Below are 274,539 nucleotides of genomic sequence, written 5' to 3' on the forward strand. Positions count from 1 at the left end.
AAATCAAGTATCTCTAATCCAGCACTATAAATATTAAATAATTTTAAATGATATACCAAGTCTGATTTTAAATTTCAGAACTTTTCTTTCCTGTTATTTTCAGCTCTTAGCCTGGTTAATCTGTCTTGTTGACTTAAGGCTTTGCTCAGTAAATGAATAAATGAATAGATTTTCAGCAATTCTTCTTATTTGTGTGTTTGTATATTTTGGGTCACATCCAGCAGGCTCAGGGCTTATTCCTGGATCTTCACTCAGTAATTAGTCCTGGAAGTGCTCAGGGGACCATATGAAGTGCCAGGGATTGAACCCCCAGCTGCCTGCAAGGTTAGTGCCCTACCTGCTGTAATATCTCTCTCTGGCCCCTCAGCAACTCTCTGCATCTCTTCCTTTCAGTTCTCTGAATCTGCCTCTTTATTTGCTGTTGTTTTATATTACAACTCTTAAGTTAAACATGCAGAACCTAGGATTTTGAACACAAAGACATGAATGGTGGATTTTGATGTTTTGTATTTTGAGTGTGCAAGTCTTTAGGACCACCAATGATGTGAATGGGTGTTGTTCATATTTCAAACAGTGCTGCACTGTTAAGAGCATCCTCACCACTCAGTGCCCACCCCAGACACCACCCTCTTCCAGCATGCACACATAACCCGCCATTTGAAGATAAGGGGACTTTTTTTTTAATTAAAAAAAACTTTTTGGGGGGGCTGGAGCGATAGCACAGTGGGTAGGGCACTTGCCTTGCATGCGGCCAACCCAGTTCGATTCCCAGCAGCCCATATGGTCCCTGAGCACCACCAGGAGTAATTCCTGAGTACGTGAGCCGCCAGGAGTAACCCCTGTTCATTGTCAGGTGTGACCCAAAAGGCAAAAAAAAAAAAATTCTTTTTTCATTTGAGGGTCATACTCAGCATTGCTCGTGGCTTCCTCCTGGCTCTGTGCTCAACGAATGCAGTGCTAGAGATTGAACCAGGATCAGCCATGTGCAAGGCAAATGCCTTAACCCCTGTACTACCTCTTCAACCAAAGAGACTAATCATGAGAAGTGAAACGGTGGACCAAACGTCTGTTTGTAGAATTAAAATTCACCAGGTGGTCTATTGTTTTCACAGCTACCCAGTTTCCACTGGTGACCTTCAAAAATGAAAATCACACATACCACCAAGTTTATAGTCATGTGATCAATGGGTTTTCAAATCACGCATCATTTCATTTCCCTGCCTGGCAATAGTTCTGTGCATTAGGCCAGGGGCCAGCCCACAGACAGTCCATGGCTGAGTGAGCACCAGAATCCTTGCTCCCTTGCTCTTGTTTTTAAAGTCTTCTCTTTCCTGTAAGTCCAGCATTACCGTGATCTTTTTAAAAGAAAAATGTTAAGACTTTATTCAAGATGTATATCAAGCATCATAACAAAACAGCAGAACTTCGACCTTTGGAATACTGTTATTTTACATCCCTTTGATGCACAGTCCAGTACACTACCTTATTACAAGATCGTTCTAAGGGGGCTACAGAAAGAAACTGGGGAAATATGCACAGTCACGGTCCAGAACGCCAGCTCTCTGCAGCGTGCTGTTGGAGAATGAAGCACATCCTTTGCCATTTCAAACACTGTGCAAGGTGAAGAACTAGGACAGAGCTCGGTGATGGTCATGGCTGACAAGCACTGTTATTACATATACATGGACAGTTCATCACGGAGTACACACACTTCAAAGGCCAGCAAAAGTGAGCAAGCTATTCACACAAAGCCAGGAGGGATTAGGGCTAAACTCTCCAGTTTCTAAGTACCACACCTTATCTCATTGCCTCAGAATCAGAACAGGTGCTCAATGGGAAAGAATAAAAAGTTGTTACAGGAAAAGTACAGATTTTCCAGCTTGCAGTTTGTAAACAGCCTGTGTCTGCAGGTCAGCAAATCAAAGACAGTTGTATTCTCTAAAGACAGATGTAACCTCTAGACAGAACACCACACTGCTAAGCAAAGGCTTTCACATTTTATGTCAGTTCACACACAAATATACAGCTTGTGGAGGAGGTAAACACATTTTGCCAGAATATGACAGCTGCTCTCCATTGTACAGTGAGTGTTTTTAAGAGAGAAAACTACTCCCTAATCAACACTTGAAAGAAAAAAAAAATAGGTACATTTACATTAAGACAGCAATTTGGATACCTATATATATTTGTTTTACATTTTGAATGAGAAGTAATACAGCATGTCTGAGACTAGTGTTTCAAAACTTGTTTTTGGCATAGTTAAGTGCAAACTTTATAGCCTGTACTTATTAAAACTTTGCACTGTAAAACGGTGAAAATATAGCTTTTTCACAATAGGGTCTGAATCTCTACAGCTAAAGGCATTATTTTGGCAAAAAAGTTTCATTTTAAAAAATCTACTTTAGCTAAGCTTTTTTTTTTTTTTCCTGATGATTCTGAATGTTTCCAATGACAGATAAATACATTTTACTTATTTAGTGCCACACCCAGCTATGCTCAGGGGTGACCCCTGGCTCTTCACTCATGGATCATTCCTGGCAGGCAAGGGGGGATCATATGGGATGCTGGGGATCAAACTCTGGTCAGCTGTGTGTAAGGCAAGCACCCACCTGCTATACTATAGCTCTGACTCCAGGTAAATACATTTTACAGTCTATATTTTCTTCATTCTGAAACCATTCATTGAGCTTGAAGAAAACATTTTCTGTTTCCCTTAACAGGTAATGGGGACATGGGGCTCACTGTCATCAATATATAGTCTCTATCTGCCCTCTGAAACACAAATTTGGGGGTTATTTTTCTAAATCCTTTTGTAAATTCAGATCCACTTCCAGTTAAATATACATCTCTGGCAACTATCAACTTCGAGTTAAACCCTTTCTGAGGTGATTCATATTTAGCCAGTGTAGATCAAAGTGTGCGTTCTGAAAGTTAGTAACGGAATAGCCGTTTGTAGCTGGTGGACAGTAAATTCTATGTGGTACCTAACACTAATTTTCTAGTCTTTGGGCTTATCTATGAACAAACACAATCCAAGTATTAAGAAGTAACTGGGTTGTGACCACTGCATGCATTACACTGAAGGAAAACACCAACTCTAAGCACAAGTATACGAGGCCTATGTTTAGGCTTGGCTCTCAAGGGAAGAGTAGCCACCTTTAGACCAAAACGCTATTGACATCAGACCCTTCTTTCCGGGAAACTTCCCAACCTAAACAGTGAGTCCCCTCAGATCATGCTTTATTTGACTAAACAAGCGAGGCTTGTGTTAAACACCCATGAAGACCCAGGCATGCCCAAGTGGGAGACCTTGCTCCTTCACACTCTACCCAAATCTGACAGGGAACAAACAGGTGTGTGAAGGTTCCAGCTGCCTGAGGAGCAGGGCCACTGGTCACAGCCATAAAGACCTCTGAGACCTTGCTAGTAGCCAACATGTGCACTGCCTGGCGCCTGTCCCGATGTTTTCCACAGCGTATCTCAGAGTTCTAATGTTGGTTGGGTTTTTTCTTAGTGTCTGTAAAACAAGGCATCCAGGTCACAGGGTCCCACTCCAGGGGAATTAGTCATGGCACTGGTTACTGGGAAGGAGAAATCATCACTGAAATGTCAAGCACTCTGGAAACACTTGACATGACTTCTAACAACAACTTGTAAATCCCCAAGAAATTTGACCAAGGGTGAGATCTACCTGCTGAGACAAAAGGAAGTGCTCTGGGGGAGTTTGTAATCCTAAATCCAAAGGGAGATCCAGAACCACACTTTCCTGTATTTCTTCTCTCTCTTTTCTCATTCCCAGCTGTTTCCCAACCTCCTCACACTCATTTTTGTTGCTAAACTGTTTCTCCACTCTAAACTTCTCTCTGTATGGACAGAGTTGTCAAAAAAAAAAAAAGTGGACCATTGTCCTGCAGAAAAAGAGATAGTTTCCTGCGGTAATATTAGGAAGCCTTGTAAGCACATCCGAGACATTTGCTAGGCTCGAAATAACATTTTTACACTTTGCAGTGTTGCTGTTTCCTTACATGGCAGAACCTCTGGCAGCCCTTGCAAATCCATTCTGTTAAGCCAAAAGCCATAAATATGTACATCATAGTCCAAAGTATTAGTACCAAGAACAATAACAACAACAACAAAAAAGTTTTTAAAAAATTGCTTTGCATTTACAGGACTGAAAACAAAGTATGCAACATATAAAGTACAAATATACATCTCAGCAGTGCGGGGAGTCTCTAAAATCTGCTGTCTGCGATGACAAACCAATTGTGGAAAATTACAAACCTCAGAAGACTCAAAGGTCACACCCTACACACATCTTACCTTTCCTTCTAGCTTCTCCCCAGCAAATAAAGAAAAGGAAAGGGGGGGGGGTCCTTAAAGTGTTGGGGGGAGGCGGAAAGGCCATGTGTGAGGCTGCGCATGAAACACACCAGCTTGCAGATGTCTATGTTCATAAATAGCTCTTTAAGGCAGAGGAGAAACGTTCCGTGGATCCTGTGTTGTTGGTTCATCTCACTCACGTGGTTTCAGTGGCCGAGGATGAGGTACTTTTCTTCCTGAAGCGAGATCGAAGGAGTCTAGGCGGTGCCTAGCAGAGAAAACAGAAAAGGGGATTCCTCAGTTTGGCAGGAACACAGAATCTCTTGAGGGCGGCACCCAGACCCGGAGTGTGGGGAAATCCAGCTCCTTTGGCCAACCATGTGAGACAGCTGGTCAGGCCCAGGCGGGCCCTGAGCTCTCACCACAGAAACCACAAGATACTTCCCAAGCCTTCCCAAGCCCAGTGACATGTCCGGCACCGCCCACATCCTAGGACCTCCCGAGGAAAGGTTGCGAGGAAGGTGACACATATTTCTTGATTCTGCCTGGGGTCAAAAACGCTTTGAACCAGTGCCTCAGTGAAGAGAGGGGAGCCTTTCCACCTCTCCATCTTGGTTATTTCTTTGGAGTACTGGCCCTCCTTTTCTTGGTATATGCTTCACATTTTCCTGGCCAACTTTCCAGTCCTCTGTATGTGAAGTCCTTTCAGGCAGAGTAAATCTTACAGCAAGAGGTAACACTGTCATCATGTTTAAATCTCCCCTTGTTTCAATCTCCCCTAAATACTATTAAGGAGCCCCTCCCACCATGGCACCACCAGCTCCAGGAGGCATTACCATTATGGTGAAGGAAAAGGAAATTTTTTACCCCAACAGGTATTCAGGAGGGTCCGTACAACTTGTCCCAACCTCCCTCAACCCCCATCTGTGCCTTCTTTAAATTCAGCTTTTTCCTACACTGCCCTTTCGTGCCTTACTTCTGTCCAGAAGCCCCTTCCTCCTTTCTTTGTGCCATTTCTAGTCCTCTATGTTAAAACCACATTTTTTTAACACCCAACAATACCAAGATTATTTGGATTCAGAATAAAAAGAGCATTTGACAGTGGTTAGATGTGTTTATTCTCATCAATTTTAAAACTGCCGGAGGACAAATCACCAGGTAATTTTACATTATTTCTTCGAGTCTGGGATTTCCCGATGACTTCGGATTTGGGTTCTTCCATGTGTAGCAGGGGAACATAGCCATGTCTGCTTTGCCATACATTTGTTTACGCCTTAAGTGCTCCCTATCCGGCTCTGGCCAGTACTCGGGGTCAGTACCCACAGGTCTTCCGGGCCACTGTGGTTCAGTTCTGTATTCTCTAATCTTGCTCGTGAAGGTTCTCTCTACAGGAGCAAGTTCCTGATTAAATGGCACTGCGGTGACACCAGTGTTCCTCCTCACATGGACTGAGACTGCAGACTGAATGAGAGAGGAGAACCTGAAGGGGCGCCCACCGGGACCCTGTGCTCAGACCCCCACCCAGCACCAAAGCCGCTGCACCTTTGTTCTACACTGGCTTCACCCACAGCCCCTGAATGCCCTTGCTCTGCCCCATGACCCCCACCCCTCATGAAAACTTCCAGAGATAAGTGAAAGAAGAGATAGCAAGACCTATCTTTTTACTTTGTTTTCTTCTACTTTAATTAATTAATGAATTTAGTCATCTGCTTCAGGCTGCTTATTTATTTTTTTATATTTTTGGCCCATACCCCCAAATGTCGGCCATGTTGGCTGCGTGCAAGGCAAACGCCCTACCGCTGTGAGTCATAGCACAGCGGTAGGGCGTTTGCCTTACACGCAGCCAACCTGGCTGACCCAAGTTCGATTCCTCCGCCCCTCTCAGAGAGCCCGGCAAGCTACCGAGAGTATCTCGCCCGCACAGCAGAGCCTGGCAAGCTCCCCGTGACGTATTCGATATGCCAGACACAGTAACAACAAAGTCTCCAATGGAGACGTTACTGGGCCCGCTCAAGCAAATCGATGATCAACGGGAGGGCCTTTACTTTACTTTACTTTTACCCCCAAATAGGGCTGGAGCGATTGCACAGCAGGTAGGGTGGTTGCCTTGCATTCGGCCAATCAGGGTTTGATTCTTCCATCCCTCTCAGAGAGCCCAGCAAGCTACTGAGAGTATCCTGCCCGCATGGCAGAGCCTGGCAAGCTCCCCGTGGTATATTCGATATGCCAAAATCAGTAACAAGTCTCACAATGGAGACAGGACTGGTGCCCGCTCGAGCAAATCGATGAACAATGGGAGGACAGTGCTACCCCCAAATAAGAGAATTCTCAGCAGTGAACCCTGGTGGTGCTCAGGGATTCTAACCAGGGTCCACTGACTTGGGATGCAAGGTGAGCACCAACCCCCCAGTTGTCCTATTTCTGTGGCTCACCTCAGGCAATTTAACTATAAAGTGTAAAACCGCTTGAGTCACATGGAAAAAAGAAAAAAGAATTTTTTTTTTTTGCACAAACTCCTAGGCCCTAAAATATGTGGGGCCTCTTTCCTGCCCTGGAAGCTGGGCCTCTCTTGACTTGGGGGGAGGGGAAGGTTGCCTGGGCAGTCATGGACTCCACAGGCAGAGTTCAAATCCCTGGAATCTTTTTCCAACACTGACCCATGTGGTGTGCCTCCCTCGGAAGAAACTGGTGTCCCCAGCGCACTGCAGTGATCACAATGAGGGCGGCAGGGTATACCGGGGAGACAGATGAGAGGGCACTGTATCTGCTCCAAGGGAGGCCATGGGGGACCATGCAGTGACTGGGAGATAACTGAAAGTTCCTCCACAAAAACTACAGGCTCACTGAGCTCTCCCCTGCACGGTCATTTTACTTATTTGGGTTTTGGGCTACACCGGTTGGTGCTCAGGGACCACACACCTGGCTCTCTGGTGCTCAGGGGACCATAGGCAGTGCCAGGATTTGAACCAGGGAGGCTGCCAGAGCCAGCTGCTGGGCATGTGCCATAACTTTTGAATTCTCTCTCCTGCCCTGGATCAACCATGCTAGAGAACTATGCTCCTTTATCAGTAATTATCCGATTCTCTCCTTTGTATCAGGCAAGATGCCGTATCTCAGCAACATGGCTTCACTTATACTTGTCAAATCACACAGTCCAAGTTTTGGGGGTTTCCCCCCCCCCCCCCCCCGCCAAACACCCAGGTGGACTGCTTTTCATTTACATCAGCTTAGGATAGGAGTTGCTTTTGGTTTTGTGTCACATTCTAGAAGTTTTATCATCTCCTGTTTTTAAGTACAACTCACAGGGTTATTTTCTCCCAGTGGCAAGTCAGCTACTTAGTCCCTGGTGCTGCCCTCTTTATTTATCTTGTTTGGGGGCCATACCCAGTGGTGCTCAGAGCTACTCCTGGCTCTGTGCTCAGGGATCACTCCTGAAAGGGCTTGTGGGAATATATGGGGCGTGGGATCAAACCCGGGTCAGCTTCATGCAAGGCAAATGCCCTACCTACTGAACTATCACTCCAGCCTCAGTCCTGCCTTTTTGATGGAGGGAGAATCTTCTCACTCCGAGTTCTTATGAGATGTTTGGTGCCCCAAGAGAAGCCGCTCCCAGGACCTCCAGCTCTCTGGCGTGGAGCCCTTCTGCACACACATGCACTCTGCCCCACAGCCCCAGACACCGTGTACCTCCAGTGGTGGCACCGTCTTTCGAGTTGTCTTATACTTGTACATGAACTCCAGCAGGTCTTCCTCTTCCTCGTCAGAAAACGCCAATGGCTTTTGGACCTGGTGGGGCTCCCATGCCTTCACACCACCCTCATTCACATCTCCCTCAACCACTTAGTGTCCATTTACAATCTACACAGGAGACAAAGCACAGCGGCGTGGTGTCAGCATTGAAAGGAGCCAGGAGAGGCCGGCACGGGGGTTAGGCACACAGCACCACAAGCTCGGGCTTGTTAGAACAGCTGCGGCCCAGAAGTCTGGAGAAGCAGCCAGGACAACCAGTGCCCTTCTCTGCTGGGTCTCCCTGCAGTGGGGATGTAGGAGTTTGAGGGTCCAGCTGCCAACTGGCGACACTCTGCACACAGAAACCAACACAGCTGCAGAATCCAGAGGGGCGCACCTGCGGAGGTTGGGGTGCAACATCCTCAAGAGAAAATGTTGCTTTAACCCAGATGTGTCAATCTTGCAGCTGATGTCTGTGATCCACACCAGAAGGAAGAATCTGTTTCTTCCCCACCTCTGGAGTCTAGGTCCAACCCAGGGTTCCACACATGCAAAGCATGTGCTCTACCTCTAAGCTACAGCCCTGACCCCCAAGAAGCTCTCTTATAAAGGAGCACGCGCCAGGGACTTCAAGAGGACCACATGATAACAGCACTGTGCTGGTGGTACCTCTGAGGCTGCTTACTCAGTTCCAAGCATTAAGAGACAGGATATAAAAATGCCAGGAAGTTTGTAGAGAGAACATTAAACAACGCTCCAGAGATGTTTCCTCTCAAAGGCCAAGTCCTTGAGAGAGAGGAGTCCAGTGGGAAGGAGAATTCCAGAAAGACAGCCAGATTTCTCTTTGAATCTGCCTTGACTAAAGCACAGGAAAGCTCCAGAATGAATTCACTTCACTGAAAGCGCTGTAACTCTCAATGTTCAGAACTTAAGCCTATTTATTATATGCTACCTGGCCAGTTAGGCCTATCTTAATCAATATAGACAGAATTTCCTGCCCTATAAGCTTATCCACACCCACAGACAGAACTTTCTAGACTAGACAATATAGGGTTAGGGCGCCCTTAGATCCCTAGGTGTCCACCCTTCGACCCTCTCTCCCCCAGCCCACAGGTGTGCAGATAGAAATCAGAGTTCTTTCTGCAGTAGCCTGCTAATATTCCTCAAGAACATGTTCAGCCACCAAAAATGCTTTCTCCTAACTACAGGGGACAGCAAAACTACCAGAATACCACTGATTGTGGGAGTGGCTTTCATGAAACTACCCACCACCTCATCTCTGACTGCATGGACGGTTATTGCTCCAACAGCCAGCAGGAGGCAGCACCAGAGCGTTTCTGTCAACTCTGATTCTTCAAAGCCGCCCTGAAGGCTGCGGGTGAATGGTTAAAGGTTCAAGTCAGACACCATTAACCTTCCTTTGACCTCTTTGCTCTGAGCATACCCAGCCTACTTACTCCAGGGTTAGGCCCTCTCCTGGGCCCTTCCCCTGCCCAAACAGCTGTCCACTTAAGACTGCTGACCATGAAGGCTGCCCCTCCCCCCACACACACACTCTGCTCTTGGGCAAGGACACTATCACAACTGCCACCTGCAAACCTGAGACCATGGCATCAAGGCCTTGATCCCCAGAACCATGACCCCCAGCACGTGGTCTCTGGCAGAGGGCCCAGACGTGCGAATGTGTGGCCTTGGCTGACATTCTGTCTTAGCCAGCGAGTCAGGGAGGCCACGGAGGCTGGAAAGCAGTTTCGCCTCCTTCAACATGGACTGGACAACTCGCTGGGTCTTTTATGTATCTGCTTGTTTGGGGGGCTCCAAAGCTGTGCTCAGGAAGCCCAGGGCTCCCACTTGTTCATAATTCTCTTGCCAACAAGGTGGTTGATTTAGCTCAAGGGCCCAAGAACATAACAAAGCTTGCATCCTGCAGTGCTGAGGATACCCAAGTCCCAACCTGGGTGCGGGGGGCCTCCTTGGACACACCAAGCAGTGCTGGGGTCTACTGGGCTCCACTCAAGGATGCTTGCGGGGACACGATGTGCTGGGAAATGAACCCAGGTTAGGAATATCCACTGTAATATCTCTCAGCTTGAGTCCTTCATTTTTCTTATCCTATCCTTCTTTATTAATTTGTGTTTGGGGGTCATACATGCAGATGCTCAGGGGCTACTCCTACCTTCGTGCTCAGGGGCTGCTTCTGTGGTGTTCAGGGGATCACACAGTGCTAGGGAGCAAACTCTGGCCTTTTGCATGCAAAGCCTACAACTCTGAAATATTGGGTTATTTTCCCCACCTCAGATCTGAGTTCTTTAAAGGCCTCCCCATGCCTGGTGCAGCAGAAACACATCCCCACCCACCCCTCAAATTAGCAAACACATCCCCCACCGCACACATTAGTGGGAGCCTGTTAATAAGAGTCAGCAAATAGGGCTGAGGCAGAGCACACCCCTCACGCCCCCCGGGACCACTTACGTCCACATCCCCGACAGACAAACAGCCACCGAGGAAAAAAGAAAAGAATGTTTCGTTAGGGAAGGGGTCTTTGGGGATGAATCAAACATTCATGAATGTAAGTGCGCAGGCACGCCCTGCCCACGCGGCCCGCCCACGCACCGCACTCCCAAATCTCTAAGGGCTTCTGAAGCTAGCTGACTGCCAGCTCAGAGCCTGCCTGGCATTCCCCCAAATCAAATGCAGCGCTCTCTCTCTCTCTCTCTCTCTCTCTCTCTCTCTCTCTCTCTCTCTCTCTCTCTCTCTCTCTCTCTCTCTCTCTCATGACTTTGCTTTCTTTAAATTATGCCCCATACACTTGATTTTTTTTAAAAAATGGAGCCTCATCCTACCACTTCTATGACTAAATTCTAGGCAATAATTAGCAACAGAATTCAGCATTGTGTTTATGACAGGTCAGTAGAGGGGAGGGCAGGGAGAAGGGTCCTAGCAGTGGATGGGAGAAGGAATTAATAGCTACAGAGAAAAAGAAAGCCAGGACAGGAGGAAATAGCTGCGAACCAACTGACAGAGGGATAGGAATGGAGCAGAAGCGGGGACAGAACGTTCTCTGGGCATCCGCATTGCACAGATCAATACCATTTCCCAGAACATCAGGAGGGTCCCCCACCCAACTAGAGCAGAAATGAGTGGTCTCCTGAAATCCTCTCCTGGCATGGCTGCCTGGGGGCTGGCCTCCAGTCCTGGGGGGTGTGACAGGGTCACACCCTGCCACCACACATACACACCACCATTGAGGCCCCCTCACAATGCAGCTCCCAAAGCAGCAGATGCTGAAAAAACCCAAAGGGCACTGAGCCTGCCCACCTGCTCCAGAGGCATTTCTGAGCCCCAGAGCTGATAGTGGGGGAGGGTGGCTCATCATTTGAACCAGTTGGCTTGCAAGCCCATTAGATGGGGGAGAAATTCAGGACTCCTAACAGGCAGGTCTGTAGCAGAGACCCCACACACACCTGCTGCCCACTCTCCACTCCCCTCTAGGATGAGCAACCAGAGCTGCCCCTTGAAGCCAGGACCCAGCCTGGCCTCATGGCTCCCTGGGAGACCAAACTCAGCAGGGAGCATGGATACACCCTGAAAACCAACAGAAGGAGGAATAGGAGCAAGGACAGTCGCTGGAGACCACAGCTGCTCCCCGAGCACAGAGCCCTGCTGACAGCCCCTCCATTCTTTCCTTCTTCCAGTGTGCTATGCCCAGTGTAGACACATGATTGGACACACACGGGCACACTATGTGCATATGAATGATGACATGCACAGGTGCGGCTCTGAAACTGAGGTAGAACAGAAGGCTGAGAGAGAAAGGCTAGCTAGAATCACAGCCAGGTGGACACTGGACCCCGCAGCCCCCTGCCCAGAAGTCCTTCCTTTCCTTTCCTCCCTTATTTATTTTTGTTTGCTTTTGGACTACACCTGGCAGTGCTCAGGGCTTACTCCTTGCTCTGTGCTCAGGGGTGACTCCTGGTGGGTCACAGAGAACCATATGGGGTGCTGGGGGTTGAATCCAGGCTGGCGACCTGCAAGGCAAGCCTACATGCTGTACTGTTGCTCTGATCCTCCTCTTTATTTTAACTATAGGTCACAGCTGCAGTGCTCAGAGGTCATTCCCTGCTGGGATCTCGGAGACCCGCAGTGTGGAGGTCACACCCAGGACTCCTGCCAGCACATGCTCCAGCCCATCCTGTGACTCCCAGTTCACTTGGCCTTTGTCCTCCAAACCCCAGGGCCTAAGGAACCAGACAGAGAAGCCTAAGAGCAAAGAGAAAACAGATCATTTCATTATTCTGTCTTTGCTTTTGAGTTGCTCTTGGCTTTGGGGCCACAATCAGCAGTGCTAGGGGGGATTGGTTCTTAGGAGTTGCTCCTAGTGGTGCTCTGGGGACCATGTGGTGATGGGGCTCAAACCTGTGGCCTCTAGCCTGCAAAGCATGTGCTCAGTCTATTGAGCTATCTCTCTGGCCCCTCACTTTTATTGAACAATTTAAAACCTCAGGCCACACCCAGCTGATGCTTTGGAGAGGGTCCTAAGATCTAACTGTGGGGATTAATATATTAGGCATGTCATCTACCACTTGAGTCATCGCTTCAGCCCCAGGACACATTTTATGACAGTTTCATGTACTCCTGTTTGCCACTCATGTCGGAGGGACAATCTAGGTCTCCAGCTCTGGTGACATGGGAAATGACAGGTGCTATGCCAACAGCTGGAGGCCAGGGAAGCCCTCTTTGCCTTCTGAGCCAAGGCAATGCTTCCAGAGTGGGTGAAATGGAAGCTGAGTTAGTTCGGCACCAACTCCCATTGTTCTGCATGCATCTAAGGTTAAGAATCTAGCTAGAGGGCCGAAGCGATAGCATAGCAGGTAGGGCATTTGCCTTGCACAAGGCCGACCTAGGTTCAATTCCAGCATCCCATATGGTCCCCTGACCACTGCCAGGAGTAATTCCTGAGTGCATGAGCCAGGAGTAACCCCTGTGCATCGCTGGGTGTGACCCAAAAAGAAAAAAAAAAGCTAGATCAATATAGACTGTTACTTGTGTATAATTAAACAATAAGCCTTGTTCCTAAAAAAATTTTAAAAACAAACAAAGGGCTGGAGAGATAGCACAGCAGGTAGGGCGTTTGCCTTGCATGCGGCCAACCCGGGTCCGATTCCCAGCATCCCATATGGTCCCCTGAGCACCGCCAGGAGTAACTCCTGAGTGCAGAGCCAGGAGTGACCCCTGTGCATCGCCTGGTGTGACCCAAAAAAGAAAAAAAAAAGAGAGAGATAGAGAGCATTTTGGGTGTTTGCCATGCACATGACTGACCTGGTTTCAATCCCTGGCATCCCATATGGTCCACTGAGCTCTGCCAGGAGTGATCCCTGAGTGCAAAGACAGGAGTACTCCCTGAGCACCACAGGGTGTGCCCCCTCATCAAAAAAATAAAAATGAAAAAGAAGATGAAAACAAAGGCCGGAGCGATAGTACAGTGTGTAGAGTGTCTGTTTTGTATGCGGCCGACCCAGGTTCAATCCATGGCATCCCATATGGTCACCTGAGCACCGCCAGGAGTAATTCCTGAGTGCAGAGCCAGGAATAACCCCTGTGCATCACTGAGTGTGACCCAAAAAGGAAAAAATTAAAAAGATGAAAACAGTGAACAGGTCAGAATGGAACAAAACAGCTAACCACAGGGTGACCATGACCTCACAACACATCCTAAACAAATGCAAGAGTCTCTGCTCTCATCGGGGGTGTCTGGGCTCAGCCCTTCTTCCTGAGGTCTCCAGCCTCTAACAAATACTACAGTAATGATGATCCTTCCCAGAATCCTTTCATGTCAATCTCAACAACAGTGCCATGAGGGGGAGGGAGTGGATCTGCATCTGATTCCAAGATGAGGAGATGGAGGCTCAGAGCGGTTAGCTGATGCACACACACTTGCACAGCTCGTAAGTGGCAAAGCAGGCCCAAGGCTCCCTTGGCTGCAGCAGGACAGACCCCCTGGATTTGCAGGGCTTCAGATGACTTGGAGAAAGTCCTATATTCCTGTCACCCAGAACACAAGGAAATAGGATCCAGGTGTGGCTTAAAAATAACTCAATGCTTTGGTTAACCACCCATTCCCTTTCTTTTGAGTGTAGGCTGGATTTCCGACAAATGAGGCAAGGCAGTATGGTGGAGTGTTGCTTTAGAGACGAGGTTCTAGAAAGTTCCAGTGACTGTGACTGGGGATGTGGCTCAGTAGTACAGCATTTACCTTGCATGTGTGAGGCCCTGGGTTTGAGCCCCAGCTCTGCGAAAATAAGTACACATTTGGCTCACAAGTAAAAGAAAAGGTCCTGTTTTTTTTTCCCCAAGTGCCCTTGGATCACTGCTCTGTGCAAAGTCAACTGCCGTGCTGTAAGGATACTCAAACGGTCCCAGAGCAGCCCACACTGTAAGAACTGTCGCTCTCAATCCACAGCCACGAGATAGCCCTCTTGAGGAGAAGCTCCTCCAGATACCTGCAGCCTACCCGTCACCTGGACTACACTTCTTCGAGAGACTCTGAGCCAGAACAGACCCTAGTAAGCTTCAAATCCCTAGGTTCACTCTGAGAGTGAATTCACGCTCATGGCTTTAGGAGCTGTCCTGAGTTAATGCATGTTCACTGCATGGAGGAGTGACCCCCAGCCCCCTCTCCCTAGACCGTGCAGCTGAAAGGGAGCCCCAAGGTCAGGTGCCAGCTCATGGTTAGAACCTTCTCGCCAGGCAAGCGTCCAGCACGCTGAGATGAGCTGGCTGCTTACTCACCTTTCCGGGTCCTGCAGGTGGAGCAGCAGGTGCATACTGTGGGGGGTGGGGGGAACCATCAGTGAAACTCCCTACACACAGGAACAGCCCCCATGAGGAGTGGGGATGGCAAGGTGGTCAGTAACAGGTCCTGGGAACATGCCCTGGCCTGGCTGGGAGGGGAGTTCTTGCATCCTGCAGTGCTTGGGATGGAGGAACATGGGGGTCGATGGGAAACAATTGGAGTGTGCCTGCCTAGAAATCCTCTCGGCCTGACCTCTGACCACCCCCCCCCACACACACACAAAGTGCTGCTTGTCAGGTGAGATGATGCAAAGCCCCCCTGAGCCTGTTCCACACATACCACTGGTCTTGGTATATGGCAGGAGCCCCCACGACAGGGAACACCAGGCTTCTTCTCTCTCCTGAGCCCCTACCTGAGGCCATGCATGTCAGTCATGGCATCTGACTGCAGCTTCCAGCTCAGCCTTTTTTTTTTCCCCACATTTTTTTTACATAAAACGATACATAGTATCTTATTCTTTCCTGTACTTTTGTCATTGGCCTTCTCTCTGTGTGTCCCCTGCAACTGCAGCCCCTGATGCCTCTGATGTTAAATGCGATCTGCGTGAATTAATCCATATTCCAACGTGAGTCCCTGGTTGAATGTGGCTTCCTGTTAAACAGCCCCCGCCAGGGTGTGCGAAGGATTCCGGGAGGCACTGAGGCTGAATGGGGGCCTCCGCGCCTCTGTGCAGAGGAGAAAGTTTGCATCTAAAGCCACAATGTCGGTTTCATCCGGGAAAAGGTTCCGAGGCCGAACCTGAGCCTGAGTGTGGTGACTAGCTGGGATTGTCTGCCTTGCTATGTCCTATCTACTGGTCCCTGTCAAGACAAGCGCCCAGACTTGGGGTGCTTTCCCCTATCCCACCCAGACCCCTAGTGTCCCAGGCCGACTAGGGGGGCAGGGAGGCTGGGTCTCCCTTACTAGGAGACCCCCAGGCCTCCTACTCAGGGGCTAGGGCAGCCCAGACCTCAGGTCACACTCAGGGCAGCGCTTAGCTCCTTCCTGGGAGGACTTTTCCTGGAGCCCCAGAACAACCTCCCTGCTGGGCAGCACCTCATCCTCTATCCCCCGGATACACAGTGGACAATAAGAACAGCCAGAGGCAGAGTGGGCTGCTCAGGGCTTATGGACACCACCTGCAGGGCCTGACGCCAGAACACCCTCACTGCACTGGGAACAGAGGGCCTGAACCCAAATGAAAGGCCCCCAGTGCCTTTCTACTTGGTGCTGAGCTGGGGACACATCAAAGGTCTCCTGTGGCTCTGAAAGCCCACCAGAGCCCCCTTTCCTCCTGAGTCCCTAAACCCACCCAAGGGAGGTTTCAGCAGGAGGTCTGGATTCTGCCTGGTGTGCAGTGGCGCTCGCAGGATCTACACAGTCATCAACCCTCACTCGTCCCCTCCTTGGTGAGTGAGGGCTGGCCAGTGATGGCTCTCCCCGACACCAGACATACCTTTGTCAGGGAACCCCCGTTCTCCTCCACAGAGAAGTGTGAGATCGCCCGCAGACAGGCCGAGACGGCCACAGTTATGTTCTCTGGGCCTCAAATGAGCCTCAGCACTGCCACATGGGGTTTTCTGTTTTGTTCTTTGGTCACACCCACCAGTGCCCAATGCTGACTCTTAGCTCTCAGCTTAGGGATCAATCCTGGCGGTGCTCAGTGACCATCTGAGGTAACAGGGATTGAACCCGGGTGAGCTGCTGCAAGGCAAGTGCCCGACTCACTGTACTATCACTCTGGCCCTTATGGTTTTTGTGTAAAAATGGCAGGATGTTTTTCAGGTGGCACACAGCCTGTGGTGTTCGGGGATGCCATCAGGGTCTTGAGTGGCAGTGCTGAGAGTCACATGGCACTGGGAACCAAACCCAGGACCTCACACATGCAAGAGCACATGTACATGTCTACCACTGGGGTCACCTTCTTGGCCCCAGACTGTTTCACTGGGACCCCACAACGACCCATAACCAGGTGTCACTATGGGCTCAGAAATGAATCTGAGGGCTGAGTGGGTCCCCAGCTCACCAGGACACAGAGCAAGAGGACACCTTCTCTCCCAGCAGCTTTTCTGCAGCTTCTGGCATGCGGGCCACAGGACCGGGCTGCTCACTGACCCCCACAGCATGGGGCCTGCACCCTGACCCCACAGGGCCTGGCCTGCTCTCTGGGACACAGGATTCCATGGCTGAGCAAGGTGAAAAGGGACCCAGTTCCTTCCCATAGAGACATCATGAGGAAAGAGCCCAGAGGGGCAGGAGCTATAGATGCTCCAGGGCCCTAAAGAGCTGACAGGTGCATGATCTGAGGGCAGCGGCCTGGGAGTCACCTGGAGTGAGCAGGTTATAGGAGAACCAGTAGGTGGCCTTGAGGGCAGTTCCACAGCCTTTTAGGAAAGGGGAGTGATTCCTTTGGCTTTTTGGGGTTCCAGGGAGTAGTCCTGATGAAGGGACTCTTTCCCTTGGGGCCACACTCTCCTGGGCTGGACCTCAGCCCTGTGGCCACCCCAGGACACGGCCCTGAAACTCACCCCTGAAGCGAACCGTCTTTGAGTTGGGCTGATGTGGGGCGATTCCCCTGGGGGGGGGGTCGTTATTCTCTGGCAGCCACTGCACTGCCTCTTTCATGTCAGAACAACCTCAGTGGCAGGAAGCACACCGAGACTCAGACTCTAGCGAGTGACCGAGCCCCCTCCCTGGTTAATGTCTCCTCTGCCACCAAGTGCTCCCCCAACTCCTGACCCCCAACCCACACCCCCACTTTCCCCATGGGGCGTGGGGCCAACGGGTCCTAAACGTGGCTGCAGCCCATCAGGATGAGCAGCTGGGGGTCACTACAGACCGCAGTCCCCTGCAGGAGGTCCACGGCTCTGACACTCTGACACAGGTCATCCTGGCAGCCTGGCTGTGCCAGGGGTGAGAGCCGGAGAGGTGGGGCATTACGGAGCCAGACCTGTGCGATGTCACCTCAGCGCCAGCATGGCCCTCGCATGTGGTAATTGAATGTATGTGGGACTGGGGGCTTGGGAATGGAAAGGGAATGTTGGGGTGGGGGACAGGAAAGGGAACTACAGGAGCCTCAGTAGGGAGAAGGGTAGGGAGGAGACTGAAGAGGGCCGCCCTCCTGGGAACATGGGGTATGGGGGAAGGGGACAAAGGAAGTGCTCCTGGCCCACGTGCAACTTCTGGGAAGTCCAAGTACTCCACCCACCCAGCCCAGGCCCCAGACAACGAGGAGGAGGAGGAGGCAGGACCCTTTAGAGGCCCCGTCAGAGCTCCCAGGCCAAGCTCTGCTCTGCCCCGTGGCTAGCACGGGATGCTAGGATGGGCCACGAGCCAGGCGGTGGGGCCGGCCTCTCAGCACCAAAACCAGGTCCATGAGGTGGCATAGGGGGAGAGAACAGTACCTACCTGAGCTGCCAGCGCTCTCAGAAGCACTCCTGGACATCTTCGGCTGGCCGTGTTTGCCGCCGGCTCGTCCGGTCCCCGATGGAGGGGGGCCTGAGGGAGCAGGAGCACCGTCTCCCCGGATGGTGGTGAGATCCTGCATGCTGAAGCTCCGGAGTCTCTCCGACAAGGCGCCCTGTCCCTGGGGTGGACAGAGGAGCACACGTCAACCAGGCACCTGTGGGGGCAGCTCAGGCCCCAGCGAGTGGGAACCAAGCCCCAGAGTGGGGCTAGGAACCAGGCTGCGTACTAGAAACAAAGGGAGAGCCACGGCCTGGGAGACTTCAGGGCCCATGTAGGGTTTAGCCACTGTCCTGGGCTCCACGGCTCCCTCTGATGAGGCCTGGAAAGATCCAGGGAGCATGCAAATACCAGCCACCCAATTTCTTTTTTTTTTTTTTCTTTTTTGAGTTACAACCAGTGATTCACAGGGGTTACTCCTGGCTCATGCACTCAGGAATTACTCCTGGAAGTGCTTGGGGGACTATATGGGATATTGGGAATCAAACCCCAGTTGGCCGCGTGCAAGGCAAACGCCCTACCCACTGTGCTATCGCTCCAGCCCCCAAATTTATTTTCTCTTGAGCATGTACGTGTGCTGTGTCTCAGCACGGGGTAAATGAAAATCCCCAATGACCTATATCTCTCAGTTGCCAGTGCCCATGCATCTGGTCAGAAAATCAAAACTGTATCATCATCGGCTTAGCTTTCATTCTTTTTAAAGGAAATGAAACATTTCCATATATTGTTATGGATTCTCTCATCTGCACAGTTTACAAGGTACATTCAGTTCTACCATCACATTTGAACTTCATAAAAATACCCAAAGGGCAATGAGTCAGGAAGGAAAAATAATTATTTTTTTTTTATTTTAAAAAAAGGGGGAAAAACCTGCTGACTCTAACCATTTTCTCTTCTAAGGGAGTCAGAGAATTCATCTTGGGAGAAATGGCTCTTTTGCTTAGGGAAGAAGGAGCTTAGCCGTGTGAGAGGGAGGGAAGGCTGTCTGGAGTGGACTGTGTCCGAGAGGGAGGGCAGCAAAGGCCGGTGCAGGGGTCGGGGAGAGGAATCCCCGAGGAGAGGGCCTGTGGAAGACGGGGTGACTGAGAAATGAGTTGAGGATGGGAGCAAGGGAGCACCCAAGCATGCAGAGACACTGGGGCTCTATGGGGTGGCAGGGGACGAGGAGAAGAAGAGGTTTCCCAGAGGTCTGGAGAATCTAGGGACAGCAAAGCAGAACAGATACTCAGGCCAACCAAGAGCACAAGTGGGTGAGAACAGCTGACCAGAGGGTTTGGGACTGGGGGTAAGAGTGTGGAAAAAGGACCATGCCAGTGGCGAAGAGGCATTCAGAGAGGGCAGAGGGTTGGGGAGAGATGACAGAAGGTTTCCCACTTTACTCAATAAAAAATAAAGTCATGAAAACAGAGCAAGAGAACACCACTTTTCACTGAAGTGGCCTGAGTGAAGAAGCCCGGCTTCTACAAGTGCAGAATGAGCTGTCACAAGGAAGGGAGCCAAGGACTTCGCAGGCGGGGGTAGGAGAAATGTCAGGGATCTGGCCCAAAGGGTTGGCGCCTAGGGCTCACATGCAGTAGCCCTGGATTTGATCCCCAGCACCCCCTGGAATGATCCCCAAGCACCAAGCCAAGAGTAGCCCCTGGACATCACTGGGTGTGTGCACCCCCCACCTAAACAAACAAACAAACAAACAAACAAACAAACAAAAAACTGCGCACACAAAAAGCATGAAAATAGAAGAAACATCGGAATAAAACAAAGGTACATTAAAAACTGAAGAATGCAAGTTCTCAACCTACTAGAGGTAAATAAACCATGTCAATAGGAAACTAACAACCCATACAGAAAAAGATCTAAACCATCAACTATATATCACTGGAATTATAAATCTGCACAGGGAAGTGTCTGGAGGCTATTGTGTGAAAGAAGAAATGAAAAAGTGAAAGTTGCCACAAGGCTCCCAACAGTGCTCTAAGCTCCTCTGAGGGGAAGGGCCAGGGGACTTCCCAGCCGCAACTGTGCAGTGACAGGTTGGTGGTTTCTGCAGAGAACACGAAGAAGGACCAGAGCCTAGGGTAATCCTCTCCTCTTGGTCTTGGTCAGTCAATGAGCTGTGATCAATTTACTTAGCTGAATTTTAGATGAGACTTAGAATTAAAGAGAAACCACATGACTAAAGAATAAAACTGGATTTTAAAGAGAGGGAGAGAAGGAAGAGTCTGACCATCGTAATAGAAGAATTTCATGGTAGATTAACACTCAGAAAAACTGCACTCTTATTCCTCCTCCTTCTCCATTTTATTCACTTATTCATTCCATTATTTATTAAGAGCTTCCTATGGAAAATAAAGGATGTGGGATATTATTAGAAAAATACCAAAACCAGAGTCCAATGTCTGACTCAACATAAGAATAGCACTGTAGCACTGTCCTCTCGTTGTTCATCGATTTGTTCGAGCAGGCATCAGTAATGTCTCCATTGTGAGACTTGTTACTGTTTTTGGCATATCAAATATGCCATGGGGAGCTTGCGAGGCTCTGCTGTGCAAGAAAGAAACTCTCGGTAGCTTGCCAGGCTCCTCGAGAGGGACAAAGGAATCGAACCTGGGTCGGCTGTGTGCAAGGCAAACGCTATCGCTCCAGCCCAACATAAGAATGGGAATGCATAAATAACCACGAAGAAAGGGTGCCACAGAAAATGAAGGCTAAGATCAACATTCGTGGGGCTGGGGCCATGACTCAGGGGCAGAAGCACTGTCTCATGTGGAGAAGGTCCTGCTTCTGTCCTGTGGTTGTTCTGTTGTACAGGGATAGAAGCAGGGGCTCACAGTTGCAAAGCTAGTGCCTGACCTCTGAGCTCCACTCCCAGCAAGGTCCTGGACCTGATCCCGAAACACAGACACACCACCTAAAGTCAGACTTACATTCAAATGCCAGTCCTGTCACTGGCAAACTCTAACCTTATTCCACCTCATCACCCTCATCTGTAAAAAATCATGCCTATGGCAGGAGGGTGGTGAGAATTCAATGAAATTATGCCCATAAGACAGTTACACAAAGACCAATGTACACTGAGCATTAAAAACAAATGTCCGCTCTGTGGCAGGGGAGATAGCTCAAAGAGATGGAGGCTTCCTTTGTCCACGGGTGCCCCACATGGATCTCTTGCTCTCAAGCACTGCTAGATATGGTCCCAGAGCAAAACCAAAAGTCAACTCTGATGATGGTGGTGGTGTTCCTGCTCCTGTTGCCTGTGACATACAAGTTGCTGTTAAACTTTCTAAAAAAATCACTTAGGTCTAGAGAGATAGGACAGCGAGTAGGCAGTAGGGCTCTTGCCTTGCATCCCTAGAACCCCATCTGGCCCCTCAAGCCTGCTAGGAGCGACCCCTGAGCACAGAGCCAGGAGTAAGCCCTGAGCACCACCAGGTATGGGAAAGAAAGAAAGGAGGAAAGGAAAAAGAGAAAAGGAAGGGAGGAAGGAGATGAAAGAAAAAAAGGAAGGAAGGAAGGAAGAAAGAAAGAAAGAAAGAAAGAAAGAAAGAAAGAGAGAGAGAAAGAGAGAGAGAGAGAAAGAAAGAAAGAAAGAAAGAAAGAAAGAAAGAAAGAAAGAAAGAAAGAAAGAAAACCAATAAGCAAGGTTATGTCCAAAAAAGATGGGAAGGGCTTCTTCAATTCAAAGCCCAAATTACTGATCAAGTACTAATTACATCAGCATATGTGCCAGGTCTGGCAAATTCTCAGCAAGGGCTCTGCGGGAAAGTGTCAGCAGACACGCCCATTTTAGCCATGCCCTCAAGTCCACTCCCAGAAGCCAGCCAGCTGGGCTCCAATATCACTAGCATCATGAAGATTGAAGTGGCAGAGGTTAGGAAAGAGAGGCGGATAATAATAGCTCAGAACCAACCCAGCCTTGTCTCAGAGGAAGTCGCAGTGGCCTGGAGACAAGGTTACTGAAAACAAATTACCCTGTTGCCGTCAAAACAAACGGCGGGACCGTTAATATCAATATGGCTCTCACGGCTACACCTCTGGGCCTTCAGCCTCTCTGACAAATCTCATTTCCTTTTACTGCCTAAGAACCCCAAGTCCTCCCAGCGACTCAGGCTGCGCTCTGGAGAAACCTCATTTTATTCTGGGCACAACCAAGAATTGTTTACTGGCAGTCTGCAACATGGGGTTCCCTATTTTAGGAAAATAATTCTGGACTCCCTAAGTTTGGAAAAACTTTAATATCATACTCTCCAAATTCAATGAGTCACATCCCCATGTTAAAAGTTTTTCAAAAATCCTTCAGTGTTTAAGGTTAACTCAGTTATTGAGTTACTGAGTTAAAGTTAATTCAAATGTGTCTGACAACAGTGGGCTATATTTCGAGCTGACCATCTCAAAGTCCTTCAGGGCAGGGGACATGGCTGAAAGGTTCCGTATATGCCATGTATGTGTGAGGCTCTGGGAACTGGAGGGAAGAGGGAGGGAAGCAAGGAAAGTCCTCTTTCATCCCATTTTTGAAATGGGAAATGAAAAACCAATTTCCAAAGCCTCCCTTGCAGGGGTTCACCTGATGCAGTTCTAGCCCATGGAAGATTAGGAGAGAGGTTCTAAAGTGCTGGAAGGGTTTTTGATGAAAGTATTTCCTCTTTCTTCTGAGCCCCTGATTTCTGCCTCTGGCTGAGACAGAATGGCCAGCATGTGCTAGGAGCCACTAGGGATACCTTGCAGAGTCTTGTTTGGTTTTGTTTTATTGGGGTGGGGTGGGGGGAGGTGCCGGTGCATGCACCCATTGGTTCTCAGGGATCCACCTGACTCAGTGTTCAGGGATCACTCTTGGTGGTGCTTGGGGGATCCTATACACTGCCAGAGGGACCAAAGTGGGATCAGCCACATGCAAGGTAAGTACCTTACCTCTGTACTGTCTCCCCAGTCCAGCACCCAGCCCCCTTCCCTGAGCTTCAATGTCACTCACCCACTCCAGAGGTCTGGAGAATCTGGGTACAGCAATCAGAGGAATCACAGCACCCACTTCCTCCTTATAAATGATTTTCATCCATTCCAGGACATAGTTTCTCATCTCTCAATCTGGGGTGGGTCTTACAATAGCTGTTGCCTCGACAACATTGTCTGGGCCCACTCAACAATGTATGTATAGCTGTTTTTTCTGCAAGGTATTAACTGACAACTGAAACCCCTGAATGTTCTACCAACAGACCGTTAAACCCCCATTTTAGGAGGTCATCTGAATTTGGTTGCCTGGGACACACCGACATCTGGTAAGATCAAGAAATTGGCAACAGCAGAACCGGCAGAAGGACTGTGGGCACTTTGCAGTAGGGATAAATATCCCTGAGCTGACAGCCTGAATCCCCAGTGTCCCAGAAGGCACAGAGGGTGATAAATGTGTTGTCAGAAGTGATGAGCTGAGTTGGACAGTGACTCAGAGGCTGAAGAAGTGAAATTAGAGAGACACAAACCACTTTACTGTGCTTCTACATTCCTTTCGATGCACATCGAAGAGTTCACACACCAAAATAAAGCAGGAAAAGATGAGCCTTTTCAGAGGAATAATAGCTTCCAGTGAAAAGGAGCATGTGCTCATTTTACTGGAAATATACCGGGAGTGATTCATGAGAAAATACAGGCATATGAAGTGGAGGAACAGGTGGGGCTTAAGCAGGTGCAGCATTTTAGATTCAGGGTGATAGAGTTTCCCTTCCCAGAGCAGCTTTATTCCCCAGGCTCCCAGCACATGCTCTCAGACTGGCCTGGGCTTTTGAGAGTAGACTGTTCCTATTTGGTATGATTGATAAGTTATTTGGGGGATCTGGGAATGTGAAGGCACCTCCCCATACAAATGAATGGGAACACCATACTCAGGTTCTTCAAAAAAATAATTTACCCAATCACACCTAATAATTGTCTTCTTCTATTTTGGTGTAAGGGAATTCCCAAGAGAATTCTATTTCACGCTTGGCATTATTAGTAGGACCGCCTTGCCCTCCAGATTGTTTGTCTGCTATTGCAGCCTGGGCATCTGCCACTCTACTTGATACACACTAGGGACCATGGAACTGAATAAATAGGAGTAGTTATTTATTTATTATTGAATCATCCTGAGATACACCATTACAAAGTTGTTCATGATTGGGTTTCGGTCATACAATGTTCTAACAACCATTCCTCCACCAGTGCACATTTCCTGCCACCAATGTCCCCAATTTCCCCCTCTGTCCCCCTTGACCCACCAGCCGTACAGTCTGGCACTGTGATTTGCAATATTGTTAATGAAAAGGCACCATGTATATCACTCCTTTCAGCACTGTTTTCTTTTTCTCATAGTGCTCATTTCATAAATATGACTTTATTGAGTAAGAAGTCCGCCTCACCTCACCATGATGCATTAGACAGGGTCCAAGACCTGGAGGAGTGTTTGGTGGACAGTTACTTAAGTTAGGTCCAGAAGGGCCATGGGACGATGTTAGAGGGCATAGGGATGGAGGCCCCAGGACACACACCTAGAAGGCCAGGAGTCCCAGAAGAGAGAACATTTACTCAGCCTGGGACAACATACGCATATGAAGAGGAGAAACAGGGGGAAAGAGAAATCTGAGTATCTGTGACCTCTAAGAGTTGCCACTTCATTGTACCCAAGATAAGGTCTTTGCTGTCTTGCCTGCTACAATGGGAATCTAGTTATATTGTTTTAACTGGTCAAATGCATGCATTCAATTCGTGAAAGTGACAACTGATAGGTTCCAGATTCTTTTAAAACAACTGTGCTAGTGGATGGCACAGTGGATGGCAGGGTGGAAGAAAGACTTGCCTTCATTAGCATTCTCTCCTTTTCAGGGGTGGGACATGCCCTGCAGTGCTCAGGGATTACTCTTAAGTGGTCCTGGGAGGGGAAGGGAGAGGGGTTACTCCTGGCAATGCTTGGGGAGAACCAGGATTTGTGCCAATGCCAGGGATCAAATATCAGGATCAGCAGGCGAAGCATTTTCTCCAGCCTTCTGAATGTTTTCCCAGCCCGTGCTCTATATTCTTTTTTGCATTTGTAAATATAAGCCACGCATGACAGAGACAAATGTCATGTGGATCAAAACAATAAACAACTCCACATGGTAGAATTTTGAAACAAACAAACTGAAACTGAGAAGGAAGGAGTGTCATCTCTTGGGAGCTGGAGAGAGAGTATAGTGGGTAGGACACTTGTCTGCACATGGCCAACCTGGGTTAGATCCCTGGCATTCCGTATGGTCCCCTGAGCCCCTCCAGGAGTGATCCCTGAGCTAAGAATAAGTCCTGAGCATCTCTGGTGTGACACAAAAAACAAACAGCAGCAACAACAACAATAAGAAGTGTCATCTCAGTAAGTTCAGCCAATTTGTATCTCATCTCAAATCTGTTGCTGGGGGCTGTGACCAAGGCAGTTTGGACTTTCTCAGCCTGAGCAATTTCACTGGGGACATAATATGTTGGACAACGTTCTCTTCCAATTGGGAAATCTCCTAGGGCCCATATCTTGCTATGATTGCAATTTCAAAAGATTTCTGGGCCAATTTCAAAATATCCAGAAGAAATGTTGGGCCTCCCAAGGAAACTGATGAAGAGTGAATACATTTTGGCATGTGTGTTTTTGTTAAAAATTTTTTGCATCAATTTCCTCCCAAGTTAGCACTGAGTTTAGAATATGAGCCATCAGATAAGCGAAGAATTCTGGTGTGGGACTGGGGAGATCAGCCAGAGGGTTGGAGCACATATTGGATTCAATCCCTGGTATCACTTGGTCCCCTGAGCACTGATGGGGGCAATTGCAAGCACTAAGCCTGGAGTAGCCCTGAACAAACTGGTGTGCACCCTGCCACACTACCCTCAAAAAAAAAAAAAAAAGAAAAAAAAAGGATCTCAGCAAGTATCTCAGCAGGACCATCTTCACATCTCAGACCCTTTGCTTTCTCAGCCCACTTGCAAGTGAGGTTAACTTCCTGACTGGGCTTTTTTGGAATTGAAAACGGGATCCACTTCCTTCCATCTGGTCCTAGCAACCTCCAAGCCCAATTTGTCATCTCAGCAGTCCCATCTCCATGTCTCAGACTCTCTGCTTGCTTCTTCCTGTGGTGGTTTGTATCCTGTATTCATGGTCACACAGGCAACCACACAACAGCTCTATCCACTTCACCTCACATTGCACACTCATACACCTTCTGTCACTGGGTGAAAACCAGAAAGACAGGAAAACATCAGCATCTCATCTAATCTCTCAGAGATGCCTAGTGGGGCTAATGCCAAAGATTCACCCCCAGCACAGCAGGGTCACAGCAAACCCAAAGGGGAAGCCACACAGAAGCCCACCAAGATCAGTGAGTGAGAATATTGCCCTGCATGACTCTGCCAGTACCAACTAGCTCTGTAAATGCTCAGAATAACTCTAGTGAGTCCATGTTAAGGATTTTTATGAGCTCAAAGAAATGATGGTACAGGTAGTTGTTATATAGAAGAATGAGAATGAAGATGAGAAAACTACAATCAGAAATACAATCAGAAACACAATCAGAAATGAAGGGTATAATAGCACTGTAGCACTGTCCTCCCATTGTTCATCGATTTGCTCAAGTGGGCACCAGTAATGTTCTCACAACAAATTGGAGACTTGTTGTTACTGTTTTTGGCATATCAAATACATCACAGGGAGCTTGCCAGGCTTTTCCATGCGGGCAAGACACTCTCGGTAGCTTGCTGGGCATTCCAAGAGGGGCGGAGGAATCGAACCCAGGTCGGCCGTGTGCAAGGCAAATGCCTTACCTGCTGTGCTATCACTCCAGTCTGAAGGGTATGAGGTGCTTGAAATAAAATCTCAAAATAGGGGCTGGAGTGATAGCACAAACACTGTCCCTGTACATGGTTGACATGGGTTCATCCCTGGCACCTGACGTAGTTCCTCGAGACCCCTCCCCACCCCATTTAGAAGTCCAGTTTTCTAAGTTTTAACCAAAGGGTGATAAAGAGAAAAATACTCAGGACTATCTTTTACACCTTTGGCTGTAGCCATTCCCAGGGGCTCTACTGAGAAAGCCCCTGGCCTCTTGGCTTGATGTGCGTGAAAGAATCTGGGTGGGTCTCTTGAAACAACACAACAGCATGTAAGCAAGCAACAGTGACCCTGGGTCTATCTTGTTCTGACAAGGTGGGTAGTAAAGCTGCCAAGAGTACAACAGAATGGAGGCAGAAGATCCATTTTCATGGGTGCCCCAGCCAAGTAGGTCTCCTTTTCCCATCTCATGATACTCAGCTATGAAGAGTTCCTTCCAGTGGGCTACAAAGGACACTGCTGATGTGTGTGCCCTACGGTAGGCTGGCCTTGATTGTTAAAGGGCCCCAGCACTCTTTCATGATTTTTCATTTGTTTACCACTTTTATTGAAGCACGAGGATTTACAGTCCTATTCATTATACTTTGCATGCATGCATCATCCCAGCACCACCCCCAGCATCAGAGAACCCACTGCCCTCTGCCAGTGCCCCAAAATTCTCTTCCACATACACTCAATTCTATAGACAAAATCTCCATGTCTGGTGCTTGCCCAAGCAGAGCACCCTGGCAGCCACTTGCTTCCACGGCCCAAAACTGCTGCCACACCCCCTACCTGACCCCACCGTCTCAGGATGAACCTCATCAAGATATAATCTGCTAAAAATTCTGGTATGCGGGTTCTGTGACTGAAATCTCCAGGCTTTCTCGGAGTTGGGATGGGCTACCTCCCCTTACTTCCCAATACTCATGGAAGCACTGGCAGTCATCCCAATGAAACAACTCCAGTGCTACCATGTAAGCTTTACTACTGGTCTTACTTCAGAGGCCCATAAATAAATCTCAAAAGAGATCAAAACCCGCAATTAATCTCAGATTCACGAATGGCTGAATAGACTGGGGTAAATCAGAGGGGGGGGAGGCGGGTTGGCCTGGTGCCCACCCATGAAGAGCCCCCAGCAGCTGTTTGCTTCCACAATCCAAAATTGCTGTTATACCCCCGGCCTGACTGTACTTCTCTGTTTCAGGATGGACTTCACCAAGATGTAATCTGCTGAAAATTCAGGTATGCGGGTTTTGTAACTGAAATCTCCAGGCTTTCTTGGAAGTCAGGATGGGCTACCTCCCCCTACCTCGCTGTACTTCCAGAAGCCTCAGCAGTCACATCACACCCTGAAGTGCCACCCAATTGAAAAGCTACTCCAGTCTTACTGTCCCAATAAAAATACTGAATGCCCTGAACAAACACCATGACCTCTTAGCACCTGTACTGCAAACCATAATGCACAAAAGGAAAAGGAGAGAGAGAGTAAGAAGGAAAGTGCCTCCGATAGAGGGAGGCCGGGGGTGGGAGGGATGGGGTGTTGGGGAATGATGGTAGGGAAACAGGAGACATTGGTGGTGGGAAATGTACACTGGTGGAGTGATGGGTGCTGCATCATTGTATGACTGAAACCCAATTATAAATAGCTTTATAATGATCTAGCTTATGGATGTTCAATTTAAAAAAATGTTTTAAAAAGAGTAATGTGGGGGGCTGGAGAGATAGCACAGCGGATAGGGTATTTGCCTTGCACGCGGCCGACCCGGGTTTGATTCCCAGCATCCCATATGGTCCCCTGAGCACCACCAGGAGTAACTCCTGAGTGCAGGGACAGGAGTAACCCCTGTGCATCGCTGGGTGTGACCCCAGAAAAAAAGCAAAAAAAAAAAAAAGAGTAATGTGGATAAAAATCTCATTAGATATTTAAAAAATGACCTGAATACTCAATATAAATGTTATAATATTTATTCATTATTGCAATACATATTAAAAATCCTTAATAAGCCAGGAATAAACAGACCACTCTTAATCTAGTAAGGGCAACCATCAGTACAGTCAGCCAACACCATACGCAATGGCAAGGTGCTAAAACTTTTTTCTTGCCTTTTAAAGAAGCTCTTTTAATGCTTCCTGCAGAACCAGTTTCAAGGCAATGAATTCTCAAAACAGTTGCCTGTCCATAAAGCTCTGAAATGTTCTTTCAAATATGATGACAGTCCTGCTGGATATTCTTGGTGAGGTCTTCATTTTGTTGAGTTAAATCCCACCATTTGTTTCTGGCTTGGAGAGTCTCATGTGATCTGCTGTTAATCATATGGGCTTTGCTTTATATGTAAATTCCTTTTTTGATTTTGCTGCTTTCAATATTCTGTCTCTGTCTTTGGCTTGTGTCATTCTGATTATAATGTGTTTTGGAGGTATTCTATTTGAGTCTGTTTTCAGTGGGACCCTTCGGGCCTCTTAGCTCTGGGTGCCTGCGGTCAACTCTGGGAAATTCAAACCTATGAGTTCTTTAGCTAGTGGTTCTTAATGGGACTCACCTTCCTGCTCCTCAGGGACTCCCATGACTCTTGTATTGCTCCTCTTGAGCTCATCCCATAGTTCTATGTTACACTGTTCATTTCCTTCAACATTTTTCCATCTTGTGTTGCTTTCTAGAGAACTCCTGAAACTCATCGTGGAGCCTAGCAGTTTTTTCCTCAGTTGCTCAGCTGCTGTTATTCTGCTACTCAGATCTTCAAATTATTTTTTAAGTTTTGTTTTGTCTTTTTTGTTTCTTTTTTTTCTTTTGTTTTGCTTGGTTTTGTTTTGGGGCCACCCCAGCTGTTCTCAGGGCTTACTTCTGGCTCTGTGCTCAGGGGTCTCTCCTGGCAGGCTCAGGGAACCATATGATGACCTGGGATTGAACCTGGGTCAGATGCATATAAGGCAAATGCCCTACCTGCTGCCTATGGTTCTAGCTCCTACTTTGATGCTTTTCTTTCTATTTTTTTTCTTTTCTTATATTTATTTATTGAATCAATGTGGGAAAAGTTACAAAGCTTTCAAGATTAAGTCTCGGTCATAAAATGATCAAACACCTTTCCCTTCTCCAGTACTTATTTTTCACCACCAAGAACCCCAATATATCCCCCTCGCACCCCTCCCAACGCCTGTGAGACAGATGATTTCTGCTTAACTCTAACTCTACTTTGATTACATTCATTATTTCGACAAAAGCTGCACCATTATTGTTTAGAATTTCCCCCCAACAATCAGAATTGCTGAAAAGGCATTGTGAAATAATTTGTTTTCTACAGCTGGTTGTGAGAACCATATGATGTCTGCTTTTGGATTTCTGATATTTTACTAGTTAAGTCTAGAGGGATTTCTGCCAAGAGCCAGATAATTACGAGATTGGTTTCTGTGTGTCTGGTGTTATGGCCGTGCCGGAGAGCCGCTTGTGGAGGGCAACTTGTGACCTCGGTAGGGCATGAAGAATGAGCCAGTACCCCCCTTCCCATGAGACTGCAGTTGTCCCATCACCGCCAGCTCATATCTGGCTTTCAAATAAGCTCTGAGGCGGCGGCCACCTGATGCTTTTCTTAGTCAAGGGAGAAAGCCGGTTTTTTTGAAAACTCACATCTTTAATAACATATTTTGCCAAGTAAAACTACTGTGCACTCACAAAATGCCTTCCCTGAGATCCCATGAAACCCTCACAGCTCCACTTGGTTTTAGGTCTCATGAGGGTCCCTCTCCAAAGGGCAGCCCCAGTCAGATTTTAGCCCACCTCACCTCACACATTGTCCCACCTGTGAATAGTGGCAATGCGAACACAGAGGTTTTAGAGAGCCAGGCAGTTGGTAACCAAGCCACCACAGAACCAGATTTCTTACAGATAATTCCAAGTTAGTACTTGCTTTTCAGATCCCACATGTACCCACCTCAATAGCAGAGTTACTCTCTGCAGCTCCGCATGCCCCACAGCAATGCCAAGCATTAGGGGCTCCTTTGAACATGCCAAATGAAGAGAGGGCCATGTGCAAGATGCAAAATGGAGGTCACAGAACACAAGAAAGAGAACATTTCTCCCACAATGGCAGCAGTAATCCAATTCAACTCATTCTTCAGGCATTAAACGAAGACAAACATCCCCAGTATGTTAATCTCAGGTTAGATGCTAACCGTATTCACATGCTGGAAGGTTCTGGAAGGTTCTAAAGTGAGACATGGTTCTGGGATTAAGGCACAGGTAAACACACAGGTGTCGGGAGAAGAGACACCGCTCTGATCCAGACCAGGTGTTGGTGGGCAGAGACACCTGACTGGATCAGTCTGGAGTTAGTCACGTCTCTCAACAGCATTACCTGCCCTTCTCTGAAGTCCAAAGAGAAGACAAAATGAATGAGTTGAGTCACCTAATAAAGGGGAAAAGAAAAAAAGGCCGTGGGCACCACACTAACAAACCCAGGTCGAATGGAGCCATATGGTCCTCACTTCTGACACGGACACACATTTTATTCCTTCAAAATGAACACTGAGGGTGTGTTAACAAAGCTCTGTGTGCAGCCCTGCAAAGGGACAGATATGAATATAATACCTGACACTGTTCCCACTTCCAAAAAACTCACAGCCCAGCCAAAACATTTAGACACAGACATGTCCAAGCAGCAAATGACAATGTCAACAAAAGGTGTGATGTAAGTCAGGAGGAGGCGTCAGATACTGTGAGTTGCGACCCGTGAGTGGTCTGGGCCCGGGAGGTGAGAGAGGAAAATCTGAGGTGCCTTTGGGGAACAGAGGTGTCCCACAGAAAATGGTCAGTGGAGCAGAGGGACAGCTTTGAAAGTATTTAGGTGTCACTGAATGTAGTGCCCTGTGGTTAAGTCCTTTTTCAGTGGCTCAGCCCTGTGTCTCCTCAGGGCCTGTAATACAAGCCAAGGTAGAAAATGGTCAGGAAGCATTAGCCTAATGTGTACAGAGGGGAGGTGAGACCTGAGGCACTAGGGGGTGACACAGGAGCTCTGGACTGGATACTCTACTCTGTGCCCAGCAAGGAAGGCTGTGTGACCTCTGGCATTGGGCTCTCAACTATGAAGTTGGGTTTACGTGAGATGGCTGGGTTCTCATGTGTTCTGGAGGGCTGCAGGTGTTCATGTGCTGACTGCTGTCCTGCTGGAGAAGCTAGGCCCAAAGCAACGAGAGTCCCAAAGCTTGCTCGTCCTGGGAGTTCTGACGGAGATGAGGTAGCTCTTGCTCCCACACCACAGGAAAACATATGTTCACCAGTTCTTCATGCCTTTAATATTTTTACTAAGGACTTCCTAGGGATGCATATGAGCTATACTGAGGAACACAAGGAATGAGAGACCAGTTCGTCCTAGAAACTGAGGTGGCAGAGCTGGAACTTGACCTACACAGAAGGTGAGTGCAGTGAGAAAAAGTGCTGGAAAGCTAAGGAGGGACAAAACAAAGAGGTCAGAATGAGGTCAAACAAGAGGGACAGGAGCGGTGGAGCACTTGGGGTGCTGTCACTAGAAGGGAGGATGAGGGCAAGGATATCAAAGGGGCAAGATTTGATGAGGAAGTGGGAAAAGAAGAGGCTTTTCAGAGATGACTGGGACTAGGGGTCTCTGGAGGAATTGATCCCATCATCATCATAAAGAGGGGACACAAGAGGATGAGGAGAAATATTCAGCAGAGAGCCAGAAAGACTATACTGGAAATGCTGATAGAGATACTGAGCTGAAAAGTGGCACATCAGGTGACAATGAAGACAAGGGACAGAATGAGGAGGATGACGTGGTTTTGGGAAAAAAACGATTTGCTCGAGCTCGAGCGGGCCCAGTAACATCTCCATTTTTTTGAGACTTGTTACTGTGTTTGGCATATTGAATACGTCACAGGTAGCTTGCCAGTCTTTGCCATGCGGGCAAGATACTCTCAGTAGCTTGCTGGGCTCTCCGAGAGGAGCAGAGGAACCGAACCCGGCTCAGTCGGGCTGGCTGTGCACAAGGCAAACACCCTACCACTGTGCTATCGCTCCAGCCAGCGGGAAACCAAGCGTTGGGAAAAAAACGAAGCCAATAAAATCTCATCCAACACTGAGGGACAGAAGGGCAGATAATGAGCATGAGCAAGAGGAGAGATAGGATGAGGTGACCTAGAAGATGGCATGATGCCACACAAAGGAACTGATGTTCCCCTTCATGCATGAAACTCCCAACACTTCCCCAGACGCTGTGTGTTCATTTGGGGTCTTTGAAGTTGGGAACACAGGTCTCTCCTTCCATTGGTAACCTCATAGGTAAATTGAGAACACAGAGGGAATAAGGAACATCTGGGCAGCAACTCTGTCCTTTCTCCTTAGCTGATTCGTGATGCTGGATCTTTAGCACATTCTAATTCAAGAATGCCTCCACCAAGAGAAGTGAGGGGAGGCAACATTCCAAGGAGAAGTGCCAGAGGGAAGGAACCCAGGACAAGGTGCTAAAAACAAAGCAGAGAGTGGCAGAAACCCTCGGGTGAAAAGTCTTGCTAGGCTCTGCTTCAACATGTTATGGCTCCTCTGTTTTGCAGGACCAGAGAAGGTAGGGAATACTTCCAAATGTTTGTACCAGGTTGTCCATGACTGTTTAGATAGCCTTGGTGTTTGAAACTGGTTGCCACAGTGAAGTCTAAATATTAATTTTATGTCACTCAGTCCTTGGCTAAAACAGAAGAAAGAAGGCTAACTTGATGCATGTTGGCACAGTGGTTGGGAAGCGTTCCTCCAAGGAGTGAGGAGATGAGCGTCAGGCCTTGGAATCCTCTTTCTCTTGGAGTCAGCAGAGAAGAGGGTGTTAAGTCAAAGAAGTGAGACCCAGAACAGGGACAACAGCCTTCCTTGGAAATGCCCTCTCAGCACAATCCAATGTGGGGACATTTTAACTAAAAGAAAACAAATAGCTTACCTCTGATTAATTATAATGGATCTTTTTTTCATTTTTCTTTTTTGTCAGAAAGGCACACTTCTGTAGGGCGTTTGCCTTGTGCACAGCCAGCCTGGCCAAGCCGGGTTCGATTCCTCTGCCCCTCTCAGAGAGCCCAGCAAGCTACCGAGAGTATCTCGCCCGCATGGCAAAGCCTTGCAAGCTACCCGTGACGTATTCAATATGCCAAACACAGTAACAACAAGTCTCAAAAGGGAGACATTACTGGGCCAGCTCGAGCAAATCGATGAACAACTGGAGGACAGTGTTTGACAGTTTGACAGTGTCAGAAAGGAAACAAAGACAAGGGCAAGTGATTCCTGTCTGAAGCCCCAAATCCATTGGCCTTTGAACCTCTGTTTTCAAAAATAGTCCCATGGTGATTTGAAAATAATATTAAATTATAAATAGTATTTTAAATATAATATCAAAATATTTTATTATTTAATAATTTAATATAATATTTAAAATAATATTAAATAATAAATAGCATTTTATTCCAGCAAGATACACAGATAAAACATGGATGAAAGATAAAAAAATGAGAAATTATTTTAAAAAGATGTCAAACTACTTCAAGGATTTTGTTTTCTTTTTAAGACAAGACCAAATGAAAAGAATCTTTTTTAAATTTATGTTGGAAAATGCAAATACTTAAAGTGATCTCTCTGTGGATTAAGTCTAGCTGTAATCTGCAGTAACTAAAGCTAACCCCTGATGGTCACTGGCCAAAACTGCAGGAAAAGGACCTGAGTTCTGATTGGCAACTTGGGATTTGGAGGAGAAGGGGCTGAACCAGGGAAAGAATAAAGAAAGAAAAGATGCAACACCAGTGATGCTCTAGGCTGGGTTTTCTCCCCTATTTTCTTGGAGAATCTCATGTACAGAAGCTCAGAGTTCTTGAAACACAGGGAGGGATCCTGTCAAAGCGAGACACAACAAGCAAAAGGGTGAGACTCAGGTGAAGGAGAAGCCAAGAGGTGTAACAATGGGCTTGAACCATCTGCAATGACGAAAACATTTCATGTCTGTGCTAGTCACCAGCTGAGGACTTGAAATAAGCCTAGTGTGACTAAGAAATTGATTTTAAAATTTACTTCCAATTAAAGTAATTAAAATATTATTCTATTGTTACTTAATATGGTTTACAGAGGTGCTGCTATTGTTCATAGTTTTGGTATACTTAAATAGCCACATGTGGCAAGTACCTACCATACTGGACAGAGCAAGATTGGAGAATTCAAAGGTTATTTATTTATTTATTTATTTATTTTTGCTTTTTGGGTCACACCTGGCAATGCACAGGGGTTACTCCTGGCTCTGCACTCAGGAGTTACCCCTGGCGGTGCTAAAAGGACCATATGGGATGCTGGGAATCGAACCCAGTTCAGCCACGTGCAAGGCAAACGCCCTATCCACTGTGCTATCACTCCAGCCCCTCAAAATTTATTCTTTAGATCAACCAACAAGGTTTAATAAGTGTAAACATTAAAGTAGGCATTGTTGGGCTTGAAAGACAGTGTAGAGGCTAAGGCACTTGCCTTGCACACTTTTCACTCCGATTTGATCCTCAACATTACCTGATCCTCCAAGCACAGAATTAGGAGTAGCCCCTGAGCACCATCAGACATGATGCAAAAAACAAAAAATTAGAACTGGATAGTACAGGAGGTAAGGCATTTACCTTACATGTGGCTGACCCTGGTTCAATCCCCAGTACCATATATGGTCCCCCAAGTACTGCCAAGTGTCATCCTTGAGCACGAAGCCAGGAATGACCTCTGAGCACCCGTGGGTGTGCCTGCCCACATCAGTAAGTGAATGAAGTAGGCTTTTATTTAGTATTGAGCTTCTTTTTTCTTTTATTTTGGGGGGACAGCACACCAGATTGTGCTCAGAACTTTTTCATGGCTGGATCTGTTCTCAGGAATCACTCCCAGTGGGCTCAGGGGACTATATAGGGAACCAGGGATTGAACCCAAGTTGATCACATATAAGGCAAGTGCCCTACTATCTGGCCCCATGAGCCTGTTTTTTTTTTTTCTTCTAAGCAATAAACAGGAAAGAATCTAGTGCTCCTCATTTCCTGAAGCAAATAATTTATCAGGAAATGCTAAGATTCAAGGGAGAAACCACCCACTCACAAGGAAGAAGCATCCTGTATTAGAGAAGTGGATTACACAGGCAACCCTCACTGATAATACTGGCATTACTGGAGCTATTGTAGAAACAGGGGCCCCAGGGCACCAAAACACTATTTTTAAATAATGAGACAATTTTTTAAAAAATTACAAAAGAAATAAAGCAAGGCTAGTTTCCTAAATCTGACAATGGGGCAGATGACAAAGATGTGGCACATGGTCCAAATTTTAAGGGAAATAAGTTGGTTTTAATACCTCACATCTCTAAAATTATGGTTTCCCTTCTCCCTTTCCCTCCCCCACCTGAATCCTTTGTGTGGCACAGCAGCTGGCAGAGTCACCCAGGTTCAAGGACGGAATCCAGAGCCTCACCATTCAAGTCAATGCACCTGGCACTCAGGCCATATGCTCAGCCTAAAACTGAGAACCCACTCTTGTTCTGTACTATGCATGGTTCCTCTTGCATGGGACAAAGTGTTCTGTTTCATAAATGAATTTCTACAGTGATTAAAAAAAAAAAAAGAGTGAGAGATTTCCAATTGTAGCCTTTAAAAAAGCCCTGGAGCCTAATTTTTTCCCCTTTTGGTGAAATTACTGATTAAAAAGCTACTTTCTGGGGCCAGAGAGATAGTACAGCAGGTAAGGCACTTACTTTGCACCAGGCTCACCTGGGTTTGATCCCCAGCATCCCAAATGGTCCCCTGAGCCCATCAGGAATGATCTTTGAGCACAGAGCAAGGAGTGGTCCCTTGAGCACAGAGCCAGGGGTAAGCCCTGAGCACAGACAAGTGTGGCCCAAAAATGAGAGAGAGAAAGAGAGAGAGAAGACGTCTCTCTAGGTAAGGAGGCAGTTGGTAAATGAAGACCACTTAGAAGGTGCTAGAGTGAAGCCCCCGAAGGCGACAATGCAGTTTTCATGGGAAGAAAAGCTGCCTTAACACCTTCCTGGTGGCAGATCAAAGGCTGGAGTGGAATGGGCAAAAAGGCCTGGGAAGAAAAGGCCCTAGGCATTTTATTGTTTTAGATTTTCAAGTTCTTCAGCAATAAATTAATATTATTAATTAACTTGTATAGAGATGTGGTTTTCAAAGTTTACTCACACTCCACAATGAGGTTAAAACCCCTGCAAATATCTAAATATCTTTTTTCTTTTTCCTTTTTGTCAGTGCGAGAAAACAAATCCAGGCCCTATTACATACAGGGTAAGGCCACTACTGCTGACTCGCACCTCAGCCCTACAAACATTCATTTTTCATTAGGGTCAGGGAAGAGGAAAGAAGGTTCATTATCCTAAGAGAGGGGAAAACAGAATTTATTAAAAGTTACCTAAGAGACCTTTCACTGAAGCTCTGAAGTTTCTTTCAAGAGAGTTTTCAAAAGATGAAAAATGAGTGGGGGAGATGCCTTACCTGTCAGCTAATTCAATCTACAGTGTCTGAACTAGTGTCTCTAAAGAAATAAATTAACAGGTGGTTGGGGGACAGGCCACAGCCAGCAGTGGTCAGGACTTACTCCTGGCTTGGTGCTCAGGGACCTCTCCCGGCAGGGTCTCAAAGGACCATGTGTTGTTCTAAGGATCAAACCTGGGTTGGTCTTATACAAGGCACGTGCCTTCACCCTGCACAAGCTCTGGCCCTGAAGTGAGAAGCAAGCATCTCGCTCGCTCTTTGGCCATCCATTTAGATCAATGCAGATGTCTAGATGTCTAGACCGACTTGTCTGATGAGGGCTGATGGTTTTGGGAGGAGAGCACAGGGTCCAAGGGAAGAGAAGTGGGTTCTGAGTGGGGACACACAAAGCCTGTTTTGCTCGGAGGAGCTGCAGGAGCACCCTTCCACTTGCAGGAGTGTTCTCTGAACACAAAATTATAGGATTCCTCTAGCCTGGGTAACTTGGCAGGGTGATCCCTGAAGTTGTCCTATTTGTCTGGGGTAACACAATCTGTTCAGGATTCAGCTGGGTGCACTGTACTTTCAGGTACAACCTAACAGATAGAAGGATCTGTGTTCTTGGGGTTAGAGAGATAGAACACTGGGTAGGGCGCTTGCCTTGCACACAGACAACCCAGGTTCAATCCCTTGCAATATCGTCCCCCAAGCACCACCAGGACTGATTCCTGAGTGCAGAGCCAGGAATAAGTCCTGAGCATTGCCAGGAGTGATCCAAAAAAAAAACAAAATTTAAAAAAAAATCTGTATTATCACCACATCCTTTATTTTATTTATTGCTTTTTGGGTCACACTCAATGATGCACAGGGGTTACTCCTGGCTCATGCATTCAGGAATTACTTCTGGCGGTGCTCAGCAGACCATATGGGATGCTGGGAATCGAACCCGGGTCATCCACGTGCAAGGAAAACGCCCTACCCACTGTGTTATCGCTCCAGCCCTCACCATATCCTTTAACCATGCTGGGGAAATGCCACCTAGATGCAGAGGTCCATATGCCCACATGCCTGGGCGTACACTGTCTCTCATTCTCAAGCTAAAACCTCTTGAAGCTGAATCTGCACTCCAGGAATGGAAAAGAGGGTGGGCGTGTTCCCCGCAATTACCGGGGTGCCTCTGGCTCAGAATGGGGCCTCCAACAATGACCTGTATTGGAGCTGGCTGGTTAAAAGTCATCTGGGGAACGTGTTAAAAATAGAGATCTGTGCGCCTGCGAGTCACATCCAGCACATCTGAGGAGCTATTAGAAGGGAAACAGCTTCCTAGGTGGTTTGGACATGAAAGCCGGATTCGGCCTCACTGATGCGTCATCTTTCTCTGCTCCTGCTGGTGGGATCTACCATTGCTATGGAAACCACAGAGTTACTCGCAGCCAGATGGGATTTCACTTTTCTTTTTTAAAGTACACATCTGATTCAAAAATAGAGGGCATTATTTTTGGAAGAGATGTGTTTTCTCTCTCAAGATACTCAGAAAGGCAAGGCAGAGCCCTCACCAAGGCAGAAAATTCTCTCATCAGAAACCAAATTCAGCAGGAAGCAGGCACCCCTCATGGTGTTCCTCCAGAGAAAGCGTCTCAGTGATTTCCTGAGGCATGTTCCAATGTGAGGGGTCGCCTGGCAGGAGGCTCAGGCTCACGGGCCTCCTGAGGAGTCTGAGGAGCGCATGGGGCGGGCCACACTGGCATCAGGATTCTGCAGCTCCAGCTGGAGGCAGACCTGGAAGAGGACAACTGAGAGAACACACTTCCAGACATGCAGCTGACCAGGCTATGTTGTAATAATCCCCACTGATGTCCTGTGACAGGGCTGAGGAAAGTCTGAGGGCTCAGGCACTAGAGGCAGAGGGACGGAGGTTTGGGGGAGGGGTGCAGAGAAGGCTTCTGCAGTTCTGTACTGCAAAGGTGGCCTAAGGAATTCAGAGCTTAGCAATTCTGAGTTCTCCTCTCCTGCAGCTTACAAAGAAAATTCTAGGTGGCAGAGAGAGAGAAAAAGAGAGAGAAAGAGAGAGAGAGAGAGAGAGAGAGAGAGAGAGAGAGAGAGAGAGAGTACAGTAAGGCCTATGCCTTGTCTGTAGCCAACTCCAATTTGATCCCCAACACCACCACATGGTCCCTTGAGAACCTCCAGTGTGGCCCAGGTGATCTCCCAGCCACCAGCTCGGCTGGCTGAGTATCTCCAGGAGGAGCACCCCCACCCCCACCCTAGCCCACCTAAACGTGCATCTTCAACAGAAGGCTCCCAGACATCACTGCTCTTTCAAAACCCTGATGTATCTCCTTGAGGTACCAAAGCAGAATTTCCTCTGCAAAGACATTGTTCCTGGTATCTTAGGGGGTGGGGTCCCCGCATGCAGCAGCTGCAGAGAGCAAGTTACAGGCTGCTGTCTGCACCCAGTCCTAACTGTCTGCACCCACCCACTTTCTCTGGGACCTGGGCACCTTCTTTTGGATCTACTGAGTAACAGTGGAAGTAAGAGTGGTAGGAGCCGGTCCTTCTCTGAAACAGGAATTCCTCCTATTTGCTCCTTATCTTCCTCGCTCAAGCTCTGTCTGCTAGCCTAGAGGAGGTTTTGTTTTTTTGTTTTTTAAATAAACACACAATCTTGGGTTTTTCTCCCAGAAATATCTTCGCATTTCAGAGGCACAGAAAAGCCAAACCAGCCACGTAGCCCCTGTTGGCTGTCAGCACCCTCCTTCCTGCCACATGAAATCCACAGAGCACCAAGATTTCTATCAACCCTCTTCAAACCCTGAGAGGGCTCCAGCCACATTTCTCCAATTCTCACATCCCTGTCCAAACTAAGCGTCTCCCGCTGCTAATACAACAGATCCACCAAACACTGGCTTCCCTCCCAGCTCTATATTGGGGTTCAGAGAAGCGTTTGTCAACAGGACACATCGAATCTGTAAATGTCTCCCAGGGTCCCTGCTTGAGACCGAGCACACTGGAAGATAGTGACATGAGGATGAGATGCCGATATGAGAAGCAGCAGGTGGAAACCCAGGACTTGAGAAGAGGTGTGGGCTATAAAAGAATGGGGACTAATGCACTGTATGTCACCAGCCCTTGCTCTGTCTCATACCCCACATCTGGCTGGCACCACCTCCCCGCTGTCTGCACCCACCAACCTTCTCTGGAACTTGGGCACCTTCTTTTGGGTCTAGTGAGATACATGAACACAGGGACACCTCTCCACAGCCAGTCTCTCACCTGGGAAGTTGCAGAAAAGTGTTCCCTCCCTCCTCTCTTACCCCTTACCCATAGGCTTTAGGTCAAAGTCATTTAGAGTTTCTTATCCTGGTACCTGTAGATGAGATTCAAGGCTTCTGGGAACCTCTTAAAAGTATATAAATTACGTGTGTGTATATATGCGTGTGTGTGTCTTTGTGTCCCAAATTTTCTGAAGCAAGAATCACTGGATGTTTCCCCACCAATTTCCAAAGGTACTCCAGGAAACAAAGGACTCAAACCACCCTCAGAGACAGGAAGTGAAGCGCCCATAAAGGAACCACTGATCAGGCTTTCACCAGTACAAGCTGCATGGCCGATCACCAGGGCAGCCTGCGGGGACCAAATGCTCATGCAGTCACAGCTCAGAGACCAGCCAAGTTAGTACCTTGGAAGCAGCCATCACCGCTGCTGTGGCCGCCACGTTCAAGCCCCGCTTTCCGAAGTGCACCAGGGCATCATAACTTTTGTCTTTTGCTTGGACTAGGCAATCGTCGATTTCCTGTCAAATGGAAAAGAGAGGCACAGTGAACTGCAAGAGTCGATGAAATCTCTCTTCTTCCTCCCTCCTGAGTGCTGGGCTTGGCTGCCTGCTCCATCACTGATTCTCACAGAGATTCTGGGTGTGTGTATGTAGAGAAAAAAAGGGTGAGAAGAGATGTGGGGGGTAGAAAAGAAAATCTGCAGGGGGTGCAGGTGGGTGCTGGGAGACAGTACAGCAGTCAGGCTTTGCCAGCAACTGCCCCAGGTGCACTCCATGCCTGGCACCCTGCACATCACTGGGCATGGTCCACGAGGCCATAGCCTATCTTCATCAAATCCTCCCCAGAAAAGCGAGAAAAAAGAATTTTAGAGAAAAAGCAGGATTTTTGTTTGTTTGGGGTTTTTTTGCTTTTTTGATTTTGGGGTCATACCCGGCATGATGCTCAGGAATCACTCCTGGTGGTGCTTGGGGGACCCTATGGGATGCCAAGGTTTGAACCCAGGTCAGCCACATGCAAGACAAACACCCTACTCGTTGTACTATCACTTCGGCCCTCAAAACAAATTTCCTGACCCTGAAAGCATTTCTAAAGTCCTCTGTTCTTCTAGGGAGGCTCCAGAGTGCCTGAATTGAGACCCTCCTGCCCTTCCACACATGGCCATCCCATCAGACAATGAGGGAACTAGGAAAATATCCCCAAGAGCCCAGCATCTAAGCCCACACCTGTCACAAGCTGGGGGCCAGGCTGTGGTCAGTGCTGAGCCTTGACACAGTTTTGTCTTCTGGATGGAACAGTGATGGCCCTAAGGCAGGTAGCACAGCGAGCAGCATATGAGATCATTCTGCTGAGCAGAGGTTCCCAGAGTTATCTGGTTCACCACTCTTGCCCCTTTTTTTTGGGGTGGGGGGGTGCAGTGGTCAGGGGTTACTCCTGGCTTCTTCACTCAGGAATTACTCCCAGTGAGCTCAGGGGACCATACGGGGGCCAGGGATGGAACCCAGGTTGTCCACATGCAAGGCAATTGCCCTACCCGCTGTACTGTCACTCCAGCCCTGAAACCTCTTATTTAAAAATAAACAAAAGTTACTAATTGCGCTTCATCTGCCTTCTTTAAGGGAACCACCCCAATCAGCCCCTATCAGCACCATCACCCCCAACTTGGCCTAGTGTCCCCCAGGGGGTGATTTTTTCACTGTGGGAAACACTAGAGTCTCCAACTTTCAGGAGAACCTAGAGTGCTCCTGAGTTTAAAAAGGCATATAATTAATGAGTTATACAATGTTGGACCCAAATAATTCCATCCATAGGCATTTAAGATAATACGTCAAAAGAAGGAACTAAGCTCCTTTCACATGGTGGTGGTCTGGATCATCATGAAAATAGCAGAAATTGATTTTATTCATTCATGTTAAAGTTCTCAGAATGAAATTATGATCTGATTTATTTTTGTTTAAGGATTTGGGGATACATTAAAAATTTATTTTAAAAAACAGGTTAATGGACTGGCAGGCACAAAAGGTCATCAAATTTGTAAAATCAAAGCAACTGTTCATTTTATTTTAGTTATTAATTTTGGTTTGGGGGCCACACCATCTGTGCTCAGGGCTTACTCCTGGCTCTCTGCTCAGGGATCATTTTTGGCAGCTCAGAGGTCTAGGGTGCTAGGAATCAAACCCAGACTGGCTGTGTGCAAGGCAAGTGCCTTACCTGCTGTACTATCTTTCTGGTCCCAGCAACTATTCATTTTAATTAGCTTGTTTCTATTGTATGGTAGGTCAAAAAAAATAAAATAAACAATTCATTGAGAGAAACAATTACTGAGAACAAAACTGGTGAAACAGTTTGAATAAAGATGCTAAACAAAAATATAATTTTATACAGTGACATTTTTAAAGATCTAAAAATTAATTTTATCTTCAAAAGATACATATTATAATTCTTACTTGAATTTTTATTATTGACCCTTTCCTTAATTTCTCCCAGGCTTATTTTCTCTTAACTCTCACATGAGACAAAAAAAGTTCATTTCACAGATGCTTGTGAACTACTTTAAAGGTGAAAGACAAAAATTACAATGACTTCTCGTTATTTGCTGTAACTGTTATCATACTGATCGATAATCATTACGACTTATGGACTGATAATCACCACAACAGCAGTAGTTTGTTGACAGCATACATTTTATCATTGAACAAGGAAGCAAATGTTGTACAAGGAATCTACAATATTCTAGTCTCACTCATGAAAGTAGTAGACTTGGTTCAAGTCATTTCATCTCTCTATGCTTCACTTTTCCTACCTATGTAAAATTTTCTGGTTGTTGTTTTTTGTTTGTTTGTTTGTTTGTTTGTTTTGTTTTGAGGGGCTTCCAAAAGAAAATAACCTGATCTTTTCATGGATCGCTTTTTTTTTTTTTGGCCACACCCAAGCAATGCTCAGGGATTACTCCTGGTTCTGCACTCAGGAATTACTCCTGGCGGTGCTTAGGGGACTATATGGGACGCCAGGGATGGAACCCGGGTCAGCCGTGTACAAGGCAAACACCCTCCCCGCTGTACTATCATGCCAGCCCCATGGATCACTTTTTAAGTTTTTTTTTTTTTAACTTGTTTGGAGAGCTTGTTTGGAGGTTCTAGCAGGGGAGTGCAGCTACTCGTATACCCTCGACCGAAGACCGAAGACCGGTCCGTCTCTACTGGGGGAAGGCCGTCCTCTCTGACCGAGCACGCAGCTTCGGGAGGGACGCACATGGAGCGGTGAAGGAGGAAGGGGACATCCGTCTAGCCAGCCAGATCAGCAGAATCAACCCTGGCGATCAATGGGGTGACAGATGTCGCAGCCAGATCGCCCTCACATCCTCGAGCAACTTGTTTAAGGAAGGAAATGCAGCACAGCACCAATTACCTTTTCTTTTGAAGACAGTGTGGGATGTACAAACTTCCTATACAGGAGACTGGAGCCTTTTGTGTAGGGGGACAGCAGCCAGGCTACAAATGCTATCTTTAGTTCATAATAGAAAGGAAACCTAGAGGGGGGAGGAGAAAAGACAGGCTTCATTAGTCCTCAGAGGCATGATGATGAGGGGCAGAGCAGGAGATTTCCCCCCTTCTCTCTCTCCTTTTCTCTCTCTCTCTCTCTCTCTCTCTCTCTCTCTCTCTCTCTCTCTTTCTCACCTCTCCTCTCCTCTCCTCTCCCCTTTCTTTCTCTTGCTTACACAGGAGAGTGCGCACACACAGCACAGGTACAAGGCCTCTTGGGAAAGCTGGCTCCTGTTTCTTTTGTGGTCAAATCCAACCAGAAGCCAGGCTCTCCCCAAGGTTCACCCGGGGTCATGCCTGGCAATGCTTCCCGTGGGGCTACACTCATTCAAGATGGGGCTCCCACCGTGGCCTGCAGGTTCAGAAAGTCACAGCAACCACCCAGTCCTACTTCCTTCACTTGTGGCCCAGAAGGCACCTGGACAATTCACTGCAGAGCAGAGGAGAGCAAAGCTCTTCACTGAGAAGCCTCCTTCTCCTGCCTGTCCTCTTGGCTCCGGAAGAGGCAGGGACAGGAGTCAAACTCATGCTGGGAACGAGGGTGCTGTGCACCCAGCTCAGGTCAATAGCAGCCAGACAGATCTTGACTTCAGGGTATCAAAAGAGTTCAGAACAAGATGTGACTTGGTGGGGATCCTGAGTTGCTGCTCACGAATGGCTCCTCCAACTACTTATCATGCTCCTTAACGGCCATGATCCTAGAGGCACACAAACCAATCTTGGAACCCAGCAGCTTTTGGCAGAAATCCTTCCAGACTTAATTACTAACATATCAGAATTCCAAAATCGCATGGCTGCTATCAACATCATATGCTCTTCATAATTAGCAATAGAAAACAAACTATCTAATGATGCCTTTTCGGCTGGTCTGATTGTGGGGGAAAATTTGAAATAATAATGGTGGGTCTTTTGTCAAAATACTGAATGTAATCAAAGTGGAGAGAGAGTAAAGTAGAAATTATCTGCCACACAGGCAGGGGGAGGGGTGGGATGGAGGGTATACTGGGGTTCTTGGTGGTGAAAAATGTGCACTGGTGAAGGGATGGATGTTTGATCATTGTATGACCAGACTTAAACCTGAAAACTTTGCAACTGTTCTCACGGTGATTCAATAAATAAAATAATAAAATAAAATAAAAAATTTTTAAAAAGATGCGACTTGGTGGTAAAGTACATGCCTCACCTATAGGAAAGTGCTAAGCATCAAAACAAATAAACCAAATTTTTATCTCCCCACACAAAAAATAAACGAATAGAAAGGGGGGAAGGTATTTAGGATGCAGATAGCATCAATTCTGGAGCTTGAGGTCCTGCACACGGTTCAGGCCACACACATGTACCAGCCCCTATATTGGCTGATCACTGATTCAATGTTGAGCCAGGATACCAAATCCCCACCCCCTTGGAGCTTCCAGTCTACTGGGAAGTACAGACATGATTTTGGAATTCTTGAAACAGAGGGTAAGTAGCCAGAGATGAACTGATCTTCACAAATAATATAGAACAGCAACCCACGACCTATGTCATGAAAAGGTCTCTGTGCGGTCCCTTTGCACATTCCAGTCAGCCAGCCCCATCTCTGGATGCAGTCCCAGAGCACAGGGCTTGCCAGTAGGGCATTCTCGGAACTTCAGCCGCATTCGCCTTGAGCAGAGGGCTTGCTCCATCCATACCACGTCTGCACTCCTAATGCACACTTTAACAACGCCTTTCCATTTTCTATATGGGGGAGGGGTGCAATGACATCTTGGGGCCACGTTTACTTCGGAGAGCCTGCCGATTTCTGAAGACAGGAAACAATGCCCTAGATAGCAAACCTTGGACAGGCCAACCAGAGCTCATGACCCCCACACTCTCAACAGCTCCTTCACAGAGCTTTCACACTCACATTCTCCTCACCAGCCACTGGCTCTAAGTATCCCAGGCCAGTTACCAGACCACAGATACAGCCCCCATAGTCAAGCGGGGCCTATGGAAATGATTCAGGCTAGGCTGTCTGAAACCCGCTCACCTTGCCTTGGGGGTGCTTTCCACAGAAACCACAGTGTAGATAGACTCTTGCCCACCTTCCCACCCCTTTCTTCTTGATCTGCTTAGGGCCCTGTGTGGCCTGCAGTATCTCCTATTTCTAGGGATCAGCAAAGAGAAGACACTCTATCTTTCCTTGGATGTGTCAAACTGGTCCCAAATAAAACGAATCCTGGGTAGCCTGAAAACATGATTCTGAGGTAAACCAGAACTGTGCTCGTCTGGAAAGATCAGAAATATAACTCTTCCAAGGCATCCTCTTCAGAAAGAAAGTCTAGTGAAAATCCTGTTCATTTCAGGACCCCTTACCTGTCCCCTGCTCCCCTCACCTCCCCAACCGTCAGACACTAGGTCCCACTCCTTCCCTCATCAAGGTCTCATAGTTGGCTGCCACTGCTGCAGGCAGGCTCTTCCTGAATGAACATTCCCTCCACAGCGAGAGGATAAGCTCATGTCTAAATTGTTTAAAATTTCACAGCCAGAGAAAAGAAGAGCCTGGAGGAGAAGAACGCATGATTCTCCCACACTGGAACACACTGGTGCTTATACTGGAGCAAATTTGTCTTGAAAACAAGTATTTGCCAGTCCCAGGGGGAAAACAAATGAATCTGGCAAGCACAGGCACTGACCCAAGGTAGAGGCAATCCCATGAGAATCTGCCACACTGCAGCTCTTTTATTATGTAAGAAGCATTTTCCCTCAGAGGCAATACACATACACAGTTTAGAACTCTGAGAGGGGGATGGAGAGATAATAAAGTAGGTATGGTGCTTGCCTTGCATGTTGCCAACCTTAGTTCAATCTCCGGCATCCCATATGGTTCCCAGAGCCCCACTAGAAGTGATCCCTGAGCACTGAGGCAGGAGGAAGCCTTGAGCACTGTAGGGTGTGCCCCTACCCTCCATCTCCCCAAAAAGAATGCATTTCTTTTAACAGCAATATCTCTAGGGAGAGGAACCAAAGGCCCAGGGGAAGACAAAATGTACTCTTTACTTTTAGTGTGCTATTTTACATTTCAGTGTACTGTTTCAATTTTACATCATCCTGTATGTTTATTATTTTATACTTTCTGAAAACTTAAGTGAAACTGGGGTTGGGGATGTAGCACAAGTATCAAAGCACAAGCCTGACATGTCCAAGGCCTTTGGTTCCATCCTGACACTACATGAGGCCCCTGCACCCTCGCTGGTCCAGCATGGCACTGCTGGTCCTGAGCAGCATAGGGTGTGACCCTGAAGACAATCAACAAGAGAGAAATGAAATCATCTACACTGACTGAAACTTCAAGTCCAGCCCCAGGGCCTTGGGAAGACTGAGGAGGGCCCAGAAGTCCTGTGTCCACTCCCGAGGACTCAACTCCAGCAGGCCTGTAGGGGTTTGGGTACAGGCAGGATGACACAAGCATACAGAAGTATGTCATCAAGATTCTTTCCCTCGGCTGGAGGCGGCATCAGCCGAGACGGTCATTTCTCCCAGTGCAGATGAAAGTCAGAGAGAAGAGCTACCTACTAAGATGATGAAGGCAACTGACCCGAAACGGGGTTGAGAGAAGGGGTGCTGGGGTCTGTTCTTTGGCCTTGGATGACCTGGAGAGCAAGTGCCTAAGAGCTCCTCTTGGAAATACTGGACATACTGATGTACTGGAAATATTTTCCCAGTGGTGTATATGTGATGGTGGTAAAACATTCCAACACCACAGCAAATGCAAAACCAACCCCATAATCCCAAGTTACAAAAGCATCCCTGGTTAACTCATGGATTAACTCAAACAGTTCCCCTGTACTGCTTTCAACACACATTTACATGTGCACAAACTTGGGCTCTTCAAGTGTTAAGGGAGGTACTATATATTATTCACAGTTTCCTTCTTCTGAAAGGAAGAACAGGGTGAGAGAAATAGCTCAAGGGGCTGGAGCACAAGCTTCGCATGCAGGAGGCCTGGAAGCCATCTTGGACTGTACATTCCCCCAGGAGTGATCCCTGAGCACAGAGCCAGGGAGAAGCCCTGATAATTTGTCAGGTATACCCCTCCCAAGAAAAAAAAAAACTGTCATCACTGTCATCCCATTGTTCTTCTATTTACTTGAGCGGTTGCCAGTAACGTCTCCATTGGTCCCAACTCTGAGATTTTAGCAGCCTCTTCTTACTCATCTTTCCCAACTTATTGGAGGCTCTTTCAGGGTAAGGGGAATGAGACTCATTATTATTATTATTATTATTATTACTGTTTTTGGCATATCGAATATGCCATGTCTAGCTTGCCAGGCTCTGCCGTGTTTGCTGGGCTCTCCGAGAGGCATATATATATATCACTATCACTGTCACTGATCTCCCGTTGTTCATCTATTTGCTTGTGTGGGCCCAGTAACATTGTGAGACTGGTTACTGTGTTTGGTATATATATATATATATATAAATATATGTTTCTATCAAATATGGTGTGGTAATTATGGAAAATGGGTAAGGAGTGTATTATGATGTGTTGTGTGGCCTCAAAAGCAGCCGCGCGGTCCAGGAATATGTTCACTCATATGTGAGGCTACATGGTAGAGCACATGCCTTGCATGTATGAAGCCCTGTGTCCAATCCCTGGCACTGAAAATTAAAAGTAAACAATAAATAAAAATCAAAGTAAAAAAACTATTATGTTCTATAATAACTGTTAAAATGTGAGTATGTATGGATATTCATTCACCCATAAATATTTTAGAAAGATAGAACAAAATAGCAGTTTTGGTAAGGGTGAATGGTGTAGAAGAGAAACTTTATTGAGTACTTTTGTGTATGGTTTCTTTTCTTTTTCTACTTTTTCCTTTGGTTTTTGAGCCACACTTGGTGTTGTTGAGGGTAACTTCCAGTGTATTGCCTGTTGGTTGTTCCCAGCAGTGCTCATGAAACCCTATGATGCCAGGGATCAAACTCAGATTACCCACATGCAAAGTATGCACATTGGTCTTTTAAGCCATCTCTTCAGCCTTCTCCCATTTGAGGTGAAGTGCTGAGGGATATACGTGACTCTGTGCTCAGGGATCAGTCCTGGCAGTGTGTGGCAGACCATATGTGGTGCCAGAAATACAACCATGCCACAAGCAAGGTATGTCTCTTAACCCTTGAATGGGCTCTCTACCCCAATCCTTTTCCTTGAGACTTATGAATGTATGCCTTTTCTGCCAACCCCATTAATTGACAAACTGTGTTTATTTTGTACATCATTAAATATTACAAGAACAACATCTGCCCTTCTAAGGTCATTCCATAAATACTTGAAGAACAATTTAATAGATGATTATTCTTTTTGTGGTAGCACAGCGGTAGGGCGTTTGCCTTACAAGCGGCCAACATGGCTGCTTCCATGAGTTCGATTCCTCTGTCCCTCTCGGAGATCCTGGCAAGCTACCAAGAGTAACTCGCCCACATGGCAGAGCCTGGCAAGCTACCCGTGATGTATTCGATATGCCAAACACAGTAACAACAGGTCTCATTATGGAGACATTACTGGGCCCGCTCGAGCAAATTGATGAACAACGGGAGGACCGTGACCATGACCGTGAGATAGAACCCAGGTCTCCTCCATGCAAAACATGCACTTTACCATACTTGTCCTTGACTAGGTATTTATTCAGAACAGTCCAGACACTTCTGAACTGTTAAAATCCTGACACTTATCAGCTCTGAAGAAAGCCCTGAGTGTGCTCCCAGATCTTTCCCAGATCTTTCCTCTGACCCTGAATTATCCTCTCCCTTAAAACATCCCAATTCCTTAGGTACTTACCAACAAAGGAAGATGTCAGTGAAGGTCTCTGCTGTGGTGAAAAGTGCAAATATAATCCAGTACATCATCCACTTGACCTGTTGAAACAGACAGAAACAGAGTCAGTAATGCCAGCTCATCTAAAACTGGTCGCCCAGTTTCATGAACGGGCAGAAACTGGGAAAGCCCAGGCAGGCAGCTTGTCACTGATCCTTTCTCCCTCCTCAATGTGTGTCCAGAGCCAGTTCAGACCTGGGCTGGAACAAATGACATCAATTCACAGTGGGAGGAAACCTCGCAGGGAGGCCTGCAGACCAGGAGGAACTTGGGATTTGGTCCAGTCCTTTATTTCAGGATGGGTAAGCAAACCCTCAAGCCCTCCACAGAGACAGTCCCTGGAATGCACCTGCATCCCACTATACTCTCTGAGATGGAATAATGGGCGTCCCCATTGAGAACCCTTTCCTAGGGACCAGGGATGTGGCTTAAGAGGTAGAGCACGTGCTTTGCATATGTGAGGTCCTGGGTTTGATCCTTGTCACCACACAATCCCAAGTAATACCAGGTGTGGCCCCCACAAGTATTAAAGTGACACACACACATACACACACACACATACACACACACACACACACACACACACACACATACACACACACCTCTTTTCTGAAAGAAAGCCCCAAGACCAACACAAAAATTGGGTATTATTTTCTAATCTTCTTTTCCACATTTCCATTTCCTCATTTCTCCTCCACAGCCGAAGCTTTCCTTACTTTCTCTTCATCACCTACAAGTCTGCTGCCTGCTTCCCCATCTCCTGACTTTCTCTCACCAACTATCCCATAAACAGCCCCACACTAATTTTCCAAGAGAAAGAATGCATCTGAGTCAAAAAGATAATACAGGGGTTAAAGCACTTGCCTTGCATGTGCCTGAGCATGGCCAAGAATGATCTTTGATCAGAGCCAAGTAGCCCCTGGAAGTAGCCCCTGAACACTGCTGTTTGTGGCCCAACACTCCAGTCCCCACACAAGAAAGATAAACACACTCAATTGCTCTCCCATTTAAGGTATTCCAGCATGCAAAATAAAATGCAAACTCCTAAGTATCTCCTGACTTCTGGAGTGATAAAAAAGTGTCTCTACTTGTCTTCCTATTCAATATAATACTGGAAGTCCTAGCTGATGCAATAAGACAAAAAGTATGGGGAAGGGCTGGAGCCATACTACAGTGCTTGCTTTATCTTGCCTGCAGTTGACCCAAGTTTGATCTCCAACACTTTGTAAGTTTTCCTGAGCCCCACCAAGAGTTATCTCTGAGCACAGAGCCATGAGTAATCCCAGAGCACCACTGGGTACAGAAAAAAATGTGGGGGGGGGGGAAGTCAAGAGAAAATTATTCTTGCATGTGGTATATTGTCACTCTAGACTTTAGAAAAGAATTGGGGGCAAAAACCTTCTGTAAGTAATGATAGCAAGATCATATAAGGTTAATATCATCAAATCAATTGTTAGGGGTCCAAGGATGTATCAGTGGTACAGCACCTGCTTTGCATGCATGAGGGGCATGAGTTTTACCCTCCTCGTTTCTCTACAATGTCAAATGTGATCCCCAACACTGCTGTTGTGATCCCCAGTGCCACAACAAGCGTGCAAGTTCTAGAGTACCAAAGCCATTATGTGTGAACAGCTCAATCAACTGAATGACCCTTGAGCAAGCACTGCAGCCAAGGGCGTGTGAGCACCACAACCAAGTACATGAGAGCTGCGACCGAATGTGCAATCCCTCACCCTCTCAAGGATAACAAGCTCCCAGGGAAGAGGGAGAAAAAAAACAACACAACAATCTGGAAATCAAATCTTCAAAAACAACACTGACATTAACCTCACCCCCAAATTAATTACTTAAAAATATTTGAAAAATATGGAAAGGTCTGAGAGGAAAATGATGAAACACTAATGAAAGAAATCATGGACAATCTGAATAAGCAGAGAGATAGTTCAAATTCATAGGTAGAGAACTCAGTACTGTAAAGATATTATTTCTTCCTGACTAGATGTATACATTCAAGGCAATCCAAGTCAAAATGTCACTAAGTTATTTTGTTGGCATTGATAAACTGATTCTAAAGTTTTTAGAAAGACCAAAGATACAGAACAGTTAGAGGACTGGCATAAGCTGCCTCAAGACTTACCATTACACCACAATAACCAAGACAGTGTAGTACTGGTGAAAGAATCAATAAAACAGATGACAAAATAAAAATCCTTGAAGTAAGCCCAATAACTATAGTCAACTAATCTTTGACATATGAACAAAAGCATAGGTCTTGGAAAAGAGAGCAGTGTTGGGACAACTGGCCATTCATATACAAAAATAAATTTAGGCAATCTTAAATCCTTTACAAAAATTAACTCAAAATGATAGATGTAGAATTATAATACAGAACTATAAATTAACCTAAATGATAGATGCAGAAGTATAATACTTCTAGAACATAACAAAGAAGAAAATCTAGGCACCTTTAGATTTGCAATTGTTTTTAAAACAAAACCAAGAAGGCAAGGGAGATGACTTTTTGACCTGGAGTACGTGTATTGTATGTAGGAGCCGTAGGTTCAATCCCACACACTGCATGGTCTCCCAAGGACTGCTGATGTGACCAACCTCACCACAAAGTAAAATGATAATAATAATAATAAGTGGGCTGAATAGACACCTCACTATGCAAGATATGCAACCATTCAGCAATTTATTGACAAAGCTTTGTTAGAAAAATTAGCTTTCCCTGTCATCAATTTAAAAAAATCATAAGAGATAAAAGGTGATTTCTGTATAGAACATATAAATATGTCAAGGAATCTATAGGAAAAGAATGATATAATGAGTAAAAAGATGGGAGACTTAAAGATAAGGAAACTTTTTTCCCCTTTTTTATTCTTCTTTCTTTTTGCCAAACCCAATGGTGCTCAGGGCTTACTCCTGGCTCTGCACTCAGGGGTCACTCCTGGTGGACTCAGGGGGCCAAAATTAGTGTCAGGGACTAAACGCAGATCAGCTTTATGCAAGCCAAGCACTCTGACAGAACTATTGCTCTGACTCCAGAAAACTTTTTTAAAAGAACTAAACATGGACCAGGTAGATGGTTCAATGGACTAATCCTAGAAGCCTTGATCCCCTGCATTACACAGTTCCCTGAGCACCCCTGGGAATAACCCCCAAAACACCATGCTGGGAATAGCACTGAAGCACAGTCAGGTATGGCCTTCAAACCTAAACAAACAACCAAATAAATGAACTAACCGTGGGGCCAGGCGATGACCCGGTGGCTCAAGTTCTGCTTCTGAGCATGAGGCCACAAGTTCAATACCTGGTGACAAGTGCATGTATTGCATGTGATGCTGGTAGCTCTGCTATCTGTGATCCCTGGTACCACAAGTGATTTCCAGCTGCAACCAGGTGTGTGCCACAAGTAAAAGATGAGACTCATAAACTTCAAAACAACTTACAAAGATGTGTGAGTAGTGCAGCTAGGAGTGCGATCCCTCAGTGAGCACGAGTGTGTGCACTACAACTAAAATGTATGAGCTTGGCAAGCACAAACAGAATGTGTTGTCAAACGATTAAAAAATGTACCTCCTGAAAATAACCACAAGGGTGTGGGGGATGGAGGGTAGTTAAGATAGACTAGGGTTCATTAGGACAATGTTAATTGGAAATGATCACTCTGGACAAGAACTGAGTATTAAAAGTAGGTAAAGGGATATACATGATAATCTTTCAGCATCTGTATTGCAAACTATAGTGCCTGAAATAAGAGAGAACGTGAAAGAGAGAGAGGGAGAGAGAAAGAGAAAAGTGAGGTGTATGCCATAGAGGCAGGCTGGGTTTCGGGGTGTTTTAGGGGGGTGGGGGGGGAAACTGAGGACATTGGTGCTGGGAAATTACACTGGTGGAAGGATGGGTATTTGAATATTGTATAACTGAAACCCAATCATGAACAGCTTTGTACTGCTCTATCTATCTCACAAGTGATTCAGTAAAATAAAAAATTGATTTTTTAAAAAAAAGAGTGTAACCTCCAGCAAGCACATGTACAAACATTGCAGCTAAAGGAGTGCAGCCCCAATGAGCAGTGCAGCTGAGTGTGTGCACACCACAACCACAAATAAGTATTGATTTCCAATCACTGCAACAACATCAAAGTAAGGCAGAGAAGGTGGAAAGTAGATATTAAAAAAAAGAAAATAATTTCATGGATGTGAATAATTTTAATTGATGCCACACATCAATTAAAAATTTTTTTTTGTTTTCCCCCCATATGAAATAAAGAAAAAGAAAAAATTTGCAGGGGGTGGGATGGATAAGCTGACAGCTGCCACCACATCAGCTCACCCACTGGCTCTGCTCTTCAGATCTACAAACTAAATCTCTGAGGAGGCGACGCAAGCCAAGCAGCTAAAATTCATGGACACATTGGTCCCCCTACTGAAAATCTTGGGATACTCTTGGGAGGGGAGTGGGCTGAGTCCCTGCCCCTTTGAAGCCTTGGCAGTGGCACCCATACTCACTGCTGCCACCATGCCAATGGCCCAATCCCACAGCTTCACTATGAACTTCTGCAGACTCATCCCAGTCCTACAGGTCCTGAAGTTTCTGGACCACACAGCCACATATGCAGTCACGCAACACCTCTATATTCCACAGAACTGAAATTCCAGTAGGAGTAACCAAACTAGATGGGAAAATAACATAGAAACCAACTCAACTCAACAAACAAAAACAATGACACAGAAGGCTCCAGCAATGAATAGCAACCAGCAATGGATATTAAATCCTCAAATACTTAATAACTCCATGGTGAAATATAGCAATTTTCACAAATTTACTATTACTGAAGTATTTTTGATAATTCTTTTAGCCAGTTGGTTGTAAGAAGTAATATATATAATAAACTATTGTGTTCCTGTTTTGTAGGTAATTGGGAAGATGGGGACAACGGTGGAGGGAAGGTCACTTGAGCGGTGGGATTGGTGTTGGAATATCAAAAGCCTTTAACAGTTATATTATGATCAAGTTTGTAAAGCATGTTGTGTAAATAAATTATTAAAAAAGTGTGTCCTCAAGGTGTCAGACTGGGATAGGGTAGTGTGGTGGGGTGGTGGTGGGAGGGATCCTGGAACACTGGTGGAGGAAAGATGGCACTGATGGTGGGATTGGTGCTGGAACATAGTATGTCTAAAACCCTACTATGTATAACTTTGTAAATCATGAAACCTTAATAACATTTTTTCAAACACTTAACAGACTCTTCGACACAAAATGAGAAAAGATCTGTGAACTTAAAGATATGGCAAAGAGTCAACCACATTAAAGTTCAGATTCAAAGGAAAAAAGTCTCAATACTTATGGAGCATGATCAAGTAGTATAACACATATGAAACTGAAATTTTCTAGAACAACAGAAAAAAGTATGGGACAGAAAAAAAAGATCTGAAAAAATGTTATCTTGGAAACAAAATTTCATCTTGGAAATTGAAGGAAATTTCCAAATATGCTCAAAAATAGCAAACTTACAGAATTAAGGGACCTCCAGTAAGATAATATAAATTCCAACTAAGATAATTTTTAAAAAAAATTCACTTGATCACATCATAGTAACATTTCTGAAATACAAACTGGAAATCTTTTTAAAAAAATTTTTATTAGTGAATTACCGTGAGGTACAGTTACAAACTTACGAAATTTCGTATTTCAGTTATACAATAATCGTTTACCCATCCCTCCATCAGTGCCCATTCTCCTCCACCAATGTTCCCAGTATCCTTCCCACCACCCCACCCCATTCCCCTACACTCACCCCGCATCTATGGCAGGGCATTCCCTTTTGTTCTCTCTCCTTTTGGGTGTTGTAGTTTGCAATAAAGGTATTGAGTGGCCATCGTGTTCGGTATATAGTCTACTTTCGGCACACATCTTTCAACCTGAATAGGTCCTCCCAACATCCTTTACTTGGTGTTCCCTTCTCTATCTGAGCTGCCTCTTCCCTAGCATGTGAGGCCAGTTTCCATGCCATGGAGCAGACCTCCTGGTTCTTATCTCTACTACCCCTGGGAATTAATCTCCCATTCTGTTACTTTATATTTCACAGATGAGTGCAATCTTTCTATGCCTATCCCTCTCTTTCTGGCTCATTTCACTTAACATGATATTTTTCATGTAGATCCACTTGTATGCAAATTTCACAACTTCATCTTTTCTAACAGCTGCATAGTATTCCATTGTGCAGATGTACCAAAGTTTCTTGAACCAGTCTTCTGTTCTTGGGCACTCAGGTTTTTTCTAGATTTTGGCTATTGTAAACAGTGCAGTAATGAACATACAAGTGCAGGTGTCATTTTGACTATACTTTTTTGCCTCTCCAGGATATATTCCCAGGAGTGGTATTGCTGGGTCAAAGGGGAGCTCAATTTCTAATTTTTTTTTGGAGGACTCACACCTGGCGATGCACAGGGGTTACTCCTGGTTCTGCACTCAGGAATTACCCCTGGCGGTGCTCAGGGGACCATATGGGATGCTGGGAATTGAACCCGGGTTGGCCGCGTGCAAGGCAAATGCCCTACCTGCTGTGCTATTGCTTCAGCCCCATCAAATTCTAATTTTTTGAGAATCGCCCATACTGTTTTCCAAAAGGGCTGAACCAGTCGGCATTCCCACCACAAACTGGAAATCTCAAGAAGAGTAAAGACACATTAAGTAAAAGGGAATAATAAAAATTATAACCTATTTTTTCATCAGAAAATGAATATGAAATGAAAATAGGATGGTTTTTTAAATTTTAATTTTGTATTAAATTATTTTCATTAAGAGCTGCGATTTACACAGTTGTTCATAGTTGAGTTTTAGACACAGAGTATCCCAACACTATTTCTACCACCTGTGTCAACTTCCTTTTGCCAGGATCCCTCTCACCCATCCCCTCAACCCCCAGTTTGCCTTCTTGACAAGCACGTTTTTAAGGTTGATTGTGGTGGTTTGAATCTCCTGTTTTCAGTGTTGTTGACTGCATTTTGGATATAAAGCTATACCACTCCTCACATCACCCAGGTACTCAGTACCCAGGTATTCTTGACCCCTGTCCTCTGTTACTTCCCATCTACTTCTTGCTACCCGCCTTGATCTATTTCCCTTCCTATATTCTGGTGCCAAGAGTGATCTAGATATCCTCCTATTATGTACTTTGCATGAAACAGCATTTTTTTTCTTTTTGGGTGACACCCAGTGATGCACAGGTGTTACTCCTGGCTTTGCTCTCAGGAATTACTCCTGGCGGTGCTCAGGGGACCATATGGGATGCTGGGAATTGAACCTGGGTTGGCCGCGTGCAAGGCAAACACCCTACCCACTGTGCTATTGCTCCAGCCCTGGAATAGCATCTCTTTAAGGTGCTAGAAAACCTTAGTGAACTTGGATTCTATTCTCAGAAAAAAATAACTTTCAGAAAATAAAAATAGCCTATTGTCTTTGTGACTCTTAAACACATGACTTATTAAATTAGATACCTTATCAATTCAGAAAAAAAAATAATCCCTAGGAATAAGATTGGCTTAGTCCATAAAAGTAACTGCGTTACCATACGCTGCCAAGGCCACATACAGCAGGTCGGCTCCATAGCAGGCAGCAGTTAACAAGGTCTAGTCTAATTATAAACTGACTTGCATGCTGCGACTCTAGACCCAGCAATCTGCAACACTGGTGTCCACATACTCCCCCTGTGTGTGTTTTCAAAAGGCCAGCAGCGCTTTATCTCCGGCGGCGTTTGGTAGTCTCATGCCGCTTCCCTCACCCCAGGAATGTCAATGGTGATAGGTAGGCGAAGTAACGAGGGCCAGGCTGGTGGGTATCAACTATAGTTTATTCCGATTTCCACTCCCCTTCTGCTTCTCTCTCTCAAGCCTGAGCCCCTCTCACTTCTGACTCTGCCCCTCATTCTCCTTCCGGCCTCTGGATCTGACTCTGCCCTCTGGAGCCAGAGCCCGAGACCCCTCCGAGCTTACAGTCTTAGTTTATATAGCAATCATGTAGGGTGCTAACACAAATGTGGGTTGAACATTAACAAATCAACAGAGAGAAGTAAGACCATTTCTGCAGAAGATTCACTTAATCACTTAACTTCCCGTTAGTCGTCGATTTGCTCGAGCGGGCGCCAGTAACGTCTCCATTTGTCCCTGTCGCGTGCTAGTGTAGCCCAATGGCATCTGTTCGCTCTGGGAACATGAAGAGCCTCAAACCGATCGTTCATGATCTTCTCGAAGAAGTCTGACCATCTGGTAGGTGGGCGGCCACGCGGTCTTTTCACATCCCATGGACTCCAGTCAGTAACAGCTCTAGTCCAGCGGTCGTCTTTAAATCTCATTACGTGACCAGCCCATCTGATTTTTGACACCTTGGCAAATGAGACAGCGTCCCTGATTCTTGATCGTCGATGGATGTCGGAACTCCAATTTTTTTTTCTCATTTGAGTGAAACGTGATATTCCAAGCATAGCTCTTTCTATTCTTCTTTGGGAGACCTGAATAGCGTTCTCATCCTGTTTGCGTAGGGCCCAGGTCTATGAGGCATATGTTAATGCAGGAAGAACAGTGGAATCAAAGAGATGTGCCCGGAGCCGGAGGTTCTTCGTCCTCTTAGCTATTTCTTCGACATTCTTGAAGGCGTTCCAAGCCGCTCTCTTCCTCCTGCGCAGCTCGGGTGCCAGGTCATTTGTCATGTTGACTTCTCGACCTAGGTACACATAGCTGTTGCATTCGGAGATGGTCGTTCCATTGAGAGCGAATGGGGCATCAGGAACGAGGCTGTTTCTCATAAACATTGTCTTTGTAAGATTCAGCTGTAGTCCTACCTTTCCACACTCATGGTCAAATTCGGCCAGCATTTGTGCTGCCTGGCTGATGTTTGGTGTTATTAAAACAATGTCATCAGCAAAGCGGAGGTGGTGTAATTGCCGACCATCTATCTTCACTCCCATTCCTTCCCATTCCAGTCGTCACATGATGTTCTCGAGGGTGGCACTGAAGAGTTTCGGTGAAATGGTATCACCCTGCCAAACCCCTTTCTTGACATCAACGACCACTTTTTTGTAGAATGGTGAGATCCTGGTAGTGAATCCGCAATACAGCTTACAGAGGATCTTGATGTATTGGGCTTGAATGCCCTGATTGGCTAGGGCTTCAATGACCGCTTCCGTCTCAACAGAATCAAAGGCCTTCTTTAAATCAATGAACATTAAACAGAGCGGCATCTTGAACTCCCGAGAAACCTCAATGAGTTTGGTTATTGTGTGGATATGGTCGATGGTGCTGAATCCTTTGTGGAACCTGGCTTGCTCGCATGGTTGTCCTTCATCTAGTGTTCTGCCAATCCTATTTAGAATGACTCAAGTGAACAACTTGTAGATGACAGACAATAGGCAGATAGGGCGATAGTTGCCAATGTCATGGATGTCTCCCTTCTTGAACAATAGTACGGTCCTGCTGGTTTTCCATTGGGACGGAACCTTGCATTCAGACAGGTAGCGAGTGAAGAGCCGAGCCAGTGTATTGATGAGTACTGATGGCAGGTTCTTCAGGTGTTCAGGTCTGACCTTGTCTGGGCCAGGTGCTGTTTATTTCTTTACCGATGAAATGGCGTGTCGGATTTCGGAAGGGAGAACGTTGGGAACAACATAACCATCCTGTGGAATTTGGTATGTCGGCAAGTGGACATGGCTATCGAAGAGATTTGAGTAGAAGTCATGGATAATCTTCTCCATTGCCATTCTGGAGGATGTGATGGATCCATCAGGACGTCGGAGGGTAGTCATCTTGGTCTTGTAGTTGGCGAAGGACAGGCGGGCGTAACGAATACTTTTCCCAGCTTCTGCCACATCTACCAGTACTTCTGCTCTTCTCTCTTTGAAGTCTTCCTTGATCGCATCTCTGCACTGCTTTGCGAGCTAGCTTGCGGTTGCCTGAGGCATGCGCCAAACCATGCATTTGTCTTCCCAGAAGATTAACTCAAGGATAAAATCTCATCTAAAGAGATTACTCCAGATTACTAGGAAATTCACTCAAGGGTGGGATCCCAAGAGGATGTGTTCTTTCCTTAGCTAGTAATCCACTTAAACAGTTGTAGTAAATATACTTCTAATATTTCTAGCAATGTCATTCTGTATGAGCACAGTAAGAGATATAAACTTAGGGTTTGGTTCTTCCTGAGGAAATCTCACTATATATTCATAAATATATATCATCCATATATATACATACATATATATATATATATATATATACACACACACACACACATATATATATATATTGTACCACAGTCCTCAGGCCAGGTTAGTCTTCCCAGCAGGGTCCTAATCTCGTCATTACTTACTTTTGGATCATGACAGCATTTGTCCATGATCATGCCCTCAACTTATAGTTGAGTATTGTGGCACTTTGGCCTGGCCCATTTCGATGCCAGGGTAGTCACAGCTTGCCCTGGGTCCATTCAGTCCCTCATTGGGACCCTGCTTTGGGGTTCTAGAAACTAAGAGCAACTGAGTCAAGAAAGCAGATGCCCAGGAGTAAATATTATTCAAAGTCAATCAACTCCCAAGTTACAAAGCATAATATTAACTGTCTTCCTGTGTCCATACAGAAAGGACATTGCTTACAATACAAGTTCAGTGTCCTTAGAAGCACCTGATCTTACAAGCTAACAGAATCTGATTAGGGAGAAAAGATGATTAACTGGCTGGGGAGGAGAGCACAGAGAAGAGCTTACAGATAAACAGAGGAGCACCACTCTGGAAAGAAAGATGGCGGCCGCACGGGAGCCTTGTGGAAAGCGGGTTTGAGCCGGGCTCGGGGGGGGGAGCGGCGGGGACCTCATGGGAAGGGGGGCTTTGTGGGCCGTCCCCCACGCCCCACCGAGGTCGCCAGCTGCCCCCCACGAGCGGCTCTCCGGCACGGCCACGGCCCCGGAGGCACAAGGACTTAGCACAGAGAACCAGCCGCTTGGAGCAGAAAAGCAAATGGACTTGTGTTGATCCGCGCCACCAAGCCTGCCCAGAGGGGGAAGGGCGTTGACCAGCCCGCCCGCTCCTCTCTGGAAAGAAAGATGGCGGCCGCACGGGAGCCTTGTGGAAAGCGGGTTTGAGCCGGGCTCGGGGGGGGAGCGGCGGGGACCTCATGGGAAGGGGGGCTTTGTGGGCCGTCCCCCACGCCCCACCGAGGTCGCCAGCTGCCCCCCACGAGCGGCTCTCCGGCACGGCCACGGCCCCGGAGGCACAAGGACTTAGCACAGAGAACCAGCCGCTTGGAGCAGAAAAGCAAATGGACTTGTGTTGATCCGCGCCACCAAGCCTGCCTGGAGGGGGAAGGGCGTTGACCAGCCCGCCCGCTCCTCTCTGGAAAGAAAGATGGCGGCCGCACGGGAGCCTTGTGGAAAGCGGGTTTGAGCCGGGCTCGGGGGGGGAGCGGCGGGGACCTCATGGGAAGGGGGGCTTTGTGGGCCGTCCCCCACGCCCCACCGAGGTCGCCAGCTGCCCCCCACGAGCGGCTCTCCGGCACGGCCACGGCCCCGGAGGCACAAGGACTTAGCACAGAGAACCAGCCGCTTGGAGCAGAAAAGCAAATGGACTTGTGTTGATCCGCGCCACCAAGCCTGCCCAGAGGGGGAAGGGCGTTGACCAGCCCGCCCGCTCCTCTCTGGAAAGAAAGATGGCGGCCGCACGGGAGCCTTGTGGAAAGCGGGTTTGAGCCGGGCTCGGGGGGGGAGCGGCGGGGACCTCATGGGAAGGGGGGCTTTGTGGGCCGTCCCCCACGCCCCACCGAGGTCGCCAGCTGCCCCCCACGAGCGGCTCTCCGGCACGGCCACGGCCCCGGAGGCACAAGGACTTAGCACAGAGAACCAGCCGCTTGGAGCAGAAAAGCAAATGGACTTGTGTTGATCCGCGCCACCAAGCCTGCCTGGAGGGGGAAGGGCGTTGACCAGCCCGCCCGCTCCTCTCTGGAAAGAAAGATGGCGGCCGCACGGGAGCCTTGTGGAAAGCGGGTTTGAGCCGGGCTCGGGGGGGGGAGCGGCGGGGACCTCATGGGAAGGGGGGCTTTGTGGGCCGTCCCCCACGCCCCACCGAGGTCGCCAGCTGACCCCCACGAGCGGCTCTCCGGCACGGCCACGACTCCAGGGCACAGAAACCAATCTCTTAACTAGCTAACTTTTAATAGAAATTCTTCCAGGGTCAATAAGTAAAATAGCAGAAATTCAAAACCGCGCGGCCGCTATTGCGGCCGCGCGACATCATTTTATTCTTAAACCAAGTTGTAGAAAGCAAATCATTTCACAACGCTGTTTCAGCATGTCTGATTGGGGGGGGGTGGGTCGTAAACTCTAAACAATAATTGTGCATCTTCTATCGAAATAATCTATCTAGTCAAAGTAGATAGAGTATTAACTAGAACTCATCTGCCTCACAAAGAATTGGGAGGGGTGGGAGGTGGGGGTCTATTGGGGTTCGGGGTTAAAAATGAGTATTGGTAAAGGGAAATGTGTTTGGTATCTACATGACTGAGACCTAAACCCGAAAGCTCTGTAACTTTTCCCACAATGATTCAATAAATAAATAAATTTAAAAAAAAAAAAAAAAAAAAAAAAAACAGAGGAGCACCATGATGGGTGTAATCCGATAAACCTAAGCTCCCTATGGCAAGGGAGAAAGGACAAACCAATGTTATCCTACAGTTCTGGAGCCTGAATTCCCTGTCTATAGTCTATTCTTTCTAGCATTGAGACCATGTTCTAGTATCTCCAGTTAAAAACAAAAAACAGTGAGATCACCAACATCAAGAAAACGAAACTAAACAAAATCAACCCATTCCTTGACACAACTTTTAGCTACAAATGTTTCCAGTGCACTAAGTGTGTCTACTGCCTCATCCCCCAACTGACTCCACATACTGCATCTTTGGCACAAAGTCGGCTTCCAGTGGGGGGTTGACTATGGAATAGAAGGCACAGGAAGCCCTTTTTTGTGCCTTACTTAACTTGTTTGACTTTATAGGTGGTTGTGAAACCATCACTTCCTGAACACCTCCTCCTTGCTTCCCTCTTGGCTTTATGGCTACTTTTCAGGTTCGCTGATTCCTCTCCAAGGCTTTTGTTCTGGACATTCTTTTCTAACTCTAGATTAAATACCCTTCCTGGGAAAAATTCATCATTCCACCTACCACAGCCAACATATCACCAACAGCTATCACTTCCACTTACCCCTTAGTTTTTGGTCACACCAGTGGCAGTGCTCAGGGGTTAGATCCAGCTCAGTGGTTGGGGATTGTTTCTAACAGTGCTCAGGGCACCATGTGATGATGAACCCAGGCAAAACATGTACCCCAGATGATTGGGCTACCTCTCTGGCCTTCACTTTCTTGCTCCTTTTGAATCTCTTCCTCTACTCTTCCTACCAGCTCCTTACTTCAAACCACCCATATCTCTGTCTAGAAAAGAACCTTAGTCCTTTTGCTATACCTCAACCCTAACCCTAAATCTGTACTCCATATTCCACACAGACAGATCTTAACTCAAAATGTGATCATTCTCTTTCTTGGATTAAAGCCTTTAGCAGTTTCTTGTTGGATGAAGGCAGTCTGAGGGCTCAGAATGCCCAAGACCAAGAATGCCCATCAGAGCTTTGGAAAAGCAAGAACAAATCTCAGGAGAAAATCTGGCCCACAGACAAAATTTAGGCAGCCCTGGTAAAAAGGCAGGTTGAAGTGGTTCTCCTCAGGCACTTTCCATCCTACACTCCTCCACTTTAAGATACTGGTAGCAATCACATAGCAATCACACACAGGAAACATGACTTTACCCTTTAAAATTTGCTTTTTATTATTATGTTGGTTGAATTCAAAGTATGTATTTGCAGGTTCTTGGGTGCTCGGGTTCTGCACTTAGCAGTGCTGGGGGTGGGGGCTAATCTGTGTCAGGGATCCAACCAAGGGCCTCAAACATGCAAAGCATGTGCTTTGCCACTTCAATCACATCTCTGTACCTGAGATAAAGCTATCTTATAACAAAACTATAAATATCATCTGTGACCTCATGACCCTTTGAATAAATAAGGTCTATGGCTTCTATGTTTTTATGTGATATACATGTACGTATACATGTGTCATGTATATGTATATATAAAATATATAACAGTAACCACTTTGGTTATCCAACACTCAACCTTGCCACAATTTCCACATTTAAGCGTATAAGTAAACCTTCCAAGAACAATACTAACAACTCATCTACTTGCTGAATACAAATTCCTACAGCTGAGTTCAGCTCCAGGCTCACATCTCTGGGCAAAGTGCTTGCCTTCTTTGCAAAGCTCTGGCACAATATAACTCTACATAAATGCTTTAAAAATTAACTTGTGAGAATCAGAGAGATAGTACAAGGGTCAAGATGTTTGCCTCACACATGGATGACATGGATGACAGTGCTTCCATCCCTAGCACTGCATATGGTCCCCTGAGCCAGGAAAAAGCCCTGAGCACAAAACAAACAAAAACAAAATAACAATTTAAACTGTCAACCCAACCATTGCTCCCACCCCCACAACTACTTGGAGGTGGGGGGAAAAAGTGGGCCAGAGAGAAAATTCAATATTTGTTGAAATATTTTAAGTCTAGGGGCCAGAGAGAAAATCCAACAGACTGAGCAGATACTTTGCTTTCAGTAGGCCCTGATTTGGTCTCAGGAACTACATGGTCCCCTGAGCACTGCCAGGAGTGATCCCCTCAGTCCCATGCAGTGCCACAATTAGCTACTAAGTACTTTTGGGTGTGACCCTTGGACCTTCTCTGAAGATGCAAGTCCTGGGGGGAGTATCTGATTCTTTTTTAAGCCTATGTAACAGGCCTTGTCTTCCACAAAGACCATTAGGATGGGAGAGATGCCTCCAAAACTGCAGAAAGGCAGATCCACAGATGGGGCTTTGGGTATTGAGTACTTTCAGAGAAATGGCAGGAAAGATGAAAGATCAAAGACCAAGAGAACATGAAACACTGCAGAATGGAGTCTGGACTTCATCTTGCAAGTTATAGGCAGCCATAAAAAGATTCCAGGGAAATGAAATTAATACATTTCTACTTCCAAAAGGCTCCTAGGGATGGAGAAATGGTACAGTCTTGCATGCAGACAACTCAGGCTCAATCCCCAGCACTATATATGATTCCCTGAGCCCTGCCAAAAGTGTTTCTGAGTACAAGCCAGGAGTAAGCCCTGAGCCCCTCCATAAAAAAAGCTTCCTAGAAGTTAAGTGGACAGTAGAACATAAATGAGGAGCAGGAGGTGAAGGGAATCAGTTAGGAGATATGGTATGCAGGATAACACCCCTCCCATGGGACCCCACCATTTTTGTTTTGTTTCTGAGTCAATCCCTCTTCTCCCACATTCCTTCCCTTTGCTGTGGTTATTGCAGTGTCTGGGGACTCACTCACGGGGCCAGGGATTGAACTCAGCAATGTGGGGCAGTGCCTGGGACCAAACAAAGGTGAGACAGGCAATCTACCAGTGGATCCTGAGGAGGACTACTGCGTGTGCGACCTACGGCAGCAAACGGGAGTATGCCAAGTTAATTAGTCAAGCTCTGTCAGAGAGGATGCTCGAAGTGGATTATCTGGGTCAGCTCAGGATGATCTTACAAACACTGAGATGAGGAGACCCAGGGCCTGAGAGATGACTCAATGATCTGAATCACGCATTGCATGCAAGATGCTCCAATTCAATCCCAAGCACCTCAGATGCCCGAGTATAGCTGGGACTAACCCCCAACCACTGAGCTGGGCGTAGCCCTGGAGCCCTACTAGGTGCTGTCCTGAGTGTGTTCAGAGGGCAACATAACTGGGAAGATGGATGAGAGGTACAGCGTTGCTGGTGCTGAGAGCAAGGAGAGAGGGCATGTTGAAGGACTGCAAGCAGCTTCCAGGACCTGGAAAAGGCACAGAAGCCATCTGGGAGAGTCTCCAAAAGGAACATGGCCCTGCCTGGCACTTGTCCAGTGAGACCTGCCAGCCTTCTGACATGCAGGGCTGAGAAAAATCAGCATTATCTGAAGCACTACGTTTATGGTGACTTGTTACAATGGCAACAACAGACCCAAATCCATGGACCCTTGAGGCTACTGGACCATGCAGGAAAGGCAGCAGCAGCAAAGAGGTGGGCAAGTGGTGTGAAAGATAATCAGGAGACAGACGAAGAGGCACAATCGCCAACCAGCTGTGGCGAGTGAGAGGCATGGAAAGAGAGACTCCAGGTTTCTCTCCTGGACAAAAGGGTCTATTGTCAACAGGGCAACTATGCAGGAGAGCATGCACAGAATGGCAGAGAGACACACCCGCACACTGCGCAGCTCCTTCCTTCTGTTTCCATTTTTACCAAGAAACCATCTAATCTTAACCCTCCGACTTTCCTCCTGGGAGGCACATACGCTTGCCAGCCCAAACAAACAGCTGCTCTACTTGTCGGAGCTAGCGTTCACCCGCAACTAATGAACTGCCTGTCTAGTCCTCAACCAGACCCCTGTGACTCTACTCAGAGCACAGCCACATGCAGGCTCTCAGCCCGCCCAGGGGAGCTGGCAGAGATCTTTTTGCCCCTGCAAAAGAGAAACTCAGACCTTGAATGTTGGGGACCCTGCTCAGGCCGCTTCACCTGGCATCGCCCCTGTCTACCCAAGGCTGCTCCTCGAAGAGGCTGCTCAGTGTTTGTGCTCTAGTTCACATCAGTGGCACCTCAGGAGCTGCTGCCACTTAACTGCTATTTATAGTCTCCCAGAGCGTGCTGGAGATGTTACTTTCTTGAGGAATTTCTATGCTATTTTCCACAGGGGCTGGACCAGATGCTCCCTCAGCAGTGCATGCAAGTTCCTTCTTCACCATATCTCTGCCAATAGGGGCTCCTGTCCTTTTGTGCGAGTGTGTCTCTCTGCCGTTCTATGCATGCTCTCCTTTCAGAAAAGGGCTCCTGCCCTTTTCACTGGTGTGAGGTAATAAACCTCACTGACACCTTAATTTGGATTTCCCTGATCATAGTGACCATGAACACTTTTTCATTTACATACTGGCCTGAGACACAACAACATTCGTTTGAAAAGATCTGTACTTAGTACAGCCAGGATACAGAGGCAATCCAGGAGGATGAACAGTTCATCGGCTATGACATATATGCACAGTGGAATACTGTGAAGCCAGAAAGAAGGATGAAACCATGCAATTCCCTGCAATTTGAACTGAAGAATCTCATGTACATGAAGGAAGTCAGAAGGACAAGGACAACACCAAATGTTCTCACCAATCTGGGTTTTGTAAGATAATTTGTTAAGAGAATGGAAGGCATCAAAGGTGGACAAACCCTTGGCCCTAGATTACAGAAACAGAAATGCCAGGAAAACTGAGAAATGGAGGGGGAGGTCAAAAAGATGGGGTCTGGAGGTAATACAATGGGCAAGGGTCAGGGGCCTTGGCTCAGTTGAGGTGCCGGTGTTTTATAGACCTAAACCACTTGACCACATACACACACATATGTATATGTGTGTACACATTTATATATCTAAACCACTACTATAAACATGGGATCCTAACTATAATAATTAGACTTAAAACTATGTCTCTAGAACACACCTATAAAACCCAGCTCCCGGAAGAGAATAGCACAGAGACTCCTGCCACTGCGCCTGGTTGTCCTCGCCTGGATCCCTTGGAGGGGAGCGGGTTGAGTTTCCCTCCCTGCCCCGACAGGGCTCTGCCAGCCGAAGACCTCCAGAACCAGCCACCACCATGCTGAGACCACTCTCTGCACATATGAAGGTACCAGAAGAGGAACAAAGGCATGCGGGTCCCAGGACTGAGATCTCCAAGCCTACTCGGATTGGGGCTGAGCATCCTCCACCCAGATCCTCCAAATTCCAGTAGGCGGGGATCACACTCACCAACTGGCCCCCTGGCGCGTGTAATCCCATCAACGGCCAAGACTCAGAGACTATAAAACCCAGCTCCCAGAAGCGCGCGGCCACATTTGCGGCCACGCAACATCTTATTATCTCATTCCTACTTTGGACAAACTGGCAGACTACTGAATGTAACCTGCCCACACGGCAGAGTCTGGCAAACTCCCCGTGGCGTACCAAATATGCCAAATACCAGTAACAATGATGGGTCTCATTCTCTTAACTCTGAAAGAGCCTTGAATATGGCACTTTTTTAAAAATCTCAGGGCTAGGACAAAGGAGACGTTACTGGGGCCTGCTCGAGGCAATCGACAAATAACAGGATGTCTCTGGAACACACCTGGGAGGGAGGCGTGGTTGGGAGGGACTCTCAGGACACTGGTGGAGGGAAATTGGCACTCTGGTGATGGGTGCCATGTTGGAACAATGTATTCATGAAAGTATAATTAACAGTATTGCACAGGGCCAGAGAGATAGTACAGCAGGTAGGGTACTAGTCTTAGTCACAACTGATCTGGGTTCTATCCTCAGAATCATATGGTTCCCGGAGCCCTCCAGGAGTGATTCTTGAGTGCAGAGCCAGGAGTAACCCCTGGGCACTGCTGGGTGTGGCTCAAAAACCAAAAGCCAAACAAAAACAGTATTGTAAGGTAAGGTGCCTCAGTTAAAAAAAAAAAACTGTAAAAAAAAATGTATCTGTCAAGGACACAGGTTGGAGATTGGGCAAGAATCTGGGGACATTCCTGGAGGGATGCAGATACTAGTGGTGGAATTAAAGCTGGACCACTGCATGCCTAAAACTCTAATGTCAACAAGCTTGTATATCAAGGTACAAAATTAAACTAGAAATAATGATAATGATAAAATGAAACATAGACACATACACTCCGAGATTGCCTCACACAGACCAGGGCCCTGAGCCCCAGAGGAGAAAGCATCCCTGCTGCTTCCTGGCACACACCAACCAAGACACAGCTCTGGGAAACAGGGAGAGCAGGGGTGGGTTCAGTTGACCCAAGGGCTGGGGGCTGGGGGACAGATTCATCACAGAGACATCCTGGGGAAGTAGAGAAAGAAGTCCCACTTTGAATGGTCCTTCACCTGTCAGCTGTGCCAGGTGACATCTTCTAAGGGACAGCAGAAAAGCAGTTTGTGCCCACATGAGCCCAGAGGTGACCTCCCCCTCACTGCTCTGAGGAGATCTTGAAGGCCCTAGGCATGGAGCAAACACCAGAGCCAGGGGCAGAGTCCCTGTCCCTTGCACTGTGACTGGGTCTCTATAGTCCATGGGAGGGGCCTGCTATCCTCACAGAGGTCCCTGTCAGCAGGTTGGGGAGGTCTCCTGATGAGCAGAGATCAGCAGCACTCCATCCTCCTTCAGAGCTCAGGGTTCCCATCCCACAGGCTCACTCCCATGGCCTCACCGTCCAAAAGGCCACTTAAGCACCTGGATCACTGACTCCCACAGCGGGGAGACCTGAGCTGGGGCTCAAAGACCCTTGCAGCCTTCCCCGATGCCAGATACGTGCTCTGACTCCACAGTGATCTCCAGATGAGGAAGCCGAGGCCCAGAATGCTGCCATCACTAGGGAAAGCCGGGGACTTTGATTTTTTTTTCTTTTTGGGTCACACCCAGGGATGCTCAGGGGTTACTCCTGGCTTTGAACTCAGAAATTACTCCTGGCAGTGCTCAAGGGACCATATGGGATGCTGGAAATCAAACCTGGTCAGCCACGTGCAAGGCAAATGCCCTACCCACTGGGCTATCACTTCAGCCCCAACCTCGAATTTTAATTCATTAATGTTTGTGGATCTGAGAATGCTAAAATTAAATTGAATATCAAAAAAAAGAGATAAATTTTGGCTTAATTCTAATTAGAGTTTGAAGCAGATGACTAAAATTCATGTTTTCACATAAATGTCCTAAAAGAAAATTGGTTGATCTGTAACATGAACTAAAAAGGAATATGTAAGCATTTTTATAAAACTTAATTTTATTTTAAAAACCTACCTACATGTACACAAGACTAGGAAGGAATAAATATAATCCTGTTACATTTGAGGAGATATGCTGGATAAATTTTAATTTTCTTTGTATTTTTGTGTCTTCACATTTTTTTCAGCAATGAAAATAATCAAATACTAAAATTGTTTTTAAAATAAAAAAATGGACTTAAATCTAGTTCTCGAACACAGTGCTTCTGGTAATGAAACAAAATTTCACATATTAATAGAAATAAAAGATCAGAGTTTCATCTTTAGTTAAAAAAGGATCATTAAGGATATGTGCAAGTACTTGGATTTTGCAACAACTTAAAATCTGGTTGTTTCAAACTGTGCTAGTCTTAAAAGTTAAACTACAGAAAAGACTATACAACACATTTTATTGTGTAATTTTTTTTTAATATTTGGCTTTCTGATTCTCTTTATAAGTTGAATTCTTTTACATGAGTTGGTGATTTTTTTATTTTTTTTTCTTTTTGGGTCACACCCAGTGATGCACAGGAGTTACTCCTGGGCTCATGTACTCAGGAATTACTCCTGGCGGAGCTCGGGGGACCATATGGGATGCTGAGAATCGAACCTAGGTTGGCTGCGGGCAAGGCAAACGTCCTACCCGCTGTGCTATTGCTTCAGCCCCAAGTTGGTGATTTTTATGTTTTAATAAAGAAAACAGAAGCCTGAAAAAAAAATGCAGAGATTAAATTGAAGACCCAAGGCCTGACACGCAAGGCATGTGTTCTGACTGCTAAGCCTCATCCCCAGCCCTGGGCCCCTTGTTTTCGATGGCTTTTCCTGCAGGCCATACCACCGTGCCTGCCTGGCTCCCTCATTTGAGCTTCACAGAGAAACTCTCTGGAGAGGAAGCCCCAGGCCCACACCAGCCAAGCACCCTGAGCAAAGGCTCGAAGAGCTGCTCTCTCTTCTCCACTGCCCCACCCCCAGAGTGCTACTTACATATTCCTTGATGTCCTTTGATTTCACAGCCTTGTAGGAATAGTATGCAGGGTAGAGAGTGCCAAAGATAAGCCTGCAGGGAAGAGAGAGAAAGAGAGAAATGTCATTTTCATTCATCCTAATTTGAAGGGGAAATGTGCCTCCAGGGATGGGTGATGCTTTGGCCAGAAAAACCATATCCTGGGGCATGTGAGGGTGGGATGTCAAGATGCTGTGTAGCCAAGATCCTTGAAACAAAAAGCCAAAGCCTCCTTTCCTGCTGCTAATCTCCACCTCAGGCTTGAGAAGGCTACAGAAGCCTCCACACCCCTGCAGCCTTGTTCTCCTGGAAAACCTTTTTGCTAAGTCCTGGCCCATTGCACTTGACTTCAGCAGCTTGCAGACAGAAATTGGCTTTGCAAATTGTCAAGCCAGTACAATCAAGCTCTCCTTCTGCCCACCCACTGGCACTGACCTGTTTCCTCACTGTTCTTGGCAGGAAGAAGCATAAGTAATGGCAGAAGAGGGGCGGGGTGCCTAAACACCCACTCCCTGCTCCTGAATCACGCTGTGCTCAGGGCCACCTCAAAGGTCCTGTGGTATGGTTCCTCCTGCCCTCACTCTCCCCACCCCCCACCCTGTCTTCACTGGTGCTGCCTTCTCCTTCTGGAGTTTTTCCTCCACATTGGTTAATGCCTATTCATCTATCAAGTCCCTAATTCACCACAACTTCTTCATGGTAGATCTCCCTGACATCACCGAGTAGGACAAATGTCCCACTGCTGTCTCAGAGCTTGATACAGAGATCAGCAGGGCACACAATTTCTCAGATCAAAGTTTGGGTGACACTGTGATTGACTGTGTCTCCCCACTGCGCCCTAAGTACCGTCAGGGCACAGAACGAATCTGTTTTGTTCAAAAATGCATTCCCAGTATCCACTCCATTTAGGCACACAATCATTTCTAAAGTTTATTCTTTTGCTATTTTGAAGCTTGCAGGATTGGGTCAGACCAAGTAGTGCTTAGGGCTTACCTCTGGCTCTGCACTCAGGGATCGCACCTGGTGGGGATCAAGGGACTACAAGCCAGGGATGGACCTAGATTGGCTGAATGCAAGGCAAGTGCCTTAGCCCCTGCACTGGCTCTGGCTTAAAGGAAAGATTCCTTAAGGCAGTAAGCCTGGCAGGCCTGACATCCGTACGAACGCTGCCTTGGTATAGGGTACCGCCCTCTGACAGGCAGGAAACCAGCGTGCAAAGCACCCTGCTGTCAAGCACTCGTGACCAGTAACAAGTAAAGCAGAGTCTGGGATCCAGCCGGATTAGACTCAGCCAAGCCTGGCTCTTGCCCACCAACATATACAGCCTGAGTGAGGCATGCTCTGGGACAGTCATCAGCTCACAAAGCAGATCAAGTGTTTTCAGAAAGAACGAGCCAAAAGCAGGACTGGGGGTGGGAGAGAAGAGCAGGATGCTCACAGTGCCAGGGACCCGAGGCTAATGGGGCGGAGTTCCAGGGAAGCTCATGACCTTGACGCAGAGGGCTCAGCATGGGGAGATGTCAGACAGCATGAGCTGATTCAGCAAACCCTCGGGCACCACAGCAGATGCCCTGGTTACCAGCCATTCCCGCCAGCTTGCTGTCTGTCCCCGCCCAGAGGAACCATGGAAGCAGGGAAAAGAGATGGTGGGGGTGGGATGGAGAGTGCTTCCCACCATTCCAGCCCAGGGATTTGCTCTCGTGTAAACAAGAATGAGCAGCAACACTGAGTGGTCCCAGGCCGAGAAGGTCTTGAGGGGCCCGGATATTAGAAGCTGTCCTTAGGGGCCCCTGACCTAGGCCAGGGACTGCACACTCTGAGGGCGCACGTGATGTGATGCTCTAAGAGAGAATACAACAGGACAGAATGTCATACAATTTCAGTTTGGCAAACTCAGTAATACTGATGTATAAAAAAGAAATTTAGGGGCAAGAGCAATAGCACAGTGGATTGGGCATCTGCCTTGCACGTGGCTGACCCGGTTCAATTCCCAGCATCCCATAGGGTCCCCTGAGCACCGCCAGGAGTAATTCCTGAGTGCAGAGCCAGCTCTGTGCATCCTGGGTGTGACCCAAAAAGAAAAAAAAAAAGAAGAAATTTAGCATTTCACAGCAGGGAAGGGTGACTGGGTTAAAACAAGTTCTCTAAAATCAATTTCAGAGAAAGGAAAGAACAAATAAAGCAGGCGCAAGGACTTAGGTCCATTCAGACCAGACCCCCTAAAAGACCCTTCCCCACCAGCTCATGTCTTTCCTCTCCCCACCCTGCCCCTCTCTCTTGCCTCCAGACCGCAGAGGGGTCACTGGAAGCACAACTGTCTTGCTCATACCGTTGACTTCCTGCCTGCATGAAAGTGGCCAGTTTTGCAGCACCACAAACTTATTTTTTCCTCTGACACTCACGACTTCGGTTTTCCTGATTAGCACTGTAGCACTGTCCTCCCGTTGTTCATCAATTTGCTCAAGCGGGCACCAGTAACGTCTCCATTGTGAGACTTGTTGTTACTGTGTTTGGCATATCGACTACGGCACGGGGAGCTTGCCAGGCTCTGCCGTGCAGGCAGGATACTCTCGGTAGCTTGCTGGGCTCTCTGAGAGGGATGAGGAATCAAACCGAGGTTGGTCATGTGCAAGGCAATCGCCCTACCCGCTGTGCTATCACTACAGCTTTTTGTTATCCCTACAGCTTTTTTTACTGATTAAGTCCCACTAATCCTTTAAGACCCATCTCAAAGGAGTCACTTCTCCCATAGATCTTTGACCCCTTGTCCTTCGGAATTCTTCCTCCCTCTTTTCCTTTTTGGTTTTTGAGCCAGACCCGGGAGTGCTCAGGTTTTCTCCTAGCTCTGTGCTCAGGGATCACTCCTGGTGGTGCTTGGGGCACTATATGCAGTGCCAGGGAGCAAACCACAGTCAGCTGCATCTGAGGAAAGCACTTTTAGCCCTAATCTCGCTTTCTTTTTCAAAACTGTGAGGTGTGTGTTTATATTTTGAGGTCACACCTGGGAGTGCTCAGACCCTAGTTCTGGCTGTGTTCTCAGGAGTAATGCTGGCAATGTCTACCGGATCATACCTGTGCCAGGGAAGAACCCTTCCTCCTGCACTATCTTATCTCTCCAGGCCCTCTAAGAGTTTTCTTGACACTATTTAATCTACCAAAGCCATATGGCACAGTATTAAGAATGAAGATTTACAAATGATGCTGGTATCATTGAGGACTCACTGCTCCATTCTCTCTTTTTTGGGGGTGGGGGGGGTCACACCCGGCGATGCACAGGGGTTACTCCTGGCTCTGCACTCAGGAGTTACTCCTGGTGGTGCTCAGGGGACCATATGGAATGCTGGGAATCGAACCCGGGTCGGCTATGTGCAAGGCAAACGCCCTACCCGCTGTGCTATCTCTCCAGCCCCTCCATTCTCTTATTGACTCCTATCAACAGCGCATGGGCTAAGAACTTTCACTGCCCATTTCACAGACTAGGACACTGAGAGACACACCAATGCTGGAACAGAGTTGGGAAGAGGATGAACCTAACAGTAGAACCCGTCTTCCCTCTTCCCTCTGGGCTGCCAATGTGAATCTTTTCATCCAGGCCCCAAGATTCTAGGCCCTTAGATTCCTAGGGCCTGACACTGTCTGTACCCCAGGAGGAGCCTGATAAATGTCTGCGGGGTTCGGTCAGACCAATAGAAGAGGAGGCAGAATGCTTGCCTTGCATGTGGCTAACCTGAGTTTGATCCTCGGTGCCCTGTATGATCCTTTGATCCCCGCCAGAAGTGATTCCTGAGTGCAGAGCCAGGAGAAAGCAATGAGCAAAACCAAGTGAGGCGGCCTCCAAATCAATAAACACAAAAACCTTCAGAAGACAATAACTAGGAATGATATTTTTAATTTTACTAAGGGCAAAAGCACAAAATGGCATCCGTGTAGACACTCAGTATATTTTCATGCTCATGTCATTTCATGCTTTCAGGAAATGAAAGACTATAGCAGACTATAAAACATGCAAGTATGTTGATTACATTTTGTGCCTTTTGTTCTTACTAGCATTTTATTTATTTTTTGCGGTGCTGGGAATCAAACCCAGTCATTTTGCAGTCAGTTCTAAACAGAAAAATGTCTGTCCTCTGCTCCTGAGTGCCTTTTCCATACTGATAAATAGGCTAAGATTTTTGTTGCTGCTGAACTCTGACTCCTAGGCTGGGAATTTGATTTTATTTTTTACACAATGCAAAGCAAGAGCTGTACTTCTTTTTTTTATTTTTAAAATTTTCATTTATTTATTCTGATGGTACTCAGGGTTTACTCCTGGTGGTGCTCAGCAGACCATATGGGATGTCTGGGGTCGACCCTGGGTCAGCCATGTGCAAGGCAAACGCACTACCACTGTACTACTGCTTTGGCCCCAGCAAGTGCTCTACTTCTGAGGCACATCTCCAACCCTTGTCTCTATATATACTAGTTATTCTATGAAGTGTTTTTCCAAAAGTTCAAGAATTAATTTTAACTCTCTAAGAATTCATCTCTTAGGTCATTTTGTAGTCAATTCTAAACAGAAAAATGTCTGTCCTCTGCTCCTGAGTGCCTTTTCCATACTGATAAATAGGCTAATATTTTTGTTGCTGCTGTTGCTTCAGTTGTTGGATCACACTCAGCGATGCTCAGCAGCTTTTTCTAGCCCTGTGCTTCAGAGTAAGTCCTGAATCACTCTGGAGTGATCAGAGGACTGTATGCAGTGCCTGGGATTGAAAGTGGGTTGGCTGCCGTCTGCTGTACTCTGACTCCTAGGCTGGGAATTTGATTTTATTTTTTTTAGATGGTTTATATATGTTATTGCTAATTCTTTATTTTAATTTTAGGAAACTTGATTTATAATATCGTTAACGATAGAGTTTTGTACACAACACACTCCAGCACTGCACCCTCCACTAGAGTGCCCACTCCCCTCCACCATGGTCCCAGTGTCTCTCCTTCCCTGTACTATCTCCCCCTTCCTTTATTGACCCCTGCCTTCCCCCATTCCCCTGTGATAAGCTTCCTACTGAAGATTAGCGTTCTGTTCTTTGTCTCTAGATATTTTATACCTCCCTACTAAAAGGTAAAGGTAAAGGCCCTCCCGTTGATCATCGATTTGCTCGAGCTGGCCCAGTAACGTCTCCATTGGAGACTTTGTTGTTACTGTGTTTGGCATATCGAATACGTCACGGGGAGCTTGCCAGGCTCTGCCATGCGGGCGAGATACTCTCGGTAGCTTGCCGGGCTCTCCGAGAGGGGCGGAGGAATCGAACTCGGGTCGGCCATGTTGGCTGTGTGCAAGGCAAACGCCCTACCGCTGTGCTATCGCTCCAATTTTTTACCCCCCTACTATGTTTCTTTATATCCCACATATGAGGGAGATCGTTCAAAGTCTGTCCCTCTTTGGATTAACTTCACTCAACATGATCCTCTCCAGGTTCATCCAAGAAGCAGCAAATAGTATGACTTCATCTTCCTTAAAGCTGTATTTAAAAAGTACATCTTTAAGTACAATTTTTCTTTCTTAGAGTACTATTCCACTGTTGTGCATGGACCACAGTTTCTTTGTCCAGTCATCTGTCTTGGGCACTCAGGTTGTTTCCAGATTTGAACTACTGTGACTAAACAAACATAGGAGTGTAGATGTCTTTTCTGAGTAGTATTTTGTGGGTCATTTTAATTTCTGCCTTTTGGGTCACACCCAGCTGTGCTCAGGGATCACTCCTGACAGAACTTGGGGGACCATGTGGCATGCCAGGAATAGAACCCAGATCATTCACATGCAAAGCAAGCACCTTGATCACTTGACTTCCCGTTACTCATCAATTTGCTTGAGTGGGTGCCAGTAATGTCTCCATTTGTCCCTGTCGCATGCTAGTGTAGCCCAATGGTGTCTGTTCATTCTAGAAACATAAAGAGCCTCAAACCGATCGTTCAGGGTCTTGACGAAGAAGTCTAACCATCTTGTAGGTGGGTGGCCACACGGTCTTTTGACACCCCGTGGAATCCAGTCGGTAAGGGCTCTAGTCCAGCGGTCATCTCCAAATCTCATTACGTGTCCAGCCCATCTGATTTTCGACGCCATGACAAACGAGACAGCGTCCCTGATTCTTGACCATTGACGGAGGTCAGAACTCCGGATTCTTTCTTTCATTCGAGTGAAATGTGATACTCCAAGTACAGATCTTTTGATTCCTCTTTGGGAGACCTGAATAGTGTTCTCATGCTGTTTGTATAGGGCCCAGGTCTCTGAGGGGTATGTTAATGCAGGAAGAACAGTGGAATTGAAGAGCTGTGCCTAGAGCTGAAGGCTCTTCTCCTCTTAGTTATTTCTTTGATGCTCTTGAAGGAATTCCAAGCGGCTCTCTTCTTCCTGCGCAACTCAGGTGCCAGGTCATTCGTCATGTTGACTTCTCGACCTAGGTATATATAACTGTTGCATTCGGAGATGGTGGTTCCGTTGAGAGTGAATGGAACTTCAGAAACGAGACTGTTTCTCATAAACATTGTCTTTGTGAGAACTTGGGGGACCATGTGGCGTGCCAGGGATAGAACCCAGATCATTCACATGCAAGGCAAGCACCTTACTTGTTGTATTACCTCTCCAGCCCAGGTGTTTGTGCCCTTGGGGTAGATACCCATAAGTGGAATTGCTGGGTCATGTGGAAGCTCAGCTCTTAGTTTTTGAGAAGTGTCCATATTGTTTTCCAAAAGGGTTGAATCAATCAACATTCCCACCAGCCATGGATAAGGGTTTTCTTTGACTCACATCCTCATGTCTTTCTAGATCATTTATAACTACTCCATCCTGCTTCACCATGTGAAGATGTCACGGTTTCTGCGCCCATTCTGTTGATGTGCGGTGAGATTCTTTCTACTTCTGCCTACAAGAACAGGGCTGTGCTGATCATCCTCCTACGTGTGTCTCACGTGCACGTGCGCTTTCACAGGGACACTGAGTGGGACAGCCGCTCTCTCCTCCAGCTACCGCAAAACCACCCGCCAGAGAAGTAGCTCTAATCTCTCTCCTCCCCGAAGTGCGATGCCATCCAGTGCTCCCTGTTTTTGCCAATTGGCCCGAGTCAGACTGAAAATTTTACCAGGCTGAAACAGTATTTCAAGAAGGCTTTCATTTGTTTTTCCTCAATTACAAGTGATGTTGAGAAGCTGTTTATGCCTATTGTCCATTTGGACTTCGTAATTGACCTGTTAATACCCCTCGCCCTTTCAGGCTGTTTATTATTTTCTTACTGATTTCTAAGAATTCTTTGTAAATCCAGGATACTAATCCTCTTAAGCATGTGAAATATAAAGATATTTTTCCATTAAGAAGCTCTTCTAATGTTGTTATAGAAAAAGTTTTCAATTTGACGAGGATAAATATATCAACCCTTCCTTTTATATCTTACTGAGAAAAATCCTAGTCACGTATGTTTTTCTCTCATAATAGCTTTCTGCTTTTGCTTTTTCCCTGCTGGGTCCTAATTCACCCAGAGCTTATCTTCTGTGTGCTGTGAGTGAGGGATCCAGGATCTGGCGGGTCCCACCTGTCCCAGGCACTAGCTGCTTCCCACTGAATTTCAGTTCTTCCTGTCATATAAAATCTCTCAGTGTGTACAGGTGCTCTCTCAGCTCTTTTTTTGTTTCATATCTATAACCATCTTACCATCTAAGAATGCAACCAAGCCATAGAGTCATAATTTCCATAGCACAGTGGGTAAGGCATTTGCCTTGCATGTGGCCAACCCAGGTTTGATTCCTCCATCCCTCTTGAAGAGCCTGGCAAGCTACCTAGAGTATCCCTCCTGCACAGCAAGCTTCCCATGGCGTATTCGATATGCCAAAAACAGTAACAACAAGTCTCACAATGGAGCCGTTACTGATGCCTGCTTGAGCAAATTGATGAACAATGGGAGGACAGTGCTACAGTGCTACAGTGCTATAAAAATTCAGATAATCTGAAAAATGTCTATTTTGACCTTTTGTTTTTCCTTTTCTTTCTCCCATCTCTTTATTGCTGTGGTTGTACATGAGGAGCTGTGCACTTGGTCACAGTGTTCATAGATCTGGGGCCAGAGAGATCATACAATGGGTAGGGCGCTTTCCTTGCATGCAGCTGACCCTGTTTCAATCCTCAGCATGCGTTATTATGAGCAAGCCAGGAGTGGTTCTCTAGTGCAGAGCCCAGAGTAAGTCCAAGCACTCTTGGGTATGGCCCAAAACACAAACAACTAAAAAAAAAACCCCAAACCTACAGTGTTTATACAATGTATGTCACAAAATCATTGCACTTTTTTTTTTGTAGTAATAGCCTCACAATTTGGGGTGGGGGAGGACACACCTGCAGTGGTTCACGAATGTCACTTTATTGCTCCCTTCCCTGTCCAAGTCTCTCTCCCCTGCCCTGTAGTGGCATGCGTTCTACTGCAGACCAGTTCTCATGTCCTTTGTTTCTGTTCTCCTCTGGGCATTTATTATTCCCCTGCTATATTCCCTTATATCCCATATATGAAAGAGACCATTCTGAGAATCACTATTTGTATCGGGATGTGGGGGGTGGCAGGAGCACATCCAGTGATGCTCAGGGCTTACTCCTGGCTCTGCACTCAGGTATCACTCCTGGACAGGCTCAGGGGATTGAAATGAGGTGGGCTGCATGAAAAGCCAACCTCTTACCCGCTGTCTTGTTGCTCTGGCCCTAGAATCACTATTTTTATATCAAGCTTTTCTTATGAATAGATCATTTTCATCTATTCATGTCTTTCTTTTTGTGCTCAGGAGCTATTCCTGGCTCAGTACTCAGGGTTTCTTCCAGTGATGCTTGGGATCCAGAGTGAAACACGTGTGCTCAGAACTTTGATCCATCCCCCTATCACCATGGTTCTCATTCCTGTCTTTTTAAAGGTCATTTCTATGGTGTTATATAAATTTTTCCCTAACAATATTGGGTTTATATTTTTTGGAGTCAGGGATTGAACCCAGGGCCTCACACATGCAAGACAAGTGCCCCACTGCTAACCTAGATCCCTGACCTGGTATTGTTAATTTTTCACTAGAGTTCTATTGGGTATTAATGGCATACAGGAATGCTACTGATTTTCCATGCTGATTTTGGTGCCACTATGCTAGCTGCTGTCAGAAGCATTTGGCACACTCATTGACAGAACCTAACATGCTGTAGAGATTCCATTTGGCAAACACTATTGTGAGGAGGAAAGAATGGGGAAAACTTATGGAGACAAAACAGACCAGTGCTTGCCAATCTAGAGGTCATAAGAGGGGCTGAAGGAATCTGAGCCATGATGGAATGGGGGCCAGACCTTGGACGTGACATGCTGCATGCACTTTCCAAAACCCAGAACTTACACACACTCAGGGGGAGAAAGAAAATCACAATTAAATAAATGAATTTTGCTAATTATGCCCCAATAAACTGGACCCTTTTTTAAAAAGGGGGGTATTTGGGGATTGGAAAGCTAGTGTGGTGGATAAGGTGCTTGCCTGGCATGCAGCTGATTTGGGTCGGGTGTGTCCCTGTGCAGGAGTGATCCCTGAGTGCAGAGCTAGAAGTAAACCCTGAGCACACCCAGGGATGTCTATGCACCACTATCCCCCCCCCACACACACACACAAGCAACTGGAAAAATTCATAATTCTCATTTGTGGAATATAAAATAATATAATATGAGACTGACACCCAAGGACAGTAGAGAAAAGGACCATGAAGATTTTTCCATAGGTGAAAACCTGCCTCATGAGCGGGAAGAGAAGGCCGCTGGAATAAAGAAGGGATCGCTAAGTCAATGATGGTTGGAGGGATCATTGGGGATGGGAGATGAGTGCTGAAAGTAGATAAAGGACCAAAGGTGATAGCCTCTCAATATCTGTATTGCAGACCATAATGCCCAAAAGTGGAGAGAGAGTATGTTTGCCATAGAGGCATGGGGAGAGTTGGGATAAAGGAGGATACTGGGGACATTGGTGGTGGAAGATGTGCACTGGTGGAGAGATGGGTATTCAATCATTGTATGGCTGAAACTCAAACATAAAAGCTTTGTAACTGCATCTCACAGTGATTCAATTAAAAAAAAAAACAGAATGAGAGAGTATGTGTGTTAATTGTGTATGTGTATGTATCTCTAAAAAGAGTGGATAAAGCTGCCTGGGCCTAAGCTCAGAGACAATTTCCTGGCTTGGATGGGCCATGTGAAACAGAACAAAGATTCCCCAAACCCATGATGTACTTTCAGGGACGGTTACACCATAGCCCGAGCTGATGTGTTAAGAAAGGGTATGGGCCTGGTTTCGTTTGTCTTTTGCTTTGTTTATGGGTCACACCTGGTAGTGCTCAAGCTTTACTCCTGGCTCTGTGCCTTAACCCCTGTATGGTCACTCCAGCCCTGTGCCTGGGCTCTTAAAGCAGCTGAGCGAGTCTGATGTTAGCACACTGCCACAGAGATCTAGCCCTTATTTCATAGCGGCTCCCAGGCGCGTAAGCAGGGCTGGTTGCACAGCTCAAGGTTCCCATGGCACAGTAACCCCCCCCCCCCCCCTCTGCCCCACACCGGGCTTTGGTTTCCATGGCTCCAACCAACCCTTGGGCCTCAGTGACCTTCTAAGAGTTAGAGGAGAAAACAGGAAAACAGTGGGACTGGCCCACTGTGCTTTTGGCTCTCTGGCAGTCCACCACAATACTTTCCGTCCACTGTCATTTACTGAGTGCTTATTCGGTGACAGAAACTATGCAAATCTCCTAAGAAATAGGATCACTTAAATGCTCAGATAATCCCATGAGGCATATTCCTGTTGTCCTCATACAGATGAGGAAACTGGAGTTTTGTGAGATTAAATAAGTTTCACAATTAGTCGGGGAGACCAGGTCTATCTGCCCTTGAGGGGAGCACACACCCAGCAGTGCTCGGGTGCTACTCCCAGCACAGTGCTCAAGGGTCACTTCCAGCAGTGTTCAGAGAACTGTGTGGTACCAGAGTCTGGATGCAGCACTCCCTCATGCCTCCCTGCAGACCTTTGAGCCTAAGCTCTGCCTTCTTAACTTCAGAGCAAGGCTCAGAGCTAGCAGTAGTGATCCCTGAATGAACTCTTGAATAAATGATTGAGTGAATAGAAGAGGAGAATGTTATGGCTTCGTTGCCTACTGGGAATCTGGGGGTGTGGCTCAGTGGTGCAGCATGTGCCTTACACATGTGAGGCCCTGGGGTGCACACCTGGCACCACCCCAGATAGCCCCCAGCATGGCAGCAAGTGCAAACTTCCACCACCACCACCACTACCAAAGAATCCTACTCTGACCCCACATTGTTTACCAACACCAGTGACAGTGGAATTACAGGACTACACACACACACACACACACACACACACACACACACAGAGTCAGCACAAACCAGGTTCTTGCAGCCCAAGCTGGTTTCTGGGTGGACAGAGAAGCAACATCCTTTGCTCTCTCTGTGGGACAGATTCTGCTGTCTGAAGATTTTCCCTCACCCATATATCTCAGATCCTCACTCTCTCTGTAGATAAGGAACACCTAACACACAGAAAATTCTCACCTAGGTGAGCCCCTCACAAACACCTTTTACTTTGTTTGTTCATCTCTCTCGTGTACACCACAATCCGTTGAGATTACCCCCTGACGATCACCACATGAACAACAGGCTCAGAGCGGTTCAGGCCCAGTCAAAAGTCCTTTCTCTTCCCAAGAAGATTCACACCCAATTTACTTAGGAGCAAATAATACTGATAAGCTATTTCCTTCAAAACTCCAGTTTTTCTGTTGAATTATGATATCTCCTGGTAATACCATTCCCTGGTCCTCTGTGAGGTAGTCAGAATAGAGTCTATTTGGTTTGTGGTGGAAGCTATAGCAAATGGCCCTCACTCCCTTTGAGAGTCCGTAGAGCTTGCCTGTCTCAAGCTATAAATGGATATAAAGGTCACACAGGCAAAGTATGTATTCTGCATTGTGATTCAAGTGCTTTCAGAGACCAGGGAACTTGGTTTTTGTAGTCACTGTGGCTGGTGAGTGAGGGAAGAGCCTTTGGAAGTATTTCTGTCAGGTTGTTGAGACGATGAAGGAAGATAATATGATGTGAGCTGAGAGCAGGCCTGTGTTAGATCAGAAGTTCTTATATCTACTGAAGTGTTTTTGACAGAAATAATTTTAGTTGATGTAACAAAAAAAAGTTATTATGCCTGAGGAGGTGGCTTAGTGGTAGAGCACATACCTAGCAGTCAAAAAAGAGAAAGTTATTAGGAAAATTTCTTTGTAGAATTTTGATGTCTTAACTAATGCACCAAATTCCTGGATACATATTATTCAACTCACATAACAAAATTCTACAGTAGAGTTGACATTTTTTGTGGACTTCCTGATTGTATCCCTCTCATTTCAATCCCTTTCTGATGACATGCCTTTCATTTCTCCCTTATAAATAAACCACTGGAATTAAAGTTTTATTCCTTAGCATAGCATATGTCTTTTTTCTGTTGTTTTTGGGCCATGCCCAGTGATGCTCAGGGGTTACTTCTAGCTCTGCACTCAGAAATTAGTCCTGGTGGTGCTTGAGAGACCATTTGGGATTGAACCTGGGTAGGCTGTGAGAGACCATTTGGGATTGAACCTGGGTAGGCTGCCCGCAGGCCAAATACCCTACCCGTTGTACTATTGCTCTGCCCCACCAAAATTCTACAAAATTCTATAAAATGTATATGTCTTGAATGTCTAAAATCATCAAGCAGTTGTTCAGATTTGAATTGAATGCACATCACATCGCTATTGTGTTTTCTTTTTTTGATATATTTTACTTAAATTTTTGTTTTTATTATATTGTACAGGCTGGAGCCATAGCATAGCAGGTAGGGCATTTGCCTTGCACGTGGCCGACCCAAGTTCGATTCCTCTGCCCCTCTGGGAGAGCCTAGCAAGCTACCAAGAGTATCCCGTCCACATGGTAAAGCCTGGCAAGCTACCCGTGGCGTATTTGATATGCCAAAAACAGTAACAACAAGTTTCACAATGGAGACTTTACGGGTGCCTGCTCGAGCAAATTGATGAACAATGGGAGGACAGTGCTACAGTGCTATTATATTGTACAACATCATATATAGTATTTGTATGTGTGCATACCAGATTACAATATTGTAAAGTATTATAAGTAGAGATACATACACACTGCTATTCTAAACATTTGGAATGTATGTTTTCCTTAGTATAGGGAAAAGTCATGGTATAGGTAAGAAAACTCTAGGTGTAGTATAAAATGTATAGAACTATAGAACTCCTAGCATGCTTCCTTGAGTGTAGAGACCAAAATACCTATTTCCTATAACCACGAGGCAGGCTGTACAAGAAACCCATATGGTTAAGAGTTCATGTCCCAGAGACTCATACATGATTTTAGTTCCCTGCCTGTTTGAATAAATCATAACTTCTAAAATCAACTATTTTAGTCACAAAATAGCTTTTATTAAGACATTAAATATTTCTGAGCACCTAGTATGTGCACTTCCATCTCCTGGTAGGCAAGACAACCAGAAATCAGACATGCATATTTGGAAAAATTACAACCAAGCTGCCACCATGTAAATGGCCCAGATTCATAGCATCACCTCTAATCTTGGAAGAGATACCAAGCTGATGGTATCTCTGGGTACAAATGGTCTTTGGGCTGAAAACTCTGCAGCCTCCTCAGGAAGGAGGTGGGCTGTGAATTGTCCCAATTTTATAGATTCAGGACCTCCTGCGGTACACGGCCACATATTTGGCCACAATATTACACCATAAATTCCACAATACTGACAGACCAATAGGAACACAGCAAATTAAATGGTAAAATAGCATTAAAGTCAATTATCTCAATAAACAAAAACAATAACACAGAAGGTTCAACCAGCAACAAACACTTTGATGTTCACCAAATTGTGAAATATAACAATTTTCACAAACTTTTTTTAAACTGGACTTTTTTTTTTTAATTCCACTGACCATTTTGTTGTAACAAGCAATATAAAATAAATTAGCTTGTATCTGCCAAGGGGGAAATCTTGGGGGTTGGGTAGGAAACTGAGGACTATGGTGGAGGGAAGGTCACAGTTATGGTCGAATTGGGGTCGGAATGCCCAAAACAACTATGGACAACTTTGTAAAGCATGGTGTTAAAATAAAGTTTAAAAAATTACTCATAACACACCATTATGTTGAGTTCTTGAGTGTGGTTTGGAAGACTGTACAACAGCTGTGGCCACCTATCTCCCAACACAGGCCTCTCCCAGGGTAAGTAAACCAAAGATATCCCTCACCCCTGTACTACACTCCAGCCAGAGTTACATGGTGAAGTGCTGTGGAGTCCACCTGCAGGGAACTTCCTCTAGTGCCCCAGCCAAGATCAACAGGTCTCCCGTCTGATCATAAGAAATAGGACAGGCAGTAAGCAGAGACAGCTCTGGGCGTTCAAGGAACACTGGTGTCAGCAAGAGGATATAAGGGGCTCTGGGGTAGATGAGGGGAAAAGGAAAGACCTTTGCTGATGTCCATCAGGCACTGACTCAGGCGCTTAGCCCCACTGCAGTCAACTGAACTTGTTTCTTGGGGAGGGGGAGTTGGAGCACAGCTGGAGGTGCCCAGGCATCCCTCTTGGGGTGCTTGGAGGACTGGATGTAGTGCCGGATATCAAACTGAGGTCAGCCATGTGCAAGAACAATGCCCTAACTTACCCTGCATTTTCTTTCTGCTCTGAAGTTGTTTATATTACCCGCTCTTTTCACAGGAGATGGGCTGGAGCGATAGCACAGCGGTAGGGCGTTTGCCTTGCACGCAGCCAACGTGGCCGACCTGAGTTCGATTCCTCCGCCCCTCTCGGAGAGCCTGGCAAGCTACCGAGAGTATCTCGCCCGCACGGTAAAGTCTGGCAAGCTCCCCATGACGTATTCGATATGCCAAACACAGTAACAAGAAGTCTCAGGATGGAGATGTTACTGGGCCCGCTCGAGCAAATTGATGAACAACGGGAGGACCGTGATCACAGGAGAAACTGGAAAGGTGAAATTTATTCACTCACCCATTCATTCATTCAACAGGTGTTTACTGGGTACCTACTCTGCTCCAGATTCTGAATTTTCAGAAGCTGGAGGTGGGAGGAGAAGATGACTACAAGATGACTACAAGAGCTGCTAAGTGGGTCAGCTGGATTCAAACAGTCTGCTTGGCTTCAAACCCCCACTCCTTTTTTTTTTAAAGCTTTTTGGGTCACACCCAGTGATGCTCAGGGTTTACTCCTGGCTCTGCACTCAGGAATTACTCCTGGTGGTGCTTGGGGACCATATGGGATGCTGGGGACTCAACCCGGGTCAGCTGCATGCAAGGCAAACGCCCCACCTATTGTACTATTGCTTCAGCCCCCAAGCCCCTACTCTTTCCATTCTGTGAGAGTTCAAGAAGGCCGGAATTTTATTTATTTATCTATTTATCTGGGGAAGGGGCACACCTGGTAGTGTTCAGGGCTTATTCCCAGCTGAGTGGTCAGGCATCATTCCCGGGGGTATATTCCAGGGACCATATGCAGTGCTTGGGATCAAACTGGGGTCAGCTGTGTGCATGGCAGGTGCTCTAATACCTATACTCTCTTTCCTGCCCCAAGGCCAGAATTTCTATCCTCAGTACCATGTGTATCAGAGCAAGACAGATGAGAAGCAGGCAAAGCTTGTGGACTAAACAGCAAAGAAACACCTGTGGACAAGCCCAAGCGCCCCTCCTTAGACTCAGAGCTTCTTATGGGTAGATCTGCTCCAACACAGCATCACAGGTGTGGCACAGAGCAGGTGATACGCAGAACAGCACCAGAGAAAGACACACCAAGTAGAGTGAAAGAAGTGAGATTAGAAAGGCCACAGCTGCACAAAGAAGACAACACTCTAGAGATGGAAAACAGATGAGTTGTCAGAGAATGGGGGCAGGAGGAGAAGCTGACTACAAAAGGGCATGAGGAAATTTTGGGACATGATGCAACTCATCTATATTTATTCTGATAGGAGTTATGTGACTGTTCACATTCGTCAAGTTCATCGAACCACACGATGAAGAGGGTAGATTTCAATGAATGCAAATCAGACCCTTGTGTCTTGGGGGGGGTTTGTTTGTTTCAAAAGGAGGGAAGTCAGCTAATTAGAGAGAGAGAGAGAGAGAGAGAGAGAGAGAGAGAGAGAGAGAGAGAGAGAACACAAGAAATAAATTAGTAGATTTACAGTGAGGTGAAGGGTGCAAACACTTCAGGGTTCTTTCACTGCACACATCCTGGGAGAGGTCGGTCCTAGGAAAATCTTCTCATTTTTTTCCAAGTCAGGGATTGCTCTCAGGCCTTTCTCATGCAAGACACATAACTGACCACTGAGCCAAACCTCTGGTTTATGACTTTCTCTGAAAAAAAGTTCAGCTTTGCTGTATTTTAAAAACTTCCAGCACTATGAAACCTAGTCCTGCCACTGAATTTAAGGATAAGAACTGATCAAGAATGGAAGAGTGGGGCTGGGGAGAAAGTGCAGAGGGCTGGAATACATGCCTTGCATGCAGGAAACTCGGGCTGGATCCTTGGTATCATGTGGTCCTACAGAACCACCAGGGGCCTCTGGAGGACCAAGCTGGAAGTAGCTCCTGAGCATCACTGAGTGTGACCAAAATCCCAAGAGATAAAAAGAGAAAGACAGGGTCAGAAGTGATAGTACAAAGAGTAAGGCACTTGGTTCACATGTTGGCCAGCCCTGTTTCAAATACCCTGCACAACATGGTCCTCTGAGGCCTCCAAGAGTTATCCCTGAGGACTTGGCCAAGAGTAAGCCCTAGTTGTGGCCCAAAATCCAAATCATGATCAAAACAAAAAAAAAAAAAAAAAGGAAAAGGAAAAGGAAAAGAAAGAAGAAGGCTGTCAAGGATTTGCTCCAAACTGGAATGAGGAGAGAGAGAGAGAGAGAGACAGAGACAGAGAGACAGAGACAGAGAGACAGAGACAGAGAGACAGAGAGACAGAGAGACAGAGAGACAGAGAGACAGACAGAGATAAAGACAGGGGTCATTTCTGGCAAAGAGAAAAGGCAGGGAGGCTCACTTCCCTCCTCCTTTTAAAACAAACAACACAAATCTAAGTACATGAGTTTTCCAGAATGCCAATGATCACAGCAAATACCAGGACTGTGGTGATGCTATCCTGTTGTCTACCACCCCAAGCACCCCCATGCCATTCCAGACAGGTACGAAAGCTGTGACCTAATGGGTCAGGAAAATTCTACATGTTGGTATTGTGGCACTTACTTCCCTGATTGGCAGTGCCTGAACTGCCATATGTAGGGGAGATTTTGTCTTAGGTACCTGAAGTTAAAATTAGTTAATGCTCTTCCCCGATCTCCTCTGGATCCCTGGATCTTTGGAAGGCATATGTGCCCAGTAAGAAACCAGTTCCTCCCAATACTCACCAGCTCTATGAAGAAACTTGCCCTGCATGTGCCTGATCCAAGTTCTATCCCCAGCACCCCATATGGTTTCCTGAACCCCACAAGGAGTGATCCCTGAGCACAGGGCCAGGAGCACAGCTAGGAATGTCTCAAAACCCCTCTGATGATAATAATAAAATAAAATACATAAACTTGTTCGTGGAAACCATAACAAGACTTGGGTGTGGTTGAAGCCAAGGGAGAGAGTGAAGACCCGGCCGTGGATCTGGCCCTCAGACCTCGGCTCTCCGTGGGGACTGAGCACCGCACATGCCCATTTGTCATGCAGACAAGGCACCTGCTTTGGGCCAGGCACTGCATCACCACCCAGCTTCCCATTCTCCTCCCACACACATCCAAAAATCACCCAGTTGCTACTCCTCCCAGAGAGCCAGAGAGCACCTGTGAATGTGGACAGGAATGCTGAACACCTGGCTGGGAATGCCTGGAGCCCAGACTGAGCCCAGATCGGGACCCATCTCTACACCCGGGAGCTCAGGAGCCTCAGGCAGGTGTGTGCATGCAGCTCACCAGACTAGGAACCTAGTTAAGGTCCCCTGCACAATGGGAGTCCTCACCAGGGCCAGTGGGAAGGTCAGATGGAACGACACACAGGGAAGGACTTTGAAAATGAAAATGATGTGTAGACCTTTGAAATTCCTTCCCCATGTAGAAGGCTGTGAGCTGAGGTTCTGAATGTGTTATCTTACCACCCAGAGGGAGATGCAGAATTCACTATGGGAGTTATGGGAGCAGCCCCGTGTGGAGAGCATCGGGCCCATGTCCTTGCGTGCTCGAGGCTTTGAGTTTGACCCCTGGTGCCACATGGCCCCTCCTCCAGCACTGCTTGGGTACGGACCTGGTTGCCCCTGAGCATCAAAGCTGGCGGGGGGGGGGGGGGGAGCGGGGGGGGGGGGGTGTGGGCTGGCTGAAGTTACTGAAAAATCACAACAATGAGTCAACCAGTTCACAACCTTCCTTCCCTGATGTGCACTGGAGCCAAGAAGGAATGGACTTGTTTGGCCCAAACATGAGCACTTAAAGGATTTTACCTCCTTCTCTTAACCCAAATGGTCCCTTGAGAAATGTCTGGGTGAAGGCACCAGGAGACCTGTGAGGAGGGTAAGATATTTCACTAAAGTCACTGACACTATTGAGCATCTTGTGTAGCGCATTTCTCCTGCTTCTTTGCAGGGCAGCAGGTAGAGGCGAGTTGTTTCCTAGGGGGTGTCAGCTGGTTGGTGTGGAAGGAGGGACAGGACCAAAGGAAGAGGAGGGGTAAGGGCACAGAACCTTGACAGAGCTGCTTGGCCTTGGGACAGTTCCCTGGGAGCCAGTGCTCAGTGCCATGTCTCCTGGTCCTTGTGCACCGATGCGGGGAAGCAGCAAAAGGAAAAGGCTCCTGGATGGAGATCAAGAACCCAGTTCTCATCCCTCCTGATGGGGTTATCCGAGCCCTTGAGGCCCTGCTCTTCTAACTCCTGCATGCTGATGCAGCTCTCACTCACGGCCTGATCCAGCAGGGAGCTGGCGTCCCTCCACTGCTGATGAGCCAGCAGAGCATCCTGTTGTGAGGCAACGCTCCCCAACATGGGCATCCTTCACACACCCCCACTCAGGTCCAGCCTTGAGCATGAACTGCCCACTCCCCACCCCACCTCCCCGCTGCATCCTGAGATAGGGTGAGGACATGAGCAAACAGCAGTTATCAGCAACTGATGTTGATAAGCAAAGCAAGCAGAACTGCTGCAAGGCCACTGACCACTCAGGGTCAGTCACCCCCGGGCTGGGTATATTCCTGGAAATGGCAGCAGGAAGTAGTTTGGTCAAAAAGGGTTTTGTGTTTTTTTCGGTTTTTGTTTGTATCTCACTGTCACCAGCAGATGGGAATCATGGATCAGCAAGGCAGGGTGCTGACAGAGCTTTCCTTTGGATGGGTGGAAAACAAAGATTGGGTGGATGGGGGAGGAAAACAGGAAAACAGGAGCAGGTTTTTGTCTCTGTGGCTGTGCAGATAGGATAGCAGTGAGGCAGGGCTGGGGTGAAGAGAACTGAAGGTTTTTTGGATAAAGTCTCCCCTCTATTCAGTGCTCAGGAAACTTTCAAGGACAGAAGAACTTGCCTGGGTTCCTGCTGCCCACACAAAAACGCCCAATGGCTTCCTCTGGCACTGGACACCTTCACTATCTAGCCATGCGCCCCTGCTCCTAGTGCTCTTCACCACACCACAGATGTCCTGTGTACATCTCCTGCATTTATACCATCATCCTGCCATTGTGTTCTTTACTTGGAATGTTCATCCCCACATCTGTCTACCAAAATATGATGTATGCATCTGAGGTGCTGGATGAGAATCCATGGCACTACTGACTATGGGGCCTGCAAATTCTTTGTGGGGAAGGGGGTGCACTCAGCATTGCTGGGGGTTCAATAGTACCTTTGGGCTCTACCCACTAGATGTCAGTACGATACTTTACATCCCAGGTGTGACCTCAAAAAAATTAAATGAGAATCCATAAAGTACATTTAAGAAAGCATAAAACTCCCCAGGAAACATCCCTAAAAGGTGTCTTCAGTGATTTTTGATTCCAGAGGGGGGAAAAAAAATTGGACTACAACAAATTTTTTTAAAAAGTTTTGCATGGCAAAAAAACTCTCAAGCTAAAATAAAAAGATATCTTACTGAATGGCAGAAAATATTTGCATACACCACAACAGACAAAGGGCTAATATTCAAGATTTCCAAAGCACAAAGCTCAACAACAACAACCAACAACAAAAAACTAATAACCCCATCCGAAAATGGGGAGAGGGGATACATAGACACTTTTCTCAAAGAACACATACAAATAGATATAAAAAACCACTCAATATTATTTTTGATTAGGAAAATGCAAGTAAAAACAACAATGAGATATCTTACAGCAGAGAATGGAATATATAAAAAGACTGGAAACAACCAGTGCTGGCAGTAATGTGGTGAGTAAGGAACCCTCATTAACTGTTGGTGGGAATGTCATCTGGTTCAACCTCTATGAAATGCAGCATGGAGACTTCTCAAAATAAAAGAATAGAACTCCATATAACCCAGCAATTCCACTTCTCAGCATCCATCCTCACACACAAACATCATTAATTTAAGATAATATATACACACCCTGGACTGGAGCAATAGCACAGCAGGTAGGGCCAACATGGCTGACCCGAGTTCGATTCCTCTGCCCCTCTCGGAGAGCCGGGCAAGTTACCGAGAGTATCTTGCCCACATAGCAAAGCCTGGTAAACTACCCATGATGTATTAGATATGCCAAACACAGTAAAAAGTTTCACAATGTTACTGGGCCTGCTCAAGCAAATCGATGAAAATGGGAAGTCAGTGACAGTGATATACACACCCATGATCAACACAACACTTAGTACAATAGCCAGGATAAGGAAACACACAACTGTTCAATTAGAGATGAATGGATCAAGAAGTGGTGGGATATATAAACAATGCAATTCTACAGAGCTATAACGAAAGATGAAATTGTGCAGTTTGCTGCTACAAGGATGGAACCAAAGGATATCCTGTTAAGTGGAATAAATCAGAGGAAAGCACAAGTACAGGATAATCTCATTCATCTGTGGAATAGAGAATTAAAATCAGAGCACAGACAATAGGCTGGAGAGATAATTCAGCAAGTATGGTGCCTGCCTTGTATGCAGATGACCCAGGTTGGATCCCTGGCACTCCTCAAGGTTCCCAAACCCTACCAGGAGTGATCTCAGAGTGCAGAGCCAGGAGTAAGCCCTGAGCACTACCAGGTGTTACTCAGAAGGAAAAGGAGGACAACACTGAAAAACAACAAATCCCTGATTATGGAAAACAAAACCAATTACCAAACTGAGGGGTGAGGGATGACTACTGGGAAGATCACAATATAAGAGATATAAAGACAGTAATAGAGGGTTGTATACACTTTGGTGGTCAGATGGCACTAATTTGATTATCAATACTATGAATTTTAATATTGCTGTAATTTCCTAAAATAAAATAAGTTCTAAAATGTCTCCAGGCAGGGGTCAGAGAGATAGTAGAGTAGATAAGGCACTTGACTTGCACACAGCCTACTCAGGTTTGATGCCTGGAACTCCATTTCCTCTCCTGAGCTCACCAGGAATAATCCCCAAGTACAAAACCAAGAGTAAACCCCGAGCATAGCCAGGTGTGGTTGCCCAAAAGACTAAACAAATAATAAAAATAAAAATGTCTCCAAACAACTGTTTCATGTTTCCACAGACTAAATAAGCTGGCATCATCCTAAACTCAGACCCAGTGCTTCCCCCTTTCCCGAAACCTTTCCCTGAATGCCTTAGAAAGTTCTAGCGTATACTAGTGCCTTCCACTTATTTTGTTGTTGTTTTGAATTCAAAAATCGTTTCTTAATTTTATGCACCATGATTTATAAAACTGTTAATGATAGAGTTTCATGCATATATAATGTTCTAACACCACACCCACCAGCAGAGCGTTCCCCCCTCAACTGCCCCATCCCTCACTTTCTAATATTCTACTAGCACTCCCAGGGCCTTCTTTCAGCTTGATTCATCTCTCACTCCATCCTAATTCAACTCTAAGTTCCTTCAGGGTAAGGATCACAGTTTTTTCATTGTATAAAAGCCATAATACCACCCAGAGTAGACAATAAATATTGACCTGGTAAAATTCAACTATTAGGTTTAGCCTGCATAATGTTAATATAAACACAACTTCCTTATGTTTATTGTGGAAAAGTTTTTTTTTCTTGCTTTTTGGGTCACACTCAGTGATGCAGAGGGATGCACTGGCTCATGCACTCAGGAATTACTGCTGGCGGTGCTCAGGGGACCAAATGGGATGCTGGGAATCGAACCCGGGTCAGCCGTGTGCAAGGCAAACGCCCTACCCGCTGTGCTATCACTTCAGCCCCTATTGTGGAAAAGTTTTGACTACACAGACGAGTAGCGCAAAAGCTCAAAGTACTCCCAGCATACTCTCCAGCAGTAATAGTTAAAATACTACAGTACTGGGCCCAGAGGTGCATTTCAGCAGCAAGGCACTGGCTCTGTATATATGAGGCCCTGGCTTCAACTCTCTGGCACCACAAACAAAGCAAAAAAAAAACCCTAAAATATGCTATTCTAACTGTGCCCCACCAATAATGGTATGCCAATATTAAAGATCAAAATTAATATATATAGGGGCTGGAGCGATAGCACAGCGAGTAAGGCGTCTGCCTTGCACGCAGCCAACATGGCCAACACAGGTTCGATTCCCAGCATCCCATATGGTCCCCTGAGCACTGCCAGGAGCAATTCCTGAGTGCATGAGCCAGGAGTAACCCCTGAGCATTGCCGGGTGTGACCCAAAAAGCAAAAAAAAAAAAAAAAATTAATATATATATAAATATATAATAGATATAGATATATATATCTGTTCTTTCTTGCATGAAACTCAGGGGAAGTACCTATAGCAGGAGGAACATCTTAGAACTAGACTGTCTGGCCACTAGGTACCCCAAAGGCCATCTGGTCCATGCTCAACAAATGCTGGGTCTCTTTTTGGATGCTTCTAACTCTGAAACTCACTGTCACCCTAAGCCATCTGGTCTACCCCAGACCACATTCTAAGGAGCTCTTTCTTCTACCAGTCTGAAATCCATTCCCTAGTGTTACCTAGAAACTTCCCTTCTTTTAGTCTGGTCCAATTCTGTATCTTTAGCCAAAATGATTAACTTATTCTACTTCCCTTTGACAGTGTACCAGTCTAGCCCTCCCCTTTCCCTCCTGAGAACTAGGCCTCTCACTCCCAGGCGAGAGTCTCAGCTGCCAGATTCATACCATGTGAGCGGTCTCTGCTCTGAGCAGTGGGATTTGATCTCCAGTGAGAAGTGGCTAGCTGTCCTACTGGACAACAGTTAAAAGGATATAAAGTCAGGACTGAGGATAACCACAGTGGGGAACCTATGCGTGGCCTTTTACATGGAAGCAGCCATCTGGAGGGAAATGCTCAGAGAGCAACACATATATCCATACACACACAAAAATAAAGCAGATGTGACTGGGGAACAGAGAAGTGAGATCAGGTTGGAGGGAAGGAGAGAGGCAAGAACAGTCTTTCCACTTGCCTCCTCTTTCAGGTTCCTTTGTCCTATGGAGTCTGACCACAATGTCCTGCTTCTTTATAAAGAATGCCTTTTTGGGTTCATTCTAGACCAATCTGTTTTACAGTACAGAATGCCCTTTTGGGTTCATTCTAGACTTCTGCTTCATGCCACCAAATGAAAAAAATGGGGAAAGGTTCTTATTAAGACATAGTCCTAGAAAAAAAAAAAAGACATAGTCCTGCAGACCTCAGAAAACCGATGCTCCAAAGTTCAGGTTCCCTAAGCCTCCCCTCCTGAACATGACCTCAACCTAGGGGGCTGTCCACTGCAGCTGGCTACGCTGCTATGATGGTAGATCAAGCATCTATCTACATGCATAAAGTTCTTCACATCTCAGTACTGCCAACACCACCCAATTTATGATGGCACTGAATAAGAAGGATTTGAATCCTCAGCAAAACCAGAAACCCAGCCAAGCAATGACCACATGCCAGGCAAATGCTTTAACCCACTCACCCACTATACTGTGCCTGTACAGAAGTTCATAAGGTGGTCACTCAAAAGCAAGTGTTTATATTAGAATTCATATCATCCCAAATACACACAAACACCCACATTGAGGATTTATGGCCAAAGAAAGCTATATGCTGCTTAACCTTTTCTCCCTGTCTTCTCTTATTTCATTTATTTGGGAGGTGGGAGTGTGTGGTATTGTGGTCATACCCAGGAGAGCTCAGGGCTTACTCCTTGTTCTATGTTCAGGGATCCTTCCTGGATATGCTTGGGGGCTCATATGTGGTACCAGGAACTGAACCAGGGCCAGCCTTATCCAAGGCAAACACCTTACCCCTGTACCATGTCTCTGGTCTTGTTCCCCCCCCCCTTTTTTTTTTATAAACGCAGGTGTTGTTTAGGTCTACTGATGCTGGGGTGAGTGACATGGGCACCTTCCAGTGATGCTTTGGGAGGAGGTATGCAGTCTTAGGGACCAGACTAAAGAGCTTCATACAGGTAAGGATATGCTCTACCATTGAAAATATTTTCCTTGCTCCCATGTTTCTTAAGTTCCCAGCACTTAGCATTTCTCAGAGCAGATTTAGCCCCAGCAGAAATCACAACAGGCTTTTCTGGAGTACACAATCCCACCTTCTTAGGAGCAGGAAACAGCAGCTGGATTTCAAAGTCCCTCCTTTTATTCCCGCCAGAACCAAGAATAAAACTGCCTCCTGAATATTGAGAAGGGCTACAGTACACAGATAGATTCTCACCTACATTCTAACACGTCCTGGTTTATGAGAAAGTTCTTTGTTTGGGGGACACAACTGGATTGTACTCAGGGCTTATTCCTGACTCTGTACGCAGGGGTTGAGGGGGCCTTGGGAGGATCATATGTGGTGCTGGGGATCAAACCCAGGTTGACCACATGCCAGGCAAATGCTTTAACTCACTCACCCACTATACTAGCTCTCCTACCCTATGATAAAGTTCTTAATTTCTCTAAGTTTCCATTTTCTATATAAAAAATAAGAAATGACAACAGTTTCTAATTTAAGGGCCCCATGCAATAAGGGATCTTAGTCACCTGTGCCATCTCCTGGCCTCTAAACATATTGTATTTTTGCTAAGTGACAACATGTCAACTTTAAAACATGATTTTTGAGAGATCATCTGCACTATATGTAATTAGCTGGGAAAAACACACAACAAAACTCGATGAGAGCTTGTTTTATTTCATTTTCTAACTGTCCTCTAAATAGCATCAATCCCAGAAGTACGTCAGCAAAGTTAAGCAGCACTGGGCAAGCCTACTTACTAGATGCACACCTCTAGGAGCTCCAACTTGAGTTCACAGGCAGGTTCAAGCCCTATCAGGGAAATGACCAACCTCTCAAAAACCCTATTTGTTCCTGGGCTTCCCCGGCCAGCAGGCCCTACGAATACCCAGGAATGACCTCTCCTCCTTTCCTGTGACAACAAATGTTTTTCTTGGCACTCTGTTTTCCTCTCATCCCCAGTAGGCTTTCTAAAGCCAGGCAAGCTTCCCAAAGCTGAAGTCCCTTACAGTGGGTAGGGTGTTTGCCTTGCACACGGCCCAACCCAGGTTCGATTCCCAGCATCCTATATGGTCCCCCAAGCACGGCCAGGAGTAATTCCTGAGTGTATGAACCAGGAGTAACCCCTGTGCATCGCTGGGTGTGACCCAAAAAGCAAAAAACAAAACCAAAGCTGAAACCCCTTGCCCAGAGAACAGCAAGCAGCTTCTCTCCCTCCCTGCTCAGTCTGTCTCAGAGGCACCCCGACCCAGTGTTCTGCCCTGGAGAGCACTGAATAATAAGCCAGGAATAAACCAAAATAAAGATGAGTGGGAAAGACCAAGCCAACACGAGTTCTGATCCATTTGGCCTGAAAGTCAAGCACCAAGCCCCAGGCTACAGCTCAGCAGGTCTTTCTCCATGCCCTGGCCCTTAGCAGAAGAGGCCATGCACACCCCTCCAACCCAAATGAAGTCCTAGCTAATGAGGTCATTGGCACTTTTCTTGCGGAGGGAGAGAGTGAAGGGGAACAGGATCCTCAAGCAGTGCTCACAAAACCCCACAAACCACATCTGGGGATATTCAAACCAATCAGGCAGATGGCCCAATGAAGTGCCACTGCTCAGCCCACAAGGCCAACTCACAAATAGTGCTGGAATGAACCTCAGGCCTTGCACATGCGCAGATGCAGCCCGACAGCTGCTGAGCCATCTCCCCTGCCCTTGGGATTGTTGGTGGTGTTTGTTGAAACCACAACAATACAACTTAAAAGAAAAAGTGCCCTTAAAGAGGCAGGCTGGGTGGTGGGAGCTGACCCTGGTGGAGGGAAGCTGACCCTGGTGGTGAAACTGGTGCTGAAATATGATGACAACCTAAAACCCAACTATGAGTAACTGTAACTCACAGTAAACCCATACAAACAGCAAAGAGCAGTGGGCTGAGGCTCAAGTGGTTGAGTCTACATGTGCATGTGTGAATTCCTGTATCAATCTCTGGTATCCTGTGGCCCCTGGTACCTTGAGTCCTCCCCTGCACCCCAAGATAAAATGCTGGTGGGTGTAGAGATAGTAAATCTTTCTGGGAATCAAGATGTCATTATCTTTTAAACTCTAACAGCATTGTTACATCTGCCCTACTAATTGTACTCCTGGGAATTCATTCAAAAGAAATCACCTGGGACAGAGATTAAGTCACAAATACATTCTATGGTTTTCTTATTATGTCAAAACATGAAAATGATATAAATGACCAACAATTAAGAGAAAGAACTAACTAAACCATTTTAAAGGGTCACTAAAATCCTTTCCAGAAATCTTCTGGGACCAAGAAAATATTAGTATCTTGGTGTGAATGAAAAGCAAGAGTAACTTCAACCACAATCTTTGGGGATTCAAAGTCTTACACATTCCTCTAGAAAGCATCTCTGAATATTGGAGCAACAAAATATTTTTATTTTCAGCAGAGATGCTTCCAGACCCCACGCCAAGCCAAATTTCAGATCCAGGGCACCCCAGAGTGGGTCGGGTGAGTCCCTGCACCTGCCCAAGCAGAGCCCTGGCAGCTGAAAAAGCTGAAAACCTCCAGAACCAAGCTGCAGCCATGCTCACAGCCTAACTCCACAGGCTCGGGTGACCCTCATCAATAAATAAATCTGTTGAAGAACTCTTATACCCGTTTTGTGACCAAAATCTTCATGGAGTTAGGAATGGATGACCTCCCCACATTCCCCTTTCTTGTGGGAGCCTGAGAGTCACACCCATGAACTGTCTCTGGCGCTGAATAAGCTCATTAACCAGTCATGATCCAGAGACTCATAAACAAATCTTGAAAGAGATCAGTGAGCTGCAGAGATGCTACCAGACTCCAAAGTCACCATCCAGTTAAAATTTTAACCCCAGCTGTAACATCCTCTCAAAATTTCAAAATTCCTGGAGCATGCAGCCACGTGTCATCTTCTACTCTGCATCACTGATATACCAGAAGGAAGACACCATATTGGATGGGATGTAAAGTAGAAGGCAACCAATCTTGATTAAGAAAATATTAACACACAAGGCTTAACCTGTACCAACAGGTTAGTAATCTCTTATACAAAAGCTTAATGACTCCAGGGTGAGATACGTCAATCTTCACACACTTTATTCTAAGGAACTCTTTTTTGGTCATTTTTAGCAAATTAATCAAAACAAGCAATACAAAATAAACCTTTTAGGTCCTGGTGGTTGGGAAAATAGGAAATAATGGTGGTGGGAAGATGTGATGGTGGTGGGATTGGTGTTGGAATATTGAACGTAATACATCACTGTGAACAATTTTATAAAAATAAATTCTTTTAATATATTTTTATTTTTATCTTTATCCTTTCCTTTTATTCCCCCTAATATCACCCTTCAGTAACATTCGATTCTGCATTCTTTGTTGCTATAGTATACAGATGAAGGGCTAGAGAGACAGCACAGTCCGGAAGCCTTGCATGTGGCTGACCCAGGTTTGATTCCCGACACTCCATATGGTTCCCTGAGTCTGCCAGGAGTGATCCCTGAGAACAGAGCCAGGAACAAACCAAAATAAAGATGAGTGGGAAAGACTGAGCCAACACGAGTTCAGGTCCAGTTGACCAATCCTCAGGTCTGCCCTCACAGCCACAGCCAAGCTGGGCTTCTAAGCCAGCAGAGTGTCCCTCAGGGGAGGCCTGATGCGGACTGATGCAGAGTCTCCCCAACTTATTTGACATCCCCCTTCCTAGAAAAAGGATAACTCAGCACCACCTGGAAATCTACCTTCTTTTTTTTTTTCTTTTTAAGCTTTTTGGGTCACACCCAGCAATGCACAGGGATTACTCCTGACTCTACACTCAGGAATTACTCCAGGCGGTGCTCAAGGGACCATATGGGATGCTGGGAATTGAACCCAGGTTGGCCGTGTGCAAGGCAAACGCCCTACCCACTGTGGTCCAGAAATCTACCTTCTTAAAATGAACAAATAGAGAACACCCCTGAATGCAGCTACTGCCCCCCCCCCCCACAGCATTTGAGCACCCCGGAGGGAGGATAATATTACTCTACACTAGAAGGTCTTAATGATGAGAAGTCGGGGGCAGTTGACAGACTGGGGCTAAGACTCTGGTGACAGAAGGTAGGGACAGATGGGGGCATTCTAGGAAAGGTGAAAGCATGAGCAAGCCCCTGTGTCTGGAGACAGCACCATGAGTTTAGGGGCGCTAGTGGCTCATTACAGTGGAGGCCCAGCAGGAGCTACGCCTCCCTCCCCATATCGCATCTGTCAGAGGCTGAGGGGAGGAGGGAACACAGATGACAGTGGCATGGCCGGGGACTGGGGATGGTAAAGGATCAGCACCGCCTCCCATCTTGCTTGGAACTTAATAGGAGCATGGTGAACACAAATAATCAAATTCACGAAGGGCTGGGCAGTTAGGGAAGCCACCGGGGAGCCGAAGTTCTCTCTTGAGAAAGGAGAATAAAGATCCATTCACGCTTTGCCCTGTGGTCTCCAGGACTCATACGCATTCCAATGTAACAAAGACACAATTCCGGTAAAACCGTTAGCAACCAAGCCTGAGAGAGAATGTATCCTAATGCAGCAGAGCTCCAGATGAAAGATGAGTCTGCTGGGGCGGGAGGAACACAGAAGATACTGTGATACCCTTCTCTCCCCTCCAAGAATCTCCCTTCAGATCCTGTTGTTTCCTTTGTCATCACAGACTTTCAGGGTGGGGAGAGGCACTTTAAAGTCCATTGACCCATCCTCCCCTGAGAAAAGCAACGTTCCACCCACTGCATCATCAGGCTCCTCCTGACCCACAGGCTTCCAATAAATCAGCTGCAGCAGTCAGGGACCCTTGACCCGCTCCATCCTAGCCCTCATCGTGGCTCCAGGAAGACGTTAATTATGCAGGAGAGTGAAACCATCTCCCTGCACAGACCCCACCAGCAAAGATGCCCAGAGTGTGCTCAGGAACAGACATGGCTTGGGTCCCTCTTAGGACCACCCCTCACCCCAAGAATTCTGTGACACAGCTATCAGGGATTCGGAATCAGAGCTGAGAGGGCTGTGGGTTATCTGGAAAAACAACAGTGCCTCAGTGTTAGTGGGGAGGAGAATGGGAGAACCCAGAGAGGTGGGGGCACCTGGGGCTGAGTAGGAGAGACGCACAGGCAGGGCCCTGCCTCTGCTTCTGCTTTAGTCCAGTTCATCCTTCAGACACAAACAGGCTCATGGTTAGGGTCCAACGGGCTAAATACAGGAAAGCGGCAGAGAGGCAGTTGGACATACACCGAAATAGGAGTGTGGCTCTCACCTTCCTAGACCAAGCTGCGCCCTGTGCCCGCCATCCTCCATCTCTGGCCTCAGCCTCTCTGCAGCAGATTCCTGATTCCTGCCACCTCACGGAGACAACCCCAACCCTATTTCCCTGGGTTCTCTGCCCACTCCCCCTCATAGCGCTCCTGATGCTCTGGTTCCAGAGCCCCTGTCAGACCCACTGTGCCAAGCCCAGCCCAGCCCTCAGCTCCAGCAGCCTGTGGCCACCACTCCTGAGCTCACATTCCCCCCATCTCCAAACAATTTCCCTATTTCAAAAGCTCTGACATTTGTGGAGCATCAGAAGGCGCTGGCAGGGACTTTCAGGCTCAGATTGCTGGGTCCACCCCACAGAGTCTGATTTAGGAAGGCTGTGTAGGGCCAGGTGGTCTATATTCTAACATGTATGCAGGAGTCCCTCCCCTCCCCCGACCTCCAGCCCCTGCCTTATCTCCATCAGCAGTAAGTACTACACCCTTTCTCTCTTCATTTTGGACTACAGCCAGCGTGTGTAGGGGCTCCTGATGGCTAGCGGTGCTCAGAGGATCATGCAGTGCCAGGGATCAAATGGCCGTCCATATGCAAAGCCTGCACTTGGTCCATTAAGCTCTCTCCAGCTCCTGTAGTGACGTTTCTACTCAGCCCCCTCTTCTCCCCTCCCACAACTGCCCAGGATCTGTGAGAACCTTCTAAGCAGTGTCCTTTCCCTTTACTCTGACACTCTTTGGTCAACCTTGTCCACCACTGCCAGATTCTCTTGTCTGGAGCACAGTTCTCCTGAGACCATTCTCCCCTCCTAACTCCTTGCCACTGTGGACACAGCTGCTGAGAACATCTGGGTAAAGTCTTGTTTGGACATAGGTGCTCATGTGTCTCCTGTAAATACATAGGAGTGGCAATGTCACATGCCAGGCTATCTTCTAAAGTAGCTGGATCATTCCACATTTCCTCTCTACTCATCACCTTCCAATAACTCCACACAGAGAATTACTAATTTCCCAGAATTCGGGGCTTGGCTTTCCAGGATCCTGCAACCTGGCCTACAGCTGCCAATGCAGCCAAATTTGTCTTCTCAAATGAGTTCTAACTGAGCCTTCACTCTGCTTACGGTCCCGTCCTCCTTCCTCCGAATCCTGTTTATAATCCTCCCTCTTCTATGAGAACTTCCCCCACCCACCCTAGTCTACGCACACAAAGGCCTCTCCTCCCCAAACACACAGAACACAGAAGAGAATGAATAAAGACATTCTAGGACCCAACCTCAGGAGGAGAGGTGGGCCATATTTCCACCCTACCAAAGACACGGCAGCAGCACTCACACCCCAAAGGCCACCACCAGGCCTCCAGCCAGACTCCACCAGCCTACGACAGCACCACAGAGATGCTAGCCTGCTAAAAAATTTCAGGTACTGGGGTTTTGGGGGGCTAAAATATGGCATTCTTGAAGTCAAGATGGGTGACCTCCCCCCACCCCCCAAACTTCCAGAAGCCCTGGCAGTCACACCCATGTCCCACGGCTCGCCATATAAGCTTGTCTACTGGCCCTTTTCCAGAGACTCATAAATAAATCTCAAAAGATAGCGACTAGCTGAAAAACTTTCTCAGATACCGGGTCCTGGCTGAGACCTCCAGGGTGATCTTGGGAGCGGGATGGAGGGCAGGTTAGTCTTCCACCCTACCAAGGCCCAGGCAGCCACATTCACACCCCAGTGGCTGTTGCCAGGTCTCTGGCTCGACTGCCCAGTAAAATATTTGGGAGTTTCTGAAGTGACATCTCCAAACTCTACAATACTAACATCCCAGTAGGAGCACACCACATTGGATGGGAATGTAGAGCAAAAGCCAACTAATCTTGGCTAAGAAAAACGGTAACACAGAGGCTTAATTTGCAACAACAGCTTCATAAACCCTCGGGCAAGGACTTAATGTCCCCATGGTGAGATACAATAATTTTTACAGAGTTTTCTTTTACTGAAATGTGTTTTGATCATTCCAGTGGCCATTCAGTGATAACAAGCAATAGAAAATAAATTATTGTGGGTCTGCTATGAGAGCAGGCTGGAGGAGTGGTTGGGAAAATGGAGACAATGATGGAGGGAATTTGACAGTGGTGGAGGGACTGGTGTTGGAATATTGAATGCCTGCAACAAATCATCATAAACAACTTTGTAAACCATAGTGTTTAAATAAAGTGGGGAAAAAATAAAAGGGAGGAGCCCCTCCTCCCCCCACACACAAAGAAGACATTCTAGGGCTAAGATTATAAAGGGGTTAAGACACTTGCCTTACAGCAGCTGACCCAGCCTTGATTCCCAGCACCACATGTGCCTCCCCACCCCCAACACTACCAGAAGTGATCCCTGAGCACATAGCCAGGAGTAGCCCCTGAGCACCTCTTGCTGTGGCCCCCAAACAAAACAATTTTTAAAAAGACAATCTAGTTATTCATTTTTCCATATTTTTGTGCTTATAAATGTGGTCACAATAAAACAAACTACTAACAAAACCAGCTTGCTAAAACTGTTACCAAGTCCTTTATCTTTAAAATAATAAAGCAGGTCAACTGAACAATCTTTATGTGAAACTATCAGAGCATCCCACTGGGACAAACTGCTACTATAACATTAGAGAAAGAACAAAATACACCTCTTTGCCCTTTGGGGAGTGGTATCTGAGCTGCCAAAGGAGGCTGCGAGTTCTCCCACCCAAACTTAAGAAATGCAAAAAGAATCAGTTATTTATTCTTGTGCCACTGTTCAGAGGAAGGGCAGAGAGAAGTACAGGGAAATTCTGACGGGGCCTCTCCTCCTGGTGTGGGTAGAGGGTGGGTAACACTGTGAGAGGAAAGATCCAATGACACCTCTCACAGCCTCTCCGAGAGCCGCACCTGTCCTTCCATAGTTCCATGCAGGGGATCCAGTGTTAGAAAACCATCTGAAAAACAATCTCCCGTTCCCTACAGTCACACGCAAAGAATTAGAAATCAGCACAGTACTGGAGAAATGGGCATTGCTGTCACACTTCCCGTGTGTTATTTAAAAGCTATTTGTGCTCAAAAGGCATCTCTATACACTTAAGGTCACTGTGCTCCACTTACTAGAATGGATACAGGCACTAAAAATAGTATTGACAAAATGTGTGGAACAGCACAAAACTGTGTATGTTATATTTAGAGAATCACTGCAGAAAGTAATGAATGCATGTCATCAAAACTGTAGGTTTTAATAGATGAAGTTCCCAAGTACAAAACGAATAGAAAGATGCTCTACAATGAGGCTGGCAATAGTGGGAGGTGGGTGGGGAGAATAATAACATTTCCTTTCTATTTTTATATTCTTCAATTCATGGGGAGACCATTAAAAAAAAGTTATCATGCACAAGCACAGAAGCCAAATAGGGCCCATGGGTCAGGAGTTATCCTGACCCATCACTTCGCTCAGATATAATCACCTGTTCTTGATATGAATGTGTGTCAGCCTGCAAGAACAAAGGCAAACACATGCAAGGAATGCACAAAGGAAAGGAAGCACCGTGCTGTGAGCCTGCTCACAGGGCTAAGAATCGCTCAGAGCCAAGATTCCTAGGCCAGCAGGCAGACCGGGCTCTGCCTCTCAACCCGACAGGATTAGAAACGGGGGTTGGGAGGCACAGCCAAGGGCAGCAGCGCCCACGCCCTGTTTGGAAAGGACAGCAAGGAAGGAGTAAGAGAGTTTTTCTCTCTCCAGCTTCAGAACCTCCCAGGTCTAGCTAAGGACTTCACAGGCCAGCCTATGAGACTGAGAGGGCAGAGACACTGACCCCAGGAGCACAGCTCTGTGCTCCTTGGCCTCTGTTCTTGCTTCCTCTCTGGAACACCCAGGGTCTTGTAGAGGATCCTCTGGTCCAGCCGTTTCCTAACATTCTGGCCTCGTTTCCTCCTGGTGGCCCTTCTTGTCCTATTGGTTGGGCCCCTGGTCTCATACTCTGCCCAACCCCCTACCATATGAATGTCTGTGGCCCTGTTGTGATGTCCTGGGGCCCACAGTGGCTATATGGCCCCAGTTGAGAAACTTCAGTCATAACAGAAATGAATTCAAGTTGGCTCAAGCAATAATGGAAGGGAAGATACCTGGCCTTTGTAGGAACCCCAGGGTGCTGGGCCTCAGAGGTTTCTGCAACCAGGGGCTGATGGCGCCTGGGAGAGCTAGTGTATCCAAAATACATAAAGAGTGGGTGGTGAAGAGATAGTACAGCAGGGAGGTTGTTTGCCTAGTATGCAGCCGACGCAAGTTCAATCCCCGGCAACTCATAAGATCTACAGAGCACCCCCAGGAGCGGGCCTTGAGCACAGAGCCAGGAGTAAGCCCTGAGCACCACCAGGTGTGCTGCAAAAACCAAAACAACAAAGTACATAAAGTATGAATTCACACAACTCAAAAACTAAAAATACAAAAGACATAATTAAAAAAAAATCTACATAAGGGCATTGCTAGACACATCTTCAAAGCCATACAAATGGTCCATAGAGACATAAAAAAATGGTCATGAGCACTTATTACAAAGACTTGCCAGTCTGAACCATAGTGAAATATTACTTCAATCAAATGACAATGGCCTATATAAAAAAGAAAGGAAATCGTGTATTGGTAAGGATAGAGATAAGAAGGAACTCAGGTATACTGTCACTGGGGGATGTAAACTTCTGTAGCCATTTTGAAAATGGTATGGAGATGATCAAAAATAAGTAAAATGAAAATTCTATGAGATCCAGCAATACCATATGTAGGCATATATTTATAGAATATGAAAACACTAATTCAAAAGGATATTTGTCCCTCTGTTCACAAAAACATTGTTAACAATAGTCAAAACAAGAAGTTAACTCAAGTGTCCCTCAACAGAGAACCAAATAAATAATCTGTGGTCTGTATACTAAACGGAATAGTACTCTGCCATTAAGAAGGATGAAATTGTGCCTTTGGGGGAAAAGTGGACGGCACTTAAGCTGAAGATATAATGTGAAATAAGGAAGTGAAAGACAACAAGATGATTTCACTCATTTGTGGAATACGAGTTACTAAAACAAATGATTGACCAAAACAACAACAAAACTAATTTCTAGACTCAGTGAAAACTCGGGTCATTGCCACAGTGAAATGGAAGGAAGTGAGAATACTAAGGAAAAGGTCTCTGGGGTAGTGGGGGTACACAGAAGGAAGTGATGTGTATTATATACACATACAGTTATGAAGCTAAACCCCTGAAATTCCAGAATATTGTAAAGCAATACAAAGGAGCTATGTTATGGAGAAGGTGGAACACCATTGCAAAATTCTAGACTGGATTATATTCAAAACTGTGAGCACCAGAAAGGACAATGGAAAATCTCTGGTACCTAGGTGGTTCCTCTAAAGCCTGCAAGGTGGCCCTAGTTCACTTTAATGACAGTGAGGCTAGTAGGGACTATGGGTTTGTCAAGGTAACAGACATGCCTTAGTTTGCTAGGGCTAGGACCACTGGAATAAAAAACTGAGAGGCTTAACACCAGAGAAATTCATTCTCTCCACTTCTGAAGTCTGGAACCAAGATGTCAGCAGGATCAGTCCCCTCGAAAAACTCTAAGGGAGAATTCTTCCTTGCCTTTCTAGAGATCACCAGCAACTCTTGGTCTTCTTGGCCTATAAAGGCATGACAAACACTCAACCTTCACATGTGACTCTCTGCATGTCTCATCCTTCCTCCAAATTTCTTCCTCCTCTTCCTCTTCCCCTGCCTCCCAAGTATCTCTTCCTTCCTTCCTTGCTTCCTTCCTTTCTTCCTTGCTTCCTTTCTTCCTTGCTTCCTTCCTTTCTTCCTTGTTTCCTTTCTTCCTCCCTTCCCTCCCACCCTCCCTCCCTCCTTCCTTCCCTCCCTCCTTCCTTTCTTTCTTTTTTATACCACACCGCAGTGCTCAGGGCTTACTCCTGGCTCTGCACTCAGAGATCACTCCTGGTGACACTCAGGGGATCATATGTGATGCCAGAGATAGAACCCAGGTCAGCTGCCTGCAAGGCAAGCACCTTATCTGCTGTACTATCTCTCTGCTCCTCTCTCCACAACTTTTTTCTTATAAGGATGCTAGTTACTAGATTAGAGCCAACCTAAATCCAACATAAACTCATCCTAACTTGATTACATTTGCTAAAGACTTCTTCCCAATAAAGGTGATATTCTGAGTTCCCGGGTAGATATAAACTTTGAGAGACACTATTTATTCCAGTGCAGATACTAAGTAACTGTCCCTATTACCATGCTAATTTTAATAGCTAATGACCATGTGAGAACGAGTGTCACTACCATGCACTGGAAGTTGACTTCCATACAGATGTCACTAGAGCTGTCCTTGCAACAGGACAAGACAGACTAGGTGAATTCCAAAATCCCATATAATTATACATGTGTGTGGCTCAAGGTCCTCTCAATTAGTTCCATGAATTCATCAATCAGTTCAGCCCTCTCTAGTCCCACAGATAACACACGTGTTCAACTCCTTTGGCTTCCGAACTTGACATCAATTCTCTGCTTTCCCACTACTCCCACCCCCTTCAATGGCTCACTCCTACCCACTACTCACTCTGTGTTGTTATCTCAAATCTCCCTTTCTCATCTGAACTTCCAAGAGGTCACTACAGAGATGCTAAACTCAGGCTTGTCTGGCCTTTTTAAATACAATTGAGGGGCTAGAGCAATAGTACAGCGGGTAGGGCGTTTGCCTTGCATGCTACAAACCCAGGTTCGATTCCCAGCATCCCATATGGTTCCCTGAGCGCTGCCAGGAGTAATTCCTGAGTGCAGAGCCAGGAGTAGTCCCTGTGCATCGCCAGGTGTGAACCAAAAAAAGCACTATAGCACTGTCCTCCCATTGTTCATCGATTTGCCCCCCATTTGTTCATCAAGCAGGCCCAATAACGTCTCCATTGTGACAACTGTCACTGTGTTTGGCATATCGAATACGTCACAGGTAGCTTGTCAGGCTTTGCCATGCGGGCAAGATACTCTTGGTAGCTTGCCAGGCTCTCCAAGAGGAGCGGAGGAATCGAACCTGGCTGGCCAGGCCAGCTGCGTGCAAGGTAAATGCCCTACCGCTGTGCTATCACTCCAGTCCAACCCAAAAAAAGCAAAATAAATAAATAAACAAATAAACAAATATAATTGAGATGATACAGGGATTAAGGCACTTGCCTTGCCACTGCTGCCCCAGATGCAAGGTCTCCTGATCACCACCAAGAGCAACTGAGTACAGAGCCGGGTGGGAGTAGCCTTTGAGCACCACTAGGTGTGGTCCCAAGTCACAAAATAAAATAACATTATTAACAAAATTAAATAAATACAACAAACACAATCTCAGTCTTACATATGCCTCCATCTCTGCAGAATAAAACCCAACCTGCCTTTCAAAGACCATTTATTTACTCCTCTCTGAAGCTCTCCCTACCAGCCAGTCCAGCCCACAGGACCTTGGTCTCTGGCAAGTCTCTGTGTTGCAGAGCACGGGGCTCTTCTGCTCACACTGCATTTCTCTATGAATGACTCTTTCATGGGGCAGAGGATATGGCAACACTCAGGCAAAAACCCACCCAATGGCTCTACCATTTTAGTCACGGCAAATTCCTTAATCTTTTTGCTCATCTGTAAAGTTACCTCGCCCACAGGGCTACCAATCAGATTAAATGAAACAAGGTGTGCAAACAGCCAATGCAACATCTGCTCTGGAGTCTAGATATGTGTCTGTATTAGAGTTCAGTGGAGTCACATTTTGCCTTCATAACTAGGGAACAAGTCACTCAATTTCGTCCCTTTAACCCCTAACAGAACTGTTGATAAGCCCTCAAAGTGACTGAGGTCAGCAGCAATATGACCCCAGTGAACCTTCAGCACCCCCACTGACCTCTTCCCTTTAGTGGACAGAGAGACTGGGACCTAGGCAGGGCCATGCCTGAACTGGGCCCGATCTATTTCCCCACAGTTCATGTTGCAACCTGTGAGGGCCTTAGTTACTCACTGCAGAAACAAGGATACAAACACCACCCCAGCTTTCTCTGGAAATAGTGCAACAAGCTGATGATAGACAGGACAGAGTGTAAGACAACCACCAGCAGCAGACAGGGGCTGGGGCCGCTGAGGGAATGCCTGGGCCCTGGGCAGTCATTGCTCAGTGTGGCGGGTGCTGCCTGGCCGGGCTTGTTCTGCACTGCCAGTCCTTCGGGCTCTTCTGAAAGAATACAAACATCTGGGACTTTCTGTCATGTCCCTCTCTCTTAAGTGTTGGAGTTCTAATCTAAAACCCTGCAAAGCAAACCAGCACCTGCAGGCGTTTGCAGACTGCCAGGAAGCGCTGACCCCCTGATGGTCACTCTCTCCAGGAAGCTGTCTTCAGAGTACAACCCCCCCCCCCCCGCCCCGCCACACCCCGAGACCAGTGTCTCCACCCTGAGTCACTTCACTCAGGGCTTTGCCCAGTGCCAGGCCTGCTGCAGCCACAGCTGACCTCATCCTGTTGCCAGCCCAGGGCAGCAGCTTGGCTGCCTAGGCATCCATGGCAGCTGGGGAATTCACCCATGGCCTGCAGGGAAAGCCCTCCCTGCCCAGTGCCTCATTAAGCTGGGTGAGCAGCCTCCAGGGAAGTGCTGAGCTTTAGTCCTCCTCCAGGGGACACTGCAGGGCTGGGCCGGGCTGGGCCAGCTCGGGCTGACCTCAGAGGTTTGATTCCAACATCTTGAGCAGTGTGTGTTTGGGGGCAGGGGGGGGGGGGAATGGTGGGCAAGAGAGGCAGGTAGGTGGGGCTGAACTGGCCCCATGGCAAACTTAGCAACTGGATTAAAGCTTTTTGGGTTTGGGGGTAGATACTGCTAAGGGGAATCACTGGATCATATGGAAGCTCAATTTTTACTTTGAGAAGTGTTCATACTGTTCTCCAAAAATTGTTGAACCAGTCGAAACTCCCATCAGCTAAGAGCTGATGAGCTAAGAGCTCCTTTCCCCCACATCCACACCAGCACTGGCTACTTTCACTTGTGGTGTGTGCCAGTCTCACATGTGTAAGATGATATCATTACCCTGATGATAAAGGATGCGGAGCATACTTTCATATACCTACTTGCTGTCTGTATGTCTTCTTTGAGGGAGTTTTTGTTCATCTAGTCTCCCCAATTTTTTTGATGGAGTGTAATTTTTTTCTTGTTAAATTTTACAAAGATCTCATAATAATCTTGGATATTAACCTTCAGATAAGTGGCATGCAAATATTCTCTTCAAGTCTGTGGACCATTTCCCCCATCCCACCCCACCCCAGGTCATTTGCGGTGCAGAAGCTTCTTAATTTGATGTCAACATATTTGTTTATCTTGACTTCCATATACTTGACCAATGTCACTGAATCACTGAAGATGCTTCTAGATACAGTGTCATGAAAGGTTCTGCCTATGTTTTCTTCAACATAATTTATGGATTCAGTCATACAGAAGGTCTTTAATCGATTTTTAATTGATCATGGTATGAGATGGGCATAAGCTCATTCCAATACTATTCACAATAGTCAAAATATGGAAACAACCCAGGTGTCCAAGAACAGATGACTGGATATGGCATCCCACATACACATATAAGACAGGTCATTCTGTATCTGTCCTTCTCCTTTGGAACATTTTATGCATGAAATTCTATCATTAATAGTACTGTAAACCATGGTGCCTAAAATTAATATATATATAAAATGAATAATATTTGGCTATAAGAAAAGACAAAAATGATGTACTTTGCTCCTACTTTGGTAGGTCTGGAGAGTATCGTATTGAATGAAGGTAGTCAGAAAGAGAACAGACACAGAATGATCTCTATCATATGGGATATAAAAAACCTAGTAAGAGAATAACAAATGGTCAAAGGCAACAGAACTTGAGAGTTGGTCTGTAGAATAGGGCTTACAATGATGAAGGTACGTGGGGTGGAGTGGGATGGGGAGTGGGGAAGGCAGGTTGAGGCAAGAGGACACTCTGGTGGAAGGTGTGGTATTCGCACTTTGTATGCATGAAACCCTGACATTGACAGCATCCTGCATCACAGTGCCTAGAATAAAAAGAATAGGTTTTGGCTCCTTATGCTGGTTCTTAGGATCTGGGAGGGCAAAGCAGCCCTCGACAGCTCACCCTGCACATCTCACTGTCTCCTCCCTCCACCCTCTAAGATGTGGGAAGAGATGGCTCTGCCTTTCCTTCTCCTCCAGTCTCTTGGTGTCAACAGTTCCTCCCTGCCAACAGCAAAGACCCCACAAAGATCCTAAGACTCCGCAAAGAACCTGAGAGTTTCTGCATTGCTCAGAGCCCTTGGTACTTCTCAGAGTTGGAAAGAGAGAAGATATGACCCTACCACTAGGAGCTTCGGCTGAATCCACGCTTCACTGCCCTGTTGTTTTCATCTTTGCAGGTTTTGGTATGTTGTTACAGAAATCCTAGAATAATATAGGCCCCAAAGAAGGGCGCCATCCAAGGGCATGGAGATAGGGCAGCAAGTAGGGTGTGAACTTTGCCTGGCCAACTCTGGTTTAATAAGCACTGACAGGTATGAACCTGGAGGTGCAGGCACTGAACCATGAGAAATGCACTGCTTGAGAGCTCCCCCTTACCAATAAAAGAAGTGCACCATTCATAAAAGGGTGAGCTTTAGATAAACCTGCTTCCCTCTGAAGGAACAGGAAAGGAAAAAGCCCATTCTTTAGCCATGACAGTGCAGGAGAGGAAACAATACTTCCCCCAAAAAATCTGGAGCCACCAGCCTTCCCTCACACAAGTTTGCAGGCCAGTTTTAATCTACCCAAAGAGGTCAAGTGAAAAAAATCTCAAGAATCTGCTTTCCAGTGATCCAATAAATGGTAGTGTCTTCAGAAACTTGGCAGAATCAAAGGCAAATCTCTAGAGGAAGCTACCTTTAACTCAGATCACAAAGAAATCTTACAGATAAAGTCCCAAAGGATACAAGCTCACTGTAAACAAATAAATACTTAAAAACATGGAAAATGTAAAATTTATCTTGATTGAGAGTCAACAGAAACAGGAAGGTGCTTAATTTGGGAGTGGGAGGGTGTCAAAAAAAGTGGTACTTGGAGGCTACTCCCAGTGATACTTGGGGGACCATAAAATGCTGAGGGCTGAACCTGGAACTCCTAATAAGCATGTACTTCTCCCTTTAAGCCATTTGCTTGATCCCCAAAATATAAAATCTTATTGAAAATAGTTAAAAACCTAAACACACAGAGACAAATACCATGTTTATGGATTAGAAGAATCAATATCTTAAGAACATCAATTTCTGTGTTCATATACATTCAACATTATTCCAGTCAAAACTCCCTTTTTGAGTTGTGTATATGTTGCAACACGTAATTCAGAAATAATTTTATAGATACATACATATACACATATATGTATATGATAGATACACTCACACACACACATATATACACAAGAATTGAGCAAAAGCACTAAGTGGGACTTGACGTTGCCAGACACCAAGAAATTTCATAAAGTTATGATAATTAAGATTGTTCCTGGTAGAAAGTCTCCCAAAATGTTCTATGAGACAGACTAAAGCACCTATAAACAAACTCACACATTCATGGAAACTGTATACTGCAAAATATACAGAAAGAAAAAACTTTATAACAAATAGTGCTACATATTTCTCATGAAAAAAATAATCCTATAATCTTACTTCACATGGTCAACAAAAATCATACAAGACAGATTAAAAAATTAACTGTGAATGGCAAAACCATAAAAGTGCTAGAAGTATTATAGTTAAGTGCTTATAGTTAAGAGAGTCTCTTCATGATATCGGGTAGGTCAGATTTTTCTAGGAACAAAAAGTGAAAAAAATATAAATAAAAAATGATAAACCCATAGCAATAACATTAAGAACTTCTGTTGATCAAAATAATAAAACAAAAATGAAGAAAAACATACCATGAGAAGACTTTTTAACATCAACTTAACAGAGAGCTACTGTCCAAAATATCTAAAGAACTCTCACAAATCAATAAGACAAGAACAAAATTGGCAAGACTTAAACAGACTCTCGCAGAAGAGAGAACATGAATGGGCAATAAACATAAGAAAAGATGCTAAATCTCATTAGTATTCAGGGAAATGCAAATTAAAACGATGAGATTCCATCTCACAACCACAAAATTGGCAAAGATTCTAAAGTATGGCCATATTAAATTATGGTAAAGATATGCTGCATCTTAAATTATATGTTTTGTTGAAGAAAAAACACTTTGGGAAGCAATCTATGGAAGAAAATGTGAAGGGTGTGTACTTAAACCAGCTATTAATCTTTTTAAAAATTTAATTAAGACAGTATTTTCCTGAGGAAGGATTAAATAAATTGACTAATGAAACAGAAGAAATCCCAGAAACATCTATAGAAACTTCATGCATGTTATTTGGGCAAGCAAAAGATGGATGTACCTATGCCATGACCAGTTCATTGCTAGTTGGTGCACCAGGAAATGTGTAAGAATGTTATACATTCTAATCTGAATAATGGTGCCCATAGATATCCAAAATCCTAATTCTTAGAACATATGAATGTTTACCTTCTCAGACAAAAAAGATTTTATAAATGTGTTTAAGTCGAAGTCTTTTAGCTGGGGAGATTACTCTGGAAGATCCTGATGAACTCTATATGTAATGGTAAGGATCCTTGGAAGAGGGAGGCAGGGAAAACACGAAGACAGAAGAAGCAGAAGCAGAGATTGAAGACAGACATCCACAAGCCAGCGGATGTCCACACTCACAGAAACTGGAAAAAGCAAGAAAAGAATGCTCCCCTGGCACTTCCTGAAGGAAACACTGTCCCAGCAATCACTTGTCTGACGTTCCATATGACGTGTTTTAGGCTTCCCGAGACTCAATTTCTGTTGAGACAACTGTGTCTGTGGCTCTCTGTGACAGCAGCAATGGTAGGCAGAGTGAGTAAGGACACATAACTTGACTGGCATTTTCATTCCAGAATGCTTTCATCCTCAGCACACTCAGTACTCTCATGCCTTCTATTCTCTGTCCACACTGGATGCCTCAGTGACACTGCCCCCCAACCCCCGGCCAGATTCTTTTTTTAAAAAAATTTTTTAATTTTTATTAGTGAAACACCATGAGGTACAGTTGTAGACTTACAAATTTTTGTGCTTGGGTTTCAGTTATACAATGATCGACCCTCCACCAGTGCCCATTTTCCACCACCATGGGTCCCAGTATCCCTCCCACCCTCCCACCCCCCCATCCCACCCTGCCTCTGTGGCAGGGCATTCATTCCCTTTTGTTCTCTCTCTCCTTTTGGGTGTTGTGGTTTGCAAAAGAGGCATTGAGTGGCAATCATGTTTGGTCTATAGTCTACTTTCAGCATGCTTCTCCCATCCTGGGAGGATCCTCCCAGCACCCTTGATTTGGTGCTCCCTTCTCTGAGTTCCCTTTTCTTCTAGCATATGTTGGCCAGATTCTTATACTTTGGAGTTAATTTTGCCTGATGTGTATTGAGAGCTCTTACGAGACTGGGATTAACTTCTGCTAAATACCCTAGTATTTATCCTGGCCTGGTAACACTCACAGGTACTCAGAGTTTACTCCTGACTCTGCACTGTAGGATCGCCCCTGGTACAGCTCAGGGGACCATAAATGCTGTCAGGGTTGGACCCTAGATCAGCTATGTGAAAGGCAAGCACCCTATCTACCTACTATACTATTTCTCTGGTCCAGCCCATCCAAGTAACTTTCTTTATGTTAATCTCTCAGCCGGGGGCACTGAGACCAAGCAGAATATGTTTAAATTCCAAACCCATATGAAGTTCATTTTGAATGGGACCTAGGATTCTGCATCCGAACAGCTGCATAGCTCCCAGAGATGCCAAAGTTCCACAGAGATGCCAAAAATGCCACCAGGAGTGATTGGGAATATCATTTCTGAAGCCCAAAGTGGCATTCATGGATCTCGACCAGGAGGCAGAAAAGATGTGAATATGCACATACATAAGAAAAGGCCAGTGCAAATTTACCTGAGCTTTGCAAAGGAAAAAGGGAAGATCTGGTCTGAGTGATCATCCCAAGAGGAACGAGTGACAGACCAACAAGCCATCTGCTGAACGGCTCCGTATGCTGCCAATGAAGAGGCACCTTTGTCCTGAAACTGCTTGGAGAAGGTCTGGGCCTGGTAGGCATAGGATGCCAGGAAGATCCCTGACTTAGGCAAAGGAGGATACTCTGTTTCCTAATCTAGAAAAGTCTGTAGAACTTCAAAGGAGAAATAGTTCTTCTGTGATCAGAAAGGGGTTATCCAACATGGTGTCCCCATTACCATCGTCTTCATAGGTCTTGTCCTCTGAGCCCTACCCAGCCTCCCTCTCATCAACACAGTATCCTAGGCACCTACTGTCAATCACAGGAGATGAAAGAAACTGGCCTCCCTGCTCAAAGCCTGCTTGCTATGCTTGAACGTGTATATATACATAGTGTTTCTCTGTAATCCAAGAGAGTCCCTGAGTATAATCCCAAGAAAGTCCCTGTATGTGACCTATATTTTTTAAAAAATCCAAAAGGAAAACTATTTGCTTCTTGGTACAGTGTATGAGACTGGAAAACTCAGAATAACATGTATTCAATTACACATCTTTCAATCTTTCTTCCAAGTTCAGATGAAGAAAACAAGGTGTTGAGATGCTGATCTTACAGGTGGCTATCCCTAGTTTGACCCCCTGGCATCACACACAGTTCCCTAAAGTACCACTAGGAGTGATCCCTGAACAGAGACTAGGAGCATACGACCTGACAACCACTGGGTGGGGCCCAAAAAACAATAGAAAAGAGGAAGAAAAGAGGAGAGTGGAGAGAAAGAAGAGGGAGCTTGAAAAGAAAAAGAAGAATAAGATAAAAAGAAGAAAGAGGAGGAGGGGGGTGGGAGAGGAGGAAGAGAAGAAGAAGAATGCACCACCAGAGCCCAAATACAGCACCCCTTAGTTCTTAATGCCTCTCAGAAAAAATTCTATAGACACAAAGAAACCTGGTAACTGCTTAGCTATACACGTGTCTCATTCTTAGTGATGAAATTCCAGAGGTGCCTGGTGTTCTGTCTAATGCATGGTCAAGTCCTTCTCTCCCTCCAGCTTCTTAGAACACACATGCACTCACACCACACACACACACACACACACACACACACACACACACATGCGCGTGCGTGCCTATGCACAGACATGGCCAAACGAGAGCCTCACCAAGCGGCAACAGCAGGCCTGGCCTTCCCTCACTCTTCCCAAGGGTCTCCCTCTCCCCCAGTCATACACTCTCCAAAGAAAATAGATCTTTTTTTTTCTTTTTGGGTCACACCAGGCAATTCACAAGGGTTACTTATGGCTCTGCACTCAGGAATTACTCCTAGCAGTACTCAGGGAACCATATGGGATGCTGGGAATAGAACCCGGGTCAGCTGCGTGCAAGGCAAATGCCCTACCTGCTGCGTATTGCTCCAGCGTAACAACAGCTCATTTTCGACTCATAATCACCAGGTGAGACAATCCCTTGTCTACTAAACCTCAAATAAGACATGAGGGGGAGGTGGGGGGATGGACAAGTGCACAAAAGCTACTTCCCAGCAGGCAGGATTAATCAACAGAGAACAGGGCAAGTAGAGCAGCCGTGAAATCTAAGTTGGTATTTTTCACTTCCTGGAGGATACTCCTCCTGTTTATAAATAAACCCAGTGCACTGGGCTGCTGCAGAGGAGGGGGAAGGATGGGGCCTGCAGGGTCCTGAGGCTCTTAGGACCTCCAGGCTGCTGCCAGGTTCGTCCCCTTGGCTCACAGACTAGAATCTGTCACCCACGAAGGGTGTGAGCTTCTGTCTGGGAGTCAGACCCGCACTTGGTCTAAAAGTCAGGTTTGCAAACTTCTAGTCCAACACCCTTTCTCTCACAACTCAACTATTTACCCAGTTCCTAGCCTGGCCTGTATCACAATGTCAGGAAATAAATCCTCAACCAACCCGAACCCTCTATTAAGGATCATTTTTCTGCATTCCACTTGCTAAAGCAGGCCCCAGAGAAAGGCAAGTCCGTGTTTAAGGCATGACGTCTTTTTCTTTTCTTCCATTCATTTTGCAGCAGTTGGGGACTATCTTGAGATCAATTCATATTTTTTCCACTCTTCTTGCACATCCCTGACTGGAATCCACAGTCTGCACAGCCCTGGGACTGAGATAGAACTTTAGGAACAGAACGATAAGACAGCGGGTAAGAAGCTTGCCTTGCATGAGGCTGATCTGGTTTCTACCCCTGGTACCCCGTAAAGTCCCCCAAGCCCTGCCAGGAGGCATCCCTGAGCACAGAGTCAGGAATAAGCCCTGAGTACTGTCAGTTGTGGCCCCAAAACAACGAGCAAAACCATAAATTAGAACTTCAGCTATCCAAATAGGAGCCTGTTTAAAACATTAGATAGTTCTTGCTAAAAATAAGTTTTAAATATGGACAATGTGCAAATCAGGGTTTTTCTTTCTACAAAGCTTTTACTTATGTAGACAATTTGTTGAATCAGAACTCTCTCTTTTATGCAGTGAATCCATTTTGGTTTTAGTAAACCCATGAGTGGAAGCTCTGGATATATTTCGCCAATATTCTGGGCTTCTGCCAAACTCTGTCCTGAGACAATCACACCTGTTTTTAGGATGAAATGACCCGAGAGAGCAGAGAGAAGCCTCCATATGTTCTTACCCTGTGTGTGAGCACTGTCTCAGTTCAAAATTCACTGGGGCCTTTGTAGTTGTTCGTGAAGAAAATAAAATATTGAAAGAGGTGGGGGAGTTCCCCAGCAGTTCTCAGTAAGCCTGAAAACCCTTCCCAGTGAGTCTCAACTGATGAGACCCGTGTTTCAAACCAACCCAGAGGATATGGTGCTCCTTGGGCCCTGCAGTGAGCAGATTACCCTGGTCACCTTGACGGTGCTCAGGAGCACCCAGGGCTGCCCCCAGCATTACTTGGGGGATCACATGGTACCAGGGATTGAACAATTAGGGGTTGACCCTAATCCCTAACTATCTCTCTGCCCCCCCCCGAAAAGTATATTTTGTTTGTTTGTGGAGGTCACACCTTGTGGTACAAGGTTAGGGATGATTCCTGGCTCTGAGCTCAAGGGGTCATTCCTGGCAATACTTGGAAGACCGTTTGCCATGCTGGAGACTGAACAGGAGTTGGGTTCTTACAAGACAAGCTCCTAAACCTCTATATTATCTCTCTGGCTCACAAAATAAAATAAGAGAGGCAGAAAAGTCACTTGTAAATGAGCCCCCACATTCCAGAGAGGCATCAAGCAGGTTCTCACAAGGCCAACCTTGGTACTACACTGAGTATCTCCCCTGAGCCCAGAGAGTAAGGAAGAATGCAAGCAAAAAAGCAGCATTTCAAAGTGATCCTCTCTCTGTGACCTTTGCCTGGCAGACACAAATCTCTCCTGAGGATCCCTAATCCCCATCCCAGGGACCTGTGCCACCAGGTTCTTTCTCCTGCCTCTCCCCAGGCCTGTTTCAGCACAACTGTCACACACTCAGCAGCCAAGTACTCAAACAAAGAGGCTTGGGAAGGGCCCATGCCACCATTGCCTCCCAAGTATTCCCAGCCACTGGTGACACCAATCCTCACAACCCCTGGACAGTAGGCTTCTGGCTGAAAGGAAGACATGCCCTCCCCATCCTCAGAACACAGTCATAGGTCTTTCTGAAATGTCCTTCAAAACAACAGAGACTTACAAAACCCTAGACAGATTGTTACCAGGGAATGGGAATGGGGACAGAATTTTAAGACTGCATACCAGAGATCTTAAAATGCTAAAAAGGGATGATTTGGGACAACCATTAAACCTGGCAAAGGTAGAAAGGGCATTAAACCAAAAATCCAGAACCTGCATTCTTCACCAGCTCACCTTGTGTTCTTGGGCAGAGCTGATGCTCGCTTCCGTATTACAGACAAGTGGGGAGGGCAAGATCATTAGATCTAGTAGCAGAAAACCACACCCAGGGACCAGAGACAAAAACCCATGCCTTCCATATAAGAGACCTACGGTTCATCACACACACATGCACGCACACAGAGAGAGAGAGAGAGAGAGAGAGAGAGAGAGAGAGAAGTGCATGCACACTTACACATGCACACGGTCCATATTTTTCCAAATACTACATCATCTAGAACTGCAATAGATGAATACCATATATAAAACAAAGTGGCAGTTGCTGGTGTTGAATCAGGGTTGAAGAGCTCAGGGCTCACTCACTTGGACTGAGTCTTCAGAGAAGCCAGTTTGTGGCTGGAGCAATAGTACAGCGGGTAGGGCATTTGCTTTGCATGCGGCTGACCCGGATTAGATTCCCAGCATCCCATTACGGTCCCCTGAGCACCTCCAGGAGTAATTGTGAGTGCATGAGCCAGGAGTGACTCCTGAGCATCACTGGGTGTGACCCAAAAACAATAACAAAAACAAAAAACAAAACAAGCAGAAAGAAAATAGAAGAGCTAGTTTGAAAACAGCAGGAAAGATTGAGTCTGAGAGCTCCCTCCAGAGCTCTTACACCCTCTCTAGGTACCAAAGGGAGAAACAAAGCAAGGAATGTTCACTGTGGTGCTGAGCAATTTATCTACTGTGTTCCATTGAAACTTTTGCTGCACTAGCATGAGGCTAACTAGATTGTAAATGGTAGCTCAGGATCTGCATTGTGAACTGAGACTTGTTGGAAAGAGACATAACTGGGATTTGAACCAAGGGCTCTAGGTTTCCAGCATTTATCCCACCTTCCCTATGAGACACAAGGCACTGGGCTGAACTGAAAACTGCCACGGATGGTCAGTGTCAGTTTGTGTGCATCGATGGGCAGGAAAAACATCTTGAATATATCTCTCAAAATATGGCGAGCTATCTGTGGTAAATAAAAAAGATTCCTTGGAGTCTTTTTTGGGTGGGGGGGGAGGAGTCACACCCGTCGATGCACAGGGGTTACTCCTGACTCATGCGCTCAGGAATTACTACTGGCCATGATCAGGGGACTATATGGGATGCCAGGAATTGAACCCAGGTTGGCCTCGTGCAAGGCAAATGCCCTACCCTCTGTGCTATCGCTCCATCTCCTCCTTGGAGTCTTTCTAGAATTTTTTGATTCTCCTACAATGGACAAGTATTAATGATGTGAAATGGACACTGCATATTAAAAATGCTTTCCATAATTCACAATGGACATGTCCATGTTAAGTTTCTGTAGAAACCAGGCTTGGGCAGGGACATGGTATTTCTTCTACAGTTGGCAATGAATGAAAACAACAACCCCCCAACCCAAAACCTTGGAGCAGAGCCCTGATTCTCACGCCACCTAGATTCTCTAAAGTCTCTCTTCTGCCTTGTTTGAGAGCAGGTCTTTTCCAAAGTGGGCTACGCCATCTTCCATGCAGGGGTGCTGGGTTGATCCAGGGGAGGGGTGCTATCCAGCCTTGAGGGCTGCTGGCGGGGGGGTGCTTTCTGTTTGCCCTTTTAAAGGTAGATTCCCAGAGAGATGCTTAGTAACTCTTATTTTCTTCTCCTTTTTCTGAACAGGCAGAGGTAAGCCAAATCAGCTTGGGATTCTCTGTTTTAGAAAGCAGTGGCAGGGGGCAAGAGAAACAGCACAGGGCCTACAGCACATGCCAGAACGCACTAACCCAGTTTGATCCCCCACACCACGTGGTGGTTTAAACACTGCAGAGTGTGCCCCAGCTGCAATGCATGTTTGGGTGGTGTGAACTGAGAATCCCAGGGAGGGGCCTCTGGGCCTCTTCAGCAATGCTTGGGAGCCCCCCACCCCCGTCTCCCCTCCCCAAGATAAAGAAAAATTAGCATGATATCCCTACTATGCTCTGCCTCTCCTCACCATTCCCAGTCTTGTACAGAAGTGGGGGAATGTTGATCAAAATCAAGGTGGTCACACAGACCCCAGCTCAGAAGTCCTTGCCCCTTCAATCTTGGGGCCCACACAGAGAGAGTTCTCCAACCAGGATAAGGAAACACTGCATTGCACCCCAAAAACGTGCTCCCACCTCAAAGTCACTGGGAAACATGAAGACCACAGCAAGACTCCAGGAGAAAGAGCAGCACTAGAGAAAAGGCAGGCTTGGCTGGGCAAGGGGTTCGGTAAGCTGGCCAGCTCCCCTGTATTGTTCATGCCAGCTCTGCCCGCAGAAATTGAAATCTGTGACATGCCATCTTAAGGCAAGGCCAAAAACCCCAGCAGGCAACAACAGCTGTGCAGAGGCCTTCGAGATGAATAACTTGGGGTCTGAGGGCCACAGTCATTCTGGCTTGATGTGGAGGACCCAGAGGGTGGCCAGAGACAAAGCCTAGTCAGCCTGCGACTCCCGACCAAGAAAGGAGATGGGTGGGGTTGCTAAACGGGGGCCGCGATGGTGCAGGAGTCCTTTCCAGACAAAGGAAAAAGCTGAGGTGCACCCCCAGCTTCCACTTTCCCCAACCAATGTCAGCGCCCCGCCTGCAGCCCCTTGTAGGTGGCGACCCTTGTCAGACTGAGCGAGACTCCCTGCAAGGGAGAGAGATCTGGGTGCAGTGGCCTTGAGCTCCGAACCCTCCCCAAAGGAATGAATCCACCCCAGGAATGAGGCTTCCCAAAGAAGATTCCTCAGCTGGGGGGGAGGGTTAGTGGGGGTGAGGGAAAACGCCCCCCTCCCTTCCGTGAACCCCGGTGACTTCACACCGGCCTCACCCCAGATGACTGCGCTCTTCTGCAAGGCCGGAGGCAGGCAGCGTCACCACCGCCGGCTGCTCTCAGCTCTAGCAAATCGGGAATTTTCGAAGATGCCCGATTCCCCTCAAAATCCCACCAAAGGAATCAGCCTGGGAGGTGGGGGTGGGGTGGGGGGAGAAAAGGGGCGCGAGGAGTGTACACCAAAATTCCTATTTGTCTTCCTCCCTGTCTTGCCCTTGCCGCTGTCAATTTGGAAACCCTAAAAAGAAATAGGAGGGGTTTTTCCCCTCCAGTCCTCACGGGGAGCCCCGCCTTCATCTCTCCACCCATCCCGGCGCTGCGCCCTCCAGGCAGCGCCCCAGGCTCATCTGTCCTGTCCACCCGACAAAAAGCGACGCACCACCCCGGCCAGCGTTTCTCCCGGAGGACACGGACGCGTGTGTCCGCGGCGCGCCCTTCGGGGGCCGCTGCGCATTCCATCAAGCCGGGGAACAAAGGGAGCGAAGCGCGGAGAGACGCCCCCACCCCCTGCTCCCCTTCGCCCCAGCAGATCCCCCGGTGCGCCCCGGACCCCCGATCGCGCTTGCGGCTGCTGGGCGCCCCCGGGTGGGTCGGGCCGGGCCGGGCCGGGCCGGAGCCGCGTCCCGCGCCGCCCGCTCGCGGCGTCCGGGCAGCTACTGTACCTGCTAAAATTAGCCGCGGCAGCGGGGTATTAATAGCGCGGGGAGCGGGGCCCGGCGCGCGGGGGCCCGGGGAGGACGAGCGCAGGGACGGGGCGCGGGGCAGGACGGCCACTTACACCACCAGCCTGGAGATGATCCATGACACCATGGCGAGCGCCGGGCGGGCGCGGCCCGGGAGCAGCGGTGCGGCGGGGCTGCGGGCGGCGCGGGCGGCTGCGGCGCTCCCGGCACGTCCGTCCGCGCACGGCCGCCGCCGCCAGACTGAGCGCGCCCGCCGCCCTGCCAGGCGCTCGCGCGTCGGCGCAGCCGCGGCACGTTCGGGCGGCGGCCCCGGCCCCCCGGGGCTCGGCGGGCCCGCGGCGATTGGGCGCTGAGCGGGTCCGGCCGCCCGCGGGACCGCCCCGCTCGCACCTCGGCCCTCGGCGCCAACCGCGCCCCGGTGCTCAGCCGGGACCTCGGCGTGGGGACCCTGTTCGGGTGCCGCCCCACCCTCAGTGCGGGAAACTGAGGCCCGGACGTGGACCTGGGGTTGTGCCAACACCTGTCGGGTTGGGATAGAGTCGCCCCTCCCTTGGGGACTGCGCTAGTCTAAGTATCCACACCCTCCGCCCGCCGGGAGAAAGTCAGGTGGGCAAGTTTTCCCTCCAGGTGAAATTCTAGGGAACCCCGCTTGATCGGGTCGCTGGCGACAACCTTCTCTCCCCTCCTGCACCCCTCCCACCCCCAGTCTAGCCGGAGGTTTGGACTCAGTTGTGTGCGCCCCCGTTCCTGCAAGCCTAGCCTCGCCTCTGTCTTCGCATCTCAGATAAAGGCTTTGTCTCCTCCAGAGGCCTCTGCTGGGAGCTGCTCTAGTCCGTCTGGGTGGGACTGAACTAGGAGAACCATCTGGACGGTGGTAACTGGAAGCTGTGATTGCACAGCACAGTGCCCTGCAGAGCCATGTTGGAACCTTAGGCAAATGGAAAATGTGCACCCTAACCACTCTATTAAAAAAAAAATGGTCTTGAAGGGGCTGGAGTGACAGTACAGCGGGTAGGGTGTTTGCCTTGCACGTGACCGACCCGGGTTCGGTTCCCAGCCCTCCAGCCCTAAGCACCGCCAGGAGTAATTCCTGAGTGCAAAGCCAGGAGTAACCCTGTGTATTGCCAGGTGTGACCCAAAAAGGAAAAAAAAAATGGTCTTGAACTGTTGCATCAAACACTTTATCTTAATTCTGCATTATGTGGCACGCCCTTCGGTTCTACCAGAGAGGTGAGTGCCTCATTCCTTACTGTAGGCCTGATCCCTATTATATGGCCTGGTTCTGATATATATATATATATATATATATATATATATATATATATATACCCTCCTCACCTGGCTCACCTAGTCCCATTTGCCACTGCTCCTGTCCTCTTGAATCCAGTGTGAGCCAGCTCCAAGCTTTCTTTTTTTTTTTAAATTGAGATACAATTAAAAAAGTTTTCATGGGCGCTGGAGAGATAGCACAGCGGGTAGGGCGTTTGCCTTGCACGCGGCCAACCTGGGTTCGATTCCCAGCATCCCATATGGTCCCCTGAGCACCACCAGGAGTAACTCCTGAGTGCAGAGCCAGGAGTAACCCCTGTGCATCATCAGGTGTGACCCAAAAAACAAATTTCCTTCTGTCTCTCTCTCTCTGTCTCTCTCTCTCTCTCTCTCTCTCTCTCTCTCTCCCTCTCTCTCTCTCTCTCCTTTGGAGTATTATGGTTTGCAATACAGATATGTACAGATATGAAGAGGCCATTATGTTTGGTCCTTTATCTACTTTCAGCACACACCTCCCATCCTGAGCGATCCCTCCAACCAAGATTGTCTTAATGATACCTTCTCTGTCCCAGCTGCCTTCTCCCCCAGCTCATGAGACAGACTTCCAACCATGGAGCAATATTCCTGGCCCTTATGTCTCTGTCCTTGGGTGTTAGTTTCATATTATGTTATTTCATATTCTACAAATGAGTGCAGTCATTCTATGTCGGTCCCTTTCTTTCTGACTCATTTCACTTAGCATGATACTCTCCATGACCATCCACTTATAAGCAAATTTCATGACTTCATCTTTCCTAACAGGTACATAGTATTCCTTTGTGTAGAACCAGTCATTTGTTCTTGAGCACTCCGGTTGTTTCCAGATTCTGGCTATTGTGCACAGTGCGGCAATGAACATATAGATGCAGATGTCATTTCTACTGTGCTTTTTTGAACCCCAAGTAAATGGTATTATTGGGTCATATGGAAGCTCAATTTCTAGGTTTTCTGAGGAATGCCCATGTTGTTTTCCAGAAAGGTAGAACCAGTCAGCATTCCCACTAACAATGAAAGGGAGTCCCTTTATTCCCATATCTGTGCAGCACAGGTTGTTTTTGTTCTTTCTGATGTGTGCCAGTCTCTGTGGTGTGAGAGGTTATCTCATTGTTATTTTGATTTGCATCTCCCTGATGATTAGTGATGTAGAGTATTTTTTTTTTCAGTGCGTTTTGGCCATTTGTATTTCTTTTTTGAGGGAGTTTCTGTTCATTTCCTCTCCCCATTTTTGATGGGGTTGGATTTTTTTTTTCGTGTACAGTTCTATTAATGTACTCCAAGCTTTCTTTAGAGGAACCCTGCCTAAGAGAGCTTCCTAGAAGAAGCCAAGAGGCTTCATACCTTGCAGAAAGGGGCAGAAGGTTCCCTGGGAAGCAAAATAGGGTGTGTGCATAGTAAGGGGACTGCAGATGAGCCAGTGTCTATGGTTCAGGGTCTCCACAGCACTTCTAGCAGAGTTTCATTTTGTTTCCTTTTCAAGCTGTCCTGACCTAGTTTCGAGACCCTGGCTACAGGCCCATTTTCTTCGTAGGCAGTGAATTAGTTTCACCCCCCCCCCCCGCACCCAACTCTCCTATCAGACTTTTTCTAAATTTCAGGCACTATCATCCCAGAGCCAGATTCCAGACAACCAGGAACAGTTCCTGTGTCCTTGAGCGCACAGAAATTATTCAAGTGGGTTCATTTTTTTCTTTCTTTTTTTAAAATTTTTATTAGTGAAAGACCATGAAGTACAGTTGTAGACTTACAAATTTTTGTGCTTGGATTTCAATTATACAATGATCAAATACCCATCCCTCCACCAATGCCCATTTCCCACCACCATGGGTCCCAGTATCCCTCCCACCCCCCATCCCCCCCATTCCACCCTACCTTTGTGGCAGGGCATTCCCTTTTGTTCTCTTTCTCCTTTTGGGTGTTGTGGTTTGCAAAAGAGGCATTGAGTGGCAATCATGTTTGGTCTATAGTCTACTTTCAGCATGCTTCTCCCATCCTGGGAGGATCCTCCCAACACCCTTGATTTGGTGCTCCCTTCTCTATCTGAGCTCCCTTTTCCCCTATCATGTGTGGTTGGCCTCATTGCAGCACTCTGGAATCTGGAATCTGGAATCAGAATCTGGAAAACACCTGAGTGCCCAAGAACAGATAACTGGTTAAAGAAACTTTGGTACATCTACACAAGTGGGTTCGTTTTAATTCAGTTTGACCTAGCCCTTTCCATCCTACAGAAAGCACAGCTCCTGGCTTTTGTTTTGCCTCAGGAACCCTCCCCAGATTTATTCCCAGTGACTCTGCATAACTGGCGGTGTTACCTCCAGGGAGCTATAAGTATATTAAATCTGCAAGACTTTTGGCTTTTACTTACTTAATCTGAAGCTGCATCATAGCTTATCCTAGATAATATGGTAAAACAATGCACAAAAAAATCTAGGAAGCCTCTATAAGTTTCCCTCTTCAGTACAACAAGGAGCTATACCAAGCAAATAGGACTTTTCTAGAACCTCCTTTCCCTTCTGGCCATATCCCCCAGCTAAGGAGCTCCAGAAAAATGTTGTTAGCTATCTTGAGGGAGACTGCAATCCTGTGGCTTAGAGAACTTTTGGGGGTCCCACACTCAGTGGTGTTGGAGGCTCCTCCCAGCTCTGTCCTGGTGGTGCACAGGGCACCATGTAGTGCCAGGGATAGAAGCCCAGATGCCAGTGTCTAAAGCATACACTCCAGCCTCTTTTCTCTCTGGCCTACAAAGGAATATTTTTGGCAAGAAAGTAGAGAAGCAGCTGACCACACACTTCCGCACTCTTTGGGTCTTCATGAAGACAAATGGAATTCTCAGGTTTGATAATTGCACAGAACTGGAAATTTTAACAGAAATGAGATTGCTAATGGGATCCAATGTCTGGAGATCTTTTGTTATCTGGAAAGAACCAGAAAACTGGCAGAACCAATTCCAGATTTCACTCAATTGCTAGGGGCAAAGTTTTCCAGAGACCACAATTCCTTGGCAGAGGAAGGAAAGAATAGGAGAAGAAAGTAGCTTTTTTTTGTTGTTGGTTTTAATCTCCTTCTGTCTCTAAGCAGCAACTGTTGCACTTGGTACTCTCCCTTCTAGACCCCTCCCACTCACCCTTGAGATTAAAAAACACTAGGCCAAGGAATGGACACTGACTTTTAGACAAAAGGGCTCTTTAAAAGGAATCAGCTGAAATTAATTAATTAATTAATTAATTAATTAAAAAATAAAGGAATCAGCTGGCTCACTCTAAATTTTTTCCCCATGAATTGCAGTCACAGTCTCCTCTGCTTCAGCTTTTGCCATTTCCCTTCCCCATTTCTTTCTGGGGAATGATCCTCCTTGCATTTTTTTTTCTTTTAGGGCCACACCCGGCATGCTCAGGGGTTACTCCTGGCTCTGCGCTCAGGAATTACTCCTGGCTGTGCTTGGGGGACCATATGGGATGCTGGGGATTGAACCTGGGTCGACTACGTGCAAGGCAAACGCCCTCCCCACAGTATTATCTCTCCGGCCCGATCCTCCTTGCATTCTAATATTAGCAAGTGTCATTCTCCATCCTCCCTTCCTTGCAACTGTTGAGTTGACCAGGGGCTGTGCATGCTTGATTATGATGTTTGTTGAGGTCTGACCCTTTAGCTGTGGGGCGTGCACACATTCTGTGCACTCGCCAGGGCTTGCTGTAACATCAATACACATGCTCCTGGCTGTGGCTGCTCACACAGCTTCAATTGCAGTGCTCACTCAGGGTCACATGTTTAAGCTGTTGTGCTGGCACACACCAGAGATCATACATTGTGTCACACCCGGGTTCCCAGACGGCAGAGCTGCAGGGACTGTACTGAGCGTATGTGGGCAGCCCTGGGAATCCAACTCAGGGTCTCATCTTGCAAGGCATCTTTTGATATTGAGTGATGCTCTCCACCCCAAAGTGTCATTTCTTACATGTTCTTACTACCTTGATTGGAAATAAGCCAGACTAAAGTTCTCCTCACGTCTAAACTGAAAACAGGAAAGCCAGACTTCTACTTTCATACATGAAGATTTCATTGCCACAAGAAATGGCCTCCCTTAATAACAACTAGAAAACCAGAAAAAGAAAATAGAGATCAAGCAACCGAGTGTTAGACAACAAGTAAGCCAGGATTGTGGTAACAATGGAAAGGAGAACAAATGATGTGTGCCCACGGTTGCCTCAGTTTGCTGTCTCAAGGCGATGTTGAGATCAGTGTTGAAGGAGAAAACAAAACAGGATTCTCATCTGAAATCTCATCTAGTTAGTCAGGAAGACTATCCTGGGTTCCAGGAGCAGAAAGGAGGGGGCTGCGGAGAGAGAGAACTTCGTGATCTGCAGAGGGACCCTGAAGACTTTAGCCAAAGACTTCAGAGTACAAGTGGCAACATACAGTGACATTTCAGTCACCCAGGAGGAGAAGCAATAAAAAGAGACGTGCCAAACCCTTCCTGGAGCTCACATCGGGCTGGCAATGTTTTGTTTCCACATCAGCCCAAGCAGACAAATGCTTTAATCCATGAGCATTAACTAGTATCTCCATAGATGGACGCAGTGTTAGGGTAAAATAAGTTCTAGACTAAAATTTGATCAGCTTATAAAAACTAGCCTCAAAAGCCTCAAACTTCTTCCAAATTACTGAACTATGCTTTAGAAAAAAAATTCACACTATAAAAAAAAAACCACAAAATTCAGGGATTAGGTAAAATCCACAATTTCAACATGCAGACAAAACTTATCCATCATGAAAAGAACATGGTACGTAAGAGGGGAGAAAGAAATGTAATCACACTGAGAAATGACAGAACTGGTGCCTTAGTAATTGTACAGGGAGTACTGTATCTTGCATGCAACTGAACAAAGTTCAATCCCTGGCCCTACATCTGGTCCCCTGATAACCTCCAGCAGTGTGAATGCAAAGCCAGGAATAAGCCCTGAGAATCACCAGGTGTGACTCCAAAATCAAAAATGAAGAAAAAAGACAAGAAATGACAGAAATGGTGAAATTAGCAGACAAGCAACCTTAAAGTACAGAATATATAAACATATTTCACCAGATCAAATATAAAAAGGTGTTTTTAAATATAGGAGACAAAAAAAAGCTCAACATCATTAGTGGAATATAACTTGAAACCACTATGAGCTACTACTAAACTCCTATAAGAATGGTTTCTCTTTTTTTTTTTCATTTTTTGGTTTTGTTTTTAGACCACACTCTGCAGTGCCTAGGGTTTATTCTGGGCTCTGTACTCAGAAAGCACTCCTGGCACACTCTGGGCACCATTGGGGGTGCAGAGAATCAAACCTGGGTCAGCCACATGTAAGGCAAGTGCCCTATCTGTTATGCTATCACTCCAGTCCTCTTTTTTCTTTTTCAGTTTTAGAGGCTATTTTGGGGAGGGGGGCATACCCTTGCAGTTCTCAGGAACCATTTCTGACTGTGCTAAGGCGTGACCCCTAGTCGTGCTCAGAAAACTATTTGCAGTACCAGATATTCGAACCAGTGGTAGTTGCACACAAGTCAAGAGACTTACCACCTATACTATCATTCTAATCCACACATGGCTTATCTTTTAAAGACTAACCATTTCCAGTTCTGCCCAGAATGTGCCACAATGAAAACTCACATACTGTTGTAAAGTGGTGTTACCATTTTAGAAAAATTATTTGGCACTTTCCTTCTAAGCTAAACTTAACTGTGATATTTTAGGTACTGTGCCTAGGCAAAATGATCCTCTTATTTCAAGAATATACTTAGTAATGTAGTATATACAATTATTATTATTATATTAGTTTTATTTGGGGGCCACACCCATTGGTACTTAGTGCTTACTCCTGGTTCTGCACTCAGGAATCACTTCTGGAGTTGCTCAGGGAACCATATGGGATGCTGGGGAATGAACCTGGGTTGGCCACATGCAAGGCAAGTGTCCTACCTGCTATACTATCCCTTTGGCCCAGTATGTGCAATTATAAATGCCTTATAATACATTTCTTGTTGGATATGATGTGAAATGATGCATATCAAGTGTCTTGTGCTTGTAGGATAGAAGTTATAGTGGGATTATAAAAAGCAAGTCAGTCTTTGTTTTATGAATCCCAACTATAAGTAAGAACATTTCAACAATTAACCATGCTAGGATAAGTACTAAAGTATAGTTCTATTCTTTCCATAGAAAATTTAGCACTGTCCTGTCCTCCTGTTGTTCATCAAATTTGCTCGAGTGGGAACCAGTAATGTCTCCATTGTGAAACTTGTTGTTACTGTTTTTGGCATATTGAATACGCCACGGGGAGCTTGCCAGGCTCTGCCATGTGGACGGGATACTCCCGGTAGCTTGCCAGGCTCTCCAAAAGGGATGGAGGAATTGAACCCAGGTCACTGCGTGCAAGGCAAACGCCTTACCTACTGTGCTATCGCTCCAGCCCTCCATAGAAAATGACAATATAAAATTATTCTCAAATTAAAAGATAATGAAAGAATATGCAAGCAGAAAAAGTAAAAAATATTGTAAGAATGTTAGAAAATTAACTACAATACTATCAATTTTTTATTGGCTTTCTATTTTGGGGAGGCTCACACACAGGGGTGCTCAGGACCCTAATCCCTAGACTATCTCTATGATCTCCAAATAAAGTATATTTTTTATGTTTGGGGGTGTACACCCCCTGGTGCTCAGGGTTTACTCCCAAGTCTGTGCTCAGGGATCACTCCTGGTGGTGCTGGGGGGGATCATATGTAGTGCCAGAGATGAAACCAGGGCCATGGCCAAAGCAGCCATATGCAAGGCAAGTGCCTTCACCCTGTTCTACCTTTCTAGACCCAAAAGACCCATGATGTATTATGGCATTTAAAATTTTTAATTTTTTGATCTGGAGCACCATCAGAATGACCCCTGTGCACAGAGTCAGGAGCAATCCCTCAGTATAAGATTGAGAGTAGCTCCTAGATGAGAACAGAACATTGCCTTTCATTGTGACTTCTTTTCTAATTCTAAAATATTCCATTCATACTTAATTCTGCATTTGTAACTTTGGATTATGCTCCCAAATTCTTGAAGTTTCAGTACTTAAAAAAAATCTAAAGAGGCTCCTATGGATCATATTGTATTTAACATGCATTCACTGCTGTGCTCAGTGTGATTGTACTTTATCTGTTAAATGGCCATTTCTATTTCTTCCTTTAAGAATTACCTTTTTTGGGGTCATTACAACAGAAACTACAGAAATTCAAAGGATCCTCAGGGAGTACTTTGAGAAACTGTATGCCACGGAACATCAAAACCTTGAGGAAATGGATAAATTCCTAGACTCCTACAGACTCCCAAGGCTGAACCAAGAAGACCTGGAATACCTGAATAGACCTATCACCATCAAGGAAATTGAAATGGTAATAAAAAGTCTCCCCAAGCACAAAAGTCCTGGTCCGGATGGATTCACTAGTGAATTCTTCCAAATCTTTAAAGAGGACTTACTCCCAATCCTCTTTAAGCTTTTCCACGAAATTGAAATATCAAAAACACTTCCAAACAGTTTCTACAAAGCAAATATCACACTGATACCAAAAGCAGACAAAGATACCACAAAGAAAGAGAATTACAGACCGATATCCCTGATGAACACAGATGCAAAGATCCTCAACAAACTACTAGCAAATAGAATCCAACTACTCATCAAAAAGATCATACACCATGACCAAGTAGGATTTATCCCAGGGATGCAAGGATGGTTCAACATTCGGAAATCAATCAACATAATCCATCATATCAACAAAAGAAAAGATAAAACGCATATGATTATATCAATAGATGCAGAGAAAGCATTTGACAAGATCCAGCACCCCTTTATGATGAAAACCCTAGCCAAAATGGGTATAGAGGGGACCTTCCTCAACATAACTAAAGCCATCTACCACAAGTCTACAGCAAGCATCATCCTCAATGGGGAAAAACTGAGAGCCTTCCCTCTAAGATCAGGGACGAGACAAGGATGCCCACTCTCTCCACTGCTGTTCAATATAGTACTGGAAGTACTTGCGATAGTGATTAGGCAAGAAAAAGATATTAAGGGCATTCAGGTAGGAAAGGAAGAAATCAAGCTCTCACTATTCCCAGATGATATGATACTATACTTAGAGAACCCAATAACCTCCACCACAAAACTCCTAGAAACAATAGACTCGTATAGTAAAGTTGCAGGCTATAAAATCAATACCCAAAAGTCCATGGCTTTCCTATATGCGAACAGTGAGAGAGAAGAAAGCAACATGAAAAAAACAATCCCGTTCACAATTGTACCCCAGAAAATCAAGTACTTAGGAATTAGCTTAACTAAGGAAGTAAAGGACCTGTACAAAGAAAACTACAAAACGCTACTTCAGGAAATAAAAGAGGACATGAGGAAATGGAAAGATATCCCCTGCTCATGGGTCGGGAGACTTAACATTGTCAAAGTGGCAATACTACCGAAAGCATTGTATAAATTCAATGCAATCCCTATAAGGATACCCACGACATTCTTCAAAGAAATGGAGCAAACACTCCTGAAATTTATATGGAACAATAAGCCCCCACGAATAGCTAAAGCAATTCTTGGGAAAAAGAAAATGGGAGGAATCAACCTCCCGAACTTCAAACTGTACTACAAAGCAGTAATAATTAAAACAGCATGGTACTGGAACAAAGGCAGAACTGCAGACCAATGGAACAGGGTTGAATACACTGACATCTCCCCTCAATCATATGATCATCTAATCTTTGATAAAGGTGCAAGTAATGTGAAGTGGAGTAAGGAAAGCCTCTTTAACAAATTGTGCTGGCATCACTGGATGGCTACATGCAAAAAAATGGGCTCAGAACTCTGCCTAACACCGTGTACAAAAGTAAGATCAAAATGGATTAAAGACCTCAACATCAGACCAGAAACCATAAGGTACATTGAAGACAAAGTTGGCAAAACCCTCCATGACATTGAAGCTAATGGTATCTTCAAAGATGCCACGCCACTGTCTGAGCAAGTGAAAATAGAGATAGATAAATGGGACTATCTTAAACTAAGAAGCTTCTGCACCTCCAAAGAAACAGTGACCAAAATACAAAGACAGTCTACAGAATGGGAAAGGATATTCGCCAAATACACATCTGACAAGGGGTTGATATCCAGGATATACAAAATACTGGTTAAACTCCACAAGAAGAAAACATCCAACCCCATCCAAAAATGGGGCAATGAAATGAACAGAAACTTTCTCAAAGAAGAAATCCGAATGGCAAAAAAGCACATGAGAAAATGCTCTACATCATTAATCACCAGGGAGATGCAGATCAAAACCACAATGAGATGCCATCTCACACCTCAGAGACTGGCCCACATTCAAAAGAACAAAAGCAACCAATGCTGGCGCGGATGTGGCGAGAAAGGGACACTCCTTCACTGTTGGTGGGAATGTCGACTGGCTCAGCCCTTCTGGAAAACAGTATGGACGATTCTCAAAAAATTAGAAATTGAGCTCCCATTTGACCCAGCAATACCACTCCTGGGAATATATCCCAGAGAGGCAAAAATGTATAGTCGAAGTGACATCTGCACTTGTTTGTTCATTGCAGCACTCTTTACAACAGCCAGAAACTGGAAGAAACCTGAATGCCCAAGAACAGATGACTGGTTAAAGAAACTTTGGTACATCTACATAATGGAGTACTATGTAGCTCTTAGAAAAGATGAAGTCATGAAATTTACATACAAGTGGTACAACATGGAAAGTATCATGCTAAGCGAAATGAGTCAGAAAGAGAGGGATAGACATAGAAAGATTGCATTCATCTGGGGGATATAAAGTAACAAAATATGAGATTAATACCCAAGAATAGCTGAGATCAGCACCAGGAGGATTACTCCATAGCTTATTGGCCATTCGGGCATTCTAGAGGAAAGGGCAGCTCAGATAGAGAAGGGAACACCAAATAAAGGGTGTTTGGAGGATCCTCCCAGGAGGGGAGATGCATGTCGAAAGTGGACTATGGACTGAACATGTTTGCCACTCAATGCCTCTTTTGCAGACCACAACACCCAAAAGGAGAGAGAGAACACAGGGGATTGCCCTGCCACAGAGGCAGGGGGGGATGGGGGGATGGGGGTGGGGGGGATATTATCCATGGTGGTGGAAAATGGGCACTGGTGGAGGGATGGGTATCTGATCATTGTATAATCAAACCCAAGCACAAAAAATTGTAAATCTACACCTGTACCTCATGGTGTTTCACTAATAAAAAAAAATTAAAAAAAGAAAAAAAACACAGCATATTAATCAAAACATAAATAATTTGATTTCTAGAACGCCATGACCTAGATTAAGTTGACTTCAAGAATGCTCCATTTGCTTCTCTTTTCAGATTGTCCTTTTAAATAAAACATTTACTTGAAAAAAAAAGAATTACCTTTTTTAAACAGGTTCCAAAAAGAGCCGAGATCACCGGCAAGTCCCAGATGGGGTAGGTACCGCATCCCGCCTCCCCCAGATGGAACCCCGGTGACCAGAAGCCTCTACAAGCACAGCTCGAGTATGCGGGAACTAGAACTTTTTCTCAAAAGCGACATCTCTCTATATGCAAGTGATCAATGGGAAGTAAACCACCCAACCTTTCTCCCTGAAAATCAGAGTTAAGTTTGTAGCACGGCCACAGCCCCAGAAGCACAAGAACTTAATGCAGAAACCAGCAGCTTGGAGCAGAAAAGTGAATGGACTATGCGTTAATCCAGGCCATCATGTCTGCCCAGAGGGGAAAGGGTGTTGTCCCATTCGCCCTCTCTTCTCTGGAAAGAAATATGGCGGCCGCATGGGAGCCTTGTGGACAGCAGGTATGAGCCGGGGGTGTGGGGGCGACTAAAACCTCATGGGAAGGGGACGTTCCGGTCCGTCCTTCATGCCCTACCGAGGCCACCAGTTGCCCCCACGAGCGGCTCTCCAGCACGGCCACAGCCCCAGAAGCACAAGGACTTAATGCAGAACCCAGCAGCTTGGAGCAGAAAAGTGAACGGACTATGCATTAATCCAGGCCATCAAGTCTGCCAGAGGGGAAAGGGTGTTGCTCCCTTCCGCCCTCCTCCCTCTGGAAAGAAAGATGGCGGCCACATGGGAGCCTTGTGGACAGCAAGTATGAGCCAGGGGTGTGGGGGCGACTAAAACCTCATGGGAAGGGGGGCGTTCCGGTCCGTCCTTCACGCCCTACCGAGGTCACCAGTTGCCCCCCACGAGCGGCTCTCCAGCACGGCCACAGCCCCAGAAGCACAAGGACTTAATGCAGAACCCGGCAGCTTGGAGCAGAAAAGTGAAAGGACTATGCGTTAATCCAGGCCATCAAGTCTGCCGGAGAGGAAAGGGTGTTGCCCCATTCGCCCTCTCCTCTCTGGAAAGAAAGATGGCGGCCGCATGGGAGCCTTGTGGACAGCAGGTATGAGCCGGGGGTGTGGGGGCGACTAAAACCTCATGGGAAGGGAGGCGTTCCGGTCCGTCCTTCACGCCCTACCGAGGCCACCAGTTGCCCCCCACGAGTGGCTCTCCAGCACGGCCACGACTCCAGAATACAGAAACCAATTTCTTAACTATCTGACTTTCAGTAGAAATACTTCCAGGGTCAATAGGTAAAATAGCAGAAATCCAAAACCAACATTTAATTCTTGAACCCAGCTGTAGAAAGCAAATCACTTCACAATGCTTTTTCAGCATGTCTGATTTGGGGGGGGGGGTAAACTCTAAATAATAGTGGTGAATCTTTTATTGAAACAATGAATCTAATCAAAGCAGATAGAGTGTTAACTAGAATTCATCTACCTCACAGGGACTGGGAGCGGTGGGGGGTGGGGTTTTATTGGGGTTCTTCATGGTAAAAAATAAGTATTGGTAAAGGGAAATGTGTTTGATATTTGCATGACTGAGACCTAAACCTGAAAGCTTTGTAACCTTTCCCACAGTGATTCAATAAATAAATAAAAAAATAAAAATAAAAAAATAAATAAATAAATAAAAGAATTACCTTTTTTAGTTCTTACCATTTTTCCTTTGGGATATTTTTGACATGTGTGTATTGATTTCCAAGAGTTCATTGTATAAGGATACCATCTTCTCTCTTATGTACGTTAGAATTTATCCACTCTCTGGTGAGATTTTTATGTGTAACACGGTATTTTAGACATAAAATGTTTTAAAATATGTATTTGTGAGAGTTAACGGTATCCTAATATAGACATCAATATGTATTCCTAACATTCCAAATTCTTGGGTTTTTCTTTTCTTTTTTAATAGGTGCCACCCCAGCGGAGCTACTTTGCAGGGCTACTCCAGTAAAGCCTGGCCCTTGTGTTCCTCTTTAATTAGACCTCAGACCAGGACCACAGCTGGTGGTGCTTGGGGAACCATGTTGGATGGAACTCAGAACCTTATGCATGCTAGGTGTGTGCTCTACCACTTCAACCATATCCCTGCCCCATGCCCCAGTCAACTAGTTTTAATCCTGCCAATACTGGTATAAACTTCATGACCAATCTATTTGATTGTTTTCAGCTGAAAGTAGAGTACCTGAGGAGAAAAGAGTAGTTAATTTTTCTCACAGAGCCAAAAGTCCAACAGAGGCTGTGGGCTTGAGAGTTCACCCACATCAGGGGCCTTGGGCAGCTCTCTTGCCAGGCACTTTGCCATAATCCTGGCTGGAGGAGATCTGGCTCAGGAGCATGGGTTGTGTCCTTGCACAACCATGTTCAAAGGCAGGAAGGAAGGTGTAGGGACCTCTGACATTTTCAATAAGGAGGAAATAACTACCCAGAATTCTTCACACACACACACACACACACACACACACACACACACACACGCACGGACGGACACATGCACGCACTTCCCCTTAAAATGTTAGAAGTCAGAACAAGGTCAATTACCCATCCACCCCCAGCCAATTCCTGACAAAGGAGAATAAATGAACCCTGACTGGTTTGACCCATTCAAGATTTCCCATGCCCTGCTTAGTACATTACTCTCTGTTTCCAAAGTTGGGTGAATGGTTGGGCGAACAAAACATCTTCTCTACAAAACTAATGTGAGTAATATTCATTTGCCAAGGGTACCATAACAAATGAAGGTTTTAAGAACATTACAAAAATGTACTTTTTCACAGATTTGGGGGCTGTAAGCCGTAAGTCAAGGTGTTTGCAAATGCCAGGCACTTTCTGAAATCACTGGGCAAGAACCCTTGCTTATTCTGCCCTTGCTTCTAATGGTTGTCAAATGTCTTGTGTTCCATGGCTAGGAGCTACAGAACTCCAGCCTCTGCCTCTGTCTTCATGTTGCTCTTCTGTGGTCTTTTTTTTTTTTAATAAAGATCCCAGTCATTAAATTTAGAAGCCACCTGAATCCAGTATGATTTCATTTCAGTGAACTGTGCTTGTAAGAACCTCATTCCAAGTCATCATCTTCATGTGATCTGAGGGCTAAGACAGATACCTGCCCTCCCAGCATCTGTATTAATCCATTTCCACCATTTTGGTTCTAGTTTATCTCTGGAGTTCACTGAATTCCTCCGCTGATTCAAGAACTAGCTATTTTACTTTATTTTTTCATTGAATCATTGTGAGATAGACCCTTATAAAGCTATTTATGATCAAGTTTCAGTCATTTTCAACACCCCTCCCTCGACCAGTGTACATTTCCCAGCTCCAATGTCCACAATTTTCCTCTCCCACCCCCTCCCCCACCCCCAGCATGCCTCTCTGGCAAGCACTACTCTCTGTCTCTGTCTCTCTGTCTCTCTGTCTCTCTCTGTCTCTCTCTATGTCTCTCTCTCTCTCCCTCTCCTTTTGAGCATTGTGGTACAATACAGATACTGAAAGGTTGTAGTGTATATGCCTTTACCTACTTTTAACTCTCAATTCTTGTCCAGCATGATCATTTCCAACTATTATTGTATTATTGTCATACTCGTCCCTTCTCTATCTTACCTACTCTCTATCCCACACATACTTGTGATAGATTCCAACCATTGACCAGTCCTCCCAGTCCTTGTTGTCCCTGGTCTTAAAAACTAGTCATGCTAGAGAGAGTCAATCTTCTGGTCTATCTCCCAGAGAAAACATAATGCGAATATACAGTTTTCTTCTTGCTCTAGTATGGAGACTTAATATTTAGAATTTGCCCTGTGGAGAATTTTAAATGGAACATTATGGCTGCCACTGTTTCATTGTTATTTCAGTTTATTCACATACATACCAATTTCAAAGCTTGAAATTTAACATCACCTGTATCACCTGTCATCCCATTGTTCTCAATTTGCTCTAGTGAGCGCCAGTAATGTCTCCATTCGTCCCAGCCCTGAGATTTTAGCAGCCTCTCCTTACTCATGTTGTACCATATTGGAGGCTCTTTCAGGATCAGGGGAATGAGGCCTGTTATTGTGGTTCGTTTTTTTTTTTTTTTGCTTTTTGGGTATCCGGGACTGAACATGGGAACAGCCACTTGCAACACAAGCGCCTACCCACCATTCTATCACTCCAGCCCGCCCAGCAATGCACAGGGGTTACTCCTGGCTCTGCGCTCAGGAATTATCCCTGGCAGTGCTCAGGGGACCATATGGGATGCTGGGAATCGAACCCGGGTCGGCCATGTGCAAGGCAAACGCCCTACCCGCTGTGCTATTGCTCCAGCCTCGAGGCCCGTTATTGTTACTGTTTTTGGCATATTGAATACACGACTGGTAGCTTGTCAGGCTTTGCCATGCAGCTTTCTTCTGGGAGCTTTGTTTTATAGTCTCTGGATCTTGGCCATTGATGAGATTATATGGTGCCAGGGGCAGTTTGTGGGTGTGACTGCCAAGCTACTGGAAAATGAGGGATCTGGGTGGAAGAGGCACAGTCCCAATCCAACCAGGCTTGGAGATTTCAGTCATGGGTCCCGCATACCTGGGTTCCTCTGCCTGCATTCTTCATGCCTGAGGCTCATCCGAGCATGTGGAGAGTGGCCTTGAGCATGGTTGTGGCTGGGTTCTGGAGGTTTTCAGCTGCCAATGTTCTGCTTGGGGCAGTGAGGGAAACTCAACCTGCTCCCCTCTGAGAGGCCTTGGTGAAGACAGCCTGGTGCGGGGGCAGGAGATTCTGCACATGGTACTTATAAGCAGGCCCAGGCCCTCCCGTTGATCGTCGATTTGCTCGAGCGGGCCCAGTAACGTCTTCATTGGAGACTTTGTTGTTACTGTGTCTGGCATATCGAATACTCTCAGTAGCTTGTCAGGCTCTCCGAGAGGGGCGGAGGAATCGAACTGGGGTCGGCCATGTTGGCCGCTTGTAAGGCGAATGTCCTACCCGCTGTGCTATCGCTCCAGCCCCACGGTACTTATACAGCAGTATATATGAAGAGATTGAACATAAATATACAAATCTTGTGAGAAAAAAGGTACTTCAAAATACCTTTTAGGGAACACAATGTAACCCTCAACAACCACCATGTCGGTGCATATGCTGCCTGAGCTTCATGTGCTTCTAGTGCTCACATGACCAAGCACATGTGTCCCCACATATCCCCTCTTGAGATGTGTACTTTCATGCTTTCATGTCTAATGCTGGGATGTGTCAAGGTGCTCTCTCTACCCTTGGAGAAGTCCTGGTTCTCTCTTGATCATGTTTCTCTCTCTCTCTCTCTCTCACTCTCACTCTCTCCCCCTCCATACCTTCAAAAACCCTCCAAATAAAATCTATTTACTTAAAAAAAAATCTCAGCATAGGTCAAAATCTCGATACAATCCAGAGTTGAGTTAGCCCAGACCCTGGCATGCACTGAGATGCATGCAGACTCCCTGTTTGCAACTGTTGAATTCCCTGCTCTACCTGATAGCATGATGGAAATCACATTAATTCAATTAAAACACCCCATTGCTGTTTTAGGAGTTCTGTGACTGCCAGACTCTCAGCCTCTAGCCTTTCATCACCCCCCCCCCCAGTGCCTGCCATCATCCCTTTCCAGGGGGCAATTCTGAAATTTCCTGCGAATTTTGCTGCCTGACTCCAGCTTTTCTTCTCCAGAGTCAAGAACCTTCAGGTCAAAGCTACTTCTTAGTTGGGCTACTGGAAGCTTTAAAAAGAAGAACAGAAGGGGTGATGGTAGGAGGGGAAGGGAGAAGGATGAAGAATAAAAATGAGTGGTCTCTGGGTAGATGAACAAACAGAAAAGAGGAGGGAAATATAGCTCAGCAATAGAGTATTTGCTATGCATGTGTGAGGCCCTGAGTTCAACCCCTGGCGCTGCCAAACAAACAAACAAATTGCAGAAAGGGATAGAGAAAAGTTATAATTAAAAGGGGAGCAGTACCAAAATTGGGACTGAGGAAAACAAACTCCATCACTATATTCAGCAAGGCATGGACCTAATTAGTCCTAGAAAGCCTGGTATTAAGACATGGATCATGAGGTGACCTCAGGGCTCTGGAGCGTAAGGAAAGGAGAAGCAGCCAAACCTTGATCCCTGGCCCTGGCCAACACATCTACATTTCCCCCACCACACACACACCATCACCTTGTCTTCTTCACCTATATTTTGTATTCTCAGCATTCTGATTGAGCCTCTTAGAGACAATTCCTCTCGTCCTAAGCACGCTTTGAGAACTAGTAATCTCTTATAGTATGAGGCTAGTATCCAAGGCCAGGAAAAAGGGGGCCAGGAGGTCTGGTCAGTGTCTGGAAGCTTGCCACAAGAGTGCCAGGGGGTGGAGTGTGAAGATCAGTTAGGATAGAGAAGGAACCAGTATGACAGTAGTTGATGGAAATGATCATTTTGGACAGGAACTGAGAGCTGAATGTAGGTAAAGGGATATACCTGATAACCTTTCAATATCTGTATTGCAAGCCATAAGTCCTGAAAGGAGAGAGAGAGAGAGAAAAGAAGAGGGAGGGAAGGAGGGAAGGAGGGAGAGAGAGAGAGAGAGAGAGAGAGAGAGAGAGAGAAAGTGCCTGCCTTAGAGGCAGGCAGGGTGGTATGGCAGAATGTGAGACATTGGTGTTGGGGAATGTACACTGGTGAAGAAACAGATTTAAAAATTCTTTTTTCCTTGAATTTTATCTTTTTAAAAGAAAGGAAAGGAAAAGAAAAGAAAAAATAAGAGAAAAAAGAGAACTAGTCTGTAGAGACTTAAAAAATTCTAATTTTAGGCACCATGATTTACAATACTATTAGTGGCAAGGTTTGTTTCATGCATAGAACATTGCAGCAGAAAATCCTGCAACAGAACTTGTTTGTTTTTGGCATATGCTAGAGGTTGTCAGGGCTTATTTCTGACTCCATGTTCAGCGATCACGTCTGGTTGTGCTCAGGAAGCCATCCATGGCCCTGGGGATTGAATGGGGGCTGGTTGCATGCAAGGCAGCCTCCTTGACCTGTGTGTTGTCTGTTTAGCTGAGGAGAAACTAGCTTGTGGTACAGATGGGCTTTGTTGGAGTACAAGGAGCTTAGGTTTATCAGGTTGCACCCATCACAGTGCTCCCGAGTCATTCCCATTACTTTGTCTGTAACTACTTCTTTGTGCTCTCTTCCCCAACCAATTTGTAAGGTCTCATCCTTCTTAGACACTGAAGCTGTACTGTAAGTTAATATTGCCTTTCTCCTCTCCTTATGTCTTTTAAATAGTTTACTTTAATACAATGGCCCTTTTGTATAGATACAGGAAGACAATTAATATTATGCTTTATAACTTAGGACTTAATTGGCTTTGAATATTATTCACTCCCGGGCATCTGCTTTCTCAACTTAAGCCTCAGTTACCCTCACTTCCTAGCACCCCACGGGCAGGGTCCCGACGTGGGACTGGATGGAACCAGGGCAAGCCAGTAAGTTATGTGCTACCCTGGCATCGCGATGGGCCAGGCCAAGGTGCCACGATTCTTTTTTTTTGAGGGGGGGGGGTTCACACCCAGCGATGCTCAGGGGTTACTCCTGTCTCGTGCACTCAGGAATTGCTCCTGGCGGTGCTCAGGGAACCATATGGGATGCTGGGAATCGAACCTGTGTCTGCCATGTTGGCTGCGTGCAAGGCAAACGCCTTACCTGCTGTGCTATCGCTCCAGCCCCAGTGCCACGATTCTTAACTATAGGTTAAGAGTTTGATCATAGGCAAATGCTGTCATGATCCGAAAGTAACGACGAGACTTGGACCCTGCTGCTAGGAATAGGAAAGATATTTGGCCTGAGCACTGCAGTCTGAGATCGAGATGGCCCTAGAAGAGCAATTCTATAAACTTAAAGTACTTCTTACTGTGTCTATACAAAATGATTTATATTATGTATGCTTATATGCTGGTCGGACAAGTTGAGGAGAAACACATCCAGGGATATCTGTTCTAGGGTTGGGACGCAGATTCCCAGCTCTAGCCAGGCTAGTCTTTGGTATGCAAAGCTCAGATACTTGTCTTCGGGATGTAGATTCCAAGCTCTAGCAGACTGGTCTTTGGGATGCAAATCCAAGTGCTTGTAGCTTGCAAAAGTGGTTGTGAAAGGTTTCAGTTTGGTTTTGTATCTTCTTTCTGGAGGCCAAGATTATTGGCCTGCTGATGTAAAGAAACAATGTGGATGTAAAGAAACAATGTATGGTTTGCTGCCTCAATGTTCTTTCTGTAACTCCTTTTGATGACATCACTATATTGCGCCCTTTAAAGGTACTATGATCTATATAAGGGAGATTTCAGGGCTCTGGGGGTGGGGGGGGGGGGTGGGGGGTGGGGGTGGGGACACGTGCATCAGAGACCATGGGAAGATGGGGCTGAGGACAGAAGCTGAGAAAACAAGTGTGCATGTGCTTGAGGACTCCTGAGGCCTTCATGACATACATTTCTTCCATGTAATAAACTACCGCTAAGACCAACCAGCTTAGTCCTCATTTCCTTCCTTCACCTGACCATCGCCATCGACCTCCCTGGAGTGGGGAAACGGCTGGAGAATACCGAACGCAGGTGGTGGGAGAGATAGGCCACCGCCGGTCCCTTTGCCCGTCCTTTTTTGTGTGTGTACACAGGGCTTGATGCTCTCACTGTGCCCCCATTCCCTTTCAGAGCAGCAGTGCTCGGCAGGCTGGATGGTCTCAGCTCTGCCTCTTCTGTATGAACTTGGGCACATTTTGTAAGAACTTAAGGTCTTTGGAGAAAACAGAAATTTTAAATAAAACATTTAAATATCTATATCTACCTGTCAGATTATTGTGTGATTTAAATAAGGTGTTTTCCATTCAAAAGAACAAAAGCAACTAGTGTTGGCGTGGGTGTGGGGAGAAAGGAACGCCCTTCACTGTTGGTGGGAATGCCAACTGGTCCACCTTTTTTGAAAATAACATGGGCGTTCCTCAAAAAAACTAGAAATTGAGTTTCCATATGACCCCACAGTACCACTTCTGGGTATATATCCCAACAGTGCAAGAAAGAACAGTAGAAATGACATCTGCATCTATATGTTCGTTGCCGCACTGTTCACAATAACCCGAGTGCCTGAAAACAGATGACTGGTTAAAGAAACTTTGATACATCTACAAAGTGGAATACTATGCAGCTGTTAGGAAAGATGAAGTCATGAAATTTGCTTATAAGTGGGTGGACATGGAGAGTATCATGCTAAGTGAAATGAGTCAGAAAGAGAGGGACAGATATAAAATGATTACACTCATTTGTGGAATATAAAATAACATAATATGAGACTAACACCCAAGGATAGTAGATACAAGGGCCAGGAATATTGCTCCATTGTTGGAAGCCTGTCTTATGAGCTGGGGGAGAAGGCAGCTGGAATAGTTCTTATAGATCACTAAGTCAATGATGGTTGGAGGAATCATTCAGGATAAGAGATGCATCTGACAGTAGATAAAGGACCAAATGTGATAGCCTCTCAGTATCTATATTGCAAACCATAATGCCCAAAAGTAGAGAGAGAGAGTAAAGGTAAAGGCCCTCCCGTTGTTCGTCGATTTGCTCGAGCGGGCCCAGTAACGTCTCCATTGGAGACTTTGTTGTTACTGTGTTTGGCATATCGAATACGTCATGGGTAGCTTGCCAGGCTCTGCCGTGCGGGCGAGATACTCTCGGTAGCTTGCCGGGCTCTCCGAGAGGGGCAGAGGAATCGAACTCGAGTCAGCCATGTTGGCTGCGTGCAAGGCAAACGCCCTACCGCTGCGCTATTGCTCCAGCCCAAAGAGAGAGAGAGTATGGCGGAAATTGTCTACCTTAGAGGCAAAGGGAGGCAGTATTACCCAAAGGGGGGTTAATACGGGGGACATTGGTGGTTGAGAATGTGCACTGGTGGAGGGATGGGTGTTCGATCATTGTATGACTGAAACTCAAACATGAAAGTTTTGTAATATATTTCACGGTGATTCGGTTAAAAAAAAAGGGGGGGGGCTGGAGCGATAGCACAGCGGGTAGAGCATTTGCCTTGCACGCAGTCAACATGACCGACACAGGTTCGATTCCCAGCGCCCCATATGGTCCCCTGAGCACCGCCAGGAGCAATTCCTGAGTGCATGAGCCAGGAGTAACCCCTGAGCATCGCTGGGTGTGACCCAAAAAGAAAAAAAAAGTTAAATAAATAAATAAGGTGTTTTCAATGAAGTGCATAGAATATGATCTAATTTGTAAGAGGAGCTTGGAAAATAGTGACTGAAGTCCTCATTATTACTCAGTATCATCATTTTCAGCAGGCAATCAGCATGATCTACATTTCACACAGTAAAAATGGGAATACTTTCCACTTAGATATTTTTAAAGGTGTTTCAGATAATTTTTGCTTATAGTAACTAAACACGTATTTTGAAAACTGCCAATTTGGATCAAGCTTTCTGGCTGCTTCCAGATCTAGCCTTTGTCCCCAGGCTTGGTCAAGGCTTCTCTAGACTCTCTTGAGCTCAGAACACTGCAACTTCAGCTCCATTTTTCATCACTTCTTTGGGAGTTGAGCTTAGAGAATGAGCAACATCAAGGAAACAGTTGCTCGTGGGCTCATCTTCTTAGCACCTTTGAATTGAGAGGCCATTGTCTAATGGGTAGAAATACTCTCAAGGCAGCCAATAGTTGGAGCTGCTTATACGAACCCAAACTGGCTGTTTCTTTCCATCTAATGTGTGCTTGCTGAAATATATGAGTGTGGGGAATGGCTCATAGAACTACTACTAACTGCATTCACACTCTATTCTAAACTTGTTGAGAGGTCCAGAAGCCATGAACAAAATATTTCCATCATTCTTAGCCTGCTGTAATAAGAAAAGGTCAGTGGTCTCTACTTCAGAATACCTGTGAATTTGGGTGCTATCCAGTCACATTGAAATATACAGCTCATGCTTAATGGTCATGATCCCAGAGACTCAGGAACAAATCTTGGAACCCAGCGGCTTTTGGCAGAAATCCCTCCAGATTTAATTATTAAAACTTCAGAATTCCAAAATCACGTGACCACTATTGAGGCTGCGTGTCATCATATGCAATTCATAATCAGATATAGAAACAAATTATCTAATGTTGCCTTTTTGGCAGATTTGAGTGTTGGAGTAAGATCCCAAATAATAATGGTGGGTCTGGTGTCAAAATACTGAATGTAATCAAAGTAGAGAGAGAGTAATGTGAAAATTGCCTGCCACACAGGTAGGGGGAGGGCATGTGATGGGGGGTATTCTAGGGGTTTTGGTGGTGGAAAATGTGCACTGGTGAAGGGACGGATGTTTCATCATTATGACCAAGACTTAAACCCAAAAGCTTTGTAATTGCTCTCACGGTGATTCAATAAAAAAAAAAAGAGAGAAATTTTAAAAATAATTTCATGACAACAAAGGAAAGAAAGAAAGTAAGAAACATACAGCTCATAAAGTCACCACCTAACTTACAGGAAAATTCAGACATGGGAATGTCAAGTCCAGGAGGTCAAGACTGGGCTGTTAAATCTTCATCCCTAGGTATAGTTTATTGGTCCAGGCATGCTTTCCTGACTAAAAATTGTCCATTATCCCCTCCCATCTGGTTCAAAGAAACCTCCACAGCCCCCCTCTGCCAGCTCATAAGGTCCACCTTCACATCTCAGACCCTCTGCAGGCTCCTCCCACCTTTGAGTGAGGTTAATCTCTGGACTGACATTTCTGGGCCCTTTTTGGAACAGAAGTGAATTTCCCTCCTAGCTGGGATCCAGCAACCTCTGCACTTCAACATCTCAGCAAGCTCACCTGCATATCTCCTGAATCTCTGCTTATTCCTTCAAGTGCTTGCATATATCCGGAATTGTGAGACAGTTCTATTGCCACACCTCATATGTCACACAATTATACCTCCTGTTGTAGGATAACATTGGGTTTGTTCTTTCAGCCTTGCCACAGGGAACTTAGGTTTATCGGGTTACACCCATCACAGTGCTCCCTAGTCACTCCCATTCCTTTGTTTATCGGTAAACTCTTCTCTGGCCCTCCTCCCCAACCAGTTAATCACCTTTTCCCCAATCAGATTTTGTTAGCTTGTAAGATCAGATCCTTCTAAGGACACTGAACTTGTATTATAAGTTATGTCTTTTGCATAGTTTACCTTAAAGAAATGTCCTTTCTGTATGGACATAGGAAGACAGTTAATATTATGCTTTTGTAATTTGGGAGTTAATTGACTAGAATAATATTTACTCATGGGCATCTGCTTTCTCAACTCAGTTGGCCTTAGTTCCTAGCACCCCAAAAGCAGGGTCCAGAAGAGGGACTGAATGCACACAGAGCAAGCTATGAGCTACCCTGGCATCGAAATGGGTCAGGCCAAAGTGCCACAATACTCAGCTATAAATTGAGAGCATGGTCATGGACAAATGCTGTAAAGATCCAAAAGTAACGACGAGATTAGGACCCTGTTGGGGTTAGGAAGAATAACCTGGCCCGAAGACTGTGGTCTGGAATATATAGTGAGATGTCCTCAGGAAGAACCAAACTTTAAGTTTGATATATCTCTTGCTGTGCTCATACAGAATGACATTGCCAGAAATATTAGAAGTAGATTTGCTACAACTATTTAAGTGGATTACTAGCTGAAGAAAGAAGAAATCGACACACCCTGGATGGGATCCCACCCTTAAGCAGGTCTCCTAGTAATCTAGAGTAATCTCTTTAGATGAGATTTTGTCCTTGAGTTAATCTCCTGGAGAAGTGGCCTTACCTCTCTTTGTTGATTTGTCTCACCACCCTATGTGATTGTGATATAAACTAGACTGTAAGATCGGAGGAGGGTCTAAGAAGCTAGGGATGAAGGGGACCGGGGTTCTAGGAATGAGGGGCTAGGAAGCAAGAGTGTGTGAGATGGGAGAGACAAGAGATTGAATAAACGGCAACTAATCAGCAACCAGGTTGGTCCTCGTTCTTCCTTTACCTGCCCCTTGCCAACAGTCGTCCCAATCCAGTCCATACACAGCGGCTTGAGAAACTCGGACAGTGAGAGAGCCACCAGTAGAGCCCTGAACACATCCTTCCCTGTGCATATTTTTTACATCCTGTCACGGGGTGAAGACTAAAAGGAAAGGAAAAGAGTAACACCCAAGCCTAATCCTCAGAGACTTCCTGTGAGGCTAAAACCAAAAATTCACTCCCAGCCCAGCAGAAGCCCAAGCACACATGATAGGGAAACTACCTCTCCCAGCTTGGTAGAAGCCCAGCAGGCTCAAGGAATAAAAACAATAAAAACAATAACAGGGGATGAGACACCAGAGCCATAGAATAGCAGGTAGGGTGTTTGCCTTGCATGTGGCTAACCCTAATTTGATCCCCATTGTTCCATATGGTCTGCTGAGCATCACCAGGAGTGATTCCTATGTCCAGAGCTAGGAGAACTCCTGAGCACTGCAGATGTGGCTCCCAAATCAACATCACCCCAAGACCAAAAAAGAGAAATAATAACACGAAAGGTTTTACCAGTTGGTACTCTGTTTACAGCTCTGTAAACTTTCAGAATGAGTTTAGTGACATCATGCTGAGAATGTCTAATGAGCTCAAAGAGAGAAATGACAAGGGTTAATCAGTAAAGCACAAGAAAGTAGAGAGCAGAAATGTGAACACTACAACGGAAGTGCCAGAAATGAAGAGTATGGTATGTCGCATAAAATAAAAACCCAACAGAAGGTCTGAGCAGCAGAAAAACAGCAGCCGAGGAAAAGATCAGTATGCACCAAGATGATATGTGGGAAACGTTTAGAAAACAACAAAAGGTGGAAATGATCAGCTTGTCAGAAACCATAGGATGAGTTCACTGTCACTGTCATTTTCCTCCTGTTGTTCATCGATTTGCTTGAGCGGGCCCAGTAACATCTCCATCGTGAGACTTTGTTGTTACTGTGTTTGGCATATCGTATACATCATGGATAGCTTGTCAGGCTTTGCCATGCAGGCAAGATACTCTCGGTAGCTTGCCTGGCTCTCCAAGAGGAGCGGAGAAATCGAACTCCGGTCGGCCATGTTGGTTGCATGCACAGCAAACGCCCTACCGCTGTGCTATCGCTCCAGCCCTGGATGAGTTCAAGAGGAGCAATATAAGAATTACTGGAATCACTGTTAAACAGGAAGAAAATTTGATGAAAAAAATTTTAATTTTATTTTTATAAAGTTGTTCATAATAATTCTTACATTTAATATTCAAACACCAATCCCACCACCACTGAATTTTCCCACCACCATATTTGAATGTTTCCACTCCACCCAAACCATGCCCCCTAAAGCAGAACCAAAACAATTTTGTATTCCTTGTTATGAATTCCCTAAAAATGGTCCAATAAAGTTTCCTTAGAAAAAAGTGTGTGACTTCTGGGAATATAACCCCGGGCTGCAAAAATAAACAGTAGAAATGACATCTGTACTTGTATGTTCATTGCATCACTGTTAACAATATTCAGAACCTGGAAACAACCTGAGTGGCCAAGAACAGACAACTGGTTAAAGAAACTACATACATCTACATAATAGAATACTATATATCTGTTATAAAGAATGAAGTCATGAAATCTTCTTATAAATGTTTGTAAATGGAGAGTATCATGCTAAGTGAAATAGTCAGAAGAGAATGACAGAAATAGAATGACCACACTTGTTTGTGGGATGTTAAAAAAAGTAAGAAAGAAGGAAAACATAGTAAAAAACTAACATCCAAAGGCAAGGGTTAGGAAACAAAGCAAGGGTTAGGACAAATGGTCCACAGTTGGAAGTCTGCCTCAAGGGTTTGGGAGAGGGCAATTTGGATAGAGAAGGGACCATTATGGCAATAATAACTGGACAGAATCAGTCTGGATGGGAGATATGTGCTGAACGTGTGCAAATGAACAAACATGATGGTTTCTCAGTATCTGTATTGCTAATGATAATGCCCAAAAGGAGAGAGAGAGAGAGAGAGAGAGAGAGAGAAGTGCTTGCCATAGAGGCAGGCTGAGACGGGGGGGGGGCATGGCAGAAAGGAAATGGGGAATATTGGTGGTGGGAAATATACACTCTTGTGGGGATGGGTGTTGGAACATTGTATGACTGAAACTCAATCTTGAAAGCTTTGTAACTGTATCTCACAGTGACAAGTGATTCAATTAAAAATGATAATAAATAAAATAAAATCTATTACAAAAAAAAAAGAAAAAAGTGTGTGAAGATTGTATTTCATCCTGGAGCTATTAAGCCCTTATACAAGAGATTACAAACATATTTGTTAAACCAAGTCAAATGTTATGTGCTAATCTTGGTGCATCTGTGGTATAGAGCATGAGAGGTTTAGGTATTCTAAAATTTAGAATATGATTACACAGCAGATTCACTCATGGGTGAGGCCTCTGTCACTCTCTTTCGGGAGCTTTATTTCAAAGTCTCTGGATCTTGGCCATTAAAGAGATTACATAGTGCCAGGGGCAGTTTGTCGGTGTGGCTGCCAAGCTACTGGTAAACTTGGGAGATGTGGGGAGGAGGCCCGTTCCTGCTCTGAGCAAGGTTGGAGATTTCAGTCATGGGTTCCACATACCTATTTTCTTTTTTTCCTTTTTTCTTTCTTTTTTTTTTTTTCAGATTCACTTGTGGGTTCAATTCCTAGCATCCCCGTATGGTCTCCTGAGCACCACCAGGAGTAATTTCCAAGCGCAGAGGCAGGAATAACTCCTGAATATTGCTGGGTGTGACCCAAAGGGTTAAAAAAATTCAGAGTATATCTTTCACATGAGACCCTATGAGCCAAAAGAGAACGAAGGGATACAGAACAAAAATTCGATGAAGTGAACACCTCACCAGTAATACTTTTTCCAGCTAGAGTATCATTCATATTTGAAGGAACCATTCAGATTTTTATGGACAGCCAACAACTTATGGAATTCATAGCCTTCAAACCAATTTTTTAAGCAGCATTAGAGCTTTGAAAGCCAAAACAAACTTCTCAGCACATTACTGTTGAGTATGCCATTTACTCATGTACTTGTGGTTGCTTGTTACCACAAGATTAGGAAAGATCTGTTTATTCCTAGTTTGCTAAACTATTGCCTGTATTGTTCTCTTAAATATGAATAACAATCTGGATGATAGAGAATAATTCAGGGGTTCATTTCATTGATTTTTTTTACTGTATTCTAATGTTCTGTTCTGATCCATAGAGTCTCGTTTGATAGATCTGCTGTGAATCTTCCCTTTGTAAGTTCCTTTTTTGACCTTTGTGTTTGTTTTTATTTTTTTTAATCGAATCACCAGGAATATTTATGATTAGGTTTCAGTCATACAATATCCCTACACCCATCCCTCCACTGTGTACATTTCCTACTACCAATGTCCCCATTTTCCCTCCCACCTACCCCCTTCAATGCACCCCCACCCCCATCCATCTGCCTCTGTGGCAGACACCTTTCTTCTTGTTCTCTCTCTCTCTCCCTTTGTGCATCATGGTTTTCAACTGGGTGACTGCTTTTGGTTGTGGATGTGACTGCCAGGGCTTCTGGCAGTGCAAGGAGGTGGAGGGAAGTAGTTAATCCCAACTCTGAGAGAGCCTGGAGATTTCAGTAACAAAAACCCTCATACCCAATTTTTCAGCAGATTAATATCTTAGTCAGGTCTGTCTCAAGATAGTGGAGTCCGGCCAGGGGCATGGTGGTAATTTTGGGTTGTGGATGCCATCAACTGCCAAGGGGTTCTGTTAGATGGAGACTGGCAAACCCACCCCCTCCTATGTATACAGCCTTGTACAGTTTGTACAACCTTGCATGGGACAAGATTAATTGTGGCTTCTGATCTCTTTTGTGATTTATTTATGGGTCTCTGATGCAAGGCCAATAAATGAGCTTATATGGTTGAGTCAGAGTGCGTTTGTGGGTGTGACTATCACATACCTTACCTTTTTGGCAGTTTAATTTCTGGGGGAAACTTGGTTATGAGTTGTTGAAGTCTGGCCAGAGGCACAGTAGAAATTTTGGGGTGTCAATAAGCCTGAAGGCACCATCAGGCTTCTGTTGCCCTATGGGTCCAGGTTGACCTGTGGGCAACACCATTTCCCCCACCTCTCCACTGCCCCCACCCCACCTCCCACCTCAGGGCCCCAGTAACAACAGTAGCAGTGGACCTGACAGGGACCAGAACCTGGTCCAGGACTGCTACAGTATGTGGCATGGGCACTTTGGGCGGACTGCAGCTACCAGTCCAGCAGAACCTGACCAGGGGGCACACACTCCCATCTTCAGCCTCCAGACAGTTGGCGCTCAGAGAAGTTTTCCTCCATAATATGCGCAAGCTGGTCCTGGGAGAAAAAGGGTAATGGGTCCGCCCTGCCAGTAGCAAATCGCTGAGGCCCATGGTGGGGACCTGGAGTGCCACCTCAACTCCCACACTCTACAGTGGTACCGAGTAGGACCTGAACGGCCTCATTCAAACCCGTTAAAACTATGCCACTGCCCATAGCACCAATAGCTGTGGCTTATTCTCCTGCTGGCGGGGCCGCAACCTCCACCCTCACCATCCCATCTTGGCCGGCGTTCTGCAGTGTGTGATCAGCCGTTTTTGCTTAGGTGCTTTTCCTGAGCTAGAATATCTAAGGGGCACCTGTGTTCACTCACGCAGAAGTTCTGTGGCCCCATGAGAGCGCTGAGAGCTGCCGTCCCTCTGCAAGTGCTGCTGTGCCACTGCTGTCTTGACCCAGAACATCCTTGACGTCCCTTTTTTGATTTGCTGCTATCTCTTTGTTATTTTTTTCACTCTGAGTATAGTGAGTCTTGGAGTTTTCTTAGTTGAATCTATTTTCACTGGGACCCCCAGGTCCCACGTAATCTGTTGTCTGTTTTCCTCAGCTCTGGGAAGTTCTTAACCATAATTTCTTTATCTATTAGTTCTTCATCAATTTGCCATTATGGTCCTCTTAGACTCCAGTGATTCTTAGATTGTTCTTCTTGATCTCATCTCATAGTTCCCTGGTCTGCTGTTCATTTCTTTTCAGGCTTTTTTCCACTCCCATTGGGTTTTACTCCATCTCATCTTGCAGCTTCTCTCTCTCTTCCTTAGTTGTTATTTCTGCTTCTCAGAGCTTCTAATGAGTTTTTTTTAAAATACCACCTACAATATTTATTTCTGTCATTTCTGATTCTAGTTTTCTCATTTCAGTTTTCATGCTTTCTGTGCTATGCTGACTATCTGTGCCATTATTTCTTTGAGCTCATTAAATATTCTCATGGTGTTACTAAATCACTTTCTGAGGGTTTTCAGAACTGGCTGGTGTCATTTGTGCCTGCCAGGTTATTGTTTTTGCTCATTGAACATGGAGGGTTTCCTATGTGCATTTCCTATTAGTTTTCCAGTGTCCCTGCTGAGCTGAGGGTGAGTCTTAGAGTTAGATCACTTAGGAAACTCTGAAGGACTAGGCTGGCAGTTTCTCTTTTTCTTCAGCGCTCATCTTTATTCAGTGACAGGAAGTATACCTGTGAGCAGTGCAAACTTTGCTGAGTAGGGGCCGGAGAGATAGAACAGTGGGGAGGGCATTTGCCTTGCATGCGGCCTACCTGGGTTTGAACCCTGGCATCCCACATGGCCCCTGAGCACTGCTGGGAGTAATTCCTGAGTGCAGAGCCAGGAGTAACTCCTTAGCATCGCTGGGTGTGACACAAAACGCCAAAAATTAAAACAAATAAAAAGGCACTGTAGCACTGTTCTGGAGTTTCTGAAGGTCTTTGGCTGCCGGAGCCCTGGTTGGGGCGGGGAGGAAAATTCAACCCGCTCCCCTCCAAGGGGCCCCGGCGAGGACAGCCAGATGCAGGGGCAGGAGACTCTGCGCTGTTCTCTTCCGGGAGCTGGGTTTTATAGTCTCTGAGTCTTGGCTGTTGATGGGATTACACTGCGCCAGGGGACCAGTTGGTGGGTGTGACCCCTGCCTACTGGAATTTGGAGGATCTGGGTGGAGGATGCTCAGCCCCGATCCAAGTAGGCTTGGAGACCTCAGCCCCGGGACCTGCGTGCCTTTGTTCCCCTGCCGGTACCTTCATGTGTGCAGAGAGTGGTCTCAGCATGGTGGTGGCTGGTTCATGAAGATACTGGCAGGGGAACAGAGGCACGCGTGTACCGGGGCTGAGATCTCCAAGCCTACTTGGATCGGGGCTGAGCATCCTCCACCCAGATCCTCCAAATTCCAGTAGGCAGGGGTCACACCCACCAACTGGCCCCCTGGCGCAGTGTAATCCTATCAACGGCCAAGACTCAGAGACTATAAAACCCAGCTCCCGAAAGCGCGCGGCCGCAAATGTGGCCGCGCGACATCTTATCATCTCATTCCTACTTTGGACAAACTGGCAAGCTACTGAATGTAACCTGCCCACACAACAGAGTCTGGCAAACTCCCTGTGGCATACCCAATATGCCAAATACCGGTAACAATGAAGGGTCTCATTCTCCTAACTCTGAAAGAGCCTTAAATATGGCACTTTTTAAAAAATCTCAGGGCTAGAATGAAGGAGACGTTACTGGGGCCTGCTCGAGGCAATCTACGAATAATAGGATGGTCGTGATCGTGATCATGATCATAGCACTGTAGCACTGTCCTTCCGTCGTTCATCGATTTGCTCGAGCGGGCCCAGTAACGTTTCCATTGTGAGACTTGTTACTGTGTTTGGCATATAGAATATGTCACAGGTAACTTGCCAGGCTTTGCCTTGCAGGCGAGATACTCTCGGTAGCTTGCCAGGCTAAATAAAAAGCAAAAGATAAAAAAAAAAATTGCTGAGCAGACTCATATCATGGCTGTATATACAGTTACTGCTTCAGGAGCTGTGGTGTGGGCCTGTTAATATTGGGGAGATCAGGTGTGGAGACTTCTGGGACCTCACTAAAAGAGTGGGGAAAAACACACTTTCATACTTTTATAGCTCTATTCATATTTTTCCATAAAATTTTCTTAATTTTTCTCTCCCCAATCTTACTAAACTGTGTGCTTAAAGTTTATTAGCATAGAATCATCCATGCTACTAATTTTTAAATTTATATCTGCAAGAAGAAAAAGATAGTTTTTTAAAACTTTTTTATTGAATCACTGTGAAATAGATCCTTAAAAAGCTGTTCATGATTAGATTTCAGTCATTCATATATTCCAACACCCATCCCTCTACCGGTGTACATTTCCCAGCACCAGTGTCCCCAGGTCCCCTCCCATCACCCCCTACCCCCTGCCTGCCTCTATGGCAGGTGCTTTTCTTCTCTCTCTCTCTCTCTCTCTCTCTCTCTCTCTCTCTCTCTCTCTCTCTCTCTCCTTTTGGGCACTGTGGTTTGCAATATAACAGGTTATCAAGAATATATCTTCACTTACTTTTAACACTCAGTAACCCTTTTTGGGCCTTTGTCCAGAGTGATCATTTCCTGCTATTATTGTCATACTGGTCTCTTTTCTATCTTATCTACTCTTAGCCCTGCACACATTTTTTTAAAGTAGTGAATCATTGTGAAGTACAGTTATATACTTACAAACTTTCGTGTTTGCGTTTCAGTCATACAATGATCGAGTACCCATCCCTCCACCAGTGCCCATTCTCCACCACCAATGATCCCAGTATCCCTCCCACCACCCCCACCCCACCCCACCCCAGCTCTGTGGCAGGGCATTCCCTTTTGTTCTCTCTCTCCTATTGGATGTTGTGGTTTGCATTAGAGGTATTGAGTGGACACTGTGTTTGGGTCTATAGTCTACTTTCAACGTGTATCTCCCAACCCGAGCGGTTCCTCCCATCACCCTTTACTTGGTGGTCCCTTCTCTATCTGAGCTGCCTTTTCCTCCAGCATGTGAGGCCAGCTTCCAAACCATGGGGCAAACCTCCTGGTCCTTATCTCTACTATTCTTGGGTGTTAGTCTCCTATTCTGTTACTTTATATTCCATAGATGAGTGCAATCTTTCTATGTCTGTCCCTCTCTTTCTGACTCATTTCACTTAACATGATACTTTCCATGTTGATCCACTTATATGCAAATTTCATCACTTCATCTTTTCTAACAGCTGTATAGTAGTCCATTGTGTAGATGTAGATGTACCAATGTTTCTTTAACCAGTCATTTGTTCTTGGGCACTCAGGTTTTTTCCAGATTTTGGCTGTTGTAAACAGAGCCCCACATATATTTATGGTTAGTTCCAACATTGACTAGTCCTCCTAGCCCCCATTTTCCCTGGCAATGGATATTAGTCTTCTACTATATATTATTTTATATACCACAAAATGAATGCAGTCATTCTATATCTGTCTCTCTCCTTTTGATTCATTTCACTCAGCATGATACTCTCCTTGTCCATCCAATTAGAGGCGAAGTTTGTGACTTCATTTTTCCTAACAGCTGCATACTATTCCATTGTGTAGATGTGCCATAGTTTCTTTATCCATTCGTTCTTGGGCATTCAGGTTGTTTCCAGAATCTGGCTATGGTGAATAGTGCTGCAATGAACATCAAAGTGCAGATGCCGTTTCTGGTGTATTTTTTGGGCCTCCAGGGTATATTTCTGGGAGTGGTATTGCTGGATATAATGGAAGCTCAATTTCCAGGTTTTTTTTTAGAAATGACCATATTTTTTTCCCAAAAAGGCTGGACCAATTGGCTTTCCCACCAACAATGGAGGATAGTCCCTTTCTCCCTACATCCAGACCAGTACTGGTTGCTCTTGCTCTTTTGGAGCCAGTCTCTGTGGTGTGAGATGATATCTCATTGTTGTTTTGATATGCATCTGCCTGATGATTAGTGATGAAGAGCATTTTTTCATGTGGCTTTTGGCCATTCAAATTTCTTCTTTGAGAAAATTTCTTTTCATTTTCTGATAGGATTGAATTTTTTTTTTCCTCATGGAGTTCAACCCGTGCCTTGTATATCTTTGATATTAATCCCTTATCAGAAAAGTATTGGGTGAAAAACCTTTCCCATTCTGTAGGCTGTCTTTGTATCTTGATCACTGTTTCCTTTGAGCTGCAGAAGCTTCTTGGTTTAAAGTAGTCCTATTTGATCACTAAGCCAATGATTGTTGTTTTTGTTTGTTTGTTCGTTTGTTTTTGCTTTTTGGGTCACACCCAGCGATTCTCAGGGGTTACTCCTGGCTCTGCACTCAGGAATTACTCCTTGTGGTGCTTGGGGGACCATATGGGGTGTCAGGGATCAAACCCAGGTCAGCCACTTGCAAGGCAAACACCCTAACCACTGTCTAAGTCAATGACGGTTGGAGGGATTGCTTGGCATGGGAGATGTGTGTTGAATGTAGATAAAGGACCAAATATGATGCTCTTTCATTATCTGTAATCTTTATTGCAAACATAATACCCATAAGTAGAGAAAGAGAGTAAGAGGGCAATTGTCTGCCATAGAGGCAAGGGGAGAGGTTGAATGGGGTTGGGGTTAGGGATACTGGGGACATTTGTAGTGGAAAATGTGCACTGGTGGAGGGATGGGTGTTCGATCATTGTATGACTGAAACTTTAACATGAAAGTTTTGTAACTGTAGCTCATAGTGATTCAATAAAAAGAAATTTTAAAAAAGAGGTAGTCCCATTTGTTTATCTTTGCTTCCACTTGCTTGGTCAGTGGCATTTCATTTTTGAAGATACCTTTATCTTCAATATCATGGAGGGTTTTTCCAGCCTTTTCTTCAATATATCTTATGGATTCTGGTCTGATGTTGAGGTCCATTTTGATGTGACTTTTGTGCATAATGTTAAGTAGAAGTCTGAACCAATTTTTTTGCATGAAGCTGTCCAGTTTTGCCAGCACCATTTGTTAAAGAGGCTTTCCTTGCTCCCCTTCATATTTCTTGCTCCTTTATCAAAGATTAAATGATCATATGTTTTTCAGGTGTGTGTAAGGATCACTTATCACTTAATCACTTAATCCCCGTTATTCATCGATTTACTCAAGTGGGTGCCAGTAACGTCTCCATTTATCCCAGTTGCGTGCTAGCGTAGCCCAGTGGTATCTGTTCATTCTAGGAACATGCAGAGCCTCAAACCGATCATTCAGGGTCTTGACGAAGAAGTCTGACCATCTTGTAGGTGGGCGTCCACGTGATCTTTTGATGTCCCGTGGAATCCAATCAGTAATGGCTCTAGTCCAGCGGTTGTCTGTAAACCTCATTACGTGTCCAGCCCATCTGATTTTTGATGTCTTGGCAAATGAGGCAGCGTCCCTGATTCTTGAGCGTTGACGAAGATCAGAACTCCGGATTCTATCTCTCATTTGAGTGAATCGTGATATTCCAAGCATAGCTCTTTCAATTCCTCTTTGAGAGACCCGAATAGTGTTCTCATCCTGTTTTCGTAGGGTCCAGGTCTCTGAGCCATATGTTAATGCAGGAAGAACAGTGGAATCAAAGAGATGTGCTCGTAGCTGGAGGTTTTTTGTCCTTTTAGTTATTTCTTCAACGTTCTTGAAGGCATTCCAAGCCGCTCTCTTCCTCCTGTGCAACTCAGGTGCCAGGTCATTCACCATGTTGATTTCTTGACCTAGGTATATATAACTGTTGCATTTGGAGATGGTGGTTCCATTGAGAGCGAATGGAGCATCAGGAACAAGGCTGTTTCTCATAAACATTGTCTTCGTAAGATTCAGCTGTAGTCCGACCTTTCCACATTCATGGTCAAAGTCGTTCAGCATTTGTGCCGCTTGGCTGATGTTTGGTGTTATTAGAACGATGTCATCAGCAAAGTGGAGGTGGTGTAGTTGCCGACCATCTATCTTCACTCCCATGCTTTCCCATTCCAGTCATCGCATGATGTTCTCGAGGGTGGCACTGAAGAGTTTTGGTGAAATGGTATCACCCTGCCGAACCTCTCTCTTGATATGGATGATTACTTCTTTGTAGAATGGTGAGATCTTGGTAGTGAATCCGCAATAGAGTTCATGAAGGATCCTGATGTATTGAGTTTGTACGCCCCGATTGGCTAGGGCTTCCATGACCGCTTCCGTCTCAACAGAATCAAAGGCCTTCTTTAAATCAATGAACGTTAGATAGAGCAGCATCTTGAACTCCCGAGAAACCTCAATGAGCTTAGTAATCATGTGGATATGGTCGATGGTACTGAATCCTTTTCGGAATCCGGCTTGTTCACATGGTTGTCCTTCATCTAGTGTTCTGCTAATCCTATTCAGGATGACTCGAGTGAACAGTTTGTAGACGACAGACAATAGGCAGATTGGGCGATAGTTGCCAATGTCGTGGATGTCTCCCTTCTTGTATAGTAGTACAGTCCTGCTGGTTTTCCATTGGGATGGAACTTTGCATTCAGACAGGTAGCGTGTGAAGAGCCGAGCCAATGTATTGATGAGTACTGATGGTAAGTTCTTCAGGTGTTCAGGTCTGATCTTGTCTGGGCCAGGTGCTCTTTGTTTCTTTACCGATGAGATGGCATGTTGGATTTCGGAAGGGAGAACATTGGGAATGACATATCCATCATGTGGTATGTGGTATGTGGGCAAGTGGACGTGGCTATTAAAGAGATCTGAGTAGAAGTCATGAATAATCTTCTCCATTGCCCTTCTGGAAGATGTCTTAGATCCATCATGATGTCGGAGGGCAGTCATCTTGGTTTTGTACTTGGTGAAAGACAGGTGGGCATTATGAATGCTTTTCCCAGCTTCTGCCGCATCTATCAGTACTGCTGCTCTCCTGTTTTTGAGGTCATCCTTGTTGGCTTCTCTGCACTGTTTTGCCAGTTTGGATGTTCGCTTGTGGTTGCCTGAGGCATGTGCCAAGCCACGTTGGCGAATAAGTTCAAGAGTGTTCGAAGAAAGGCGGTTTTTTGTGGTTATCTCTCTCTTGGCATTCCTCGCACAATCATGGAGGTGCTGAATCATTCGATCGTATTCCTCATCAATGTTGTCAATGGCAGCATCTTCCCATGTTGCCGCAACAAAGCCAAAGAGTTCCCAGTTGGTGGTTGTTCTGGGAGTCCTCTTCTTAAACCTTGCATTCTTTTCTCCTCATTCTGTGAGGTAGAATTTTTCAGGAAGAAGACGGTGGTCTGATCCCGTTTGGAATTTTGGGACAACAGCAACATCGCTTAGGCAAAACCGCCGATTGAATATGATGTGGTCTATTTCATTGTGGAACCATCCATCGGGAGACTCCCATGTCCAACGTTTAGATTCAGCCTTTTGGAACTGTGAGTTACCATGGAAGGTTTTGGTTGACATGATGAACTCAGACAGTCTGTCACCCTGTTCGTTCCATTCTAGGCCATGGGTCCCGATGCGGAGTTCATCGACTGATCTTCTTGGTCCTATCTTGGCATTAAAATCACCGACAATGATCTTGTAGAAGGTGTGATCTTCTTTATAGACTTCTCCAGCTCCATGTAGAACTTCTCAGTTTCTCTTTCACCATAACTGGATGTTGGTGCATAGACAACAAAGATAGAAACTGCCGGTAGTGAGCCACATCTATTCAAGTGTAATCGTCCGATTTGGGTTGTTAGGCATTCGTATGAATCAATGCTCGTGGCTAAGTTTGTGTTGACGAGGACACCGACACCACCGACGCCTCTTTTATCACATGTTCCAAGGAACAGTTCTTCTCCAGTGTCGAAAACGGCATGATGTGATTGGTGTCTTCTCGTTTCGGTCAGACCAATGATGTCGTACTTGATCTTTCGCGCTTGTACCATAAGGTCTTCAATGGATGCAGCAGATGCCAGCGTATGAGCATTAAAAGTACAGACAATCATTTTTGTTTTTCTTCGTTTTGGCAGCCTATTTCTACCTTGGTATTTTATCAGCCTTTCCTTCCATATCCTTCTCGACTCTGCCATATTCAGGGTTAGGGGAATGAGATCCATTTATTACTGGATTTGGCATATCAATTTGGTCTATTTGGCATAGACCACGGATAGCTTGCCAGGCTCTGCCGTAATATGTGTAAGGATATTCAACCCTATTTCATTGGTCTGCAGATCTGTCTTTATTCCAATACCATGCTGTTTTAATTATTACCACTTTGTAGTACAGTTTAGATTCGGGAAGATTATGCCTTCCATTATTTTTTCCCCAAAAATTGCTTTAGCTATTAGTGGGGGCTTTTGTTTCACATGAATTTCAGGAGTGTTTGATCAATTTCTTTGAAAAATTCCATGTGTATCCTTATAGGTCACTGTCACTGTCACTGTCCTCCCATTGTTCATCAATTTGCTCGAGCAGGCCCAGAAACATTGTGAGACTTTTTGTTACTGTGTTTGGCATATAGAATATGTCACAGGTAGCTTGCCAGGCTTTGCTGTGCAGGCGAGATACTCTCAGTAGCTTGCCGGCTCCCTGAGAGGGACAGAGGAATCGAACTCAGGTCGGCCTGGTTGACCGCATGCAAGGCAAATGCCCTACCCACTGTGCTATCACTCCAGACCATCCTTATAGGTATCGCCTTGAATTTGTATAATACTTTGGGGGAATATTGCTATTTCGACTATGTTAATTCACCAATACATGAGTAGGGGATGTGTTTCCATTTCTTTGTGGCCTCTTTTCTTTTTTTTTTTTTCCTCTTTGGGTTACACCAGGCGATGCTCAGGGGTTACTCCTAGCTCATGCACTCAGGAATTACTCCTGGCGGTGCTCAGCGGTCCCTATGGGATGATAGGAATTGAACCTGGGTCGGCTGCATGCAAGGCAAATGCCCTATGCACTGTGCTATCTCTCCAGCCCCTCCTTCTTTTATTTCTTGAAGTAGCGTTTTGTAGTTTTCTTTGCACATGTCTTTTACCTCCTTAGTTAAACTGATTCCAAGGTACTTGATTTTCTGAGGCATGTGATTGTTAATGGGATTAGAGAAAGTTAGTATTTGAATTTTTTTTTCAGAAAAGGGAGAAAATTCAAGCCAATCAAAACCTTCTGAAACATTTTTTAAAGCTTACCTAAGAAAAATATAGTAATTCCTTCTGATTTTATTTTCCTCAGTGTGTAAAGAAGCAACAGAATTAGGAGGAATTGAAGCTGACACACAGAAACAGAAGAAAAGAAGAAAGATTTCAATGAAATCTTTGTTTTCAAAGCTCTGTGCTCAGTTTTATTCCTGCTCTTTCTATGATATATAAGAGTCCTTGTCAAGCATCCCCCTCTGGGCATAGGGTAAACTTCTGGAACTTGTGAGCAAGAGCCCTGAAAAATTGTATATATTACTTTGTCTCTGGGCCCCTGGACAGCCCACGTCCTCAGGGACCTTAATGAAGAATGGCCCAGCTGTCACTGCTAACATACCTTATCAGACTTTCATCACAACTGTTGAATGTTTCATATCATCCAAATACTCCTGGCAACAAGACTGGCTTCATAGACTGCCAAGTGGGTCAATACAAGAACAAAGCATGGGGATCTGTATGTTCAGGCTGAAGTCTGAGAGACAAGTCAGGACAAGGTTTTTGAAAGCAAACAGTTAAAACTGAAAGAAAAAGCCAACCTGGCGCCCAAAGGGCATTGTGGAAGCCTAAGAATGATAGGCAGGTGAGGGCTATAGCTCAATAGTAGAACATGCACCTCGGGCCCAAAATTTGACACCTAAATTCAAATACACTCAGGCAAACACAGAAGAGGCAGTCAGGGACCTAGGGACCTGATTTATGAGAATAATTGAGGCAGAAGACAGGTCCCTAGTCTCTCTTCAAGCACTGTTAGGAAACTTCAGCTCTTTCTGTGCTAGGTGAAAAGGTGTGGTCTACTGGATAAAGGATCATGTGGACACAGAAAAATGCAGGCAGTCAAATATTAGCTTAGTACTTTATAGTTTGCAGTGAATTTCTTGACCTTTATTATGCATTCAGTTTTAGTCTATAAAATAGGAAAAAGAGTCAGAGAAATAAAATATTTGCCTTGCATGATCCCAACCCTAGTTTAATTCCCAGTACTATATGGTTCCTGAGCATCACCAGGAGAAGCGCTGCAGACTCCTGAGTACTAAGTGGCCTCTAAGCATTCCTGGGGGCCTAGTACCACAGAGTCTGAGCAGCAATGCATCCTCAGGCCCCAAAACTGATTGCCCAGTTGGCCAGGAATCCTAGAAGTGGCCCCTGGAGCCTCTGAAAAATGCTTGGAGGGCCCCTAAATAACCAACCAAACAAACAAAAACAAAAAAATGATCCATTACTTGGGTTCTAATGAATATAAAATACTTTTTTAATGACTATAAAGATTTTTTCGGCTGCGAAAAATAGTACAGCATGTAGGGCACTTGTCTTTCATGTGACCGACCCAGTTTGATCTCCACCATCCCACATGAAATGGCATCCCACAAGCCCCGCCCAAAGTTAATCCTGAGCACAGAGTTCAAAGTAACTCTTAAGCACCATTGAGTGTAACCCCCCTTCCAACATAACAACAAAAATTAAAGTCAAGATAAGTAAGTAAGTAAAGGCCCTCCCGTTGATCATCAATTTGCTCGAGCGGGCCCAGTAATGTCTCCATTGGAGACTTTGTTGTTACTGTGTCTGGCATATCGAATACTCTCGGTAGCTTGCCGGGCTCCCCGAGAGGGGCGGAGGAATCGAACTCGGGTCGGCCATGTTGGCTGCGAGCAAGGCAAACGCCCTACCGCTGTGCGAATTTCTCATAAACCTAATGTATCCCATTTGAAAAACTATCTCCTATTTAGAGATTGCCCTTTCTACCTTTGGAGTTATTTTAGAATATAATGGTGGTAGCAATGGTGGTTGTTTATTAATGACCTTCCTGGAAATTTCCTTCACTTGCTTTTTTGTCTCCCTTAAGTTTCTGATGTTTGGCATTCAAAATCCAAGGACAAGAACTGCCATCCCATCCCTATACTTGAGTATCAGAAGTGAAGACCTTGATACTTGACATTAACATTAAGTTCATTAAGTTTCATGATTTCCTGGATTATTCCTTAATTGATCTTTTATGACCTTGTGCTGATTCATAATTTATGTCCCATCTTGTTTGCAAAAATGATTCAAGTGTCAGAGTACTTTCCTCCGACACACCCCAAATTCTTGTGATACTTATTAAGACAGGATCCTTCCCAGGATTCCACCTGATTCAAATAACAGAAGGGTGTGGATAAGGGATGAGTTTGAAATTTTGAAGATAGAGCTTCCATGTTGCCTTAGTAAAGCTGAGCTGGGAAAGACCGACACTGAAGCCCAGGGGTCTGTGACCCTCATCCTGACCCACCTCCCAACGGCAGGCTGGCAGCTGAAGCGTCTTCTGTTTCTGGGTGTGCGGCTCTTCAGACTTCTATCTTTAGGCTGTGAAACCTTGTCTTAGGCAACACATCTTCTCTTCAGGTGACCTGCTACAGTTTCCAGCTTTCCTTATAAAGGATCACCCAGAGTGGAGCTGGAGAGCTCCTTGGGAGGCTAGAGCAGCTGAGGAGTTAGACACTGATCTCTGGGACTAGGGTGCCAAGGATGCACCCGGCTTCTGACTTAGGAGGTTTATCTTTCCTTGTCAAGCTGCTTAACCTTTCTATGCCTCCGCCCACTATATGTAAAATGACCCGGGGCCTATCTCTGGCACCACATGTAGTCTCCTGAGCCCCATCAGGAACGATCCCTGACTGCAGAGATAGGAGTAAGCCCTGAGCACAGCTGGGTGTGGCCCTGAAACCAAACCAAACCAAACACAACAACAAAAAATTATATAGTGGGGCCAGAGTGATAGTACAGTGGGTAGGGCACTTGCCTGGCTCACAGCCAACCTTGGTTCAATTTCTGGCTCCCATAAGGTCTCCCAAAGCCCAGCAGGAGTGATCCTTGATCACAGAGCCAGGAGTAACTCTGAATACAGCTGGGTGTGACCCCCCCCTCCCGCCCAAGAAAAAGAGATAGTGCCATAAAGTGCTGAGAAAAGGGGATTTTTTACTCACTGGGTTTTGCAAGTAGAAAAATAATCCAGCCATCTATGAGAATGGTTCAAATTAAAAATATTACCACTCCCAGGTGCTGAAAATCAGGAGGAGTCACTAGAACTTTTATATATTAAGGATATGAATGTGAAATGGTATAACAACTTTGGAAATGGGTTCACAATTTCTTATAAAATTAAATATAAATGCACAAATACAAAAAGATGGTCAGAGAGAGTATAGGATTTAAGGCACTTACCTTGCACACAGCTGGACCCAGTTCATCCCTAGCATCACATATGGTTCCCTAAGCACCTCCAGGATTGATCCCTGAACTTAGAGCCAAAATTGAACCAAGAGTGTGGCTCAATACCCTTTCTCCTAAATATATATGAAAAAGGGAGATCTTTGACAAAAATGTTTATCATGCGACTCAAGAACTCCACTGAGTATTTTTCTAAGAGAAATAAAAAGATCTGATGGCACAGAGACTCATACCAGAATATTCAGTGTAATATTATTGTAACAGCTGAAAAATTGAACAGCCCAAATGGACATCAACAGGTAAATGAGTAAACATGGTGTGTCTAAGTGGTGTGGTGGAATAATACTCAGCAGCAATTAAAAAAAACCATGAACTACTGATATATGTAAGGAAACAAATGAATCAGAAAATACTTTATGCCGGGAGGTGGGTAGAATAAGGGAAGAACCAGCAATAAAGCAGTGAACACTGTAGGGTTTATAGGGAATTCTGGGGGAAATGTGTAATCCACAGGAGCAGATGACAAAGTGGCATTTGGGTTGGTTGGAGAGTAGATTGGCTGTCAAGAAGCTGTTCAAGGGATCATTTTGGGGCTGTTTGGGCTATTTGAAATACATTTCAAATATGTGTGTCATATGGCTCAATAACGTTGATTTTTTTGGTATCCCTCAATAAAATTGATTTATTTGTATTTCTCTAAACACACTTAAAGATGCTCAGGGCTTTCTCTTGCTTCTGTGTTTAGGCATCATTCCTGGTGATGCTTGTGAGATCATATTGAAGATTCACACTTGAGTTAACTACATGCAATGCAAGTGTCTGAGTTCCTGTATTATCTCTCTGACCCTATAACAAAGTTAATTTTTGGACCTGAGAGATAGTATAAGTGGGTAAGGCATTTGCCTTGCATGCAACTAGCCCAATTCAATCCTTGATACCACATATAGTCCCTCCATCACCACCGTCACCACCAGGAGTGATCCCTGAATACAGAACCAGGAATAAGCCATGAGCACCATTGTGTGGGGGCCCAAACAACCCAAAATAATAACGCTATGGTTGAAATTTGGATTAAAAAATGTCTTTGGAAAGATGAAAGAAGCTGAAAATGTGGACTAGGAATAAGCTACCGTTTAATTTTTATATAAAGTCATCTGTCTCTAGAGCTATTCTGAAGCATAACATAACCCTCCTTACATCTACTTTGCTATGAACACCACACAAGGGTAAGACTCTAAGGCTTGACCCTGTGATGGGTCCCTCAATAGTCGGTTCAAACTCAATTAACATGTGTTGAATAAATAAATGTTGCCTATTTTATCTCTGATAAAACTTTCTCTGATGAAATTTTTCTTTGAATATAAATAACCAGGAAAGGCTCTTATACTCCCCACAGGTCAAGTCGGTGTGCATCCGTTGCTCTTGAGAAGGTGAGGTATTGTGGTCGTATAGATCTAGGCTCTGGCGGGGAATGTGAAGCTGGTGCATCCTCTCACACCCTGTCGTGTGGGAAGCATCCGGCCTTCTTTCTGCCTGTCTGCATAACTTTAATTTTAAGGCATGGGGGTGAGTAAATGTTATGTGATAGGGGTTGTCTTTCGTGAGGCAATCAGTCAGGGTGGGATTTTGTTGGGAGAAGGGCATTGCTCGCAGGATGTGGAAGGTGCAGGAGACAAGAGAAAGAGCCTTGTTTAACATGCTTGTGTGTGATCTCGCCATCAGTTGGGCCTTTCTCCTTTCCCAAAGGCTCAGGATCCTCTGGGTGAGAGACAGTTGTTTAGAGTCCAAGGGAATGTCCCACTGAGAAATGTGCAGGAAGTACATACTTCCTGCAATACCATTGTTTCAGAAGACCTGGCTGCCAAGTCCGGAAAAATAAGTAAGTCTGCTTCAAACGTGAGAACTGTGTGGATTACACAGGCAGATCAATGTCAGATTCAGACCCTCCTTCAGGAAACATGCTACTTAGGCAGCCCAGGAAAGAAGAGGCTCTCAGTGAAATTGATGATAATGATGATGACAATAGCAAATGGTAGCTTTCTGCTTTTTGGTTTTGATTAGGTTTTCAGACCATGCCTGTGTTTCTCAGGGACTTACTCCTGGCTCTGTGCTCATGCATCCATCACTCTTGACAGAGTTTGGTGGACCACATGGATGCCAGGGGTCCAACCCAGGTCAGTTGCATGCAAGACAATTGCCTTATCACTGTTCTATTTCTCCAGTCTGCAAGCAGTAGCTTTGGGAACCTTAATACTATTACATGGGAAGCCATAGTTGTCAGAGAAAGCCACAACAGAGAGAACAGCAGCATCCAGAACCTTGCTGCGAAATGCCTGCGGGAAGCCAACACTCCTCAAAGTTTGCTTGTGCCCCTGCAACACACATACCTTAAAGTCCTGCCAGTCCCATGAAAGCCGCCTCCAAGTTGTACCTGACACCCACTAGATTTGAGTGCTTGGCTATCCCATCCAAATGTCCAAAATGTTTTGGGTCTCAAGTGGGAGTGAGGATTCATTCTTCATAGGCAAAGGAAAAATTAGTCCTGCCCACCAGCCCACCACCTAGTTTCCCCAGGTTTGTTGTCTATTTTTTTCTGAAAGGAATTTCCAGGGCTAAGGAGAAAGCTCAGTGGTCAGGGCCTCATGCCTTGCATGTCTCAGGACTCGACTTCAAATCCTGACTCCACATGGCCCTCTGGACATTGCCAGACCCCAGAGCACTGCCTCAGTGGCCATGCTTCACCCTCTCAGAAGAAAAATAAATAAAAAACCATGTAGAAAAAAGGAAGCATGTCCGGGGTGGAGAGACCCCACAGAGCTTTGGAGAAGGGGTCTGAGATGGGGTCTGAGATGGGCTTTCTCCAGCTGCTTAGGCTTGGTGCTCTGCTCATGGTTGCCAGGGCCTGGTCTAGGAAAGGAATTTGAACTTTTAGTAATCTTTGTTCATATTTTTTTATGTGACCAAGTCTTCTTTTATTTATTTATTGTTTGCTTTTTGGTTTGAGGCCATGCCTGGTGGTGCTCAGGGCTTACTCCTGGCCCTATGCTCAAGAATCACTCCTGGGAACAAGGTAAATGCCCTGCTTGCTGTATTATCAGTCCAGCCCCCTCATTATTTTATTAGGCATTTCTTCCTGCTTAATCATCTCTCCAAAAGGGGTCCAGCTTTGAGTTGGAGTGGCAAAGTTCAAGGTCGCATCAGGCCTTTGTTGTGGGGAACCAACACCAGAGGGGGCCCAGATTTCATATTTGAGGCTAACCACAGAATAACTTTTCTTCAGATCAGCTCGCAGATTAGTGCTCCCTGAAATTCATCGCTGAGATCCCACCCCCCCCCCACCGCTGCCAGCCTGCCCACCTTCCTGTCTGCCCACCTGTATCTTATCCACAAAACTGCGACTTTCCAGTGAGTTGTTTACAAGATAAAATATAATGGAGCAGCAAACATAAAGAAGATAGCAAGCGCCAGGAAAGACACAAAGGAAGCGTTTCTTGAATTTCAGCTCTTTTAGTGCAACCCCCAGTCTAAAGTCTCCCCCACAACAGAGAATGAAAATCTATAAATGATGGCTTAAAGGGAAAGACAGTGATTTACACACACGCACACATGCAGGTTCTAGATTGGTTTGGTTTTTGGACCCCACCTAGTAGTGCAGTGCTCAGGGCTTACTCCTAGCTCTGTGCTCAGAACTTACTCTTGGCAGAACTCAGGGGAATATATGCAGTGCCAGGGATCAAATTGGGATCAGCCACATACAAATAAAGTGCCCTCCTCTCTGCGTTGCCTCTCAAGTCCCTGATTCTGGATATTTTTGTTCATTTTATTCCATAAGCAGGTATTATTATTTTAACAAAAATCACCTTTAAGAACATCTTCATTCCCTCCTTCCCCCCCACCTTTTCTTCATTGTTGTCATTGCACCTGTGATATCCAAGGGGCATACACATGCCTGACAGTGGCGTGCACAGTTTTAGCTCTGGTACTGCTGGGGGTGGGGATGTCACACATCAGGCTGTGATGCTTATGTACAGTCATGGTGACTGCCCAGGAATGCCATCCTTTAGCTGTGCTGAGTTCAGCAAGGATGCACTTAGTTGGCATGCACACATACGGAGTTTAATACATGTGTTCAGTAGGAGTCACACTTCCAGGCCCTGGTGGTTGGGTGTCTTCTTCATTCCACCGCCCCCCCCAAAACCTCAGCAGTGGCACTGGGCACAGGGAGTGTGGGTTTGCACCCCATTCTGCGGCACCTGCAAACATCTGGCAGTGGTGGGGCTATAGGTCACTCCAGGGATCACAAACAACAGTTGCCCTATTCACTCTCTGCATGTGGATTTGAACTCATGACCATAAGCTGACAAGGCAGGTGCTCTAAGTCTCTGCACCATTCCTCCAGGCCTGTCTTCTTGTATTTGTTTCCTTTAATGGGATTATCTTGTCTTATTTGTTTTGGGGTCACCCTAGACCATGCTCAGGGCTTATTCCTGGCTCTGAGCTCAGGAATCACTCCTAGCTAGCTCAGGGGACCATATGGGGAACTGGGGATTGAACCTAGGTCACCCACGTTCAAGGCAAATGCCCTACCTGCTATACTATTGCTCCAGCCCCAAAAGGGATTATTTTAAATACAAGATCAACATTAATAGTTGGAAGTGGTTGGGTGTGTGAAATTTGAAATTCTGGATTCTACTGTTATTTTAAGTTAGCTTTCTCTGAATAGCCCACTGGAGAGATGGGGCGGTGGGGTGGGGGGAAGGAAGATAGTTATTTTAATTCAGAATTAATTAAAGCCTTTTCTTTTTCTCTCCAGGCAGAAGTAGGCTCTGTGTGAAACTGGGTAAATTACTACCACAAACTTTAATTAATCCGCCCAGAGCCTATTATGATGATCCATGCTGGTTAGCCCTGGCATGAGGGAATGATGCAGCAGGGCCCTTGGAGGTGGGAAGCATTTAAACTCAGAGTCAGAGTCAAAAGAAAAGACCCAGAAAAGAAGTCTTTGTCTAACCTTACAGTTGAGCCCATTAAAGAGGATTATCATCGGGACAACCAACCTCAAATCACAAACTCAGCGGGGCTATAAGTACATTATTTTTTCTTTTTGGGGTCATACCTGGCAATGCTCAGGGGTTACTCCTGCCTTTGCACTCATGAATTACTCCTGGCGGTGCTCGGGGACCTTATGGGATGCTGGGAATCGAACCCAGGTCGCCCGCGTGCAAGGCAAACACTCTTCCCGCTGTGCTATTGCTCCAGTCCCTATAAGTACCTTTTCAGTCTGCTGTGGAAGCTGCACACCCTTCTCCAGGGAAACTGCTTCCAGGTAACAGGTCCCGACCAACACCTTCTTCTGATTCAGCCACAGTGTCGCAGAGTCCCGACCTGAATTCTCGACCCCATTGGGTGTGACATGGGGGGATCCTGGGCTGGTGCATCACATCTCTGTTCAGGGCCATGGTCGGGGTCTGACAGTTCTCACCTGGGACCCACAGACCCTTTCATTGTTAGAATATTCGCTTAGACCTTGCTTTATTTGTGACATGATTACTGCCCCACCCCACATCTCATCAAGAGGTGGGGTGTTTCTAAACTTAGACCCCCCCATCTCTGACAACCAAAGTCAATTTCTGGAAACTTTTCTTCTTTCTTGACTTTTAGGGCCATTGTGTTTTGTTTTGTTTGAGGTGGCACAGCCAGTAGTGCTCAGGGCTGAATCCTGGCTCTGTGCTCAGGAATCACTCCTGGAGACCTGAGAGGGCCACCTGGGTTGCCGGGGATCAAACCTCCAGATCGGCCTTATGCAAGATAAATACCTGCTGTACTATCTCTCCAGCTTAGGGACATTTAAAAAAAAGTAAATATTTTTCTTCCTCTAAATGAGTTCAGCATTAGACTGTCCAAATGTAAATTCCCCAACTGCTTCTAGCCAAAATGTCCCATTGTAGCAGGGCCGGCATGCCCCCTAAGCATAGCAGCTTCAGGGCCATGAGCCTTCCCTAATTGAAGAATATGGTTTCATTATTTTTTTAAATGAGAATAAATAAAGAAATACAACCTAATCTGGATAATGTTCCTTGTACATTATGGCAAAACATTTCATTTTTGTTCTAGGTTTGGGGTGTGCTCAGGGCTTTCTTCTGGCTCCATGCTCAGGGACCACTCCTGGAGGGGCTCAGGGAACCATGTGTAGAGCTGGGGGTTGATTTAGGATTGGTCACATGCAAGGTAAGTGCCTTGCCTCCAGCACTATCTCTCCGGCCCAATACTTTAACTTTATTAATTTTTTGAGGGGGGTAGGTAGATATGCCTAGAGTCTATAGAAATGCAAAGCAGCCCTGAAGGGTGAGGGCCAGACATCTGCATGCCAACCAGCCCTGCACAATAATTGCCATGTGTTCTCTATACCTCATGGTTTTGCCACCTTAGTTAAGGTAGCAGGGTTTGGGGAGTGGAAACAGGGAGCTTGGGCTAGGGAGTGGGGAGAAGGGGGATCGTGTCAAGGGGGCTCTGGGCAGACAGAATTGACCAATTGTAGACAATTTTCAAGTGTGGCCCTGTGACCTCTGCTCTCCAGATCATCCCCCTCCCCTTACCCAGCCCTAAAGCTTTTTTTCTTGCTATTCCTGCTCTTGTGGAATTGGTTACAGTGGGGTCCATGTAATGGAGAAAGCCTCCTACTTCTGTTGCTACTTGATTACTTTTTCTAGTAGTCTTGCCCTTCCCCTGCCATCACCTGGTCATCACTTGGTCCCTGATGTTGTTTTTTTTGTCTTGTACAGGCCACTCTCCCTCCTGCAATGGTCTCCTGCCTCCTGATAGAGCCATCCTTACCCTCACACTCTTTCCTGTTCCCAGAAGGCTTCTTCATGGTCCATCCTTGCTAGAATTTGTGATATTGATGTGATACTGATGTGCTCCTATCTGTGGAGACAATATATATCCAACCACCCTCCCCACTCAACACACATGCACATGCTCATGCATACACACAAATGGGCCCCCAGATGAGCACATAGTAGAAGTCCAATGTGTTGAAGATGGGGTGACATTCTTTCCATGCTGTCGAGTTGGGACCACCATCTGACAAACACATCTATGCAGTATTAGATAACAGGATATTTGAAATGGGATTAGCTCAGAAAACACAGAAGTCATTTCAAATATTCCGGCAGCATCTCAAAAACATGGCATTTTAATACATGTCAAGTATTATGAAATATGCCCTAGTTACATTTGTGGGGTTGGAGGGCTGTGGTGGTGGGGGGGGGGGGAGATTTTAGGTTATATCTGATTGTGCTCAGGGCTCACTCTTGGCTCTGTACCTGAGGATCACTCCTGGCAGTGCTCAGGGGATTATATGCAGAGCCAGGGATCAAACCAGGATTAGTCATGTATAAGGTAAATGCCTTAATGCCCTATCTCTCAGGTCCTTCTCTGGTTATCCAAATCCTGCATCTTTATGAGCTTCATTGCCCTCTAGATTTGCTTTTGTTGACTTTATACCAATGTCTTTCAATATTTTCTCAAAAGTTGCTGGGAGACCTTCTTGCCAGCCTCACGACACCATGACCATCCTGTTATTCGTTGATTGCCTCGAGCAGGCCCCAGTAACGTCTCCTTCGTCCTAACCCTGAGATTTTTTTAAAGAGTGTCATATTCAAGGCTCTTTCAGGATTAGGAGAATGAGACCCATCATTGTTACTGGTATTTGGCATATTGGGTACGCCACGGGAAGTTTGCCAGACTCTGCCGTGCGGGCAGGTTACATTCGGTAGCCTGCCAGTTTTTCCAAAGTAGGAATGAGATAGTAAGATGTCTCGGGAGCTGGGTTTTATAGTCTCTGGGTCTTGGCCGTTGATGGGATTACACTGCGCCAGGGGGCCAGTTGGTGGGTGTGACCCCTGCCTACTGGAATTTGGAGGATCTGGGTGGAGGATGCTCAGCCCCAATCTGAGCAGGCTTGGAGATCTCAGCCCCGGGACCCGCATGCCTTTGTTCCTCTGCCGGTACCTTCATGCATGTGGAGAGTGGTCTCAGCATGGTAGTGGCTGGTTCTGAAGGTCTTCGGCTGCCGGAGCCCTGGTCGGGGCGGGAAGGGAAACTCAACCCGCTCCCTCCAAGGGGCCCCAGCAAGGACAGCCAGGTGCGGGGGCAGGAGACTTTGAGCTGTTCTCTTCTGAGAGCTGGGTTTTATAGTCTTGCCATCCTCATTCCTGTGAATCTCCACATCATTATTTGATATGGGAGCCAAATGTGTCATACTGTACTATGTTTTCGAGTTCATTCCTAATTCCATTCTACCCTTTCTTTTTGGATGGCAGAATTAGGTCAGTTCAAATGTGGTTTGTGATCATTAGCCGTCTGCATGCAGCCCCGTGCAAAAAGGCCAGGGAGAGACAGGGAGCTGGGCTGTACTCCTCACCCCAGCTGCCCACTCTCTAGAACAGATACATCATGTGAGCAGAGAGCACTAGGAAATGTGCCGTTTTGCTAATAGGCGAGGCTGGGGAGACAACAGGCGGTAAAAGCATTTGGAGGCTATGAGCTAGTTCTTATGAATAATGTAATGATAAAAACGACCATTTGTTGAGCACTTAGCATGCCAGGCACTGTGATAAGCACTTTAGAGATGGCAGCTCATTTTAGCTTCACATCAGGCCTTTTGCACAAGGTTAAACACCAGCAAGTAACAGAGAAGGCCAGATAAGACAAGTGTCTATGAGAAGAAAGGAAGAAAGGAAGAAACAACAAGCTGAAGATACCATGTGCCAACAGCACCATTTTTTTGTTTTGTTTTGGCTTTTTTTGGGTCACACCTGGCGATGAACAGGAGTTACTCCTGGCTCTGAACTCAGGGGACCATATGGGATGCTGGGAATTGAACCCAGGTCGGCCGTGTGCAAGGCAAACACACTACCCACTGTACTAACACTCCAGCCCTGCTGACAACACTGTTTAGCAGGAAAAGCAATAAGCAGTGAAGAATGAGTATGTAAAAGAGAAGAAAAAAACAATTCAAGTCTTGTAATATTCAGCACCACATGAGCTAGTGTTGCAAAAGATCACTCTTTTAAGTGTGTAGCATGGTGTAAGCTTTCAGCAAATATTAGGTATTCTAATTATTATTTCAATGAGTGGAATAAAGAGCTAGAGACTTCCAGATGAAAAATTTTCTGACAGAAAATAGAGATTCAAGAGTGAGTATATTTCATGCTAGAGCCAAATGTCTACCCTGAGTGTGGAGATGAAGAAAATAGACCAAGTGTATGATTAAATAGAAGAGAGACTTGGCCTCCACAGCTACAGGGGCCTCGGAATTGCTGGGGAAAGGTTAGATTGAAGGTAGCTGGCTTGAATTTTTAGGGCTTTATTTCCTGCCTACAGTCAAGAAAACCAGCCTCAGGACTTCATCATGGAATTCTGTCTGATGAAAGGCCTTAGACCCAGCTCTGCCATTCCGAGCCCTGTGCTGTAGAGTTCCTGGTTTCACCTCTCTGAGTGTTCAATTGTGACAATGGAGCTAATTCAAGCTAGCACCCACCTCCTGTGGTGGTCAGGAGTGTCAGTGATGTAGGCAGGTAGATAGAGAAAGGCCCTCAGCAATGAAAATTAAGTCAACAGAACTTCTAGGAGGAAAATCCTAAATCTGATCCACCCTGTGGATACAGAAAATAGACCTGATTGGTTGACTCCTCCCCTGAGGAGATTGGACCCCTCCCCATGAAGTTCCTCAAACCATTGGACCTCTCCTCTAATCTGATTAAAATGTGATCCATCCGGCATTCCCACCAGCAATGAAGGAGGGTCCCTTTCTCAAGTAGACTATAAACCGAACATGATTGCCACTCAATGCCTCTTTTGCAAACCACAGCACCCAAAAGGAGAGAACAAAAGGGAATGCTCTGCCACAGAGGCAGAGTGGGATGGCGGGTGGGGGGGGGGGGGGGGAGGGATACTGGAATCAGTGTTGGTGGAGAATGGGCACTGGTGGAGAGATGGGTATTTGATCATTGTATAACTGAAACCCAAGCACAAAAATTTGTAAGTCTACAACTGTACCTCATAGAGTTTCACTTATAAATTTTTTTTAAAAAATGTGATCCAGCCCTGAGAAGACTCCAAAACTTCCAGATCAAGACAACCCGCAAAGAGCCTATAAAAGTCAGCTTGAACAAAGAAAGGGCATACATATGCTGCCCGAGCCCATGTGCTGCTTGCGCCCCAGTGGTCAAGCACATGTGGTGCCTGAGCACATGTGTCGCCCGCATCTCCCCTCTTGAGATGTGTACTTTTATGCTTTCCTGTTTAATGCTGGTGTGTGTGTAGGGGCTCTCTCTGCCCTTGGAGAAGCCCGCATTCTCCCTGGAGCGCGTTACTCTGTCTCTCTTACTCTCCACTCTCTCCTAATTTCTCTTCCTCCTTCCCTTCAAAAACCCTCCAAATAAAATCTGTTTTACTTCACTGCTTGTCTACTCCTATAATTCTTTTCTGTGAGCGAGATAAGAACCTAATAACCCTGGGTCCCAGGTGGCAGAGGTGAATCAGGAGAAAGTGACTGTCTTTTCCTCCTGACTCATGTGAGCCATCCGTGGGGTCCACAGACATCACCAGGTCTCAAATATGTCAAGAGCACGCGATAGTATTGACACTGAACTTTAGCAAAAAAGGTTCTGTTGTTCCCTGAAGAGCCAGGGTGGAGTTCACCCAGCCCACGGATCCTGAGGCCCATGAAATCATGTCATCTTGGCCAGGTCCGTGATGGGACAGCTGTGTATGCTTCTTCCTGGCCATCTTTATTGCATGACTCACAAATGATGTTATAGGTATCCAAGCGGCCATTGGCAGCAAAAAGTCCCATCACTGGTCTGAGGAAAATGGCTGCCAAGAGACAGAAAACAGTGCCTTGAGGTGAGCTAGGAGCCAGGTACACTCCTGAGAGCTGTAAATCTCTCTTCCAGACACGTGCACAGAGCCTCCTACATCGAGCTCACTGAAGCTCACGATAACTCCCAGGGGTCAGAATGATAGTGGTCTGCTGCTACAGATAAGGAGGGTAGTGGGGTTTTGAACAGCAGAGTCATGGCCCCAGGGCTCTGAGCTGGTCAGTGGCAGGGCTGAAAGAGAAAGAAATGCAAGCAGCAGCCTGGCAGCAGATCACTGAGTTTCCTCCACCAGAGACTCCTGCATCCAGTCTCAAGACAGTCAGACAGGGACAAAACTCTGAAGCTCTGGGGCCAGAATGATAGTACCAACCTGGGTTCGATCCCCGGCATCCCACCTGGTCCTCCGAGCTCCGCTAGGAGTCACCTCTGAATACAGAGCTAGAAGAAAACCCTGAGAACTGACTGATGTGGTCTAAAACAAACAAACAATAACAAATATCGAAGCTCTGGGTATCATTTCAGGGGCTGAGGGGAGCAACAGGCTGGAATGTGGGAGCCAGGTGGGTGTAGGGAGACCACTGTGAGGAGCTCCTGTGGAAAGGCTCTTGCAAGAACTTTGTCCATCTCAGGAGCTGTTCCCTCTGAGCCTAGTCACCCTGGTTTTCACTGGGTGCTAATAACAGTCTTTCAGTTCCTGGACACAAGCTCCCCAATTGGTCAGGTACTGACTGCCTCAGTTTACTTAATCTCCCACTCCCCATCCTTCCAGGGCTCAAGAATAGAGATGTTTTTTCTTCCATTTTCTTTTCCTTAGCCTGAGGATTTGATCAGTGTCTTGTAAATCAAATGTCCACAAGGAGCTCCTCAAATTCTTCCTTCCTCCCTGCAAAGCCCCTTCTTCACTCACCCTACCTGCAGGTGCTCCGGAGCTATTTTTCACCACAAACCTCCTCCTCCTGATTTGTGAGAAATCCCTCCTCTCAAAGAGAAGTCAACGGGTCCCACGTGAACAGCAGGAAGTACCATTTAAAGCACTTGTGGTAAAAGGAACTTGAAGTGAATCCTCTTATTACAGTGTCACACCAACGCTGCAATTTCCCCGAGCGTTCAGAGACATCCTCTGGGTACCTTGGCGGGGGTCATGGTCATGCAGGGATCTGGCATCAGAGCAGGATATGAATCCAGTCACCTGCCTCCCCGCCCAAGCAGATGGTCCGCCCCTCCCCCCACCCCTCCCAACGCCACCAAGTGCCCCAGACACTCAGCGTGTTTTCCACCAACAGGCAAGTTCAGTGAGCAAATTTCTAAGCCCAGCGAGGACCATCTGTCCAGGAGCCATCTCTGAGACTGGTCTGGGGCGAGTGCGCCCCCTGGGGAAGTAGGAGGGAAGTGCCCCTATACAGTTGAGGCCCTACTGAGAAGGCAGTTCTGGAAAGGACCCAAACGGTTGGGACCCAAACACTAAACCATTGTGAGGATCTAGAGGGAATGGGACCAGGTGGAAGAGAGTTCTCCAGAGGAGCCTTCCTCCCAGGGGCACTTGTGCCCAACTGACACCATTCCTGGGCTGACAGCACAGGCAGTCACCTGCTCATGTTCAGCTCAGTGTGAGATCCTGAGGGTGAGAGGCCAGAGGAAGAACTTGCAGTGTGGAGAATCACTTGGTGGCCAGAGGACTCCTGGTTTGGACACAAAAAAAGAATGAGAATATGGAAAAGTCTAAGATTAAAATTTTCAGTATCAAGACTATGATTCAGGTCCTCGAAAGATACAACAGCAGGAGGGATAGTATAGCCCTTGCCTTGCACTCAGTAGACCTACACTCAATCTCTGCTATTCCATACGGTCCCCTGGCAATTGTGATCCCTGAGCTCAGTAGGGTTTGCCTAAACACACACACACACACACACACACACACACACACACCTACAATTCAACAACTGTCAATGCTTTAGGTACATGCTGACACCTCAGGCCAGTCCCAGGTTTGCACAAACACATTTTGGAGGGGATATTGGGAAAGATGGGGTGGCCTAGCCTAGTGTTCTCAGAATGTGATCTCCAGCCACCAGCTTCATCAACACCTGAGAATTTGTATACGGTGAAGGTTTGGAGGCCAGAGATAGCACAGAAGTAAAGGTGTTTGCCTTGCACATAGCCAGCCCATGTTCTTTCCCAGGACAGCATATGATCTCCTAAGCTTTGCCAGGCAATCTGGATTTTGAAGGATGTGTACAATTTCTAGTATGCTGAAAAGGAGGCATTTATTATTACTTTATAGTAATGAATAAGCTCAGCTCTCCTTATATTGGAGGTTTTCTTTTATGCTCAAAGTAAGCTGTTATCCTTGGTATCTGTAATCCCTGACAAGTTGAGCAGTTTCACTGACTGATGATCTTGATGATAACAGGGAAAGGAAATAAATGATCTTCATTAGCTCACAAGGTCACTAATTCACTCCATGTGACTATTTACTCAGCTGTCACTAGTATTGAGTAGGAGAACAATGTCTAGAAAAGAGAATTCTTGGGGCCAGAGAAATATTACAGTGAGTAGAGCATTTGCCTTGCACACAGTTGATAGGGCTTCGTCTCTGGCTGGTGCTGGAGGATCATGTATGATCCCCTGCCATGAGTGATCCCTGAGTGCAGAGCTAGGAGTAACCCTGAGCACAGCTGGGTGTTTCTGCGCCCCCGCCTCCAATTTTTTTTTTTAAAGAGTTCCTGGGCAATGAAAAGAATGTATCACAGAGTGTACAGGGTTAGATATCTGAAGTGGGGATATAGAATAAAGACACTGGCAGACAGAACAGGAGAGAAGGCTTGGAGGAGCTGACTGGTTTTGGTGACTGTTCAGTGGAGGAGACCATAAAAGAGAATGAAGCAATAGTTCAGGAGTGCCTGAATGCTGCCATTCAAATGAAATGTCAAACGGGCTTTCCACTGGAAAGCATAAAGTGATATTTATAAGAGTTTCAATGATTTAAAACCTCAACACAGAATATCTGGGGCTGAGTCAGAGCTGAGATCCAAGTGGACTTGAGCTGCATCACTCATTAGAGAGACTAAAGAAAGGGCAGTAGCCCTTGACCAATAGAAAAGAGAAATCGTGTAGTAATTAGAACAGGGGATGGTTACTATAAAGGATTACTAGCTTGATTTGTCTGCTGGTGCGTTGATAGGGGGTTGGCTAGTAGGGAGCCAAGAGAACACTACAGAGCAGAGCTGTTGTGGGTCTAAGAAGGTGGAGTTGCTGAGACGCTGAGGACTTTGCAGCCCTCAGGATGCTGGGGAAAACTGCTCCTGGGAGAGTGCTATTTTGCAGGCATTCCCAGACAAAACTGGTAGGGGTAGGATGCCACGTGAGCTACTGGGCCAGGAGACAAGGTGCCTACTGCAAGAACCTCTGCAACCAGGACACAAAACTCTTTCCTTTTGCAGTGTCTCTTTAGCACTCCCTACTGGCCAGTTGGGCCAGGAAAACAATGTCAAGGTCTTCACATGCATTTTCATGGAGCAATCAACAAGGGGGAATTTGAAAATGAAAAGCAATACACCAGGTGCTGTAACTTTTCTTCGACTGTTCAGGGCATTGAAGAACGGTATTTTTTTTTATTTGCATAGGGTTCTTTTTCGTTATTAAAAATTTAAATGTGTCAACAATGAACATTTGTTTGGACATGTAGTAATTTGCATGGTGAACAGCCGGTCACGTGCGCGTTCAAGTCCATGTTATTTAAGCAAAAGGAATTCCAATCCTAAAGACCTTACTCAACCCCAAAGATAAGCAGATGCAAACAAATGCTTATTATTGTACTATTTCTGTGGTGAAAAATAGCACTTAAAAATCTGTAGACAGAAAGGTAGTCAAGAGCAAGCCATGCTTTGCACAAAGGAGGCCCAGATTTGATCCCAGTGCCACATAATGTCCCAAAGCACTGCCACGAAACACCCCCAACCTTGGAGTCATGATTATCTCTGAGAACCCCTGAGTTTCACCCAACCCCACCAAAGTCAGACAATGGAGAATGGTTGTGTATACATCAATGATGGTATTTTAGAGACGGAATATTACATGGTCATTTTCTATGACACTTAACACATTTTTAAATGAGAAACCAGAGAGACAACTCAGTGAGCTAAGTGCTTGCTTCGCATGCAGGAGGCCTTGGTTTAATGTCCAGCATGGCACTTGTCCCCCATGCACTGCTAAGAGAGACACTGAGAATGGTTGGGTGTGGTGTCAAAATGTTGAATGTGATCAAAGTATAAGAGAGAGTGATTTGGAAATCATCTGCCCCACAGGTGGGGGGAGGGTGTGGGATGGGGGTAGGCTGGGGTTCTTGGTGGTGGAGAATGGGCACTGGTGCGGGTACGGATGTTTCATTGTAAGACTGAGACTTAAACCCGAAAGCTTTGTAACTGCTCTTATGGTGATTCAATAAATAAAATTATAAAAAATGGGGGGAAAAGTAAGGTGGAGTTCACGCGAAATTCAATCAGCCTAATCAGTGGCTGAATAAGTATCAGTACTCCTACATAGAGAGAGAGAGAGAGAGAGAGAGAGAGAGAGAGAGAGAGAGAGAGAGAGAGAGAGAGAGACTGAGCCAGGAGTTGTCCCTGAGTACCATCAGGACAGTTCAAAAATAAAGAAAACAAACAACCCTTTTTTAAAAAAAATAAAATAGAAAAATACAATGAAAAATTGCAAAAGAATTAAAATGATATTAAACTGAAATGTTTGTAGTATATACTCCATTACATTATTGCTGGAGCAATAGCACAGCGGGTAGGGAGTTTGCCTTGCACGTGGACGACCCGGGTTCGATTCCTCTGCCCCTCACAAAGAGCCCGTCAAGCTACTGAGAGTATCACGCCTGCATCACAAAGCCTGGCAAGCTATCCATGATGCATTCAATATGCCAAAAACAGTAACAAGTCTCACGATGGAGACGTTACTGGTGCCCACTTGAGCAAATCGATAAACAACGGGAGGATAGTGCTACAGTGCTACTCCATTACATTGACAGGGGTGTGTGTGTGTGTGTGTGTGTGTGTGTGTGTGTGTGTGTGTGTGTACAGAAGGAAATGATAACAATGCTGATTTGGGGGCAGCGGTTAATTTTTCTTCTTCATAGTTATCTTTTCCATCTTTCTCAGGCTCAGCACGTGCTGCTTTTGTAATTAAAGGAACGTGCAGATCTACATTCAGTAGCAAGAGGGAAGCTTGACTTCACAATTCTTTCTGGGCATTTACATTCAAGATCTGATTTTCCTCCAGGAGCATGGACATTTCATTGCCTATTTACAGCTCCTCTGGGGGTGTGGGGGGAGGGGGCTGGGGCTGGGGGTGGTGGTGGTGGTATTATTTCTGTTCTCATTTCCTCTTTATATCTTTCTTGAATCTTTCCTCTTTGTGTTGGGAGGGAGGGAGAGGGAGAGGGAGAGGGAGAGAGAGAAAGAGAGAGAGAGAACATGCAGCAATGTGATAAGAGGGTCTTCATAGAACTGCGCTCTGATAGGGCCAGTTGATCCGCCTATGTTCTATTTGCTGACTACAGACCTTCTCTCCCCCAGCTGCCCTCCTGCTCTGCTCACTATTTCCCAAACATCTGTAGCCCTGCTCTGTCTGAGAGCAGCACAGAGATGAAAGTTCTTCCTCAGCTTTTCCCTGGGTGGTCAGCGCTCCTGAATTCTTTTTTTTTTTTCTTTTGGCTTTTGGGTCACACCCAGCAATGCTCAGTGGTTACTCCTGGCTCTGCACTCAGGAATCACTCCTGGCAGGCCTAGGGTACCGTATTCCCATACGGTATGTCGGGATCAAACCCGGTGGCTGTGTGCAAGGCAAACAGCCTTACCCGCTGGACTATCGCTGCGTCCCCTCTGAATTCTATTTCTTAACAGGAACTCTGTAAATAAAGGCATGCAGCCTAATAAAACTGAATGCTCATCCCAAATGAGAACGAAGATGGATTCATATCCAGGGCAACGGTTTTCTCATTAATAAAAGGAATTGTGTTTTCAGAAGCATAACACAGCACACCAGAGAACTGAGGTATATAATGACCATGGAGGCCGACTTGAGCATTCAGAGGCCAGCAGGTAGATGCAGGGTTTACGGCTTCCTGACAGAGGCGCCGGGTAACAGCCGGCCTGTGTCAGGAATCCACGCCTCAGCATTGTTAGGAGTACATGTCTACGGGAGGGATCAAAGGCAGTCATCTGTGTGCAATACAGATCAAGGCCAGCAGCTGCAAAAAACGGGGGGAGGGAAAGAGGCAGGCTGGGGGTGGAAGGAAACAGGAAGACATTGGTGGAACGAAGCTGACACTGGTGGCGGGGTTGTCTCTCTGTGAGAGACACCAAGGTAAATCACGGCGCTGAAATTTAAAAAAAATATTGTTAGAAAAAAATTTTTTAAATAAAGAAACAAAGACGAACAGCTGCAATGCAGCAGGTGGGAGAGACTCGGGTCAGACTGGCCTTGGCTTCCTGCCAAGAAGCCTGAGCACAGGGAGGGGTAGTGCCCTTAACTTTAGTTCTCTCCACCAGAGGATCCCTTCATTTAAAAAAAAAAAAGATCTTAACATTTTTTGCGTTTCATTTTAGGGCCAAGCCCAGTTCTACTCGGGGCTTAGTCCTAGTTCTGAACTCAGGGATGACTCCTGGCAAAGCTCCGGAGGCCACATGCAGAGGCGGGGATCAAACCTGGGTTGGCTGCATGCAGGCAAGCGCCTTAACCACTGTTTCATGCCTTTGGGCCTGAGCACGTCATCAGACCACTGTGTGACCAGAACTTCATGCTCCTCCTGAGTCTGCAATGGAGATGAGCAATGAAAGGACAGAGACGGCTGCAGAAATCCTGGGAGGGGACAACGAAGGGGCAGGTGGGCGGCGTGACTAGCCAGGGACTCTGATGCTCCTCCAGAGCTTTTCTCATCAGAGCACCAGGGTTCGGCTGCCACACGTGCAGCCGTCTCCTTTTCCTGGGCACAAAGGAAACTACTTTTTCAAGTCATTGGTCCAGACTTGGAGACTTGTGATTGCAGACAGAAGTGCTGCCTTCCTCGGTGGCCTTTGCAGCTTCTCCTCTCCACCCTGAGTGACCCACAGATCTGTGTAAAAGATGCTGTCTCCACCACTTAGGTTTATTTTTTTGCCACAGTTTATCTTTTTATGAAAATTGGTATTATATTTAAGTTTTTTTTCCTTTTTGGGTCACACCGAGCTATGCACAGGGGTTACTCCTAGTTCATGCACTAAGGAATTATTCCTGGTGGTTCTCGGGGGACCATATGGGATGCTGGAAATGGAACCTGGGTCGGCTACATGCAAGGCAAAACATCCTACCAGCCCCAGTGGTTTTTGTTTTGTTTTGTTTTGTTTTTTTTTGTTTTTGGGGTCACACCTGGCAATGCACAGGGGTTACTCTTGGCTTGTATTCAAGAATTACTCCTGGCAGTGCTTGGGGGTTCCATATGGGATGCTGGGAATCAAACCCGGGTCAGCCACATACAAGGCAAACACCCCACTTGCTGTGCTATCACTCCAGTCCCATTTTTTTTTTTATGAAAAGAGGGCTGGAGCGATAGCACAGCTGGTAGGGTGTTTGCCTTGCTTGTGGCTGACCTGGGTTCAATTCCTCTGTCCCTCTCAGAGAGCCCGGCAAGCTACCGAGAGTATCCCTCCCCCACAGCAGAGCCTGGCAAGCTCCCCGGGGCATATTCGATATGCCAAAAAACAGTAACAAGTCTCACAATGGAGACATTATTGGTGCTCACTCGAGCAAATTGATGAACAATGGGAGGACAGTGCTACAGTGCTGAATGAAAAAACACATTACAAGGAAAACTGAGGAAACCATAGGGAGGTTTGTACCAGATCATAGAGGAGGTGCCTCCAGGAGGGAGCACTCATGTGGTCATCATAGATGAGTCACTCAGAGGGTTGAAGAGTGAAGGAAGGACTGGAGGGGAATGTAGGGACCTGAAGCACAGGCTTCACCTTTGGGGAGTACCAGGTTCTGTTCCTAGAACCATATGGCTCCCTGAGCATGGGCAGGAGCAATCCCTGAGCACAGAACCAAGAGTAGTCCCAAAGCACCATTGGGTGAGCCCCCCAAAAACATGAGAATGAGGAGATAAAGTGGGTAAATCTGGGAGACACCAAATAGGCCACAAAGGTGTGTCCAAGACAGGGGTGTGGTAGAAAAGGGACCCTCATTCACTGTTACTTGGAATTTCACCTGGCTCACCTTCTGTGGAAAACAATATGCAGATTTCTCCAAAAACTAATAGAGCTCCCATTTGACCCAGTTATCCCACTCCTTGGTCTCTAACTCCTTAAACACAAAGCAATAATTCTAAAAAAAGCAATTATACACAAAAAGACATTTGCAGCTCTTCATAGAAAAACAAGCCAAATGTCCAACAACAGGTGAATCCACTGTAAAAATTAAGTCATGCAGTTTGTAGCAAATTGGATGGAATTAGAGGGTACCAAGCTGAGAAACGATAGGAGGACGAATACAGGATGATCTCATTTGTTTGTGGTATATAGAAAAATAAATCAAGTGTATAGTTAATATCAGGCCGGAGCGATAGCACAGCAGTAGGGCATTTGCCTTGCACGCAGCCAGCTCGGTCAAGCCGGGTTCAATTCCTCCGCCCCTCTCGGAGAGCTCGACAAGCTACCGAGAGTATCTCGCCTGCACGGCAAAGCCTGGCAAGCTACTCATGGCATATTCAATATGCCAAATACAGTAACAACAAGTCTCAAAATGGAGACATTACTGGGCCTGCTCAAGCAAATCAATGAACAATGGGAGGACATTGTTTTTTGTTTGTTATAGTTAATATCAATCTATGACAAACCTTGGGTAGTGGAATATATATCTAAGAGTGCCAAGTTTTGGGAAGGGGTGGTATGAATAGGTTGACTGGAAATGACATGGAAACATAGGAAGAGGGTTTCAAGTACATGGGTGATGCTCCTCAGGGAGGTAATGAGTTACATTGAAACCCTATCAAATATTGGGGGAGAAGTGGGAGGGATGTAATTCCAAATGGAAGTGACATAGGGGCAGGGGTAGGTATTGACAGGGGCATACAGAAGGTCAGGGGCACTTTAGTGGCCAGGATGTGTGGTAACTTTGAGCATTGATACCATACACTTGGGCACTATTGTAACCCTATGCAGAAGAAATTGTGGCATATACACAACGGAATATTATGCAGTCATAAGGAAAGATGAAATTATGAAGTTTCCTATAGCCTGGATGGAATCATGCTAAATGAAATTAGTCAGAGGGATAATGACAAATGACAGATATTCTCACTTGTCTGTGCTACATACAGTCGCAAAACAAGGAAATGGAGGATATTGAACCATAACAAACCCCTGCCCCTGACTTACAGAAATGAGAAAGCCAAGGAAGGAGCAGTGTGGGTCTCAGGGAATGAAGAAACAAACTGGGGATAGAATAGAAGCATTGGTCAAGGGTCTTGAATATTTCAATGGTTTAAAGATGAACTAACTATGTACATCCAAACATTAAGAGCCAACGTGATTGTCAACATGTGGCCCAAACTCTAAGAAAATTAAGAACATAGTTTACTGTACACAGGTGAAGGGATGTGTGCTGGAACATGTATGACTGAAACCCAATAGGAACAACTTTGCAACGATGTTTCTCAAAGGGATTGAATTTAAAAAGAAGTAGTTTGCAGTGGAGTCTGGGTAGGGAGAGGGAGAGAAACTTGGATCATTGGTGGAGGGATGCTGACCATGGTGGTAGGTTTGGAGAAGAAGCGCCGAATGTCTGGAATTATGTTATTATAAGTTTGTAAGTCATGGTGCTGACTTTTAAATCACGATCACGATCACGACCATCCTGTTGTTCGTCGATAGCCTCGAGCAGGCCCCAGTAACGTCTCCTTCATCCTAGCCCTGACATTTTTTTAAAAAGTGCTATATTCAAGGCTCTTTCAGGGTTAGGAGAATGAGACCCATCATTGTTACTGGTATTTGGCATATTGGGTACGCCACAGGGAGTTTGCCAGACTCTGCCGTGTGGGCAGGTTACATTGGGTAGCCTGCCAGGTTGTCCATATACATATATATAAAATATACAAATGCTGGTGGGGAGGGGCCAGAGATTATGCCAGGGATTGAACCTGGATGTTATGCATGAGAAATTTGCCTTCAACTTTTATAAATACACACACACACACACACACACACCCCTCCCAAAAGGCAAGCCATCAAATTCAGCTCTCTAGGGGTATGGGACCTAGGAATCTAATGGAGGGTTATGGACCACTCCTAGCAGTGTTGGCACTGTGTTCTGTGTTATTCTTGGTAGAACCCAGGAATGAATGAAGTGGCTGAGAGTCAAAAAGAGCATGCCTTACCCCCATGCTCTATCTCTGACCCCTGGAAATGTAATTTTTTTTTTTTTTTTTTTTGCTTTTTGGGTCACACCTGGCGATGCTCAGGGATTACTCCTGGCTTTGCACTCCTCGGGGGACCATATGGGAATCGAACCCGGGTCAGACGCATGCAAGGCAAACTCCCTAGCCGCTATGCTATTGCTCCAGCCCCTGGAAATGTAATTTTTAACAAGCACATCAAGCAAGGCTAATGTCTGAAAATTCTTATTTAATTTCAAAGAAGGCAGTCTCTGCCCCCGCGCCTGGGTGTTCCTTCCCGGAGTCCCTTGGAGGGGAGCGGGTTGAGCTTTCCTCCCCGCCCCGACCAGGGCTACGGCAGCCGAAGACCTCCAGGACCAGACACCACCATGCTGAGACCACTCTCCGCACACATGAAGGTACTGGCAGAGGGACAAAGCCACGCGGGTTCCGGGGCCGAGACCTCCAAGCCTACTCGAATTGGAGTCGAGCATCTTCCACCCAGATCCTCCAAATTCCAGTAGGCCGGGGTCACACCCACCACCTGGCCCCCTGACGCCGTGTAATCCCATCAGCGGCCAAGACTCAGAGACTATAAAATCCAGATCCCGGAACCGCGCGGCCGCATTGGCGGCCGCGCGACATCTTAACAAAACTTTTTTTATGACATCTTATTGTCTTATTTCTACTTTGGACAAACTTGCAGGCTATCGAATGTAGCCTGCCCACAGGGCAGAGTCTGGCAAACTCCCCGTGGCGTACCAAATATGCCAAATACCAGTAACAATGATGGGTCTCATTCTCCTAAATAGCCTTGAATATAATCTCAGGGCTAGGATGAAAGAGACATTACTGGGGCCTGCTCGAGTCAATCGACGAATAACAGGATGATGAAATTTCAAAGAAAACAGTATAAATGATAACATAATATGTGACGTCCACAAAACTTTTGTTTAACCTATATGTGTGTGAGTGTGTGAGAGTGTGAGTGTGTGTGTATGTGTGTGTGTGTGTGTGTGTGTGTGTGTAAAGATGTATTTAGGTACAATTCACCTTCTTGGATAAATTGTGTTCCTTGAATCTCATCATCGGCCAACATCCAGATCACTTGTCCTTCTCTCCCATGACGCTCATCATAACCATGCCGCCAGACCCTACGCCAGGCTGTCTCACTCAGAGTGCCTGGGGGGGTGGGGGGGTGCGACACAAGACACACACACACACACACACACACACACACAGAGGTGAGACCCCTCCCCCACCCAAGGGACCCAGCCCTGGCAGCCAAAAACCTTCAGAACTCAACCTCGGCCATGCTCGCGGCCACTCTCCACATGCTCCAATCAAGCCATACACACAAGCAAACCTATTCCTGGACCTCAAGGACACTTCATAGGACACACCCTACCTTACTCCAAGAGTACCTCACCACATTTGATGGAGTTCAAAATAGGAGGCAACCAATCTTAGAGGGAAATTTTTTTTACAGATTATATAAAAGCACACAAGGCTCAATCTTTAACAACATTTTAGTGATCTCTTACAAAAGGTAATGGCAACTGAATAATGGCAACTGGGTGAAATACAACAGCCTTCACACTTTTCTCTATAGACATCTTTTTGTAGCTTTTTCAGCAGTTTTTCATAACAAACAATACGAAAAATATTTTTCGGTTCTGCTTTGGGGCAGGGATTGGGGTTCAGGATGTAAACATCAGAAATATGGTCTTGGAAAGGTGTAATGGTGGTGGGATTGGTATTTGAATATTAAATGTAATCAAATACTGTGAACTACTTTATAAAATTAAAAAATTTTACTGTGTTCCTTTTTGAAGACGAATATTCATCTGTCTGTCCCTCTATCCCTCTAACTCTAAAAACCATCTTACTTAAAAAAAAAAGACTTAAATCCTAGCTAATATCAAATACTAGACTCCTAGCTAATATAAAATACTAGAGCGATATTACACAAAATCCAGATTTTAAAAATAAAATAAAATTTCAGGTTAAAAAGAAAATGCCTCTAAGCTTATCTCAACAGTTTCCTAAACAAGGTTTATAGGTATTTAGTCTTGAGTATCATGTAAATGGTATTTGTTATGTTTTCTGTCCTTATAATTCTGGTTTATTTCTGTGTATAAGGTTGATCATAATAAAAATTAAAACTATAAATTAATTATAATAAAAAGTGTAATTGACAATAAAAATACTTCTAAGACAATACAGAAATCACTTAATCACTTAAGTGATTTCTGTATCACTTAACTTCCCATTAGTCAGCGATTTGCTCGAGCGGGTACCAGTAACGTCTCCATTTGTCCCTGTCGTGTGCTAGTGTAGCCCAATGGTGTCTGTTCGCTCTAGGAACACGAAAAGCCTCAAACCGATCATTCATGATCTTGATGAAGAAGTCTGACCATCTGGTAGGTGGGCGGCCATGCGGTCTTTTGACATCCCGTGGAATCCATCCGTAACAGCTCTAGTCCAGCGGTCGTCTTTAAATCTCATTACGTGACCAGCCCATCTGATTTTTGACACCTTGGCAAATGAGACAGCGTCCCTGATTCTTGATCGTCGACGGATGTCAGAACTCCGGATTCTTTCTCTCATTTGAGTGAAACGTGATATTCCAAGCATAGCTCTTTCTATTCTTCTTTGGGAGACCTGAATAGTGTTCTCATCCTGTTTGCGTAGGGCCCAGGTCTCTGAAGCATATGTTAATGCAGGAAGAACAGTGGAATCAAAGGGATGTGCCCGGAGCCAGAGGTTCTTCAACCTCTTAGCTATTTCTTCGACGTTCTTGAAGGCGTTCCAAGCCGCTCTCTTCCTCCTGCGCAGCTCGGGTGCCAGTTCATTTGTCATGTTGACTTCTCGACCTAGGTACACATAGCTGTTGCGTTCGGAGACGGTCGTTCCATTGAGAGCGAATGGGGCATCAGGAACGAGGCTGTTTCTCATAAACATTGTCTTCGTAAGATTCAGCTGTAGTCCGACCTTTCCACACTCACGGTCAAAGTCGGCCAGCATTTGTGCCGCTTGGCTGATGTTTGGTGTTATTAAAACAATGTCATCAGCAAAGCGGAGGTGGTGTAATTGCCGACCATCTATCTTTACTCCCATTCCTTCCCATTCCAGTCGTCGCATGATGTTCTCGAGGGTGGCACTGAAGAGTTTCGGTGAAATGGTATTAACCTGCCGAACCCCTCTCTTGACATCAACGATCAATTCTTTGTAGAATGGTGAGATCCTGGTAGTGAATCTGCAATACAGCTCACGGAGGATCCTGATGTATTGGGCTTGAATGCCCTGATTGGCTAGGGCTTCAATGACCGCTTCCGTCTCAACAGAATCAAAGGCCTTCTTTAAATCAATGAACGTTAAACAGAGCGGCATCTTGAGCTCCCGAGAAACCTCAATGAGGTTGGTTATCGTGTGGATATGGTCGATGGTGCTGAATCCTTTGCAGAACCCGGATTGCTCGCATGGTTGTCCTTTATCTAGTGTTCTGCCAATCCTATTTAGGATGACTCGAGTGAACAACTTGAAATTTTGGCTTCACCGACAGAAACACAAATGTAAAATTTATTTGAATGACTCCTTAATAAAGAAATATATATTCTGGCCTAGAGAGATAGTTTGGAGATTAAGGAGCTGGCTTTGCGCTTCTCTGACCTGGGTTGATTCCTGGCACCTGTTATGGTACCCAGAGCATCATCGGGAGTGATCCCTAAGTACAGCTGGGTTGTGGTCCAAAAATAAACAAAAAAATCCATTAAACCCAGGGTTATAGGTATAGTATACAGGTAAGGTACTTGCCTTGCATGTGACCAGCCTGGGTTCAATCCCCAGAACCCCATAAAGTCCCCTGAGCACTACCAGTGTGATCTCCAAAACCCCTCAAAACAAAAATTCTAAAACTCCAAGGGCTGGAGTGATAGTATAGCAGGTAAGATAACTGCACGTGCCTTGCATCCACCCAACCTGGGTTTGATTCCTAGCATCAAATAATGGTCTTCTGAGCCCACTAGGACTGATTCCTGAGTGCAGAGCCAGGAATAAGCCCTGAACATTACTGGCTAGAACCCAAAGCCTTTTTTAAAATCCTAAAACTCCAAAGCCTCATGAAAATTGCTAAGAGTGGGTGTGTAAGGAGCAAATGAGGAGTTGAAGTAAACCTAGAGCAAACAGAAAGGATCCAGGATGGGATGAGAGAGGTTTTGTCCCTCCCTAAAGGGAACCTGGTGGAATGCTAGCAAAATCTGTGGAGCCAAATCTGAGGCCCCTCTCTCTCAGGATCTTGGACAGCTGCAGCTGCCAAGATAGGGTCACATGCCTCTTACCAAAGAGTGGGACTAGAGAAACACGTCGGCTTCCAAAATAGACCAAGCCACATTAGCTACATGCTCTTAGACAAGTTTCTTTTAGCCTGCCTGCCTACTTGCCTGCCTGCCTGCCTGCCTGTCTTCCTTCCTTCCTTCCTTCCTTCCTTCCTTCCTTCCTTCCTTCCTTCTATTTCCTTCCTTCCTTCTATTTCCTTCCTTCCTTCCTTCCTTCTATTTCCTTCCTTCCTTCTATTTCCTTCCTTCCTTCCTTCTATTTCCTTCCTTCCTTCCTTCTATTTCCTTCCTTCCTTCCTTCCTTCCTTCTCCTTCCTTCCTTCCTTCCTTCCTTCCTTCCTTCCTTCCTTCCTTCCTTCCTTCCTTCCTTTCCTTTCCCCTTTCTTCCTCCCTGCTTTATTTCTTAAAACAAACAAAAAACTATATTTATTGATCATTGGTGGAGGGATGCTGACACTGATGGTGGTTTGGAGAGGAAGCACTGAAAGCCCAAAACTATGTTATTAATAAGTTTGTAAGCCACAATACCTACATTTAAAAATAAAATTTCATATTAAAATGAAAATGCCTCTAAGCTTATATGGCAAGCACTACAGAGGAGTAGCACAACTAGAGTAGAGTGATCCTTGGTGAACACCACAACTAGGTGTGTGTGTCATCCTGTTGGCACAACAGCCAAGAAGGGGAGGGCAGGAGGAAAGAGGAAATGCTCACCCTGACCTTTGACTGACACAAGGAGCATCCAGTGACAAATGGAACTTCCTACAGAAGAAGTTATAGAGTAGACCCAGGTATTCCATGGCAAAAGAGGACACTGAACTTGAGTTTACTACTCTGTTCGCCAGGAAGTCATGGGAAGGCTACAACAGCAAGAGCAACCTATTGGAAAGAGGAGAAAAAACTCAACCCCAACTTCCACACTTTCTCAACTTCATTTACTTCTCTCTCTCTCTCTCTCTCTCTCTCTCTCTCTCTCTCTCTCTCTCTCTCTCTCTTTCTCTCTCTCTCTCTCTGTGTTAAATTCACATCATAGGCCAGAGAGATAATACAGGGCTTAAAGTTCTTTCCTTGCATGAGGCTTACCCTGATTTTATCCCCAACACCACATATAGTCCTTGATTACTGTTAGGCATGATCACTGAGCACAGAACCAGGAGGAAGGGCTGTATACTGCCAGGTGTGGTACCCAAAACAAGACAAACAAATTTGCATCAACAGAAACATCACCACTGGCTCTGGATAAATGAGCATCTTCATCATCACAAACAGAAGCCTTGGATCCATGAAGCAGTCACTCCCAGTTTCTACCTTCTGTGACCTCTGGCCACCCAGAGTCTACTCTGTGTCTCTAAGAAACATCATGGATGGGAGAGATGGTACCGAGGTTAAGCTGCTTCCCTTGCTTGTGACCAATCCTGATTAGAATCTCTGCATATGGTTCCCCAGTGATTACCACCGGGAGTAATCCCTGAGCACAGAGCCAGGATGAAGCCCTGAGCATCCTGGGTGTGACCTTCAAACAAAAATAGGAAAGAAGGAAACAATGTGATATATATTCTAGAGATTTCATGTGAAGGACAAATTTGGAAGGGCAGACACATAAAAAAGGCAGCAAGTCAACTTTTTGTTAAACATAGCTTAACCATCTATACAGTTTTAAAACTTAATTTAAATTAATGAACAGTAAATAAAACTTAAGAAATTACCCTTTTTCATGAATATCATTGTAATTTTATCTAATCTTGGCCTCATAGATGGCCCTCAATTTTCTTTTTCTTTTTTTTTTTTTTTTTGCTTTTTGAGTCACATCTGGCGATGCATATGGGTTACTCCTGGCTCTGCACGCAGGAGTTACTCCTGGCGGTGCTCAGGGGACCATATGGGATGCTGGGAATCGAACCCAGGTCGGCCGCGTGCAAGGCAAACGCCCTACCCGCTGTGCTATTTCTCCAGCCCCGGCCCTCAATTTTCAATTTCCTATGGAATTCTCTCAGACACTTGTTTTTCATGCTGAGCTTGACCTTTGCTTACCCACAGACTTGCTAACAGGTTTCCATCGCTGTATTTGTACAGCATTTTACCCTATTGCAAAAAGCATTTTATTCATGCATGAAATTATCCTCTTTGTATCACTAAATAACTACGAATACAACCCTTCCTCTATTAGGAACAAATAAAAATGTAGCAAATCATCTTTGGGCATCCAGAAAGATAATTTAAAATAGATTTCAAACCCTGCTAGGTTGCTGATCTTTAAAATTCACTTTTTATTATAAAGAAGACACAACTTATTTATAAAAAAACAAGTAAGATAGGCATTCATTTCCCAACTGAACATTGGAACAAAGGCTATGAATAAATGATTTTTAGAAAATATGTAAGAAAGGTTGAAAGAAAATCAGATTTTTTAACAACCTGATTTAAATTTTGTCGTGTAATTGCCCAAAACAAAATATATAAATCTTAATAGTTTCAAGGTAAATGTAGCTTATTTTTTGTTGTTGTTGTTTGTTTTGGGGTCATACTTGGAGTTGCTCAGGGCTTCCTCCTGGATCTCTGCTCAGGAATCACTCTTGGCCATGCTCAGGGGCATATCTGAAGCATTTGGGATCAAACTGTGGTCAGTCAAATGCAGAACCAGAGCCTTACCCTTGGATTTTTTCTTTTACCTCAGATTTTTAAAAAAGCATTTTTATAATATGTAACAAGACTTATAAAAGTGTTTCTATATATACATATATACACACATATACATATATATAAAATATAAAAATCAGGGAATATGACTCCGTGCTTTTATGCCATGCCCTAGGTTTGATCTGGCACTTCCAAAAAAAAAGTCAATATTGCACAATTGAGCATTTAACAAGTGTTACACCCAGTTTGGGAAAAATTTTCACCAGGTTTTCTGAAGCTAACAGGACACATACAAATCTTCTCTCAGATATATGTAGGAGGCGGTGGAGAAGACAGATAACAAACAGGCTTATGAATCAACAGAATGATTTCAGTTGATAAGTACCAGGATGTAAGTAAGTGTAATAGTTGAGGGAGGGATGTGGAGAGGAGCACAAAGGGGCTTGGCAGGAAAAATTCCTTTAAAGAAATAAAATATGAGTTGAGATTTGCATGAGTACAAGAAGCCACTCTTGGGAAGGTCTGGGAGAAGAGAGCTCCAGACTTGGCTACAAGGTATAGACCTAGTGGAAACCAGCCAGTGAGCAGGGACTGTGGGAAGAGAGGGGAGCAGAGGTGGGTGGGGCAGTGCAGGAAGATGGGTGTGCCAACGTGAGGCTTGAGCTGTCATTCTATTTTTTTTATTTTTATAATTTTTATTTATTTATTTATTTTTCACTTTTTGGGTCACACCCGCCGATGCACAGGCGTTACTCCTGGTTCATGCACTCAGGAATCACTCTTGGCGGTGCTCAGGGGACCATATGGGATGCTGGGAATCAAACCTGGGTCAACCACGTGCAAGGCAAATGCCCTACCCGCTGTGCTCTTACTCCAGCTCCTTGAGCTGTCATTCTAAATGCAATGCGCAAGTCACAGTGTGCAAGAGGAGTGAGGGGAATTAGGGAGATAAAACTGTAAATCTTTATGAATCTAAAAGTCTAGCCATCTGTCATCTAGATGATGATGATGATAAGGACTTTTTATGCATCATCATCATCATCATCATCATCTTGCCTTATCAATCCAGCCCTGCCCTGGAATTTATAAGACTCTGTTGATATGGAGTCTTGAAACAGAAATGAGGTTGAATCAGCGAAAGGATTTTAGACCTTGTATAACTGAGCTGCCATGTGCCGCACCCTTGTGTCTCTGGAGACCCTGTTCCATGGCATGGAAGTCAGACAACCTGCCTGTTAGTGGTATGTCCTATCAGCGTAAAGGTTAGGATGGGTAGATTATGCAATGATAATGATTGGCACCTCCCTCACATACACATACAGCCCCAATCTCAATAGTGTACAACAGCAAAGATCACTTCTCCCTCATGCCAACATACCTATTGAAGATTAATCTGGGGGCTGGATCAATAGTACAATGGATAGGGACTTTACCTTTCACATGGCCCACCCAGGTTCAATTTCCAGCATTTTGTAAGATCCCTTGAGCACCACCAGGGGTAATTTCTGAGTGTAGAGCCAGAAATAACCCCTGAACACCACCATGTGTGGCCCCAGAGTCCCCCCAAAATAAAAATAAATGAGTAAGCTGTATGTCTTTGGATTCTATTACCACTTCAGGACTCATATGGTGGAGCAGCCTTTAGGGAACAAACATTCCTCTGCCAAATATTGTTTATTCAACAGAGGAAAAGACAACTCACAGAATAATGTTCTGGTGTTTTATTGTGGCATGAGGGTGGGGGACACACCTGGCAGTGCTCCGGCTAATCCAGGCTTCGTGCTTGTAGTGCTGAGGATTGAAAAGGGCTCCTACACGCAAAGCATGTGCTCCAGATCACTGAGCGATGCCTCCCTCATCCCATATGTTTATTCCTCAAGCTACATCAAACTAATTATGTGCTAATTATTTCTGCCAACCTGTTGTTACCCTGAGTTCAAGGATGGTGTAATTGGGGTTTTCATACAGGAAAGAGAATAGGGAAAATTCAGGAAAAGTAAAAGAGTTAAGTGTTTTCGAATATTATCCAGCACTGCTTCTTGAAAGTCCTGCTAAGAGGAGACAGAGCATCCATCAGTGACTTTGTGGTTATGTTAAAGACACTTTAATTGGCCCCATCAATCTCTTGGCAACATACTGTGGTGAGCCACAGATGTGAGCATAGTCACTTAGGACATGCCACTCATGAAAGTATCTGTGAATGAGTGAAGTCACTGTGTGAAAATGAAGGGTATATTGGCACAAGCTGCACCCCAAACTCTTTCCTCTCTCATACACCTCACATTCAAGCCATCACTAAAGTTTCCAAATCTGCCTGCATAAATTACATCTATTCATTGTCTCCACGTGTTTGATCTGGCCCCAAGGGAGATCCCAGCCAAACATGTGTCAGTCATTCTCTTAGGCTGACCTTACGTGTCACTCACTAAAATCACCGGCCTGAATCACCTGATTGGCCTCATTCCTCTTAACTTACTCTGCTGCACCAGATCCACTCCTGCCTGGAACATGCCAGGTGCATATGCTAGGGATGCTCTTCCCTGTGAACCCCTTGGCTTGATCCCTCACATTCTTAAGATTTTTCCAAGTTGCCACCTTTTCACTTAGGACTCCATTCTAGTTTTTATTCCATCTTTGGAGTGCTTAGAATCTTTTAGCAATCTGTGCAATATACTAATCTAGTTTCCCCTTCTCCCCTTACAGCCTACTGGCATGCAAACTAGAGAGGAACTTTTCTTTTTATGTTTTATTTATTAATATATCCCTAATGCCCATGACAGAGTCAGGTACATGTACATAGTAGATCCTTAGAAAACTCTTTGTTATTTATTAAATAACACGACTGTAGATGAGAAGGGGGAAAGGGATGTTTCTTTAGACCAACTGACATCTTCACTAAACTAGCTTTCTTATCTGTCTCTCTTACATCACTCATGACTCAAAACTCAAAACCAGGACCCGTTATGATTTCCTCCTATATTCTCAGTGCTCTCTTAAAGCATCACCAAATCCCATTGCTTGTTTCTTATTACTTAAGAAATTTTTTCTTGAATCACTGTGAGATAGACTCTTACAGAGTTGTTCATGATCAGGTTTTAGTTATACAGTGTTACAGGACCCATCCCTCCACCAGTGTACATTTTCCAGTTCTTTTCTTTCTTCTTTTCTTCTTCTCCTCCTCCTCCTCCTCCTCCTCCTCCTCCTCCTCCTCCTCCTCCTCCTCCTCCTCCTCCTCCTCCTCCTCCTCCTCCTTCTTCTTCTTCTTCTTCTTCTTCTTCTTCTTCTTCTTCTTCTTCTTCTTCTTCTTCTTCTTCTTGCTCCTACTCCTCCACTTCCTCCTCCTCCTTCTCCTTCTTCTCTCATTCTCTCTCTGTCCCTTTTTGGTTATTGTGGTTTGCAATACAGATACTGAAAGGTTATCAGAAATATCCCTTTACCTACTTTTAGCATTAAGTTCTTGTCCAACTTGATCATTTCCAGCTATTATTGTCAAACTGTTCCCTTCTCTATCTTACCTATTCCACCACCCCCACAAACCTGTGGTTGGCTCCAACCATTGACCAGTCCTCCTAGCCACTGTTTTCCCTGCCACGGATATCATAGATATCAGTCTTCTAAAATATGTGTGTATATATATATGTACACATACCTGTATATATACTACAATGAATGCAGTCAGTTCTATATCTGTCCCTCTCCTTTTGACTCATTTCACTCAGCATGATATTCTCTATTGCCCATCCATTTATAGGCAGATTTCACGACTTCATTTTTCCTAACAGTTTCATAGTATTCCATTGTGTTGATGTGCCATAGGTTTTTTAGCCATTCATCTGTTCTCGGGCACTCAGCCTTATTACTTTTAAATCCCTCCCAGTTCCTTCCACCTTCTCTTACTCCCTCACTTTGTCCCTGATGTTACTCTCACTCTACTCTACACTCGTGATGTAGTTGATCTGCTAAATTTGTTTAAACTGTTTAATACTTGTCTCCTACTTTCAACATAAGGTGAATACTCCTTGACATGGCTTTAAGACTCCCTTTTCTGGGACTACGTATATACCAAAGGGGAGGAGCATCTTCCTTGCATGCACAAGGCCCAAAATTCAATCTCTGGAACTGCATGGTCCTTTACCACACCTATTAAAATTTGAGTGCCCAAGAACAGATGACTGGTTAAAGAAACTTTGGTACATTTACACAATGGAGTACTATGTAGCTGTTAGAAAAGATGAAGTTATGAAATTTACATACAAGTGGTACTACATGGAAAGTATCATGTTAAGCGAAATGAGTCAGAAAGAGCGGGATAGACGCAGAAAGATTGCATTCATCTGGGGAACATAAAGCACGAAAAGGGAGATTAACACCCAGGAATGGCTGAGATTAGTACCAGGAATTTTGCTCCATGAATGGAAGGCCAGCCACAGGCTCTAGGTGAAAAGGAAGCTCAGATAGAGAAGAGAGTACCAAATGAAGGGTGTTGTGAGGGCCCTCCCAGGGTGGGAGAAGCATGCTAAAAGTAGTCGATAGACCAAACATGATAGCCACTCAAAGCCTCTCTTGCAAAACACAGTACCCAAAAGAAGAGAGAGAGAACAAGGGGGAATACCCTGCCACAGAGGCAGGATGGGATGGGGGGGGGATGAGGGGGGGGATGCTGGGACCCGTGGGGATGGATGACGGGCACTGGTGGAGGGATGGGCACTTGATCATTGTATAACTGAAACCCAAGCACAAAATTTGTAAGCCTATAACTGTACCTCATGGTTTTTCACTAATAAAAAAAGAAAAAAAAATTTGAGCACCACTAGGCTGAATGCAGGTCTCAATTCTTAGGGGAATGGCCTGGACTTTTCCCTCAGCAACACTGGGGGCCACCCTAAAGAAAATTTTTCTTTCTATCCAGGCAAAACTTCATTTTAGTCTATTGTCTCTGGACTTTAGCATATACTCTGATTTTAGTGTAAAACCCTCCGTCCATTTTTTGCTTGGGTCACAACTTCAGTGTCACTTTTTTTTTTTGTTGGGTCACACTCAGGGATGCTCAGGGGTTACTCCTGGCTCTGCACTTGGAAATTACCCCTGTTGGTGCTTGGGGGATTATATAGGATGCCAAGGATTGAAACCAGATTGGCTGCATGCAGGTAAATGCCCTAGCCACTATACTATCGCTCCAGTTCCTCAGGGCAAGGCCATAGGCTGAGATCTAGCAAAACACTACTTTCTCATCACTGCATCCACCATTATCTGTTGGTTGCATCTTACCTCACCATGAGAGCAGATGGAGAGCTTGGTGCTTAGCTCAGCTAGAAAGGTGGTACTAGAGCTGTGTTTTATTTTTTTATTTTTATTATTTTTTTAATGTAGGAGTATTGCTATTTATTCAACCATTGATTAGGCTGATTGAATTTGGCATGAACTCCATAGAGCTGTGTCTTATAGGTGAGCAGTAAATAGCCAAATTTTAGGGAAGGTTTAGGTAATCTGAGTTCTTAGAACAATATGAACAAAATCACAATATTAAGAAACATCAGAGAGGGTGTGGAGAATGAGAAGTGTATTCACATTAACCAAAATTAATATATGCAGGAGAGCTGCAAGTTGGGAGAATCCTAGAAGACATAATAATAGCATTTGGCACCTTCTTTAGGTCCTCCCCCCACCAACACTGAATATTTTGTGCCGCAGGAGCACCACTCTGGTGGTGGTATGCAAAGAGTTTTATGTAAAAAAAATTTCTATTTTAACCAGAGAGATAGTACAGAGGAACCAAAGATATACTGTAGAGGTTAAGGTGCTTGTCTTGCACATAGCTGACCCCATGTTTTTCTCTGGCACCAAATTTTATCCCCCAGGTCTGCTAGGATTAAGCCCAAGCACAAAGTCAGGAATAGCCCTTAAGCACTACCAGACACATTCCAATTTTTTAAATCCGTCTTAGGTTCACAGAAAAAAATGAGATAAAGGTGCAAAGATTTTCTATCTAACCCCCATATACATATACACTCTCCCACTATCAATATTTTCCATTAGAATGGTGGATTCTTTACAATTGCCTGAATGACACTAACATATCAAAATCACCCTGAGCTTCATGGTTTATATTAAGGTTTACTCATGGTGTTGGAGAGTTTATGTACAAGGTATATGACATGTGGACATCATTACTGCATTTGATAACATCTTTACTGCCTAAAGAAGTCTTCTGTGATCTGCCTATTTATCCTTCTTTTTTGCCTCCTGTAACCCCCTGCCATCGCTGGTCTTTTTACTATCTCCATGATCTTGCCCTTTCCATCATATCAGGGGCTCTGTCAGTGCGCTCATCTATTGTAAGTACTTACCTCTTAAAATGCACTGACAATGAAGATATTGCTGAGTCTTATATCTGGAACCCCAGAGAGGAGGGATATTGATGGAGTCACAACCATGATTTTGAAGCTAGACAAGGACATTGTGCAAAGGAAAATACAGACTTGCGAGGAGCCATAGTATAGTAGATAGAGCATTTGCCTTGCATGTGGCCAACCTGGGTTCAATCCCCAACACTACATATAGTCCTCGGAACCTGCCAGGAGTGAACCCTGAGAATAGAGCCAGGAAAAAGCCCTGAGCACTGCTTGGGTGTGACACAAGGCTGAAGTGGCACAAAAACAAAAGAAAACTACAGATCAATATCTCTGATGAATATAGATGTGAAAACTCACAACAAGATGCTAGCAACTGAGTTAATTAACATTTAAAAATATTCGTATACCATGATCAAGTAAAATTACACCAGGGAGGTAAGGATGGTTCAACATATACAGATGATACACCACATCAATGTAAGGAAGAAAAAATACATAATCATCTTTTTTAATTTTTTAATTTTTAAATTTTATTTTCATAAAGCTGTTTACAATAATTGTTTACATGCAACATTTCAGCACCAATGCCACCACCATTATTTCAAATTTTCCCACCACCACCTAAGCCTGCTCCATAGGCAGATGCTAAATAATTTATTTTGTATTGCATGTTATGAATAGTATGAGATGTCATGGGGCTGTGAAAGCAGTCACACACTCCTGGAATTCTAAAATTTTTTAAATATCTTGGGTCCGGAGGCATCTCTGCAGTGAGCTGCTCTCTTTCGAGATTCATCTGTGAGTCTCCATACCATGGCCATTTATGCACTGAAACGGCACCCAGAGGCAGTTTGTGGGCCTGACAGCCAGGAAACCAGAAGGGCTGGGAGATGGGGTGGGTGGGGGGGAGTTAGGTCGCCCATCTCCAAGTTCGTGAAGCCTGGAGTTTTCAGTCACTAGTCCCACATACCTGGGTTTTTCAGTGGATTCATTCTCACGTGTGGAGGGCTCGAGATGAGCCTGTGAAGGTCGACTGCGAGATTGGTGGGGTTCATTTGGGGCAGGCACAGGGACACACCTGCCCCTCACAAGGTGCCCTGGTGAAATCAGCCTGGAGCGAGAGATGTCGGGGGAGACTTCTCTGTGGAGAGATTCATTTGTAAGTCTCTGAATCATGTCCATTAATGCGCTTAAATGGACTGATTTTGATCTCTTTCGAGATTTATTTATGGGTCTCTGAAGCAAGGCCGATAAATGAGCTTGTATAGCTGAGTTGGAGATGGTTTGTGGGCATAACTTCCACATACCTAACTTTTGGCCATTGTATTTCTCAGGAAACTTGGTCCCAAGCTGTTGAGTCTGGCCAGAGGCACAGCAACAATTTTGGGGTACCAGGAAGCCTGAAGGCACCATTAGGCTGCCAATGCACTCGCATCAGCAGGATGACCTGCTGGGCAGCATCATACTCCCAACGTGATCATCTTAATAGATACAGAAAATGCATTTGACAAGACTTAGTATCCTTTCATATAAAAACTCTATACACAGAAAAATAAAATGGTCATAGCAAAAACTCTATATACAGAAAAATAAAATGGCCACAGAAAAATGTATCTCAATATAATAAAGACAATATAGGACAAATTTACAGTGAATTTCTCCTATATTGTCTTTATTATATTGAGATAAATTTTGAATATTTGTTCTTTATTATATTGAGATACATTTTGAATATTTGTTCTGATATATTCAACAGCAGACACTGAAAGCTTTCCCCCTACGACCAGGAATAAGACAATGATGTCCACACTCATAACTACTTTTCAATATAGGGCTGGAAGTCTTAGCAAGTAATTAAACAGAAAGGCAAATTTTTAATTTTAGGAGTCATACTGGAGGAAGAGGTACATCTTTTACTGTTTGTTGACCACATGATAATAGCCATTAAAAATTCCAAAACCAATTATAAATCTATTAAAATAATAAACAGATACAGTAAAGAGGAGGATCACAAAACTAATATATGAAGTATGCTGCAAATAATGAAAAGGCAGAAAGAGAAATCAGAAAAATAACCCTACTGACAATTCCATCAAAATCTTGACGTAGTTCCAAATAATAAAGACTATCTGTAATATACTGAATCTAATGAACAAAAAATAAAACCCACTTCCAGATCAATGAGACAATTAGATGGCCCCATTTCTCTACTTTCCCTCTCCCACACTAACAGCTTGACAGAAAAGAAATTTCTCTTTTTGAGCATGACTATAACTTAAATCTGTTTTGATGCCATTTTACACATTAAAATGTGACGTAGGAGAGACAGTAAGGTAATTGTCTTGCATGTAACTGCAGATTTCAATCCTGGTTCAAATCCACAGTACTACATATAGTCCCCTAAGCATCAACCGAGGTCATTCCTGAGCACAGAGCCAGGAGTAGCCCCGAGTAATACAGGCTACAATTCCAAAATAAAACAAAACAAATACCCCCCAAATCTTTAGTGTATCACCGTCACTGTCACTGTCCTGTTGTTCATCGATTTGCTCAAGCGGGCCTGTAACATTGTGAGACTTGCTACTGTGTTTGCAAATCAAATACATCATGGGTAGTTTGCCAGGCTTTGCCATGCGGGCGAGATACTCTTGGTAGCTTGCCAGGCTCTCCAAGAGGAGTGGAGGAATTGAACTCAGGTTACCAGGTTGGCCGTGTGCAAGGCAAATGCCCTACCCACTGTGATATCGCTCCAGCCCTTAGTATACCATTTAATAAAAATTTAAAAATTAATTATATAAATATATATGTATATTTACACACATATGTGCTATTCCTTATAGATCTTGGCCTGAAACAGACCAGCAGTGTATGAGGGCCACATGGGGGTTGGGATTGAATTCAGGGCTGTTAATAGACAACTGAGCTCTCCCACTTAAGCTATGTCCTGGGATCAAGACAAATTTTATTTTCAAAAGCAAGAAAGCTAATATGGTAAAATAAATAAAAACAAGAGAATTAAATTCACTATATAAAACAGGGCAAGTTGGAGGGGAAAGGGTGTTGCTCCCTTCCGCCCTCTCCCCTCAGGAAAGAAAGATGGCAGCCGCTTGGGAGCCTTGTGGAAAGCCAGGTATGAGCCGGTGGTGATGGGGCGACTAAAACCTCATGGGAAGGGGGGCGTTCCGGGCTCGTCCTTCATGCCCTACCGAGGTCACCAGTTGCCCCCCACGAGCGGCTCTCTGGCACGGCCATGGCTCCAGAAGCACAAGGACTTAATGCAGAGCCCAGCAGCTTGGAGCAGAAAAGTGAATGGACTATGCATTAATCCATGCCACCATGTCTTCCCGGAGGGGAAAGGGTGCTGCTCCCTTCCGCCCTCTCCCCTCAGGAAAGAAAGATGGCAGCCACTTGGGAGCCTTGTGGAAAGCCAGGTATGAGCCGGTGGTGACGGGGCGACTAAAACCTCATGGGAAGGGAGGCGATCCGGGATCGTCCTTCACGCCTTACCGAGGTCACCAGTTGCCCCCCACGAGCGGCTCTCCGGCACGACCATGGTTCCAGAGCACAGAAACCAATCTCTTAATTACCTGACTCTGAGTAGAAATACTTCCAGGGTTAATAAGTAAAATATCAGAAATCCAAAACCGCACGGCCGCGATTGCTGCCGCATGACATCATTTAATTCTTGAACCCAGCTGTAGAAAGCAAATTCACAATGCTTTTTCAGCATGTCTGATGGGGGGGGGGTAAACTCTAAATAATAATGGTGCATCTTTTATCGAAACAATGAATCTAGTCAAAGTAGATAGAGTGTTAACTAGAATTCATCTGCCTCACAGGCATTGGGAGGGTGGGGGGTGGGGGTTTATTGGGGTTCTTTGTGGTGAAAAATAAGTATTGGTAAAGGGAAATGTGTTTGATATTTGCATGACCAAGACCTAAACCTGAAAGCTTTGTAACTTTTCCCACAGTGATTCAATAAATAAATAAACTATAAGAATTCATTATATTTAGTTTGTTTTAAGAAGATTGACCAATCTTGCAATAAAAGAAAAATCTTTATAGACCAGAAAAAAATAAAATTAAACAGGGCAAGGTAGCTCAATAGGTAGGGCACATGCCTAGACACATCCCAACAGCACAAAATGTGTCTCTGGTTTCTCACACCCCACTCCTGGCAGAGAACCAAATATGTGGCCCATATACACAGAGCCAAGTACTAAAGGGAGTGGCCCTAGTCTACTGAGCACACTGGATGGGGAGGGGTGGGAGGAGAAAGAGAATAGAGTGAGACAGAATACATTGGCATAATCAGACTTCATATTGTTTCAATGACAGTTAAATACATAAAAGATTTAGTAGACAACTTAAATATAAAAGTATACTAACAGATAGTGAAATTCTCTTTGTAGGAAATATATGAGATAATATTAATATATATTAACAGATAGAGAAATTCCCTGCAGAGAGGAAACTTTTTTATTTTAATTTTGTTACTTTGGTGGTGGATACAGTCAATGAAGCTTGGGGCTTACTCCTGGCTCTGAGCTCAGGGATCACTCATAGCAGGATTGGGGACCATCTTAGGTGCCAGAGATCAGACCTGGATTGGCCATATGTAAGGCAAGTGCTCAACTTGATGTTAATACCTTCTCAATCTAGCATTTAAGATACAGCAAAAATATCTTTCAAAGATTCTTTTCCAGACACCTTTGCAATGACTGAGAGATCTGGGGCACCCTGGAGTGGGATGGTCTCTGGACTGACTCTCCAAAGAGAACCCCAGTAGCAGCTTGCTTCCACATTTGACAATTGTCGCCATGTTCCTGGTCAGACTCCACTAACTCGGGACTGAGCCTCACCCAGAAATTAATCTGCTGAAAAAATTCAGGTATCAGGGTTTTGTGACTGAAATCTCCAGACTTTTATGGAGTCGGGAATGGGCTACCTTCCCCCATCTTCCTGTACTTCCAGAAGCTCTGGCAGTCATACACATACCCCAAAGTTACCACCTAGTTAAAAATTTAACTCCAGCTGTATCACCCCATTAGACATTCCAGACTTCCTGGAAGGCAGCCCCACAACATCTCAAACTCTGTAACACTGATAAACTAATAGTAGCACATCAAATTGGATAGGATGTAAGGTAGGAGGCAACCAACCTTGATTGACACAAATTCGTATACAAGGTTGAACATACATACAGAAGGCTTAACCTGTAACAACATTTTAGTAATCTCTAATACAGGACTTAATGACTTCATGGTCAGATACAACAATTTATACTAATTTTCATCTAAGGAAACATATTTGTTCATTCTGTAAGCAAATTATCGATAGCAAGCAATATAGATTATTGAGGGCCTGCTGCATGGTAGGCTTAAGGGGTGGTTGGGAAAATTAGAAACTATGGTGCAAGGAAGGTGTAATAGTGGAGGAATTGATGTTGGAATGCCTGTAACAAATCATCATGAACAACGTTTTTGTTTTTTTGTTTTGTTTTAAATTTTATTTTAGGGGCTGGAGCAATAGTACACAAGGTAAATTAGTGCACTTACCTTGCACCTCGCAGCCTGGGTTTGATCCCTACCTTCCCATATGGTTCCCTGAGCACTTCCAGAAGTAATTCCTGAGTGCTGAGCCAGGAGTAACCCCTGAGTATCACTGGGTATGACCCAAAAAGCAAAAAAAAAATTATTTTATTTTTATAGTGTTGTTTACAATAATTACATTCAGTATTCCAGCACCAATCCCACCAATATCATATCTTCCCACCACCATTATTTCGAATTCTACCCCTCCCCCCCGCCCACCAAACCTGCCCCCAAGGCAGGTCCTAAATAATTTATTTTGTATTGCTTCTTATGAATAACCTGCTAAAAATGATCGAAATAAGTTTCCTTTGAGGAAAGTGTGTAAAAATTACTGTATCTCACCCTGGAGCCATTAAGCTCTGGTATAAGAGATTACTAACATATTGTTACAGGTTGAGTCTTATGCCTAATTTTTTTAAAATCAAGATAGGTTGCCTTCTACTTTACACCACATCAAATATGGTGTGCTACTCCTGGTACATTAGTGGCATAGAATATGAGATGTCATGCAGCTGCATTCGCTCCAGGAATTCTAAAATTATTTTAAGTAGGGTGATACAGCTGGAGTTAAATTTTCAACTGGATGATGACTTTGGGGTCCATCCAGAGACATCTCTGCACCTTTTTACTCTCTTCCAAGATTTATTTGTGTCTCTGAATCATGACCATTAATGAGCTTATATGGCACCAGAAGCAGTTCGTGACTATCACTGCCAGGCTCCCAGAAGAACAGGGAGATGTGAGGAGGTTGCCCATTTCTGACTCCGTGAAAGCCTGGAGATTCTGGTCACAAAACCTGCATAGGAGAGTTTTGCAGCACATTCATTCTCGTAAATGAGGTTCATCCTGAGCCTGTGGAGACTGACTGTGAGCATGGCAGCAACTGGGTTCTGGAGGTTTTGGGCTGCTGGGGTTCTGTTGGGGTTGGTGGTGGGACTCATCTGTCTCCCTCTGGGTTGCCCCAGATGTAACTCAGTCTGGCATGGAGTCTGGAGACCTCTCTGAAGCTTGTTGCTCTCCTGAGATTTATTTGTGAGTCATAATGAACAACTTTGCAAACCACAGTGTTTATATAAAGTGTAAGGGAAAAATTTACGTATGTAGACCTTATCTATTCCATGTAAATGCCAAAATATATTCACAGAATAACTTTAAAACTTTTATTAGTGACAGGTGAGACATGATTATTACCATGATGAGATCCAAGTATAAAATAAAATTTGATGTAATATACTTTAGATTACAGAGTTGAAAACGTATATATGTAAATAAGAATAGTTTTTTATTATACCATATTAAATGATATTAATTTTATTTACATAAGTCAAAATCATACAGCAATTACAAGTTGGGTCTTACTGATTTATTTTCTGATAATTCTATTTTCCACTTCTTAAAGTTTTGTTGGAATAAGTAAGTAAGTAAGTAAGCAAGTAAGTAAGTAAGTAAAGGCCCTCCCGTTGATCATCGATTTGCTCGAGCGGGCCCAGTAACGTCTCCATTGGAGACTTTGTTGTTACTGTGTTTGGCATATCGAATACGTCACGGGGAGCTTGCCAGGCTCTGTCGTGCGGGCGAGATACTCTTGGTAGCTTGCCGGGCTCTCCGAGAGGGGCGGAGGAATCGAACTCGGGTCAGTCATGTTGGCTGCGTGCAAGGCAAATGCCCTACTGCTGTGCTCCTGTGCCTAAGGGGGAAGATTGGGATTGGGAGGGAATCTGGGGATATTGGTGGAGATGTCACACTGGTGGTGTGGAACACTAAATACTTGAAACAATTGTATAATAAACTGTCTGTCTGTCAAACACTGTCCTCCCGTTGTTCATCGATTTGCTCGAGCGGGCCTAGTAACGTCTCCATTTTGAGACTTCTTGTTACTGTGTTTGGCATATTGAATATATACTCTTGGTAGCTTGCCGGGCTCTCCAAGAAGAGCAGAGGAATCGAACCGGCTCGGCTGGGCTGGCTGCGCACAAGTCAAACGCCCTACATCTGTGCTATCGCTCCAACCCCCAAAGTTGTATAGTAAACAACTTTGTAAATTACAGTGTTTTTAATAAAACATTAATTTTAAAATATCTTTCAAAAATTAAAGTAAAAGTAAGTATTGTGAACAAAAGAAAAAAGTTGAAAGTTGAGATAGTATAGAGGTTAAGGTGTTTTACTTGCCTACAGCTAAACCCAGCACTGCATATGGTCCCCACCAGAGTAAATCCTGAGCACAGAACCAAGTGCAATCCCTGAACACCACCTAGTATTTTACAAACCTCTTCAGTTCCCCCTCGAAAACGGAACTAATTAATCCCCAGCAAACCTATACTGCAAGATCCTCAAGAAGTTCATTAGCATAAATTTTAGTCTTCTTGAAAACTACAAAAATGAATGATTTCAATACATTTGTAGCAATGTAGCAAGGTCCTCCTGTTGTTCATCGATTTGCTCGGATTTGCTCGAGCAGGCCCAGTCACATCTCCATTGTGAGACTTCTTGTTACTGTGTTTGGCATATCCAATATGTCACGGGTAGCTAAAATTAAATTTTTCTTTAAGAGGAAAAATTAAGATCAGTTGTATGAAAGAATTCACTTTTCAAACTTTCCATTTGATTTTTAATTTATTCCTTCCAAGATGATTTGAAGATAGACAGATAGTATGGCAGGAACAATATTTGCCTTGCATGTAGCTGACCCTGATTTGATCCACAGCATCATTTATGGTTGCCCCAAACACTGCCAGGAGTGCTTTCTGAGCACAAAGTCAGGAGTATGCCCTCAACTCAGCTAGATGTGGCCCCCAAACAAGCAAAACAAAACAAAAAAGATTTCAAATATATTGACTTGGCCTAGTTAAAGCCAAGGAATTAAGATCAGAAGTTAAGGGTAAGGTCCTAAGTTCTATCTCTGGCACTGCATACTCCTTCACCCCCCAACATCATTGAGTGTGGTCCTGGTGACCCCCAGTACACCACAGTACACCCCCAGTATACAACATCACCAGGCCCTAGCAACAAACTATATGATCTGGTTGTTTGGGTATCACTGGAATGATCCCCACATCTCCTGAGCTTGAGAGGATCCCTCTCACAAAAGTATCACTGACATTTTCTCATAATGAATCCTCTCAGTGTAATGTATAGTCTTTGTAAGTACGAAAGAAGAATAATATACATATAAGTACGTTTCTTCTTATTTTAATGTTTCATTAAGAAAATACAAAATGGATCGTTCCTAATATTTAAAAACATTTTATATATTTTTATATGTAAATATTTTTCCTAAAACTATATGTGTATTGTGTATGTACTTCAAATTTAAATTAGTGGCTTTAATTTATATTCTAAAGCAGTGTTTCCCAAAGGGGGCATTCAGCTCCCTGGGGACACTAGAACACGAGGTGGATCATGCTGGTAGCCTTAGATACAACTTGACAGAAATTTCTCTTTGTTCACTTAAATAAGGTAGATTTTTTTCCAGGTGACCATTGGTGAATTTTTTTTCCTGAAAAGGGACAGTAGGCAAAAAAAGTTTTGGAATCTCTGTTCTAAAGTAGAGTAAGCAAAACAAATTGAATACTATCTTCATTTATAAATTTGGGAAGAGTTTTGACATTAGTAATGAATGTCACTTTGTACTTTTTCCCTTACATTAAAGTAATTATTTACTTAGTTCCAAAATCATTGAGTTGTTCTTTAAAACAAACAGAAGTTGGGGCTGGAGTGATAGCACAGCGGGTAGGGCATTTGCCGTGCACACAGCCAACCCGGGTTCGATTCCCAGCATTCCATATGGTCCCCTGAGCACCGCGAAATTCCAGGAGTAATTCCTGAGTGCAGAGCCAGGAATAACCCCTGTGCATTGCCAGGTGTGACCCAAAAAAGAAAAACAAAACAAACAGAAGTAAAAGAGATGGCCCAATGGTTTGAGTACATGCTTTGCATGTGAGAGGCCTGGCTTCAATCCTTAACACTGCATGGTCCCTGAGCAATAAGTTGGGAGTGATCCTTGAGCAAAGTTGGGAGGCCCCCAAACCAAAACAAAACAAAACAAAAAAACCCAGCCTGATACCATATACATGTTTTTTTTTTTTGTTGATTATGTTTTATCAGTGGAAACATGTAATACAATTTTGTATATTAAATTCTAGACCTACTTATATCATAAGATGTATTTGCACAGTGAGCTGTAATCAGATTGTTCCTTTCATCGGTCCTTATGTCAATTAATTTACTGATAAGTTATTAATTTTTAAAATTTATTAGTCTGAAGGGAAATTATATTGGGTAGAAAATTATATTGGGCAGAAACATCAAAGAATAAAGAATAGCAGAAAGTTAAATAACTGAAAGATATATATGCAGAACAGTGAGGCCTGAGCCATAGTACAGTAGGAGGACATTTATGTTGCACAAAGTTCACCCAAGTTTGATCCCCAGCATCCCATATGGTCCCACAAGCACTGCCAGGAGTAATTCCTGAATGCAGAGCTAGGAGTAACCCCTGTGCATTGCCAGGTATGACCCAAAAATATAAAAAAGAAATTTTTAAAAATTTAAATCTTTTTAAAATTCCGATTTTATCTCTCTAGAACCCGGTATCTTCTTTTTTTTTTTTATTTAATGTAGAAAAATGGCAACTCTTGATACAATATAAGCTTATTAATTGGCCATGATCCAGAGACTCATAAATAAATCTCAACAGAGAGCAGCAAGCTGCAGAGATGCTTCCAGACCCCAAAGCCACCTTTCAGTTAAAAATTTAACTCCAGCTATACCACTATCAAAATTTTAGAATTCCTGGAGAGCATAGCCGCAATATCTCATGTTCTTTAGCACTGACATACCAGGAGTAGTACACCACTCTGCATGGGGTGCAAAAGGCAACCAATCTCAATTAAGAAAATATTAAGACTCAACTTGTAACAACATGTTATCTCTTATACTCAATGACTCAATGGTTCCAGGGTAAGATACAATAATCTTCACACATTTTATTCTAAGGAAATCTTTTTTTGATCATTTTTAGTTCATCCATCATAACAATCAATACAAAATAAATCATTTAGGGCCTGCTGTTGGGGCAGCCTTGGGTAGTGACTGGGAAAACAGGAAATAATGGTGGTGGGAAGGTATAATGGTGGAAGGATTGGTGTTAGAATGTTGAATGTAATAAATCATCGTGGACAACTTTATTAAAATATATATATATTTGTATTTTGCATATGCAGAACAAATACAACAGAAATCAAATGCTAAGAAGTAAATTCAAATAAAAAACTATTAATAATATAAATTAGTCATAACAACAAGAACTGAAAATAGTTCAAGTATCAATCGATAGAGAATGTACAAAATATGGCATATATAAATTATGAGATTCAGACAGTGACCTAGCAATCAAAGGGTCCAGTCATCTTATAGATGTAATCACATGGATGAATTTCAAAAACATGCCAAAAAAATAGTTACCAAAGAGCATTTCATTTAAATAAAATTCAAGAAACGCTAAGCTGTTTTATGGTGACAGAAACCCAAGTAAAGGTTATCTGTGGGTAGAGATATTGACCAGGAAAATAAAAAGCAACTAAGAACAGTGAGGAATGATGGAATTCTCTTTTTCAAATATTGGCAAACCTTTTCTGTAAAGAATGAACAGTAAATATTTTAAGCCTTGATGGAAACTGTCACAGCTATTCAACTTTTCCATAACATTCACATAAAACATAAACAAATAGATGTGGGTGTACCCTAATTTTATTTATAAACACTGAAATTTGAATTTTATGTAATTTAAGTAAAAATTTTATTGTATTTTTTCAAACAATAAAAAATGTAAATGTATAAAATTAGACTGTAGAGCAGTTATGGGCTGTCAGCTGTAGTTTTCTCCCCCTTATTCTTTATCTTGATGGCAGGTGGGTTGTATGGATACATGCATTTGGAAACTGATGAGACTGCTAATCTCAAACTGCATTTCTTTTTTTTTTTTTCATTTTTTATAATTTTATTTATTGAATCACCGTGAGAGCAATTACAAAGCTTTTGGGTCTAAGTCTCAGTCATACAATGAAACACCCATACCTTCACCAGTGCCCATTCTCCACCACAAAAAAAAACCCAGTATACCCCCATCCCACCCCCTCCCCCTACCTGTGGGGCAGATGATTTCCTATATACTTTGGATTAAAGTATATCTATATACTTTGATCACATTCAATATTTCGACACCAGACCCACCATTATTATTTGAGATTTTACCCCAACACTCAGATCTGCTGAAAAGGCAACAGTAGACAATTTGTGTTCTATTGCTGGTTATGAATAACATATGATATCGTGTGGCTGCAATTGGGCCATGCGATTTTGAAATTCTGAAATTTTAACACTTAAATCTGGAGGGATTTCTGCCAAAAGCCACTGGATTTCGAGATTTACTCCTGAGTCTCTGGGATCATGGCCATTGAGCAGCCAGAGAGGCCATTCGTGGGCGATGACTTGGGGTCTTGTTGGGGTGGGGAGGACAGGCCTGGCTCCGCCCCCCGCCCCCCCCTTCCCCCCCCCCCCCCGCAAGGCCCAACAAGTTTCATCACTGCGGGCTCAAGCCTGACTGTCCAATGGTCTCTGGAGGATGATGGCCAACGAGCCGCCAAGGGGGAGCAGGCGGAGGGACAACACCCTTTCCCCCCTGGGGTGGCCCGGCAACAGTAACCTACTGCGTGGTTCGGATGCATTTCTGCCAAAAGCCGCTGGGTTTCGAGATTTGTTTCTGAGTCTCTGGGATCAAGGCCATTAAGTAGCTTGATCAGGAGCCAGAGAGGCCGTTCGTAGGTGATGACTTGGGGTCTCTTTGGGGTGGGGAGGACAGGCCCGGCTCCCCCCCCCCCCCCCATCCCGCAAGGCCCAACAAGTTTCATCACTGCAGGCCCAATCCTGACTGTCCAATGGCCTCTGGAGGATGATGGCCAACGAGCCGCCAGGGGGAGGCAGGCAGAGGGACAGCACCCTTTCCCCCCTGGGGTGGCCCGGTGACAGTAACCTACTGCTCGGTCCGGACGCATTTCTGCCAAAAACCACTGGGTTTTGAGATTTGTTTCTGAGTCTCTGGGATCATGGCCATTAAGCAGCTTGATCAGGAGCCAGAGAGGCTGTTCATGGGCTATGACTTGGGGTCTCGTTGGGGTGGGGAGGACAGGCCCGGCTCCCCCCCATCCCGCAAGGCCCAACAAGTTTTGTCACTGCGGGCCCAAGCCTGACTGTCCAGTGGCCTCTGGAGGATGACTGCCACCGAGCCGCCAAGAGGGAGCAGGCGGAGTGACAAGACCCTTTCCTCCCTGGGGTGGCCTGGCGACAGTAACGTACTGCAGGTTCCGGACGCAGTTCTGCCAAAAGCCACTTGGTTTCGAGGTTTGTTTCCGAGTCTCTGGGATCATGGCCGTTAAGCAGCTTGATCAGGAGCCAGAGAGGCCGTTCGTGAGCGATGACTTGGGGTCTCGTTGGGGTGGGGAGGACAGGACCAGCTCCCCCCACCCATCCTGTGAGACCCTGCATGTCTCGTCACTGGGGGCCCAAACCTGATTGTCCGATGGCTTCTGAAGAATGGCGGCCACTGGGCCGCCAGGGGGAACAGGCCAAGGCACGAAACCTATTCCCACCTGGAGTGACCCAGCACTGTTAACCTTCTGCAAGGACCAGACGCATTTCTGCCAAAAGCCGTTGGGTTTCCAGATTTGTTTCTGAGTCTTTGGGATCATGGCTATTAAGCAGTTCAATCAGGAACCAGAGAGGCCATGCCTCCAATTATATAGCTGAGCCGGAGGTGGTTTGTGGGTGTGTTTCCCACATACCTAACTTTTGGCCGTTTACTTTCTTGGTAAACTTTGCCCCAAGTTTTTGGGGTCTGGCCAAAGACACAGCAGCAATTTTGGGGTATCTGAAAGTCTGAAGGTGCCATCAGGCTGCTGATGCACTCGCCTCACAGGTACAGATTGACCTGCTGGCGGCACCATACCCCGCAAACTGCATTTCTTTGGATGTGAATTTTTTTCCAAACATAACATGCTTTAAAAAGAGGCAAGGAGCACTCTTTACAATAGCCAGAATCTGAAAAAAACCTGAGTACCCGAGAAAAGATGACTGGTTAAAGAAACTTTGGTACTTTTACACAATGGAGTACTATGTAGCTGTTAGAAAAAGATGAAGTCATGAAATTTACATACAAGTGGTACTACATGGGAAGTATCATGTTAAGCGAAATGAGTCAGAAAGAGAGGGATAGACATAGAAAGACTGCATATGTCTGGGTAACATAAAGTAACAAAATAGGAAACTAACACCCAAGAATGGCCAAGATTAGTACCAGGAATTTTGCTCCATGGCTTGGAGGCCAGCCACATATGCTAGGGGAAAAGGCAGCTCAGATAGAGAAGGGAGCACCAAATAAAGGGTGTTGGGAAGATCCTCCCAGGATAGGAGAAGCGTGCTCAAAGTAGACTATAGACCAAACATGATTGCCACTCAATGTCTCTTTTGCAAACCACAACACCCAAAAGGAGAGAGAGAACAGAGGGGAATGCCTGTCACAGAGGCAGGGTGGGATGGGGGGGGATGGGGGGTGGGAGGGATACTGGGATCCGTGGTGGTGGGAAATGGGCACTGGTGGAGGGATGGGTATTTGATCATTGTATAATTGAAACCCAAGCACAAAATTTGTAAATCTACAACTGTACCTCACGGTGTCTCACTAATAAAAATTTAAAAAAAAAAACACAAACTCAAAAAAAAATTAAAAAAAATAAAAAGAGGCAAGGAACATGGATGTGCTGCTTGTCATAAGTGTACTGAATTAACAGAAATAACATAAGGCAATTAAATTTTCACATGAAACATTTTTGTGCCATTTAAGAGAAATATATTTAGACAGAAATACTCCATTCAAAACTCCAATTGTTTTTCAGTTGAGGAATCAAGGTGCAAACGGTTTCCATATTTATGGTTGTTAATTTCCTTTAAGGCTCTAGAAAACCATTGTTGTCCCTCAGGCAACTCTGCAGGATTTGGACTATGAAGTATATACTAGATCTTGGATGAGGACGAGAAAGAGAAAAGTAAAGAAGATCAAACTTTAAAATGTCTAGCTAGATTTTTTCATATTTAACTCTTATACAACTGAAACTTATTTTATGAACTTTGATGTGAGCTGCCATAATTTTTTTGCCCAATGAATAACCAATTGAGCTCAAAGACTGTTAGTAAAAAACACTTTGAAATTGTTAATAAAAACTATTTTTACAGACATGAATGTTTTCATAATTCCTTAATTATATATTTCTATTTTTATTTTTCAAGGAAAATTTAAAGGAAATTTTCAAGGAATCTGAAAGAAAATGACACTTACTAAATCACAGAAATAAAAGATTTTGGAATTTTATGCATATTGCTAAAGTCTTATATTTACTTCATATGGGTTTTGAGGCACTCTTTTACATTTTGCACTTTCTTAGGTATTCTACAGTTTTCACAATGATAAGTAATTCCTTTGTATAAAATTTCTTTGTATATTCTTTTGTATATTCTTTTGAATATCCCTTTGTATACTCTAGCTGATGCCTGTTAAGGAATAAACTTCTCAGGTATTTTGTTGATCTTACATTGCATCCTTCTTTAATCTGGAGCACTGTAGTCCCGTTGTTCATCGATTTGTTCGAGTAGGCACCAGTAACGTCTCCATTGTGAGACTTGTTACTGTTTTTGGCATATCGAATACACCACGGGTAGCTTGCCAGGCTCTGCCGTGTGGGCGGGATACTCTCAGTAGCTTGCCAGGCTCTCCGAGAGGGAGGGAGGAATCGAACCCGGGTTGGTCACGTGCAAGGCAAAACGGTCTACCCACTGTGTATTGCTCTAGCCCTCTTTAATCTGTACTGGTTATAATTTATAATGAATGCTTTGTTAATGTAGCCAATCCCACTTATAAGATTTAAAAATTAACTTAGACTTTCAAAAGTAATATGTATGTATGCAATCACTTTATGAATCCAAATGCTAGATGATTTTTGACCAAAAATTTTACTGTGCACCCCTAATACAGTAACCATTATTGTGAGTATTTAGTTTTGGTTTTGGAACATATCTAATGATGCTTAGGGCTTACTCCTGGATCTGCTTGTATCAAGGAATCCATATGTGGTGCTAGGGATAGAACTGGGGTTGGCCACATTATTGACATGAGCTATAACCACCTTACTGTTTCTTTGGTCCTAGTGTTTTGATATATAGATACATAGAACGTGTATTTTGTGTTGTTTTATAGGTGCTTTAAAATATTACTACAAATCCTTTTTTAAAAAATTGTTTTACTAAACAATATTAATCAAATATTGTGAACTACTGGAGCAATAGCACAGCGGGTAGGGCATTCGCCTTACAAGCGGCCAACATGGCCGACCCGAGTTTGATTCCTCCGCCCCTCTCGGAGAGCCCGGCAAGCTACCGAGAGTATTCGATATGCCAGACACAGTAACAACAAAGTCTCCAATGGAGACGTTACTGGGCCCGCTCGAGCAAATCGACGATCAACGGGAGGGCCTTTACCTTACCTTTACCTTACTTTATAAAATAAAAAAAAATTTTAAATTCAAACACTTTGATGTTTTTCATTACATATACCACATTCTGTTTTTCATTTATTCATCCCCCACATGAGTTTATTTATAACTTTTTACAACCACTCACAATGTTGGACAACTCTATTGATATTTTCTAGTACATATGTATGGGTATATTCTATTGTAAATTTTTAGTAATTTGTTTCTAGTTTTAAAATTCATGACTAAGTATTTAATATATGTGCTCTTGATGTCCTAATTTTCTAACTATTCAATGTATGCTCTTTTATAGCCTCTATTAAAATGAACATGTAATTTTCTTATGCATAAAATCAATGTTATTCCACCTTTGTGTAATATTTCTAGATTTTTCACCAATGTTGCATGAAGGGGAAAACCCTCCATAATCAAGTAAAGAACTTGGATTCTTGGTGGCCATTTTAGATTCATATTGAATTAAAGTAATTTTCTAGTTTTGCCGTATCTTTGTATTTAAATTTAATTAATCATTAAAAAATAAAATTTGGCTTAATTTGCTAATAATAAGGATTGTCCATCATTACGTGTGATTGAACTACAGTTTTTCTTTCTTGTATAGTGTTTCAGATTTGGTAACAGGTTTTGCAATTCTTATAAAATAGATATTTACTCCCATGGACTTATTTCTTTAAGTCATGGACTCATGAATATAAAAAAATTATGTACTCCCAAGCTTGGGACAAGTTTACCCAAATTTCAAATTGTTTATTTTTGTAACAAATGTGTTTACATATTCTGATTACAAGCTGTAAACTTTTTCTTATAATTCTATACTTCATAGTCTTAGTTGAGGTTGGGCATATATTTCCAGTACCATACTAGTTGGAATATATGTTGCTGTTTTCGAACATACCTTGTATATGTTAAAAATCCTTTTTGCTTTCAATTAATATTGCTATTTTTTTTAACTTCAGTTGCCAGTTGATTAATAAATCCTTTTATCTGATGTTTTTCAGACTTCCTCTGCTGTATTTTGCTGGTGTTCATTTATGACATTTTATTGATCGTTTTTTAAGTTATAAGTAAAATTAACCCAGTCACATCTATTGTAAATACTGATGTCTTAGACTTTTGCTCTTTTGTATGCCATAATTACGTGGTTTCCTTTTATTTTTTGTTTCATTTCTGAAATTTGTTGGACTGGATAGGGTTCGATTTTTTCTTTTCTGCATGCTCCCACACTTTCCCATCTTCTCTATTTTTTGAGACCAATTATACTTATTTGTGTATAATTCAAAATTTACTTTTAATAGTCACTTTAATGTCACTTACTCAAAGCATTTGTGCTTAAAAATAAAAATTTGCCATTCACCTGAATCTATAATCCTTCGAACAGTTTCTTTGTTATTTTCACACTTAGAAAATTAAGAGTTGGGATCAGTCTCACTACATGCGATGCCATTCCAAGCACCAGCCTTTATAAATGAGGTCTTCAATCTCTTCATTCCATTTCTTTTCCATCCAACCAACCAAGAAACGTGAGGTCCCCAACCCAATCTCCTCTTCCCTCCTTTGTCCTTCAAAGTCACCTCCCATTCCATAGCTCTTGCATCATCTTGAACTTCCTCTGGTCTTCAATTTCCTTGTCTCAACGAGCTTCTCATCCCTCTTCCACGTGAAAAAATCCCACTCCACGTCGTACTGAACGGACTTTGGGGCTCCTGATTGAACGACCCTCGTTTCCCTGAGCCTCCACGCCTTTCTTCATGTTTCCTCCAAAATGGCGGCCTTCAAGCCTGCCATGATTTGCACCACGTGCGCCTGCGCCTCCCGCGGCCATTTCACCCAGCAGCCCCAGCGGCAGCAACCCCCCTCCCCAGGCGCCTGCGCACACGCCGCCAGAGCACTGTGGCTCCTCCCTCTGGCTGAGTACGCCTGAAACCGCACGTTCCCGTCCCTTCCCTCCCCCGCCGGCTCTGGCACCGCCCTCATCCCTTTCCTGTGAGATTCTTCCGCCAAGTAAAAGGCCCACCTTCGGTCGACAGCCTACGCGCTCGAAGCGCGAGCCAATAAGCACTAACAGACCGGAGGCTCGCTGTACAGTCTTGACTGTGCACCGCTGCGATTTCCCTCTGGGTTCTAAAGTTGAGAACTGATTGCGCGGGACTTCTTTGCTTACCGTGGGGCAACAAATGGGAAGAATGGCCCGTGGCGGAGGGATCTCTCTCTTACGCGCTGTGTACTTTAACCTAATGGGGGTCGTCCGGGAGTCGGAAGGGGGAGGGGAGAGGGAGGAGGCAGCCCAGAATTGTTTTTTTCTCTTGCCCCGCCCCCGCGGTGCCGGCCAATGGCGACGGGCCGTTTCCCCGGGAGCCTCGCCCAGCTCCTTAGCCTCAGCCAATGAGCGGCGGAAGCGGCTCCGAGGGGGCGGACCCGGGAGGCTGTGCGTGTCTTGTGAGAGCTCTTGAACCAAGTCAGAGCTCGAGTCGGCTGGGCGGCTGGAAACGGCGGCTGCCGCCGGTGACTCAGGGAGGCGGGAGGCGGGAGGCGGAGTAAGAACGCCGCGGCCTCGGCTGCCGGGGGAAGAGGAAGAAAGGTGAAGACGCCGAGCCCGCCGCCCCCGCCGCCCCGGCGCCGCAGCGCAGCCGGGACGCGGGGCGCGACAGGGCCGTCGGCCGGGAAGCTGGGTGTCGGGGCGGGGCGGCGGGACAAGTGCGGAGCCGCGGGCTCGCCCCTCCCTCGGGGCCGCCCGGGACGGGCCCTCTGCGTCGGGGCCTTTTCTTTTCCGGGGAGAGGGGCGAGCACTTTCCGACCGCCCCCATCCGCCCGCACTCCCCCCGGAGCCGCCAGGCATTTTCTCCTTACTCCCTCGGCGACCAGGCTTAAGGTTTCGGAAAAGCGAAACTTGGGAGCGCGAGGGTCACGCGGCGCCGGGGCCGGTGCTGGCGGCGGGGGAGGCACGGGGAGGGGTGGGGGGCGGCGCGGGAGGGAGCGGGAGGAGCGCGCGCGCGTGCGGGGTCCGCTGGGGCGCGCGGGGTCCCGACGCCCCTTCCGCCCCGGGCGGTCGGCCCGCCGCCCCGCCGCCCCGCCGCATTTTGTTTTTGTGTTCTTGCAGGGAGGAGTCCTTCCTGCAGGCGTGGAAACCATGGTGCTCACGCTCGGGGAAAGTTGGCCAGTATTGGTGGGGAAGCGATTCCTCAGTCTGTCCGCAGCCGACGGCAGCGACGACGGCCCCGGCAGCTGGGACGTGGAGCGCGTCGCCGAGTGGCCCTGGCTCTCGGGGACCATTCGAGCCGTGTCCCACACCGACGTGACCAAGAAAGATCTGAAGGTAAAAAAAAGAAAAAAAAATCGACGCTCTGGCCACGGCTGTCGGACGTTTCCTAGTTACCTTGGTAACGAGATCGCCAGTACCCACCCCCCCTCATCGCCCCCCAACGCACACCCGGTAAACGGCGGCCAAAAAGTTGGCACGGGGTAGGAGGGGACCGACCAGCTGGGAAATGGGTTTGAAATGGGTGTGTGGAGCTGCTCGGGCGTAAGGATGGGCTGGGGGCCCCGGGGTGGCGATGTTGAACGCACGCCCTGGTGGCTGGCGCCGTGCCGAGTGTGGCTGCACGGTGATTTCTTCCCAGGGCGTGTATTGTTCGTGCTAAAGTGGGCCGGCGGTGACGTTCCGAATCGGTGCGGATCGAGGGCGACTGGTTGGTGGGAGTGCGTGCAGTCCTTTCGTCCTTCTTTTCCCCCAGTAGCCATCCAACTTCGTAAACTTTCAGACGGGCTAGGAATGAAAGGGAGCCGTAGAGGGAGGAGTTTAGTTTTGTTTGGCATGTGAGAATGGGTGTTTGTCTGTATATGGTGGGTCGGGGCTGGAGTGGGTTCCTGGTTCTCTGTGATGAGTCTGTGGGTGGTTGTAAGATGTGGCCATATATGGAGGGCCGGGGTGGAGCCGCCCCTTATATGGTGTGTTGGGGGACTGGCTTGGAAATCTGCCACTTGGGTGTTGGGGGGGCGGGGCGGGCGGTGAGAAATGGGAACAAGTGTGGTCAGTGATTTTTTTAAATCAGAGTGACACTCAGAGTCCTCTTTGCTTTTCAAAAAGACAGATTGCGATTGTGCTCCCTAATTGAAGGATTGGTATGAGAGGATTGTCTGGGAACAAATAGGAAGCCATTGTATCACAAAGAATTCCTTTGTGCAAAACATAACTGAAAATGTTCTTAAGCACAGTCGGAAGTGGTGATAACTTGAAGGAAACCTGGTTAATATGTTTCAGCATTCTCTTTTGGTCATTTTATCATTGATTTCTGCTGAAAACTACTCAAAGAAGGAAAGCAAGTCTTAGCATTGACACCTGAATACGTTTGAATTCTGAAGCACTGCTCATTTGAACACTCACAAGGTGTTCAAATACATGTCCAAATCAATATTGGTCTGAAAAGGGTGGTGGGAAAAGGATGCGTTGTGTATTTTTAAAGTTTCCACAGTGTTCCTTATCTTCATGTTCAAAATGAGTGACCTTTGAATAGTTAACCACAGCGTCTCAGCCATTAGTTTATTCCATACAAACTTGAAACTGATGGAGATGGAGTACATAACCCTTGCCAAGGTTAGAACCTGCAACTTAACCGTAGCTGAGTAATGAAGTTTTGAGTCCTGAACCCACCTCCTAGCCATCTTGCTCTCTGATTTAGGGTTGTGACACAAAAGGACTTCTATCAGACAATGAGATTTCATCTTTTCTGTTTCACTTTTCCTAGGAAACCCAGTTTTGCTGATCATCGAAACTGTGGTTATAGGGATTGTTGACTTTAGGCTGATATCTTCTTAAGCTCATGAAATAGCCTTTGGGTACTTCATTTCATTAATAGTTGTGGTTTCACATGCCAAGTAAACATTTATCCAGTGCATTTTTTGTTATATAATTTAATGAAAATAAGATTTGATAGAAGATTTATGGTCTTTAGTTCTTTGGTAGGTGATGAGAAACTGGAATTGAGTACCTGTTGTGTTAGGCAAATAATCTAGGAGACTCTTGTTCTGTGCATTCTTTTAAATTTCCACCTTGCCCCCTTCTCCAGACCCTGTCGTGATGGAGGTGATAACTTCATTTTCAGAAAGAGGAAATAGATTTAGGGAAAGAAGTGTGATTTAGGCTCACATCATAACTACTGATCAATCTGATAGAAAGAAGACTTTGTCTAGGTTTGGTTGTGTCTTTCCCACTGTTCTAAATTGCCTAATTAAGGTAGTAGGGGTTTCATTTCAAGAGCATTTTTGATTATATTGCATTTTTGCTTTGCAGATTTTTACCTTACCTGCAGCCACCTGAAAGTTGCAGATATACTTGGTTCCCCCCCCTCAAATGATTCATAGCTCCATTCTTTAGTAGCAAATGAAATAATTCACTTAAATTTAGAGGCATATTATGCTAGAAAAATAAAAAAGAAGGAAAACAAGAATTTTCAAATGCTGGAAGCAAATTGTCCTTGGAGATTTGAAAGCAGATACTAAGTAACTAACATGCTTACACCTAACTTTAGAGACAATGTTAATGGGTAGGATGAAACTGGCAACTTGGATGTGAGTGAGTAAAACTCAAATATACAAATAACTTTAAATCTAGAAGAATTTGTTTATTTGAGGATATACGGCTATAGCTTGTTAACTTTAATTTTAACTAAAGAGAATTTTTGTTGCTGTATTTGGGCACCTGAACTGTGTGTGTATTTGCAGGAATCATGTGTAGTGCCCAGGATCTAACCCCCTCCCTAACTCTTACTAGTTCCTTTTTCATGCTCCTAAAGAGAAACCTTGTAACATTTAACAAAGTCAATTCAGATAAACCTCTAGTAGTTGATTAGAAAGTATAGTGAAGACATAATAACAATTCAGTGCTTACTATGTAGCAAGTTGTTTAATCCTTAGAGACATTGTAGATGATATAAACCACAAATGGTAACAGTCTTTAATGTTGTTAATTGAGCTTCAAAAAAGTTTGAATAAGTTGCCAAAGATTTTCTCCAGACGTAGTCAAAAAAGCTTTAGTATTTAAATAGCAGGTAGTATTCAGGTAGGTTGTGACATTATCACTTTTTATTTTGCTGGCCTCATTAGTCCCAGCACCTAGAACTCTGCTTGATATGTAGTCTTTACTAAAATATTTGAATAAATAAATGAAGGAATTTCCTCTACAACATAAAGCAGTTTAGTAATGCTCTACTAATGACACAGTAGCATTCTCTTTATCTGTAATAAAACCCATTTTGTGTGTGAGGTATATTGCTTCCTAAATGACTTTATTGTGCACGCAGGGAAATACCCTTTTCCCCCATCTTGGTTGTCTAGGACTTTCCCTTCCTTTCAACCCACCCTTTTCCTAGACTCTTCTGCTGCTTAGTAAGGTCTTGAGTAGAGCAGTAGTACTTGCCTTCCATAAGTACCATTTCCTGCTATTAAAGCCCTTTTTGGGCAGTTCACTGCCTTGGCTAATGCCTAGTCTTTCATCCTGGTACACAATTTCAACTTAAGTGTTAGGAGTTCTGCTAGGAGTCAAACCCTGTAATATGAGACTCTAGCACAGTGTTAACAAAAACCTGACTCCCTATAATTTCTATAATTTAATTCCAGAGTATGGGGTTTTAGATAAGCCTTTTTTTTTAAAGGAAAAATAAACGCATAAATTATTGATTGTGGATTAATATAATAAGTAGTATTCTATTTTATAGTGCTGGGCATCAAGTAAATACTTATTGACTAAAGTGTTCTATTAGTGTGAAAACATTTTACTGGTTTCTGTAATTAATGTTCAGGTAAGGTTAGTAAATGTTGAGAGAAGTTTTGAGAGCAGCTTAAATATAACATTAACTCATGTGTCACAGGGATTTCTTTTGGGGAAAAAATAGCTCAAAATAATTTCTAATATCCAACATCAGATAAATATATTTGGTAGACACTAATGCGGTGGTCTTCAACCTCAGGTCCATGGGCTGGTATAGAAAGATCTGAAAAATGCTGTGCTAATATCTGCATCTACATAGTACCCTATTAAAAGAATAGGAAACTTTAGAAATTTTAGATTCTAGTGAATTACAATTAACAAATCTGGCATTTTTGTTTCTTTGTTTTTTGTTTTTAAAGAATGTGAAATTAATGGTTTTACTCCACTCCAGGTGCTCTCATTCACCAAAGAGCATCATAATCACTGGGGTATCATAAAAGTATTAATATGTGGGTCCCAGTCCTTCACGTTAATTTTTAAATTTTTTTTAATTTTTAAAAAATATTTTTAAATGAATCACCGTGAGATAGTTATGGACTTACGGACTTACAAACTTTCATGCTTATGTTTCAGTCATACAGTGATCGAGTACCCATCCTTCCACCAGTGCCCATTCTCCACCACCTATGTTCTCAGTATTCCTCCCCCAACCCCCACCCTTACCACCCTCTTCCTCTGTGGCAGGCATATTCCCTCTTACTCTCTCTCCTTTTGGGTGTTTTGGTTTGCAATACAGGTAGTAAGTAAGTGACCATCATATTTGGTCTATAGTCTACTTTTAGCACGCATCTCTCATCCCAAGCGAGCCCTCCAAGCATCATTCACTTAGTGGTCCCTTCTCTATCCCAGCTGCCTTTTCCCCCCCAGCATGTGGAACTGGCTTCCAGTGGAGCAGTCCTCCTGGCCCTTATTTCTATTATCCTTCGGTGTTAGTCTTCCATTCTGTTACTTTTTATTCCACAAATGAGTGCAGTAATTCTCTGACCCTCTCTCTTTGAGTCATTTCACTTAGCATGACACTCTCCATGTTGATCCACTTGTATGCAAATTACATCTTTTCTAACAGCTGCATAGTATTCCATTGTGTATATGTAACAGTTTCTTTAACCAGTCATCTGTTCTTGGGCACTCTGGTTTTTTCCAGATTCTGGCTGTGGTAAATAGTGCTGCAATAAATATACAAGTACAGATGTCATTTTTACTGTATTTTTTTGCATCTGCAGGATATATTTCCAGAAGTGGTATTTCTGGGTCAAATGGGAGCCCAATTTCTAGTTTTTTGAAAAACATCCATATTGTTTTCCAAAAAGGCTGAACCAGTCGGCATTCCTACCAGCAGTCAGTCCCCTTCTCCCCACATCCACACCAACACTGGTTGCTTTTGTTCTTTTGAATGTGTTCCAGTCTTTATGATGTGAGATGATACCTCATTAACAAGTCTGTTTTTGATTTTTGGAGTAGGCATACATATTTGTGGACTTTTGCCCCCCTGTTACTTGCTCCACCCAAGAGAGTATTGTTAGGGATAATAGGGAGAGAATACAATTTAGACTATATTAATCAGCTGCAGGAGCTTGGTTAAATCATGTTTAACTCTTTCACTCTTTGCCTTTCTATGTGAATATCTGCAGACATGGGTGTGTGTGTGTGTGTGTGTGTGTGTGTGTGTGTGTGTGTGTGTATGTAGAAGGATGTCATTATAGAACCTTATACATCAAAGCACAAATTGAAGACATTAAATTTAATAGAAAATTTTTAAAAGAGGGCTGGAGTGATAGCACAGTGGATAGGGTGTTTGCCTTGCACGCGGCAGACCCGAATTTGATTCCCAGCATCCTATGTGGTCCCCCCGAGCACCGCCAGGAGTGATTCCTGAGTGCAGAGCCAGAGTAACCCCTGAGCATCGCCGGGTGTGACCCAAAAAGAAAAAAAAAGTTTTGAAAGAATAAAGGTAAAGGTAAAGGCCCTCCCGTTGATCGTCGATTTGCTCGAGCGGGCCCAGTAACGTCTTCATTGGAGACTTTGTTGTTACTGTGTTTGGCATATCGAATACTCTCGGTAGCTTGCCGGGCTCTCCGAGAGGGACGGAGGAATCGAACTCGGGTCGGCCATGTTGGCCGCTTGTAAGGCGAACGCCCTACCGCTGTGCTATCGCTCCATCATTCTTTGAAAGAATGTTGAAGAAAATTCAAAGTTGTTTCATTTTTTTTAAAGATCATTAAAAAATGAAAATTTTTGACTAGTGTAGTCTAATTTTTTTCACAGTAAAACTTTTTTTAAAGAACCTAAACTTCATTTTAAAATACAATATAAAATATTGAATAGAAGAAAAGCTTATTATTTTGATTGAGAATTGAATAAACTATGTAAAGATTGTGGTCTGGTAAGAACTGTGTTATTGCTTAAATTTGGGAAACCACTTAAAATTTTAATCCTTGAGCTTTTTTTTTTTTTTTGCTGAATAGATGTTAGATAATCTTATTAAAGATTCTCTCTTCCCTGATTCCCAATGAATGATAATCATTGCTTCTGACAAATGATAATCTTGATAAATTAAGATTTGAATTACCATGGAGTTCTTAATACAGCCTTGTCTTTTTTTGCCCTATACTTAATTTATAAGTTCTCTTTTGAAATCTTCCTAACAATTCAGTGAGGTATGGAGCTGTGAAAACAAAATTCAGAGAGCTTTGATGCAATGTTCTTAATGTTGGGTACAGGTAAACTGTTTTTCTTTGTTAACTCTATGTGTTTTATGAGCATAAAATCATTTTAAGATAGCTTTAACCCACTGTTCACAATAGCCAGATTCTGGAAACAACACGAGTGCCTGAGAACAGACGACTGGTTAAAGAAACTTTGCTAGGTCTACACAATGGAATACTATGCAGCTGTTAGGAGAGATGAAGTCATGAAATATGCTTATAAGTGGACGGACATGGAGAGTATCATGCTAAGTGAAATGAGTCAGAAAGAGAGGGACGGATGTAGAAGGACTGCACTCATTGGTAGAATATGAAATAACTTAATATACTGATACCCAAGGATATTAGACACAAGGGCCAGGAATATTGCTCTATAGTTGGAAGCGTGTCTCATGAGCTGGAGGAGAAGAGAGCCTGAATATAGAAGGGATCACTAAGACAATGATGGTTGGGAGGAATTGTTCAGGATGGGAGATATGTGCTGAAAGTAGATATAGGACCAAACGTGATAACCTCTCAGTATCTCTATTGCAAACCATAATGCCCCAAAGTAGAGAGGGAATGGGGGCCATGGAGGCAGGGGGAAGGTTGGAAAGGGGGGTTATACTGGAAACATTGGTGGTGGAGAATGTGCACTGGTGGAGGGATAGGTGTTTGATCATTGTATGATTGAAACTCAAACATAAAAGCTTGTAACTATCTCATGGTGATTCAATACAAATTAAAAGTTAAAATTTTAAAAATTAAAAAAATGAAAGGAAAGCTTTAACCAAGATGTCTCTGTTTCTGACATAGTTTTCACACATGCTCATTTTTGTTATATTGCATTAATTGGAAAACTTATCACTGGAAAGCTAGGTAGAATTTAAGGTTGATGTCATGTGGGGCAGAAAAACCAAGTTAGGGGATGTAAGAGGACCTGAATTTTGTGGCTCACAAACAAAGGATGATAGCTCATCTCTGAACACCTGTGTGAAAAGGGCCATTTGATGGGTTATAATGATAGTGCCAAGGAGAAGAGTACAGGCGGGAGGTCTTACGAGTCAGATAGTAACTGTTTACATATTTGTACTTATTCTGAAAGATTGCTTTTTATACAAAGCTAAGTATATACAGCTTGTTGGAAAGTTGCTTGGAAAGTTAGGGATGCATATTTTATTGCTGCAGAGGAAGGATAGGGTGGTCTTAAAGTTAATTTTGAAAATTGATACTTTAGAGCCATAAGGCTGGAGAAGGTTAGGGAGCAGAGAGAGAGAGAGAGAGAGAGAGAGGGAGAGAATCGGAGAGAGGGAGAGGGAGGGAAAGGGTACAGGAGTTTAGACTGCATATCACCCTTTGAAGTACCACCAGGAATGACCCTTCAAAGCACAGAGCCATGTATCTCCCCAGAGCTTCACAGGATGTGACAAAAATAAGCAAAAAAACTGCGGAATGTTTAAGGTTGGAGCTAATGAAATTGGAAAAGAACAGAGAACTTGGTCTTCTTAATAATGCAAGAAACAGCAGGAAAGTAAGGGCCTTATAGAAATGTATTCATTCAACAAGTTTTTTGAGTACTGACTGGGGACTGGATATAAGTGGAATACTATGGTAAGTAAAAGCAGACAGATTTTGATCTGTTAGTATTTATAATATGCCAATCAGTTAACTACAAATAAATAATTCAAAATGTGGTAAGTGCTCAGAAAGAAAAGTATAGGACTTTGAGTACAATTAAAAAGGAAGCCTTTCTTAAGACTGAGGGGGCTCTTATTGGTAAGGGAAGGTTTCGTTGAGGAAAGCATTTTTTAAAGAGCTGTGACAGTTGAATGAAAGCTAATTAAGCTTCAAAAATTGAATTAATAACGGAAAAGGCAATATGGTAGTCTGAAATGTGAAAACTTGATTTATTAGCTGTTTCTTTGAAAAAAATTAGAGACCTTTCAGTGGAATTTGTGAAATTAAAGGTATTGATTTTTTCTACATGACTTAGTTTTTAGCATCTTAAAACTTATACAATAAACTACCATAGCTACCTTATTGTATAAGTTTTAAGATACTAAAAACATACCAAAGGAATAAGGTAAATTAAGAGGTAGCATTTTCATGACACCTGTTATAGAACACCTGTCAAGAAACCATTATAGGACTGAATTTTTTTATGTCTGTATATATGGGCTGGAGCGATAGCAGAGCAGTAGGGTGTTTGCCTTGCACACAGCCAACATGGCCGATACAGTTTCGATTCCTCCACCCCTCTCGGAGAGCCCGGCAAGCTACCGAGAGTATCTCACCCACACGGCAGAGCCTGGCAAGCTCCCCGTGACGTATTCGATATGCCAGACACAGTAACAACAAAGTCTCACAATGGAGATGTTACTGGGCCCGCTTGAGAAAATCGATGAACAACGGAAGGACAGTGTCATCAGTGTCATAAAGTATATATACAAATTGTGGGGGTTTTTTTCCCACGAAACAGATACTTGTTTTAAAGTTACTTTGAGGAGTCAGAGTGGTAGTACAATGGTAGTACATTTGCCTTGCTCACAGCGTACTCAGCTTCCATCCCTGGCATCACGTATTGTCCCCTGAGCACCACCAGAAGTAATTCCTGAGTGCAGCACCAGGAGTAACCCCTGAGCATCACCAGGGGTGACTCAGAAAGCAAAAAACAAATAAAGCAAAACAAAATGTATTTTGAATGTCAGAAGAAGAAAGTTTTGCAATTGTAAAGTGATAATTCAGAGATACAAAAGCTAAGTAGCTTTAGATAGGTTATTTTTTCCAAGTTTATTAAGCTGAAAGGAATATTTGAAGAGGTACCCTTACTGGGCTTTCTATAACAGGAATTAAAAGATAAGTGGTAGATTGTGGTGATTGGGTGTTAAGTTCACAGAGTGTCATGAAGTAGCTACTTTTTTTGTATTTCAAGTTTCTCTGTTCTTCAGGTTCTGCTCTCTGATTATGTAAAAGCCTTCAACATAAGGGTTCTTTGCTTTATGGAATTCTCAGAGATTACTTTGTGGGCTGAGACTAGTTCTTTTGAGCCTTTTACCTTTAAAAAGTGGTTTGGGGGTCAAGTTGATTCATGGCTAATAGTTTATTATGTCTGTGAAGAGAAGGAAGAGAGCAACAGAAGGGGCACAGCACATTCGGATAAAATTCTTGTGAAATTATAAAGGTTTAATTTAGCAGGGCATTTTTCATGCTAATTTATTTAATCAAATTTATTTTTAAATTGTATCTGTAGGTATGTGTGGAGTTTGATGGGGAATCTTGGAGGAAGAGAAGATGGATAGAAGTCTACAGCCATCTAAGAAGAGCATTTTTAGTGGAACATAACTTGGTTTTGGCTGAGCGAAATTCTCCTGAAATTTGTGAACGAATAGTTCAGTGGCCTGCCATAGTGAGTAAAACTTTGATTTATGAACAATTTACTTAGTTTTAAAAGTTTCACTAAATTCATGAGAAGAGAATTCTTCTCATGGGGCTTAAAAGGAATTATGAAACAATGAAGAATGTATATATAGTGTTTGCATTTAATTCTCTGAAAAATAACTCTACACTGTAATATAGAGGAGTAGAAGACCATCCAGAATCTTGTTTCTGCTCTCTTCTGGAGCTCTTCAGCTCAAAGACCTTGACATTTTTATGTTCCAGTTTCTTCATGTGAAATGTGGTAGTGAATGTAACTTGAATTATGTCTAGGTTAGAGATCAGAAACCAGCAGACATATATAGAGACACAGATCTATTTTCTATGATTTCCATAGTATTATAAGAAAGTTTGAATTCATTGTTTACTTTTTAAAACAGGAGGGTGGCTGGAGAGATAGTACAGTGAGTAGGGTGCTAGCCTTATATGCACCCAACCCAGGTCCAATGCATGGCATCTTGTATGGTTCTCTGAACACCAGAATTGATTCCTGAATGCAGAGCCAGGAGTAACCCCTGAGCTTTGCTGGGTAAAAAACTATTAAAAAACAAAATGAAAAGAGTACCTACATTTCTAGTTTCTCTTGGAAAAAAATAAAAGCGAGAAAGGTCAACACCAAATCTTTGATGTCTGTTCTTTATTGCGACAATAGGATGAAACTGGATAGTAGCTGTTGCTTGGCCCCTTAAGGGTTTCTTGTTTTGGTCTGATTATCTCTAAGGGTCCCTATCATACAGAATGTTACTTGACTTAAGGATAGTAGCAGCATGTGGGGTATGCCATCACCACATTTTTAAATCTAGTACATTTAGAGGGAAGAGTGACACTGTATCTGAAAGGACACATCTTATAAAAATGAGCTGGGGCTTAAAAGGAATAAGGCCTAGATTGGGGTCATTGGAAAGGTAATGAAGATGATTGAACATCTGACATATAGTTGGAGGGCCTTAGATGTTGTGCTGGTGAAGTTAGCATTTTACCTGTGGGTCATAGGGCTGCTGGAGGTTTTTGAGTGATAAAGGGTCTTGCTTAAAGTTCTATTTTGCTTTTTGTATTTTCCTTCCTTTAAGAATACTGTTAACAGAATTAAGAATTTTCTAAAGAGGAGTCAGAGAAATAACCCATCAGGTGGGGTCTTTGCCTTGCATGTGGCTGACACAGGTTTGATTCCTGGCAGCTCATATGGTTCCCTGACCCCCTCCGGGAGTGATTCCTGAGTGCGGAGCCAGAAGTAAGCCTGAGCACAGCTGGGTGTGCCTCCAAAGAAAACCCAAACAAACAAAAAATTGTCTGAGAAAAAACAAGACTCTTTTTCCTCAAAAATATACATACAACTTTGCATTTTGCACACAAATCTATATGTTAATTAGTTACCCAGGGTCATAAATTTGATTTAAATTACTGACATTGAATCTTTTGGTGGTCCCAAAGTTTTATACTTGCAGAAACTATAAAATATAATGGCTTTTTATCTTTTTGTGTATTTGAAAAATTGTCCCATTTTAAGATTTATGTTGAGAGCTATAATGCCAAAACTTTTTTTAAATTTATTTTTTAGATGTACAAACCTCTGTTGGACACAGCTGGCTTGGGATCCATAACTTCTATTCGTTTTTTAGGAGATCAGCAAAAAATATTTCTTTCTAAAGATCTTTTGAAGCCTATACAGGTAAAACAGAAATAATATTACATTATAAAAATAGAAATGCAGAATTATTTAATATAAGAACTAAGAATTAAGAATGTTAAGAATGTTGTTGTTCATTCAGATAGCTAACAGAGAAGAATCTTTCATATTTTCCTCTGTGCTAGACATTGAATTAATGCTACTGTTTGAGGTTGAAAAGACAAAGTTACTATAGTTGATGAGATGTGTATACATGAAAACAGTTAGGGGATATGAAAATAATTTTTAGAAGGTTAGACTGTATACATGTAGGCATATATACTAATAGGTACCAATCCTTATGCAAGGATTCTATATTGTGAATAAATCTATTTACTAAAATTTTTAACTTCAAAATTAATAATTTGCTGTTTTTATCATCATCTGCAGATGTGTACAGAGGGACAAAAAATTAAGTTCACAGATAAATGTTCTTTTAGTGTCATTTTTATTATTTTTGTTGGTGATTACACTTTAAAATGGACCCTCAGAATAGTACTGAAGTATTCTAGAGTTTCTTTTTTTTTTCTCTTTTTGTAGGAGTACTGCTATTTATTCAGCCACTGATTAGCTGATTGAATTGTGCATGAACTCCACCTTACTTTTTTTTTTCTTTTTCCATTTTTTATAATTTTATTTATTGAATCACCGTGAGAGCAGTTACAAAGCTTTTGGGTCTAAGTCTCGGTCATACAATGAAACACCCGTACCTTCACCAGTGCCCATTTTCCACCCCCAAAACCCCCAGTATACCCCCATCCCATACCCTCCCCCTGCCTGTGGGGCAGATGATCTCCACATTACTCTCTCTCTCTCTACTTTGATCACATTCAATATTTCGACACCAGGCCCACCATTATTATTTGAGATTTACCCCAACACTCAGATCTGCTGAAAAGGCAACAGTAGACAATTTGTGTTCTATTGCTGGTTATGACTAACATGATGTCATGTGGCTGCAGTAGGGCCGTGTGGTTTTGAAGTTCTGAAATTTTAACACTTAAATCTGGAGGGATTTCTGCCAAAAGCCACTGGGTTTAGAGATCTGCTCCTGAGTCTCTGGGATCATGGCCGTTGAACAGCTTGATGAGGAGCCAAAGAGGCCATTCGCAGGCGATGACTTGGGGTCTCATTGGGGGTGGGGAGGACAGGCCCGGCTCCACCTCCCCCCTCCCATCCCATGACACCCAACAAGTTTCGTCACTGCGGGCCCAAGCCTGACTGTCCAATGACCTCTGGAGGATGACAGCCACCAAGTCACCAAGAGGGAGCAGGCGGAGGGACAGCACCCATTCCCCCCTGGGGTGGCCCAGTGACAGTAACCTACTGCGGGGTCCGGACACATTTCTGACAAAAGCCGCTGGGTTTCGAGATTTGTTTCTGAGTCTCTGGGATCAAGGCCATTTAGCAGCTTGATGAGGAGCCAGAGAGGCCATTTGTGGGCGATGACTTGGGGTCTCGTTAGGGAGGGGAGGACAGGCCCGGCTCCACCTCCCCCCCATCCCGTGAGACCCAACAAGTTTTGTCACTGCGGGCCCAAGCCTGACTGTCCAATGGCCTCTGGAGAATGACAGCCACCAAGTCGCCAAGAGGGAGCAGGCGGAGGGACAACACCCTTTCCTCCCTGGGGTGGCCCGGCAACAGTAACGTACTGTGGAGTCCGGATGCATTTCTGCCAAACGCCACTGGGTTTCGAGATTTGTTTCTGAGTCTCTGGGATCATGGCCGTTAAGCAGCTTGATCAGGAGCCAGAGAGGCCATTTGTGGGCGATGACTTGGGGTCTCGTTGGGGTGGGGAGGACAAGCCCGGATCCACCCTCATCCCGTGAGGCCCTGTGTGTCTCGTCACTGGGGGCCCAAATGTGACTATCCAGTGGCCTTAGACGGATGGCGGCCACTGGGCCGCCAGGGGGAATAGGCCAAGGCACGAAACCTATCCCCACCTGGGTTGGCCCAGCACCGGTAGCCTACTGCAGAGACCAGACGCATTTCTACCTAAAGCCACTGGGTTCTGAGATTTATTTCTGAGTCTCTGGGATCATGTCCATTAAGCAGTTCATTCAGGAACCAGAGAGGCCTTGCCTCCAATTTTATAGTTGAGCCGGAGGTGGTTTGTGGGTGTGTTTCCCACATACCTAACTTTTGGCCGTTTACTTTCTTGGTAAACTTTGCCCCAAGTTTTTGGGATCTGGCCAAAGGCACAGCAGCAATTTTGGGGTATCTGGAAGTCTGAAGGCGCCATGAGGCTGCTGATGCACTCGCTTCACAGGTACAGATTGACCTGCTGGCGGCACCATACCCCCAGTATTCTAGAGTTTCTAAATGCAAAAAGACTGATGTATCTTTGTGAGAAAATACAAAATTAAATACAAAATTTGTTAAGCTTTGAGTTACTGTGCTTTGAACATGAGTTCACAGTTCCCTTAAAATGTAATGATATTTCATTTTTTCATTTTTCAGGATGTAAACAATCTTCGACTTTCTCTTATGGATAATCAGAATGTCAGTAAAGAATTTCAGGCTTTGATTATGAAACATTTGGATGAAAGTCATCTTTTACAAGGCATGTAGAGTACTGCATTATTTGACTGATGAAACTGTTCCCATCATTCTTGTTCACTTATTAAAATTTTTAAATTTTTAGAAATTCCTTTCCTGCCTTCTCCAGGGAGTTTGATGATATATATCATAGTCTAAGATTTCTGAAATTGGGAAAATCTGGGGATTATGTGAAAACTATAATACATATTTTAAAAGCTTATCTTTAACCCTGGCAATGGACAATGAGACACCTTGTCAGTGGTATTGCTCTTATATCAGTTAGGGGTAAAACAGCTGGTCCCTCATTCATCTTATCTTGATGCCTGGGTTGTTGGCCAGAGCTGGTTCATGTTTGGAGCATATTAAAATATGTGTGTGTGTGTGTGTGTGTATGTGTTTTTCTTTTAGACATGGAATTTGATACATTTAGAATTTTAGTCAAACACTGATAAGACACTAATTTGATAATCCCTATCTATCCTTATTTAGAATTTGTCAGTTTCTTGACCAGTTTCTCAATTACCAATGTTTCATTAAGTTAAACATTTCTGTGGGATTCCTGAATTGGGATTATCTGAAATTGCATAGGACCATGAATTAGGTAAAAATTAGTTATCTGATACTACTTTGTCTGATCCCAATACCAGAATAAATACATTGTCACTCTAAAATAAAACAGAAGTCAAATGAAATTTTAAAATATCGAGAGATAGCTCAAATGGTAACATGCCTTAGATATTAAAGCCCTGAGTTTGATAATCTGGCCCTGCATGTTCCTTCTCTGCTCTTCCTCTTGTATTTACTATGTCTTGACCCTACCCAGCACTGCTGGGTTTGGCCTACACACACACACACACACACACACACACACACACACACACACACACATTTTCTCCTACCTTTGCTAAGAGGTCCATCATCTTATACTACTTTTCAATGTTTAGTGGTGTTGTGTATAGCATTTAAAAATATTATCCTAGATAATCTTTTGTTGGACTGGAGCGATAGGATAGCAAGTAGGACATTTGCCTTGCCAAAAACAGTAACAACAAGTCTCACAATGGAGATGTTACTGGTGCCCACTTGAAATCGATGAACATCGGGACGACAGTGCTATATATATAATCTTTCGTTGCTCTTGAAAAATAATGCAAGTCACTGTAAGATTTTTTTTTTTTTAGGTGACAAAAACTTGGTTGGTTCTGAAGTAAAAATTTATAGCTTGGACCCTTCTACTCAGTGGTTTTCTGCAACCATTGTAAATGGCAACCCTGCATCAAAAACTCTTCAAGTCAATTGTGAGGAGGTAAAGATGGTGACCATTGTATAAGATAATTTGATAGGGGGAATGTAATTACAAAAGTGATAATATATCATATAGAAGTTAGTTTTTTATTGTTCACTGAAATGTTGGGATAAAGGAAATATCATTAAAGAAATTTTTTGTATGATACTTTTTTTGCTGATTTTTGGCATGTTCCTGAGCATTTTTTAATCTTTAGTAATTCTTTTAAGATTCCAGCCCTGAAAATTGTTGATCCATCACTAATCCATGTTGAAGTTGTCCATGATAATTTCATGACATGTGGTAAGATTTGTTGTTTGATTAAAATCTCCCTCCCTACAACTCTACCTCCTTGCCCTCTTGCCTTCCCACCCTCCTTTTTTCTCCTTTATTCTCATGTTTAAAAGAAACTCGGAAGTCAGCTTACCTAGTTTTAAATATTTTAGGTAATTCTACAAGAATTGGAACTGTAAAACGCAAATCTTCTGAGAATAATGGAAATTTGGTTTCCAAACAAGCAAAATCTTGCTCCGAGGTAAACTTATTTTTTGTCTCTTACATAAAACTTTTCTTAACCCTTATTTAACTCTTTAACAGTGTGTGACAAGTTTGTTTAATGGTTATAAATCTGTCCGCTCTGCTCTTCTGTACTGTGTGATCTGTTCCTCTTTTCTAGTTTATATCTTGGCCATAATTTGTACTCTCAAACAAATGGAGATAATATAAGTTTCTGTCTTAATATTTTTGTATAAAAACGTTTTGTTTTTTGATGTTTGCTGAAATCTTCTAAATAGACTTGATAATTTTATCAGAGGGAGGAATTTTTGAAGGTAAATTTTGGGTCAAAATGGAAGAGTACCTGGCTTAAGAAGAGGGGAGGAACCATAGAATTCTCAGAAGATTTGGTGTTCAAATAAACTGCTACCTGTTCAGTAATAAAGATTTGATCAGTTGTTTATGATTGGGAAACATGATAATTTTTTCAAGAAAGAGGTTGGTCTGTCATAATTCCTTCCCAGCTGGCTTTCTATCCATGCCACTTTTAGTTTCAAGTGCTATTTTTAATTACGCAATGGTTAGGATTTGGACTAAAGACTAGTTTCTCTTTAGTTGAATTTCTCTCTGAACTGCTACAGTGTATATTTTGGCAAATCTTATTTGGGGGGCGTGCTCTAGGGTTACTCCTTACACTGCACTCAGGAATTACTCAGGGGGCCATATGGGATGCTGGAAATTGAATCCATGTAGTTCGTGTGCAAGACAAGCACCTTACCCTTTGTAAATTTTCAGTTAATCAGGACTTGTTATAGTATAAATAACACAGTTTTTAAGTATCCAAATGTACTTTTATCGCATGTTTGCTATCCTGTTTTATAATTATCAGAAATACCTTATGATATTTTGCTCTAGGGTGGAATGTTTTAATTGGTTAAGTTGATATTTTTAAGATTGTGTACAGCATTTTAGAAGGAATGTTGTTCTGGATGCTCAAGGCAAAGCTTGGAAATAGACCAGGGTCAATTTATGAATCTAGGTTTCTCAAACAGGTCAGACTAGACTATAATATTAGCTGGAACCTCAGCAAGAGCTGTGTAACACAAATACTTAAGAATTTGACCACCTTTGTTTATTGGTTTTCTTTGGTCTTTAGCTTATATACAGGCAGCAGGAACTTTTGATACTTTATAAACCAAGGAATCTGTACTGAATCTTCCTTGGAGAGGTGTGTAGGCTTGATCTCAGGTTGTTTAGGAAAAAATAAGTTAATTATGGAACCTAGTATTACTGTTTTTCATGTTTTGCCTTTAAATGTACAAAGGAAAGTAATATATTACGAACTACTAAAGATGTCTGGAAAGTAATTGTATCTTGTAGCTAAACTTCTAGAAGATATTATTAGACAGTCCGCTGTATAAGAAGGTAGAGAGAAGCAGAAGAGAAGAATAACCTGTCAGGCTTTGGCATTGCATGCATTGTTAGTAATTTAAGAGGAAAGATGTAGTAAAGTCCATTTTGGACAGGTTGATTGGTGATTATGTTAATGAAATGGTCTGATTAGGAGGAGAAGCCATGTGATTTTTTTGTTGGGGAGAGGGACTGAGGAGAGGAAATAGCACTAATGGAATCAACCAGGGTTACAAATTAGGGTCAGTGGGGACGTCTGGGGGAAGATGCCTGTTCTTCCAAGTGCCAAGTTTTCCAGCAAGGTTATAGGTATTGTGCACATAAATTTATAACCTTCAAGGAGGTGCTTGTAAAGTGTTGTATGTACATGTGATTATCTCTACCTGACTCACCAGTTGAAGGGCAGGGAGCACGTCTTTTTTTTTTGTCAGCATATCCAGCTCAATAGGTTTGTGCTACTGAGCTGATTGTTGGGCACACTAGAAGCTTTTGAAATAATAAGTAATGGTAAATCTCTGAACTTTGGCTGTGGGATAAGGCCCTTAACTTTTTAAAGCCATAATTCCTGTATTGAAAATGAGAATCTGTAATATCTTAAATAAGTTTGTTTCAATTGTTAAGTTGTGTTGTAGTTAACTAGTTATCTTCTCATCCTAGAGGAAGTTGGAGATGGTAGATTTATTTTTTACCTCAGTAGTTTTAGAGTTGGTATTTTTTTTATGGCATTCTTTCTTTAAAATGGTTGGTTAATCTGAAAAATACTGTGAAGAAAGGAAGTGTTACTTACAATCATATATCTGAGATTCTCGCTATTTTGGAATAGCTTTCCTGCCTTAAAAAAAAAAATATTTCTTGGTGAAAATCTTTTCTTTCATTTTTTAAGAACAGAACACACTTCTGTATCCTGATTCTTTACAGTATCTTGTGATTCTTTTTCTTTTTTAAATTGTAATTTTTATAAAATTGTTTACAGTGATTTATTACTTCCAATATTCCAACACCAATCCTGCCACCATTATTTCTTGTTTTCCTAACCACCATCCAAGCCTACCCCAATAGCAGGCCCAAAATGATTTAGTTTGTATTGTTTGTTACAGTTAATTCTCTAAAAATGATCAAAAAAGATTTCCTTAGAAGAAATTATGTGAAAATTTTTGTATCTCACTCTGGAGCCATTAAGTTCTCGCATAAGAGATAACTAACCTGTTGGTACAGGGTAAGCCTTGTGTTTTCACATTTTCTTGAGATTGGTGCCTTGGACTTTACATCCCATCCAATGTGGTGTGCTATTCCTGTATATCAGTGGTGTAGAGTTTGAGATGTTGCTCCAGGAATTCTAAAATTTTGATGGAGTGATACAGCTGGAGTTAACTGCATGGTGACTTTGGAGTCCAGAAGCATCTCTGCAGATTGCTGATCTCTTCTGAGATTTCTTTTTTTATTTTTTTAAATCGATTTTTATAAAGTTGTTCATGATAATTTATTACATTCAATATTCAAACACCATTTGTTACATTTACTATTACATTTAATATTCAGACACCACCACTATTGCACCTTCCCACCACCATATTTTGAATGGTTCCACCCCAAATCCCATATCGTGATTTCCAAAGCTTGGTACATCAGCGTTGTAGAGTATGAGAGGTCCAGAAATTCTAAAATTTAACAACTATATAGCAGATTCACTCACGGGTGAGGCCTGTTATGCTCTCTTTTGGGAGCTTTAGTTCTGAGTCTCTGGATCTTGGCTGTTGATGAGATTATATGGTGCCAGGGGGCATTTTTGTGGGTGTAACTGCCAAGCTACTGGCAAACTTGGGAGATGCGGGGAGAAGACCCATTGCTTCGAGCAAGCTTGGAGATTTCAGTCATGGTCTCTTCTGAGATTTCTTTATGAGTCTCTGTGTTATGGCTGGTTAATGAGCTTATTTGTTGCTAGAGGCAGTTCATGGGCAGTTCATGGCCAGTCTCCTGGAAAAACAGGGCAATGGGGGGAGTTCACAAATCCCTGACTCCATGGGTACTTGTGATTATTTTTCTGTAATGAATAAATTTCTTCGTTATCCTGGATTACACTTAGATTAAGTTTTGGTTATATAAACCTAGTGTAGAATTTAAGATATTTTAGAAGTAAAGGGAGGGCAGGGAAAGAAATATAAGTGAAAGGTGAGTACAGCAGCACAATGCACACACCTGAATGTATTTGCACTACCCAGATGTGTTGCACAGTGTTTACTTTTACAGTGGTTGCTGGATGACAGGGCTTTGTGATTAGGTAGATGAGACTCTTGATTGCCTTGAGGCATACTTTTGGGTAAGGTAAGCTTTTTTTCTTTTCAGTAACATGGCTTCTTGAAGGTCTTCTCTGCCTAGCAGACCATTGCATCAGTTTAGGACATTGCTGTGCTCAGGAGTGTGAGCAAGCAGTGTCTTTAGAAAAATCATCATACACTCAATTATATTATCTTCGTCTGCTGGCAGGGAGGAACTATTGCCATGACTGGTATAGAAGACCTTCAGGGAAAACTGTTCAGGTAAGAAGAAACTTTGACCCCTGTCAAGTCAGAGACTAGTGCAGTAGTGAGCACATGAAGATGAGTTTTGGAATTTGAGCCCTACCTTTTTTGAAGTTTTTTTGAAAGTTGTGGTCATTTATTTCAGTTTCTTATGTGCTGATATACTTCAGTTTCCTTAAGTAAAGCACCTTAAATGATGCTAATCATAACATGTGACCAAGCTGAGAAATTTTTCAGCTATGAGACAGCTGATCTTTGGGCCAGGCCCTGTGGTAAAAATACACGTAAAAAGTATGCTTCACCGTTTAGAAACCAGGAATGTGAAACTTAGAGAAGTAGAATAATGTGCTAGGGAAGTGTGAAAGAGTGAGTTTAAAACCAAACCCAATTTCTTAACTACAGAGTAGTTTTGCTGCTGCTATTCAATATTTTCCTTGGTATGGTGAGCATCAGTTTTCATTGTAAAAACAGAAGAATCCTCCTCCTCTCTTTCCCGTCATCCTTTCTTCCAATATATATTTATTGAATAGTATGTGCTAGGTATGGGTGGACATTACTACCTGACTTGCCATAACTCATAATATTTATAGTTATTTTTAAATATTAAGAGCTAATCGTTTTCATATCCTATAATAATCTGTATTGAACATCTACTATGTGTCTGGTTCTAGATTGTGTAACAGTAGACACAAAAGGTGTTCTCTTCCTATAGGTATACATATTATTGTGAGGAAATTGATAATAATTGATTTAAAGAAAGGCATTTTTATAGCATGATAATGCAGTGAAAGATACATGCATGACTATCATAGAGTAAGTTGGTGGCTTGTGGTCACTGCATTGGAAAGGGATCAGAAATTCTAAGGTGGTGGTTGAGGGTGAAAAGATGGCAACAGCAAGCCATGTGGAAACTATCCTGACAGAGCTTATCATGTACATAGACACAGACAAGAAAGAATATAGGATATTTTAATGGCCAGAAAGGAAGTTAGTATAGTTGGAGCACTGAGCAAGTGGAGTGAATTGAGATAAATGGAGAATGTTTGCAGAAACCAGACCACAAAGATTTCCTGTAGGCAGTGAATTGTCATAGTTTGGTTGATTAACATTTTTAAAACATTTGCTTTGTTGTAGGATAAATTTTGGGTAGAAGGTAGTAGGTTCAGGTTAAAGTGGAAGGAAGTTAGGCCAGTTAGGAAACAGTAGTCTAGGGGAAAGATAGTGGTAGTGGAAATATCTTAATAGAATCAAGAAATATAGGCAGGATTTACTGGCTCACTAATTGGACAGAGGTTTTTTTCTTTTTATTGTGTATGATTTTGTTTTTGTTTTGGGATGTTGGGAATTTTATCCAGGGCTTCATTCAACTGAAGCCTATGTTCTACTATTGAGTTACATTTGAGACCCAGGATGGAGGGATTTTTTTTTTCTTTTTAAAGCAGTTTGATATGTGTACAGAGTAAAAACTTAAAGCCTTTTGAAATCTCAATTTCTTTGGGTACCTCATTCTAGCAATGTAATTTAAGGAAAGGGATTAGAGAGTATCAACTCTCAATACATGAGATAAGGAAAATGGTATGAGGGAATGTGCTTGATAAAACTATATCTTGAATAAGCAATTTAAAATGAACTGACAATAGATAATTAGCTGAGAATAAGGGAAAGTTAAAAAAAATTTAGAAACAAACTTCTAATTTTCTCATTTTAAAGATTATAAAATTAAGTGCCAGAGATACAAAGTCTCCGAGTTATTCTTGGAATAGCCAAAACCTTCTCCCCCACAATCCTTCTGGGGAACACTCAGCTAATATTTAGTTAAAGTTGACTAGAGGAGTATGGTCAGGTTGCTTGGGTACTAAGAGTTTGAAGCTTTACCAAAGCTTTGATAATGAATAGGTTATTTGTCAGATATTTCTGTTTAGCACACAATTGAGAGTCTTCTCAAGACTGCTAGAATAAATGTCTGAGGTAAAGATTTATGAATAGGCTACATTTATATTCAGAATGGTGAAGTTTTGAAATTAGAAATACAAAAAAATTCCTTAGAGCTTTAGATATTAATAACTTGTAAATAAGGGAACTGAGGAATCTTTAAGTTTAGATTAGTGGTATGATGTATGTACAGTTCATAGTGAGGTGAAAGGGAAAGGCTGAGAAAGATATGAGAAAGACCTAAAGTTTAAGTCACATATGAAGAGGCTTATGAAGATAGGAATTGTTTTCACCTGTCTTGTCAAAGTCTAGTTATCTGGAGATGAGATATCTTTTTCTTTTTTTTCCCCCATGGTGAGAATTTCCATGGTGAGGGGTTTTTTTGTTGATAGGTAATAGTGGGCTCATTGTTTGTTTTTTTTTTAAATTTTGGTGGTGGTGGTGCCTCCCAAGCTGTGCTCAGAAGGCATGGGGTCCCTCCTGGTAATAATACTCAGTCAACCAATTTCATATGAAGGCTTGAAGATGCAGTGCTGCATGGGCCCTGTGATGCCCGGAATTTACTGGGCCAGTATTACACAGTGCTATACTCAGCAGTGCACAGGGGGACTCTATAGGGCTACACCATTGATGCTCAGTGGGGAACCATAGTGCCAGAGATTAAACTAGGGTCAGCTGCTATAAGGCATACATCTTAACCCCTGTACTGTCTCTCCAGCCCGCATTATTTGCACTTTTCTAAAGGTGAAACTATATGAGATAGACAGTTTTCCCATTTAATCACAGGCCTATTGTGACCTGTTACTTAGGGGAGGATTTGGGGCTGCTTCTGGCTTTAGGCTGAGGGGAACCACATGAAGTGCCAGGGATTGAAGTAGGATTGGCCACATTCAAGGCCAAGTGCCTTAAACCCTGTGTTAACCAATTCAACCCCAATTTGATATTTTTTGCAGCTTGAGATAACCATGTGACTCTCTGAGTTACAGAAGAACAAGAACTGTGTCAACCATTATTGCATTGTAAAGGTTTATCTTAGTACCCAATAGGCTCCACTGCCTATTTGAGTTATGTGATCTGGTCCAGTTTATGCAGTAAGTGTGTGGTGGGTGTTCAGTAATGTTAAGCTGAATGTGTAAAGCTGCCACCATTTGAAAACTCAATTTAAAAAGCTCATGTCTGTGCATTGTATTATTAAAATTATTACCATGTGACTGCACTGTTTTGGTGCCATAATTTGAAATACATAAAAGGTGTGTATTTCAAGTCCTTGTGGGAGGACCAAGAAAATAGACTGATTTATCAACCTCCAAAAGTCCTTAATTTTGTAATTTTTATCACTTGTTATAATGCTTTTTTATTTGGTGGCGGTCTTAATGTCTCTATTGTAATGAACCAAGCAATTAAATTTGGATCTTGCTAATAGTTCATTGTTTCCCAATTCTAGGGACTTTTTAATATTTGTTGATTTGGTATCTTTTAGGCCTCTCCCAGTGTGTGTCCTGTACAGTCAGTTCCCACAACAGTGTTTAAGGAGATCCTTCTTGGCTGTACTGCAGCAACTCCACCTAGTAAGGACCTAAGACAGCAGAGTACTCCTCAAGCTGCCAACTCTCCACCTAACCTTGGAGCAAGAATTCCTCAAGGGTGAGTACTTATTTGCTTACGATGTTAGTTGTTACAATAAAGTCATTTTATCTAAGGCATATTCTTTATGCGCTTACATTGGCAAGGACTTCCCTACATTCAGTGTTTGAGAAAGTCACATGGAGATGCTAAATTTCACCTGATCTTTCTCAGGTTTTCCAGGAACGTTTTTCATTAGATTCTCCCTAGTTCCTTCAAAGATGCAAAGTGTTGTAGGAACCTAAGCTAACATAGGAAAAGTGACAGAAGTGAAAAGATTTGAGGAAAGAGGAGGGATTTTTTGACTTGATAGAGTGAGAAAGGACAGTTGGAATATAGCTATATAATTAAAGAACCTGCTTTCAAAAAAGGGTAAGATTAGTAATATGTAAGACTCTGGTTAGAAATGTGGAGAGAGGGAGAGAAGGTTACAGTGAAAGAGTCTCATCAATCCTAGATTCCAAGTACAGGTGAAAAAATGTGTGGTGCTACAAATGGAAATGAGGCTGTAGCATATGAGACGTAGTTAAGATAATAATTTTAAGATGAAGAAAAGGAACAAGAAATACAAAGTTTAATTGGAGATTGAAAGTGGGTATGAGATTTACAGAGGAGTTCTAAGGGAAAGAGAACTTTAGAAAGCTTTGTTACCTGTGCAGGCACTTTGGTAAAATCTTAAAATGTGGATCACAGAGAGAAGTAGGTTTGGTGTACAAAAGTGGGTTTGGAAGATCGTCTCAAAGATGGTAAAGAATGGTTGAGCATATTGTTAAGTGGGAAAAAATTAGACTGCCTAGGATAGAGCTTGGCGTAAGGCTACATAGAAAATTTCAGGTCATACTGGAAGTACTTGCCATAGTGGTTAGGGAACAAAAAGATATTACAAGGTCATCAGAAAGGAAAGGAAGAAATCAAGCACTCACTGTTTGCAGATGACACAGTACTATACTTGGAGAACCCTAAAGCTACTAGAAACAATAGACTTGTATGGTAAAGTCACAGGCTGTAAAATCAATACCCAAAAGTCCCTGGCTTTCCTATATACAAATAATGAAAGAGAAGAAAATGATATTTTAAAAAAACACAGTCCCATTCACAATCATGCCTCAGAAAATCAGTTATCTAGGAATCAGCTTACCTAAGGAGGTAAGGGACCAAAAACTATAAAAAGCTACTTAAATAAATGAAAGAGAACATGAGGAAATGGAAACACATCTCCTGCTTATGGATTGGGAGAATTAACATTGTCAAAATGACAATACTGCCCAAAGCATTATACAGATTCAGGGCGATTCCTATAGGGATACCCATGACATTTTTCAAAGAAATTGATCAAACACTCCTGAAATTCATATGGAACAATAAGCATCCACGAATAGCTAAAGCAATTCTTGGGAGTGTGTGTGTGTGTGGGGGGGGGGGGGGGGGGGAGATGGGAAGCATCACCTTCCCCAGCCTCAAACTGTACTACAAAATGATAATAATTAAAACAGCATGGTATTGGAACAAAGGCAGATCCACAGACCAATGAAGTAGGGTTGAATATCTTTACACACACCCTCAAATATATGATAATTTAATCTTTGATAAGGGAACAATAAATATAAAGTGGAGCAAGGAAAGCCTCTTTAACAAGTGGTGCTGGCAAAACTGGACAGCTACATGCAAAAAAAACGGGCTCAGACCTCTGCCTAACACTATGCACAAAAGTCAGATCAAAATGGATTAAAGACCTCAACATCAGACCAGAATCCATAAAGTACTTGGAAGAAAAGGTTGGCAAAACCACAATGTTGAAGCTAAAGGCATCTTCAAAGATGAAACACCACTGACCAAGCAAGTGTCTTAAACTAAGTCTTAAACTAAGAAGCTTCTGCGCTTCAAAATAGACAGTGACTGGGATACAAAGATAGCCTACAGAATGGGAAAGGATATTCACTCGGTACCATTCTGATAAGGGGTTAATATCAAAGATATACAAGACACTGGTTGAACTCTACAAGAAAAAAAATCCAATCCCATCAGAAAATGAGGTGATGAAATGAATAGAAACTTACTCAAAGAAGAAATTCAAATGGCCAAAAGGCACATGAAAAAATGCTCTTCAACACTAACCATCAGAGAGATGTAGATCAAAACAACAATGAAATATCTCACACCACAGAGACTGGCACATATCTAAAAGTACAAAAGCAGCCAGTGTTGGCGTGGATGTGGGGAAAAAGGGACTCTCCTTCATTGTTGGTGGAAATACCAACTGGTCCAACCTTTTTGGAAAACAATACGGTTGTTTCTAAAAAAAAAAATTCAGCTCCCATTTGAACCAGTAATACCCTAGAGGCCCAAAAACACACTGCAGATACACCATCTGCACTCCTATGTTCATTTGCACTGCTATGTTCATTGCACTGTTCACAATAGCAAGAATCTGGAAACAACCTGAGTGCCCAAAGAACAGATGAATGGATAAAGAAACTATGGCACATCTACATAATGGAATACTATGCAGCTGTTACGAAAAATGAAGTCATAAATTTGCCTCTATGGACACTGAGAGTATCATGCTGAGTAAAATGAGTCAGAATGAGAGAGATAAGTATAGAATGCCTGAATTCATTTGTGGTATATTAAAAAAATATATAGTAGAAGACTATCATCTATGGCAAGGGAAAACACTGGCTAGGAGGACTGGTCAGTCGTTGGACCTAACCACAAGTATGTGTACATCTGAGGGTTGATAAACTAGAGAAGAGACCTGGTTTGACAATAGTAGCTGGGAATGAATCATGCTGGACAAGAACTGAGGGTTAAAAGCAGGGAAAGGGATATTCTTGATAACCTTTCAGTATCAACATAGCAAACCACGATGCCCAACAAGGGGGGAGGGGGAGGGAGACACAGAGAGAGAGACAGAGACGGAAAGAATGACAGAGAGAAAAATGTCTGTCACAGAGGCAGGCAGGGGATGAGGGGCCGAGAAATGTACACTGGTGGATGGACGTATGTTGGAACACTATGATAGAAATCCAATCATGAACAGCTTTGTAAGGGTCTATCACAGTGATTCAATAAAAAAAGTTAAAAGGGCGGGGGGGAGAAAATTGCAGGTCAGGAGCTAGAGTAGTAAAACAGCAGGTAGGGCACTTGTCTTGAACATGGCCAACCCAAATTTGGTCCCTGGGACCCCCTACAGTTCCCTAAGCCCACCAGGAGTAATTCCTGAGTGCAGAGTCAGGAGTAATTTTCTGAGCACTGTTGGATGTGGCCAAAAATCAAAAGTGTTCACAGGAGGAAGGACAGTCTTAAGTGTAGAAAGGAGAGGAACAATAAGCAGTAAGAAGTCCACTGGTATCCAAGCAAAGATTTCTTTCTTTTGGGAGGCAGGGGATGTGGCATTCTAAGCAGTGCTTAGGAAACCTGGCCGCCTCACCAGGCCTGGAATTTCACTGTGAGGTACCTAGTGGTGTTAAACCCCTAAATTATTTCTCTGGCACCTAAACAAAGGATTTTTTTTCCTTAATTTTTAAAAAAATTTTTTCCATAGATTGAGATCTGTATTTTACAACACCATTAATAATGGTTATTGTGCACATAATTTCAGCCCCACCACCACCCATCAGGACCCTAATGCCCCTTCCTCTTTAACACTTCCACCCCTCTCCCCATCTGAATTGTGTGGATCAGTTCTCCTGTTATGTTGCCTTTGGACCTTTATTACTATTTGTCAAGGAAACATTTTTAATGAGAAATTTTTTTTCAAGGATGGAATCCTTTGTAGAATTGGAGGAAAATTTTGACAAAAAAAACCCATTTTGTGTTCTGCAGCAGAAAACTTTAGGGTGAATTTCAAAGGAACAAAAATTAACTTGAAGTGTATCTTTATCAGGATGGGTTGGAAGAATTTATAGTGTTCCATGAATAATCAAGTAATAAATGATCCTTCCTTTGCTTTGAGTCCTGATCACTTGCCAAACGATAATGAAATCTTCGGCGTTCAAGTTGGTTATCTGATGTCAATAATAGGACAGGCCTCTTTGTTTTTGTAGTACTGGTGGTTTGGGTTCCCTTTGATATTCGAGGGAAAGATAAGGTTAACTATTCTGTAAAAAGTAGAAAATAACTTGAACGGTTTTGGGTAACATGGTTTTTTTTTTTTTTTTCTTAGAATTTTAGATATTTTTGAAGTCATTGACTGATTTATCCTAAATTCTCTAAGATGAGCAAATTTTTCCTTTCTGTACTTGTTACCTTAGGGCAGGGCTGCTTAAATGTTTCCACTCATAACTCCAACCCTGGGTGTATAAAATGACAGACATATAAAGATAAAAATAAAAAAAATATTGAAAATTATACATCTATTTTAAAACTACTTTTTTTTTTTTGGCTTTTTGGGTCACAACTGGCAATTCACAGGGGTCACTCCTGGCTCTCTACTCAGCAGTTACCCCTGGCGGTGCTCAGGGGACCATATGGGACGCTGGGAATTGAAACCATTCAGCTCCCCACCCCGCAGAAATCTACCTTCTGTAGGGGAATAAACAGAAAATGTCCTCTGCTCTCCCCCCTCAGCCCCAACCTGTTGTAACCAAGGCTATTGCCCCATCCCACCTCCACGCCATTGGTAGGGTGGCATTACCCACTCTTGGAAGCACTGGTCTCAGATGTTAGTTTTTTTTATTTCATCTTTTTCAGGTGTCAGAAGCAAAGTCTACCAGGAGAACTTTCTTCCTGTCTAGTTACAAATCCTGAAATACAAAGAACAAAACCAGAAACTATTTGTAAAGTAGGATTGCTCTCTTCAAAGTCTTCTCAGATTGGAAATGGAGACTTGAAAGCCATGAATGAACCCCAAAGTAGCTGTACCCAGCTGAAGGCAACCACTGATGAAGAAAATAGTTTGGAACCTATTCCTCAACCATCTACTGGTCTTCCTGTGGAGTACTTACCTACAAAGTCTTCTCTGGGAGAATTAGAAAGTACTAGTACTCCTGAACTTCAGAAGCACTTAGAACATGCACCTTCCACATCTGATACTCATTCAAATAAGGCAGAAGAGAAAACAGGTGATGCTGATAAACGTAGTATTTGTGTGGAAAAAAAGGTAGAACCTTCAACTTTAGGTTGCCAGTCACAAAATTTAAAGGAATCTTCAGTAAAAGTAGATAGTGAAAGCTGTTGTACAAGAAGCAACAATAAAATCCAGAACGGTGAGTGTTTTTTATGTATCATTATTGGAAGAGCATAAGAGATGGTAGTGGAGATACACACTCTCTCACCCATAACACCTTGCACTCCTACATGCAAAGCATGTGCTTCAGCCCTTTGAGCTATCTCCTCAGCTCAGTCTTTAGTATTTTATAGTATGCTCTAGTCCTGCCTTAAAAGAGGTATGATTTAATCATCTCTACAATGATGCTTTAAGTTAAAGATGGTTATTTTACCAGTACTTCCAATTTTTTATGTAACACCTGCACTAATGAAATTAAGACTCACAGGTAACATCTCTAGGAAGCATTTAGAATGTATTTTATCTTATACCCTAAAGGGTCTGTGCAGGAAAACCATTTGATTTTCATTATATTTGGAGTGGTTATTTGTTTTTGATGAACCTAGGAGACCTCCCAAGCAGTGCTCAGGGAGGCCCAGGGGCCAGTTCTTGGCCAACTAGGTCAGTGATTGAATGCTAGATTCCAAGGATGTGGTGGTGCTTGCTTATGCCAGGCACCCTGATGGTTGCTCAGGAGACTATGTGGTGTAGGAGATTCACTTGGGTCTAGGGCATGCAAGGCATGTACCTAATTCCTGCAGTATCTCTCTAGCGCAGTTGGTTAGCTTTTTTGTGTATGTTTGTTTTTTTGTTTTGGGGCCACACCCGCTGTGCTCAGGGGTCACTCCTGGTGGTGTTTGGGAGACCATATGCGGTGCCGGGATTGAACCAGGGTCGGCAGCATGCAAGGCAAGTGCCTTAACCCTTATACCCTATCTCTGGCCCTGGCCCTGGTTAGCTTTTTTAAATAGGGCTATACCCAGCAGCGCTGGGATCTTGGGGAACATCCCATTGATACAAGCTAGGCCCTTTGGTGCAAGCCTGACACCTAGTTTAGTGCTCAGACACTGACCAAGGTGCTAAGGTCCATTGGGATACTCACTTGGTGCTTGGGATCACCTGAGGGGCTGTGTGCTGCTGGGGGTCAAACTTAGAACCTCGCACATACGGGATTGTGTTCCACCTCTTTTAGCCATATATCCAGCCCCTAGACTGATTACTCCTGAAGAGAGTTTTAGAAAACATCCTGTAAACAACCACTTTTTTTGTGGAAAGTGACAGAATTGACTTTCACACAGACCTCTCTTGAGCTAAACCTATTTGCTCAGTTCATGTTGAAGTGCTTTTGAATTAAGCATCTGATTTAAAAGTCTTCTTAAAATATTCATCTTACCCAGGATTGTGAATAGAAGTATAAATTTAAATTTTGAGTCTGATTGTTGAACATGGGATTTAAAATTGCCAAAAAAAGATTCACCAAAGGACATTTTATAAGAGAAAAATTTTAAAATCTCTTTTGGGAAATTTGAATAGAGTTTAGTCAAATTTTAATGTAATCTTTTAAAACTTGATGTCCCATTTTTTTCAATCTTTTGTTTCCCTAGTCCAAGCTCGGAAGTCAGTTTTGACAGACCCAGCCAAACTCAAGAAGCTTCAGCAGAGCGGTGAGGCCTTTGTACAGGATGATTCCTGTATAAACATTGTTGCACAACTGCCTAAGTGCCGAGAGTGTCGTTTGGACAGTCTCCGAAAAGACAAGGAGCAACCCAAAGACTCACCTGTGTTTTGTCGCTTCTTTCACTTTAGGAGGTGAGACATTCTGGGATAACCTGGGCCTCCCTGAGGAAGGAGGCTTGTATTTTTCCCTCACTTGTATTTTTCTCCTCTCCTCTTCTGTTATCAGTGAATCTATAACTGAAAAAAGTAGAAGCTGTAACTTTAATCTGTGGATTTAGGAAATTGATATTGTAAATTATTTCCATCTCATTTGCCCTTTTAATTTTTTTTTTAATTGAAGGATCTTAAAGTGCAAATTTCTATTTTGAAAAGTAACACAGAACTACAGAAAAATGCTGAAGGTTCTGAAAAAGTACCACAAATAATTTAATATTTTTTTAAAGGAGATTATGTTCTTGTCAAAATAAAACTTTTGGTGATGATATAGTGGGTATGGCGTTTGTCTTGTATGCAGCTGACCTGGATTTGATCCCCAGCATCTCCTATGGTTCTCCGAGTACCCCTAGGAGTAGTTCCCAAGTACAGAGCCAGAAGTAACCCCTGAGCATTGCCGGGTATGACCCCCAAATCAGTTATATGAGCAAAATCCTTCATCTTTATGTTTTTTTTTTGTTTGTTTGTTTCTTCCACACTGAGTCAAGAAAAACTCAATAGGTTTATGTATAGGTGCAACCTTTTTTTCTGTATATTGCGTTATTCTGATTATAGATGAATTTCAGATGTTTTTTCTTTTTGTTTTTGAGCAATACTGACAATACTAAGGGTTTATTCCTGTGTTCAGTACTCAGAGATCACTCCAGATGGAATTTGGGGAACCATATGTATTCGAATTTGGGTTACCCATTGTACTATCTCTCCAGCCTCTGAACTTGAAGCTGTTTTCAAATAGTAGTTTTACTTTGAGTAATTTGTAAGAGCACCATGAGAAAGTGTTATTCAGAGCCATGATAACTGCAAATATTTTAACATAAATGTGTATTGATATATATGCTAAGCAATACAATACAAAATATATTGTTAGTAAAGTTTAGTTTGATTGTGCTTTCCGTCTGAGATTTTTTCACCCCTAAACAGGTAAGATTTTAAGATGAAAATGCTTTTGTGGGAACAGAGCAGAATATAGCAAGTAAGATGCTTACCTGGCATGTGCCTGACCCAGGCTCAATCCGTGACACTCCCCATATGGTCCCACTAGCCCACAGGAAGTGATCCCTGAGTACAGAGCCAGGAGTAAATCCTCAGCACAGCCAAGTGTTGCCTTAAAACAAGCAAAAAAAAAAAATGTTTTTATGTACTTGCATCTATTTTGAAAGATAGTACAAAATATATATTCAAAAGAAAAGGGGAAGAAAAACTCACTATTTTGTAACCAGTCAGAAATTAGATTCTTTGTGATTTAGAATCTATTTAAAAAATAAATTTAAATATTATTTAAATAAATTGCTTCCCATTTAAAAAATCTTTTTGAAGAAAAGTGACTTTGCTTAATGTTTTGGAGAAGTAAGGTTGGTAGAAACTGGAACAGACTCACATTTTTATAAAAATAATTTGAAAATTAGAACCCTTCTTTCTGATGTATATAGTGAAGTCATCTCTAGCTTCATTACCTAGTTTCTTTTTTATTTTCTCTTGTATATGAAATAGGAGGTGGGTAGGCTCAGTGCTACAGTTTGGTTCTATTTGCTATTGCCTGCCCCTTTGAAATAACTTTCAAATGATTTTTAATTATTATGACTATCTGACTTGACCTATCAATTATAAACCTGAATTCTCTTTTTGAATGTTTGATTAAGTTTCTATTGGTTTTTGGAACATCCAGTAGCCTTCCAGTTTATTTTACACCCTGGGAGAATTTTTTCTTCTAAAATACAACTTTGTGTCCAGTGACTTAAGATGGTTTTCGTAGCTGCCCAGTACTTAAAGAAGGAATCAGGAACCCTAAATGTTTTTCTTACTTTCTATTATTTTTGCCTTCCAGTCCCTTATGTCTGTCTTTTCTTGCAAAGCCAAGCTTAATTACTACCTCTATCATGAAGTCTGTATGTTAGCCCACAAAACTCATAAATCAACACTCTTAGTTCTTGTAACATTTGTGATTGTTAGTATAGCATGTCCTGCTTCGCTTTGTGTCTCCAACCAGATTGACCTAAATCTGTACTTCAAAAAATTCAAAATATACATAGTTTAGGGAAAAGTTCAGTATCAGAGATATGGAAAGAACATACAGAGAAAGTATTGTACCTTTACCTTTTTACACACTGAAGCTAAGTTAACACTGCCTACCATTCTTCAAACTTGCACAGTAATTTGTAGCTAGAATTCATTTCACCTGGGTGCTGAATGCCTCATGGATGTTTGTGGTTGAGAGTTCACCTCCCCTTATTGAGCATTAAGGTAGTAGTTGTATTCAAATATAATTGATTGTCTTCTCTTTATTTACGGGCTTACTTTGTGATGACTTATTATTTTTCCCTGACTGTTAAGTCCTAAATCTGGCAGGTTCAGTAACTGGAGGTAGTATGATTAAATCTTGGTTCAGAAAGAGACACTCGCCTCCTTTTCCCTTTTTGCCCTCTCCAGGTCTCTGTGTCTTTATGTGGCTTATTGTTTGTAGGGATTTTTGAATTTTCCCCCTTCTAATTTTGCCAAATAGCTGTTTGCTGTAATTAGCCTATGGAGATTAAAGAAAATTGGGAAGCAGTTTATTTAAATAACATTTAAATAATAAGTGTGAGATAAAAATCAGTTCTCTGTGTATAACACTTTCCCCACTTTCTCTAGGTTACAATTCAACAAACATGGTGTGTTACGGGTAGAAGGCTTCTTAACACCAAACAAGTATGACAGTGAGGCAATTGGCTTGTGGTTACCTTTAACCAAAAACGTTGTGGGGACTGATCTGGATACAGCTAAATATATCCTGGCCAACATCGGAGACCACTTCTGTCAAATGGTGATTTCTGAAAAGGAAGCTATGTCAACTATTGAGCCACACAGTAAGAGCCTCTCTTAGGGAATAGTTTTTTTTTTTCTTTTTTTGGTCCAACATGATTTTTATTCTTAAATGATACCAAACTCCTAATTGCATGGGTTCTTTTCCACTTATTGGTTGGGGTCTTTTGGGAGGGCAGTTACTAATGAATCGGGACTCTGTTTTCCTTAAGATAAAAAAGATAAAGGTGAAGTGATGGTGGAATTTTCCACACCCCTTCACATTTTATTTCAAAAGGCCCTCCCTTAGAATAAAGTGATGTGTTGATTTTTGTAGGGCAGGTTGCTTGGAAGCGAGCTGTCAAAGGTGTTCGAGAAATGTGTGATGTGTGTGATACCACCATCTTCAATCTGCACTGGGTGTGTCCTCGATGTGGATTTGGAGTGTGTGTGGATTGCTACCGCATGAAGAGAATAAATTATCAGCAGGGTAAGAACTGAGTTGATTTATAGGCACCATACATCGTAAACTAGCCTTTTGGTTTGTGATTGATGAAATACTGAAGCATTTGGAGCCAGATTCCATGAAAAAGTTACTATAGATTAATTATTTGCAGGTGCTACTTACAAGACTTTCTCCTGGCTAAAATGTGTGAAGAGTCAGATTCATGAACCTGAGAACCTAATGCCCACACAGATCATTCCTGGAAAAGGTATTTTGTGTGGTACAGTGGTTTTCATGTTGTTTTGGTTTGCTAATAGGAGTTGGGAATTTGATTTTACCTTGAATAATCTAATTATTGCTAACCTAATTTTAGTATGTACCATAAATTCTTCAGAAATAAATTAAGTAATACCCAAAGCTTTTTAAGGGAAAGATGTTGTAAATAGTTTGGTAGAGGGAATGAAAATGGTATGTTTTGGGGAATACTTTGGATGAAAGGTAGGAGGGCTGGAGCGATAGCACAGCGGTAGGGCGTTTGCCTTGCACGCAGCCAACATGGCCGACCCGAGTTCGATTCCTCCGCCCCTCTCGGAGAGCCTGGCAAGCTCCCCGTGACATATTCGATATGCCAAACACAGTTAAGAATAATGCTGCGATTAAAAAGTAATCGTGTTAGAAATATCAGCTACTTCTTTGTGATGTTGAGGTTGAATGTGTCTAAGTGTCCTTGTTCAGATGTTTGCCTCAGCCCGACCCACTAATTATTATTATTATTTTTTTTATTTTTTTTTAGCTCTGTATGATGTTGGAGACATTGTTCATTCTGTAAGAGCAAAATGGGGAATAAAGGCAAATTGTCCCTGTTCAAACAGGCAATTCAAAATCTTTTCAAAGCCAACTTTAAAGGAAGATATAAAACAGGTATATTGCTGTTTATGCAAGATTTACTATCCTTGTGATTATTGTTTGTTGAAAATAGGATTACTTAAAGGATTTCTATAGTGTATTTGGAACGAACCTTGGGAAAGCTGTCAGTGGAAAGATGTAATTCATGTGTTTAATGGAACACAACCGTTCCAAATATCAGTGTCTTCACTTGAATGACCCATTCTCACTTTTCACAATACTTTTGTGAACCTCATTCTTTATGTGTCCCTCTTTTTAGTAAGCTTTTAATTTTTGTTCCTTGGAAAAAGCAAAAAACTTTTGTAGTCAAATAAAAAAACTCACATTGAATAGGTTTTAAAAATCTCATGTTTCACAGTTTAAATTATTCATACAAGCTTTACATTAAAAGAAGAAAATATATTTCACTTATGTATCTGGAAGTTGAAGGAAATACTGAAATAATTCTTTGCCCGTTTCCCATTAAAACCCATACTTTCTTTTGGTACTCATCTTCCCTTCAGGCTGGAGCGATAGCACAGCGGTAGGGCGTTTGTCTTGCACGCAGCCAACATGGCCGACCTGAGTTCGATTCCTCTGCCCCTCTCGGAGAGCCTGGCAAGCTACCCGTGACATATTCAATATGCCAAACACAGTAACAAGAAGTCTCACAATGGAGACGTTACTGGGCCCGCTCGAGCAAATCGATGAACAACGGGAGGACCGTGACCGTGACCATGATCTTCCCTTCACCTCCGCTGTCACATAGACTGTCCACATTTCACCATCCTTCAGCCCTGTAAGAGACACCCCACATTCTCTTTAATAATAATCAGAAATTTCCTTACATGTCCATAAAGCTGTGGTTATGAGGCAGCCTTGGTAGAAGTATTCTGATCTTTGGTGTCAGAACTGAATTTGAGTTGCTTTTTTCCTGCCATTTTCTAGTTACTTCACTTTGGTTCAGATGAACTGAATCATAAGTGTTCAGCTTCCTCATTTAGAGAAAATATAAACAAGACTGATAGTTGGGAATCACAGAATTACATCACACATTAAAGGGAGGATCAGGACCATAGCAGGAACCCGATTATCTTTGTCCTATATGTATAAACTCCCATCAGTTTAGTCATGAAGGCATTTTTTTGAATAATTGAAAAATAAGTGGTAATTTTTCCAGTTTTGAGTTATTTTAATACAGGCTTAAAGCTTACTACATTGTGTTGATGAAAAATAGTATTTTCCCCCTTCCAGTTTTTTTCTTTTTTAAATGTCACAACTGAAGCTTTCCTATCCTGTCTCATATTTTCCTGTTCATAACTAGCAGCCATGATTGGGGTTCTTATTGAGATACTACGTTGAGTTCACATGAAAGATAGGCACTGTCACTGTACGTTGAGTTCACATGAAAAATTGTCACTGTCACTGTCCTCCCGTTGTTCATCGATTTGCTCGAGCGGGCCCAGTAACGTCTCCATTGGAGACTTTGTTGTTACTGTGTTTGGCATATCGAATACATCACGGGTAGCTTGCCAGGCTCTCCGAGAGGGGTGGAGGAATCGAACTCGGGTCGGCCATGTTGGCTGCGTGCAAGGCAAACGCCCTACCGCTGTGCAATCGGACTGGAGCGAAAGATAGGCACAGGTCATTTATTTTTTGAAGTATCATAATAAGAGTGATATGAACATTTATCTCATGTTTTCACTACTACTAAGTAGAAGCTAAAAGATTAAAATTTCTCCTACCTTATCATTGTGTTTTGGTACTACAAGATTATCACAATTCTAGTGGTACCTGGGGCTATTAAGTTTTATTGTGGACGTTTTGTTTGTTCCTGGTGACTTTTTGAGGATAAAGGTAAGAAAAGGGAAATAAATTTTCAGTTTATGTAAAACTATCTTCTCAACACAGACTTCCTTATCTGGAGAAAAATCCACTCTGGGTGCCAGTCTCCAGCAGAATCCCTCCGCGCTGCAGCCAGTGACTGTGGGCGGGGAAGCTGCTTCTAAGCCAGCCAGCAGCCTGAAACCTGCCTGCTCTGCCAGCTCCTCTCCTCTAAACTGGCTGGCAGATCTGACCAGTGGGAACGTCAACAAGGAAAACAAGGGTGAGTGTTTCCTAAACCTGCCTCGGGGTTTCTGAGAACCTCAGTCCATTCACAGAGGGATGTGGCAACTTCGTTGCTGTGAGAACAGTGTGATTAGTGGTGCTGTGGAATGAGAAGGGATTCCTTATAGTCAGAGACTGTAAATGTGTTCTCAGAATGCGGCATCAGAGAATTTTGCTGATGATCAAACTCTAAGTGAGGTTAAAATTATTTTTGGTAAGAGTGGAGGATGGCTGAGACTTTTTATTATTATTACAATTTATGACTGATACTATAATATCAGTATCAATAATTGATTCTATTAATAAGCATCTAGTTAATAGATTGCTAGGTAGAATGTTCATTTACAAAAAATTATATTTTGTATACTAGGAACAAACAAAAAATGGACGTATGAAAAATGTCATTTTATGCAGCTGGAGCACAGTGGAAAGGGTGCTTGCCTTGCATACCGGTGACTGAACCTAGGTTCGATCCCTGGTGCCCTTGAGCATAAAGCCAAGAGTAAGCCCTGAGTACTGGCACTGGGTGTGACCCCAAACCTAAAAAAAAAAAATGAATTTTTTTAAAAATGGAAAACCACTTACTGTAGTAATTTTGTCTTTGATACTTAGCATTTATTATTTTACTATCCATTTGAAATTCTTGCCTAAATCAGTATGTCATTTATCCTCTTGAAGGAAAATAAAACCAAATTCCAAAACAGTTTTGTTAATAGATGACATAGAAGACTAGTAATGTTTTTTTTTATTTTTTAGAAAAACAACCAACAATGCCAATTTTAAAGAATGAAATAAAATGCCTACCACCCCTGCCCCCTTTGAGCAAAACCAACACAGTCCTTCACACCTTCAACAGCACAATTTTGACTCCTGTGAGCAACAATTCTGGTTTTCTCCGAAATCTGCTGAATTCTTCTACAGGAAAGGTATGATTCTTTTGTGTGTGTGTGTTTCTATTCTACCTTGTAAAGGAAGAGTCGAAAAAGGAGAATAGAAACTTCAAGAATAAGTTAGAAGGATATCAAACCCTTCCCTGCCTTTGGGGGTCCAGAGATTGTATCAGATGTAGGAACCCTTAACAAGACTATGGTTTTGGGCAGAGCCACTTCCCCCTCATACACAGCCCACTTGTGTGATTTGTGGTGTCAAGTAGGAAACGGGAGCTTACTCTCTGTCTAGGTTCCTGGCTCCGATTCCCTAGATATGTAATGTGCACTCATCCTACCATGATGGGAACAGGTGTTTGATGGTAAGGAATGACTTGTGTTCTTTGACTTGTGTTCTTTCTCAAATTCAGACAGAAAATGGACTAAAGAATACACCAAAAATCCTTGATGATATTTTTGCCTCTCTGGTGCAAAATAAGACCTCTTCTGATATGTCTAAGAGACCTCAAGGACTGACGATCAAGCCTAGTATTTTGGGCTTTGACACTCCTCATTACTGGCTGTGTGATAATCGTTTGCTCTGCCTGCAAGACCCCAATAATAAGAGCAATTGGAATGTATTTAGGGAATGCTGGAAACAAGGACAGGTAATTATAGGAGCCTTGCTCCCAATTGCAATTCAGATCCCCTTACTTGGTTCATTTGGCAAACTTCTGAAACCACCCCCAGTTACGAGTTTCATGTCTTATCTGTTTTGTACTTTACTGTATTTATTGTTAAGGGTGAATATAAGTAGAGCAGCATGTAACTGTCTTTTTTTATAGCACACATTTGTGAGCTGTCTTTTCCAGTGAAGTTTTGATTGCTTCCTGTCATCATTGGATTTTTGATTCTTGATTCTGGGTTCAGTGATTTTTGAATGATCAAGACAGAAGAGTAAGAGTAAGAGACTGAGGATCAGACAGAATCAGAGAACAATCATGTTTCCCTCATCCATCGATTAAACTCTTGGGCTGAAGGCAATATTGAAGGGCTAGTACAAGGTGGTATCATTTTAGAGTTGGTATATGAACTCCCAAGGACGTATTTTATTTTTATTTGGTTTTGGGGCCACACTTGTCTGTGCTCAGGACTTAATCCTGGCTTTATACTCAGAGATCACGCCTTATGGGCTTGGGAAGTCCTATGGAGTTCTGAGGATGGAACCTGGGTCAGTCACATTCAAAGCAAGTGCCTTACTTACTGTATTATCTCTCCTCATGGGCCTGCTTTGAAGGGTTATATTGTTTGATCCTAGTTTGCTTGATTAACTCAGTAGATGAATGAGGCTTGCAGACCTGATCCTACTTTATTTATATTTTCCTGATCTTTGATTTCTTTACGGTCCAAATGGAGTTGTGCTAAAGGAACAAAATCTTGTACAATACCAACCTGGGAAAATTACCAAATAGTAAAATGTATTTAGCCACCAAAAAAAAATTATTTTTTCTCTCTCTATCCCAGCCTGTATACTGATAACATTTGCTCATTTTTATCATCAAGTAATACCAGGTACAAAATTACAGAATTGAATAGCCCACCAGTTTGCTTCAATTTTTTTTTAAACTGAACTCTACCAGCATTTGACTCATATTAAATTAGGATTTGTGGCATGTTTTGTATAACCTCAGGCATATTCCAGCCTGGAAACAGATGGGAGGCCAGTTGCCGTGCCCTCTTTGGGAAGAACATACCTATCAACTTTATCTCTCCTTCACATCCCCTGCCTTGCCCCAACTTTGCTTTGGTATTTTATGAGTAAAGGGATCTCAATCAGAAGGTGCAGTGGGTGGTGTGATCCTTGCTCCTAAAAGTTTATAATGTAGTTTGAGTGCAAGGTATATATATCTATATCTATATCTATATCTATATCTATGTGTATATATATATATATATATTAGATAAGTAATGAAGACAGAAAATGCTGTGGGGGCGGGGGCTGGAGCAACAGCACAGTGGGTAGAGCATTTGCTTTGCATGCGGCTGAGCTGGGTTCGATTCCCAGCGTCCCATATGGTCCCCTGAGCACTGCCAGAGGCAATTCCTGAGTGCAGAGCCAGGAGTAACCCCTGTGCATCACCGGGTGTGACCCAAAACACACACACACACACACACACACACACACAAAGAAAGCTGTGGGAACTAAGAGAATTAAGGAGTACTTCAGGATCTGAGACTGAGTACCAGCTGTACAGGAACAAACCAACTGTTTGAAGAGGCACTGCTGCAGAAGGGGCAGAGCTAAGAGAGTCAAACTAAAGATTGCATTCTCTTCTTTTAGCCAGTGATGGTGTCGGGAGTGCATCACAAATTGAACACCGAGCTTTGGAAACCCGAATCCTTCAGGAAAGAATTTGGAAGCCAGGAAGTTGACCTAGTTAATTGTCGAACCAATGAAATCATCACAGGAGCTACTGTAGGGGACTTCTGGGATGGATTTGAAGATATTCCAAGTATGTATGTAAGATATTTTAAGGGTATTAGAATGTAAAAGAAAGGCACCATAGTAACAGTAGGATTCCAGACCCTCTAGTGGCATTTATAAGGCTTGGGAGTTTAAAGTCCTGTCTTCTGTCCTTTTTATAAAGTTTATGCTTTTGAACTGAGGTGTATTCACATTGTAATTCCTTTTTACAAAAAAAGGGATTTTTGGGTTTTAGTCATCTGTTTTAGTCATCTGTCCTTCATTTGATTCTTTGTGCATCCTGTAGTAAGAGTTGTAGAGTTGTACTTCTATCATCTCTGCCCGGTATGTGCAGGTGGGGATGGGGTGGGGGGTGTCCAAAACCAGGTTTGTAAAGACTCCATGCTGGGGATACTTTGTTTCTCACCATCATAAGTCCTTTTAAATGTGTTTAATTATTGCTTAAAAATAAGGAGACCTGAAGGTTCCAGGGAATATTAATTGAACACAGGTCATCTAGTCACTGCTGCTATCTAATTGTGGCAGTGGAATGTTTGCATGCTAAGGTTTGAACTTTAGATTTGACTGGTAAACTTTCAAAGAACATCAAGTCCATTCTGGGCCCTATGGATTCATGCCAGTACCATAAAAGTCACTATGCCCCTTTCCTGCTGAAAGGGTTGAAGTCACTTTAGTCTTTTGACTCTCAGTAGTTTTTCAAGTTTGCTTATTCGCCAGTCTCGTCTCCTCCCTCTCTCTCTCTCTCTCTCTCTCTCTCTCTCTCTCTCTCTCTCTCTCCTCCTCCCTCTTTTCCCTCCCCTCCCCTTTTCAGTATTGGTGTATATTTATAAGCCTCGACACAAAAGTTCATTTCCATTATCAGAGTGACCCTCTTTTTGGGGAGGGGGGTCACACCTGATCATGCACAGGAGTTACTCCTGGCTTTTGCACTCAGGAATCACTCCTGGCAGTGCTCAAGGACCATATGGGATGCTGGAAATCGAACTCAGGTCGGCCATGTGCAAGGCAAACACCCTACCCACTGTTCTATCGCTCCAGTCCCCCAAGAGTGACCCTCTTTGACCCTTTTTTCCACCTCCTCCTTTCCTTTCTCTAGAAGTCTTCCAATTTTTCAGTCTTAAGAGTTGTTTTTGTTGTGATTTGTTAAGTTTTTTGGTTTGGTTATTTATAGTCCACATAAGAAAAAACCAATTTGATTGTTATCTTTAATTTTCTGACTTATTTTATTGTATATCATAATCACCTTAATTCTCATCAGTGTTACTGAAATGCAAGAGTTCAGTTTTAAATAGTTGACTAGCACATCACCCACAATTTTTTTATCCACTTATCCCTGTATAGACCTAGGTTGTTTTTATGTCTTGGCTATTGTAAATAATCTATAGACAGCAGAGATGCATGTATGAATCTTTTTAAATTAGTGTTTTTAGATTCTTAGGAGAAATGCCTAGATAAAGCAGCAGTGACTAGATGACCTGTGCTAAATTAATTTTTTTTTTTAAGTGAAACACCATGAGGTACAGTTGTAGACTTATAAACTGTCATGCTTGGGTTTCAGTTATACAATGATTTAGTACCCATCCCTCCACCAAAGCCCATTCTCCACCACTAATGATCCCAGTAGCCCTCCCACCCACCCCACCTCATCCCCCCACACCCCGCCTTTGTGCACGGCATTCCGTTTTGCTCTCTCTTTCCTTTAGGGATAAATTAATATTTTTAGTTTAAGAAATTTCCATACTGTTTTCCATAGAAGCTGCCTTCATTTACATTGTCATCAACAGTGTACAAGGATTTAGGTTTTTTTGCTACTGTGCCCTCACCAACACTTGTTTTCAGTATTTTTTGGCATAGGCCATTCTCATGGCTCTCTGTCATGTCCTCTTCGAAGAAATACCTATTCAAATCTTCTGCCCTTTTTTTTTCTGCCCATTTTTGTTTTTAGCCTCTTCCAGCAGTGCTGGGCCAGCTGGGCTATGTCTAGTGGTGTTCAGGAGGCTGTATAGTGCTGAGGTTTGAACCTGGGACCCTGTGCATGCCAGGCATGTACTTCTGCCCTTTGAGCTGTCTCCTTTACTCCTTGCCCAAATTTTGATAGGATTTTTATATTTTTTCATTTATGTGAGTTCTTTATATTTGAGTTTTATCTGTGTCTGATGTGCAAGTATCTCTGTCAATAACTTGCCTTTTTGTTTCACCACTCTTTTAAAACCTATTTTCACTCTCTAATGCTTCGGCATTCCTTTATCCAATTTTACAGACTATAGTATATACTTGGAACAAGCTAGCAAAGTTACAGTTAACTCCTAGGTTGTATAGTGTGATACGGGTTACCACAACTCTTTCAGATATTAAATGTCGACCCAGAGATAAACATCTGTGAAATGAAATCCTGAATGAAGAGGGAGGAGCAAGATTGGATAGGAAATGGAGCCAGCTGCAATTCAGATTTGACAAATTTTCCCATAAATCTGGCCAGGGAGCTTGAGAGCAAGTATTGTTCCACCTTGTGTCAGGTGGACAATGTCCAGGTCTTTATTCCCCTATTGATGTCTGTCGCAAGATACAGAAAGGCATGATCTGGCAAGCCAGCCTGTAAAGAGGAGGCAAACTAAAGCTGTGTCTTGGAAGCTAATCTTGGCAGTCCGGTGGTACAATTACCACACTGTGCTTTCTAGTTAACCTGAGTATAGATCCTGACTCTCCTTCCAGCCCCCCCAAAAATAGGGGGTTCTCCCAACCAGTACTTAGGCACAGGAGTCACTCCTGCTGGTACTTTACAGTTCAGTGCATGGGTCTCATTATGGTTCTTGGGTGGCTACCAGATTAATATATGTAGGCATTTGGCAACTATATGGTTCTGGAAATCAAATCTAGGGCCACTTTGCACATCCAGTCACACATGTCAGCCTTTTGAGCTTTCTCCCTAACCCTCAGATCCTAACTCTGGATTAGTACTTCCTCTATATATGAGCTCCATAATTTAATTTTTCTTGGGTTCAAACTTCTCATGCCTATAGATGATTATGAGGTGATTATGACAGCGCAGAGTCAAGTATAACTTACCTTTTTTTCATATTAATGGTTCTGCATACACCTCCAGCATGTCACTCACTTTTGTGCTGTTGGCGTTCTGTCTTTTGTTACTCTCTCATCTTTGTTGCCTCTATGTTATGGTAAGGAGCATGTACAGATGTTCTCAAGGGTATATGCCTTGAAATCATAGGTTTTTTGAACCTAGACTGCGGGCATCTATTAATTTGCTTATCAAGAAAGAGGAATATTGAATAAATAGTGTATAATCTCATTAGGATATTGGGCTTAGTTGTAAGTATTAAGTAATTAAAACACAGCAAGAAAATACAGTAATCCTGACTAAATCTCATATAGCATTCAGAAGTTAGGGAGAAGGGCATACTTACCCTAATTATCCTTGAGAAAGAACATTAATTTCACTCTCTGAGCAAAACAAGTAATTTCTGTTACAAAAAAACTGAGTTTATGGAACATCTGTGACTTCATTATTAAACTAGTTTTCTGTTGATTTAGTTGAGGAGTTACTCACTTCTTCCAGAACTGGCTGTCAAGGGGACAGCTGATTGTATCTCTGCAAAGGAGTGCTTTAGACCTCAAGGATGAATAGTAGTTTAATAAACATCTAGTAAAGACAGGACCATCATACAAATAAGTTGATGATCATTATTTTGTTTCCTTGCCACCTCCTGGAAAGATGGTATTTTTGGTATTGTAGAAATAAAAAGTTAACAATGAGAGGAAACTATTAAAGAAAAATATTTGTATGCTTATGTATACTTATCAGAGATTTTGATATCTTTAATAGTTTAACTTTGATTAGATATGTAAATTTTATATAGATCGATAAATTTATTTGCTAATTTACCATTTTGGTATATTTCTGAGTAATGGATAGAGAGTAATTCATTTATTCTGATTGCGTTGTAGATCGCTTGAAAAATGACAAAGAACCAATGGTGTTGAAACTTAAGGACTGGCCACCAGGAGAAGATTTTAGAGATATGATGCCTTCCAGGTATTATGATTATGAATTGGCAGAGATGGTTCTGCCTTAAACTTGGTATAGGGTAAACTCTACTCTGAGTTTTCTTGGGATTATTAAAATTAGCTTAGTTTGAGGTGCTCTATCTCCTTCCTTTCAGAATATCTAAATAAAACCTGTTTTTACTTTTAAAAAATTACCTTCATTTTATTAGTGCTGATATTTAATTTCCAGTCTGTACTCTTTGGAGACTTAAGTTTTATTATTTTTTAACTTTCAGGTTTTAATTTGTTTAAACACTATGGTTTACATTGTTGTTCACAATACAGTTGTTTTGGGCATTCTTTGTTCCAACACTGATCCCACCACTAGTGTGACTTTCCCTCCACATTGCCTCCAGTTTCCCATCCATCCGCTTTTGGCAGGCAAAAAATTATTTTATATTACTTCTTAAAACAGAATAGTAGATAGAATTATCTAAAAATAGTCTAGTAAAAGGAAGTTTGTGAAAATTTTTATATCTCACAATGGAGTTATTAAAATCATTCTCTGAGACTTTACTGAGCTTTCTTTGTTTCTGTGTTATTTTTGCTTACTGAGCTTACTGGACTTTTAATTTGCTGTGCCTCCTTATGAGGCTGTTAAAACTGTGGAATTGGAGGTGTCCTGTGGCCAAGTACGCAGCCACATGTTCCAGGAGCTCCAGGATCTGTAGGACTGGGATGATTCTCAGCGTATCCCCCACTCCAAAGGGACCCCCAGAGTTTTCAGCCTGTGTGCCCATAAGTTTCATCAGCTTGACAGCCTTCTGAGATTAGTTATGAAGCTGGCTGTTTAGATGGTGTATTTTTTTTTTTAATTTGGGGGCCACATCAGAGTGGCATCTCAGTGCTTACTCCTGGCTTTTTTCTCAGCACTCCGGGCAGGGCTTGGGGGACCTTATGGAATACCAGGGATCAAACCTGGGTTGGTGATATTATATATAAGACCAAGTGCATTAGCTGCTATAGTATTGCTCCAGCCCCAGGGATGTGTTTTTTTTTTTTATGAAAATTTTAATTACTGACTTTTATCTTCCTGACTAATTTAAGCTCTGCACATTTTCTCTGAAATTCCCTGCCAAAAGTCAACTCAAACATGCAAGCAGAGATTTGTAGGTAATGTATTTGGACAGCTCAGGGATTGGTGTAAATAGTGATGTCATTGTATTAGACAAATGAGACAGCTGAAGTGGTTGGTCAGTTTTCCTCATTTGGATCTGAACTTTGAAAAGAATCCTCAGAATTAATGAATAACATACGTAAGTTTTCCCTCACTTCCCTCTCAGCCCTTTCCCTAGGGATAGTACAACTGTCCTATCTGTGCAAGACAAGTGCTTGCCAGAAGTAATCCCTGCGTAGCCCAAACCCAATCCTCCCCCCAGCCCCTGAAAAGAAAAGCTTTATTTATAAAGGGTGAGGCAGAAGGAACACTCTGGTGGAGGGTTTGGTATTGGAACATTTTATCTTGTTAATGAAACCCTAACACTATTTTAAATCCTGTACCTCAAGTTTTTAAAAAATAAAATGATTTAAACAATTAGCCCGTAACTTCAAAGCTTTCCCTTGGTGTCCTCTAAGAGTTGGATTTTCTCTTTTGTGCCTTGCTTTTCTCTAGACCTCTAATTTCAGAATACAGTTAAGCAGATATGACATCCAGTTTTCTCTGAAATCACTCTTACCCTCCAGACAAGGTACTGGATCTATGAGCACGGAAGCAGATTTTTACCAATAGTACCTAGGGAGAGAGAAAGCTCAGTGCAGTGTTGAACAGTTCTTCAGTATGTATGGAATAACCCCACTACTTTTTACTCTAGTTTCTCAGGTGTTTATATTTCATCTCAGTTAATTAGTTTGAATCGTAGAATTTCTTGTTATTTCTTATCATGAGAAATTTATCGCTCAAATCTTATAGCTGGAATTGTTCTAGATTATTTCAAAACATGTAAATTCTGGCTTCTCTTCTAGGTTTGATGATCTGATGGCCAACATTCCACTACCTGAGTACACAAGGAGAGATGGTAAACTGAACTTGGCCTCTCGACTGCCAAACTACTTTGTTAGACCAGACCTTGGTCCCAAGATGTACAATGCTTATGGTAAGGATGAAAGGTTAATTTGAGGAAATTGTAATGGAAATGAAACAAGTCAAACATGAGAAAAATAGTTTGGGGGGAGGGAATGATAGAACACATCCATCATCCTCATACTTAAACAGCAACGAGTTTCCTTTTTGTTTCTTTTCTTTCCATGGTATATATTTTTTCATAATGCAAAAAGAGGGCTTATGTAATTTTCAGTTTCCATATGCCTGTGATCAGCTGTCCCCATTTAAAATTTTTTATTTAAAATAATATGGGACATCCCCCCGAGCACCACCAGGAGTAATTCCTGAGTGCAGAGCCAGGAGTAACACCTGTGCATCGCTGGGTGTGACCCAAAGAACAAAAAATTAAACCATAAAATATAATAATAATAATATGGGACATCAGGGGTCTTGTAGCCTCAGTTTAAATGAGCTGTTCTAAAATTACTAACTTAGTGTTCAGTGGCTTCACTTGTTCAGATCAGTGAATTTGATTTTCGCTTTTTTTATAATTTTAATCCCAACTTTCCCAGTCTTTCAGAATTTTATTTCTGATTAGATTTCTTGCTCCCTTAACTACTTCTTACTCTAGCCAGTCTCATAGATTTGAAGGTGGTAGCCCCCCTGAAGAAAGAAAGGAATCATTTGGCATCTTTCCTTATTCTGCAGACACTGGGGAAGGAGGAGCTTGGGGTCTCAGACCTAGTTCTTAGGGTAAAAGGAGCCCAGAGCGTTTCTAGGAGTGGTGTCAGGGAAGAGTGGGAGGGGAGTTTCTGTTGAAAAGGTCACAGTAGATGCCAAGATAGTTATCTGAAGGCAGGATGAATACTGACCTGTGAAGAAACATGGCAGGCAGACTTCCCCTTGCCCATTCTCTCAGGACTCGGTTTAAAGAACCTTGTTCTAGGTCTGCCGAATATTCTATAGTTGGCGTCCCTTCAGTAGAGCCTTTCAAAGCCGCTTTGTGGAGACAAGACCTTAGGGTCTAGGTTTTTGGTTTTATTTAACAATAAAACTTAGGCATTTTCCACTAAACTAGATAATAAAATGCTATGTGATTATCTGTGCTTTAAAGAAATCTTATTTGTGTGTTTCGGGGGGAGATGAACAAGGGGTTCTCCCAAGTGGAGCCTGGGGGCTCCTGGGGCCACTCCTGGTGATACTTGAGTAACAGGACCTGAGGATGCAGTGCTGCTTGTACCCTATGCAAGAGACTTCAGGGTAGCCAGCATCACCCTGGAGGTGCATGGGAACACACCTGGTAATGTTTGGGTGTCTGCATCGCTGCATCTTGGGATGCTTAGGATGTGGTGTGGGGGCATTGCGCCTGGGTTGGGCACAAGCCTAACATGTGCCCCAACATGTGGTGTATCCCAGCCCCTATGGGGTTTAGAAGTGGTTATCTGAGAAGTTTCCAAGTTGTTTGGTTTAAATAGCTTGGCAGGGGGCAGAACTACAAACTTAGAAGAAATGGGGTAAGAGGGTAATGTCTCATTGTTACCTGTGAGCAGGTAACTGGGTTATTTGGTGAATTATTACAACATCAGGCATCTCAAAGCTTGGTTCAGCAAACGAGAAGGGTGTTGACTGATGCATTTGAGGTCTCATCTTTATTCCTAAGTGAGAGAGACTGGGTATACTCTCCATCTTTTTTGTTTTTGGACTACACTTGGCAGTGCTCAGGCCTTACTCCTCTTTGCTCAAGCATCACTCCTCTGGTGGAGCCAAGGGGACCATATATGGTGCCAGAGTCAGCTATATCCAAGGCAAGCACCATTCCTATAGTACTATTGCTCTGGTCCCGTACACTCCCCATCGTAGCTGCTGGATCCTGACCTTCATATCTTGCTCCTAGACAATCAAAGCTGGCATTACTGCTTTGGTTGAGCAAATGTCTTTTTGGCAGTACTCAGGTCTTCTAGGTTTTCTAGGTCTCTAGATTGTCTTGCCAGTACAGGTCTCTGAATCATCTTGCCAGAGCACTGATTGTTAACAAGAGTTTTTTTCAATAGTTTCATCCAGGAATTTTAGAGGTTCCCAAAAGGTGGGTCTGTCACAGAGCTGCTTTGCATATCATTAGAAACACGAGTCCTAATATTTGAGTTATTTCTTTAAAAAGTGAAATACTTAATAGGTTTTCTTCAAAATTAAAACAATAAAATATTTACTGTTATCCTCTCTTATATGACTAGAGAGCAGCTTTAAAATTTTGTGACTAATATCTTCCAAGGAGCAAGAAAGAGTGTGGCAGTCTTAATTCACTTCAGTAAACATAATTCTATTTCAGGATTAATTACCCCAGAAGATCGGAAATATGGAACAACAAATCTTCACTTAGATGTGTCTGATGCAGCTAATGTCATGGTCTACGTGGGAATCCCCAAAGGACAGTGTGACCAAGAAGAGGGTAGGTGCTGAGTATAAGTGACGCTTCCTCCCTGAGCAAGACACTTTGTTCTAATGTCTACTCTCTCTTGCTCTAGAAGTCCTTAAAACCATCCAAGATGGTGATTCAGATGAACTCACAATAAAACGATTTATTGATGGAAAAGAGAAACCAGGAGCTCTCTGGCACATATATGCTGCTAAAGACACAGAAAAAATACGAGAATTCCTTAAAAAGGTATACTGCTTATCCCATGACATGTGGAGAGAGGTTTGGAGGATAGCAATATTATAAATTAGTACATTCAAAGAACTGGGTTATTTGGTGAATTGTTACAACATCAGGAATTAAATCTGTGCATGTTGAATTGGGTGGGCTGTTGACACTGGCTGCTAAGGAATAGGATTTCTAATTAAGTTCACACCTCTAAGGAGAATCATTTTTCTTTTTTTGTGTTTTGTATGATAGTTCACTTGGTAATTTTTATGATCAACTTTCACTTTAGTTCTGATCACTTCAGAGAAACATGTTTGTTTTTACTGCCTTGAAAATCTTAGCACTGCAGAGCTTTATGAAGCATCATTCCCTAATCCTTGATGACTGTGCTCTTAAAGAATTACTATGGTCCTGTTGGTTTTGTCCAACCTTCTACATCACTTAGAAGGTCAGGAAGGCCTGAGGCCCAACTTGTGGCTATTAGATTATAAAGGATCATTGGAGAGAAATGCAGAGTTTTCTAGATTCCAGATTTCCAGATTGTTCTCAGTACTGTATGTGGAAGATCTAGGAAACTGAAAAGATGGGAGTACTTGTTTTGACTTTGTTGTCCACTGAGGGTGCAGTTTTCATTTCCGGTATCTATGGCAAATACTCCATTTTTTAAATGAGAAGTAGTTATGAACACTCCTATAATAGAGTATGCCTTAACCAGCATTTGTATGAATAGAAATGTTTCTGGCTAAGGACTGATTCTTCCAGAAAGCTTGCTGGTTACCATATTTTAATGTGTGCTCTCAGATACGACATCTAATAAGCTTCAACTACAACTACTTTGGACTGTTTGGAGAGGTTGGGAGGGGAGTGAGGTTGGGGGTATCTTTGAGCCTACACCCAGCAGTGTTCAGAGTTCACTCCTGTTCTGTGTGCAGGTATCACTCCTAGCAGGGCTCAGGGATCATATGAGATGCTGGGGATGGAACTTGGGTTGGGCCACATGTATGGCAAGCACCTTACCCACTTTGCTGTCTCACCATCCCCTCACAACTAATTGTAAGAAACTTGAGTCTACTTCTAATAAAAAGTCCAGACCCAAATATTGACCAAATACAGTATTTACAAAAATATGCTCAGCATGGTTTTTCAGGAAATGACCTTTTTAAAAAAAAAAAAAAACCTATTTGTTGTTATTGTTGTTTCAACATTTATTGAGCACTTTTCATGGTGCAAGGCGCTGGGTATGACAATGATTAAGAGACAGTCTCTCAAGGAGCTCACAGTCTAATGGCAAACTACTGAGTAAACTGAGGCACAGTGGTAAATGACTTACCTAGTGAGGTAGAGAGAGCCAGGTACTGGGAAATGCAGGGCTAGAACTGGAGAGAGGGCCGGGTATTAAGAGTAAACCCCATTTGGAAAGCAAAGACTGCATACAGAAACATATTACAAAATCTGCTTGCAATAAGGTAAAAATAGCTTCCATTTTCCACCGTGACTGAATCCACGTCTTTCAGTGAATGAAGTCATTCCCTGATGACATTTCTCTATCTGCCCCCTTGAGGCAGGCTACCAGTCTGCTTGGAAACAGTAACTGCAGAAAGCCTGAAATCTAATGTGAGCACTGGGAACCTTCCTGATTTAGTCCACGGACGTTGAATGTATAGCACAGCTAAGACCCTTCTACATGTAGAAGTCGGGGGGTTGGGGGGAATTCTCCTCTAACCCTCCTGTAGAGGATTCTAGTAAGTTATAGATACCACAGAAATTAGAGAATTTCTTACTCTCTTATATATACATTATTTTGGCTGTACAATGGTGGTTTCATTTATATGTCTCTTAAGTAATCTAGACATTATACAAAGATATATACAAAGACATCACATCAAGCTGCACATTTAAAACCTATTTTTAACTTTTTTTTGAGTCTTTGTTTCGTTCATTTAATATCTTTGCATACTATATTTCTATCATCAGGGGCACTTATTTTGAAAAAAGCTGACTGCTGTTTAGTGGGCGTTGGGGCCCTCATTAGGTCGCAGCATCATATCATAATATTTTTTACATATTCTAGGTATCAGAAGAACAAGGCCAAGAAAACCCAGCAGATCATGATCCTATTCATGACCAGAGTTGGTATTTAGACCGATCGCTAAGAAAGCGTCTTCATCAAGAATATGGAGTTCAAGGCTGGGCTATTGTACAGTTTCTTGGGGACGTGGTATTTATCCCAGCAGGAGCTCCACACCAGGCAAGAACCATTATTCTCTATTCCTTAAGTTACGAATTTTCTGTACATGTTTTATTAATGTGGCTTGATGTTTTCCAGGTTCATAACTTATATAGCTGTATTAAAGTGGCTGAAGATTTTGTTTCTCCAGAGCATGTTAAACATTGCTTTTGGCTTACTCAGGAATTCCGATATCTGTCACAGACTCACACCAATCATGAAGATAAATTGCAGGTAAAACTTGCACTTTCTAACTCTGGTTTCACAGTATACCACTGACCTCGTAAAGATTAGGTGAAGTTGGCCATATCACACATCAACGGTGAATTGATAAACTTAATTGCTTGACCAAACATCTCTAGTAGCATTGTCTACTGGCAGAAGAGGAGTAGACTAAAGGAACTCACCCTGGTTTGGTACTATTTGATACCATTGGAGCTCTGTAAGAACTATCCCTGAAGAGAAATTAGATTAATAAATCTGATTTCTGATCCCAGCTCAGCTGCCATAACAGGGTCCTTGTTTAAACAAAGACGGTTGGAGCTGCAGTGTTCTTAGAAACCTTGGGAAGGGCATATCAGAATCTTTGGGATTCATAGAGGGCCAGGAAGGAAAATGAATTTCAAGTTCATCTGAGGCATAGGTTTTAAAAATGCCTTGGAACTGAAGGAAGTCCTGGCAGCCATGTCTACCTCCCATAGCCACTGCCATGTTGACTCACTGATCTAGACCAGAAATCCTCAACTCTGGACTGTTTTGCTGCTGCGTGCTACCTGCTACCTCCTTATTCTTCGATACTGAATTTCCAATAGGAGCACACCAAATTAGATGAAAAAGTAACAGTAACATTGAAGTTTGACTAAATTCAACAAACAAAAACAGTAACACAGATGACTCAACTAGCAACTAACAGCTTAATAAATTCTTAGACAAGGACTTAAGATCCCCACAATCAGATGTAACAATTTTCACATAAATTGGCATTTTTATACTCATTTTAATATTGGAGTTTAACAAAGCTCTAGCCAATTATAATTCTGTGGCTTTTTTTGTACATTAAATTTTTTGTTTAAAAAAAATTTTTTTTTAATAAAATACCTTTGAAACACTGGCCAAAAAGAGCTCAGTAGACTCTCCGACGTAGTCATAAGCCTCCTTTATTGTGCTTCTTGCTTAACATCAGCAGAAAGATTATAGTTCATTGAAGGCTCAGATAACATCTTTTTTTCAGCAATAAGGTATTTTTAAAGTATGTACAGATAATGCTGTCATTTATTTTATATAAAATATATGTTTATATTTTAAACAAATTTTACATGTACCGAGAAACTAAAAATTTTGTGTGATTCTTCTTTTTGTGAGTAGTCACTTTACTATAGTGGAAAGCAAACCTGCAGTTATTTCTAAGGTGTACCAATTTTTGGTTTTGTTTTTTTGGGCAAAACCTGGAGATACTCAGGGCTAATTTCTGGCTCTGAGCTCAGAAGTTACTCCAGGCAGGGAATACGGGGTTCTAGGGATCAAACCCGGATCAGCTGCTTGCAAAGCCAAGTGCCTTACCTGTTGCACTATTGCTCCAGCCCATACTGGAACACTTCTTAATTATAGGGGAAATTTCAGTCTATTCTTAGTGACAGATTTTAGACTTAACAGTGAACTATGTTTTCATCCATATTTTAGGTAAAGAATGTTATCTACCATGCAGTGAAAGATGCTGTTGCTATGCTGAAAGCCAGTGAATCTAGTTTCGGCCGGCCCTAAAGGTCCGAGTGACGCCTTAACACCCCTGCACATTGGAAGTGAATTACTGGCAGCTGTTCAAATTCTTCAGGCAGGATTCCTGTGGACTTTGAGATTCATGTTACCTCATCTTCTTTTTTAAACTGTACCCAGCTGGTGAGGGTACTTGTCTAATGTATATTTCTAGTGTTTACAGACACTAATGTGTATATGTAGTAACTATTTACGGAATATGCATCCTTAAACTGTGACTAGTGCAGAACTTCTCCCAAGCTGTAAAAAACAAAAAATTCTCTTATCAGCTCTGGAACAATGCCTGTGGTTATTCCCCAGCTGTTTCACTGAACAGCTTAGTCAAAATGGGTTTATAACTATTAGGAATTACTGCGCAGTTCTATTTGGTTGTATTTTGTTTTATGTCTGTCTGAGTATTCTCTCCCCAGTCCCTTAGGATTCAGAAGAGCAGTGGAGGAAATGACAGCTAATGATGCAGTTCTTAATAGAGACTGCATTAGGACTGGCATTATAATAGCAGAAATCAACTACTGTACAATTCTTGGGGTTAACCATCTTTTTTAGTTAAGTGGAATTTTAATTTAAATGAAGCTTTGCTAATTTTAAGTGTTACGCATTTTGCATTAAAGTATTCATATACTATTTGGACTCGGTTTATTGGCATTTTCCTGAAGGATTTTCAGCACATCCTTTATTAAATGTTATAAATGTTGCAGGCATAAGGACTCCGGAAACAACTCTCAGGCTGGGGAGCGAGCTCAAAAGAAGGGGTGAAAGTGCATACTCTGCATGCGTGAGCCCCAGGTTCAACTTTGGATTCCCAGATCACAACTGGGTGTTACCTCTACCCTCTCCTCCCCCCAAAAAAACTTTTAAAAAGGGCATAGTGATTTATGAATCATTATTACAATGTCAATCTGGAAATAAGTTTTTCACCATCCAGGTGGAACTTGTCACATTACACAGTAAATTTCAAAGTAGGAATTAACAAAAAATTAGAGAATGATTAAATTATTCTGAAAATAATAAGAGGGTTGGAGAGATAGTAGAGTAGGCACTGCCTCGCACAGTCGACTTGGTTTCTGTAAGGTCCCCTAGAGTCCCACCAGGAGTGATCACTGAGCACTTTGCATACAGCTCAAATCCCACCCCCCAAAAAGGAAACTAATAGAAATTTTAGAAATGTATCTAAAACATCTAAATGAAATAAACATTTTAGAGAAACCACTTTTTCACAACTTACTGATTTCTATGGTTCTACAGTACAGAGTATAAAGCCTAAGTTTTTGCTAATATGCTTTTTTGTTTGTTTGTTTTTTGGGTCACACCCAGCAGTGCTAAGAGCTTACTTTGGGCTCTGCACTCAGGACTTACTCCTGGTGGTGCTCAGGGGACCATATGGGATGTCAAGGATCGAATCCAGATTGACCATGTGCAAGGCAAATGCCCTACGCACTACATTATCACTCTGGCCCCTAATATGCTCTTAAAATTGTGCTTAATGTTAGTCTTCTTCAAGCTAATACCATTAACAGATGAATTTCTAAACTAAAGTTTCTGAAAATAAATAGAAATATCTGCCTGTGTTAGTGAAAGTGTCTTCCCTACCTCTTAAGTCTACCAGACATACATACTCCTTTTGACAGATCTTCAAGGAGAATCGGCAGTGCTGCTTAGAAGTCTCTCTAAGCCTGGGGTCACAGTGTGACTCAGCAGCTGCACACTGCCTGTGTGTATGAGACCTTTGATTCACTTCCCAGCACCACCAAAACAAATCTCCCTAAGCCAAAAGAATAGGAATACTTGAATTCTCTTGGATGGCACTAGTTCCAAGGGCTATTAACTCACAAACCATTTCAACGCTATAAAAACAAAAGCCACCAGCAGCGAGAGTCAACAAAAACCTTCAACTGCCGTAACAACATGTTAACACAGTGCATACCACCGGTGGCTCATACTTGAATGTGGTTTAATACAAACTTAAGCACAGCATCAATGTGTTAAAGTTTACAGATTCTGGATAAATCAGTGCTCTCATTTTAATATTTCCTCCTGTGGCTCAGACAGGATTTCAGAAATTGCTCACATTTCAGAAATTGCTCAGAGAATCAATATTTTTAACATCATCGAAGAAATCTGCCTTGATAAACAAACCTGGGACATGAAAGACTTTGAAACCTGTTTTTCTTTATTTTAAGCAAAAATTACGGTCCATCTTCCTAATTAAAGTTTGATTACCTACATAACAAAATGCATGGGATTATAAGCAACCTTTAAATTCATTGTCCTTTCACAATAAACTTGCTAGATAAAGGCAATATAAAACTATCTTGTTCTTCCCATCTTGGTTGAAAGATAGAAACAACCACAGTAAAAAATGTAAACAAATGAATTAAAAAGTTAATAGAGTCAACACTCAAAACAATAGCTAATACAGTATTCAACAACAATAAATTTGGGATTACAGCAGGTAAAGTGCTTGCCTTGTAAGCAGCCACGCTGGGTTCAATTCCCAGCATCCCATATAACCCCACAAGCATTGCCAGGAGTGATTCCTGAGAGCATAGTAAGGAGTAACCCCTGAGCATCGCCAGGTGTGGCCGCAAAACAAAAAAAGGACAACAAAGTTAGAGGACTCACCCCAACAATTTCCAGATTACTGTAAAGCTACAATAATTCAAGACTGGAATTGGTGAAAGAATAAACACTGTATTAATGGAACAGAATAGAGCCCAAAAATAAATCAGTACAATCAACTGATCCTTGACAAAAAAGCAGGGCAATACAACTGAACAAAGTTTACTTACAGCAAATGGCTCTGGAGGGACTAGACATTCATATTTTTTTAAAAATTCCAGATGCAGACCTTCCTTTTATAGGAATTAACTGGAAAATGCATAAAACTTAAAACTCCCCAAAGAGAACATAGCAAAATGTAGGTGACCTAGGGTTATGGTGTAACATTTTTTAGAGTCAACACCAAAAGCAGGATCATGGAAGAAATTATTGGTAAGCATAGACATCATTCAAATTGAAAACTACTACTCTGCAAAAAAAAAAAATTAGAAGGCAAGCCACAGACTGGGAGAATACTTGCACAAGACATCTGATATAGGACTTTAGGCAACATAGACCCCTAACCGTTTAGAATAAGTAACTTGGGGCTGGAGAGAAGTTGTTCAGTGAGTAGGGTGCTTGCTTGCCGTTCATGTGGCCAACCCAGGCTCAATCCCTAGCAACCCATAAGGTTCCCCCAAGTACCACCAGCAGTAATTCTTAAGTGCAGAGCCACGGAGTAACCCCTGAGCACTGCCGGGTATGAGCCAAAAGCCAAATAAAAACTGAACCAAAGACTGATAGACTGATCAAGGAAAAAATTTAAATGGCCAAACATACAAAAAGATATCCTATGCATAGTAGACATTACAGATTAAAACAATTAGAAGGGCTGGGGAGATAGCTGAAGCACATGCCTAGCATGCATGAGACCTCAAGTACAATCCCTGTCACC

At 44.1% G+C, this 274,539-nt stretch overlaps 2 protein-coding genes and 1 pseudogene across 3 annotated transcripts; 2 read left to right on the top strand and 1 right to left on the bottom strand.

Moving 5' to 3' along the window:
• Positions 1-1,356: 1,356 nt before the first annotated feature.
• Positions 1,357-122,972, bottom strand: REEP1 (receptor accessory protein 1). 2 transcript variants are annotated; one of them, XM_056116423.1, is made up of 9 exons: positions 122,840-122,972; positions 71,256-71,328; positions 50,291-50,367; positions 44,357-44,477; positions 41,356-41,469; positions 18,290-18,467; positions 14,839-14,874; positions 8,008-8,159; positions 1,357-4,588 (listed from the first exon to the last, which is right to left on the bottom strand). In XM_056116423.1, exons 1-9 carry the CDS (start codon positions 122,869-122,871, stop codon positions 4,517-4,519), a joined length of 855 nt encoding a protein of 284 aa, XP_055972398.1. In that variant the 5' UTR covers positions 122,872-122,972; the 3' UTR covers positions 1,357-4,516. The 2 variants fall into 2 exon arrangements, with proteins under 2 accessions (XP_055972398.1, XP_055972391.1); XM_056116416.1 differs by lacking the exons at positions 8,008-8,159; positions 14,839-14,874.
• A 94,923-nt stretch (positions 122,973-217,895) lies between these two features.
• Positions 217,896-271,670, top strand: KDM3A (lysine demethylase 3A). The gene is made up of 26 exons (XM_056116400.1): positions 217,896-218,022; positions 218,542-218,757; positions 228,142-228,297; positions 229,885-229,995; positions 232,453-232,555; positions 233,715-233,839; positions 234,049-234,121; positions 234,265-234,353; positions 241,655-241,818; positions 246,490-247,004; positions 248,449-248,653; positions 251,363-251,577; positions 251,850-252,002; positions 252,130-252,225; positions 252,751-252,878; positions 254,754-254,949; positions 255,708-255,877; positions 256,249-256,485; positions 258,159-258,330; positions 262,266-262,353; positions 264,327-264,457; positions 266,732-266,851; positions 266,928-267,067; positions 269,118-269,294; positions 269,373-269,507; positions 270,954-271,670. Exons 2-26 carry the CDS (start codon positions 218,572-218,574, stop codon positions 271,032-271,034), a joined length of 3,966 nt encoding a protein of 1,321 aa, XP_055972375.1. The 5' UTR covers positions 217,896-218,022; positions 218,542-218,571; the 3' UTR covers positions 271,035-271,670.
• On the top strand, positions 232,758-232,898 carry LOC130029396 (uncharacterized; annotated as a pseudogene).
• Positions 271,671-274,539: the final 2,869 nt, after the last annotated feature.

The sequence above is a fragment of the Sorex fumeus genome, unplaced genomic scaffold, assembly GCF_029834395.1.
Source record: "Sorex fumeus unplaced genomic scaffold, SorFum_2.1 ptg000003l, whole genome shotgun sequence".
Lineage (NCBI taxonomy): Eukaryota > Metazoa > Chordata > Mammalia > Eulipotyphla > Soricidae > Sorex > Sorex fumeus.

Bases quoted from the DNA above. Each gene is read 5' to 3' on its own strand.
- REEP1 (XM_056116423.1), bottom strand. From the start codon at position 122,871: ATGGTGTCATGGATCATCTCCAGGCTGGTGGT. The intron at 44,478-50,290 runs GTAAGTACCTAA...TCCCCCCTCTAG, and splicing joins ACTGACATCTTCCTTTGTTG to GTTTCCTTTCTATTATGAAC. The intron at 41,470-44,356 runs GTAATTGGTGCT...TCCATTTGACAG, and splicing joins CACTGTCTTCAAAAGAAAAG to GAAATCGACGATTGCCTAGT.
- KDM3A (XM_056116400.1), top strand. From the start codon at position 218,572: ATGGTGCTCACGCTCGGGGAAAGTTGGCCAGTATTGGTGGGGAAGCGA. The intron at 252,226-252,750 runs GTATTTTGTGTG...ATTTTTTTTTAG, and splicing joins ACAGATCATTCCTGGAAAAG to CTCTGTATGATGTTGGAGAC. The intron at 267,068-269,117 runs GTATACTGCTTA...TACATATTCTAG, and splicing joins TACGAGAATTCCTTAAAAAG to GTATCAGAAGAACAAGGCCA.